The following is a 288,358-nucleotide window of genomic DNA, read 5'->3' as shown; positions in this document are numbered from 1 at the left end:
TAATGTTATGGAGGCTCCTGGGCCCGCTGTATAATGTTATGGAGCCTCCTGGGCCCGCTGTATAATGTTATGGAGGCTCCTGGGCCCGCTGTATAATGTTATGGAGGCTCCTGGGCCCGCTGTATAATGTTATGGAGCCTCCTGGGCCCGCTGTATAATGTTATGGAGGCTCCTGGGCCCGCTGTATAATGTTATGGAGGCTCCTGTGCCCGCTGTATAATGTTATGGAGCCTCCTGTGCCCGCTGTATAATGTTATGGAGGCTCCTGGGCCCGCTGTATAATGTTATGGAGGCTCCTGGGCCCGCTGTATAATGTTATGGAGGCTCCTGGGCCCGCTGTATAATGTTATGGAGCCTCGTGTGCCCGCTGTATAATGTTATGGAGGCTCCTGTGCCCGCTGTATAATGTTATGGAGCCTCCTGGGCCCGCTGTATAATGTTATATAGGCTCCTGGGCCCGCTGTATAATGTTATGGAGGCTCCTGGGCCCGCTGTATAATGTTATGGAGCCTCCTGGGCCCGCTGTATAACGTTATGGAGGCTCCTGGGCCCGCTGTATAATGTTATGGAGCCTCCTGTGCCCGCTGTATAATGTTATGGAGCCTCCTGGGCCCGCTGTATAATGTTATGGATTCTCCTGGGCCCGCTGTATAATGTTATGGAGGCTCCTGGGCCCACTGTATAATGTTATGGAGGCTCCTGGGCCCGCTGTATAATGTTATGGAGGCTCCTGGGCCCGCTGTATAATGTTATGGAGCCTCCTGGGCCCGCTGTATAATGTTATGGAGGCCCCTGGGCCCGCTGTATAATGTTATGGAGGCTCCTGTGCCCGCTGTATAATGTTATGGAGCCTCCTGTGCCCGCTGTATAATGTTATGGAGCCTCCTGTGTCCGCCGTATAATGTTATGGAGCCTCCTGGGCCCGCCGTATAATTTTATGGAGGCTCCTGGACCCGCTGTATAATGTTATGGAGGCTCCTGGGCCCGCTGTATAATGTTATGGAGGCTCCTGGGCCCGCTGTATAATGTTATGGAGGCTCCTGGGCCCGCCGTATAATGTTATGGAGGCTCCTGGGCCCGCCATATAATGTTATGGAGGCTCCTGGGCCCGCCGTATAATGTTATGGAGGCCCCTGTGCCCGCTGTATAATGTTATGGAGGATCCTGGGCCCGCTGTATAATGTTATGGAGGCTCCTGTGCCCGCTGTATAATGTTATGGAGGCTCCTGGGCCCGATGTATAATGTTATGGAGGCTCCTGGGCCCGCTGTATAATGTTATGGAGCCTCCTGTGCCCGCTGTATAATGTTATGGAGGCTCCTGGGCCCGCTGTATAATGTTATGGAGGCTCCTGTGCCCTCTGTATAATGTTATGGAGCCTCCTGGGCCCGCTGTATAATGTTATGGAGCCTCCTGGGCCCGCTGTATAATGTTATTGAGCCTCCTGTGCCCGCTGTATAATGTTATGGAGCCTCCTGTGCCCTCTGTATCATGTTATGGAGCCTCCTGTGCCCGCTGTATAATGTTATGGAGGCTCCTGGGCCCGCTGTATAATGTTATGGAGCCTCCTGTGCCCGCTGTATAATGTTATGGAGGCTCCTGGGCCCGCTGTATAATGTTATGGAGGCTCCTGTGCCCTCTGTATAATGTTATGGAGGCTCCTGGGCCCGCTGTATAATGTTATTGAGCCTCCTGTGCCCGCTGTATAATGTTATGGAGCCTCCTGTGCCCTCTGTATAATGTTATGGAGGCTCCTGGGCCCGCTGTATAATGTTATGGAGCCTCCTTTGCCCGCTGTATAATGTTATGGAGGCTCCTGGGCCCGCTGTATAATGTTATGGAGGCTCCTGGGCCCGTTGTATAATGTTATGGAGGATCCTGGGCCCGCTGTATAATGTTATGGAGGCTCCTGGGCCCGCTGTATAATGTTATGGATGCTCCTGGGCCCGCTGTATAATGTTATGGAGGCTCCTGGGCCCGCTGTATAATGTTATGGAGGCTCCTGGGCCCGCTGTATAATGTTTTGGAGGCTCCTGGGCCCGCCGTATAATGTTATGGAGGCTCCTGGGCCCGCTGTATAATGTTATGGAGCCTCCTGTGCACGCTGTATAATGTTATGGAGGCTCCTGGGCCCGCTGTATAATGTTATGGAGGCTCCTGGGCCCGCTGTATAATGTTATGGAGCCTCCTGTGCCCGCTGTATAATGTTATGGAGGCTCCTGTGCCCGCCGTATAATGTTATGGAGGCTCCTGTGCCCGCCGTATAATGTTATGGAGGCTCCTGTGCCCGCCGTATAATGTTATGGAGCCTCCTGTGCCCGCCGTATAATGTTATGGAGCCTCCTGTGCCCGCCGTATAATGTTATGGAGGCTCCTGTGCCCGCTGTATAATGTTATGGAGGCTCCTGGGCCCGCTGTATAATGTTATGGAGGCTCCTGGGCCCGCTGTATAATGTTATGGAGGCTCCTGGGCCCGCTGTATAATGTTATGGAGCCTCCTGTGCCTGCTGTATAATGTTATGGAGCCTCCTGGGCCCGCTGTATAATGTTATGGAGCCTCCTGTGCCCGCTGTATAATGTAATGGAGCCTCCTTTGCCTGCTGTATAATGTTATGGAGGCTCCTGGGCCCGCTGTATAATGTTATGGAGGCTCCTGGGCCCGCTGTATAATGTTATGGAGCCTCCTGGGCCCGCTGTATAATGTTATGGAGCCTCCTCTGTCCGCTGTATAATGTTATGGATTCTCCTGGGCCCGCTGTATAATGTTATGGAGGCTCATGGGCCCGCTGTATAATGTTGTGGAGGCTCCTGTGCCCGCTGTATAATGTTATGGAGGCTCCTGTGCCCGCCGTATAATGTTATTGAGGCTCCTGTGCCCGCCGTATAATGTTATGGAGCCTCCTGTGCCTGCTGTATAATGTTATGGAGCCTCCTGGGCCCGCCGTATAATGTTATGGAGCCTCATGTGCCCGCTGTATAATGTTATGGAGGCTCCTGTGCCCGCTGTATAATGTTATGGAGGCTCCTGGGCCCGCTGTATAATGTTATGGAGGCTCCTGGGCCCGCTGTATAATGTTATGGAGGCTCCTGGGCCCTCCGTATAATGTTATGGAGGCTCCTGGGCCCTCTGTATAATGTTATGGAGGCTCCTGGGCCCGCCGTATAATGTTATGGAGGCTCCTGGGCCCGCTGTATAATGTTATGGAGGCTCCTGGGCCCGCCGTATAATGTTATGGAGGCTCCTGGGCCCGCTGTATAATGTTATGGAGCCTCCTGGGCCCGCCGTATAATGTTATGGATGCTCCTGGGCCCGCTGTATAATGTTATGGAGGCTCCTGGGCCCGCCGTATAATGTTATGGAGGCTCCTGGGCCCGCTGTATAATGTTATGGAGGATCCTGGGCCCGCCGTATAATGTTATGGAGCCTCCTGTGCCCGCCGTATAATGTTATGGAGCCTCCTGTGCCCGCTGTATAATGTTATGGGGGCTCCTGTGCCCGCTGTATAATGTTATGGAGGCTCCTGTGCCCGCTGTATAATGTTATGGAGCCTCCTGTGCCTGCTGTATAATGTTATGGAGCCTCCTGGGCCCGCTGTATAATGTTATGGAGGCTCCTGTGCCCGCTGTATAATGTTATGGAGCCTCCTGGGCCCGCTGTATAATGTTATGGAGCCTCCTGTGCCCTCTGTATAATGTTATGGAGGCTCCTGGGCCCGCTGTATAATGTTATGGAGCCTCCTGTGCCCGCTGTATAATGTTATGGAGGCTCCTGGGCCCATTGTATAATGTTATGGAACCTCCTGGGCCCACTGTATAATGTTATGGAGGCTCCTGGGCCCTCTGTATAATGTTATGGAGGCTCCTGGGCCCGCTGTATAATGTTATGGAGCCTCCTGGGCCCGCTGTATAATGTTATGGAACCTCCTGGGCCCGCTGTATAATGTTATGGAGGCTCCTGTGCCCACTGTATAATGTTATGGAACCTCCTGGGCCCGCCTTATAATGTTATGGAGCCTCCTGGGCCCGCTGTATAATGTTATGGAGGCTCCTGGGCCCGCTGTATAATGTTATGGAACCTCCTGGGCCCTCCTTATAATGTTATGGAGGCTCCTGTGCCCGCTGTATAATGTTATGGAACCTCCTGGGCCCGCCTTATAATGTTATGGAGCCTCCTGGGCCCGCCGTATAATGTTATGGAGGCTCCTGTGCCCGCCGTATAATGTTATGGAGGCTCCTGTGCCCGCCGTATAATGTTATGGATTCTCCTGTGCCCGCTGTATAATGTTATGGAGGCTCCTGTGCCCGCTGTATAATGTTATGGAGGCTCCTGGGCCCGCTGTATAATGTTATGGAGGCTCCTGTGCCCGCTGTATAATGTTATGGAGGCTCCTGGGCCCGCTGTATAATGTTATGGAGGCTCCTGGGCCCGCTGTATAATGTTATGGAGGCTCCTGGGCCCGCTGTATAATGTTATGGAGGCTCCTGGGCCCGCTGTATAATGTTATGGAGGCTCCTGGGCCCGCTGTATAATGTTATGGAGGCTGCTGGGCCCGCCGTATAATGTTATGGAGGATCCTGGGCCCGCTGTATAATGTTATGGAGGCTCCTGGGCCCGCCGTATAATGTTATGGAGGATCCTGGGCCCGCTGTATAATGTTATGGAGGATCCTGGGCCCGCTGTATAATGTTATGGAGGCTCCTGTGCCCGCTGTATAATGTTATGGAGGCTCCTGTGCCCGCTGTATAATGTTATGGAGCCTCCTGTGCCCGCTGTATAATGTTATGGAGCCTCCTGGGCCCGCTGTATAATGTTATGGAGCCTCCTGTGCCCGCTGTATAATGTTATGGAGCCTCCTGGGCCCGCTGTATAATGTTATGGAGGCTCCTGTGCCCGCCGTATTATGTTATGGAGCCTCCTGGGCCCGCTGTATAATGTTATGGAGCCTCCTGTGCCCGCTGTATAATGTTATGGAGGCTCCTGGGCCCGCTGTATAGTGTTATGGAGCCTCCTTTACCCGCTGTATAATGTTATGGAGCCTCCTGTGCCCGCTGTATAATGTTATGGAGGCTCCTGTGCCCGCCGTATAATGTTATGGAGGCTCCTGTGCCCGCCGTATAATGTTATGGAGGCTCCTGGGCCCGCCGTATAATGTTATGGAGCCTCCTGGGCCCGCTGTATAATGTTATGGAGCCTCCTGGGCCCGCTGTATAATGTTATGGAGCCTCCTGGGCCCGCTGTATAATGTTATGGAGCCTCCTGGGCCCGCTGTATAATGTTATGGAGCCTCCTGTGCCCGCTGTATAATGTTATGGAGACTCCTGGGCCCGCTGTATAATGTTATGGAGGATCCTAGGCCCGCTGTATAATGTTATGGAGGCTCCTGGGCCCGCTGTATAATGTTATGGAGGCTCCTGTGCCCGCTGTATAATGTTATGGAGGCTCCTGGGCCCGCTGTATAATGTTATGGAGGCTCCTGTGCCCGCCGTATAATGTTATGGAGGATCCTGGGCCCGCCGTATAATGTTATGGAGGCTCCTGGGCCCGCTGTATAATGTTATGGACGCTCCTGGGCCCGCCGTATAATGTTATGGAGGATCCTGGGCCCGCTGTATAATGTTATGGAGGCTCCTGGGCCCGCCGTATAATGTTATGGAGGCTCCTGGGCCTGCTGTATAATGTTATGGAGGCTCCTGTGCCCGCTGTATAATGTTATGGAGGATCCTTTGCCCGCTGTATAATGTTATGGAGACTCCTGTGCCCGCTGTATAATGTTATGGAGCCTCCTGGGCCCGCCGTATAATGTTATGGAGCCTCCTTGGCCCGCTGTATAATGTTATGGAGCCTCCTGTGCCCGCTGTTTAATGTTATGGAGGCTCCTGGGACCGCTGTATAATGTTATGGAGCCTCCTTTGCCCGCTGTATAATGTTATGGAGCCTCCTGTGCCCGCTGTATAATGTTATGGAGGCTCCTGTGCCCGCCGTATAATGTTATGGAGGCTCCTGTGCCCGCCGTATAATGTTTTGGAGGCTCCTGGGCCCGCCGTATAATGTTATGGAGCCTCCTGGGCCCGCTGTATAATGTTATGGAGCCTCCTGTGCCCGCTGTATAATGTTATGGAGCCTCCTGTGCCCGCTGTATAATGTTATGGAGCCTCCTGGGCCCGCTGTATAATGTTATGGAGCCTCCTGGGCCCGCTGTATAATGTTGCGGAGGCTCCTGGGCCCGATGTATAATGTTATGGAGGCTCCTGTGCCCGCCGTATAATGTTATGGAGGCTCCTGTGCCCGCTGTATAATGTTATGGAGGCTCCTGTGCCCGCTGTATAATGTTATGGAGGCTCCTGTGCCCGCTGTATAATGTTATGGAGGCTCCTGTGCCCGATGTATAATGTTATGGAGCCTCCTGGGCCCGCTGTATAATGTTATGGAGCCTCCTGGGCCCGCTGTATAATGTTATGGAGCCTCCTGGGCCCGCTGTATAATGTTATGGAGCCTCCTGTGCCCGCTGTATAATGTTATGGAGGCTCCTGGGCCCGCTGTATAATGTTATGGAGGCTCCTGGGCCCGCTGTATAATGTTATGGAGGCTCCTGGGCCCGCCGTATAATGTTATCGAGGCTCCTGGGCCCGCTGTATTATGTTATGGAGGCTCCTGGGCCCGCTGTATAATGTTATGGAGGCTCCTGTGCCCGCTGTATAATGTTATGGAGGCTCCTGGGCCCGCTGTATTATGTTATGGAGGCTCCTGTGCCCGCTGTATAATGTTATGGGGCCTCCTGGGCCCGCTGTATAATGTTATGGAGGCTCCTGGGCCCGCTGTATAATGTTATGGAGCCTCCTGGGCCCGCTGTATAATGTTATGGAGGCTCCTGGGCCCTCTGTATAATGTTATGGAGGCTCCTGGGCCCTCTGTATAATGTTATGGAGGCTCCTGTGCCCGCCGTGTAATGTTATGGAGGCTCCTGGGCCCGCCGTGTAATGTTATGGAGGCTCCTGTGCCTGCTGTGTAATGTTATGGAGGCGCCTGGGCCTGCTGAATAATGTTATGGAACCTCCTGGGCCCGCCGTATAATGTTATGGAGGCTCCTGTGCCCGCTGTATAATGTTATGGAGGCTCCTGTGCCCGCTGTATAATGTTATGGAGCCTCCTGGGCCCGCTGTATAATGTTATGGATTCTCCTGGGCCCGCTGTATAATGTTATGGAGGCTCCTGGGCCCACTGTATAATGTTATGGAGGCTCCTGGGCCCGCTGTATAATGTTATGGAGGCTCCTGGGCCCGCTGTATAATGTTATGGAGCCTCCTGGGCCCGCTGTATAATGTTATGGAGGCCCCTGGGCCCGCTGTATAATGTTATGGAGGCTCCTGTGCCCGCTGTATAATGTTATGGAGCCTCCTGTGCCCGCTGTATAATGTTATGGAGCCTCCTGTGTCCGCCGTATAATGTTATGGAGCCTCCTGGGCCCGCCGTATAATTTTATGGAGGCTCCTGGACCCGCTGTATAATGTTATGGAGGCTCCTGGGCCCGCTGTATAATGTTATGGAGGCTCCTGGGCCCGCTGTATAATGTTATGGAGGCTCCTGGGCCCGCCGTATAATGTTATGGAGGCTCCTGGGCCCGCCATATAATGTTATGGAGGCTCCTGGGCCCGCCGTATAATGTTATGGAGGCCCCTGTGCCCGCTGTATAATGTTATGGAGGATCCTGGGCCCGCTGTATAATGTTATGGAGGCTCCTGTGCCCGCTGTATAATGTTATGGAGGCTCCTGGGCCCGATGTATAATGTTATGGAGGCTCCTGGGCCCGCTGTATAATGTTATGGAGCCTCCTGTGCCCGCTGTATAATGTTATGGAGGCTCCTGGGCCCGCTGTATAATGTTATGGAGGCTCCTGTGCCCTCTGTATAATGTTATGGAGCCTCCTGGGCCCGCTGTATAATGTTATGGAGCCTCCTGGGCCCGCTGTATAATGTTATTGAGCCTCCTGTGCCCGCTGTATAATGTTATGGAGCCTCCTGTGCCCTCTGTATCATGTTATGGAGCCTCCTGTGCCCGCTGTATAATGTTATGGAGGCTCCTGGGCCCGCTGTATAATGTTATGGAGCCTCCTGTGCCCGCTGTATAATGTTATGGAGGCTCCTGAGCCCGCTGTATAATGTTATGGAGGCTCCTGTGCCCTCTGTATAATGTTATGGAGGCTCCTGGGCCCGCTGTATAATGTTATTGAGCCTCCTGTGCCCGCTGTATAATGTTATGGAGCCTCCTGTGCCCTCTGTATAATGTTATGGAGGCTCCTGGGCCCGCTGTATAATGTTATGGAGCCTCCTTTGCCCGCTGTATAATGTTATGGAGGCTCCTGGGCCCGCTGTATAATGTTATGGAGGCTCCTGGGCCCGTTGTATAATGTTATGGAGGATCCTGGGCCCGCTGTATAATGTTATGGAGGCTCCTGGGCCCGCTGTATAATGTTATGGATGCTCCTGGGCCCGCTGTATAATGTTATGGAGGCTCCTGGGCCCGCTGTATAATGTTATGGAGGCTCCTGGGCCCGCTGTATAATGTTTTGGAGGCTCCTGGGCCCGCCGTATAATGTTATGGAGGCTCCTGGGCCCGCTGTATAATGTTATGGAGCCTCCTGTGCACGCTGTATAATGTTATGGAGGCTCCTGGGCCCGCTGTATAATGTTATGGAGGCTCCTGGGCCCGCTGTATAATGTTATGGAGCCTCCTGTGCCCGCTGTATAATGTTATGGAGGCTCCTGTGCCCGCCGTATAATGTTATGGAGGCTCCTGTGCCCGCCGTATAATGTTATGGAGGCTCCTGTGCCCGCCGTATAATGTTATGGAGCCTCCTGTGCCCGCCGTATAATGTTATGGAGCCTCCTGTGCCCGCCGTATAATGTTATGGAGGCTCCTGTGCCCGCTGTATAATGTTATGGAGGCTCCTGGGCCCGCTGTATAATGTTATGGAGGCTCCTGGGCCCGCTGTATAATGTTATGGAGGCTCCTGGGCCCGCTGTATAATGTTATGGAGCCTCCTGTGCCTGCTGTATAATGTTATGGAGCCTCCTGGGCCCGCTGTATAATGTTATGGAGCCTCCTGTGCCCGCTGTATAATGTTATGGAGCCTCCTTTGCCTGCTGTATAATGTTATGGAGGCTCCTGGGCCCGCTGTATAATGTTATGGAGGCTCCTGGGCCCGCTGTATAATGTTATGGAGCCTCCTGGGCCCGCTGTATAATGTTATGGAGCCTCCTCTGTCCGCTGTATAATGTTATGGATTCTCCTGGGCCCGCTGTATAATGTTATGGAGGCTCATGGGCCCGCTGTATAATGTTGTGGAGGCTCCTGTGCCCGCTGTATAATGTTATGGAGGCTCCTGTGCCCGCCGTATAATGTTATTGAGGCTCCTGTGCCCGCCGTATAATGTTATGGAGCCTCCTGTGCCTGCTGTATAATGTTATGGAGCCTCCTGGGCCCGCCGTATAATGTTATGGAGCCTCATGTGCCCGCTGTATAATGTTATGGAGGCTCCTGTGCCCGCTGTATAATGTTATGGAGGCTCCTGGGCCCGCTGTATAATGTTATGGAGGCTCCTGGGCCCGCTGTATAATGTTATGGAGGCTCCTGGGCCCTCCGTATAATGTTATGGAGGCTCCTGGGCCCTCTGTATAATGTTATGGAGGCTCCTGGGCCCGCCGTATAATGTTATGGAGGCTCCTGGGCCCGCTGTATAATGTTATGGAGGCTCCTGGGCCCGCCGTATAATGTTATGGAGGCTCCTGGGCCCGCTGTATAATGTTATGGAGCCTCCTGGGCCCGCCGTATAATGTTATGGATGCTCCTGGGCCCGCTGTATAATGTTATGGAGGCTCCTGGGCCCGCCGTATAATGTTATGGAGGCTCCTGGGCCCGCTGTATAATGTTATGGAGGATCCTGGGCCCGCCGTATAATGTTATGGAGCCTCCTGTGCCCGCCGTATAATGTTATGGAGCCTCCTGTGCCCGCTGTATAATGTTATGGGGGCTCCTGTGCCCGCTGTATAATGTTATGGAGGCTCCTGTGCCCGCTGTATAATGTTATGGAGCCTCCTGTGCCTGCTGTATAATGTTATGGAGCCTCCTGGGCCCGCTGTATAATGTTATGGAGGCTCCTGTGCCCGCTGTATAATGTTATGGAGCCTCCTGGGCCCGCTGTATAATGTTATGGAGCCTCCTGTGCCCTCTGTATAATGTTATGGAGGCTCCTGGGCCCGCTGTATAATGTTATGGAGCCTCCTGTGCCCGCTGTATAATGTTATGGAGGCTCCTGGGCCCATTGTATAATGTTATGGAACCTCCTGGGCCCACTGTATAATGTTATGGAGGCTCCTGGGCCCTCTGTATAATGTTATGGAGGCTCCTGGGCCCGCTGTATAATGTTATGGAGCCTCCTGGGCCCGCTGTATAATGTTATGGAACCTCCTGGGCCCGCTGTATAATGTTATGGAGGCTCCTGTGCCCACTGTATAATGTTATGGAACCTCCTGGGCCCGCCTTATAATGTTATGGAGCCTCCTGGGCCCGCTGTATAATGTTATGGAGGCTCCTGGGCCCGCTGTATAATGTTATGGAACCTCCTGGGCCCTCCTTATAATGTTATGGAGGCTCCTGTGCCCGCTGTATAATGTTATGGAACCTCCTGGGCCCGCCTTATAATGTTATGGAGCCTCCTGGGCCCGCCGTATAATGTTATGGAGGCTCCTGTGCCCGCCGTATAATGTTATGGAGGCTCCTGTGCCCGCCGTATAATGTTATGGATTCTCCTGTGCCCGCTGTATAATGTTATGGAGGCTCCTGTGCCCGCTGTATAATGTTATGGAGGCTCCTGGGCCCGCTGTATAATGTTATGGAGGCTCCTGTGCCCGCTGTATAATGTTATGGAGGCTCCTGGGCCCGCTGTATAATGTTATGGAGGCTCCTGGGCCCGCTGTATAATGTTATGGAGGCTCCTGGGCCCGCTGTATAATGTTATGGAGGCTCCTGGGCCCGCTGTATAATGTTATGGAGGCTCCTGGGCCCGCTGTATAATGTTATGGAGGCTGCTGGGCCCGCCGTATAATGTTATGGAGGATCCTGGGCCCGCTGTATAATGTTATGGAGGCTCCTGGGCCCGCCGTATAATGTTATGGAGGATCCTGGGCCCGCTGTATAATGTTATGGAGGATCCTGGGCCCGCTGTATAATGTTATGGAGGCTCCTGTGCCCGCTGTATAATGTTATGGAGGCTCCTGTGCCCGCTGTATAATGTTATGGAGCCTCCTGTGCCCGCTGTATAATGTTATGGAGCCTCCTGGGCCCGCTGTATAATGTTATGGAGCCTCCTGTGCCCGCTGTATAATGTTATGGAGCCTCCTGGGCCCGCTGTATAATGTTATGGAGGATCCTGGGCCCGCTGTATAATGTTATGGAGGCTCCCGTGCCCGCTGTATAATGTTATGGAGGCTCCTGTGCCCGCCGTATTATGTTATGGAGCCTCCTGGGCCCGCTGTATAATGTTATGGAGCCTCCTGTGCCCGCTGTATAATGTTATGGAGGCTCCTGGGCCCGCTGTATAGTGTTATGGAGCCTCCTTTACCCGCTGTATAATGTTATGGAGCCTCCTGTGCCCGCTGTATAATGTTATGGAGGCTCCTGTGCCCGCCGTATAATGTTATGGAGGCTCCTGTGCCCGCCGTATAATGTTATGGAGGCTCCTGGGCCCGCCGTATAATGTTATGGAGCCTCCTGGGCCCGCTGTATAATGTTATGGAGCCTCCTGGGCCCGCTGTATAATGTTATGGAGCCTCCTGGGCCCGCTGTATAATGTTATGGAGCCTCCTGGGCCCGCTGTATAATGTTATGGAGCCTCCTGTGCCCGCTGTATAATGTTATGGAGACTCCTGGGCCCGCTGTATAATGTTATGGAGGATCCTAGGCCCGCTGTATAATGTTATGGAGGCTCCTGGGCCCGCTGTATAATGTTATGGAGGCTCCTGTGCCCGCTGTATAATGTTATGGAGGCTCCTGGGCCCGCTGTATAATGTTATGGAGGCTCCTGTGCCCGCCGTATAATGTTATGGAGGATCCTGGGCCCGCCGTATAATGTTATGGAGGCTCCTGGGCCCGCTGTATAATGTTATGGACGCTCCTGGGCCCGCCGTATAATGTTATGGAGGATCCTGGGCCCGCTGTATAATGTTATGGAGGCTCCTGGGCCCGCCGTATAATGTTATGGAGGCTCCTGGGCCTGCTGTATAATGTTATGGAGGCTCCTGTGCCCGCTGTATAATGTTATGGAGGATCCTTTGCCCGCTGTATAATGTTATGGAGACTCCTGTGCCCGCTGTATAATGTTATGGAGCCTCCTGGGCCCGCCGTATAATGTTATGGAGCCTCCTTGGCCCGCTGTATAATGTTATGGAGCCTCCTGTGCCCGCTGTTTAATGTTATGGAGGCTCCTGGGACCGCTGTATAATGTTATGGAGCCTCCTTTGCCCGCTGTATAATGTTATGGAGCCTCCTGTGCCCGCTGTATAATGTTATGGAGGCTCCTGTGCCCGCCGTATAATGTTATGGAGGCTCCTGTGCCCGCCGTATAATGTTTTGGAGGCTCCTGGGCCCGCCGTATAATGTTATGGAGCCTCCTGGGCCCGCTGTATAATGTTATGGAGCCTCCTGTGCCCGCTGTATAATGTTATGGAGCCTCCTGTGCCCGCTGTATAATGTTATGGAGCCTCCTGGGCCCGCTGTATAATGTTATGGAGCCTCCTGGGCCCGCTGTATAATGTTGCGGAGGCTCCTGGGCCCGATGTATAATGTTATGGAGGCTCCTGTGCCCGCCGTATAATGTTATGGAGGCTCCTGTGCCCGCTGTACAATGTTATGGAGGCTCCTGTGCCCGCTGTATAATGTTATGGAGGCTCCTGTGCCCGCTGTATAATGTTATGGAGGCTCCTGTGCCCGATGTATAATGTTATGGAGCCTCCTGGGCCCGCTGTATAATGTTATGGAGCCTCCTGGGCCCGCTGTATAATGTTATGGAGCCTCCTGGGCCCGCTGTATAATGTTATGGAGCCTCCTGTGCCCGCTGTATAATGTTATGGAGGCTCCTGGGCCCGCTGTATAATGTTATGGAGGCTCCTGGGCCCGCTGTATAATGTTATGGAGGCTCCTGGGCCCGCCGTATAATGTTATCGAGGCTCCTGGGCCCGCTGTATTATGTTATGGAGGCTCCTGGGCCCGCTGTATAATGTTATGGAGGCTCCTGTGCCCGCTGTATAATGTTATGGAGGCTCCTGGGCCCGCTGTATTATGTTATGGAGGCTCCTGTGCCCGCTGTATAATGTTATGGGGCCTCCTGGGCCCGCTGTATAATGTTATGGAGGCTCCTGGGCCCGCTGTATAATGTTATGGAGCCTCCTGGGCCCGCTGTATAATGTTATGGAGGCTCCTGGGCCCTCTGTATAATGTTATGGAGGCTCCTGGGCCCTCTGTATAATGTTATGGAGGCTCCTGTGCCCGCCGTGTAATGTTATGGAGGCTCCTGGGCCCGCCGTGTAATGTTATGGAGGCTCCTGTGCCTGCTGTGTAATGTTATGGAGGCGCCTGGGCCTGCTGTATAATGTTATGGAACCTCCTGGGCCCGCCGTATAATGTTATGGAGGCTCCTGTGCCCGCTGTATAATGTTATGGAGGCTCCTGTGCCCGCTGTATAATGTTATGGAGGCTCCTGGGCCCGCAGTATAATGTTATGGAGGCTCCTGGGCCCGCCGTATAATGTTATGGAGCCTCCTGTGCCCGCCGTATAATGTTATGGAGGCTCCTGTGCCCGCCGTATTATGTTATGGAGCCTCCTGTGCCCGCCGTATAATGTTATGGAGGCTCCTGGGCCCGCTGTATAATGTTATGGATTCTCCTGGGCCCGCTGTATAATGTTAAGGAGGCTCCTGTGCCCGCTGTATAATGTTATGGAGCCTCCTGTGCCCGCTGTATAATGTTATGGAGCCTCCTGGGCCCGCCGTATAATGTTATGGAGGCTCCTGGGCCCGCTGTATAATGTTATGGAGGCTCCTGGGCCCGCTGTATAATGTTATGGAGCCTCCTGGGCCCGCCGTATAATGTTATGGAGGCTCCTGGGCCCGCCGTATAATGTTATGGAGCCTCCTGGGCCCGCCGTATAATGTTATGGAGGCTCCTGGGCCCGCTGTATAATGTTATGGAGGCTCCTGGGCCCGCCGTATAATGTTATGGAGGCTCCTGGGCCCGCTGTATAATGTTATGGAGGCTCCTGGGCCCGCCGTATAATGTTATGGAGGATCCTGGGCCCGCTGTATAATGTTATGGAGGCTCCTGTGCCCGCTGTATAATGTTATGGAGGCTCCTGGGCCCGCTGTATAATGTTATGGAGGCTCCTAGGACCGCTGTATAATGTTATGGAGCCTCCTTTGCCCTCTGTATAATGTTATGGAGGCTCCTGTGCCCGCTGTATAATGTTATGGAGGCTCCTGTGCCTGCTGTATAATGTTATGGAGGCTCTTGGGCCCGCTGTATAATGTTATGGAGGCTCCTGGACCCGCTGTATAATGTTATGGAGCCTCCTGTGCCCGCTGTATAATGTTATGGAGCCTCCTGGGCCCGCCGTATAATGTTATGGAGGCCCCTGTGCCCGCTGTATAATGTTATGGAGCCTCCTGTGCCGCTGTATAATGTTATGGAGCCCCCTGGGCCCGCTGTATAATGTTATGGAGGCTCATGGGCCCGCTGTATAATGTTATGGAGGCTCCTGGGCCCGCTGTATAATGGTATGGAGGCTCCTGTGCCCGCTGTATAATGTTATGGAGGCTCCTGGGCCCGCTGTATAATGTTATGGAGCCTCCTGGGCCCGCTGTATAATGTTATGGAGGCTCCTGGGCCCGCTGTATAATGTTATGGAGGCTCCTGTGCCAGCTGTATAATGTTATGGAGGCTCTTGGGCCCGCCGTATAATGTTATGGAGGCTCCTGGGCCCGCCGTATAATGTTATGGAGGCTCCTGGGCCCGCCGTATAATGTTATGGAGCCTCCTGGGCCCGCTGTATAATGTTATGGAGTCTCCTGGGCCCGCTGTATAATATTATGGAGGCTCCTGGGCCCGCTGTATAATGTTATGGAGGCTCCTGTGCCCGCCGTATAATGTTATGGAGCCTCCTGTGCCCGCTGTATAATGTTATGGAGGATTCTGGGCCCGCTGTATAATGTTATGGAGGATCCTGGGCCCGCTGTATAATGTTATGGAGGCTCCTGGGCCCGCTGTATAATGTTATGGAGCCTCCTGGGCCCGCTGTATAATGTTATGGAGCCTCCTGTGCCCGCTGTATAATGTTATGGAGGCTCCTGGGCCCGCTGTATAATGTTATGGAGCCTCCTTTGCCCGCTGTATAATGTTATGGAGCCTCCTGTGCCCGCTGTATAATGTTATGGAGGATTCTGGGCCCGCTGTATAATGTTATGGAGCCTCCTGGGCCCGCTGTATAATGTTATGGAGCCTCCTGGGCCCGCCGTATAATGTTATGGAGGCTCCTGGGCCCGCCGTAAAATGTTATGGAGACTCCTGTGCCCGCTGTATAATGTTCTGGAGCCTCCTGGGCCCGCTGTATAATGTTATGGAGCCTCCTGTGCCCGCTGTATAATGTTATGGAGCCTCCTGGGCCCGCTGTATAATGTTATGGAGCCTCCTGGGCCCGCTGTATAATGTTATGGAGCTTCCTGGTCCCGCTGTATAATGTTATGGAGCCTCCTGTGCACGCTGTATAATGTTATGGAGCCTCCTGTGTCCGCTGTATAATGTTATGGAGGCTCCTGTGCCCGCTGTATAATGTTATGGAGGCTCCTGGGCCCGCTGTATAATGTTATGGAGGCTCCTGGGCCCGCTGTATAATGTTATGGAGCCTCCTGTGCCCGCTGTATAATGTTATGGAGCCTCCTGGGCCCGCTGTATAATGTTATGGAGCCTCCTGTGCCCGCTGTGTAATGTTATGGAGGCTCCTGGGCCTGCTGTGTAATGTTATGGAGGCGCCTGGGCCTGCTGTATAATGTTATGGAACCTCCTGGGCCCGCCGTATAATGTTATGGAGGCTCCTGGGCCCGCCGTATAATGTTATGGAGGCTCCTGTGCCCGCTGTATAATGTTATGGAGGCTCCTGTGCCCGCTGTATAATGTTATGGAGGCTCCTGGGCCCGCAGTATAATGTTATGGAGGCTCCTGGGCCCGCCGTATAATGTTATGGAGCCTCCTGTGCCCGCCGTATAATGTTATGGAGGCTCCTGTGCCCGCCGTATTATGTTATGGAGCCTCCTGTGCCCGCCGTATAATGTTATGGAGGCTCCTGGGCCCGCTGTATTATGTTATGGAGCCTCCTGGGCCCGCTGTATAATGTTATGGAGCCTCCTGGGCCCGCTGTATAATGTTATGGAGCCTCCTGTGCCCGCTGTATAATGTTATGGAGACTCCTGGGCCCGCTGTATAATGTTATGGAGGATCCTAGGCCCGCTGTATAATGTTATGGAGGCTCCTGGGCCCGCTGTATAATGTTATGGAGGCTCCTGTGCCCGCTGTATAATGTTATGGAGGCTCCTGGGCCCGCTGTATAATGTTATGGAGGCTCCTGTGCCCGCCGTATAATGTTATGGAGGATCCTGGGCCCGCCGTATAATGTTATGGAGGATCCTGGGCCCGCTGTATAATGTTATGGAGGCTCCTGGGCCCGCCGTATAATGTTATGGAGGCTCCTGGGCCTGCTGTATAATGTTATGGAGGCTCCTGTGCCCGCTGTATAATGTTATGGAGGATCCTTTGCCCGCTGTATAATGTTATGGAGACTCCTGTGCCCGCTGTATAATGTTATGGAGCCTCCTGGGCCCGCCGTATAATGTTATGGAGCCTCCTTGGCCCGCTGTATAATGTTATGGAGCCTCCTGTGCCCGCTGTTTAATGTTATGGAGGCTCCTGGGACCGCTGTATAATGTTATGGAGCCTCCTTTGCCCGCTGTATAATGTTATGGAGCCTCCTGTGCCCGCTGTATAATGTTATGGAGGCTCCTGTGCCCGCCGTATAATGTTATGGAGGCTCCTGTGCCCGCCGTATAATGTTTTGGAGGCTCCTGGGCCCGCCGTATAATGTTATGGAGCCTCCTGGGCCCGCTGTATAATGTTATGGAGCCTCCTGTGCCCGCTGTATAATGTTATGGAGCCTCCTGTGCCCGCTGTATAATGTTATGGAGCCTCCTGGGCCCGCTGTATAATGTTATGGAGCCTCCTGGGCCCGCTGTATAATGTTGCGGAGGCTCCTGGGCCCGATGTATAATGTTATGGAGGCTCCTGTGCCCGCCGTATAATGTTATGGAGGCTCCTGTGCCCGCTGTATAATGTTATGGAGGCTCCTGTGCCCGCTGTATAATGTTATGGAGGCTCCTGTGCCCGATGTATAATGTTATGGAGCCTCCTGGGCCCGCTGTATAATGTTATGGAGCCTCCTGGGCCCGCTGTATAATGTTATGGAGCCTCCTGGGCCCGCTGTATAATGTTATGGAGCCTCCTGTGCCCGCTGTATAATGTTATGGAGGCTCCTGGGCCCGCTGTATAATGTTATGGAGGCTCCTGGGCCCGCTGTATAATGTTATGGAGGCTCCTGGGCCCGCCGTATAATGTTATGGAGGCTCCTGGGCCCGCTGTATTATGTTATGGAGGCTCCTGGGCCCGCTGTATAATGTTATGGAGGCTCCTGTGCCCGCTGTATAATGTTATGGAGGCTCCTGGGCCCGCTGTATTATGTTATGGAGGCTCCTGTGCCCGCTGTATAATGTTATGGGGCCTCCTGGGCCCGCTGTATAATGTTATGGAGGCTCCTGGGCCCGCTGTATAATGTTATGGAGCCTCCTGGGCCCGCTGTATAATGTTATGGAGGCTCCTGGGCCCTCTGTATAATGTTATGGAGGCTCCTGGGCCCTCTGTATAATGTTATGGAGGCTCCTGTGCCCGCCGTGTAATGTTATGGAGGCTCCTGGGCCCGCCGTGTAATGTTATGGAGGCTCCTGTGCCTGCTGTGTAATGTTATGGAGGCGCCTGGGCCTGCTGTATAATGTTATGGAACCTCCTGGGCCCGCCGTATAATGTTATGGAGGCTCCTGGGCCCGCCGTATAATGTTATGGAGGCTCCTGTGCCCGCTGTATAATGTTATGGAGGCTCCTGTGCCCGCTGTATAATGTTATGGAGGCTCCTGGGCCCGCAGTATAATGTTATGGAGGCTCCTGGGCCCGCCGTATAATGTTATGGAGCCTCCTGTGCCCGCCGTATAATGTTATGGAGGCTCCTGTGCCCGCCGTATTATGTTATGGAGCCTCCTGTGCCCGCCGTATAATGTTATGGATTCTCCTGGGCCCGCTGTATAATGTTAAGGAGGCTCCTGTGCCCGCTGTATAATGTTATGGAGCCTCCTGTGCCCGCTGTATAATGTTATGGAGCCTCCTGGGCCCGCCGTATAATGTTATGGAGGCTCCTGGGCCCGCTGTATAATGTTATGGAGGCTCCTGGGCCCGCTGTATAATGTTATGGAGCCTCCTGGGCCCGCCGTATAATGTTATGGAGGCTCCTGGGCCCGCCGTATAATGTTATGGAGCCTCCTGGGCCCGCCGTATAATGTTATGGAGGCTCCTGGGCCCGCTGTATAATGTTATGGAGGCTCCTGGGCCCGCCGTATAATGTTATGGAGGCTCCTGGGCCCGCTGTATAATGTTATGGAGGCTCCTGGGCCCGCCGTATAATGTTATGGAGGATCCTGGGCCCGCTGTATAATGTTATGGAGGCTCCTGTGCCCGCTGTATAATGTTATGGAGGCTCCTGGGCCCGCTGTATAATGTTATGGAGGCTCCTAGGCCCGCTGTATAATGTTATGGAGCCTCCTTTGCCCTCTGTATAATGTTATGGAGGCTCCTGTGCCCGCTGTATAATGTTATGGAGGCTCCTGTGCCTGCTGTATAATGTTATGGAGGCTCTTGGGCCCGTTGTATAATGTTATGGAGGCTCCTGGACCCGCTGTATAATGTTATGGAGCCTCCTGTGCCCGCTGTATAATGTTATGGAGCCTCCTGGGCCCGCCGTATAATGTTATGGAGGCCCCTGTGCCCGCTGTATAATGTTATGGAGCCTCCTGTGCCGCTGTATAATGTTATGGAGCCCCCTGGGCCCGCTGTATAATGTTATGGAGGCTCATGGGCCCGCTGTATAATGTTATGGAGGCTCCTGGGCCCGCTGTATAATGGTATGGAGGCTCCTGTGCCCGCTGTATAATGTTATGGAGGCTCCTGGGCCCGCTGTATAATGTTATGGAGCCTCCTGGGCCCGCTGTATAATGTTATGGAGGCTCCTGGGCCCGCTGTATAATGTTATGGAGGCTCCTGTGCCCGCTGTATAATGTTATGGAGGCTCTTGGGCCCGCCGTATAATGTTATGGAGGCTCCTGGGCCCGCCGTATAATGTTATGGAGGCTCCTGGGCCCGCCGTATAATGTTATGGAGCCTCCTGGGCCCGCTGTATAATGTTATGGAGTCTCCTGGGCCCGCTGTATAATATTATGGAGGCTCCTGGGCCCGCTGTATAATGTTATGGAGGCTCCTGTGCCCGCCGTATAATGTTATGGAGCCTCCTGTGCCCGCTGTATAATGTTATGGAGGATTCTGGGCCCGCTGTATAATGTTATGGAGGATCCTGGGCCCGCTGTATAATGTTATGGAGGCTCCTGGGCCCGCTGTATAATGTTATGGAGCCTCCTGGGCCCGCTGTATAATGTTATGGAGGCTCCTGGGCCCGCTGTATAATGTTATGGAGCCTCCTTTGCCCGCTGTATAATGTTATGGAGCCTCCTGTGCCCGCTGTATAATGTTATGGAGGATTCTGGGCCCGCTGTATAATGTTATGGAGGCTCCTGGGCCCGCTGTATAATGTTATGGAGCCTCCTGGGCCCGCCGTATAATGTTATGGAGGCTCCTGGGCCCGCCGTAAAATGTTATGGAGACTCCTGTGCCCGCTGTATAATGTTCTGGAGCCTCCTGGGCCCGCTGTATAATGTTATGGAGCCTCCTGTGCCCGCTGTATAATGTTATGGAGGCTCCTGGGCCCGCTGTATAATGTTATGGAGCCTCCTGTGCCCGCTGTATAATGTTATGGAGCCTCCTGGGCCCGCTGTATAATGTTATGGAGCCTCCTGGGCCCGCTGTATAATGTTATGGAGCTTCCTGGTCCCGCTGTATAATGTTATGGAGCCTCCTGTGCACGCTGTATAATGTTATGGAGCCTCCTGTGTCCGCTGTATAATGTTATGGAGCCTCCTGGGCCCGCTGTATAATGTTATGGAGCCTCCTGTGCCCGCTGTATAATGTTATGGAGCCTCCTGGGCCCGCTGTATAATGTTATGGAGCCTCCTGTGCCCGCTGTGTAATGTTATGGAGGCTCCTGGGCCTGCTGTGTAATGTTATGGAGGCGCCTGGGCCTGCTGTATAATGTTATGGAACCTCCTGGGCCCGCCGTATAATGTTATGGAGGCTCCTGGGCCCGCCGTATAATGTTATGGAGGCTCCTGTGCCCGCTGTATAATGTTATGGAGGCTCCTGTGCCCGCTGTATAATGTTATGGAGGCTCCTGGGCCCGCAGTATAATGTTATGGAGGCTCCTGGGCCCGCCGTATAATGTTATGGAGCCTCCTGTGCCCGCCGTATAATGTTATGGAGGCTCCTGTGCCCGCCGTATTATGTTATGGAGCCTCCTGTGCCCGCCGTATAATGTTATGGAGGCTCCTGGGCCCGTTGTATAATGTTATGGATTCTCCTGGGCCCGCTGTATAATGTTAAGGAGGCTCCTGTGCCCGCTGTATAATGTTATGGAGCCTCCTGTGCCCGCTGTATAATGTTATGGAGCCTCCTGGGCCCGCCGTATAATGTTATGGAGGCTCCTGGGCCCGCTGTATAATGTTATGGAGGCTCCTGGGCCCGCTGTATAATGTTATGGAGCCTCCTGGGCCCGCCGTATAATGTTATGGAGGCTCCTGGGCCCGCCGTATAATGTTATGGAGCCTCCTGGGCCCGCCGTATAATGTTATGGAGGCTCCTGGGCCCGCTGTATAATGTTATGGAGGCTCCTGGGCCCGCCGTATAATGTTATGGAGGCTCCTGGGCCCGCTGTATAATGTTATGGAGGCTCCTGGGCCCGCCGTATAATGTTATGGAGGATCCTGGGCCCGCTGTATAATGTTATGGAGGCTCCTGTGCCCGCTGTATAATGTTATGGAGGCTCCTGGGCCCGCTGTATAATGTTATGGAGGCTCCTAGGCCCGCTGTATAATGTTATGGAGCCTCCTTTGCCCTCTGTATAATGTTATGGAGGCTCCTGTGCCCGCTGTATAATGTTATGGAGGCTCCTGTGCCTGCTGTATAATGTTATGGAGGCTCTTGGGCCCGCTGTATAATGTTATGGAGGCTCCTGGGCCCGCTGTATAATGTTATGGAGCCTCCTGTGCCCGCTGTATAATGTTATGGAGCCTCCTGGGCCCGCCGTATAATGTTATGGAGGCCCCTGTGCCCGCTGTATAATGTTATGGAGCCTCCTGTGCCGCTGTATAATGTTATGGAGCCCCCTGGGCCCGCTGTATAATGTTATGGAGGCTCCTGGGCCTGCTGTATAATGTTATGGAGGCTCCTGGGCCCGCTGTATAATGTTATGGAGGCTCCTGGGCCCGCTGTATAATGTTATGGAGCCTCCTGTGCCCGCTGTATAATGTTATGGAGGCTCCTGTGCCCGCCGTATAATGTTATGGAGCCTCCTGTGCCGCTGTATAATGTTATGGAGGCTCCTGGGCCCGCTGTATAATGTTATGGAGGCTCCTGGGCCTGCTGTATAATGTTATGGAGGCTCCTGGGCCCGCTGTATAATGTTATGGAGGCTCCTGGGCCCGCTGTATAATGTTATGGAGCCTCCTGGGCCCGCTGTATAATGTTATGGAGGCTCCTGGGCCCGCTGTATAATGTTATGGAGCCTCCTTTGCCCGCTGTATAATGTTATGGAGCCTCCTGTGCCCGCTGTATAATGTTATGGAGGATTCTGGGCCCGCTGTATAATGTTATGGAGGCTCCTGGGCCCGCTGTATAATGTTATGGAGCCTCCTGGGCCCGCCGTATAATGTTATGGAGGCTCCTGGGCCCGCCGTAAAATGTTATGGAGACTCCTGTGCCCGCTGTATAATGTTCTGGAGCCTCCTGGGCCCGCTGTATAATGTTATGGAGCCTCCTGTGCCCGCTGTATAATGTTATGGAGGCTCCTGGGCCCGCTGTATAATGTTATGGAGCCTCCTGTGCCCGCTGTATAATGTTATGGAGCCTCCTGGGCCCGCTGTATAATGTTATGGAGCCTCCTGGGCCCGCTGTATAATGTTATGGAGCTTCCTGGTCCCGCTGTATAATGTTATGGAGCCTCCTGTGCACGCTGTATAATGTTATGGAGCCTCCTGTGTCCGCTGTATAATGTTATGGAGCCTCCTGGGCCCGCTGTATAATGTTATGGAGCCTCCTGTGCCCGCTGTATAATGTTATGGAGCCTCCTGGGCCCGCTGTATAATGTTATGGAGCCTCCTGTGCCCGCTGTGTAATGTTATGGAGGCTCCTGGGCCTGCTGTGTAATGTTATGGAGGCGCCTGGGCCTGCTGTATAATGTTATGGAACCTCCTGGGCCCGCCGTATAATGTTATGGAGGCTCCTGGGCCCGCCGTATAATGTTATGGAGGCTCCTGTGCCCGCTGTATAATGTTATGGAGGCTCCTGTGCCCGCTGTATAATGTTATGGAGGCTCCTGGGCCCGCAGTATAATGTTATGGAGGCTCCTGGGCCCGCCGTATAATGTTATGGAGCCTCCTGTGCCCGCCGTATAATGTTATGGAGGCTCCTGTGCCCGCCGTATTATGTTATGGAGCCTCCTGTGCCCGCCGTATAATGTTATGGAGGCTCCTGGGCCCGTTGTATAATGTTATGGATTCTCCTGGGCCCGCTGTATAATGTTAAGGAGGCTCCTGTGCCCGCTGTATAATGTTATGGAGCCTCCTGTGCCCGCTGTATAATGTTATGGAGCCTCCTGGGCCCGCCGTATAATGTTATGGAGGCTCCTGGGCCCGCTGTATAATGTTATGGAGGCTCCTGGGCCCGCTGTATAATGTTATGGAGCCTCCTGGGCCCGCCGTATAATGTTATGGAGGCTCCTGGGCCCGCCGTATAATGTTATGGAGCCTCCTGGGCCCGCCGTATAATGTTATGGAGGCTCCTGGGCCCGCTGTATAATGTTATGGAGGCTCCTGGGCCCGCCGTATAATGTTATGGAGGCTCCTGGGCCCGCTGTATAATGTTATGGAGGCTCCTGGGCCCGCCGTATAATGTTATGGAGGATCCTGGGCCCGCTGTATAATGTTATGGAGGCTCCTGTGCCCGCTGTATAATGTTATGGAGGCTCCTGGGCCCGCTGTATAATGTTATGGAGGCTCCTAGGCCCGCTGTATAATGTTATGGAGCCTCCTTTGCCCTCTGTATAATGTTATGGAGGCTCCTGTGCCCGCTGTATAATGTTATGGAGGCTCCTGTGCCTGCTGTATAATGTTATGGAGGCTCTTGGGCCCGCTGTATAATGTTATGGAGGCTCCTGGGCCCGCTGTATAATGTTATGGAGCCTCCTGTGCCCGCTGTATAATGTTATGGAGCCTCCTGGGCCCGCCGTATAATGTTATGGAGGCCCCTGTGCCCGCTGTATAATGTTATGGAGCCTCCTGTGCCGCTGTATAATGTTATGGAGCCCCCTGGGCCCGCTGTATAATGTTATGGAGGCTCCTGGGCCTGCTGTATAATGTTATGGAGGCTCCTGGGCCCGCTGTATAATGTTATGGAGGCTCCTGGGCCCGCTGTATAATGTTATGGAGCCTCCTGTGCCCGCTGTATAATGTTATGGAGGCTCCTGTGCCCGCCGTATAATGTTATGGAGCCTCCTGTGCCGCTGTATAATGTTATGGAGGCTCCTGGGCCCGCTGTATAATGTTATGGAGGCTCCTGGGCCTGCTGTATAATGTTATGGAGGCTCCTGGGCCCGCTGTATAATGTTATGGAGGCTCCTGGGCCCGCCGTATAATGTTATGGAGGATCCTGGGCCCGCCGTATAATGTTATGGAGGCTCCTGTGCCCGCTGTATAATGTTATGGAGGCTCCTGTGCCTGCTGTATAATGTTATGGAGGCTCTTGGGCCCGCTGTATAATGTTATGGAGGCTCCTGGGCCCGCTGTATAATGTTATGGAGCCTCCTGTGCCCGCTGTATAATGTTATGGAGGCTCCTGTGCCCGCCGTATAATGTTATGGAGGCTCCTGTGCCCGCCGTATAATGTTTTGGAGGCTCCTGGGCCCGCTGTATAATGTTATGGAGCCTCCTGTGCCCGCTGTATAATGTTATGGAGCCTCCTGTGCCCGCTGTATAATGTTATGGAGCCTCCTGGGCCCGCTGTATAATGTTATGGAGCCTCCTGGGCCCGCTGTATAATGTTATGGAGCCTCCTGTGCCCGCTGTATAATGTTATGGAGGCTCCTGGGCCCGCTGTATAATGTTATGGAGGCTCCTGGGCCCGCTGTATAATGTTGCGGAGGCTCCTGTGCCCGATGTATAATGTTATGGAGCCTCCTGTGCCCGCCGTATAATGTTATGGAGGCTCCTGTGCCCGCTGTATAATGTTATGGAGGCTCCTGTGCCCGCTGTATAATGTTATGGAGGCTCCTGTGCCCGCTGTATAATGTTATGGAGGCTCCTGTGCCCGATGTATGATGTTATGGAGCCTCCTGGGCCCGCTGTATAATGTTATGGAGCCTCCTGGGCCCGCTGTATAATGTTATGGAGCCTCCTGTGCCCGCTGTATAATGTTATGGAGGCTCCTGTGCCCGCTGTATAATGTTATGGAGGCTCCTGGGCCCGCTGTATAATGTTATGGAGGCTCCTGGGCCCGCTGTATAATGTTATGGAGGCTCCTGGGCCCGCCGTATAATGATATGGAGGCTCCTGGGCCCGCTGTATTATGTTATGGAGGCTCCTGGGCCCGCTGTATAATGTTATGGAGGCTCCTGTGCCCGCTGTATAATGTTATGGAGGCTCCTGGGCCCGCTGTATAATGTTATGGAGGCTCCTGTGCCCGCTGTATAATGTTATGGGGCCTCCTGGGCCCGCTGTATAATGTTATGGAGGCTCCTGGGCCCGCTGTATAATGTTATGGAGCCTCCTGGGCCCGCTGTATAATGTTATGGAGGCTCCTGGGCCCTCTGTATAATGTTATGGAGGCTCCTGGGCCCTCTGTATAATGTTATGGAGGCTCCTGTGCCCGCCGTATAATGTTATGGAGCCTCCTGGGCCCGCCGTGTAATGTTATGGAGGCTCCTGGGCCCGCCGTGTAATGTTATGGAGGCTCCTGGGCCTGCTGTGTAATGTTATGGAGGCGCCTGGGCCTGCTGTATAATGTTATGGAACCTCCTGGGCCCGCCGTATAATGTTATGGAGACTCCTGGGCCCGCCGTATAATGTTATGGAGGCTCCTGTGCCCGCTGTATAATGTTATGGAGGCTCCTGTGCCCGCTGTATAATGTTATGGAGGCTCCTGGGCCCGCAGTATAATGTTATGGAGGCTCCTGGGCCCGCCGTATAATGTTATGGAGCCTCCTGTGCCCGCCGTATAATGTTATGGAGGCTCCTGTGCCCGCCGTATTATGTTATGGAGCCTCCTGTGCCCGCCGTATAATGTTATGGAGGCTCCTGGGCCCGCTGTATAATGTTGCGGAGGCTCCTGTGCCCGATGTATAATGTTATGGAGCCTCCTGTGCCCGCCGTATAATGTTATGGAGGCTCCTGTGCCCGCTGTATAATGTTATGGAGGCTCCTGTGCCCGCTGTATAATGTTATGGAGGCTCCTGTGCCCGCTGTATAATGTTATGGAGGCTCCTGTGCCCGATGTATGATGTTATGGAGCCTCCTGGGCCCGCTGTATAATGTTATGGAGCCTCCTGGGCCCGCTGTATAATGTTATGGAGCCTCCTGTGCCCGCTGTATAATGTTATGGAGGCTCCTGTGCCCGCTGTATAATGTTATGGAGGCTCCTGGGCCCGCTGTATAATGTTATGGAGGCTCCTGGGCCCGCTGTATAATGTTATGGAGGCTCCTGGGCCCGCCGTATAATGTTATGGAGGCTCCTGGGCCCGCTGTATTATGTTATGGAGGCTCCTGGGCCCGCTGTATAATGTTATGGAGGCTCCTGTGCCCGCTGTATAATGTTATGGAGGCTCCTGGGCCCGCTGTATAATGTTATGGAGGCTCCTGTGCCCGCTGTATAATGTTATGGGGCCTCCTGGGCCCGCTGTATAATGTTATGGAGGCTCCTGGGCCCGCTGTATAATGTTATGGAGCCTCCTGGGCCCGCTGTATAATGTTATGGAGGCTCCTGGGCCCTCTGTATAATGTTATGGAGGCTCCTGGGCCCTCTGTATAATGTTATGGAGGCTCCTGTGCCCGCCGTATAATGTTATGGAGCCTCCTGGGCCCGCCGTGTAATGTTATGGAGGCTCCTGGGCCCGCCGTGTAATGTTATGGAGGCTCCTGGGCCTGCTGTGTAATGTTATGGAGGCGCCTGGGCCTGCTGTATAATGTTATGGAACCTCCTGGGCCCGCCGTATAATGTTATGGAGACTCCTGGGCCCGCCGTATAATGTTATGGAGGCTCCTGTGCCCGCTGTATAATGTTATGGAGGCTCCTGTGCCCGCTGTATAATGTTATGGAGGCTCCTGGGCCCGCAGTATAATGTTATGGAGGCTCCTGGGCCCGCCGTATAATGTTATGGAGCCTCCTGTGCCCGCCGTATAATGTTATGGAGGCTCCTGTGCCCGCCGTATTATGTTATGGAGCCTCCTGTGCCCGCCGTATAATGTTATGGAGGCTCCTGGGCCCGCTGTATAATGTTATGGATTCTCCTGGGCCCGCTGTATAATGTTAAGGAGGCTCCTGTGCCCGCTGTATAATGTTATGGAGCCTCCTGTGCCCGCTGTATAATGTTATGGAGCCTCCTTGGCCCGCCGTATAATGTTATGGAGGCTCCTGGGCCCGCTGTATAATGTTATGGAGGCTCCTGGGCCCGCTGTATAATGTTATGGAGCCTCCTGGGCCCGCCGTATAATGTTATGGAGGCTCCTGGGCCCGCCGTATAATGTTATGGAGCCTCCTGGGCCCGCCGTATAATGTTATGGAGGCTCCTGGGCCCTCTGTATAATGTTATGGAGGCTCCTGGGCCCGCCGTATAATGTTATGGAGGCTCCTGGGCCCGCTGTATAATGTTATGGAGGCTCCTGGGCCCGCCGTATAATGTTATGGAGGATCCTGGGCCCGCTGTATAATGTTATGGAGGCTCCTGTGCCCGCTGTATAATGTTATGGAGGCTCCTGGGCCCGCTGTATAATTTTATGGAGGCTCCTAGGCCCGCTGTATAATGTTATGGAGCCTCCTTTGCCCTCTGTATAATGTTATGGAGGCTCCTGTGCCCGCTGTATAATGTTATGGAGGCTCCTGTGCCTGCTGTATAATGTTATGGAGGCTCTTGGGCCCGCTGTATAATGTTATGGAGGCTCCTGGACCCGCTGTATAATGTTATGGAGCCTCCTGTGCCCGCTGTATAATGTTATGGAGCCTCCTGGGCCCGCCGTATAATGTTATGGAGGCCCCTGTGCCCGCTGTATAATGTTATGGAGCCTCCTGGGCCCGCCGTATAATGTTATGGAGCCTCCTGTGCCCGCCGTATAATGTTATGGAGGCCCCTGTGCCTGCTGTATAATGTTATGGAGGCTCTTGGGCCCGCTGTATAATGTTATGGAGGCTCCTCAACCCGCTGTATAATGTTTTGGAGCCTCCTGGGCCCGCTGTATAATGTTATGGAGCCTCCTGGGCCCGCTGTATAATGTTATGGAGGCTCCTGGGCCCGCTGTATAATGTTATGGAGGCTCCTGTGCCCGCTGTATAATGTTATGGAGGCTCTTGGGCCCGCCGTATAATGTTATGGAGGCTCCTGGGCCCGCTGTATAATGTTATGGAGGATTCTGGGCCCGCTGTATAATGTTATGGAGCCTCCTGGGCCCGCTGTATAATGTTATGGAGCCTCCTGGGCCCGCTGTATAATGTTATGGAGCCTCCTGGGCCCGCTGTAAAATGTTATGGAGGCTCCTGGGCCTGCTGTATAATGTTATGGAGGCTCCTGGGCCCGCCGTATAATGTTATGGAGGCTCCTGGGCCCGCCGTAAAATGTTATGGAGGCTCCTGTGCCCGCTGTATAATGTTCTGGAGCCTCCTGGGCCCGCTGTATAATGTTATGGAGCCTCCTGTGCCCGCTGTATAATGTTATGGAGCCTCCTGGGCCCGCTGTATAATGTTATGGAGCCTCCTGGGCCCGCTGTATAATGTTATGGAGCTTCCTGGTCCCGCTGTATAATGTTATGGAGCCTCCTGTGCACGCTGTATAATGTTATGGAGCCTCCTGTGTCCGCTGTATAATGTTATGGAGCCTCCTGGGCCCGCTGTATAATGTTATGGAGCCTCCTGTGCCCGCTGTATAATGTTATGGAGCCTCCTGGGCCCGCTGTATAATGTTATGGAGCCTCCTGTGCCCGCTGTGTAATGTTATGGAGGCTCCTGGGCCTGCTGTGTAATGTTATGGAGGCGCCTGGGCCTGCTGTATAATGTTATGGAACCTCCTGGGCCCGCCGTATAATGTTATGGAGGCTCCTGGGCCCGCCGTATAATGTTATGGAGGCTCCTGTGCCCGCTGTATAATGTTATGGAGGCTCCTGTGCCCGCTGTATAATGTTATGGAGGCTCCTGGGCCCGCAGTATAATGTTATGGAGGCTCCTGGGCCCGCCGTATAATGTTATGGAGCCTCCTGTGCCCGCCGTATAATGTTATGGAGGCTCCTGTGCCCGCCGTATTATGTTATGGAGCCTCCTGTGCCCGCCGTATAATGTTATGGAGGCTCCTGGGCCCGCTGTATAATGTTATGGATTCTCCTGGGCCCGCTGTATAATGTTAAGGAGGCTCCTGTGCCCGCTGTATAATGTTATGGAGCCTCCTGTGCCCGCTGTATAATGTTATGGAGCCTCCTGGGCCCGCCGTATAATGTTATGGAGGCTCCTGGGCCCGCTGTATAATGTTATGGAGGCTCCTGGGCCCGCTGTATAATGTTATGGAGCCTCCTGGGCCCGCCGTATAATGTTATGGAGGCTCCTGGGCCCGCCGTATAATGTTATGGAGCCTCCTGGGCCCGCCGTATAATGTTATGGAGGCTCCTGGGCCCGCTGTATAATGTTATGGAGGCTCCTGGGCCCGCCGTATAATGTTATGGAGGCTCCTGGGCCCGCTGTATAATGTTATGGAGGCTCCTGGGCCCGCCGTATAATGTTATGGAGGATCCTGGGCCCGCTGTATAATGTTATGGAGGCTCCTGTGCCCGCTGTATAATGTTATGGAGGCTCCTAGGCCCGCTGTATAATGTTATGGAGCCTCCTTTGCCCTCTGTATAATGTTATGGAGGCTCCTGTGCCCGCTGTATAATGTTATGGAGGCTCCTGTGCCTGCTGTATAATGTTATGGAGGCTCTTGGGCCCGCTGTATAATGTTATGGAGGCTCCTGGACCCGCTGTATAATGTTATGGAGCCTCCTGTGCCCGCTGTATAATGTTATGGAGCCTCCTGGGCCCGCCGTATAATGTTATGGAGGCCCCTGTGCCCGCTGTATAATGTTATGGAGCCTCCTGTGCCGCTGTATAATGTTATGGAGCCCCCTGGGCCCGCTGTATAATGTTATGGAGGCTCCTGGGCCTGCTGTATAATGTTATGGAGGCTCCTGGGCCCGCTGTATAATGTTATGGAGGCTCCTGGGCCCGCTGTATAATGTTATGGAGCCTCCTGTGCCCGCTGTATAATGTTATGGAGGCTCCTGTGCCCGCTGTATAATGTTATGGAGGCTCCTGGGCCCGCTGTATAATGTTATGGAGGCTCCTGGGCCCGCCGTATAATGTTATGGAGGATCCTGGGCCCGCCGTATAATGTTATGGAGGCTCCTGGGCCCGCTGTATAATGTTATGGAGGCTCCTGGGCCCGCCGTATAATGTTATGGAGGCTCCTGGGCCCGCCGTATAATGTTATGGAGCCTCCTGTGCCCGCCGTATAATGTTATGGAGGCTCCTGTGCCCGCTGTATAATGTTATGGAGGCTCCTGGGCCCGCCGTATAGTGTTATGGAGCCTCCTGGGCCCGCTGTATAATGTTATGGAGCCTCCTGTGCCCGCTGTATAATGTTATGGAGGCTCCTGGGCCCGCTGTATAATGTTATGGAGCCTCCTGGGCCTGCTGTATAATGTTATGGAGCCACCTGGGCCCGCTGTATAATGTTATGGAGGCTCCTGGGCCTGCTGTATAATGTTATGGAGGCTCCTGGGCCCGCTGTATAATGTTATGGAGGCTCCTGTGCCCGCTGTATAATGTTATGGAGGCTCCTGGGCCCGCTGTATAATGTTATGGAGGCTCCTGGGCCCGCTGTATAATGTTATGGAGGCTCCTGGGCCCGCTGTATAATGTTATGGAGGCTCCTGGGCCCGCTGTATAATGTTATGGAGGCTCCTGGGCCCGCTGTATAATGTTATGGAGGCTGCTGGGCCCGCCGTATAATGTTATGGAGGATCCTGGGCCCGCTGTATAATGTTATGGAGGCTCCTGGGCCCGCCGTATAATGTTATGGAGGATCCTGGGCCCGCTGTATAATGTTATGGAGGATCCTGGGCCCGCTGTATAATGTTATGGAGGCTCCTGTGCCCGCTGTATAATGTTATGGAGGCTCCTGTGCCCGCTGTATAATGTTATGGAGCCTCCTGTGCCCGCTGTATAATGTTATGGAGCCTCCTGGGCCCGCTGTATAATGTTATGGAGCCTCCTGTGCCCGCTGTATAATGTTATGGAGCCTCCTGGGCCCGCCGTATTATGTTATGGAGCCTCCTGGGCCCGCTGTATAATGTTATGGAGCCTCCTGTGCCCGCTGTATAATGTTATGGAGGCTCCTGGGCCCGCTGTATAGTGTTATGGAGCCTCCTTTACCCGCTGTATAATGTTATGGAGCCTCCTGTGCCCGCTGTATAATGTTATGGAGGCTCCTGTGCCCGCCGTATAATGTTATGGAGGCTCCTGGGCCCGCCGTGTAATGTTATGGAGGCTCCTGGGCCCGCTGTATAATTTTATGGAGCCTCCTGGGCCCGCTGTATAATGTTATGGAGCCTCCTGGGCCCGCTGTATAATGTTATGGAGCCTCCTGGGCCCGCTGTATAATGTTATGGAGCCTCCTGGGCCCGCTGTATAATGTTATGGAGCCTCCTGGGCCCGCTCTATAATGTTATGGAGCCTCCTGTGCCCGCTGTATAATGTTATGGAGCCTCCTGGGCCCGCTCTATAATGTTATGGAGCCTCCTGTGCCCGCTGTATAATGTTATGGAGCCTCCTGGGCCCGCTGTATAATGTTATGGAGCCTCCTGGGCCCGCTCTATAATGTTATGGAGCCTCCTGTGCCCGCTGTATAATGTTATGGAGCCTCCTGGGCCCGCTGTATAATGTTATGGAGGATCCTAGGCCCGCTGTATAATGTTATGGAGGCTCCTGGGCCCGCTGTATAATGTTATGGAGGCTCCTGTGCCCGCTGTATAATGTTATGGAGGCTCCTGGGCCCGCTGTATAATGTTATGGAGGCTCCTGTGCCCGCCGTATAATATTATGGAGGATCCTGGGCCCGCCGTATAATGTTATGGAGGCTCCTGGGCCCGCTGTATAATGTTATGGAGGCCCCTGGGCCCGCCGTATAATGTTATGGAGGATCCTGGGCCCGCTGTATAATGTTATGGAGGCTCCTGGGCCCGCCGTATAATGTTATGGAGGATCCTGGGCCCGCTGTATAATGTTATGGAGGCTCCTGTGCCCGCTGTATAATGTTATGGAGGATCCTTTGCCCGCTGTATAATGTTATGGAGACTCCTGTGCCCGCCGTATAATGTTATGGAGCCTCCTGGGCCCGCCGTATAATGTTATGGAGCCTCCTTGGCCCGCTGTATAATGTTATGGAGCCTCCTGTGCCCGCTGTTTAATGTTATGGAGGCTCCTGGGACCGCTGTATAATGTTATGGAGCCTCCTTTGCCCGCTGTATAATGTTATGGAGCCTCCTGTGCCCGCTGTATAATGTTATGGAGGCTCCTGTGCCCGCCGTATAATGTTATGGAGGCTCCTGTGCCCGCCGTATAATGTTTTGGAGGCTCCTGGGCCCGCCGTATAATGTTATGGAGCCTCCTGGGCCCGCTGTATAATGTTATGGAGCCTCCTGTGCCCGCTGTATAATGTTATGGAGCCTCCTGTGCCCGCTGTATAATGTTATGGAGCCTCCTGGGCCCGCTGTATAATGTTATGGAGCCTCCTGGGCCCGCTGTATAATGTTATGGAGCCTCCTGTGCCCGCTGTATAATGTTATGGAGGCTCCTGGGCCCGCTGTATAATGTTATGGAGGCTCCTGGGCCCGCTGTATAATGTTGCGGAGGCTCCTGTGCCCGATGTATAATGTTATGGAGCCTCCTGGGCCCGCTGTATAATGTTATGGAGCCTCCTGTGCCCGCTGTATAATGTTATGGAGGCTCCTGTGCCCGCTGTATAATGTTATGGAGGCTCCTGGGCCCGCTGTATAATGTTATGGAGGCTCCTGGGCCCGCTGTATAATGTTATGGAGGCTCCTGGGCCCGCCGTATAATGTTATGGAGGCTCCTGGGCCCGCTGTATAATGTTATGGAGGCTCCTGTGCCCGCTGTATAATGTTATGGAGGCTCCTGGGCCCGCTGTATAATGTTATGGAGGCTCCTGTGCCCGCTGTATAATGTTATGGGGCCTCCTGGGCCCGCTGTATAATGTTATGGAGGCTCCTGGGCCCGCTGTATAATGTTATGGAGCCTCCTGGGCCCGCTGTATAATGTTATGGAGGCTCCTGGGCCCTCTGTATAATGTTATGGAGGCTCCTGGGCCCTCTGTATAATGTTATGGAGGCTCCTGTGCCCGCCGTATAATGTTATGGAGGCTCCTGGGCCCGCCGTGTAATGTTATGGAGGCTCCTGGGCCCGCCGTGTAATGTTATGGAGGCTCCTGGGCCTGCTGTGTAATGTTATGGAGGCGCCTGGGCCTGCTGTATAATGTTATGGAACCTCCTGGGCCCGCCGTATAATGTTATGGAGACTCCTGGGCCCGCCGTATAATGTTATGGAGGCTCCTGTGCCCGCTGTATAATGTTATGGAGGCTCCTGTGCCCGCTGTATAATGTTATGGAGGCTCCTGGGCCCGCAGTATAATGTTATGGAGGCTCCTGGGCCCGCCGTATAATGTTATGGAGCCTCCTGTGCCCGCCGTATAATGTTATGGAGGCTCCTGTGCCCGCCGTATTATGTTATGGAGCCTCCTGTGCCCGCCGTATAATGTTATGGAGGCTCCTGGGCCCGCTGTATAATGTTATGGATTCTCCTGGGCCCGCTGTATAATGTTAAGGAGGCTCCTGTGCCCGCTGTATAATGTTATGGAGCCTCCTGTGCCCGCTGTATAATGTTATGGAGCCTCCTGGGCCCGCCGTATAATGTTATGGAGGCTCCTGGGCCCGCTGTATAATGTTATGGAGGCTCCTGGGCCCGCTGTATAATGTTATGGAGCCTCCTGGGCCCGCCGTATAATGTTATGGAGGCTCCTGGGCCCGCCGTATAATGTTATGGAGCCTCCTGGGCCCGCCGTATAATGTTATGGAGGCTCCTGGGCCCTCTGTATAATGTTATGGAGGCTCCTGGGCCCGCAGAAGAATGTTATGGAGGCTCCTGGGCCCGCTGTATAATGTTATGGAGGCTCCTGGGCCCGCCGTATAATGTTATGGAGGATCCTGGGCCCGCTGTATAATGTTATGGAGGCTCCTGTGCCCGCTGTATAATGTTATGGAGGCTCCTGGGCCCGCTGTATAATGTTATGGAGGCTCCTAGGCCCGCTGTATAATGTTATGGAGCCTCCTTTGCCCTCTGTATAATGTTATGGAGGCTCCTGTGCCCGCTGTATAATGTTATGGAGGCTCCTGTGCCTGCTGTATAATGTTATGGAGGCTCTTGGGCCCGCTGTATAATGTTATGGAGGCTCCTGGACCCGCTGTATAATGTTATGGAGCCTCCTGTGCCCGCTGTATAATGTTATGGAGCCTCCTGGGCCCGCCGTATAATGTTATGGAGGCCCCTGTGCCCGCTGTATAATGTTATGGAGCCTCCTGGGCCCGCCGTATAATGTTATGGAGCCTCCTGTGCCCGCCGTATAATGTTATGGAGGCCCCTGTGCCTGCTGTATAATGTTATGGAGGCTCTTGGGCCCGCTGTATAATGTTATGGAGGCTCCTCAACCCGCTGTATAATGTTATGGAGCCTCCTGGGCCCGCTGTATAATGTTATGGAGCCTCCTGGGCCCGCTGTATAATGTTATAGAGGCTCCTGGGCCCGCTGTATAATGTTATGGAGGCTCCTGTGCCCGCTGTATAATGTTATGGAGGCTCTTGGGCCCGCCGTATAATGTTATGGAGGCTCCTGGGCCCGCTGTATAATGTTATGGAGGCTCCTGGGCCCGCTGTATAATGTTATGGAGCCTCCTGTGCCGCTGTATAATGTTATGGAGCCCCCTGGGCCCGCTGTATAATGTTATGGAGGCTCATGGGCCCGCTGTATAATGTTATGGAGGCTCCTGGGCCCGCTGTATAATGTTATGGAGGCTCCTGTGCCCGCTGTATAATGTTATGGAGGCTCCTGGGCCCGCTGTATAATGTTATGGAGCCTCCTGGGCCCGCTGTATAATGTTATGGAGGCTCCTGGGCCCGCTGTATAATGTTATGGAGGCTCCTGTGCCCGCTGTATAATGTTATGGAGGCTCTTGGGCCCGCCGTATAATGTTATGGAGGCTCCTGGGCCCGCCGTATAATGTTATGGAGGCTCCTGGGCCCGCCGTATAATGTTATGGAGCCTCCTGGGCCCGCTGTATAATGTTATGGAGGCTCCTGGGCCCGCTGTATAATATTATGGAGGCTCCTGGGCCCGCTGTATAATGTTATGGAGGCTCCTGTGCCCGCCGTATAATGTTATGGAGCCTCCTGTGCCCGCTGTATAATGTTATGGAGGATTCTGGGCCCGCTGTATAATGTTATGGAGGATCCTGGGCCCGCTGTATAATGTTATGCAGCCTCCTGGGCCCGCTGTATAATGTTATGGAGCCTCCTGTGCCCGCTGTATAATGTTATGGAGGCTCCTGGGCCCGCTGTATAATGTTATGGAGCCTCCTTTGCCCGCTGTATAATGTTATGGAGCCTCCTGTGCCCGCTGTATAATGTTATGGAGGATTCTGGGCCCGCTGTATAATGTTATGGAGCCTCCTGGGCCCGCCGTATAATGTTATGGAGGCTCCTGGGCCCGCCGTAAAATGTTATGGAGGCTCCTGTGCCCGCTGTATAATGTTCTGGAGCCTCCTGGGCCCGCTGTATAATGTTATGGAGCCTCCTGTGCCCGCTGTATAATGTTATGGAGCCTCCTGGGCCCGCTGTATAATGTTATGGAGCCTCCTGGGCCCGCTGTATAATGTTATGGAGCCTCCTGGTCCCGCTGTATAATGTTATGGAGCCTCCTGTGCCCGCTGTATAATGTTATGGAGGCTCCTGGACCCGCTGTATAATGTTATGGCGCCTCCTGGGCCCGCTGTATAATGTTATGGAGGCTCCTGGGCCTGCTGTATAATGTTATGGAGGCTCCTGGGCCCGCTGTATAATGTTATGGAGGATCCTAGGCCTGCTGTATAATGTTATGGAGGCTCCTGGGCCTGCTGTATAATGTTATGGAGCCTCCTGTGCCCGCTGTATAATGTTATGGAGGATTCTGGGCCCGCTGTATAATGTTATGGCGCCTCCTGGGCCCGCTGTATAATGTTATGGAGGCTCCTGGGCCTGCTGTATAATGTTATGGAGGCTCCTGGGCCCGCTGTATAATGTTATGGAGGCTCCTGGGCCTGCTGTATAATGTTATGGAGGCTCCTGGGCCTGCTGTATAATGTTATGGAGCCTCCTGTGCCCGCTGTATAATGTTATGGAGGATTCTGGGCCCGCTGTATAATGTTATGGAGCCTCCTGGGCCCGCCGTATAATGTTATGGAGGCTCCTGGGCCCGCCGTAAAATGTTATGGAGGCTCCTGTGCCCGCTGTATAATGTTCTGGAGCCTCCTGGGCCCGCTGTATAATGTTATGGAGCCTCCTGTGTCCGCTGTATAATGTTATGGAGCCTCCTGGGCCCGCTGTATAATGTTATGGAGCCTCCTGGGCCCGCTGTATAATGTTATGGAGCCTCCTGTGCCCGCTGTATAATGTTATGGAGGCTCCTGGACCCGCTGTATAATGTTATGGCGCCTCCTGGGCCCGCTGTATAATGTTATGGAGGCTCCTGGGCCTGCTGTATAATGTTATGGAGGCTCCTGGGCCCGCTGTATAATGTTATGGAGGATCCTAGGCCCGCTGTATAATGTTATGGAGGCTCCTGGGCCCGCTGTATAATGTTATGGAGCCTCCTGTGCCCGCTGTATAATGTTATGGAGGCTCCTGTGCCCGCTGTATAATGTTATGGAGGCTCCTGGGCCCGCTGTATAATGTTATGGAGGCTCCTGGGCCCGCCGTATAATGTTATGGGGGCTCCTGGGCCCGCTGTATAATGTTATGGAGGCTCTTGGGCCCGCCGTATAATGTTATGGAGGCTCCTGGGCCCGCCGTATAATGTTATGGAGCCTCCTGTGCCCGCCGTATAATGTTACGGAGGCTCCTGTGCCCGCTGTATGATGTTATGGAGGCTCCTGGGCCCGCCGTATAGTGTTATGGAGCCTCCTGGGCCCGCTGTATAATTTTATGGAGCCTCCTGTGCCCGCTGTATAATGTTATGGAGGCTCCTGGGCCCGCTGTATAATGTTATGGAGCCTCCTGGGCCCGCTGTATAATGATATGGAGGCTCCTGGGCCTGCTGTATAATGTTATGGAGCCACCTGGGCCCGCTGTATAATGTTATGGAGGCTCCTGGGCCTGCTGTATAATGTTATGGAGGCTCCTGGGCCCGCTGTATAATGTTATGGAGGCTCCTGGGCCTGCTGTATAATGTTATGGAGCCTCCTGGGCCCGCCGTATAATGTTATGGAGCCTCCTGGGCCCACCGTATAATGTTATGGAGGCTCCTGGGCCCGCCGTATAATGTTATGGAGGCTCCTGGGCCCGCTGTATAACGTTATGGAGGCTCCTGGGCCCGCTGTATAATGTTATGGAGGCTCCTGGGCCCGCCGTATAATGTTATGGAGGATCCTGGGCCCGCCGTATAATGTTATGGAGGCTCCTGGGCCCGCTGTATAATGTTATGGAGGCTCCTGGGCCCGCCGTATAATGTTATGGAGGCTCCTGGGCCCGCCGTATAATGTTATGGAGCCTCCTGTGCCCGCCGTATAATGTTATGGAGGCTCCTGTGCCCGCTGTATAATGTTATGGAGGCTCCTGGGCCCGCCGTATAGTGTTATGGAGCCTCCTGGGCCCGCTGTATAATGTTATGGAGCCTCCTGTGCCCGCTGTATAATGTTATGGAGGCTCCTGGGCCCGCTGTATAATGTTATGGAGCCTCCTGGGCCCGCTGTATAATGATATGGAGGCTCCTGGGCCTGCTGTATAATGTTATGGAGCCTCCTGGGCCCGCTGTATAATGTTATGGAGGCTCCTGGGCCTGCTGTATAATGTTATGGAGGCTCCTGGGCCCGCTGTATAATGTTATGGAGGCTCCTGGGCCTGCTGTATAATGTTATGGAGCCTCCTGGGCCCGCCGTATAATGTTATGGAGCCTCCTGGGCCCACCGTATAATGTTATGGAGGCTCCTGGGCCCGCCGTATAATGTTATGGAGGCTCCTGTGCCCGCTGTATAATGTTATGGAGCCTCCTGGGCCCGCTGTATAACGTTATGGAGGCTCCTGGGCCCGCTGTATAACGTTATGGAGGCTCCTGGGCCGGCTGTATAATGTTATGGAGGCTCCTGGGCCCGCTGTATAATGTTATGGAGCTTCCTGGGCCCTCCGTATAATGTTATGGAGCCTCCTGGGCCCGCCGTATAATGTTATGGAGCCTCCTGGGCCCGCTGTATAATGTTATGGAGCCTCCTGTGCCTGCTGTATAATGTTATGGAGCCTCCTGGGCCCGCTGTATAATGTTATGGAGCCTCCTGTGCCCGCTGTATAATGTTATGGAGGCTCCTGTGCCCGCTGTATAATGTTATGGAGCCTCCTGGGCCTGCTGTATAATGTTATGGAGGCTCCTGGGCCCGCTGTATAATGTTATGGAGGCTCCTGGGCCTGCTGTATAATGTTATGGAGCCTCCTGGGCCCGCCGTATAATGTTATGGAGCCTCCTGGGCCCACCGTATAATGTTATGGAGGCTCCTGGGCCCGCCGTATAATGTTATGGAGGCTCCTGGGCCCGCTGTATAACGTTATGGAGGCTCCTGGGCCGGCTGTATAATGTTATGGAGGCTCCTGGGCCCGCTGTATAATGTTATGGAGCTTCCTGGGCCCTCCGTATAATGTTATGGAGCCTCCTGGGCCCGCCGTATAATGTTATGGAGCCTCCTGGGCCCGCTGTATAATGTTATGGAGCCTCCTGTGCCTGCTGTATAATGTTATGGAGCCTCCTGGGCCCGCTGTATAATGTTATGGAGCCTCCTGTGCCCGCTGTATAATGTTATGGAGCCTCCTGTGCCCGCTGTATAATGTTATGGAGCCTCCTGGGCCCGCTGTATAATGTTATGGAGCCTCCTGTGCCCGCTGTATAATGTTATGGAGGCTCCTGGGCCCGCTGTATAATGTTATGGAGCCTCCTTTGCCCGCTGTATAATGTTATGGAGCCTCCTGTGCCCGCTGTATAATGTTATGGAGGATTCTGGGCCCGCTGTATAATGTTATGGAGCCTCCTGGGCCCGCTGTATAATGTTATGGAGCCTCCTGGGCCCGCCGTATAATGTTATGGAGGCTCCTGGGCCCGCCGTAAAATGTTATGGAGGCTCCTGTGCCCGCTGTATAATGTTCTGGAGCCTCCTGGGCCCGCTGTATAATGTTATGGAGCCTCCTGTGCCCGCTGTATAATGTTATGGAGCCTCCTGGGCCTGCTGTATAATGTTATGGAGCCTCCTGGGCCCGCTGTATAATGTTATGGAGGCTCCTGTGCCTGCTGTATAATGTTATGGAGGTTCCTGGGCCCTCTGTATAATGTTATGGAGCCTCCTGTGCACGCTGTATAATGTTATGGAGCCTCCTGTGTCCGCTGTATAATGTTATGGAGCCTCCTGGGCCCGCTGTATAATGTTATGGAGCCTCCTGTGCCCGCTGTATAATGTTATGGAGCCTCCTGTGCACGCTGTATAATGTTATGGAGCCTCCTGTGTCCGCTGTATAATGTTATGGAGCCTCCTGGGCCCGCTGTATAATGTTATGGAGCCTCCTGTGCCCGCTGTATAATGTTATGGAGCCTCCTGTGTCCGCTGTATAATGTTATGGAGCCTCCTGGGCCCGCTGTATAATGTTATGGAGCCTCCTGTGCCCGCTGTATAATGTTATGGAGCCTCCTGGGCCCGCTGTATAATGTTATGGAGCCTCCTGTGCCCGCTGTATAATGTTATGGAGGCTCCTGGGCCCGCTGTATAATGTTATGGAGGCTCCTGGACCCGCTGTATAATGTTATGGAGCCTCCTGGGCCCGCTGTATAATGTTATGGAGGCTCCTGGGCCTGCTGTATAATGTTATGGAGGCTCCTGGGCCCGCTGTATAATGTTATGGAGGATCCTAGGCCCGCTGTATAATGTTATGGAGGCTCCTGGGCCCGCTGTATAATGTTATGGAGCCTCCTGTGCCCGCTGTATAATGTTATGGAGGCTCCTGTGCCCGCTGTATAATGTTATGGAGGCTCCTGGGCCCGCTGTATAATGTTATGGAGGCTCCTGGGCCCGCCGTATAATGTTATGGAGGCTCCTGGGCCCGCTGTATAATGTTATGGAGGCTCCTGGGCCCGCCGTATAATGTTATGGAGGCTCCTGGGCCCGCCGTATAATGTTATGGAGCCTCGTGTGCCCGCCGTATAATGTTATGGAGGCTCCTGTGCCCGCTGTATAATGTTATGGAGGCTCCTGGGCCCGCCGTATAGTGTTATGGAGCCTCCTGGGCCCGCTGTATAATGTTATCGAGCCTCCTGTGCCCGCTGTATAATGTTATGGAGGCTCCTGGGCCCGCTGTATAATGTTATGGAGCCTCCTGGGCCCGCTGTATAATGATATGGAGGCTCCTGGGCCTGCTGTATAATGTTATGGAGCCACCTGGGCCCGCTGTATAATGTTATGGAGGCTCCTGGGCCTGCTGTATAATGTTATGGAGGCTCCTGGGCCCGCTGTATAATGTTATGGAGGCTCCTGGGCCTGCTGTATAATGTTATGGAGCCTCCTGGGCCCGCCGTATAATGTTATGGAGCCTCCTGGGCCCACCGTATAATGTTATGGAGGCTCCTGGGCCCGCCGTATAATGTTATGGAGGCTCCTGGGCCCGCTGTATAATGTTATGGAGGCTCCTGGGCCCGCTGTATAATGTTATGGAGGCTCCTGGGCCCGCTGTATAATGTTATGGAGCCTCCTGGGCCCACCGTATAATGTTATGGAGGCTCCTGTGCCCGCCGTATAATGTTATGGAGGCTCCTGGGCCCGCTGTATAACGTTATGGAGGCTCCTGGGCCCGCTGTATAATGTTATGGAGGCTCCTGGGCCCGCTGTATAATGTTATGGAGGCTCCTGGGCCCGCCGTATAATGTTATGGAGGCTCCTGGGCCCGCTGTATAATGTTATGGAGGCTCCTGGGCCCGCCGTATAATGTTATGGAGGCTCCTGGGCCCGCCGTATAATTTTATGGAGCCTCCTGTGCCCGCCGTATAATGTTATGGAGGCTCCTGTGCCCGCTGTATAATGTTATGGAGGCTCCTGGGCCCGCCGTATAGTGTTATGGAGCCTCCTGGGCCCGCTGTATAATGTTATGGAGCCTCCTGTGCCCGCTGTATAATGTTATGGAGGCTCCTGGGCCCACTGTATAATGTTATGGAGCCTCCTGGGCCCGCTGTATAATGATATGGAGGCTCCTGGGCCTGCTGTATAATGTTATGGAGCCTCCTGGGCCCGCTGTATAATGTTATGGAGGCTCTTGGGCCTGCTGTATAATGTTATGGAGGCTCCTGGGCCCGCTGTATAATGTTATGGAGGCTCCTGGGCCTGCTGTATAATGTTATGGAGCCTCCTGGGCCCGCCGTATAATGTTATGGAGCCTCCTGGGCCCACCGTATAATGTTATGGAGGCTCCTGGGCCCGCCGTATAATGTTATGGAGGCTCCTGGGCCCGCTGTATAACGTTATGGAGGCTCCTGGGCCGGCTGTATAATGTTATGGAGGCTCCTGGGCCCGCTGTATAATGTTATGGAGCTTCCTGGGCCCTCCGTATAATGTTATGGAGCCTCCTGGGCCCGCTGTATAATGTTATGGAGCCTCCTGGGCCCTCCGTATAATGTTATGGAGCCTCCTGGGCCCGCCGTATAATGTTATGGAGCCTCCTGGGCCCGCTGTATAATGTTATGGAGCCTCCTGTGCCTGCTGTATAATGTTATGGAGCCTCCTGGGCCCGCTGTATAATGTTATGGAGCCTCCTGTGCCCGCTGTATAATGTTATGGAGCCTCCTGTGCCCGCTGTATAATGTTATGGAGCCTCCTGGGCCCGCTGTATAATGTTATGGAGCCTCCTGGGCCCGCTGTATAATGTTATGGAGCCTCCTGGGCCCGCTGTATAATGTTATGGAGCCTCCTGTGCCCGCTGTATAATGTTATGGAGGCTCCTGGGCCTGCTGTATAATGTTATGGAGCCTCCTGGGCCCGCTGTATAATGTTATGGATTCTTCTGGGCCCGCTGTATAATGTTATGGAGCCTCCTGGGCCCGCCGTATAATGATATGGAGGCTCCTGGGCCCGCCGTATAATGTTATGGAGCCTCCTGTGCCCGCTGTATAATGTTATGGAGGCTCCTGGGCCTGCTGTATAATGTTATGGAGGCTCCTGGGCCCGCCGTATAACGTTATGGAGGCTCCTGGGCCCGCTGTATAACGTTATGGAGGCTCCTGTGCCCGCTGTATAATGTTATGGAGCCTCCTGGGCCCGCTGTATAATGTTATGGAGCCTCCTGTGCCCGCTGTATAATGTTATGGAGGCTCCTGGGCCTGCTGTATAATGTTATGGAGCCTCCTGGGCCCGCTGTATAATGTTATGAATTCTCCTGGGCCCGCTGTATAATGTTATGGAGGCTCCTGGGTCCGCTGTATAATGTTATGGAGCCTCCTGGGCCCGCTGTATAATGTTATGGAGGCTCCTGGGCCCGCTGTATAATGTTATGGAGCCTCCTGGGCCCGCTGTATAATGTTATGGAGGCTCCTGGGCCCGCTGTATAATGTTATGGAGGCTCCTGGGCCCGCTGTATAATGTTATGGAGGCTCCTGGGCCCGCTGTATAATGTTATGGAGCCTCCTGGGCCCGCTGTATAATGTTATGGAGGCTCCTGGGCCCGCTGTATAATGTTATGGAGGCTCCTGTGCCCGCTGTATAATGTTATGGAGCCTCCTGTGCCCGCTGTATAATGTTATGGAGGCTCCTGGGCCCGCTGTATAATGTTATGGAGGCTCCTGGGCCCGCTGTATAATGTTATGGAGGCTCCTGGGCCCGCTGTATAATGTTATGGAGGCTCCTGGGCCCGCTGTATAATGTTATGGAGCCTCGTGTGCCCGCTGTATAATGTTATGGAGGCTCCTGTGCCCGCTGTATAATGTTATGGAGCCTCCTGGGCCCGCTGTATAATGTTATGGAGGCTCCTGTGCCCGCTGTATAATGTTATGGAGCCTCCTGTGCCCGCTGTATAATGTTATGGAGGCTCCTGGGCCCGCTGTATAATGTTATGGAGCCTCCTGGGCCCGCTGTATAACGTTATGGAGGCTCCTGGGCCCGCTGTATAATGTTATGGAGCCTCCTGTGCCCGCTGTATAATGTTATGGAGCCTCCTGGGCCCGCTGTATAATGTTATGGAGCCTCCTGTGCCCGCTGTATAATGTTATGGAGGCTCCTGGGCCCGCTGTATAATGTTATGGAGGCTCCTGGGCCCGCTGTATAATGTTATGGAGCCTCCTGGGCCCGCTGTATAATGTTATGGAGCCTCCTGTGCCCGCTGTATAATGTTATGGAGGCTCCTGGGCCCGCTGTATAATGTTATGGAGGCTCCTGTGCCCGCTGTATAATGTTATGGAGCCTCCTGTGCCCGCTGTATAATGTTATGGAGCCTCCTGTGTCCGCCGTATAATGTTATGGAGCCTCCTGGGCCCGCCGTATAATTTTATGGAGGCTCCTGGACCCGCTGTATAATGTTATGGAGGCTCCTGGGCCCGCTGTATAATGTTATGGAGGCTCCTGGGCCCGCTGTATAATGTTATGGAGGCTCCTGGGCCCGCCGTATAATGTTATGGAGGCTCCTGGGCCCGCCATATAATGTTATGGAGGCTCCTGGGCCCGCCGTATAATGTTATGGAGGCCCCTGTGCCCGCTGTATAATGTTATGGAGGATCCTGGGCCCGCTGTATAATGTTATGGAGGCTCCTGTGCCCGCTGTATAATGTTATGGAGGCTCCTGGGCCCGCTGTATAATGTTATGGAGGCTCCTGGGCCCGCTGTATAATGTTATGGAGCCTCCTGTGCCCGCTGTATAATGTTATGGAGGCTCCTGGGCCCGCTGTATAATGTTATGGAGGCTCCTGGGCCCGCTGTATAATGTTATGGAGCCTCCTGTGCCCGCTGTATAATGTTATGGAGCCTCCTGTGCCCTCTGTATAATGTTATGGAGGCTCCTGTGCCCGCTGTATAATGTTATGGAGGCTCCTGTGCCCGCTGTATAATGTTATGGAGGTTCCTGGGCCCTCTGTATAATGTTATGGAGGCTCCTGGGCCTGCTGTATAATGTTATGGAGGCTCCTGGGCCCGCTGTATAATGTTATGGAGCCTCCTGGGCCCTCTGTATAATGTTATGGAGGCTCCTGTGCCTGGTGTATAATGTTATGGAGCCTCCTGTGCCCTCTGTATAATGTTATGGAGGCTCCTGGGCCCACTGTATAATGTTATGGAGGCTCCTGGGCCCTCTGTATAATGTTATGGAGGCTCCTGGGCCCGCTGTATAATGTTATGGAGGCTCCTGGGCCCGCTGTATAATGTTATGGAGCCTCCTGTGCCCTCTGTATAATGTTATGGAGGCTCCTGTGCCTGCTGTATAATGTTATGGAGCCTCCTGGGCCCACTGTATAATGTTATGGAGGCTCCTGTGCCCTCTGTATAATGTTATGGAGGCTCCTGGGCCCGCTGTATAATGTTATGGAGCCTCCTTTGCCCGCTGTATAATGTTATGGAGGCTCCTGGGCCCGCCGTATAATGTTATGGAGGATCCTGGGCCCGCTGTATAATGTTATGGAGGCTCCTGGGCCCGCTGTATAATGTTATGGATGCTCCTGGGCCCGCTGTATAATGTTATGGAGGCTCCTGGGCTCGCTGTATAATGTTATGGAGGATCCTGTGCACGCTGTATAATGTCATGGAGGCTCCTGGGCCCGCTGTATAATGTTATGGAGCCTCCTGGGCCCGCTGTATAATGTTATGGAGGCTCCTGGGCCCGCTGTATAATGTTATGGAGCCTCCTGTGCCCTCCGTATAATGTTATGGAGGCTCCTGTGCCCGCCGTATAATGTTATGGAGGCTCCTGGGCCCGCTGTATAATGTTATGGAGGCTCCTGGGCCCGCTGTATAATGTTATGGAGCCTCCTGTGCCCGCTGTATAATGTTATGGAGGCTCCTGTGCCCACCGTATAATGTTATGGAGGCTCCTGTGCCCGCCGTATAATGTTATGGAGGCTCCTGTGCCCGCCGTATAATGTTATGGAGCCTCCTGTGCCCGCCGTATAATGTTATGGAGCCTCCTGTGCCCGCCGTATAATGTTATGGAGGCTCCTGTGCCCGCTGTATAATGTTATGGAGGCTCCTGGGCCCGCTGTATAATGTTATGGAGCCTCCTGGGCCCGCTGTATAATGTTATGGAGGCTCCTGGGCCCTCTGTATAATGTTATGGAGCCTCCTGTGTCCGCTGTATAATGTTATGGATTCTCCTGGGCCCGCTGTATAATGTTATGGAGGCTCATGGGCCCGCTGTATAATGTTGTGGAGGCTCCTGTGCCCGCTGTATAATGTTATGGAGGCTCCTGTGCCCGCCGTATAATGTTATTGAGGCTCCTGTGCCCGCCGTATAATGTTATGGAGCCTCCTGTGCCCGCCGTATAATGTTATGGAGCCTCCTGTGCCCGCTGTATAATGTTATGGAGGCTCCTGTGCCCGCTGTATAATGTTATGGAGGCTCCTGGGCCCGCTGTATAATGTTATGGAGGCTCCTGGGCCCTCCGTATAATGTTATGGAGGCTCCTGGGCCCTCTGTATAATGTTATGGAGGCTCCTGGGCCCGCCGTATAATGTTATGGAGGCTCCTGGGCCCGCTGTATAATGTTATGGAGCCTCCTGGGCCCGCCGTATAATGTTATGGATGCTCCTGGGCCCGCTGTATAATGTTATGGAGGCTCCTGGGCCCGCCGTATAATGTTATGGAGGCTCCTGGGCCCGCTGTATAATGTTATGGAGGCTCCTGGGTCCGCTGTATAATGTTATGGAGGCTCCTGGGCCCGCTGTATAATATTATGGAGGCTCCTGTGCCCGCCGTATAATGTTATGGAGCCTCCTGTGCCCGCCGTATAATGTTATGGAGGCTCCTGTGCCCGCTGTATAATGTTATGGAGGATCCTGGGCCCGCTGTATAATGTTATGGAGGCTCCTGTGCCCGCTGTATAATGTTATGGAGGCTCCTGTGCCCGCCGTATAATGTTATGGAGCCTCCTGTGCCCGCCGTATAATGTTATGGAGCCTCCTGTGCCCGCTGTATAATGTTATGGGGGCTCCTGTGCCCCTGTATAATGTTATGGAGGCTCCTGTGCCCCTGTATAATGTTATGGAGGCTCCTGTGCCCGCTGTATAATGTTATGGAGCCTCCTGGGCCCGCTGTATAATGTTATGGAGGCTCCTGTGCCCGCTGTATAATGTTATGGAGGCTCCTGGGCCCGCTGTATAATGTTATGGAGCCTCCTGTGCCCTCTGTATAATGTTATGGAGCCTCCTGTGCCCTCTGTATAATGTTATGGAGGCTCCTGGGCCCGCTGTATAATGTTATGGAGCCTCCTGTGCCCTCTGTATAATGTTATGGAGGCTCCTGGGCCCGCTGTATAATGTTATGGAGCCTCCTGGGCCCGCTGTATAATGTTATGGAGGCCCCTAGGCCCGCTGTATAATGTTATGGAGCCTCCTGGGCCCGCTGTATAATGTTATGGAGGCTCCTGTGCCTGCTGTATAATGTTATGGAGCCTCCTGGGCCCGCTGTATAATGTTATGGAGCCTCCTGGGCCCGCTGTATAATGTTATGGAGCCTCCTGTGCCCTCTGTATAATGTTATGGAGGCTCCTGGGCCCGCTGTATAATGTTATGGAGGCTCCTGTGCCCGCTGTATAATGTTATGGAGGCTCCTGGGCCCATTGTATAATGTTATGGAACCTCCTGGGCCCGCTGTATAATGTTATGGAGGCTCCTGGGCCCTCTGTATAATGTTATGGAGGCTCCTGGGCCCGCTGTATAATGTTATGTAGCACCCTGAGGATTCGGCTGCTACAGGGGTATTGCACCTCAACCCAGAGGTGTGGTATTCCACTCCCGGGTAAGGATGGAGAGTGGATCTGAGCTCGGTAGGCTGCATGCACTACACACATCCCATTTCCGAGGAGCAGACCGACGGTACTCCCACTTAGAAATGTGCAGGTACGACCGAGTCTGTTCCTGGCTGGAGTGGGAGGGGGGTGGTACATCCCAAGTAGTGTAGGGGCAGATAGGGGGAGCAGCCTGGGTAAAGATAGGAGCTCATTGGGTGCTGGTCACCTGAGCTCACACATAGAGGGTGTATATAAGGTGGGCACCATCAAAGAACAGGGTCAGTCAGTCAGTCAGTCTTTGCAGAGAAGTAAGAAGCAGAGGAGCAGAGCAGCCTGAGCCAGAGTGAGAGAGGAGAAGAAAGAGAGACCCAGAGGGGGAAACAGAAGAAAGGACTCTAAGAACCCAAATCCAATCCACGGGTGAAGAGTCGGCATCAGGGTACCGGAACCCAAGCTGGTGGGGGCAAAAACACACCCCAGCCAGAGACCGGAGGCCGTAGGCAGCGTCTGCCACGGCCACCCACCACATCCACCACGAAGGCATACCACGTGGAGGGTCAGGGAACCCAAGGCCAAGGGTCTCCCAACAGAAGGCCCGAGGGAGCTGGACCTGGGTGGATCACTAGTGGGGACGGCCAGAGAAAGGACAGAAGGAGAGCTCAGGGTCACGCTCCGGACTTGCTTGGGGGTTGGCTGGATCCAGGACCTGGTGGATGCAGCACGGCTCGGGAGGTCACTTGAAGCTGGAGTGACCGGAACATCAGCAGTGAGTAAATACCCTAAACTGCATAACCTGACTCTGTCTTCCTTTAACATCTACGCTGCACCACCACAACCCCCATCCTCTGCACCTGACCCCCTGAGGCTATACCCCACCCGTTGGGGGTTATACCATCACAAGCTGCACCTACACCATCAGCCTCAGCGGACCCTGCTGCAGCGGCGGCCATAGTGACCGCAATACAACGGGTGGCGTAGTCGACATTAAGAACTTATTAACATCTGTAGGACTGCCACATACAACTGAGTTTGACACCCTGGGCACGGACCGGGTCACAGCCACTCGGAAGACTACAACCCCCATCTGATCCGGCTCCGGATATTCCCACTAAAGAATATGGCCCAGGGGGCGCGTCAACTTTGGCGTAGTCGGCAGGATTACGTGCCCGCAACACCCGGGTACTGCGTGCCTGAAGAAAAGAACGAGTTTACCTCAAAAAGAAGTCTCCTGCCGGTTCCGGAGGGTCCCCGCCATCGGACCCCATCACAGGTCGATTCCAGCCGGTTGTCCGCCATTAACAGCGTTTTCCCGCCATCTGCAGAGTTTCCCGCCACTGGGAAGCGATTCCCGCCATTTCCAAAGGTTTCCCGCCTTGGAAGAGCGGACGCCATTATGGGCGTGCTAGAGGGTGGCGAGAGGCCACCTCCCATCGTGGGCCAGGACCGAAAATGGCGCCAAAAGTGGAAACCGCCCCCACCAACAGAGACTGTGATGCTAGAGGTGTCTGTCAGCGTGAAAGAACAGCCCCTGGAGCTGACAATCACCAAGTGGCCCCGGGACCGCCCTCGAAGGGGGAGGAGACGAAAGAAGAGAACAAAGATGGGTGCCGCCTGGAGCAGTCTGGAGCGAGCGCACCCGGAGGCAAGAAGCCTGGAGAAGAGTATCGGAGGAGCTTACCCGGAGATGGCGAGAAAGCAGAGCAGCACCGGCCCGTTGGCCAGGAGCCTGCTAGAAACAGAGGAGGGAGAGCAGAGCAGCACCGGCCCGCTGGCCAGGAGCCTGCTGGAGACGACTGTAGGAGAGCAGAGCAGCACCGACCCGTTGGTCAGGAGCCTGCTGGAAGTAACGACCCCACTGGGCCTGGTGGAGGTCCTGGCGCAGCTCCCCCGAGACCGGGAGTGTGCACAGACCGCTCTGGAGGGCCTCGCAAGGAGGATGGCCCGGGTGCAGCGAGAGACGTTGGCGGAGTAGAGCCGTGAGATGGCCCAGCAGACCGAGACCTGTCAGCGGAGCACGCCACCCGAGACGAGGAGACAGACCGCCTCTGAGGATGGCGCGGGAGGATTGAAGGCCGGAGACGGCGCCGAGAAGGGAGCTGAACGAGTGGAGGCAGGTAAAGGGGACGTCTATACCCCAAACCGGGAAACCGCGTACCTGCCCCAGCTCCCCGTCGCAGAGCCCGAAGTCTATCCTGCCGTGCCCGTCGCTGCAACGTCACCGCCGCAGACTAGGCCTCAAACAGGAGCCGCGACCCCTGTGACGTCACACGCCTCGACCCCGAGCGTGACCAAGCAGGAAGTACCACCAGCCTGGTCGCAAGGCCTAGTACCCCCGGGCGCCGCAATACCAACAGCGCCCCCTACCTCCGCGGAGACCCCGGCCTGGTCGCAGGGCCAAGTAGCCCAGGGCGCCGCCGTCCTTACGGTGCCCTTTACCTTCCAGATACCCCAGGCCTGGCCGCAAGGCCCGGGCAACCCGGGCGCTAACACCACCGCGCCCATAAGACCAAGAGTGCCGCATCTGGGAGAGGACCTGTACGCCCAGCACACGTGCCCGGATGGGCAGCCATTTATATGGCCACCGGAGTTCCACCATCCCCGACTCCGGAGAGAGAGACCCCTGGATGAACCCCTGATCCCGGCTCCAAAGCCCGTAAAGAGGATCTCGCCCCCGCTAGCGGAAGCGCAGTTTGAGTGGGACCCCACCGGAGAAGATCTTATGGGGTTCACTCAGGAGACTCGGGCAGCTGCAGCGGAGCGTGCTGAGTGCTGCCGCCAACAGCTCGAGGACTTTGAGAGGGAGCGGAGAGAGAGGCGGGTCCGGGAACAGCGAGCTCAAATAAGGAGCGCGGAGCAGAAGAGCCGGGCCAGGAGAGACCCCCGTGCAGCGCATAGTCCCCGCACCACCGGGACTGTGATAAAGTTTAACCTGCAGCATGGGTGGGGCTTCATCCGAGACCACCACACCGTAGGCGACGTCTTCGTAACCAGGAGAGACGTTGAGTCCCACCTACCGGAGGGACACAGAGGTCGTGACCTTTACATCGGGGACGAGGTCACCTTCACCCGGCACAAGTGTGCCAAAGGTCCCTACGCCCTCCATGTGCATCGCCTGACGGAGGAAGAGCTGCGGTGTGAGGAGGAAGAGCAAGAGGACCCGGACGGGTCTGAAGCCAAAGGTAACCATAAAGCAAGAGCAGGAGGACGCCGTCGCTAAGGACAGCGAAGCAGAAGCTGTATATAGTTGCCCGTCGGGGCACCGTAAACTGAAACCGTAAACTGAAACCGTAAACTGAAACCGTGAAACTGAAACTGTTGTTGCTAATATAGTCCCCGTTGGGACCAGCAAGTGTGAACTGTTACCCGTATTTCCTTAAATCCCACTGACCGAGGACTGAGAGCGGTCATCCCTTTCCTAAATACCTGGCCGAGGACTGAGAGCGGCCATATCCTTGTAAATAGTTGCGCGTCCTAAAGCGCCCCCTACCGGTTTTATAGGAAAACCAGTTTTCCAGAGAGACTGTCGCACTTTACCCGGTCACACGTTGCACAGTGACCGGAGGAGGAGCCAGAGGCGACGAGAATGTTTTATATTGATATATATATATATATATTGTTTTATATGTTTTATATGTTTATGCAAAAAAAAAAAAAAATTTGTATGTTTTTGGTGTTATGTCTTACAGCCCGAGGACGTGCTGTGATTTACCAGGGGGGAATGTAGCACCCTGAGGATTCGGCTGCTACAGGGGTATTGCACCTCAACCCAGAGGTGTGATATTCCACTCCCGGGTAAGGATGGAGTGTGGACCTGAGCTCGGTAGGCTGCATGCACTACACACATCCCATTTCCGAGGAGCAGACCGACGGTACTCCCACTTAGAAATGTGCAGGTACGACCGAGTCTGTTCCTGGCTGGAGTGGGAGGGGGGTGGTACATCCCAAGTAGTGTAGGGGCAGATAGGGGGAGCAGCCTGGGTAAAGATAGGAGCTCATTGGGTGCTGGTCACCTGAGCTCACACATAGAGGGTGTATATAAGGTGGGCACCATCAAAGCACAGGGTCAGTCAGTCAGTCAGTCTTTGCAGAGAAGTAAGAAGCAGAGGAGCAGAGCAGCCTGAGCCAGAGTGAGAGAGGAGAAGAAAGAGAGACCCAGAGGGGGAAACAGAAGAAAGGACTCTAAGAACCCAAATCCAATCCACGGGTGAAGAGTCGGCATCAGGGTACCGGAACCCAAGCTGGTGGGGGCAAAAACACACCCCAGCCAGAGACCGGAGGCCGTGGGCAGCGTCTGCCACGGCCACCCACCACATCCACCACGAAGGCATACCACGTGGAGGGTCAGGGAACCCAAGGCCAAGGGTCTCCCAACAGAAGGCCCGAGGGAGCTGGACCTGGGTGGATCACTAGTGGGGACGGCCAGAGAAAGGACAGAAGGAGAGCTCAGGGTCACGCTCCGGACTTGCTTGGGGGTTGGCTGGATCCAGGACCTGGTGGATGCAGCACGGCTCGGGAGGTCACTTGAAGCTGGAGTGACCGGAACATCAGCAGTGAGTAAATACCTTAAACTGCATAACCCGACTCTGTCTTCCTTTAACATCTACGCTGCACCACCACAACCCCCATCCTCTGCACCTGACCCCCTGAGGCTATACCCCACCCGTTGGGGGTTATACCATCACAAGCTGCACCTACACCATCAGCCTCAGCGGACCCTGCTGCAGCGGCGGCCATAGTGACCGCAATACAACGGGTGGCGTAGTCGACATTAAGAACTTATTAACATCTGTAGGACTGCCACATACAACTGAGTTTGACACCCTGGGCACGGACCGGGTCACAGCCACTCGGAAGACTACAACCCCCATCTGATCCGGCTCCGGATATTCCCACTAAAGAATATGGCCCAGGGGGCGCGTCAGTTATGGAGCCTCCTGGGCCCGCTGTATAATGTTATGGAACCTCCTGGGCCCGCTGTATAATGTTATGGAGGCTCCTGTGCCCACTGTATAATGTTATGGAACCTCCTGGGCCCGCCTTATAATGTTATGGAGCCTCCTGGGCCCGCTGTATAATGTTATGGAGGCTCCTGGGCCCGCTGTATAATGTTATGGAACCTCCTGGGCCCTCCTTATAATGTTATGGAGCCTCCTGGGCCCGCTGTATAATGTTATGGAACCTCCTGGGCCCGCCTTATAATGTTATGGAGCCTCCTGGGCCCGCCGTATAATGTTATGGAGGCTCCTGTGCCCGCCGTATCATGTTATGGAGGCTCCTGTGCCCGCCGTATAATGTTATGGATTCTCCTGTGCCCGCTGTATAATGTTATGGAGCCTCCTGGGCCCGCTGTATAATGTTATGGAGCCTCCTGGGCCCGCTGTATAATGTTATGGAGCCTCCTGGGCCCGCTGTATAATGTTATGGAGGCTCCTGGGCCCGCTGTATAATGTTATGGAGGATCCTAGGCCCGCTGTATAATGTTATGGAGGCTCCTGGGCCCGCTGTATAATGTTATGGAGGCTCCTGTGCCCGCTGTATAATGTTATGGAGGCTCCTGGGCCCGCTGTATAATGTTATGGAGGCTCCTGTGCCCGCCGTATAATGTTATGGAGGATCCTGGGCCCGCCGTATAATGTTATGGAGGCTCCTGGGCCCGCTGTATAATGTTATGGAGGCTCCTGGGCCCGCCGTATAATGTTATGGAGGATCCTGGGCCCGCTGTATAATGTTATGGAGGCTCCTGTGCCCGCTGTATAATGTTATTTAGGCTCCTGGGCCCGCTGTATAATGTTATGGGGCCTCCTGGGCCCGCTGTATAATGTTATGGAGGCTCCTGGGCCCACTGTATAATGTTATGGAGCCTCCTGGGCCCGCTGTATAATGTTATGGAGGCTCCTGGGCCCTCTGTATAATGTTATGGAGGCTCCTGGGCCCTCTGTATAATGTTATGGAGGCTCCTGTGCCCGCCGTATAATGTTATGGAGCCTCCTGGGCCCGCCGTGTAATGTTATGGAGGCTCCTGGGCCCGCCGTGTAATGTTATGGAGGCTCCTGGGCCTGCTGTGTAATGTTATGGAGGCGCCTGGGCCTGCTGTATAATGTTATGGAACCTCCTGGGCCCGCCGTATAATGTTATGGAGGCTCCTGGGCCCGCCGTATAATGTTATGGAGGCTCCTGTGCCCGCTGTATAATGTTATGGAGGCTCCTGTGCCCGCTGTATAATGTTATGGAGGCTCCTGGGCCCGCAGTATAATGTTATGGAGCCTCCTGTGCCCGCCGTATAATGTTATGGAGGCTCCTGTGCCCGCCGTATTATGTTATGGAGCCTCCTGTGCCCGCCGTATAATGTTATGGAGGCTCCTGGGCCCGCTGTATAATGTTATGGATTCTCCTGGGCCCGCTGTATAATGTTAAGGAGGCTCCTGTGCCCGCTGTATAATGTTATGGAGCCTCCTGTGCCCGCTGTATAATGTTATGGAGCCTCCTGGGCCCGCCGTATAATGTTATGGAGGCTCCTGGGCCCGCTGTATAATGTTATGGAGGCTCCTGGGCCCGCTGTATAATGTTATGGATTCTCCTGGGCCCGCTGTATAATGTTAAGGAGGCTCCTGTGCCCGCTGTATAATGTTATGGAGCCTCCTGTGCCCGCTGTATAATGTTATGGAGCCTCCTGGGCCCGCCGTATAATGTTATGGAGGCTCCTGGGCCCGCCGTATAATGTTATGGAGGCTCCTGGGCCCGCTGTATAATGTTATGGAGGCTCCTCGGCCCGCTGTATAATGTTATGGAGGCTCCTGGGCCCGCTGTATAATGTTATGGAGGCTCCTGGGCCCGCCGTATAATGTTATGGAGGATCCTGGGCCCGCTGTATAATGTTATGGAGGCTCCTGTGCCCGCTGTATAATGTTATGGAGGCTCCTGGGCCTGCTGTATAATGTTATGGAGGCTCCTAGGCCCGCTGTATAATGTTATGGAGCCTCCTTTGCCCTCTGTATAATGTTATGGAGGCTCCTGTGCCCGCTGTATAATGTTATGGAGGCTCCTGTGCCTGCTGTATAATGTTATGGAGGCTCTTGGGCCCGCTGTATAATGTTATGGAGGCTCCTGGACCCGCTGTATAATGTTATGGAGCCTCCTGTGCCCGCTGTATAATGTTATGGAGCCTCCTGGGCCCGCCGTAAAATGTTATGGAGGCCCCTGTGCCCGCTGTATAATGTTATGGAGCCTCCTGGGCCCGCCGTATAATGTTATGGAGCCTCCTGTGCCCGCCGTATAATGTTATGGAGGCCCCTGTGCCTGCTGTATAATGTTATGGAGGCTCTTGGGCCCGCTGTATAATGTTATGGAGGCTCCTGTGCCTGCTGTATAATGTTATGGAGCCTCCTGGGCCCGCTGTATAATGTTATGGAGACTCCTGGGCCCGCTGTATAATGTTATGGAGGCTCCTGGGCCCGCTGTATAATGTTATGGAGCCTCCTGTGCCGCTGTATAATGTTATGGAGCCCCCTGGGCCCGCTGTATAATGTTATGGAGGCTCATGGGCCCGCTGTATAATGTTATGGAGGCTCCTGGGCCCGCTGTATAATGTTATGGAGGCTCCTGTGCCCGCTGTATAATGTTATGGAGGCTCCTGGGCCCGCTGTATAATGTTATGGAGCCTCCTGGGCCCGCTGTATAATGTTATGGAGGCTCCTGGGCCCGCTGTATAATGTTATGGAGGCTCCTGTGCCCGCTGTATAATGTTATGGAGGCTCTTGGGCCCGCCGTATAATGTTATGGAGCCTCCTGGGCCCGCTGTATAATGTTATGAAGGCTCCTGGGCCCGCTGTATAATATTATGGAGGCTCCTGGGCCCGCTGTATAATGTTATGGAGGCTCCTGTGCCCGCCGTATAATGTTATGGAGCCTCTTGTGCCCGCTGTATAATGTTATGGAGGATTCTGGGCCCGCTGTATAATGTTATGGAGGATCCTGGGCCCGCTGTATAATGTTATGAAGGCTCCTGGGCCCGCTGTATAATGTTATGGAGCCTCCTGGGCCCGCTGTATAATTTTATGGAGCCTCCTGTACCCGCTGTATAATGTTATGGAGGCTCCTGGGCCCGCTGTATAATGTTATGGAGCCTCCTTTGCCCGCTGTATAATGTTATGGAGCCTCCTGTGCCCGCTGTATAATGTTATGGAGGCTCCTGGGCCCGCTGTATAATGTTATGGAGGCTCCTGTGCCCGCTGTATAATGTTATGGAGGCTCCTGGGCCCGCTGTATAATGTTATGGAGCCTCCTGGGCCCGCTGTATAATGTTATGGAGGCTCCTGGGCCCGCTGTATAATGTTATGGAGGCTCCTGTGCCCGCCGTATAATGTTATGGAGGCTCCTGGGCCCGCCGTATAATGTTATGGAGGCTCCTGGGCCCGCTGTATAATGTTATGGAGGCTCCTGGGCCCGCCGTATAATGTTATGGAGGATCCTGGGCCCGCTGTATAATGTTATGGAGGCTCCTGGGCCCGCTGTATAATGTTATGGAGGCTCCTGGGCCCGCTGTATAATGTTATGGAGGCTCCTAGGCCCGCTGTATAATGTTATGGAGCCTCCTTTGCCCTCTGTATAATGTTATGGAGGCTCCTGTGCCCGCTGTATAATGTTATGGAGGCTCCTGTGCCTGCTGTATAATGTTATGGAGGCTCTTGGGCCCGCTGTATAATGTTATGGAGGCTCCTGGACCCGCTGTATAATGTTATGGAGCCTCCTGTGCCCGCTGTATAATGTTATGGAGCCTCCTGGGCCCGCCGTATAATGTTATGGAGGCCCCTGTGCCCGCTGTATAATGTTATGGAGCCTCCTGGGCCCGCCGTATAATGTTATGGAGCCTCCTGTGCCCGCCGTATAATGTTATGGAGGCTCCTGGGCCGGCTGTATAATGTTATGGAGGCTCCTGAACTCGCTGTATAATGTTATGGAGCCTCCTGGGCCCGCTGTATAATGTTATGGAGGCTCCTGGGCCCGCTGTATAATGTTATGGAGGCTCCTGGGCCCGCTGTATAATGTTATGGAGCCTCCTGTGCCGCTGTATAATGTTATGGAGCCCCCTGGGCCCGCTGTATAATGTTATGGAGGCTCATGGGCCCACTGTATAATGTTATGGAGCCTCCTGGGCCCGCTGTATAATGTTATGGAGGCTCCTGGGCCCTCTGTATAATGTTATGGAGGCTCCTGGGCCCTCTGTATAATGTTATGGAGGCTCCTGTGCCCGCCGTATAATGTTATGGAGCCTCCTGGGCCCGCCGTGTAATGTTATGGAGGCTCCTGGGCCCGCCGTGTAATGTTATGGAGGCTCCTGGGCCTGCTGTGTAATGTTATGGAGGCGCCTGGGCCTGCTGTATAATGTTATGGAACCTCCTGGGCCCGCCGTATAATGTTATGGAGGCTCCTGTGCCCGCTGTATAATGTTATGGAGGCTCCTGTGCCCGCTGTATAATGTTATGGAGGCTCCTGGGCCCGCAGTATAATGTTATGGAGCCTCCTGTGCCCGCCGTATAATGTTATGGAGGCTCCTGTGCCCGCCGTATTATGTTATGGAGCCTCCTGTGCCCGCCGTATAATGTTATGGAGGCTCCTGGGCCCGCTGTATAATGTTATGGATTCTCCTGGGCCCGCTGTATAATGTTAAGGAGGCTCCTGTGCCCGCTGTATAATGTTATGGAGCCTCCTGTGCCCGCTGTATAATGTTATGGAGCCTCCTGGGCCCGCCGTATAATGTTATGGAGGCTCCTGGGCCCGCTGTATAATGTTATGGAGGCTCCTGGGCCCGCTGTATAATGTTATGGATTCTCCTGGGCCCGCTGTATAATGTTAAGGAGGCTCCTGTGCCCGCTGTATAATGTTATGGAGCCTCCTGTGCCCGCTGTATAATGTTATGGAGCCTCCTGGGCCCGCCGTATAATGTTATGGAGGCTCCTGGGCCCGCCGTATAATGTTATGGAGGCTCCTGGGCCCGCTGTATAATGTTATGGAGGCTCCTCGGCCCGCTGTATAATGTTATGGAGGCTCCTGGGCCCGCTGTATAATGTTATGGAGGCTCCTGGGCCCGCCGTATAATGTTATGGAGGCTCCTGGGCCCGCTGTATAATGTTATGGAGGCTCCTCGGCCCGCTGTATAATGTTATGGAGGCTCCTGGGCCCGCTGTATAATGTTATGGAGGCTCCTGGGCCCGCTGTATAATGTTATGGAGGCTCCTCGGCCCGCTGTATAATGTTATGGAGGCTCCTGGGCCCGCTGTATAATGTTATGGAGGCTCCTCGGCCCGCTGTATAATGTTATGGAGCCTCCTGGGCCCGCTGTATAATGTTATGGAGGCTCCTGTGCCCGCTGTATAATGTTATGGAGGCTCCTGGGCCTGCTGTATAATGTTATGGAGGCTCCTAGGCCCGCTGTATAATGTTATGGAGCCTCCTTTGCCCTCTGTATAATGTTATGGAGGCTCCTGTGCCCGCTGTATAATGTTATGGAGGCTCCTGTGCCTGCTGTATAATGTTATGGAGGCTCTTGGGCCCGCTGTATAATGTTATGGAGGCTCCTGGACCCGCTGTATAATGTTATGGAGCCTCCTGTGCCCGCTGTATAATGTTATGGAGCCTCCTGGGCCCGCCGTAAAATGTTATGGAGGCCCCTGTGCCCGCTGTATAATGTTATGGAGCCTCCTGGGCCCGCCGTATAATGTTATGGAGCCTCCTGTGCCCGCCGTATAATGTTATGGAGGCCCCTGTGCCTGCTGTATAATGTTATGGAGGCTCTTGGGCCCGCTGTATAATGTTATGGAGGCTCCTGAACTCGCTGTATAATGTTATGGAGCCTCCTGGGCCCGCTGTATAATGTTATGGAGACTCCTGGGCCCGCTGTATAATGTTATGGAGGCTCCTGGGCCCGCTGTATAATGTTATGGAGCCTCCTGTGCCGCTGTATAATGTTATGGAGCCCCCTGGGCCCGCTGTATAATGTTATGGAGGCTCATGGGCCCGCTGTATAATGTTATGGAGGCTCCTGGGCCCGCTGTATAATGTTATGGAGGCTCCTGTGCCCGCTGTATAATGTTATGGAGGCTCCTGGGCCCGCTGTATAATGTTATGGAGCCTCCTGGGCCCGCTGTATAATGTTATGGAGGCTCCTGGGCCCGCTGTATAATGTTATGGAGGCTCCTGTGCCCGCTGTATAATGTTATGGAGGCTCTTGGGCCCGCCGTATAATGTTATGGAGCCTCCTGGGCCCGCTGTATAATGTTATGAAGGCTCCTGGGCCCGCTGTATAATATTATGGAGGCTCCTGGGCCCGCTGTATAATGTTATGGAGGCTCCTGTGCCCGCCGTATAATGTTATGGAGCCTCTTGTGCCCGCTGTATAATGTTATGGAGGATTCTGGGCCCGCTGTATAATGTTATGGAGGATCCTGGGCCCGCTGTATAATGTTATGGAGCCTCCTGGGCCCGCTGTATAATGTTATGGAGCCTCCTGTACCCGCTGTATAATGTTATGGAGGCTCCTGGGCCCGCTGTATAATGTTATGGAGCCTCCTTTGCCCGCTGTATAATGTTATGGAGCCTCCTGTGCCCGCTGTATAATGTTATGGAGGCTCCTGGGCCCGCTGTATAATGTTATGGAGGCTCCTGTGCCCGCTGTATAATGTTATGGAGGCTCCTGAGCCCGCTGTATAATGTTATGGAGCCTCCTGGGCCCGCTGTATAATGTTATGGAGGCTCCTGGGCCCGCTGTATAATGTTATGGAGGCTCCTGTGCCCGCCGTATAATGTTATGGAGGCTCCTGGGCCCGCCGTATAATGTTATGGAGGCTCCTGGGCCCGCTGTATAATGTTTTGGAGGCTCCTCGGCCCGCCGTATAATGTTATGGAGGCTCCTGGGCCCGCTGTATAATGTTATGGAGGCTCCTGGGCCCGCCGTATAATGTTATGGAGGATCCTGGGCCCGCTGTATAATGTTATGGAGGCTCCTGGGCCCGCTGTATAATGTTATGGAGGCTCCTGGGCCCGCTGTATAATGTTATGGAGGCTCCTAGGCCCGCTGTATAATGTTATGGAGGCTCCTGTGCCCGCTGTATAATGTTATGGAGGCTCCTGTGCCTGCTGTATAATGTTATGGAGGCTCTTGGGCCCGCTGTATAATGTTATGGAGGATCCTGGGCCCGCTGTATAATGTTATGGAGGCTCCTGGGCCCGCCGTATAATGTTATGGAGGATCCTGGGCCCGCTGTATAATGTTATGGAGGCTCCTGGGCCCGCTGTATAATGTTATGGAGGCTCCTGGGCCCGCTGTATAATGTTATGGAGCCTCCTTTGCCCTCTGTATAATGTTATGGAGGCTCCTGTGCCCGCTGTATAATGTTATGGAGGCTCCTGTGCCTGCTGTATAATGTTATGGAGGCTCTTGGGCCCGCTGTATAATGTTATGGAGGCTCCTGGACCCGCTGTATAATGTTATGGAGCCTCCTGTGCCCGCTGTATAATGTTATGGAGCCTCCTGGGCCCGCCGTATAATGTTATGGAGGCCCCTGTGCCCGCTGTATAATGTTATGGAGCCTCCTGGGCCCGCCGTATAATGTTATGGAGCCTCCTGTGCCCGCCGTATAATGTTATGGAGGCTCCTGGGCCGGCTGTATAATGTTATGGAGGCTCCTGAACTCGCTGTATAATGTTATGGAGCCTCCTGGGCCCGCTGTATAATGTTATGGAGGCTCCTGGGCCCGCTGTATAATGTTATGGAGGCTCCTGGGCCCGCTGTATAATGTTATGGAGCCTCCTGTGCCGCTGTATAATGTTATGGAGCCCCCTGGGCCCGCTGTATAATGTTATGGAGGCTCATGGGCCCGCTGTATAATGTTATGGAGGCTCCTGGGCCCGCTGTATAATGTTATGGAGGCTCCTGGGCCCGCTGTATAATGTTATGGAGGCTCCTGGGCCCGCTGTATAATGTTATGGAGCCTCCTGTGCCCGCTGTATAATGTTATGGAGGCTCCTGTGCCCGCTGTATAATGTTATGGAGGCTCCTGGGCCCGCTGTATAATGTTATGGAGCCTCCTGGGCCCGCTGTATAATGTTATGGAGGCTCCTGGGCCCGCTGTATAATGTTATGGAGGATCCTGTGCCCGCTGTATAATGTTCTGGAGCCTCCTGGGCCCGCTGTATAATGTTATGGAGCCTCCTGTGCCCGCTGTATAATGTTATGGAGCCTCCTGGGCCCGCTGTATAATGTTATGGAGCCTCCTGGGCCTGCTGTATAATGTTATGGAGCCTCCTGTGTCCGCTGTATAATGTTATGGAGCCTCCTGGGCCCGCTGTATAATGTTATGGAGGCTCCTGGGCCTGCTGTATAATGTTATGGAGGCTCCTGTGTCCGCTGTATAATGTTATGGAGCCTCCTGTGCCCACTGTATAATGTTATGGAGCCTCCTGGGCCTGCTGTATAATGTTATGGAGGCTCCTGTGTCCGCTGTATAATGTTATGGAGCCTCCTGGGCCCGCTGTATAATGTTATGGAGCCTCCTGTGCCCACTGTATATTGTTATGGAGCCTCCTGGGCCCGCCGTATAATGTTATGGAGCCTCCTGGGCCCGCCGTATAATGTTATGGAGCCTCCTGTGCACGCTGTATAATGTTATGGAGCCTCCTGTGCCCGCTGTATAATGTTATGGAGCCTCCTGTGCCCGCTGTATAATGTTATGGAGCCTCCTGGGCCCGCTGTATAATGTTATGGAGCCTCCTGTGCCCACTGTATATTGTTATGGAGCCTCCTGGGCCCGCCGTATAATGTTATGGAGCCTCCTGGGCCCGCCGTATAATGTTATGGAGCCTCCTGTGCACGCTGTATAATGTTATGGAGCCTCCTGTGCCCGCTGTATAATGTTATGGAGGCTCCTGGGCCCGCTGTATAATGTTATGGAGGCTCCTGGACCGGCTGTATAATGTTATGGAGCCTCCTGGGCCCGCTGTATAATGTTATGGAGGCTCCTGGGCCTGCTGTATAATGTTATGGAGGCTCCTGGGCCCGCTGTATAATGTTATGGAGGATCCTAGGACCGCTGTATAATGTTATGGAGGCTCCTGGGCCCGCTGTATAATGTTATGGAGCCTCTTGTGCCCGCTGTATAATGTTATGGAGGCTCCTGTGCCCGCTGTATAATGTTATGGAGGCTCCTGGGCCCGCTGTATAATGTTATGGAGGCTCCTGGGCCCGCCGTATAATGTTATGGAGGATCCTGGGCCCGCCGTATAATGTTATGGAGGCTCCTGGGCCCGCCGTATAATGTTATGGAGGATCCTGGGCCCGCCGTATAATGTTATGGAGGATCCTGGGCCCGCTGTATAATGCTATGGAGGCTCCTGTGCCCGCTGTATAATGTTATGGAGGCTCCTGTGCCCGCTGTATAATGTTATGGAGCCTCCTGTGCCCGCTGTATAATGTTATGGAGCCTCCTGGGTCCGCCGTATAATGTTATGGAGCCTCCTTGGCCCGCTGTATAATGTTATGGAGCCTCCTGTGCCCGCTGTATAATGTTATGGAGCCTCCTGGGTCCGCCGTATAATGTTATGGAGCCTCCTTGGCCCGCTGTATAATGTTATGGAGCCTCCTGTGCCCGCTGTTTAATGTTATGGAGGCTCCTGGGACCGCTGTATAATGTTATGGAGCCTCCTGTGCCCGCTGTATAATGTTATGGAGGCTCCTGTGCCCGCTGTATAATGTTATGGAGGCTCCTGTGCCCGCCGTATAATGTTATGGAGGCTCCTGGGCCCGCCGTATAATGTTATGGAGGCTCCTGGGCCCGCCGTATAATGTTATGGAGCCTCCTGGGCCCGCTGTATAATATTATGGAGCCTCCTGTGCCCGCTGTATAATGTTATGGAGCCTCCTGTGCCCGCTGTATAATGTTATGGAGCCTCCTGGGCCCGCCGTATAATGTTATGGAGGCTCCTGGGCCTGCTGTATAATGTTATGGAGCCTCCTGGGCCCGCTGTATAATATTATGGAGCCTCCTGTGCCCGCTGTATAATGTTATGGAGCCTCCTGTGCCCGCTGTATAATGTTATGGAGCGTCCTGGGCCCGCTGTATAATGTTATGGAGGCTCCTGGGCCTGCTGTATAATGTTATGGAGCCTCCTGGGCCCGCTGTATAATGTTATGGAGCCTCCTGTGCCCGCTGTATAATGTTATGGAGGCTCCTGTGCCCGCCGTATAATGTTATGGAGGCTCCTGGGCCCGCCGTATAATGTTATGGAGGCTCCTGTGCCCGCTGTATAATGTTCTGGAGCCTCCTGGGCCCGCTGTATAATGTTATGGAGCCTCCTGTGCCCGCTGTATAATGTTATGGAGCCTCCTGGGCCCGCTGTATAATGTTATGGAGCCTCCTGGGCCCGCTGTATAATGTTATGGAGCCTCCTGGGCCCGCTGTATAATGTTATGGAGCCTCCTGTGCACGCTGTATAATGTTATGGAGCCTCCTGTGTCCGCTGTATAATGTTATGGAGCCTCCTGGGCCCGCCGTATAATGTTATGGAGGCTCCTGGGCCCGCTGTATAATGTTATGGAGGCTCCTGGACCTGCTGTATAATGTTATGGAGCCTCCTGGGCCCGCTGTATAATGTTATGGAGCCTCCTGGGCCCGCTGTATAATGTTATGGAGCCTCCTGTGCCCGCTGTATAATGTTATGGAGCCTCCTGGGCCCGCTGTATAATGTTATGGAGGCTCCTGGGCCCGCTGTATAATGTTATGGAGCCTCCTGGGCCCGCTGTATAATGTTATGGAGGCTCCTGGGCCCTCTGTATAATGTTATGGAGGCTCCTGGGCCCTCTGTATAATGTTATGGAGGCTCCTGTGCCCGCCGTATAATGTTATGGAGCCTCCTGGGCCCGCCGTGTAATGTTATGGAGGCTCCTGGGCCTGCTGTATAATGTTATGGAGGCTCCTGGGCCCGCTGTATAATGTTATGGAGGCTCCTGGGCCCGCTGTATAATGTTATGGAACCTCCTGGGCCCGCCGTATAATGTTATGGAGGCTCCTGGGCCCGCCGTATAATGTTATGGAGGCTCCTGTGCCCGCTGTATAATGTTATGGAGGCTCCTGTGCCCGCTGTATAATGTTATGGAGGCTCCTGGGCCCGCAGTATAATGTTATGGAGGCTCCTGGGCCCGGCGTATAATGTTATGGAGCCTCCTGTGCCCGCCGTATAATGTTATGGAGGCTCCTGTGCCCGCCGTATAATGTTATGGAGCCTCCTGTGCCCGCCGTATAATGTTATGGAGGCTCCTGGGCCCGCTGTATAATGTTATGGAGCCTCCTGGGCCCGCCGTATAATGTTATGGAGGCTCCTGTGCCCGCCGTATAATGTTATGTATTCCCCTGGGCCCGCTGTATAATGTTAAGGAGGCTCCTGTGCCCGCTGTATAATGTTATGGAGGCTCCTGGGCCCGCTGTATAATGTTAAGGAGGCTCCTGTGCCAGCTGTATAATGTTATGGAGCCTCCTGGGCCCGCTGTATAATGTTATGGAGGCTCCTGGGCCCGCTGTATAATGTTATGGAGGCTCCTGGGCCCTCTGTATAATGTTATGGAGGCTCCTGTGCCCGCCGTATAATGTTATGGAGCCTCCTGGGCCCGCCGTGTAATGTTATGGAGGCTCCTGGGCCTTCTGTATAATGTTATGGAGGCTCCTGGGCCCGCTGTATAATGTTATGGAGGCTCCTGGGCCCGCTGTATAATGTTATGGAGCCTCCTGGGCCCGCAGTATAATGTTATGGAGGCTCCTGGGCCCGCCGTATAATGTTATGGAGCCTCCTGGGCCCGCCGTATAATGTTATGGAGGCTCCTGGGCCCGCTGTGTAATGTTATGGAGGCTCCTGGGCCCGCCGTATAATGTTATGGAGGCTCCTGGGCCCGCTGTATAATGTTATGGAGGCTCCTGGGCCCGCTGTATAATGTTATGGAGGCTCCTGGGCCCCCCGTATAATGTTATGGAGGATCCTGGGCCCGCTGTATAATGTTATGGAGGCTCCTGGGCCCGCTGTATAATGTTATGGAGGCTCCTAGGCCCGCTGTATAATGTTATGGAGCCTCCTTTGCCCTCTGTATAATGTTATGGAGGCTCCTGTGCCCGCTGTATAATGTTATGGAGGCTCCTGTGCCTGCTGTATAATGTTATGGAGGCTCTTGGGCCGGCTGTATAATGTTATGGAGCCTCCTGTGCCCGCTGTATAATGTTATGGAGCCTCCTGGGCCCGCCGTATAATGTTATGGATGCCCCTGTGCCCGCTGTATAATGTTATGGAGGCTCCTGGACCCGCTGTATAATGTTATGGAGCCTCCTGGGCCCGCTGTATAATGTTATGGAGGCTCATGGGCCCGCTGTATAATGTTATGGAGGCTCCTGGGCCCGCTGTATAATGTTATGGAGGCTCCTGTACCCGCTGTATAATGTTATGGAGGCTCCTGGGCCCGCTGTATAATGTTATGGAGGCTCCTGGGCCCGCCGTATAATGTTATGGAGCCTCCTGGGCCCGCTGTATAATGTTATGGAGGCTCCTGGGCCCGCTGTATAATGTTATGGAGCCTCCTGGGCCCGCTGTATAATGTTATGGAGGCTCCTGGGCCCGCTGTATAATGTTATGGAGCCTCCTGTGCCTGCTGTATAATGTTATGGAGGCTCCTGGGCCCGCTGTATAATGTTATGGAGGCTCCTGTGCCCGCTGTATAATGTTATGGAGGCTCCTGGGCCCGCTGTATAATGTTATGGAGGCTCCTGGGCCCACTGTATAATGTTATGGAGGCTCCTGGGCCCGCTGTATAATGTTATGGAGGCTCCTGTGCCCGCCGTATAATGTTATGGAGCCTCCTGTGCCCGCTGTATAATGTTATGGAGGATTCTGGGCCCGCTGTATAATGTTATGGAGGATCCTGGGCCCGCTGTATAATGTTATGGAGCCTCCTGGGCCCGCTGTATAATGTTATGGAGCCTCCTGTGCCCGCTGTATAATGTTATGGAGCCTCCTGTGCCCGCTGTATAATGTTATGGAGCCTCCTGGGCCCGCTGTATAATGTTATGGAGGCTCCTGTGCCTGCTGTATAATGTTATGGAGGCTCCTGGGCCCGCTGTATAATGTTATGGAGCCTACTGTGCCCGCTGTATAATGTTATGGAGGATCCTGGGCCCGCTGTATAATGTTATGGAGGCTCCTGGGCCCGCTGTATAATGTTATGGAGGCTCCTGGGCCCGCTGTATAATGTTATGGAGGCTCCTGTTCCGGCTGTATAATGTTATGGAGCCTCCTGTGCCCGCTGTATAATGTTATGGAACCTCCTGGGCCCGCTGTATAATGTTATGGAGGCTCCTGGGCCCGCTGTATAATGTTATGGAGGCTCCTGGGCCCGCTGTATAATGTTATGGAGCCTCCTGGGCCCGCTGTATAATGTTATGGAGGCTCCTGGGCCCGCTGTATAATGTTATGGAGCCTCCTGGGCCCGCTGTATAATGCCATGGAGGCTCCTGTGCCCGCTGTATAATGCCATGGAGGCTCCTGTGCCCGCTGTATAATGTTATGGAGGCTCCTGGGCCTGCTGTATAATGTTATGGAGCCTCCTGGGCCCGCTGTATAATGTTATGGAGCCTCCTGGGCCCGCTGTATAATGTTATGGAGGCTCCTGGGCCCGCTGTATAATGTTATGGAGGCTCCTGGGCCCGCTTTATAATGTTATGGAGGCTCCTGGGCCCGCTGTATAATGTTATGGAGGCTCCTGGGCCCGCTGTATAATATTATGGAGCCTCCTGTGCCCGCCGTATAATGTTATGGAGCCTCCTGTGCCCGCCGTATAATGTTATGGAGGCTCCTGTGCCCGCTGTATAATGTTATGGAGGATCCTGGGCCCGCTGTATAATGTTATGGAGGCTCCTGTGCCCGCTGTATAATGTTATGGAGGCTCCTGTGCCCGCTGTATAATGTTATGGAGCCTCCTGTGCCCGCCGTATAATGTTATGGAGCCTCCTGTGCCCGCTGTATAATGTTATGGGGGCTCCTGTGCCCGCTGTATAATGTTATGGAGGCTCCTGTGCCCGCTGTATAATGTTATGGAGCCTCCTGTGCCTGCTGTATAATGTTATGGAGCCTCCTGGGCCCGCTGTATAATGTTATGGAGCCTCCTGAGCCCGCTGTATAATGTTATGGAGCCTCCTGTGCCCGCTGTATAATGTTATGGAGGCTCCTGTGCCTGCTGTATAATGTTATGGAGCCTCCTGGGCCCGCTATATAATGTTATGGAGCCTCCTGTGCCCGCCGTATAATGTTATGAAGCTCCTGTGCCCGCCGTATAATGTTATGGAGGCTCCTGGGCCCGCTATATAATGTTATGGAGGCTCCTGTGCCCGCCGTATAATGTTATGGAGGCTCCTGGGCCCGCTGTATAATGTTATGGAGGCTCCTGTGCCCGCCGTATAATGTTATGGAGCCTCCTGGGCCCGCCGTATAATGTTATGGAGGCTCCTGTGCCCGCTGTATAATGTTATGGAGGCTCCTGTGCCCGCTGTATAATGTTATGGAGGCTCCTGGGCCCAGAGTATAATGTTATGGAGGCTCCTGGGCCCGTCGTATAATGTTATGGAGCCTCCTGTGCCCGCCGTATAATGTTACGGAGGCTCCTGTGCCCGCTGTATAATGTTATGGAGCCTCCTGTGCCCGCCGTATAATGTTACGGAGGCTCCTGTGCCCGCCGTATAATGTTATGGAGGATCCTGGGCCCGTTGTATAATGTTATGGAGGCTCCTGTGCCTGCTGTATAATGTTATGGAGCCTGCTGTATAATGTTATGGAGCCTCCTGTGCCCGCTGTATAATGTTATGGAGCCTCCTGTGCCCGCTGTATAATGTTATGGAGCCTCCTGTGCCTGCTGTATAATGTTATGGAGGCTCCTGTGCCCGCTGTATAATGTTATGGAGCCTCCTGGGCCCGCTGTATAATGTTATGGAGCCTCCTGGGCCCGCTGTATAATGTTATGGAGGCTCCTGTGCCCGCTGTATAATGTTATGGAGGCTCCTGTGCCCGCTGTATAATGTTATGGAGCCTCCTGTGCCTGCTGTATAATGTTATGGAGGCTCCTGTGCCCGCTGTATAATGTTATGGAGGCTCCTGGGCCCGCCGTATAATGTTATGGAGGATCCTGGGCCCGCCGTATAATGTTATGGAGGATCCTGGGCCCGCTGTATAATGTTATGGAGGCTCCTGGGCCCGCTGTATAATGTTATGGAGCCTCCTGTGCCCGCTGTATAATGTTATGGAGGCTCCTGTTCCCGCCGTATAATGTTATGGAGCCTCCTGTGCCCGCCGTATAATGTTATGGAGCCTCCTGGGCCCGCCGTATAATGTTATGGAGGCTCCTGGGCCCGCTGTATAATGTTATGGAGCCTCCTGGGCCCGCTGTATAATGTTATGAAGGCTCCTGGGCCCGCCGTATAATGTTATGGAGGATCCTGGGCCCGCTGTATAATGTTATTGAGGATCCTGGGCCTGCTGTATAATGTTATGGAGCCTCCTGTGCCCGCTGTATAATGTTATGGAGCCTCCTGTGCCCTCTCTATAATGTTATGGAGCCTCCTGTGCCCTCTCTATAATGTTATGGAGCCTCCTGTGCCCTCTCTATAATGTTATGGAGCCTCCTGTGCCCTCTGTATAATGTTATGGGGGCTCCTGGGCCCGCTGTATAATGTTATGGAGGCTCCTGGGCCCTCTGTATAATGTTATGGAGCCTCCTGGGCCCGCTGTATAATGTTACGGAGCCTCCTGGGCCCGCTGTATAATGTTATGGAGCCTCCTGGGCCCGCTGTATAATGTTATGGAGGCTCCTGTGCCCGCTGTATAATCTTATGGAGCCTCCTGGGCCCGCTGTATAATGTTATGGATTCTCCTGGGCCCGCTGTATAATGTTATGGAGCCTCCTGTGCCCGCTGTATAATGTTATGGAGGCTCCTGTGCCCGCCGTATAATGTTATGGAGGCTCCTGGGCCCGCTGTATAATGTTTTGGAGCCTCCTGTGCCCGCTGTATAATGTTATGGAGCCTCCTGGGCCCGCTGTATAATGTTATGGAGCCTCCTGGGCCCGCTGTATAATGTTATGGAGCCTCCTGGGCCCGCTGTATAATGTTATGGAGCCTCCTGGGCCCGCTGTATAATGTTATGGAGCCTCCTGGGCCCGCTGTATAATGTTATGGAGCCTCCTGTGCCCGCTGTATAATGTTATGGAGCCTCCTGTGCCCGCTGTATAATGTTATGGAGCCTCCTGGGCCTGCTGTATAATGTTATGGAGCCTCCTGGGCCCGCCGTATAATGTTATGTAGGCTCCTGTACCCGCTGTATAATGTTATGGAGGCTCCTGGGCCCGCTGTATAATGTTATGGATTCTCCTGGGCCCGCTGTATAATGTTATGGAGCCTCCTGGGCCCGCTGTATAATGTTATCGAGGCTCCTGGGCCCGCTGTATAATGTTATGGAGCCTCCTGTGCCCGCTGTATAATGTTATGGAGCCTCCTGGGCCCGCTGTATAATGTTATCGAGGCTCCTGGGCCCGCTGTATAATGTTATGGAGGCTCCTGGGCCCGCCGTATAATGTTATAGATTCTCCTGTGCCCGCTGTATAATGTTATGGAGCCTCCTGGGCCTGCTGTATAATGTTATGGAGCCTCCTGGGCCTGCTGTATAATGTTATGGAGGCTCCTGTGCCCGCTGTATAATGTTATGGAGGCTCCTGGGCCCGCCGTATAATGTTATGGAGGCTCCTGGGCCCGCCGTATAATGTTATGGAGGCTCCTGGGCCCGCTGTATAATGTTATGGAGGCTCCTGGGCCCGCCGTATAATGTTATGGAGGCTCCTGGGCCCGCCGTAAAATGTTATGGAGGCTCCTGTGCCCGCTGTATAATGTTATGGAGCCTCCTGTGCCCGCTGTATAATGTTATGGAGCCTCCTGGGCCTGCTGTATAATGTTATGGAGGCTCCTGGGCCCGCTGTATAATGTTATGGAGGCTCCTGGGCCCGCTGTATAATGCTATGGAGCCTCCTGTGCCCGCTGTATAATGTTATGGAGCCTCCTGGGCCTGCTGTATAATGTTATGGAGGCTCCTGGGCCCGCCGTATAATGTTATGGAGGCTCCTGTGCCCGCTGTATAATGTTATGGAGCCTCCTGGGCCTGCTGTATAGTGTTACGGAGCCTCCTGGGCCTGCTGTATAATGTTATGGAGGCTCCTGTGCCCGCTGTATAATGTTATGGAGGCTCCTGGGCCCGCCGTATAATGTTATGGAGGCTCCTGGGCCCGCCGTATAATGTTATGGAGGCTCCTGGGCCCGCTGTATAATGTTATGGAGGCTCCTGGGCCCGCCGTATAATGTTATGGAGGCTCCTGGGCCCGCCGTAAAATGTTATGGAGGCTCCTGTGCCCGCTGTATAATGTTATGGAGCCTCCTGTGCCCGCTGTATAATGTTATGGAGCCTCCTGGGCCTGCTGTATAATGTTATGGAGGCTCCTGGGCCCGCTGTATAATGTTATGGAGGCTCCTGGGCCCGCTGTATAATGCTATGGAGCCTCCTGTGCCCGCTGTATAATGTTATGGAGCCTCCTGGGCCTGCTGTATAATGTTATGGAGGCTCCTGGGCCCGCCGTATAATGTTATGGAGGCTCCTGTGCCCGCTGTATAATGTTATGGAGCCTCCTGTGCCCGCTGTATAATGTTATGGAGCCTCCTGGGCCTGCTGTATAATGTTATGGAGGCTCCTGGGCCCGCTGTATAATGTTATGGAGCCTCCTGGGCCCGCTGTATAATGTTATGGAGCCTCCTGGGCCCGCTGTATAATGTTATGGAGGCTCCTGGACCCGCTGTATAATGTTATGGAGGCTCCTGGGCCCGCCGTATAATGTTATGGAGGCTCCTGTGCCCGCTGTATAATGTTATGGAGGCTCCTGAGCCCTCCGTATAATGCTATGGAGGCTCCTGTGCCTGCTGTATAATGTTATGGAGCCTCCTGGGCCTGCTGTATAATGTTATGGAGGCTCATGGGCCCGCTGTATAATGTTATGGAGCCTCCTGGGCCCGCTGTATAATGTTATGGAGGCTCCTGTGCCCGCTGTATAATGTTATGGAGCCTCCTGAGCTCGCCGTATAATGTTATGGAGGCTCCTGGGCCCGCTGTATAATGTTATGGAGCCTCCTGGGCCCGCTGTATAATGTTATGGAGGCTCCTGTGCCCGCTGTATAATGTTATGGATCCTCCTGGGCCCGCTGTATAATGTTATGGAGCCTCCTGGGCCTGCTGTATAATGTTATGGAGGCTCCTGTGCCCGCTGTATAATGTTATGGAGCCTCCTGTGCCCGCTGTATAATGTTATGGAGGCTCCTGTGCCCGCCGTATAATGTTATGGAGGCTCCTGGGCCCGCTGTATAATGTTTTGGAGCCTCCTGTGCCCGCTGTATAATGTTATGGAGCCTCCTGGGCCCGCTGTATAATGTTATGGAGCCTCCTGGGACCGCTGTATAATGTTATGGAGCCTCCTGGGCCCGCTGTATAATGTTATGGAGCCTCCTGGGCCCGCTGTATAATGTTATGGAGCCTCCTGGGCCCGCTGTATAATGTTATGGAGGCTCCTGTGCCCGCTGTATAATGTTATGGAGCCTCCTGTGCCCGCTGTATAATGTTATGGAGCCTCCTGGGCCCGCCGTATAATGTTATAGATTCTCCTGTGCCCGCTGTATAATGTTATGGAGCCTCCTGGGCCTGCTGTATAATGTTATGGAGCCTCCTGGGCCCGCTGTATAATGTTATGGAGGCTCCTGGGCCCGCCGTATAATGTTATGGAGGCTCCTGGGCCCGCCGTAAAATGTTATGGAGGCTCCTGTGCCCGCTGTATAATGTTATGGAGCCTCCTGTGCCCGCTGTATAATGTTATGGAGCCTCCTGGGCCTGCTGTATAATGTTATGGAGGCTCCTGGGCCCGCTGTATAATGTTATGGAGGCTCCTGGGCCCGCTGTATAATGCTATGGAGCCTCCTGTGCCCGCTGTATAATGTTATGGAGCCTCCTGGGCCTGCTGTATAATGTTATGGAGGCTCCTGGGCCCGCCGTATAATGTTATGGAGGCTCCTGTGCCCGCTGTATAATGTTATGGAGCCTCCTGGGCCTGCTGTATAATGTTATGGAGCCTCCTGGGCCTGCTGTATAATGTTATGGAGGCTCCTGTGCCCGCTGTATAATGTTATGGAGGCTCCTGGGCCCGCCGTATAATGTTATGGAGGCTCCTGGGCCCGCCGTATAATGTTATGGAGGCTCCTGGGCCCGCCGTATAATGTTATGGAGGCTCCTGGGCCTGCTGTATAATGTTATGGAGCCTCCTGTGCCCGCTGTATAATGTTATGGAGCCTCCTGGGCCTGCTGTATAATGTTATGGAGGCTCCTGTGCCCGCTGTATAATGTTATGGAGCCTCCTGTGCCCGCTGTATAATGTTATGGAGCCTCCTGGGCCTGCTGTATAATGTTATGGAGGCTCCTGGGCCCGCTGTATAATGTTATGGAGCCTCCTGGGCCCGCTGTATAATGTTATGGAGCCTCCTGGGCCCGCTGTATAATGTTATGGAGGCTCCTGGACCCGCTGTATAATGTTATGGAGGCTCCTGGGCCCGCCGTATAATGTTATGGAGGCTCCTGTGCCCGCTGTATAATGTTATGGAGGCTCCTGGGCCCTCCGTATAATGCTATGGAGGCTCCTGTGCCTGCTGTATAATGTTATGGAGCCTCCTGGGCCTGCTGTATAATGTTATGGAGGCTCATGGGCCCGCTGTATAATGTTATGGAGCCTCCTGGGCCCGCTGTATAATGTTATGGAGGCTCCTGTGCCCGCTGTATAATGTTATGGAGCCTCCTGAGCTCGCCGTATAATGTTATGGAGGCTCCTGGGCCCGCTGTATAATGTTATGGAGCCTCCTGGGCCTGCTGTATAATGTTATGGAGGCTCCTGTGCCCGCTGTATAATGTTATGGATCCTCCTGGGCCCGCTGTATAATGTTATGGAGCCTCCTGGGCCTGCTGTATAATGTTATGGAGGCTCCTGTGCCCGCTGTATAATGTTATGGAGCCTCCTGTGCCCGCTGTATAATGTTATGGAGGCTCCTGTGCCCGCCGTATAATGTTATGGAGGCTCCTGGGCCCGCTGTATAATGTTTTGGAGCCTCCTGTGCCCGCTGTATAATGTTATGGAGCCTCCTGGGCCCGCTGTATAATGTTATGGAGCCTCCTGGGCCCGCTGTATAATGTTATGGAGCCTCCTGGGCCCGCTGTATAATGTTATGGAGCCTCCTGGGCCCGCTGTATAATGTTATGGAGCCTCCTGGGCCCGCCGTATAATGTTATAGATTCTCCTGTGCCCGCTGTATAATGTTATGGAGCCTCCTGGGCCTGCTGTATAATGTTATGGAGGCTCCTGTGCCCGCTGTATAATGTTATGGAGGCTCCTGGGCCCGCCGTATAATGTTATGGAGGCTCCTGGGCCCGCCGTATAATGTTATGGAGGCTCCTGGGCCCGCTGTATAATGTTATGGAGGCTCCTGGGCCCGCCGTATAATGTTATGGAGGCTCCTGGGCCCGCCGTAAAATGTTATGGAGGCTCCTGTGCCCGCTGTATAATGTTATGGAGCCTCCTGTGCCCGCTGTATAATGTTATGGAGCCTCCTGGGCCTGCTGTATAATGTTATGGAGGCTCCTGGGCCCGCTGTATAATGTTATGGAGGCTCCTGGGCCCGCTGTATAATGCTATGGAGCCTCCTGTGCCCGCTGTATAATGTTATGGAGCCTCCTGGGCCTGCTGTATAATGTTATGGAGGCTCCTGGGCCCGCCGTATAATGTTATGGAGGCTCCTGTGCCCGCTGTATAATGTTATGGAGCCTCCTGGGCCTGCTGTATAATGTTATGGAGCCTCCTGGGCCTGCTGTATAATGTTATGGAGGCTCCTGTGCCCGCTGTATAATGTTATGGAGGCTCCTGGGCCCGCCGTATAATGTTATGGAGGCTCCTGGGCCCGCCGTATAATGTTATGGAGGCTCCTGGGCCCGCTGTATAATGTTATGGAGGCTCCTGGGCCCGCCGTATAATGTTATGGAGGCTCCTGGGCCCGCCGTAAAATGTTATGGAGGCTCCTGTGCCCGCTGTATAATGTTATGGAGCCTCCTGTGCCCGCTGTATAATGTTATGGAGCCTCCTGGGCCTGCTGTATAATGTTATGGAGGCTCCTGGGCCCGCTGTATAATGTTATGGAGGCTCCTGGGCCCGCTGTATAATGCTATGGAGCCTCCTGTGCCCGCTGTATAATGTTATGGAGCCTCCTGGGCCTGCTGTATAATGTTATGGAGGCTCCTGGGCCCGCCGTATAATGTTATGGAGGCTCCTGTGCCCGCTGTATAATGTTATGGAGCCTCCTGTGCCCGCTGTATAATGTTATGGAGCCTCCTGGGCCTGCTGTATAATGTTATGGAGGCTCCTGGGCCCGCTGTATAATGTTATGGAGCCTCCTGGGCCCGCTGTATAATGTTATGGAGCCTCCTGGGCCCGCTGTATAATGTTATGGAGGCTCCTGGACCCGCTGTATAATGTTATGGAGGCTCCTGGGCCCGCCGTATAATGTTATGGAGGCTCCTGTGCCCGCTGTATAATGTTATGGAGGCTCCTGGGCCCTCCGTATAATGCTATGGAGGCTCCTGTGCCTGCTGTATAATGTTATGGAGCCTCCTGGGCCTGCTGTATAATGTTATGGAGGCTCATGGGCCCGCTGTATAATGTTATGGAGCCTCCTGGGCCCGCTGTATAATGTTATGGAGGCTCCTGTGCCCGCTGTATAATGTTATGGAGCCTCCTGAGCTCGCCGTATAATGTTATGGAGGCTCCTGGGCCCGCTGTATAATGTTATGGAGCCTCCTGGGCCTGCTGTATAATGTTATGGAGGCTCCTGTGCCCGCTGTATAATGTTATGGAGCCTCCTGTGCCCGCTGTATAATGTTATGGAGGCTCATGGGCCCGCTGTATAACGTTATGGAGGCTCCTGGGCCCGCTGTATAATGTTATGGAGCCTCCTGGGCCCGCTGTATAATGTTATGGAGGCTCCTGTGCCCGCTGTATAATGTTATGGAGCCTCCTGTGCCCGCTGTATAATGTTATGGAGGCTCATGGGCCCGCTGTATAATGTTATGGAGGCTCCTGTGCCCGCTGTATAACGTTATGGAGGCTCCTGGGCCCGCTGTATAATGTTATGGAGGCTCATGGGCCCGCTGTATAATGTTATGGAGCCTCCTGGGCCCGCTGTATAATGTTATGGAGACTCCTGGGCCCGCTGTATAATGTTATGGAGGCTCCTGTGCCCGCTGTATAATGTTATGGAGGCTCCTGTGCCAGCTGTATAATGTTATGGAGGCTCCTGGGCCCGCTGTATAATGTTATGGAGGTTCCTGTGCCCGCTGATAATGTTATGGAGGCTCCTGTGCCTGCTGGATAATGTTATGGAGGCTCCTGGGCCCTCTGTATAATGTTATGGAGGCTCCTGTGCCCGCTGTATAATGTTATGGAGGCTCATGGGCCCGCTGTATAATGTTATGGAGCCTCCTGGGCCCGCTGTATAATGTTATGGATGCTCCTGTGCCCGCTGTATAATGTTATGGAGCCTCCTGGGCCCGCCGTATAATGTTATGGAGCCTCCTGTGCCCGCTGTATAATGTTATGGAGGCTCCTGGGCCCTCCGTATAATGTTATGGAGGCTCCTGTGCCTGCTGTATAATGTTATGGAGCCTCCTGGGCCCGCCGTATAATGTTATGGAGCCTCCTGTGCCCGCTGTATAATGTTATGGAGCCTCCTGGGCCCGCTGTATAATGTTATGGAGGCTCCTGTGCCCGCTGTATAATGTTATGGAGCCTCCTGGGCCCGCCGTATAATGTTATGGAGCCTCCTGTGCCCGCTGTATAATGTTATGGAGCCTCCTGTGCCCGTTGTATAATGTTATGGAGGATCCTGGGCCCGCTGTATAATGTTATGGAGCCTCCTGTGCCCGCCGTATAATGTTATGGAGGCTCCTGGGCCCGCTGTATAATGTTATGGAGCCTCCTGTGCCCGCTGTATAATGTTATGGAGGCTCCTGGTCCCGCCGTATAATGTTATGGAGCCTCCTGGGCCTGCTGTATAATGTTATGGAGGCTCCTGGGCCCGCTGTATAATGTTATGGAGGCTCCTGTGCCTGCTGTATAATGTTATGGAGGCTCCTGTGCCCGCTGTATAATGTTATGGAGCATCCTGGGCCTGCTGTATAATGTTATGGAGGCTCCTGGGCCCGCTGTATAATGTTATGGAGGCTCCTGTGCCTGCTGTATAATGTTATGGAGGCTCCTGGGCCCGCCGTATAATGTTATGGAGGCTCCTGGGCCCGCTGTATAATGTTATGGAGCCTCCTGGGCCTGCTGTATAATGTTGTGGAGGCTCCTGTGCCCGCTGTATAATGTTATGGAGGCTCCTGTGCCCGCTGTATAATGTTATGGAGGCTCCTGTGCCCGCTGTATAATGTTATGGAGGCTCCTGGGCCCGCTGTATAATGTTATGGAGGCTCCTGTGCCTGCTGTATAATGTTATGGAGGCTCCTGTGCCCGCTGTATAATGTTATGGAGGCTCCTGTGCCTGCTGTATAATGTTATGGAGGCTCCTGGGCCCGCTGTATAATGTTATGGAGGCTCCTGGGCCCGCTGTATAATGTTATGGAGGCTCCTGTGCCCGCTGTATAATGTTATGGAGGCTCCTGGGCCCGCTGTATAATGTTATGGAGCCTCCTGTACCCGCTGTATAATGTTATGGAGGCTCCTGTGCCCGCTGTATAATGTTATGGAGCCTCCTGTGCCCGCTGTATAATGTTATGGAGCCTCCTGTGCCCGCTGTATAATGTTATGGAGGCTCCTGTGCCGCTGTATAATGTTATGGAGGCTCCTGGGCCCGCTGTATAATGTTATGGAGGCTCCTGTGCCCGCTGTATAATGTTATGGAGGCTCCTGGGCCCGCTGTATAATGTTATGGAGCCTCCTGTACCCGCTGTATAATGTTATGGAGGCTCCTGTGCCCGCTGTATAATGTTATGGAGCCTCCTGTGCCCGCTGTATAATGTTATGGAGCCTCCTGTGCCCGCTGTATAATGTTATGGAGGCTCCTGTGCCCGCTGTATAATGTTATGGAGCCTCCTTGGCCCGCTGTATAATGTTATGGAGCCTCCTGGGCCCGCCGTATAATGTTATGGAGGCTCCTGGGCCCGCTGTATAATGTTATGGAGCCTCCTGTGCCCGCTGTATAATGTTATGGAGCCTCCTGGGCCCGCTGTATAATGTTATGGAGCCTCCTGGGCCCGCTGTATAATGTTATGGAGCCTCCTGGGCCCGCTGTATAATGTTATGGAGCCTCCTGGGCCCGCTGTATAATGTTATGGAGCCTCCTGGGCCCGCTGTATAATGTTATGGAGCCTCCTGGGCCCGCTGTATAATGTTATGGAGCCTCCTGGGCCCGCTGTATAATGTTATGGAGCCTCCTGGGCCCGCTGTATAATGTTATGGAGGCTCCTGGGCCCGCTGTATAATTTTATGGGGCCTCCTGTGCCCTCTGTATAATGTTATGGAGCCTCCTGGGCCCGCTGTATAATGTTATGGAGCCTCCTGTGCCCGCTGTATAATGTTATGGAGCCTCCTGGGCCCGCCGTATAATGTTATGGAGGCTCCTGGGCCCGCTCTATAATGTTATGGAGCCTCCTGGGCCCGCCGTATAATGTTTTGGAGGCTCCTGGGCCCGCTGTATAATGTTATGGAGCCTCCAGGGCCCGCTGTATAATGTTATGGAGGCTCCTGGGCCCGCTGTATAATGTTATGGAGCCTCCTGGGCCCGCCGTATAATGTTATGGAGGCTCCTGGGCCCGCCGTATAATGTTATGGAGGCTCCTGGGCCCGCTCTATAATGTTATGGAGCCTCCTGGGCCCGCTGTATAATGTTATGGAGCCTCCTGTGCCTGCTGTTTAATGTTATGGAGCCTCCTGGGCCCGCCGTATAATGTTATGGAGCCTCCTGGGCCCGCCGTATAATGTTATGGAGGCTCCTGGGCCCGCTCTATAATGTTATGGAGCCTCCTGGGCCCGCCTTATAATGTTATGGAGCCTCCTGTGCCCGCTGTATAATGTTATGGAGCCTCCTGTGCCCGCTGTATAATGTTATGGAGCCTCCTGTGCCCGCTGTATAATGTTATGGAGGCTCCTGTGCCTGCTGTATAATGTTATGGAGGCTCCTGTGCCCGCTGTATAATGTTATGGAGCCTCCTGGGCCCGCTGTATAATGTTATGGAGGCTCCTGTGCCTGCTGTATAATGTTATGGAGGCTCCTGTGCCCTCTGTATAATGTTATGGAGCCTCCTGGGCCCGCTGTATAATGTTATGGAGGCTCCTGGGCCCGCTGTATAATGTTATGGAGGCTCCTGGGCCCGCTGTATAATGTTATGGAGGCTCCTGGGCCCGCTGTATAATGTTATGGAGGCTCCTGGGCCCGCTGTATAATGTTATGGAGCCTCCTGGGCCCGCTGTATAATGTTATGGAGCCTCCTGTGCCCGCTGTATAATGTTATGGAGGCTCCTGGGCCCGCTGTATAATGTTATGGAGCCTCCTGTGCCTGCTGTATAATGTTATGGAGGCTCCTGGGCCCGCTGTATAATGTTATGGAGGCTCCTGGGCCTGCTGTATAATGTTATGGAGCCTCCTGTGCCTGCTGTATAATGTTATGGAGGCTCCTGGGCCCGCTGTATAATGTTATGGAGGCTCCTGGGCCCGCCGTATAATGTTATGGAGCCTCCTGTGCCCGCTGTATAATGTTATGGAGCCTCCTGTGCCTGCTGTATAATGTTATGGAGGCTCCTGGGCCCGCTGTATAATGTTATGGAGCCTCCTGTGCCCGCTGTATAATGTTATGGAGCCTCCTGTGCCTGCTGTATAATGTTATGGAGCCTCCTGTGCCCGCTGTATAATGTTATGGAGGCTCCTGTGCCCGCTGTATAATGTTATGGAGCCTCCTGTTCCCGCTGTATAATGTTATGGAGCCTCCTGGGCCTGCTGTATAATGTTATGGAGCCTCCTGGGCCCGCCGTATAATGTTATGTAGGCTCCTGTACCCGCTGTATAATGTTATGGAGGCTCCTGGGCCCGCTGTATAATGTTATGGAGCCTCCTGGGCCCGCTGTATAATGTTATCGAGGCTCCTGGGCCCGCTGTATAATGTTATGGAGCCTCCTGTGCCCGCTGTATAATGTTATGGAGCCTCCTGGGCCTGCTGTATAATGTTATGGAGCCTCCTGGGCCCGCCGTATAATGTTATAGAGGCTCCTGTGCCCGCTGTATAATGTTATGGAGCCTCCTGGGCCTGCTGTATAATGTTATGGAGCCTCCTGGGCCTGCTGTATAATGTTATGGAGGCTCCTGTGCCCGCTGTATAATGTTATGGAGGCTCCTGGGCCCGCCGTATAATGTTATGGAGGCTCCTGGGCCCGCCGTATAATGTTATGGAGGCTCCTGGGCCCGCTGTATAATGTTATGGAGGCTCCTGGGCCCGCCGTATAATGTTATGGAGGCTCCTGGGCCCGCCGTAAAATGTTATGGAGGCTCCTGTGCCCGCTGTATAATGTTATGGAGCCTCCTGTGCCCGCTGTATAATGTTATGGAGCCTCCTGGGCCTGCTGTATAATGTTATGGAGGCTCCTGGGCCCGCTGTATAATGTTATGGAGGCTCCTGGGCCCGCTGTATAATGCTATGGAGCCTCCTGTGCCCGCTGTATAATGTTATGGAGCCTCCTGGGCCTGCTGTATAATGTTATGGAGGCTCCTGGGCCCGCCGTATAATGTTATGGAGGCTCCTGTGCCCGCTGTATAATGTTATGGAGCCTCCTGGGCCTGCTGTATAATGTTATGGAGCCTCCTGGGCCTGCTGTATAATGTTATGGAGGCTCCTGTGCCCGCTGTATAATGTTATGGAGGCTCCTGGGCCCGCCGTATAATGTTATGGAGGCTCCTGGGCCCGCCGTATAATGTTATGGAGGCTCCTGAGCCCGCTGTATAATGTTATGGAGGCTCCTGGGCCCGCCGTATAATGTTATGGAGGCTCCTGGGCCCGCCGTAAAATGTTATGGAGGCTCCTGTGCCCGCTGTATAATGTTATGGAGCCTCCTGTGCCCGCTGTATAATGTTATGGAGCCTCCTGGGCCTGCTGTATAATGTTATGGAGGCTCCTGGGCCCGCTGTATAATGTTGTGGAGGCTCCTGGGCCCGCTGTATAATGCTGTGGAGCCTCCTGTGCCCGCTGTATAATGTTATGGAGCCTCCTGGGCCTGCTGTATAATGTTATGGAGGCTCCTGGGCCCGCCGTATAATGTTATGGAGGCTCCTGTGCCCGCTGTATAATGTTATGGAGCCTCCTGTGCCCGCTGTATAATGTTATGGAGCCTCCTGGGCCTGCTGTATAATGTTATGGAGGCTCCTGGGCCCGCTGTATAATGTTATGGAGCCTCCTGGGCCCGCTGTATAATGTTATGGAGCCTCCTGGGCCCGCTGTATAATGTTATGGAGGCTCCTGGACCCGCTGTATAATGTTATGGAGGCTCCTGGGCCCGCCGTATAATGTTATGGAGGTTCCTGTGCCCGCTGTATAATGTTATGGAGGCTCCTGGGCCCTCCGTATAATGCTATGGAGGCTCCTGTGCCTGCTGTATAATGTTATGGAGCCTCCTGGGCCTGCTGTATAATGTTATGGAGGCTCATGGGCCCGCTGTATAATGTTATGGAGCCTCCTGGGCCCGCTGTATAATGTTATGGAGGCTCCTGTGCCCGCTGTATAATGTTATGGAGCCTCCTGAGCTCGCCGTATAATGTTATGGAGGCTCCTGGGCCCGCTGTATAATGTTATGGAGCCTCCTGGGCCCGCTGTATAATGTTATGGAGGCTCCTGTGCCCGCTGTATAATGTTATGGAGCCTCCTGTGCCCGCTGTATAATGTTATGGAGGCTCATGGGCCCGCTGTATAATGTTATGGAGGCTCCTGTGCCCGCTGTATAATGTTATGGAGGCTCCTGGGCCCGCTGTATAATGTTATGGAGGCTCATGGGCCCGCTGTATAATGTTATGGAGCCTCCTGGGCCCGCTGTATAATGTTATGGAGACTCCTGGGCCCGCTGTATAATGTTATGGAGGCTCCTGTGCCCGCTGTATAATGTTATGGAGGCTCCTGTGCCAGCTGTATAATGTTATGGAGGCTCCTGGGCCCGCTGTATAATGTTATGGAGGTTCCTGTGCCCGCTGATAATGTTATGGAGGCTCCTGTGCCTGCTGGATAATGTTATGGAGGCTCCTGGGCCCTCTGTATAATGTTATGGAGGCTCCTGTGCCCGCTGTATAATGTTATGGAGGCTCCTGGGCCCGCTGTATAATGTTATGGAGGCTCCTGGGCCCGCTGTATAATGTTATGGACGCTCCTGGGCCCTCTGTATAATGTTATGGAGCCTCCTGTGCCCGCTGTATAATGTTATGGAGGCTCCTGTGCCCGCTGTATAATGTTATGGAGCCTCCTAGGCCCGCCGTATAATGTTATGGAGCCTCCTGTGCCCGCTGTATAATGTTATGGAGGCTCATGGGCCCGCTGTATAATGTTATGGAGGCTCCTGGGCCCGCTGTATAATGTTATGGAGCCTCCTGGGCCCGCTGTATAATGTTATGGATGCTCCTGTGCCCGCTGTATAATGTTATGGAGCCTCCTGGGCCCGCCGTATAATGTTATGGAGCCTCCTGTGCCCGCTGTATAATGTTATGGAGGCTCCTGGGCCCGCTGTATAATGTTATGGAGCCTCCTGGGCCCGCTGTATAATGTTATGGATGCTCCTGTGCCCGCTGTATAATGTTATGGAGCCTCCTGGGCCCGCTGTATAATGTTATGGAGCCTCCTGGGCCCGCCGTATAATGTTATGGAGCCTCCTGTGCCCGCTGTATAATGTTATGGAGGCTCCTGGGCCCTCCGTATAATGTTATGGAGGCTCCTGTGCCTGCTGTATAATGTTATGGAGCCTCCTGGGCCCGCCGTATAATGTTATGGAGCCTCCTGTGCCCGCTGTATAATGTTATGGAGCCTCCTGGGCCCGCTGTATAATGTTATGGAGGCTCCTGTGCCCGCTGTATAATGTTATGGAGCCTCCTGGGCCCGCCGTATAATGTTATGGAGCCTCCTGTGCCCGCTGCATAATGTTATGGAGCCTCCTGTGCCCGTTGTATAATGTTATGGAGGCTCCTGGTCCCGCCGTATAATGTTATGGAGCCTCCTGGGCCTGCTGTATAATGTTATGGAGGCTCCTGGGCCCGCTGTATAATGTTATGGAGGCTCCTGTGCCTGCTGTATAATGTTATGGAGGCTCCTGTGCCCGCTGTATAATGTTATGGAGCATCCTGGGCCTGCTGTATAATGTTATGGAGGCTCCTGGGCCCGCTGTATAATGTTATGGAGGCTCCTGTGCCTGCTGTATAATGTTATGGAGGCTCCTGGGCCCGCCGTATAATGTTATGGAGGCTCCTGGGCCCGCTGTATAATGTTATGGAGCCTCCTGGGCCTGCTGTATAATGTTATGGAGGCTCCTGTGCCCGCTGTATAATGTTATGGAGCATCCTGGGCCCGCTGTATAATGTTATGGAGCCTCCTGGGCCCGCTGTATAATGTTATGGAGGCTCCTGTGCCCGCTGTATAATGTTATGGAGGCTCTTGTGCCCGCTGTATAATGTTATGGAGGCTCCTGGGCCCGCTGTATAATGTTATGGAGGCTCCTGTGCCTGCTGTATAATGTTATGGAGGCTCCTGTGCCCGCTGTATAATGTTATGGAGGCTCCTGTGCCTGCTGTATAATGTTATGGAGGCTCCTGGGCCCACTGTATAATGTTATGGAGGCTCCTGGGCCCGCTGTATAATGTTATGGAGGCTCCTGTGCCTGCTGTATAATGTTATGGAGGCTCCTGTGCCGCTGTATAATGTTATGGAGGCTCCTGGGCCCGCTGTATAATGTTATGGAGCCTCCTGGGCCCGCCGTATAATGTTATGGAGGCTCCTGGGCCCGCTGTATAATGTTATGGAGCCTCCTGTGCCCGCTGTATAATGTTATGGAACCTCCTGGGCCCGCTGTATAATGTTATGGAGCCTCCTGTGCCCGCTGTATAATGTTATGGAGCCTCCTGGGCCCGCTGTATAATGTTATGGAGGCTCCTGGGCCCGCTGTATAATTTTATGGGGCCTCCTGTGCCCTCTGTATAATGTTATGGAGCCTCCTGGGCCCGCTGTATAATGTTATGGAGCCTCCTGTGCCCGCCGTATAATGTTATGGAGCATCCTGGGCCTGCTGTATAATGTTATGGAGGCTCCTGGGCCCGCTGTATAATGTTATGGAGGCTCCTGGGCCCGCTCTATAATGTTATGGAGCCTCCTGGGCCCGCCGTATAATGTTTTGGAGGCTCCTGGGCCCGCTGTATAATGTTATGGAGCCTCCAGGGCCCGCTGTATAATGTTATGGAGGCTCCTGGGCCCGCTGTATAATGTTATGGAGCCTCCTGGGCCCGCCGTATAATGTTATGGAGGCTCCTGGGCCCGCCGTATAATGTTATGGAGGCTCCTGGGCCCGCTCTATAATGTTATGGAGCCTCCTGGGCCCGCTGTATAATGTTATGGAGCCTCCTGTGCCTGCTGTTTAATGTTATGGAGCCTCCTGGGCCCGCCGTATAATGTTATGGAGCCTCCTGGGCCCCCCGTATAATGTTATGGAGGCTCCTGGGCCCGCTCTATAATGTTATGGAGCCTCCTGGGCCCGCCGTATAATGTTATGGAGCCTCCTGTGCCCGCTGTATAATGTTATGGAGCCTCCTGTGCCCGCTGTATAATGTGATGGAGCCTCCTGTGCCCGCTGTATAATGTTATGGAGGCTCCTGTGCCTGCTGTATAATGTTATGGAGGCTCCTGTGCCCGCTGTATAATGTTATGGAGCCTCCTGGGCCCGCTGTATAATGTTATGGAGGCTCCTGTGCCTGCTGTATAATGTTATGGAGGCTCCTGTGCCCTCTGTATAATGTTATGGAGCCTCCTGGGCCCGCTGTATAATGTTATGGAGGCTCCTGGGCCCGCTGTATAATGTTATGGAGGCTCCTGGGCCCGCTGTATAATGTTATGGAGCCTCCTGGGCCCGCTGTATAATGTTATGGAGCCTCCTGTGCCCGCTGTATAATGTTATGGAGGCTCCTGGGCCCGCTGTATAATGTTATGGAGCCTCCTGGGCCCGCTGTATAATGTTATGGAGCCTCCTGTGCCCGCTGTATAATGTTATGGAGCCTCCTGTGCCTGCTGTATAATGTTATGGAGGCTCCTGGGCCCGCTGTATAATGTTATGGAGCCTCCTGGGCCCGCTGTATAATGTTATGGAGGCTCCTGGGACCGCTGTATAATGTTATGGAGCCTCCTGTGCCTGCTGTATAATGTTATGGAGGCTCCTGGGCCCGCTGCATAATGTTATGGAGCCTCCTGTGCCTGCTGTATAATGTTATGGAGGCTCCTGGGCCCGCTGTATAATGTTATGGAGGCTCCTGGGCCCGCTGTATAATGTTATGGAGCCTCCTGTGCCCGCTGTATAATGTTATGGAGCCCCCTGTGCCTGCTGTATAATGTTATGGAGGCTCCTGGGCCCGCTGTATAATGTTATGGAGGCTCCTGGGCCCGCTGTATAATGTTATGGAGGCTCCTGTGCCCGCTGTATAATGTTATGGAGCCTCCTGGGCCCTCTGTATAATATTATGGAGCCTCCTGGGCCCGCTGTATAATGTTATGGAGGCTCCTGGGCCCGCTGTATAATGTTATGGAGCCTCCTGGGCCCTCTGTATAATGTTATGGAGCCTCCTGGGCCCTCTGTATAATGTTATGGAGCCTCCTGGGCCCGCTGTATAATGTTATGGAGGCTCCTGGGCCCGCTGTATAATGTTTTGGAGGCTCCTGGGCCCGCCGTATAATGTTATGGAGGCTCCTGTGCCTGCTGTATAATGTTATGGAGGCTCCTGTGCCCGCTGTATAATGTTATGGAGCCTCCTGTGCCTGCTGTATAATGTTATGGAGCCTCCTGTGCCTGCTGTATAATGTTATGGAGGCTCCTGGGCCCGCTGTATAATGTTATGGAGACTCCTGGGCCCGCTGTATAATGTTATGGAGGCTCCTGTGCCTGCTGTATAATGTTATGGAGGCTCCTGTGCCCGCTGTATAATGTAATGGAGCCCCCTGGGCCTGCTGTATAATGTTATGAAGCCTCCTGTGCCCGCTGTATAATGTTATGGAGGCTCCTGGGCCCGCTGTATAATGTTATGGAGGCTCCTGGGCCGCTGTATAATGTTATGGAGGCTCCTGTGCCTGCTGTATAATGTTATGGAGGCTCCTGTGCCCGCTGTATAATGTTATGGAGCATCCTGGGCCTGCTGTATAATGTTATGGAGGCTCCTGGGCCCGCTGTATAATGTTATGGAGGCTCCTGTGCCTGCTGTATAATGTTATGGAGGCTCCTGGGCCCGCCGTATAATGTTATGGAGGCTCCTGGGCCCGCTGTATAATGTTATGGAGCCTCCTGGGCCTGCTGTATAATGTTATGGAGGCTCCTGTGCCCGCTGTATAATGTTATGGAGCATCCTGGGCCCGCTGTATAATGTTATGGAGCCTCTTGGGCCCGCTGTATAATGTTATGGAGGCTCCTGTGCCCGCTGTATAATGTTATGGAGGCTCCTGTGCCCGCTGTATAATGTTATGGAGGCTCCTGGGCCCGCTGTATAATGTTATGGAGGCTCCTGTGCCTGCTGTATAATGTTATGGAGGCTCCTGTGCCCGCTGTATAATGTTATGGAGGCTCCTGTGCCTGCTGTATAATGTTATGGAGGCTCCTGGGCCCGCTGTATAATGTTATGGAGGCTCCTGGGCCCGCTGTATAATGTTATGGAGGCTCCTGTGCCTGCTGTATAATGTTATGGAGGCTCCTGTGCCGCTGTATAATGTTATGGAGGCTCCTGGGCTCGCTGTATAATGTTATGGAGGCTCCTGTGCCCGCTGTATAATGTTATGGAGGCTCCTGGGCCCGCTGTATAATGTTATGGAGCCTCCTGTACCCGCTGTATAATGTTATGGAGGCTCCTGTGCCCGCTGTATAATGTTATGGAGCCTCCTGTGCCCGCTGTATAATGTTATGGAGCCTCCTGTGCCCGCTGTATAATGTTATGGAGGCTCCTGTGCCCGCTGTATAATGTTATGGAGCCTCCTTGGCCCGCTGTATAATGTTATGGAGCCTCCTGGGCCCGCCGTATAATGTTATGGAGGCTCCTGGGCCCGCTGTATAATGTTATGGAGCCTCCTGTGCCCGCTGTATAATGTTATGGAGCCTCCTGGGCCCGCTGTATAATGTTATGGAGCCTCCTGTGCCCGCTGTATAATGTTATGGAGCCTCCTGGGCCCGCTGTATAATGTTATGGAGGCTCCTGGGCCCGCTGTATAATTTTATGGGGCCTCCTGTGCCCTCTGTATAATGTTATGGAGCCTCCTGGGCCCGCTGTATAATGTTATGGAGCCTCCTGTGCCCGCTGTATAATGTTATGGAGCCTCCTGGGCCCGCCGTATAATGTTATGGAGGCTCCTGGGCCCGCTCTATAATGTTATGGAGCCTCCTGGGCCCGCCGTATAATGTTTTGGAGGCTCCTGGGCCCGCTGTATAATGTTATGGAGCCTCCTGGGCCCGCTGTATAATGTTATGGAGGCTCCTGGGCCCGCTGTATAATGTTATGGAGCCTCCTGGGCCCGCCGTATAATGTTATGGAGGCTCCTGGGCCCGCTCTATAATGTTATGGAGCCTCCTGGGCCCGCCGTATAATGTTTTGGAGGCTCCTGGGCCCGCTGTATAATGTTATGGAGCCTCCTGGGCCCGCTGTATAATGTTATGGAGGCTCCTGGGCCCGCTGTATAATGTTATGGAGCCTCCTGGGCCCGCTGTATAATGTTATGGAGGCTCCTGTGCCCGCTGTATAATGTTATGGAGGCTCCTGTGCCAGCTGTATAATGTTATGGAGGCTCCTGGGCCCGCTGTATAATGTTATGGAGGTTCCTGTGCCCGCTGATAATGTTATGGAGGCTCCTGTGCCTGCTGGATAATGTTATGGAGGCTCCTGGGCCCTCTGTATAATGTTATGGAGGCTCCTGTGCCCGCTGTATAATGTTATGGAGGCTCCTGGGCCCGCTGTATAATGTTATGGAGGCTCCTGGGCCCGCTGTATAATGTTATGGACGCTCCTGGGCCCTCTGTATAATGTTATGGAGCCTCCTGTGCCCGCTGTATAATGTTATGGAGGCTCCTGTGCCCGCTGTATAATGTTATGGAGCCTCCTAGGCCCGCCGTATAATGTTATGGAGCCTCCTGTGCCCGCTGTATAATGTTATGGAGGCTCATGGGCCCGCTGTATAATGTTATGGAGGCTCCTGGGCCCGCTGTATAATGTTATGGAGCCTCCTGGGCCCGCTGTATAATGTTATGGATGCTCCTGTGCCCGCTGTATAATGTTATGGAGCCTCCTGGGCCCGCCGTATAATGTTATGGAGCCTCCTGTGCCCGCTGTATAATGTTATGGAGGCTCCTGGGCCCGCTGTATAATGTTATGGAGCCTCCTGGGCCCGCTGTATAATGTTATGGATGCTCCTGTGCCCGCTGTATAATGTTATGGAGCCTCCTGGGCCCGCTGTATAATGTTATGGAGCCTCCTGGGCCCGCCGTATAATGTTATGGAGCCTCCTGTGCCCGCTGTATAATGTTATGGAGGCTCCTGGGCCCTCCGTATAATGTTATGGAGGCTCCTGTGCCTGCTGTATAATGTTATGGAGCCTCCTGGGCCCGCCGTATAATGTTATGGAGCCTCCTGTGCCCGCTGTATAATGTTATGGAGCCTCCTGGGCCCGCTGTATAATGTTATGGAGGCTCCTGTGCCCGCTGTATAATGTTATGGAGCCTCCTGGGCCCGCCGTATAATGTTATGGAGCCTCCTGTGCCCGCTGCATAATGTTATGGAGCCTCCTGTGCCCGTTGTATAATGTTATGGAGGCTCCTGGTCCCGCCGTATAATGTTATGGAGCCTCCTGGGCCTGCTGTATAATGTTATGGAGGCTCCTGGGCCCGCTGTATAATGTTATGGAGGCTCCTGTGCCTGCTGTATAATGTTATGGAGGCTCCTGTGCCCGCTGTATAATGTTATGGAGCATCCTGGGCCTGCTGTATAATGTTATGGAGGCTCCTGGGCCCGCTGTATAATGTTATGGAGGCTCCTGTGCCTGCTGTATAATGTTATGGAGGCTCCTGGGCCCGCCGTATAATGTTATGGAGGCTCCTGGGCCCGCTGTATAATGTTATGGAGCCTCCTGGGCCTGCTGTATAATGTTATGGAGGCTCCTGTGCCCGCTGTATAATGTTATGGAGCATCCTGGGCCCGCTGTATAATGTTATGGAGCCTCCTGGGCCCGCTGTATAATGTTATGGAGGCTCCTGTGCCCGCTGTATAATGTTATGGAGGCTCTTGTGCCCGCTGTATAATGTTATGGAGGCTCCTGGGCCCGCTGTATAATGTTATGGAGGCTCCTGTGCCTGCTGTATAATGTTATGGAGGCTCCTGTGCCCGCTGTATAATGTTATGGAGGCTCCTGTGCCTGCTGTATAATGTTATGGAGGCTCCTGGGCCCACTGTATAATGTTATGGAGGCTCCTGGGCCCGCTGTATAATGTTATGGAGGCTCCTGTGCCTGCTGTATAATGTTATGGAGGCTCCTGTGCCGCTGTATAATGTTATGGAGGCTCCTGGGCCCGCTGTATAATGTTATGGAGCCTCCTGGGCCCGCCGTATAATGTTATGGAGGCTCCTGGGCCCGCTGTATAATGTTATGGAGCCTCCTGTGCCCGCTGTATAATGTTATGGAACCTCCTGGGCCCGCTGTATAATGTTATGGAGCCTCCTGTGCCCGCTGTATAATGTTATGGAGCCTCCTGGGCCCGCTGTATAATGTTATGGAGGCTCCTGGGCCCGCTGTATAATTTTATGGGGCCTCCTGTGCCCTCTGTATAATGTTATGGAGCCTCCTGGGCCCGCTGTATAATGTTATGGAGCCTCCTGTGCCCGCCGTATAATGTTATGGAGCATCCTGGGCCTGCTGTATAATGTTATGGAGGCTCCTGGGCCCGCTGTATAATGTTATGGAGGCTCCTGGGCCCGCTCTATAATGTTATGGAGCCTCCTGGGCCCGCCGTATAATGTTTTGGAGGCTCCTGGGCCCGCTGTATAATGTTATGGAGCCTCCAGGGCCCGCTGTATAATGTTATGGAGGCTCCTGGGCCCGCTGTATAATGTTATGGAGCCTCCTGGGCCCGCCGTATAATGTTATGGAGGCTCCTGGGCCCGCCGTATAATGTTATGGAGGCTCCTGGGCCCGCTCTATAATGTTATGGAGCCTCCTGGGCCCGCTGTATAATGTTATGGAGCCTCCTGTGCCTGCTGTTTAATGTTATGGAGCCTCCTGGGCCCGCCGTATAATGTTATGGAGCCTCCTGGGCCCCCCGTATAATGTTATGGAGGCTCCTGGGCCCGCTCTATAATGTTATGGAGCCTCCTGGGCCCGCCGTATAATGTTATGGAGCCTCCTGTGCCCGCTGTATAATGTTATGGAGCCTCCTGTGCCCGCTGTATAATGTGATGGAGCCTCCTGTGCCCGCTGTATAATGTTATGGAGGCTCCTGTGCCTGCTGTATAATGTTATGGAGGCTCCTGTGCCCGCTGTATAATGTTATGGAGCCTCCTGGGCCCGCTGTATAATGTTATGGAGGCTCCTGTGCCTGCTGTATAATGTTATGGAGGCTCCTGTGCCCTCTGTATAATGTTATGGAGCCTCCTGGGCCCGCTGTATAATGTTATGGAGGCTCCTGGGCCCGCTGTATAATGTTATGGAGGCTCCTGGGCCCGCTGTATAATGTTATGGAGCCTCCTGGGCCCGCTGTATAATGTTATGGAGCCTCCTGTGCCCGCTGTATAATGTTATGGAGGCTCCTGGGCCCGCTGTATAATGTTATGGAGCCTCCTGGGCCCGCTGTATAATGTTATGGAGCCTCCTGTGCCCGCTGTATAATGTTATGGAGCCTCCTGTGCCTGCTGTATAATGTTATGGAGGCTCCTGGGCCCGCTGTATAATGTTATGGAGCCTCCTGGGCCCGCTGTATAATGTTATGGAGGCTCCTGGGACCGCTGTATAATGTTATGGAGCCTCCTGTGCCTGCTGTATAATGTTATGGAGGCTCCTGGGCCCGCTGCATAATGTTATGGAGCCTCCTGTGCCTGCTGTATAATGTTATGGAGGCTCCTGGGCCCGCTGTATAATGTTATGGAGGCTCCTGGGCCCGCTGTATAATGTTATGGAGCCTCCTGTGCCCGCTGTATAATGTTATGGAGCCCCCTGTGCCTGCTGTATAATGTTATGGAGGCTCCTGGGCCCGCTGTATAATGTTATGGAGGCTCCTGGGCCCGCTGTATAATGTTATGGAGGCTCCTGTGCCCGCTGTATAATGTTATGGAGCCTCCTGGGCCCTCTGTATAATATTATGGAGCCTCCTGGGCCCGCTGTATAATGTTATGGAGGCTCCTGGGCCCGCTGTATAATGTTATGGAGCCTCCTGGGCCCTCTGTATAATGTTATGGAGCCTCCTGGGCCCTCTGTATAATGTTATGGAGCCTCCTGGGCCCGCTGTATAATGTTATGGAGGCTCCTGGGCCCGCTGTATAATGTTTTGGAGGCTCCTGGGCCCGCCGTATAATGTTATGGAGGCTCCTGTGCCTGCTGTATAATGTTATGGAGGCTCCTGTGCCCGCTGTATAATGTTATGGAGCCTCCTGTGCCTGCTGTATAATGTTATGGAGCCTCCTGTGCCTGCTGTATAATGTTATGGAGGCTCCTGGGCCCGCTGTATAATGTTATGGAGACTCCTGGGCCCGCTGTATAATGTTATGGAGGCTCCTGTGCCTGCTGTATAATGTTATGGAGGCTCCTGTGCCCGCTGTATAATGTAATGGAGCCCCCTGGGCCTGCTGTATAATGTTATGAAGCCTCCTGTGCCCGCTGTATAATGTTATGGAGGCTCCTGGGCCCGCTGTATAATGTTATGGAGGCTCCTGGGCCGCTGTATAATGTTATGGAGGCTCCTGTGCCTGCTGTATAATGTTATGGAGGCTCCTGTGCCCGCTGTATAATGTTATGGAGCATCCTGGGCCTGCTGTATAATGTTATGGAGGCTCCTGGGCCCGCTGTATAATGTTATGGAGGCTCCTGTGCCTGCTGTATAATGTTATGGAGGCTCCTGGGCCCGCCGTATAATGTTATGGAGGCTCCTGGGCCCGCTGTATAATGTTATGGAGCCTCCTGGGCCTGCTGTATAATGTTATGGAGGCTCCTGTGCCCGCTGTATAATGTTATGGAGCATCCTGGGCCCGCTGTATAATGTTATGGAGCCTCTTGGGCCCGCTGTATAATGTTATGGAGGCTCCTGTGCCCGCTGTATAATGTTATGGAGGCTCCTGTGCCCGCTGTATAATGTTATGGAGGCTCCTGGGCCCGCTGTATAATGTTATGGAGGCTCCTGTGCCTGCTGTATAATGTTATGGAGGCTCCTGTGCCCGCTGTATAATGTTATGGAGGCTCCTGTGCCTGCTGTATAATGTTATGGAGGCTCCTGGGCCCGCTGTATAATGTTATGGAGGCTCCTGGGCCCGCTGTATAATGTTATGGAGGCTCCTGTGCCTGCTGTATAATGTTATGGAGGCTCCTGTGCCGCTGTATAATGTTATGGAGGCTCCTGGGCTCGCTGTATAATGTTATGGAGGCTCCTGTGCCCGCTGTATAATGTTATGGAGGCTCCTGGGCCCGCTGTATAATGTTATGGAGCCTCCTGTACCCGCTGTATAATGTTATGGAGGCTCCTGTGCCCGCTGTATAATGTTATGGAGCCTCCTGTGCCCGCTGTATAATGTTATGGAGCCTCCTGTGCCCGCTGTATAATGTTATGGAGGCTCCTGTGCCCGCTGTATAATGTTATGGAGCCTCCTTGGCCCGCTGTATAATGTTATGGAGCCTCCTGGGCCCGCCGTATAATGTTATGGAGGCTCCTGGGCCCGCTGTATAATGTTATGGAGCCTCCTGTGCCCGCTGTATAATGTTATGGAGCCTCCTGGGCCCGCTGTATAATGTTATGGAGCCTCCTGTGCCCGCTGTATAATGTTATGGAGCCTCCTGGGCCCGCTGTATAATGTTATGGAGGCTCCTGGGCCCGCTGTATAATTTTATGGGGCCTCCTGTGCCCTCTGTATAATGTTATGGAGCCTCCTGGGCCCGCTGTATAATGTTATGGAGCCTCCTGTGCCCGCTGTATAATGTTATGGAGCCTCCTGGGCCCGCCGTATAATGTTATGGAGGCTCCTGGGCCCGCTCTATAATGTTATGGAGCCTCCTGGGCCCGCCGTATAATGTTTTGGAGGCTCCTGGGCCCGCTGTATAATGTTATGGAGCCTCCTGGGCCCGCTGTATAATGTTATGGAGGCTCCTGGGCCCGCTGTATAATGTTATGGAGCCTCCTGGGCCCGCCGTATAATGTTATGGATGCTCCTGGGCCCGCCGTATAATGTTATGGAGGCTCCTGGGCCCGCTCTATAATGTTATGGAGCCTCCTGGGCCCGCTGTATAATGTTATGGAGCCTCCTGTGCCTGCTGTTTAATGTTATGGAGCCTCCTGGGCCCGCCGTATAATGTTATGGAGCCTCCTGGGCCCGCCGTATAATGTTATGGAGGCTCCTGGGCCCGCTCTATAATGTTATGGAGCCTCCTGGGCCCGCCGTATAATGTTATGGAGCCTCCTGTGCCCGCTGTATAATGTTATGGAGCCTCCTGTGCCCGCTGTATAATGTTATGGAGCCTCCTGTGCCCGCTGTATAATGTTATGGAGGCTCCTGTGCCTGCTGTATAATGTTATGGAGGCTCCTGTGCCCGCTGTATAATGTTATGGAGCCTCCTGGGCCCGCTGTATAATGTTATGGAGGCTCCTGTGCCTGCTGTATAATGTTATGGAGGCTCCTGTGCCCTCTGTATAATGTTATGGAGCCTCCTGGGCCCGCTGTATAATGTTATGGAGGCTCCTGGGCCCGCTGTATAATGTTATGGAGGCTCCTGTGCCCGCTGTATAATGTTATGGAGCATCCTGGGCCTGCTGTATAATGTTATGGAGGCTCCTGGGCCCGCTGTATAATGTTATGGAGGCTCCTGTGCCTGCTGTATAATGTTATGGAGGCTCCTGGGCCCGCCGTATAATGTTATGGAGGCTCCTGGGCCCGCTGTATAATGTTATGGAGCCTCCTGGGCCTGCTGTATAATGTTATGGAGGCTCCTGTGCCCGCTGTATAATGTTATGGAGCATCCTGGGCCCGCTGTATAATGTTATGGAGCCTCTTGGGCCCGCTGTATAATGTTATGGAGGCTCCTGTGCCCGCTGTATAATGTTATGGAGGCTCCTGTGCCCGCTGTATAATGTTATGGAGGCTCCTGGGCCCGCTGTATAATGTTATGGAGGCTCCTGTGCCTGCTGTATAATGTTATGGAGGCTCCTGTGCCCGCTGTATAATGTTATGGAGGCTCCTGTGCCTGCTGTATAATGTTATGGAGGCTCCTGGGCCCGCTGTATAATGTTATGGAGGCTCCTGGGCCCGCTGTATAATGTTATGGAGGCTCCTGTGCCTGCTGTATAATGTTATGGAGGCTCCTGTGCCGCTGTATAATGTTATGGAGGCTCCTGGGCTCGCTGTATAATGTTATGGAGGCTCCTGTGCCCGCTGTATAATGTTATGGAGGCTCCTGGGCCCGCTGTATAATGTTATGGAGCCTCCTGTACCCGCTGTATAATGTTATGGAGGCTCCTGTGCCCGCTGTATAATGTTATGGAGCCTCCTGTGCCCGCTGTATAATGTTATGGAGCCTCCTGTGCCCGCTGTATAATGTTATGGAGGCTCCTGTGCCCGCTGTATAATGTTATGGAGCCTCCTTGGCCCGCTGTATAATGTTATGGAGCCTCCTGGGCCCGCCGTATAATGTTATGGAGGCTCCTGGGCCCGCTGTATAATGTTATGGAGCCTCCTGTGCCCGCTGTATAATGTTATGGAGCCTCCTGGGCCCGCTGTATAATGTTATGGAGCCTCCTGTGCCCGCTGTATAATGTTATGGAGCCTCCTGGGCCCGCTGTATAATGTTATGGAGGCTCCTGGGCCCGCTGTATAATTTTATGGGGCCTCCTGTGCCCTCTGTATAATGTTATGGAGCCTCCTGGGCCCGCTGTATAATGTTATGGAGCCTCCTGTGCCCGCTGTATAATGTTATGGAGCCTCCTGGGTCCGCCGTATAATGTTATGGAGGCTCCTGGGCCCGCTCTATAATGTTATGGAGCCTCCTGGGCCCGCCGTATAATGTTTTGGAGGCTCCTGGGCCCGCTGTATAATGTTATGGAGCCTCCTGGGCCCGCTGTATAATGTTATGGAGGCTCCTGGGCCCGCTGTATAATGTTATGGAGCCTCCTGGGCCCGCCGTATAATGTTATGGATGCTCCTGGGCCCGCCGTATAATGTTATGGAGGCTCCTGGGCCCGCTCTATAATGTTATGGAGCCTCCTGGGCCCGCTGTATAATGTTATGGAGCCTCCTGTGCCTGCTGTTTAATGTTATGGAGCCTCCTGGGCCCGCCGTATAATGTTATGGAGCCTCCTGGGCCCGCCGTATAATGTTATGGAGGCTCCTGGGCCCGCTCTATAATGTTATGGAGCCTCCTGGGCCCGCCGTATAATGTTATGGAGCCTCCTGTGCCCGCTGTATAATGTTATGGAGCCTCCTGTGCCCGCTGTATAATGTTATGGAGCCTCCTGTGCCCGCTGTATAATGTTATGGAGGCTCCTGTGCCTGCTGTATAATGTTATGGAGGCTCCTGTGCCCGCTGTATAATGTTATGGAGCCTCCTGGGCCCGCTGTATAATGTTATGGAGGCTCCTGTGCCTGCTGTATAATGTTATGGAGGCTCCTGTGCCCTCTGTATAATGTTATGGAGCCTCCTGGGCCCGCTGTATAATGTTATGGAGGCTCCTGGGCCCGCTGTATAATGTTATGGAGGCTCCTGGGCCCGCTGTATAATGTTATGGATCCTCCTGGGCCCGCTGTATAATGTTATGGAGCCTCCTGTGCCCGCTGTATAATGTTATGGAGGCTCCTGGGCCCGCTGTATAATGTTATGGAGCCTCCTGTGCCTGCTGTATAATGTTATGGAGGCTCCTGGGCCCGCTGTATAATGTTATGGAGCCTCGTGTGCCTGCTGTATAATGTTATGGAGGCTCCTGGGCCCGCTGTATAATGTTATGGAGGCTCCTGGGCCCGCTGTATAATGTTATGGAGCCTCCTGTGCCCGCTGTATAATGTTATGGAGCCTCCTGTGCCTGCTGTATAATGTTATGGAGGCTCCTGGGCCCGCTGTATAATGTTATGGAGCCCCCTGTGCCTGCTGTATAATGTTATGGAGGCTCCTGGGCCCGCTGTATAATGTTATGGAGGCTCCTGGGCCCGCTGTATAATGTTATGGAGGCTCCTGTGCCCGCTGTATAATGTTATGGAGCCTCCTGGGCCCTCTGTATAATGTTATGGAGCCTCCTGGGCCCGCTGTATAATGTTATGGAGCCTCCTGGGCCCGCTGTATAATGTTATGGAGGCTCCTGGGCCCGCTGTATAATGTTTTGGAGGCTCCTGGGCCCGCTGTATAATGTTATGGAGGCTCCTGTGCCCGCTGTATAATGTTATGGAGCCTCCTGGGCCCTCTGTATAATGTTATGGAGCCTCCTGGGCCCGCTGTATAATGTTATGGAGCCTCCTGGGCCCGCTGTATAATGTTATGGAGCCTCCTGGGCCCTCTGTATAATGTTATGGAGCCTCCTGGGCCCGCTGTATAATGTTATGGAGGCTCCTGGGCCCGCTGTATAATGTTTTGGAGGCTCCTGGGCCCGCCGTATAATGTTATGGAGGCTCCTGTGCCTGCTGTATAATGTTATGAAGGCTCCTGTGCCCGCTGTATAATGTTATGGAGCCTCCTGTGCCTGCTGTATAATGTTATGGAGCCTCCTGTGCCTGCTGTATAATGTTATGGAGGCTCCTGGGCCCGCTGTATAATGTTATGGAGACTCCTGGGCCCGCTGTATAATGTTATGGAGGCTCCTGTGCCTGCTGTATAATGTTATGGAGGCTCCTGTGCCCGCTGTATAATGTTATGGAGCCTCCTGTGCCCGCTGTATAATGTTATGGAGCCTCCTGGGCCCGCTGTATAATGTTATGGAGCCTCCTGGGCCCGCTGTATAATGTTATGGAGCCTCCTGGGCCCGCTGTATAATGTTATGGAGCCTCCTGGGCCCGCTGTATAATGTTATGGAGCCTCCTGGGCCCGCTGTATAATGTTATGGATTCTCCTGGGCCCGCTGTATAATGTTATGGAGGCTCCTGTGCCCGCTGTATAATGTTATGGAGGCTCCTTTGCCCTCTGTATAATGTTATGGAGCCTCCTGTGCCTGCTGTATAATGTTATGGAGGCTCCTGTGCCCGCTGTATAATGTTATGGAGGCTCCTTTGCCCTCTGTATAATGTTATGGAGCCTCCTGTGCCTGCTGTATAATGTTATGGAGGCTCCTTTGCCCTCTGTATAATGTTATGGAGTCTCCTGTGCCCGCTGTATAATGTTTTGGAGGCTCCTGGGCCCGCTCTATAATGTTATGGAGCCTCCTGGGCCCGCCGTATAATGTTATGGAGCCTCCTGTGCCCGCTGTATAATGTTATGGAGCCTCCTGTGCCCGCTGTATAATGTTATGGAGCCTCCTGGGCCCGCTGTATAATGTTATGGAGGCTCCTGTGCCTGCTGTATAATGTTATGGAGGATCCTGTGCCCTCTGTATAATGTTATGGAGCCTCCTGGGCCCGCTGTATAATGTTATGGAGGCTCCTGGGCCCGCTGTATAATGTTATGGAGCCTCCTGTGCCTGCTGTATAATGTTATGGAGGCTCCTGGGCCCGCTGTATAATGTTATGGAGGCTCCTGGGCCCGCTGTATAATGTTATGGATCCTCCTGTGCCTGCTGTATAATGTTATGGAGCCCCCTATGCCTGCTGTATAATGTTATGGAGGCTCCTGGGCCCGCTGTATAATGTTATGGAGGCTCCTGGGCCCGCTGTATAATGTTATGGAGCCTCCTGGGCCCGCCGTATAATGTTATGGAGCCTCCTGGGCCCGCTGTATAATGTTATGGAGCCTCCTGGGCCCGCTGTATAATGTTATGGAGCCCCCTCTGCCTGCTGTATAATGTTATGGAGGCTCCTGGGCCCGCTGTATAATGTTATGGAGGCTCCTGGGCCCGATGTATAATGTTATGGAGCCTCCTGGGCCCGCTGTATAATGTTATGGAGCCTCCTGGGCCCTCTGTATAATGTTATGGAGCCTCCTGGGCCCGCTGTATAATGTTATGGAGCCCCCTGTGCCTGCTGTATAATGTTATGGAGCCTCCTGTGCCCGCTGTATAATGTTATGGAGCCTCCTGTGCCCGCTGTATAATGTTATGGAGGCTCCTGGGCCCGCTGTATAATGTTATGGAGGCTCCTGGGCCCTCTGTATAATGTTATGGAGCCTCCTGGGCCCGCTGTATAATGTTATGGAGGCTCCTGGGCCCGCTGTATAATGTTATGGAGGATCCTGGGCCCGCTGTATAATGTTATGGAGGCTCCTGTGCCTGCTGTATAATGTTATGGAGGCTCCTGGGCCCTCTGTATAATGTTATGGAGCCTCCTGGGCCCGCTGTATAATGTTATGGAGCCTCCTGTGCCCGCTGTATAATGTTATGGAGGCTCCTGGGCCCGCTGTATAATGTTATGGAGGATCCTGGGCCCGCTGTATAATGTTATGGAGGCTCCTGTGCCTGCTGTATAATGTTATGGAGGCTCCTGGGCCCTCTGTATAATGTTATGGAGCCTCCTGGGCCCGCTGTATAATGTTATGGAGGCTCCTGTGCCCGCTGTATAATGTTATGGAGCCTCCTGGGCCCGCTGTATAATGTTATGGAGGCTCCTGTGCCCGCTGTATAATGTTATGGAGCCTCCTGGGCCCGCTGTATAATGTTATGGAGGCTCCTGTGCCTGCTGTATAATGTTATGGAGGCTCCTGGGCCCTCTGTATAATGTTATGGAGCCTCCTGGGCCCGCTGTATAATGTTATGGAGCCTCCGGTGCCCGCTGTATAATGTTATGGAGGCTCCTGTGCCCGCTGTATAATGTTATGGAGCCTCCTGTGCCCGCTGTATAATGTTATGGAGGCTCCTGGGCCCGCTGTATAATGTTATGGAGCCTCCTGTGCCCGCTGTATAATGTTATGGAGCCTCCTGTGCCTGCTGTATAATGTTATGGAGCCTCCTGTGCCTGCTGTATAATGTTATGGAGGCTCCTGGGCCCGCTGTATAATGTTATGGAGCCTCCTGTGCCCGCTGTATAATGTTATGGAGGCTCCTGTGCCGGCTGTATAATGTTATGGAGGCTCCTGTGCACGCCGTATAATGTTATGGAGGCTCCTGGGCCCGCTGTATAATGTTATGGAGGCTCCTGGGCCCGCTGTATAATGTTATGGAGGCTCCTGTGCCTGCTGTATAATGTTATGGAGGCTCCTGTGCCCTCTGTATAATGTTATGGAGGCTCCTGTGCCTGCTGTATAATGTTATGGAGCCTCCTTTGCCCGCTGTATAATGCTATGGAGGCTCCTGTGCCTGCTGTATAATGCTATGGAGGCTCCTGTGCCTGCTGTATAATGTTATGGAGGCGCCTGTGCCCGCCGTATAATGTCATGGAGGCTCCTGGGCCCGCTGTATAATGTTATGGAGAATCCTGGTCCCGCTGCATAATGTTATGGAGGCTCCTGGGACCGCCGTATAATGTCATGGAGGCTCCTGGGCCCGCTGTATAATGTTATGGAGGATCCTGGGCCCGCTGTATAATGTTATGGAGGCTCCTGTGCCCGCTGTATAATGTTAAGGAGGCTCCTGTGCCTGCTGTATAATGCTATGGAGGCTCCTGTGCCTGCTGTATAATGCTATGGAGGCTCCTGTGCCCGCTGTATAATGTTATGGATTCTCCTGGGCCCGCTGTATAATGTTATGGAGGCTCCTGGGCCCTCTGTATAATGTTATGGAGGCTCCTGTGCCCGCTGTATAATGTTATGGAGGCTCCTGTGCCCGCTGTATAATGTTATGGAGGCTCCTGTGCCTGCTGTATAATGTTATGGAGGCTCCTGGGCCCGCTGTATAATGTTATGGAGCCTCCTGTGCCTGCTGTATAATGCTATGGAGGCTCCTGTGCCTGCTGTATAATGCTATGGAGGCTCCTGTGCCCGCTGTATAATGTTATGGATTCTCCTGGGCCCGCCGTATAATGTTATGGAGGCTCCTGGGCCCTCTGTATAATGTTATGGAGGCTCCTGTGCCCGCTGTATAATGTTATGGAGCCTCCTGGGCCCGCTGTATAATGTTATGGAGGCTCCTGTGCCTGCTGTATAATGTTATGGAGGCTCCTGGGCCCGCTGTATAATGTTATGGAGGATCCTGGGCCCGCTGTATAATGTTATGGAGCCTCCTGGGCCCGCTGTATAATGTTATGGAGGCTCCTGGGCCCGCTGTATAATGTTATGGAGGCTCCTGGGCCCGCTGTATAATGTTATGGAGCCTCCTGTGCCCGCTGTATAATGTTATGGAGCCTCGTGTGCCTGCTGTATAATGTTATGGAGGCTCCTGGGCCCGCTGTATAATGTTATGGAGCCTCCTGGGCCCGCTGTATAATGTTATGGAGCCTCCTGTGCCCGCTGTATAATGTTATGGAGAATCCTGGTCCCGCTGTATAATGTTATGGAGAATCCTGGTCCCGCTGTATAATGTTATGGAGCCTCCTGTGCCCGCTGTATAATGTTATGGAGCCTCCTGTGCCTGCTGTATAATGTTATGGAGGTTCCTGTGCCCGCTGTACAATGTTATGGAGGCTCCTGTGCCTGCTGTATAATGCTATGGAGGCTCCTGTGCCCGCTGTATAATGTTATGGAGGCTCCTGTGCACGCCGTATAATGTCATGGAGGCTCCTGGGCCCGCCGTATAATGTTATGGAGGATCCTGGTCCCGCTGTATAATGTTATGGATGCTCCTGGGCCCGCTGTATAATGTTATGGAGGATCCTGGTCCCGCTGTATAATGTTATGGAGCCTCCTGTGCCTGCTGTATAATGTTATGGAGGCTCCTGTGCCCGCCGTATAATGTTATGGAGCCTCCTGTGCCCGCCGTATAATGTTATGGAGCCTCCTGGGCCCGCCGTATAATGTTATGGAGCCTCCTGGGCCCGCCGTATAATGTTATGGAGGCTCCTGGGCCCGCTATATAATGTTATGGCGCCTCCTGGGCCCGCTGTATAATGTTATGGAGCCTCCTGGGCCCGCTGTATAATGTTATGGAGCCTCCTGTGCCCGCCGTATAATGTTATGGAGGCTCCTGGGCCCGCTGTATAATGTTATGGAGGCTCCTGGGCCCGCTGTATAATGTTATGGAGGCTCCTGGGCCCGCTGTATAATGTTATGGAGGCTCCTGGGCCTGCTGTATAATGTTATGGAGCCTCCTGGGCCCCACAGTATAATGTTATGGAGCCTCCTGGGCCCGCCGTATAATGTTATGGAGCCTCCTGGGCCCGCCGTATAATGTTATGGAGGATCCTGGGCCCGCTGTATAATGTTATGGAGGCTCCTGTGCCCGCTGTATAATGTTATGGAGGCTCCTGGGCCCGCTGTATAATGTTATGGAGGCTCCTGGGCCCGCTGTATAATGTTATGGAGGATCCTGTGCCCGCTGTATAATGTTATGGAGGCTCTTGGGCCCGCTGTATAATGTTATGGAGCCTCCTGGGCCCGCCGTATAATGTTATGGAGCCTCCTGGGCCCGCTGTATAATGTTATGGAGCCTCCTGGGCCCGCCGTATAATGTTATGGAGGCTCCTGTGCCCGCTGTATAATGTTATGGAGGCTCCTGTGCCCGCTGTATAATGTTATGAAGGCTCCTGGGCCCGCTGTATAATGTTATGGAGCCTCCTGGGCCCGCCGTATAATGTTATGGAGGCTGCTGGGCCCGCCGTATAATTTTATGGAGGCTCCTGGGCCCGCTGTATAATGTTATGGAGGCTCCTGTGCCCGCAGTATAATGTTATGGAGGCTCCTGGGCCCGCTGTATAATGTTATGGAGCCTCCTGGGCCCGCCGTATAATGTTATGGAGGCTCCTGTGCCCGCCGTATAATGTTATGGAGGCTCCTGTGCCCTCTGTATAATGTTATGGAGGCTCCTGTGCCCGCCGTATAATGTTATGGAGGCTCCTGTGCCCGCTGTATAATGTTATGGAGGCTCCTGGGCCCGCTGTATAATGTTATGGAGGCTCCTGGGCCCGCTGTATAATGTTATGGAGGCTCCTGGGCCCGCTGTATAATGTTATGGAGCCTCCTGTGCCTGCTGTATAATGTTATGGAGCCTCCTGGGCCCGCTGTATAATGTTATGGAGCCTCCTGTGCCCGCTGTATAATGTTATTGAGGCTCCTTTGACTGCTGTATAATGTTATGGAGGCTCCTGGGCCCGCTGTATAATGTTACGGAGCCTCCTGGGCCCGCTGTATAATGTTATGGAGGCTCCTGGGCCCTCTGTATAATGTTATGGAGCCTCCTGTGTCCGCTGTATAATGTTGTGGAGGCTCCTGTGCCCGCTGTATAATGTTATGGAGGCTCCTGTGCCCGCCGTATAATGTTATGGAGCCTCCTGTGCCCGCCGTATAATGTAATGGAGCCTCCTGTGCCCGCTGTATAATGTTATGGAGGCTCCTGTGCCCGCTGTATAATGTTATGGAGGCTCCTGGGCCCGCTGTATAATGTTATGGAGGCTCCTGGGCCCGCTGTATAATGTTATGGAGGCTCCTGGGCCCTCCGTATAATGTTATGGAGGCTCCTGGGCCCTCTGTATAATGTTATGGAGGCTCCTGGGCCCGCCGTATAATGTTATGGAGGCTCCTGGGCCCGCTGTATAATGTTATGGAGCCTCCTGGGCCCGCCGTATAATGTTATGGATGCTCCTGGGCCCGCTGTATAATGTTATGGAGGCTCCTGGGCCCGCCGTATAATGTTATGGAGGCTCCTGGGCCCGCTGTATAATGTTATGGAGGCTCCTGGGTCCGCTGTATAATGTTATGGAGGCTCCTGGGCCCGCTGTATAATATTATGGAGGCTCCTGTGCCCGCCGTATAATGTTATGGAGCCTCCTGTGCCCGCCGTATAATGTTATGGAGGCTCCTGTGCCCGCTGTATAATGTTATGGAGGATCCTGGGCCCGCTGTATAATGTTATGGAGGCTCCTGTGCCCGCTGTATAATGTTATGGAGGCTCCTGTGCCCGCCGTATAATGTTATGGAGCCTCCTGTGCCTGCCGTATAATGTTATGGAGCCTCCTGTGCCCGCTGTATAATGTTATGGGGGCTCCTGTGCCCGCTGTATAATGTTATGGAGGCTCCTGTGCCCGCTGTATAATGTTATGGAGCCTCCTGTGCCTGCTGTATAATGTTATGAAGCCTCCTGGGCCCGCTGTATAATGTTATGGAGGCTCCTGTGCCCGCTGTATAATGTTATGGAGCCTCCTGGGCCCGCTGTATAATGTTATGGAGCCTCCTGTGCCCTCTGTATAATGTTATGGAGGCTCCTGGGCCCGCTGTATAATGTTATGGAGCCTCCTGGGCCCGCCGTATAATGTTATGGAGGCTCCTGGGCCCGCTGTATAATGTTATGGAGGCTCCTGGGCCCGCTGTATAATGTTATGGAGGATCCTGTGCCCGCTGTATAATGTTATGGAGGCTCCTGTGCCCGCTGTATAATGTTATGGAGCCTCCTGGGCCCGCCGTATAATGTTATGGAGCCTCCTGGGCCCGCTGTATAATGTTATGGAGCCTCCTGGGCCCGCCGTATAATGTTATGGAGGCTCCTGTGCCCGCTGTATAATGTTATGGAGGCTCCTGTGCCCGCTGTATAATGTTATGAAGGCTCCTGGGCCCGCTGTATAATGTTATGGAGCCTCCTGGGCCCGCCGTATAATGTTATGGAGGCTGCTGGGCCCGCCGTATAATTTTATGGAGGCTCCTGGGCCCGCTGTATAATGTTATGGAGGCTCCTGTGCCCGCAGTATAATGTTATGGAGGCTCCTGGGCCCGCTGTATAATGTTATGGAGCCTCCTGGGCCCGCCGTATAATGTTATGGAGGCTCCTGTGCCCGCCGTATAATGTTATGGAGGCTCCTGTGCCCTCTGTATAATGTTATGGAGGCTCCTGTGCCCGCCGTATAATGTTATGGAGGCTCCTGTGCCCGCTGTATAATGTTATGGAGGCTCCTGGGCCCGCTGTATAATGTTATGGAGGCTCCTGGGCCCGCTGTATAATGTTATGGAGGCTCCTGGGCCCGCTGTATAATGTTATGGAGCCTCCTGTGCCTGCTGTATAATGTTATGGAGCCTCCTGGGCCCGCTGTATAATGTTATGGAGCCTCCTGTGCCTGCTGTATAATGTTATGGAGCCTCCTGGGCCCGCTGTATAATGTTATGGAGCCTCCTGGGCCCGCTGTATAATGTTATTGAGGCTCCTTTGACTGCTGTATAATGTTATGGAGGCTCCTGGGCCCGCTGTATAATGTTATGGAGGCTCCTGGGCCCGCTGTATAATGTTATGGAGGCTCCTGGGCCCTCTGTATAATGTTATGGAGCCTCCTGTGCCCGCTGTATAATGTTATGGAGCCTCCTGTGCCCGCTGTATAATGTTATTGAGGCTCCTTTGACTGCTGTATAATGTTATGGAGGCTCCTGGGCCCGCTGTATAATGTTATGGAGGCTCCTGGGCCCGCTGTATAATGTTATGGAGGCTCCTGGGCCCTCTGTATAATGTTATGGAGCCTCCTGTGTCCGCTGTATAATGTTGTGGAGGCTCCTGTGCCCGCTGTATAATGTTATGGAGGCTCCTGTGCCCGCCGTATAATGTTATGGAGCCTCCTGTGCCCGCCGTATAATGTAATGGAGCCTCCTGTGCCCGCTGTATAATGTTATGGAGGCTCCTGTGCCCGCTGTATAATGTTATGGAGGCTCCTGGGCCCGCTGTATAATGTTATGGAGGCTCCTGGGCCCGCTGTATAATGTTATGGAGGCTCCTGGGCCCTCCGTATAATGTTATGGAGGCTCCTGGGCCCGCTGTATAATGTTATGGAGGCTCCTGGGCCTGCTGTATAATGTTATGGAGGCTCCTAGGCCCGCTGTATAATGTTATGGAGGCTCCTGGGCCTGCTGTATAATGTTATGGAGCCTCCTGGGCCCGCCGTATAATGTTATGGAGCCTCCTGGGCCCGCCGTATAATGTTATGGAGGCTCCTGGGCCCGCTGTATAACGTTATGGAGACTCCTGGGCCCGCTGTATAATGTTATGGAGGCTCCTGGGCCCGCCGTATAATGTTATGGAGCCTTCTGGGCCCGCCGTATAATGTTATGTTGCCTCCTGGGCCCGCCGTATAATGTTATGGAGCCTCCTGGGCCCGCCGTATAATGTTATGGAGCCTCCTGGGCCCGCCGTATAATGCTATGGAGGCTCCTGGGCCTGCCGTATAATGTTATGGAGCCTCCTGGGCCCGCCGTATAATGTTATGAAGGCTCCTGGGCCCGCCGTATAATGTTATGGAGGCTCCTGGGCCCGCTGTATAACGTTATGGAGGCTCCTGGGCCCGCTGTATAATGTTATGGAGGCTCCTGGGCCCGCTGTATAATGTTATGGAGCCTCCTGGGCCCGCCGTATAATGTTATGGAGCCTCCTGGGCCCACCGTATAATGTTATGGAGCCTCCTGGGCCCTCCGTATAATGTTATGGAGCCTCCTGGACCCGCTGTATAATGTTATGGAGCCTCCTGGGCCCGCTGTATAATGTTATGGAGGCTCCTGGGCCTGCTGTATAATGTTATGGAGGCTCCTGGGCCCGCTGTATAATGTTATGGAGGCTCCTGGTCCCGCCGTATAATGTTATGGAGCCTCCTGGGCCCGCCGTATAATGTTATGGAGGCTCCTGGGCCCGCCGTATAATGTTATGGAGCCTCCTGGGCCCGCCGTATAATGTTATGGAGGCTCCTGGGCCCGCCGTATAATGTTATGGAGGCTCCTGGGCCCGCTGTATAACGTTATAGAGGCTCCTGGGCCCGCTGTATAATGTTATGGAGGCTCCTGGGCCCGCTGTATAATGTTATGGAGCCTACTGGGACCGCCGTATAATGTTATGGAGCCTCCTGGGCCCGCCGTATAATGTTATGGAGCCTCCTGGGCCCGCCGTATAATGTTATGGAGCCTCCTGGGCCCGCCGTATAATGTTATGGAGCCTCCTGGGCCCGCCGTATAATGTTATGGAGCCTCCTGGGCCCACTGTATAATGTTATGGAGCCTCCTGTGCCCGCTGTATAATGTTATGGAGCCTCCTGGGCCCGCTGTATAATGTTATGGAGGCTCCTGGACCCGCCGTATAATGTTATGGAGGCTCCTGGGCCCGCTGTATAACGTTATGGAGGCTCCTGCGCCCGCTGAATAATGTTATGGAGGCTCCTGGGCCCGCTGTATAATGTTATGGAGCCTCCTGGGCCCGCTGTATAATGTTATGGAGCGTCCTGGGCCCGCCGTATAATGTTATGGAGCCTCCTGGGCCCGCCGTATAATGTTATGGAGCCTCCTGGGCCCGCCTTATAATGCTATGGAGGCTCCTGGGCCCGCCGTATAATGTCATGGAGCCTCCTGGGCCCGCCGTATAATGTTATGGAGGCTCCTGGGCCCGCCGTATAATGTTATGGAGCCTCCTGGGCCCGCCGTATAATGCTATGGAGGCTCCTGGGCCCGCCGTATAATGTTATGGAGCCTCCTGGGCCCGCCGTATAATGTTATGGAGCCTCCTGGGCCCGCTGTATAATGTTATGGGGCCTCCTGTGCCCGCTGTATAATGTTATGGAGGCTCCTGAGCCCGCTGTATAATGTTATGGAGCCTCCTGTGCCCGCTGTATAATGTCATGGAGTCTCCTGTGCCCGCTGTATAATGTTATGGAGCCTCCTGGGCCCGCTGTATAATGTTATGGAGCCTCCTGGGCCCGCTGTATATTGTTATGGAGCCTCCTGTGCCCGCTGTATAATGTTATGGAGCCTCCTGTGCCCGCTGTATAATGTTATGGAGCCTCCTGGGCCCGCTGTATAATGTTATGGATTCTCCTGGGCCCGCTGTATAATGTTATGGAGGCTCCTGGGCCCGCCGTATAATGTTATGGAGGCTCCTGGGCCCGCTGTATAATGTTATGGAGCCTCCTGGGCCCGCTGTATAATGTTATGGAGCCTCCTGTGCCCGCTGTATAATGTTATGGAGGCTCCTGGGCCTGCTGTATAATGTTATGGAGCCTCCTGGGCCCGCTGTATAATGTTATGGATTCTCCTGGGCCCGCTGTATAATGTTATGGAGGTTCCTGGGCCTTCTGTATAATGTTATGGAGCCTCCTGGGCCCGCTGTATAATGTTATGGAGGCTCCTGGGCCCGCTGTATAATGTTATGGAGGCTCCTGGGCCTGCTGTATAATGTTATGGAGGCTCCTGGGCCCGCTGTATAATGTTATGGAGGCTCCTGGGCCTGCTGTATAATGTTATGGAGCCTCCTGGGCCCGCCGTATAATGTTATGGAGCCTCTTGGGCCCGCCGTATAATGTTATGGAGGCTCCAGGGCCCGCCGTATAATGTTATGGAGGCTCCTGGGCCCGCTGTATAACGTTATGGAGACTCCTGGGCCCGCTGTATAATGTTATGGAGGCTCCTGGGCCCGCCGTATAATGTTATGGAGCCTCCTGGGCCCGCCGTATAATGTTATGTTGCCTCCTGGGCCCGCCGTATAATGTTATGGAGCCTCCTGGGCCCGCCGTATAATGTTATGGAGCCTCCTGGGCCCGCCGTATAATGCTATGGAGGCTCCTGGGCCCGCCGTATAATGTTATGGAGCCTCCTGGGCCCGCCGTATAATGTTATGGAGGCTCCTGGGCCCGCCGTATAATGTTATGGAGGCTCCTGGGCCCGCCGTATAACTTTATGGAGGCTCCTGGGCCCGCTGTATAATGTTATGGAGGCTCCTGGGCCCGCTGTATAATGTTATGGAGCCTCCTGGGCCCGCCGTATAATGTTATGGAGCCTCCTAGGCCCACCGTATAATGTTATTGAGCCTCCTGGGCCCTCCGTATAATGTTATGGAGCCTCCTGGACCCGCTGTATAATGTTATGGAGCCTCCTGGGCCCGCTGTATAATGTTATGGAGGCTCCTGGGCCTGCTGTATAATGTTATGGAGGCTCCTGGGCCCGCTGTATAATGTTATGGAGGCTCCTGGGCCCGCCGTATAATGTTATGGAGCCTCCTGGGCCCGCCGTATAATGTTATGGAGGCTCCTGGGCCCGCCGTATAATGTTATGGAGGCTCCTGGGCCCGCTGTATAACGTTATAGAGGCTCCTGGGCCCGCTGTATAATGTTATGGAGGCTCCTGGGCCCGCTGTATAATGTTATGGAGCCTACTGGGCCCGCCGTATAATGTTATGGAGCCTCCTGGGCCCGCCGTATAATGTTATGGAGCCTCCTGGGCCCGCCGTACAATGTTATGGAGCCTCCTGGGCCCGCCGTATAATGTTATGGAGCCTCCTGGGCCCGCCGTATAATGTTATGGAGCCTCCTGGGCCCACTGTATAATGTTATGGAGCCTCCTGTGCCCGCTGTATAATGTTATGGAGCCTCCTGGGCCCGCTGTATAATGTTATGGAGCCTCCTGTGCCCGCTGTATAATGTTATGGAGTCTCCTGTGCCCGCTGTATAATGTTATGGAGCCTCCTGGGCCCGCTGTATAATGTTATGGAGCCTCCTGGGCCCGCTGTATAATGTTATGGAGCCTCCTGTGCCCGCTGTATAATGTTATGGAGCCTCCTGTGCCCGCTGTATAATGTTATGGAGGCTCCTGGGCCCGCTGTATAATGTTATGGATTCTCCTGGGCCCGCTGTATAATGTTATGGAGCCTCCTGTGCCCGCTGTATAATGTCATGGAGGCTCCTGGGCCTGCTGTATAATGTTATGGAGCCTCCTGGGCCCGCTGTATAATGTTATGGATTCTCCTGGGCCCGCTGTATAATGTTATGGAGCCTCCTGTGCCCGCTGTATAATGTCATGGAGGCTCCTGGGCCTGCTGTATAATGTTATGGAGCCTCCTGGGCCCGCTGTATAATGTTATGGATTCTCCTGGGCCCGCTGTATAATGTTATGGAGCCTCCGGTGCCCGCTGTATAATGTTATGGAGCCTCCTGGGCCCGCCGTATAATGTTATGGAGGCTCCTGGGCCCGCTGTATAATGTTATGGAGCCTCCTGGGCCCGCTGTATAATGTTATGGAGCCTCCTGTGCCCGCTGTATAATGTTATGGAGCCTCCTGGGCCTGCTGTATAATGTTATGGAGGCTCCTGGACCGCTGTATAATGTTATGGAGCCTCCTGGGCCCGCTGTATAATGTTATGGATTCTCCTGGGCCCGCTGTATAATGTTATGGAGCCTCCTGGGCCCGCTGTATAATGTTATGGAGGCTCCTGGGCCCGCTGTATAATGTTATGGAGGCTCCTGTGCCCGCTGTATAATGTTATGGAGCCTCCTGGGCCCGCTGTATAATGTTATGGAGGCTCCTGGGCCCGCTGTATAATGTTATGGAGGCTCCTGGGCCCGCTGTATAATGTTATGGAGGATCCTGGGCCCGCTGTATAATGTTATGGAGCCTCCTGTGCCCGCTGTATAATGTTATGGAGCCTCCTGGGCCCGCTGTATAATGTTATGAAGGCTCCTGTGCCCGCTGTATAATGTTATGGAGGCTCCTGTGCCCGCTGTATAATGTTATGGAGGATCCTGGGCCCGCTGTATAATGTTATGGAGGCTCCTGTGCCCGCTGTATAATGTTATGGAGCCTCCTGGGCCCGCAGTATAATGTTATGGAGCCTCCTGTGCCCGCTGTATAATGTTATGGAGGCTCCTGGGCCCTCTGTATAATGTTATGGAGCCTCCAGGGCCCGCTGTATAATGTTATGGAGGCTCCTGGGCCCGCTGTATAATGTTATGGAGGCTCCTGGGCCTGCTGTATAATGTTATGGAGGCTCCTGGGCCCGCTGTATAATGTTATGGAGGCTCCTGGGCCTGCTGTATAATGTTATGGAGCCTCCTGGGCCCGCCGTATAATGTTATGGAGCCTCCTGGGCCCGCCGTATAATGTTATGGAGCCTCCTGGGCCCGCCGTATAATGTTATGGAGGCTCCTGGGCCCGCTGTATAACGTTATGGAGGCTCCTGGGCCCGCTGTATAATGTTATGGAGGCTCCTGGGCCCGCTGTATAACGTTATGGAGGCTCCTGGGCCCGCTGTATAACGTTATGGAGGCTCCTGGGCCCGCTGTATAATGTTATGGAGGCTCCTGGGCCCGCTGTATAATGTTATGGAGCCTCCTGGGCCCGCCGTATAATGTTATGGAGCCTCCTGGGCCCACCGTATAATGTTATGGAGCCTCCTGGGCCCGCTGTATAATGTTATGGAGCCTCCTGGGCCCGCTGTATAATGTTATGGAGGCTCCTGGGCCCGCTGTATAATGTTATGGAGCCTCCTGTGCCCGCTGTATAATGTTATGGAGCCTCTTGGGCCCGCTGTATAATGTTTTGGATTCTCCTGGGCCCGCTGTATAATGTTATGGAGCCTCCTGGGCCCGCCGTATAATGTTATCGAGGCTCCTGGGCCCGCTGTATAATGTTATGGAGCCTCCTGGGCCCGCTGTATAATCTTATGGAGCCTCCTGGGCCCCCTGCATAATGTTATGAAGGCTCCTGTGCCCGCTGTATAATGTTATGGAGGCTCCTGTGCCTGCCGTATAATGTTATGGAGGCTCCTGTGCCCGCTGTATAATGTTATGGAGCCTCCTGTGTCCGCTGTATAATGTTATGAAGGCTCCTGTGCCCGCCGTATAATGTTATGGAGCCTCCTGGGCCCGCTGTATAATTTTATGGAGGCTCCTGGACCCGCTGTATAATGTTATGGAGGCTCCTGGGCCCGCTGTATAATGTTATGGAGGCTCCTGGGCCCGCCGTATAATGTTATGGAGGCTCCTGGGCCCGCCGTATAATGTTATGGAGGCTCCTGTGCCCGCCGTATAATGTTATGGAGGCCCCTGTGCCCGCTGTATAATGTTATGGAGGATCCTGGGCCCGCTGTATAATGTTATGGAGGCTCCTGGGCACGCTGTGTAATGTTATGGAGGCTCCTGTGCCCGCTGTATAATGTTATGGAGGCTCATGGGCCCGCTGTATAATGTTATGGAGGCTCCTGGGCCCGCTGTATAATGTTATGGAGCCTCCTGTGCCCGCTGTATAATGATATGGAGGCTCCTGGGCCCGCTGTATAATGTTATGGAGGCTCCTGGGCCCGCTGTATAAAGTTATGGAGCCTCCTGTGCCCGCTGTATAATGTTATGGAGCCTCCTGTGCCCGCTGTATAATGTTATGGATGCTCCTGGGCCCGCTGTATAATGTTATGGAGGATCCTGGGCCCGCTGTATAATGTTATGGAGGTTCCTGGGCCCTCCGTATAATGTTATGGAGGCTCCTGGGGCCGCCGTATAGTGTTATGGATGCTCCTGGGCCCGCTGTATAATGTTATGGAGGCTCCTGGGCTCGCTGTATAATGTTATGGAGGATCCTGTGCACGCTGTATAATGTTATGGAGGCTCCTGGGCCCGCTGTATAATGTTATGGAGCCTCCTGGGCCCGCTGTATAATGTTATGGAGGCTCCTGGGCCCGCTGTATAACGTTATGGAGGCTCCTGGGCCCGCCGTATAATGTTATGGAGCCTCCTGTGCCCGCCGTATAATGTTATGGAGGCTCCTGGGCCCGCTGTATAATGTTATGGAGGCCCCTAGGCCCGCTGTATAATGTTATGGAGGCTCCTGGGCCCGCTGTATAATGTTATGGAGGCCCCTGGGCCCGCTGTATAATGTTATGGAGGCTCCTGGGCCCGCTGTATAATGACGCGCCCCTGGGCCTGTGTCGCGCTGCGGTGCGCACGCGGGAGCTTACCCGGAGCCGGATCCGTGGAGGGTTGTAATCTCGTGGCGGTGACCCGGTCCGTGCCCAGGGAGTCAAACTAGACGGCAGTCTATTAGTAGTAAATAGTTGATGACTACGCCACCCGTTGAGTGCAGCCAGGAAGCTGCTGCTGCAGGGCAGACCGCTGAGGCCGGTGGTAGGATTGTGCAGCGTGATAGTATAACCCCCAACGGGAGGGGTATGGCCTCAGGGCAGCCGACGTGGATGATGGGGGTAGCAGGAACCACTCAGAGACGGTACGGTGTAGTTCAGGGTCTTTACTGGTAACAACGACAGACCCTCCCGGAGTACTTGCTAGCAAACGGGGCCTGGTCAGTCTTTGAGCAGATGGGATCTCCCCTGGCCAGGCGTAGTTGTAGGCCTCCCAAACTGACTGTACTCTTCTGGCTACCTTGCTAGAAGCTGATGTAAGTAGCCCACGTCCCTGAGTGTACCGTGTGGTGCTCACCCGTATGGCCGGTGACTCGGGGCCTTCTAATGGCTTCCGCTCCACGATGGCGGTGCTGGTCCCACGCGTGTGACCGTGCCTTCGGGCTTCTGGGCCAGAGGACCTGAAATCCCCTGCCCGACGGATTCTGCTGCTGGGTAGGAGTTAGTCCCCACAGCCTCGGACTCCGGGTCCGGTAAAGAATCTTCTTAGTCAGGGCGAGCTCTGTAGCTGCCAGCCCCTGACTCCTTGTAACTCTGCTGTTTCCTATGCTGCTTCTCTTCTCCACTCTCCTTGTCTCACTCACCCTGCCTCAGCCCCGGGTTTATACAGGGGAAGTTCTTCCCCTCCCAAGACTGGGCAGGAGGTGTGGCATGCACAGGATCCCTGACCAAAGGACCTCCCACCTGCTCTCAGACATAATATCTCTATCACTGTGGCAACCAGACCCCTGGGGTGTCACATTCCCCCCTAGTGAAATTTAGTACTCCGGGACTAAACACATTTAGAAAAACATAACAAAGTATAACAATAACAATACTATAAGAAAAACACATAAGATGGTTACGGCGTGTCCGCAACCGGATGCAGTCTTTGAAGAAAAGCAAAGGTGTCCATTTCACCAACACAGGGAGACGTAACCAGGTAGGGGTCTGTCCTACCCCGAGTCCTTAACAGTCTCTAGTCCATCCTGGGTTACGCTCCAACTATATACAAGGATTCCCGGTAAATCCACCAAGGTTTCCTAAAAATAACTAGAAACACAAAATTATACACAAGCAACAAGACACAGAAAAACATAGATAAAACAATTTATACACTTTAAATTCTCCAGCGTGCGGGTAACTGGCCTCTAGTGGCCCGAGTGGACCTACGGAGCTGACTGTCTGGCCCTGAACTACAGGGTGTAGGAGCTGTCAAGGGTAAACTGGGCAGCTGTCTACCGGCTCTTTGTCTCACTAGGGGTACGGCAGGCTCACTATAAGCAGAGGGTTGATTCTCCTGTTCTGCTTGTGTGGAGTCTTCTGCCTCCTGGACCGGCTGTTCTTCCAGCTCTACCCGTTGCTCCGTAGGTTCTTGGGATGATGGTTGGAGGAAGGTGAGTACGGGTACCACAACTGCACCATTGACTTGAGTCCAAGACTGAGGAAAGTCCCCGAGCACGGTACTAACCATATCTTCCCTTTCTTCCACGGGTCGATGGTCTTCTTGTTCCTCTTCAGGGTTCCTCAGTTGTTCGGGACACTTCTTCAGGTGGTCCCGGGATACAATGGCTGTGGTTTCCCCTCCGTCTTTACTGATGGTACAGACCTTCGGGTTCTCGTGGCTTGAGGGCAGTACGGTGTACGGGTCCTTCTCCCACTGGTCGTCCAACTTGTGGAGCCGTCTCTTCCTCTTCAAGACCTGCTCTCCGGGTACCAGGGGAACAGCGGGAGCATACTGGTTGTAAGTTTTCTCTTGTCTTTCCCTAGCCTGACAGAGACTTCGCTCCACGCTCTCCTGTACTCTCCGGTACTGCTGCTGCCTCTCTGTGTCCCAGTCTGTTTCTGGTGAAGTGTCCTCGGGGGTCAGGACTCCCATTTCCAGGTCAACAGGTAACTTACCAGGTCTTGCCCTCATTAGGTAAGCCGGGGTACAGTTGGTGGAACCTACCGGGATGTGGTTGTATAGGTCCACCAGATCGGGCAACTTTTCAGGCCACAGACTGCGTTCTTCCAGGGGCAACGTTTTTAGAAGATCCATTACCACCTGGTTCATTTTTTCACAAAGTCCATTAGTCTGCGGATGGTAGGGTGTCGTCCTTATCTTCCGGCAGCCATACAGATTGCAGAATTCCTGAAAGACCTCCGCTTCAAAGGCAGGTCCCTGGTCCGTCAGCACTTGGTCCGGGTACCCGTGTGGACGGCAGAAGTGCTGCTGGAAGGCTCTAGCTGCTGTTTGAGCCGTTAAGTCCTTGACGGGGACGACAACCAAGAACCGGGAGTAATGATCCACGATGGTTAACGCGTAGACGTAGCCACTTCTGCTTGGGGTCAGTTTTACATGATCCAAGGCTACCAGTTCCAACGGTTGCCGGGTGACGATGGACTGCAGGGGAGTCTTCTGGCTGGCTCGGTCCTTCCTTCTCAGGTTGCACGGGCCACAATCTCTGCACCACTTCTCGATGGTTCCCCTCATGCCTACCCAGTGGAACCGCTCGCGCAGCAGGAACTCCAGCTTTTTCCACCCAAAGTGTCCAGCTCCGTCGTGGTATGCCTCCATCACCATGGCTGCGTCTCTTCGTGGCACCACTACTTGCCAGAGTAATTCATGCGTCCGGGAGTTAACCATTCTGCGGCACAACTTCCCTTTGTAAAGGAACAGTCGACTCTTCTCTGCCCATAGTTGTTTGGCTTCCTCCGGAGCGTCTGGTTCAAGGCGAGCCTCCGGCCGAGTCAGCATCTCCTTCACCAGTCGGACGGCAGGGTCGCTGTCTTGCGTTTCCGCCCAGTTGTAGTGGGGTAAGGGGTTCAACGTAGCAGCCTGCTTACTCCTTACCCGGTGGGAATACTGAATAGTCCCATGACGGTGGAACGCAGGGAGTTCAACTTCTTCCAGTCCCTCCGGATCTTCTCCTCCGTCCGGCAGGTTGGGCATCCTGGACAGGGCGTCCGCGTTGGTATTGGAGCGTCCTGCCCGGTATTTAATTGTGAACTCGTAGTTGGACAGACGGGCCATCCACCTCTGCTCCAGGGCACCGAGTCTTGCCGTGTCCAGGTGTGTCAGCGGGTTGTTATCCGTGTACACGGTGAACCGGGAAGAAGCGAGGTAATGCTTAAAGCGCTCAGTGATTGCCCATACTACGGCCAGGAACTCTAACTTAAATGAGCTGTAATTCTCGGGGTTCCTTTCGGTGGGTCGCAGTTTTCGGCTGGCGTAGGCGATTACTCGTTCCTTCCCCTGCTGGATCTGGGACAGTACGGCTCCTAGCCCGATGTTACTGGCGTCGGTGTAGAGGATAAAGGGCTGGCTATAATCCGGGTACGCCAGGATTTCGTCCCCCGTGAGGGCCATCTTCAGCTGGCGGAAGGACTCTTCTTCCAGCTCTTCCCATTTGAAGGGCGGCTTCTGGTTCTTGGCCTTCCGGGACTGGCCTATCAGGAGGTCCTGCATAGGTGCTGCCTTTTTGGTGAAACCGGGAATAAACCTTCGGTAGTAGCCTACCAACCCGAGGAACTGCCGCACTTCTTTTACGCTGGAGGGGCTTGGCCATCCCTTAATTGCGGTGATCTTATCGGGGTCGGGAGCCACTCCGTCAGCGCTCACCACGTGTCCCAGGTACTGCACCTTTGGTTTCAGGAGGTGACACTTGGAGGGTTTCACCTTTAGGCCGTAACTCGCCAGAGCCTCGAACACTTCCGCCAGGTGTTTCAGGTGGTCCTCATACGTCTTGGAATATACGATGACATCGTCGAGGTACAACAGGACCGTCTCGAAGTTTCTGTGGCCCAGACAACACTCCATTAGGCGTTGGAAGGTTCCTGGTGCGTTGCAGAGTCCGAACGGCATGCAGGTGAACTCGCTAAGTCCCATCGGGGTGGTGAATGCGGTCTTCTCCCGGTCCGCCTCTGCTACAGGAACCTGCCAGTACCCGCTAGTGAGATCCAAGGTAGAGAAGAAGTTAGCAGATCTTAAAGCAGCCAATGACTCCTCTATCCTTGGTAAGGGGTACGCATCCTTGTGTGTGATACGGTTGATTTTCCGGTAATCTACACACATCCTCATGGTGTTGTCTTTCTTTTTGACTAAAACTAATGGGGCTGCCCAGGGGCTACAACTATCCCGGATTACCCCAGCCTCCTTCATATCTCTAAGCATCCCCTTGGCGTGTTGGTAATGTGCAGGGGGTACGGGTCGATACCTCTCTTTTATGGGAGGATGATCTCCCGTGGGGATGCGATGTTCTACCCCCTTGACTCGCCCGAAGTCTAACGGGTGTTTACTAAACACTCTCTCATACTCTTGAACCACCCGATAGACTCCTTGTTTCTGATGTGAGGGAGTGGAGTCAGTACCCAAATGTAGTTGCTGACACCAGTCCTCCATGTCTTTCTTAGAGCCGTTACCTTCCTCCGGGTGAGATGGAGGCAAGGGTTCCACAGATTGTATAGAACTTTGATTAGTGGTATATAATTTGGCTAGCGTGGCATACCGGGGCAGGTACACTTCCCTCTCCCCGATATTTATTATGCGAATGGGCACCCTCCCATGGCGTACATTGACCACCCCCCGTGCTGTCAAAATGGTGGGCCTACTGTCTGAGTAAACTGGTTCTACCATTGCCTGGTAATCTCTACCTCTCAGACCAATAGCTGCCCGGCACCAAATCATCATTTCACTTTTTGGGGGCATGGCAATAGGAAAAGGGTCACACATTCTTACGCTACCAATCTCACCGCCGGAGAGTTCCACTTGTTGCCGTTGCATCAGTGCCCGGATCTCTTTCTGGAGCACCCGCTGCTCGCCGGAGCTGGCATTCTTGGCAACCTGCTGTAAAAGGAAAATCACCTCTGCAAGACAATTTTCAATTACATTAGTTCCTAGAGTTATTTTTGGGTGACTCTCATGTTTATCGATATCTACAATGATCAGTCCCTGTGCGGCCAGTTCGACTCTACCAATTTTGATGGTCACCTCTTTAAATCCGATCTGTGGCACGGGCTGACCATTGCTGGCGATGATACTCAAGTCGTCGTCGGGGTAGCGGGTAATATCCGAGTCATTCCAGTACTGCTTGAAGAGCACGTACGGGATGGTGGTGACCTGTGACCCGGTGTCCAGTAGGGCACTCATGGGAATGCCATCCAGTACCACAGGCAAGACTGGACGTCCTCCCACATATCTGTCGCGCCAGTTCGATGGGCCTGGTGATCTTTTTCCTGGGGGTTGGCCCTTTACCCCAGGTTGTGCCCGTTTAAAGAACAGTACCTTGCCATATGTCCGGGTTGATTGCAGCGGCGGCAGATGGGTCGTCCGTCCTCACTGTATCGGTCACTGGGTCTTCCTCTGGCCGGTGGGGTCCTCCTTGGTCGACGCCACGGGATGTCCTCCGGTCCGGATGCCAGCTGGATCTTCCCTGGGGTGGAAACCTGTAAAGACTGCACAGTTCGGGTTAGCGCAGCAACGCTCTTAGCTAGCTCTTGGACCTGATGGTGTAGGTCTGGAGCCGGGTCATTGTCCAAAGCCTGCGCATCAGCTCCCACAGGCCCTGCTGACAAGGGCGCCGCCTCCTGGTAGTAAGTGGTAGTGGGGCGTCTGTGGGTCACAACGCCACCTGGTGCCGGTTCTCGGAGCACCCGGATGGCTCTGTCCTTGAACTGTGCAAAGTCCAGATGGGGATCCTGTAAGGCCATTGCCCGCAACTGGGTTCGGTGGGCATTGCAATATAAACCCTCTATAAATTGTTCAGTCAACAGCCTGTCCTCGTTTCCCACCCCATCAGGGTCGGTCTGCTTTATGGCCCTCAGGGCCTCTTGTAGGTTTAGTGCATAGTCCCTTATACTCTCATGCGCTCGCTGCTTGCACCCGTAGAATCTAAGCTTAATCTCGGCTGAGGTGCGGGTATCAAAGGTGTCCTTCAGCCGGGTTAGTATCCCTGCGACAGTCTTCCTCCCAGGTGGCCAGGATTTTACTTCCCTTTTGGCTGCCCCGGTTAGTTGGGCCACCAGGATGCTCACTTTTTGCTCTTCTGTGAGGGGGTACACCTGGAAGAGGCTATCCAGCTTTTCTCTAAAGTCATGCAGGGTATGTGACTCCCCTGAGTACTGGGGTAGCCAAGCTGCTCCCGGGATATAGGGCATGGTGAAGGGCATAACTGCAGCAGCGGTAGCGCTGGCGGGGGTTGAGGCAGTGAAGCTCTCCTCCGTATCCGACATCTTCCTCCCCCCTAGTGGACCGTGGCCTACCTTGCGATGATCCTCTTCCGTAGGCCGCGGCTCCGCAGTGGATCGTCAGGGTTGAGGACCTTCCGTCGCGCTCCTGTGACGTCGGCGTCTGCTGGGCTCCTTCCAGGACCTTACGCAACGTCCGGACGTGAGGCGGGGCTTCAGTTCTCGCGCGCTTTCGGAGTCCACGCCCCTCTTCTTCCCGCGCGGCGTCCTCAAGATGGCGTCCAATGGCGGGAAAACTCCACGGATGGCGGGAAGAAGGTCGAAGATGGCGCCGGATGGCGGGAAAACTTCGCGGATGGCGGGAAGAAGGTAGAAGATGGCGCCGGATGGCGGGAAACCTTCACCACTGGTAAGTTTGAACAGTCTTTGCTTTTCAGGCACGCAGTACCCGGTGGTTGCGGGCACGAAATCCTGCCGACTACGCCAAAGTTGACGCGCCCCTGGGCCTGTGTCGCGCTGCGGTGCGCACGCGGGAGCTTACCCGGAGCCGGATCCGTGGAGGGTTGTAATCTCGTGGCGGTGACCCGGTCCGTGCCCAGGGAGTCAAACTAGACGGCAGTCTATTAGTAGTAAATAGTTGATGACTACGCCACCCGTTGAGTGCAGCCAGGAAGCTGCTGCTGCAGGGCAGACCGCTGAGGCCGGTGGTAGGATTGTGCAGCGTGATAGTATAACCCCCAACGGGAGGGGTATGGCCTCAGGGCAGCCGACGTGGATGATGGGGGTAGCAGGAACCACTCAGAGACGGTACGGTGTAGTTCAGGGTCTTTACTGGTAACAACGACAGACCCTCCCGGAGTACTTGCTAGCAAACGGGGCCTGGTCAGTCTTTGAGCAGATGGGATCTCCCCTGGCCAGGCGTAGTTGTAGGCCTCCCAAACTGACTGTACTCTTCTGGCTACCTTGCTAGAAGCTGATGTAAGTAGCCCACGTCCCTGAGTGTACCGTGTGGTGCTCACCCGTATGGCCGGTGACTCGGGGCCTTCTAATGGCTTCCGCTCCACGATGGCGGTGCTGGTCCCACGCGTGTGACCGTGCCTTCGGGCTTCTGGGCCAGAGGACCTGAAATCCCCTGCCCGACGGATTCTGCTGCTGGGTAGAAGTTAGTCCCCACAGCCTCGGACTCCGGGTCCGGTAAAGAATCTTCTTAGTCAGGGCGAGCTCTGTAGCTGCCAGCCCCTGACTCCTTGTAACTCTGCTGTTTCCTATGCTGCTTCTCTTCTCCACTCACCCTGCCTCAGCCCCGGGTTTATATAGGGGAAGTTCTTCCCCTCCCAAGACTGGGCAGGAGGTGTGGCATGCACAGGATCCCTGACCAAAGGACCTCCCACCTGCTCTCAGACATAATATCTCTATCACTGTGGCAACCAGACCCCTGGGGTGTCACAATAATGCTATGGAGGCCCCTGGGCCCGCTGTATAATGTTATGGAGCCTCCTGTGCCCGCTGTATAATGTTATGGAGCCTCCTGTGCCCTCCGTATAATGTTATGGAGGCTCCTGGGCCGCCTGTATAATGTTATGGAGGCTCCTGGGCCCGCTGTATAATGTTATGGAGGCTCCTGGGCCCGCTGTATAACGTTATGGAGGCTCCTGGGCCCGCCGTATAATGTTATGGAGCCTCCTGTGCCCGCTGTATAATGTTATGGAGTCTACTGTGCCCGCTGTATAATGTTATGGAGCCTCCTGGGCCCGCTGTATAATGTTATGGAGCCTCTTGGGCCCGCTGTATAATGTTATGGAGTCTACTGTGCCTGCTGTATAATGTTATGGAGCCTCCTGTGCCTGCTGTATAATGTTATGGAGCCTCCTGTGCCCGCTGTATAATGTTATGGAGCCTCCTGTGCCCGCTGTATAATGTTATGGAGGCTCCTGGGCCTGCTGTATAATGTTATGGAGCCTCCTGGGCCCGCTGTATAATGTTATGGATTCACCTGGGCCCGCTGTATAATGTTATGGATTCTCCTGTGCCCGCCGTATAATGTTATGGAGGCTCCTGGGCCCGCTGTATAATGTTATGGAGCCTCCTGTGCCCGCTGTATAATGTTATGGAGCCTCCTGGGCCCGCTGTATAATGTTATGGAGGCTCCTGGGCCCGCTGTATAATGTTATGGAGGCTCCTGTGCCCGCTGTATAATGTTATGGAGCCTCCTGGGCCCGCTGTATAATGTTATGGAGCCTCCTGGGCCCACAGTATAATGTTATGGAGCCTCCTGGGCCCGCTGTATAATGTTATGGAGGCTCCTGGGCCCGCTGTATAATGTTATGGAGCCTCCTGGGCCCGCTGTATAATGTTATGGATTCTCCTGTGCCCGCTGTATAATGTTATGGAGCCTTCTAGGCCCGCTGTATAATGTTATGGAGGCTCCTGGGCCCGCTGTATAATGTTATGGAGCCTCCTGGGCCCGCTGTATAATGTTATGGATTCTCCTGGGCCCGCTGTATAATGTTATGGAGCCTCCTGGGCCCGCTGTATAATGTTATGGATTCTCCTGGGCCCGCTGTATAATGTTATGGAGGCTCCTGGGCCCGCTGTATAATGTTATGGAGGCTCCTGTGCCCGCTGTATAATGTTATGGAGCCTCCTGGGCCCGCTGTATAATGTTATGGAGCCTCCTGGGCCCACAGTATAATGTTATGGAGGCTCCTGGGCCCGCCGTATAATGTTATGGAGCCTCCTGGGCCCGCCGTATAATGTTATGGAGCCTCCTGTGCCCGCCGTATAATGTTATGGAGGCTCCTGGGCCCGCTGTATAATGTTATGGAGCCTCCTGTGCCCGCTGTATAATGTTATGGATTCTCCTGGGCCCGCTGTATAATGTTATGGAGGCTCCTGGGCCCGCTGTATAATGTTATGGAGGCTCCTGGGCCCGCTGTATAATGTTATGGAGGCTCCTGGGCCTGCTGTATAATGTTATGGAGGATCCTGGGCCCGCTGTATAATGTTATGGAGGGTCCTGGGCCCGCTGTATAATGTTATGGAGCCTCCTGGGCCCGCCGTATAATGTTCTGGAGCCTCCTGGGCCCGCCGTATAATGTTATGGAGGCTCCTGAGCCCGCCGTATAATGTTATGGAGGCTCCTGGGCCCGCCGTATAACGTTATGGAGGCTCCTGGGCCCGCCGTATAATGTTATGGAGGCTCCTGGGCCCGCCGTATAATGTTATGGAGCCTCCTGGGCCCGCCGTATAATGTTATGGAGGCTCCTGGGCCCGCCGTATAATGTTATGGAGGCTCCTGGGCCCGCCGTATAATGTTATGGAGGCTCCTGGGCCCGCCGTATAATGTTATGGAGCCTCCTGGGCCCGCCGTATAATGTTATGGATTCTCCTGGGCCTGCTGTATAATGTTATGGAGGCCCCTGGGCCTGCTGTATAATGTTATGGAGGCCCCTGGGCGCGCTGTATAATGTTATGGATTCTCCTGGGCCCGCCGTATAATGTTATGGATTCTCCTGGGCCCGCTGTATAATGTTATGGAGCCTCCTGGGCCTGCTGTATAATGTTATGGAGCCTCCTGGGCCTGCTGTATAATGTTATGGAGCCTCCTGGGCCTGCTGTATAATGTTATGGATTCTCCTGGGCCCGCCGTATAATGTTATGGAGGCTCCTGTGCCCGCTGTATAATGTTATGGAGGCTCCTGTGCCCGCTGTATAATGTTATGGAGGCTCCTGGGCCCGCCGTATAATGTTATGGATTCTCCTGGGCCCGCTGTATAATGTTATCGAGGCTCCTGGGCCCGCTGTATAATGTTATGGAGCCTCCTGGGCCCGCTGTATAATGTTATGGAGGCTCCTGGGCCCGCTGTATAATGTTATGGAGCCTCCTGGGGCCGCCGTATAATGTTATGGAGCCTCCTGGGCCCGCTGTATAATGTTATGGAGGCTCCTGTGCCCGCCGTATAATGTTATGGAGCCTCCTGGGCCCGCCGTATAATGTTATGGAGCCTCCTGGGCCCGCCGTATAATGTTATGGAGCCTCCTGTGCCCGCTGTATAATGTTATGGAGCCTCCTGTGCCCGCTGTATAATGTTATGGAGCCTCCTGTGCCCGCTGTATAATGTTATGGAGGCTCCTGGGCCCGCTGTATAATGTTATGGAGCCTCCTGTGCCCGCTGTATAATGTTATGGAGCCTCCTGGGCCCGCTGTATAATGTTATGGAGTCTCCTGTGCCCGCTGTATAATGTTATGGAGCCTCCTGGGCCCGCTGTATAATGTTATGGAGCCTCCTGTGCCCGCTGTATAATGTTATGGAGTCTCCTGTGCCCGCTGTATAATGTTATAGAGCCTCCTGGGCCCGCTGTATAATGTTATGGAGCCTCCTGGGCCCGCTGTATAATGTTATGGAGGCTCCTGGGCCCGCTGTATAATGTTATGGAGCCTCCTGTGCCCGCTGTATAATGTTATGGAGGCTCCTGGGCCCGCTGTATAATGTTATGGATTCTCCTGTGCCCGCTGTATAATGTTATGGATTCTCCTGGGCCCGCTGTATAATGTTATGGAGCCTCCTGGGCCCACAGTATAATGTTATGGAGGCTCCTGGGCCCGCCGTATAATGTTATGGAGCCTCCTGGGCCCGCCGTATAATGTTATGGAGCCTCCTGTGCCCGCCGTATAATGTTATGGAGGCTCCTGGGCCCGCTGTATAATGTTATGGAGCCTCCTGTGCCCGCTGTATAATGTTATGGATTCTCCTGGGCCCGCTGTATAATGTTATGGAGGCTCCTGGGCCCGCTGTATAATGTTATGGAGGCTCCTGGGCCCGCTGTATAATGTTATGGAGGCTCCTGGGCCTGCTGTATAATGTTATGGAGGATCCTGGGCCCGCTGTATAATGTTATGGAGGGTCCTGGGCCCGCTGTATAATGTTATGGAGCCTCCTGGGCCCGCCGTATAATGTTCTGGAGCCTCCTGGGCCCGCCGTATAATGTTATGGAGGCTCCTGAGCCCGCCGTATAATGTTATGGAGGCTCCTGGGCCCGCCGTATAACGTTATGGAGGCTCCTGGGCCCGCCGTATAATGTTATGGAGGCTCCTGGGCCCGCCGTATAATGTTATGGAGCCTCCTGGGCCCGCCGTATAATGTTATGGAGGCTCCTGGGCCCGCCGTATAATGTTATGGAGGCTCCTGGGCCCGCCGTATAATGTTATGGAGGCTCCTGGGCCCGCCGTATAATGTTATGGAGCCTCCTGGGCCCGCCGTATAATGTTATGGATTCTCCTGGGCCTGCTGTATAATGTTATGGAGGCCCCTGGGCCTGCTGTATAATGTTATGGAGGCCCCTGGGCGCGCTGTATAATGTTATGGATTCTCCTGGGCCCGCCGTATAATGTTATGGATTCTCCTGGGCCCGCTGTATAATGTTATGGAGCCTCCTGGGCCTGCTGTATAATGTTATGGAGCCTCCTGGGCCTGCTGTATAATGTTATGGAGCCTCCTGGGCCTGCTGTATAATGTTATGGATTCTCCTGGGCCCGCCGTATAATGTTATGGAGGCTCCTGTGCCCGCTGTATAATGTTATGGAGGCTCCTGGGCCCGCTGTATAATGTTATGGAGGCTCCTGGGCCCGCTGTATAATGTTATGGAGCCTCCTGGGGCCGCCGTATAATGTTATGGAGCCTCCTGGGCCCGCTGTATAATGTTATGGAGGCTCCTGTGCCCGCCGTATAATGTTATGGAGCCTCCTGGGCCCGCCGTATAATGTTATGGAGCCTCCTGGGCCCGCCGTATAATGTTATGGAGCCTCCTGTGCCCGCTGTATAATGTTATGGAGCCTCCTGTGCCCGCTGTATAATGTTATGGAGCCTCCTGTGCCCGCTGTATAATGTTATGGAGGCTCCTGGGCCCGCTGTATAATGTTATGGAGCCTCCTGTGCCCGCTGTATAATGTTATGGAGCCTCCTGGGCCCGCTGTATAATGTTATGGAGTCTCCTGTGCCCGCTGTATAATGTTATGGAGCCTCCTGGGCCCGCTGTATAATGTTATGGAGCCTCCTGTGCCCGCTGTATAATGTTATGGAGTCTCCTGTGCCCGCTGTATAATGTTATAGAGCCTCCTGGGCCCGCTGTATAATGTTATGGAGCCTCCTGGGCCCGCTGTATAATGTTATGGAGCCTCCTGTGCCCGCTGTATAATGTTATGGAGGTTCCTGGGCCCGCTGTATAATGTTATGGATTCTCCTGTGCCCGCTGTATAATGTTATGGATTCTCCTGTGCCCGCCGTATAATGTTATGGATTCTCCTGTGCCCGCTGTATAATGTTATGGAGCCTCCTGTGCCCGCTGTATAATGTTATGGAGGCTCCTGGGCCCGCTGTATAATGTTATGGAGCCTCCTGGGCCCGCTGTATAATGTTATGGAGCCTCCTGGGCTCGCTGTATAATGTTATGGAGGCTCCTGGGCCCGCTGTATAATGTTATGGAGCCTCCTGGGCCCGCTGTATATTGTAATGGATTCTCCTGGGCCCGCTGTATAATGTTATGGAGCGTCCTGGGCCCGCTGTATAATGTTACGGAGGCTCCTGTGCCCGCTGTATAATGTTATGGAGGCTCCTGTGCCCGCTGTATAATGTTATGGAGCCTCCTGGGCCCGCTGTATAATGTTATGGAGCCTCCTGGGCCCACAGTATAATGTTATGGAGGCTCCTGGGCCCGCTGTATAATGTTATGGAGGCTCCTGGGCCCGCTGTATAATGTTATGGAGCCTCCTGGGCCCGCTGTATAATGTTATGGAGGCTCCTGGGCCCGCTGTATAATGTTATGGAGGCTCCTGTGCCCGCTGTATAATGTTATGGAGCCTCCTGGGCCCGCTGTATAATGTTATGGAGCCTCCTGGGCCCACAGTATAATGTTATGGAGCCTCCTGTGCCCGCTGTATAATGTTATGGAGGCTCCTGGGCCCTCTGTATAATGTTATGGAGCCTCCTGGGCGCGCTGTATAATGTTATGGAGGCTCCTGAGCCCGCTGTATAATGTTATGTAGGCTCCTGGGCCTGCTGTATAATATTATGGAGGCTCCTGGGCCCGCTGTATAATGTTATGGAGGCTCCTGGGCCTGCTGTATAATGTTATGGAGCCTCCTGGGCCCGCCGTATAATGTTATGGAGCCTCCTGGGCCCGCCGTATAATGTTATGGAGGCTCCTGGGCCCGCCGTATAATGTTATGGAGGCTCCTGGGCCCGCCGTATAACGTTATGGAGGCTCCTGGGCCCGCTGTATAACGTTATGGAGGCTCCTGGGCCCGCTGTATAATGTTATGGAGCCTCCTGGGCCCGCCGTATAATGTTATGGAGCCTTCTGGGCCCGCCGTATAATGTTATGGAGCCTCCTGGGCCCGCCGTATAATGTTATGGAGCCTCCTGGGCCCGCCGTATAATGTTATGGAGCCTCCTGGGCCCGCCGTATAATGCTATGGAGGCTCCTGGGCCCGCCGTATAATGCTATGGAGGCTCCTGGGTCCGCCGTATAATGTTATGGAGCCTCCTGGGCCCACCGTATAATGCTATGGAGGCTCCTGGGCCCGCCGTATAATGTTATGGAGCCTCCTGGGCCCGCCGTATAATGTTATGGAGCCTCCTGTGCCCGCTGTATAATGTTATGGAGCCTCCTGTGCCCGCTGTATAATGTTATGGAGCCTCCTGTGCCCGCTGTATAATGTTATGGATTCTCCTGGGCCCGCTGTATAATGTTATGGATTCTCCTGGGCCCGCCGTATAATGTTATGGAGGCTCCTGGGCCCGCTGTATAATGTTATGGAGCCTCTTGGGCCCGCTGTATAATGTTATGGAGCCTCCTGTGCCCGCTGTATAATGTTATGGATTCTCCTGGGCCCGCTGTATAATGTTATGGATTCTCCTGGGCCCGCCGTATAATGTTATGGAGGCTCCTGGGCCCGCTGTATAATGTTATGGAGCCTCTTGGGCCCGCTGTATAATGTTATGGAGCCTCCTGTGCCCGCTGTATAATGTTATGGATTCTCCTGGGCCCGCCGTATAATGTTATGGAGGCTCCTGGGCCCGCTGTATAATGTTATGGAGCCTCTTGGGCCCGCTGTATAATGTTATGGAGCCTCCTGTGCCCGCTGTATAATGTTATGGATTCTCCTGTGCCCGCTGTATAATGTTATGGAGCCTCCTGTGCCCGCTGTATAATGTTATGGAGGCTCCTGGGCCCGCTGTATAATGTTATGGAGGCCCCTGTGCCCGCTGTATAATGTTATGGAGCCTCCTGGGCCCGCTGTATAATGTTATGGATTCTCCTGGGCCCGCTGTATAATGTTATGGATTCTCCTGTGCCCGCTGTATAATGTTATGGAGCCTCCTGGGCCCGCTGTATAATGCTATGGAGCCTCCTGTGCCCGCTGTATAATGTTATGGAGGCTCCTGGGCCTGCTGTATAATGTTATGGAGCCTCCTGGGCCCGCCGTATAATGTTATGGATCCTCCTGGGCCCGCTGTATAATGTTATGGAGCCTCCTGGGCCCGCTGTATAATGTTATGGAGGCTCCTGGGCCCGCTGTATAATGTTGTGGAGGCTCCTGTGCCCGCTGTATAATGTTATGGAGGCTCCTGGGCCCGCTGTATAATGTTATGGAGCCTCCTGGGCCCACAGTATAATGTTATGGAGCCTCCTGGGCCCGCTGTATAATGTTATGGAGGCTCCTGGGCCCGCTGTATAATGTTATGGAGCCTCCTGGGCCCGCTGTATAATGTTATGGATTCTCCTGGGCCCGCTGTATAATGTTATGGAGCCTCCTGGGCCCGCTGTATAATGTTATGGAGGCTCCTGGGCCCGCTGTATAATGTTATGGAGCCTCCTGGGCCCGCTGTATATTGTAATGGATTCTCCTGGGCCCGCTGTATAATGTTATGGAGCGTCCTGGGCCCGCTGTATAATGTTATGGAGGCTCCTGGGCCCGCTGTATAATGTTATGGAGGCTCCTGGGCCCGCTGTATAATGTTATGGAGCCTCCTGGGCCCGCTGTATAATGTTATGGAGGCTCCTGGGCCCGCTGTATAATGTTATGGAGGCTCCTGTGCCCGCTGTATAATGTTATGGAGCCTCCTGGGCCCGCTGTATAATGTTATGGAGCCTCCTGGGCCGACAGTATAATGTTATGGAGCCTCCTGTGCCCGCTGTATAATGTTATGGAGGCTCCTGGGCCCTCTGTATAATGTTATGGAGCCTCCTGGGCCCGCCGTATAATGTTATGGAGCCTCCTGGGCCCGCTGTATCATGTTATGGAGGCTCCTGAGCCCGCTGTATAATGTTATGTAGGCTCCTGGGCCTGCTGTATAATGTTATGGAGGCTCCTGGGCCCGCTGTATAATGTTATGGAGGCTCCTGGGCCTGCTGTATAATGTTATGGAGCCTCCTGGGCCCGCCGTATAATGTTATGGAGCCTCCTGGGCCCGCCGTATAATGTTATGGAGGCTCCTAGGCCCGCCGTATAATGTTATGGAGGCTGCTGGGCCCGCCGTATAACGTTATGGAGGCTCCTGGGCCCGCTGTATAACGTTATGGAGGCTCCTGGGCCCGCCGTATAATGTTATGGAGCCTCCTGGGCCCGCCGTATAATGTTATGGAGCCTTCTGGGCCCGCCGTATAATGTTATGGAGCCTCCTGGGCCCGCCGTATAATGTTATGGAGCCTCCTGGGCCCGCCGTATAATGTTATGGAGCCTCCTGGGCCCGCCGTATAATGCTATGGAGGCTCCTGGGCCCGCCGTATAATGCTATGGAGGCTCCTGGGTCCGCCGTATAATGTTATGGAGCCTCCTGGGCCCGCCGTATAATGCTATGGAGGCTCCTGGGCCCGCCGTATAATGTTATGGAGCCTCATGGGCCCGCCGTATAATGTTATGGAGCCTCCTGTGCCCGCTGTATAATGTTATGGAGCCTCCTGTGCCCGCTGTATAATGTTATGGAGGCTCCTGGGCCCGCTGTATAATGTTATGGAGCCTCCTGTGCCCGCTGTATAATGTTATGGAGCCTCCTGGGCCCGCTGTATAATGTTATGGATTCTCCTGGGCCCGCTGTATAATGTTATGGATTCTCCTGGGCCCGCCGTATAATGTTATGGAGGCTCCTGGGCCCGCTGTATAATGTTATGGAGCCTCTTGGGCCCGCTGTATAATGTTATGGAGCCTCCTGTGCCCGCTGTATAATGTTATGGAGCCTCCTGGGCCCGCTGTATAATGTTATGGATTCTCCTGGGCCCGCTGTATGATGTTATGGAGGCTCCTGGGCCCGCTGTATAATGTTATGGAGCCTCCTGGGCCCGCTGTATAATGTTATGGAGGCTCCTGGGCCCGCTGTATAATGTTATGGAGGCTCCTGTGCCCGCTGTATAATGTTATGGAGCCTCCTGGGCCCGCTGTATAATGTTATGGAGGCTCCTGTGCCCGCTGTATAATGTTATGGAGCCTCCTGGACCCGCTGTATAATGTTATGGAGGCTCCTGGGCCCGCAGTATAATGTTATGGAGCCTCCTGTGCCCGCTGTATAATGTTATGGAGGCTCCTGGGCCCTCTGTATAATGTTATTGAGCCTCCTGGGCCCGCTGTATAATGTTATGGAGGCTCCTGGGCCCGCTGTATAATGTTATGGAGGCTCCTGGGCCTGCTGTATAATGTTATGGAGGCTCCTGGGCCCGCTGTATAATGTTATGGAGGCTCCTGGGCCTGCTGTATAATGTTATGGAGCCTCCTGGGCCCGCCGTATAATGTTATGGAGCCTCCTGGGCCCGCCGTATAATGTTATGGAGGCTCCTGGACCCGCCGTATAATGTTATGGAGGCTCATGGGCCCGCTGTATAACGTTATGGAGGCTCCTGGGCCCGCTGAATAATGTTATGGAGGCTCCTGGGCCCGCTGTATAATGTTATGGAGCCTCCTGGGCCCGCCGTATAATGTTATGGAGCGTCCTGGGCCCGCCGTATAATGTTATGGAGCCTCCTGGGCCCGCCGTATAATGTTATGGAGCCTCCTGGGCCCGCCGTATAATGCTATGGAGGCTCCTGGGCCCGCCGTATAATGTCATGGAGCCTCCTGGGCCCGCCGTATAATGTTATGGAGGCTCCTGGGCCCGCCGTATAATGTTATGGAGCCTCCTGGGCCCGCCGTATAATGCTATGGAGGCTCCTGGGCCCGCCGTATAATGTTATGGAGCCTCCTGGGCCCGCCGTATAATGTTATGGAGCCTCCTGTGCCCGCTGTATAATGTTATGGAGCCTCCTGTGCCCGCTGTATAATGTTATGGAGGCTCCTGAGCCCGCTGTATAATGTTATGGAGCCTCCTGTGCCCGCTGTATAATGTTATGGAGTCTCCTGTGCCCGCTGTATAATGTTATGGAGCCTCCTGGGCCCGCTGTATAATGTTATGGAGCCTCCTGGGCCCGCTGTATAATGTTATGGAGCCTCCTGTGCCCGCTGTATAATGTTATGGAGCCTCCTGTGTCCGCTGTATAATGTTATGGAGCCTCCTGGGCCCGCTGTATAATGTTATGGATTCTCCTGGGCCCGCTGTATAATGTTATGGATTCTCCTGTGCCCGCCGTATAATGTTATGGAGGCTCCTGGGCCCGCTGTATAATGTTATGGAGCCTCCTGGGCCCGCTGTATAATGTTATGGAGGCTCCTGGGCCCGCTGTATAATGTTATGGAGCCTCCTGTGCCCGCTGTATAATGTTATGGAGGCTCCTGGGCCTGCTGTATAATGTTATGGAGCCTCCTGGGCCCGCTGTATAATGTTATGGATTCTCCTGGGCCCGCTGTATAATGTTATGGAGGTTCCTGGGCCCTCTGTATAATGTTATGGAGCCTCCTGGGCCCGCTGTATAATGTTATGGAGGCTCCTGGGCCCGCTGTATAATGTTATGGAGGCTCCTGGGCCTGCTGTATAATGTTATGGAGGCTCCTGGGCCCGCTGTATAATGTTATGGAGGCTCCTGGGCCTGCTGTATAATGTTATGGAGCCTCCTTGGCCCGCCGTATAATGTTATGGAGCCTCCTGGGCCCGCCGTATAATGTTATGGAGGCTCCTGGGCCCGCCGTATAATGTTATGGAGGCTCCTGGGCCCGCTGTATAACGTTATGGAGACTCCTGGGCCCGCTGTATAATGTTATGGAGGCTCCTGGGCCCGCCGTATAATGTTATGGAGCCTCCTGGGCCCGCCGTATAATGTTATGTTGCCTCCTGGGCCCGCCGTATAATGTTATGGAGCCTCCTGGGCCCGCCGTATAATGTTATGGAGCCTCCTGGGCCCGCCGTATAATGTTATTGAGCCTCCTGGGCCCGCCGTATAATGTTATGGAGCCTCCTGGGCCCGCCGTATAATGCTATGGAGGCTCCTGGGCCCGCCGTATAATGTCATGGAGCCTCCTGGGCCCGCCGTATAATGTTATGGAGGCTCCTGGGCCCGCCGTATAATGTTATGGAGCCTCCTGGGCCCGCCGTATAATGCTATGGAGGCTCCTGGGCCCGCCGTATAATGTTATGGAGCCTCCTGGGCCCGCCGTATAATGTTATGGAGCCTCCTGTGCCCGCCGTATAATGTTATGGAGCCTCCTGTGCCCGCTGTATAATGTTATGGAGCCTCCTGTGCCCGCTGTATAATGTTATGGAGGCTCCTGAGCCCGCTGTATAATGTTATGGAGTCTCCTGTGCCCGCTGTATAATGTTATGGAGCCTCCTGGGCCCGCTGTATAATGTTATGGAGCCTCCTGGGCCCGCTGTATAATGTTATGGAGCCTCCTGTGCCCGCTGTATAATGTTATGGAGCCTCCTGTGCCCGCTGTATAATGTTATGGAGCCTCCTGAGCCCGCTGTATAATGTTATGGATTCTCCTGGGCCCGCTGTATAATGTTATGGATTCTCCTGTGCCCGCTGTATAATGTTATGGAGCCTCCTGTGCCCGCTGTATAATGTTATGGAGGCTCCTGGGCCTGCTGTATAATGTTATGGAGCCTCCTGGGCCCGCTGTATAATGTTATGGATTCTCCTGGGCCCGCTGTATAATGTTATGGAGCCTCCTGTGCCCGCTGTATAATGTTATGGAGGCTCCTGGGCCTGCTGTATAATGTTATGGAGCCTCCTGGGCCCGCTGTATAATGTTATGGATTCTCCTGGGCCCGCCGTATAATGTTATGAAGCCTCCGGTGCCCGCTGTATAATGTTATGGAGCCTCCTGGGCCCGCCGTATAATGTTATGGAGGCTCCTGTGCCCGCTGTATAATGTTATGGAGGCTCCTGTGCCCGCTGTATAATGTTATGGAGCCTCCGGTGCCCGCTGTATAATGTTATGGAGCCTCCTGGGCCCGCCGTATAATGTTATGGAGGCTCATGGGCCCGCTGTATAATGTTATGGAGCCTCCTGTGCCCGCTGTATAATGTTATGGAGGCTCCTGGACCGCTGTATAATGTTATGGAGCCTCCTGGGCCCGCTGTATAATGTTATGGATTCTCCTGGGCCCGCTGTATAATGTTATGGAGCCTCCTGGGCCCGCTGTATAATGTTATGGAGGCTCCTGGGCCCGCTGTATAATGTTATGGAGGCTCCTGTGCCCGCTGTATAATGTTATGGAGCCTCCTGGGCCCGCTGTATAATGTTATGGAGGCTCCTGGGCCCGCTGTATAATGTTATGGAGGCTCCTGGGCCCGCTGTATAATGTTATGGAGGATCCTGGGCCCGCTGTATAATGTTATGGAGCCTCCTGTGCCCGCTGTATAATGTTATGGAGCCTCCTGGGCCCGCTGTATAATGTTATGAAGGCTCCTGTGCCCGCTGTATAATGTTATGGAGGCTCCTGTGCCCGCTGTATAATGTTATGGAGGATCCTGGGCCCGCTGTATAATGTTATGGAGGCTCCTGTGCCCGTTGTATAATGTTATGGAGCCTCCTGGGCCCGCAGTATAATGTTATGGAGCCTCCTGTGCCCGCTGTATAATGTTATGGAGGCTCCTGGGCCCTCTGTATAATGTTATGGAGCCTCCTGGGCCCGCTGTATAATGTTATGGAGGCTCCTGGGCCCGCTGTATAATGTTATGGAGGCTCCTGGGCCTGCTGTATAATGTTATGGAGGCTCCTGGGCCCGCTGTATAATGTTATGGAGGCTCCTGGGCCTGCTGTATAATGTTATGGAGCCTCCTGGGCCCGCCGTATAATGTTATGGAGCCTCCTGGGCCCGCCGTATAATGTTATGGAGGCTCCTGGGCCCGCCGTATAATGTTATGGAGGCTCCTGGGCCCGCTGTATAACGTTATTGAGGCTCCTGGGCCCGCTGTATAATGTTATGGAGGCTCCTGGGCCCGCCGTATAATGTTATGGAGCCTCCTGGGCCCGCCGTATAATGTTATGGAGCCTCCTCGGCCCGCCGTATAATGTTATGGAGCCTCCTGGGCCCGCCGTATAATGTTATGGAGGCTCCTGGGCCCGCCGTATGATGTTATGGAGGCTCCTGGGCCCGCTGTATAACGTTATGGAGGCTCCTGGGCCCGCTGTATAATGTTATGGAGGCTCCTGGGCCCGCTGTATAATGTTATGGAGCCTCCTGGGCCCGCCGTATAATGTTATGGAGCCTCCTGGGCCCGCCGTATAATGTTATGGAGCCTCCTGGGCCCGCCGTATAATGCTATGGAGGCTCCTGGGCCCGCCGTATAATGTCATGGAGCCTCCTGGGCCCGCCGTATAATGTTATGGAGGCTCCTGGGCCCGCCGTATAATGTTATGGAGCCTCCTGGGCCCGCCGTATAATGCTATGGAGGCTCCTGGGCCCGCCGTATAATGTTATGGAGCCTCCTGGGCCCGCCGTATAATGTTATGGAGCCTCCTGTGCCCGCTGTATAATGTTATGGAGCCTCCTGTGCCCGCTGTATAATGTTATGGAGGCTCCTGAGCCCGCTGTATAATGTTATGGAGCCTCCTGTGCCCGCTGTATAATGTTATGGAGCCTCCTGTGCCCGCTGTATAATGTTATGGAGCCTCCTGTGCCCGCTGTATAATGTTATGGAGGCTCCTGGACCCGCTGTATAATGTTATGGAGCCTCCTGGGCCCGCTGTATAATGTTATGGAGCCTCCTGTGCCCGCTGTATAATGTTATGGAGCCTCCTGTGCCCGCTGTATAATGTTATGGAGCCTCCTGGGCCCGCTGTATAATGTTATGGATTCTCCTGGGCCCGCTGTATAATGTTATGGATTCTCCTGTGCCCGCCGTATAATGTTATGGAGGCTCCTGGGCCCGCTGTATAATGTTATGGAGCCTCCTGGGCCCGCTGTATAATGTTATGGAGCCTCCTGTGCCCGCTGTATAATGTTATGGAGGCTCCTGGGCCTGCTGTATAATGTTATGGAGCCTCCTGGGCCCGCTGTATAATGTTATGGATTCTCCTGGGCCCGCTGTATAATGTTATGGAGGTTCCTGGGCCCTCTGTATAATGTTATGGAGCCTCCTGGGCCCGCTGTATAATGTTATGGAGGCTCCTGGGCCCGCTGTATAATGTTATGGAGGCTCCTGGGCCTGCTGTATAATGTTATGGAGGCTCCTGGGCCCGCTGTATAATGTTATGGAGGCTCCTGGGCCTGCTGTATAATGTTATGGAGCCTCCTGGGCCCGCCGTATAATGTTATGGAGCCTCCTGGGCCCGCCGTATAATGTTATGGAGGCTCCTGGGCCCGCCGTATAATGTTATGGAGGCTCCTGGGCCCGCTGTATAACGTTATGGAGACTCCTGGGCCCGCTGTATAATGTTATGGAGACTCCTGGGCCCGCCGTATAATGTTATGGAGCCTCCTGGGCCCGCCGTATAATGTTATGTTGCCTCCTGGGCCTGCCGTATAATGTTATGGAGCCTCCTGGGCCCGCCGTATAATGTTATGGAGCCTCCTGGGCCCGCCGTATAATGTTATGGAGCCTCCTGGGCCCGCCGTATAATGTTATGGAGCCTCCTGGGCCCGCCGTATAATGCTATGGAGGCCCCTGGGCCCGCCGTATAATGTCATGGAGCCTCCTGGGCCCGCCGTATAATGTTATGGAGGCTCCTGGGCCCGCCGTATAATGTTATGGAGCCTCCTGGGCCCGCCGTATAATGCTATGGAGGCTCCTGGGCCCGCCGTATAATGTTATGGAGCCTCCTGGGCCCGCCGTATAATGTTATGGAGCCTCCTGTGCCCGCCGTATAATGTTATGGAGCCTCCTGTGCCCGCTGTATAATGTTATGGAGCCTCCTGTGCCCGCTGTATAATGTTATGGAGGCTCCTGAGCCCGCTGTATAATGTTATGGAGTCTCCTGTGCCCGCTGTATAATGTTATGGAGCCTCCTGGGCCCGCTGTATAATGTTATGGAGCCTCCTGGGCCCGCTGTATAATGTTATGGAGCCTCCTGTGCCCGCTGTATAATGTTATGGAGCCTCCTGTGCCCGCTGTATAATGTTATGGAGCCTCCTGGGCCCGCTGTATAATGTTATGGATTCTCCTGGGCCCGCTGTATAATGTTATGGATTCTCCTGTGCCCGCCGTATAATGTTATGGAGGCTCCTGGGCCCGCTGTATAATGTTATGGAGCCTCCTGGGCCCGCTGTATAATGTTATGGAGCCTCCTGTGCCCGCTGTATAATGTTATGGAGGCTCCTGGGCCTGCTGTATAATGTTATGGAGCCTCCTGGGCCCGCTGTATAATGTTATGGATTCTCCTGGGCCCGCTGTATAATGTTATGGAGGTTCCTGGGCCCTCTGTATAATGTTATGGAGCCTCCTGGGCCCGCTGTATAATGTTATGGAGGCTCCTGGGCCCGCTGTATAATGTTATGGAGGCTCCTGGGCCTGCTGTATAATGTTATGGAGGCTCCTGGGCCCGCTGTATAATGTTATGGAGGCTCCTGGGCCTGCTGTATAATGTTATGGAGCCTCCTGGGCCCGCCGTATAATGTTATGGAGCCTCCTGGGCCCGCCGTATAATGTTATGGAGGCTCCTGGGCCCGCCGTATAATGTTATGGAGGCTCCTGGGCCCGCTGTATAACGTTATGGAGACTCCTGGGCCCGCTGTATAATGTTATGGAGGCTCCTGGGCCCGCCGTATAATGTTATGGAGCCTCCTGGGCCCGCCGTATAATGTTATGTTGCCTCCTGGGCCCGCCGTATAATGTTATGGAGCCTCCTGGGCCCGCCGTATAATGTTATGGAGCCTCCTGGGCCCGCCGTATAATGCTATGGAGGCTCCTGGGCCCGCCGTATAATGTTATGGAGCCTCCTGGGCCCGCCGTATAATGTTATGGAGGCTCCTGGGCCCGCCGTATAATGTTATGGAGGCTCCTGGGCCCGCTGTATAACGTTATGGAGGCTCCTGGGCCCGCTGTATAATGTTATGGAGGCTCCTGGGCCCGCTGTATAATGTTATGGAGCCTCCTGGGCCCGCCGTATAATGTTATGGAGCCTCCTGGGCCCACCGTATAATGTTATGGAGCCTCCTGGGCCCTCCGTATAATGTTATGGAGCCTCCTGGACCCGCTGTATAATGTTATGGAGCCTCCTGGGCCCGCTGTATAATGTTATGGAGGCTCCTGGGCCTGCTGTATAATGTTATGGAGGCTCCTGGGCCCGCTGTATAATGTTATGGAGGCTCCTGGGCCTGCTGTATAATGTTATGGAGCCTCCTGGGCCCGCCGTATTATGTTATGGAGGCTCCTGGGCCCGCCGTATAATGTTATGGAGGCTCCTGGGCCCGCTGTATAACGTTATAGAGGCTCCTGGGCCCGCTGTATAATGTTATGGAGGCTCCTGGGCCCGCTGTATAATGTTATGGAGCCTACTGGGCCCGCCGTATAATGTTATGGAGCCTCCTGGGCCCGCCGTATAATGTTATGGAGCCTCCTGGGCCCGCCGTATAATGTTATGGAGCCTCCTGGGCCCGCCGTATAATGTTATGGAGCCTCCTGGGCCCGCCGTATAATGTTATGGAGCCTCCTGGGCCCACTGTATAATGTTATGGAGCCTCCTGTGCCCGCTGTATAATGTTATGGAGCCTCCTGGGCCCGCTGTATAATGTTATGGAGCCTCCTGTGCCCGCTGTATAATGTTATGGAGTCTCCTGTGCCCGCTGTATAATGTTATGGAGCCTCCTGGGCCCGCTGTATAATGTTATGGAGCCTCCTGGGCCCGCTGTATAATGTTATGGAGCCTCCTGTGCCCGCTGTATAATGTTATGGAGCTTCCTGTGCCCGCCGTATAATGTTATGGAGCCTCCTGGGCCCGCCGTATAATGCTATGGAGGCTCCTGGGCCCGCCGTATAATGCTATGGAGGCTCCTGGGTCCGCCGTATAATGTTATGGAGCCTCCTGGGCCCGCCGTATAATGCTATGGAGGCTCCTGGGCCCGCCGTATAATGTTATGGAGCCTCATGGGCCCGCCGTATAATGTTATGGAGCCTCCTGTGCCCGCTGTATAATGTTATGGAGCCTCCTGTGCCCGCTGTATAATGTTATGGAGGCTCCTGGGCCCGCTGTATAATGTTATGGAGCCTCCTGTGCCCGCTGTATAATGTTATGGAGCCTCCTGGGCCCGCTGTATAATGTTATGGATTCTCCTGGGCCCGCTGTATAATGTTATGGATTCTCCTGGGCCCGCCGTATAATGTTATGGAGGCTCCTGGGCCCGCTGTATAATGTTATGGAGCCTCTTGGGCCCGCTGTATAATGTTATGGAGCCTCCTGTGCCCGCTGTATAATGTTATGGAGCCTCCTGGGCCCGCTGTATAATGTTATGGATTCTCCTGGGCCCGCTGTATGATGTTATGGAGGCTCCTGGGCCCGCTGTATAATGTTATGGAGCCTCCTGGGCCCGCTGTATAATGTTATGGAGGCTCCTGGGCCCGCTGTATAATGTTATGGAGGCTCCTGTGCCCGCTGTATAATGTTATGGAGCCTCCTGGGCCCGCTGTATAATGTTATGGAGGCTCCTGTGCCCGCTGTATAATGTTATGGAGCCTCCTGGACCCGCTGTATAATGTTATGGAGGCTCCTGGGCCCGCAGTATAATGTTATGGAGCCTCCTGTGCCCGCTGTATAATGTTATGGAGGCTCCTGGGCCCTCTGTATAATGTTATTGAGCCTCCTGGGCCCGCTGTATAATGTTATGGAGGCTCCTGGGCCCGCTGTATAATGTTATGGAGGCTCCTGGGCCTGCTGTATAATGTTATGGAGGCTCCTGGGCCCGCTGTATAATGTTATGGAGGCTCCTGGGCCTGCTGTATAATGTTATGGAGCCTCCTGGGCCCGCCGTATAATGTTATGGAGCCTCCTGGGCCCGCCGTATAATGTTATGGAGGCTCCTGGACCCGCCGTATAATGTTATGGAGGCTCATGGGCCCGCTGTATAACGTTATGGAGGCTCCTGGGCCCGCTGAATAATGTTATGGAGGCTCCTGGGCCCGCTGTATAATGTTATGGAGCCTCCTGGGCCCGCCGTATAATGTTATGGAGCGTCCTGGGCCCGCCGTATAATGTTATGGAGCCTCCTGGGCCCGCCGTATAATGTTATGGAGCCTCCTGGGCCCGCCGTATAATGCTATGGAGGCTCCTGGGCCCGCCGTATAATGTCATGGAGCCTCCTGGGCCCGCCGTATAATGTTATGGAGGCTCCTGGGCCCGCCGTATAATGTTATGGAGCCTCCTGGGCCCGCCGTATAATGCTATGGAGGCTCCTGGGCCCGCCGTATAATGTTATGGAGCCTCCTGGGCCCGCCGTATAATGTTATGGAGCCTCCTGTGCCCGCTGTATAATGTTATGGAGCCTCCTGTGCCCGCTGTATAATGTTATGGAGGCTCCTGAGCCCGCTGTATAATGTTATGGAGCCTCCTGTGCCCGCTGTATAATGTTATGGAGTCTCCTGTGCCCGCTGTATAATGTTATGGAGCCTCCTGGGCCCGCTGTATAATGTTATGGAGCCTCCTGGGCCCGCTGTATAATGTTATGGAGCCTCCTGTGCCCGCTGTATAATGTTATGGAGCCTCCTGTGTCCGCTGTATAATGTTATGGAGCCTCCTGGGCCCGCTGTATAATGTTATGGATTCTCCTGGGCCCGCTGTATAATGTTATGGATTCTCCTGTGCCCGCCGTATAATGTTATGGAGGCTCCTGGGCCCGCTGTATAATGTTATGGAGCCTCCTGGGCCCGCTGTATAATGTTATGGAGCCTCCTGTGCCCGCTGTATAATGTTATGGAGGCTCCTGGGCCTGCTGTATAATGTTATGGAGCCTCCTGGGCCCGCTGTATAATGTTATGGATTCTCCTGGGCCCGCTGTATAATGTTATGGAGGTTCCTGGGCCCTCTGTATAATGTTATGGAGCCTCCTGGGCCCGCTGTATAATGTTATGGAGGCTCCTGGGCCCGCTGTATAATGTTATGGAGGCTCCTGGGCCTGCTGTATAATGTTATGGAGGCTCCTGGGCCCGCTGTATAATGTTATGGAGGCTCCTGGGCCTGCTGTATAATGTTATGGAGCCTCCTTGGCCCGCTGTATAATGTTATGGAGCCTCCTGTGCCCGCTGTATAATGTTATGGAGTCTACTGTGCCCGCTGTATAATGTTATGGAGCCTCCTGGGCCCGCTGTATAATGTTATGGAGCCTCTTGGGCCCGCTGTATAATGTTATGGAGTCTACTGTGCCTGCTGTATAATGTTATGGAGCCTCCTGTGCCTGCTGTATAATGTTATGGAGCCTCCTGTGCCCGCTGTATAATGTTATGGAGCCTCCTGTGCCCGCTGTATAATGTTATGGAGGCTCCTGGGCCTGCTGTATAATGTTATGGAGCCTCCTGGGCCCGCTGTATAATGTTATGGATTCACCTGGGCCCGCTGTATAATGTTATGGATTCTCCTGTGCCCGCCGTATAATGTTATGGAGGCTCCTGGGCCCGCTGTATAATGTTATGGAGCCTCCTGTGCCCGCTGTATAATGTTATGGAGCCTCCTGGGCCCGCTGTATAATGTTATGGAGGCTCCTGGGCCCGCTGTATAATGTTATGGAGGCTCCTGTGCCCGCTGTATAATGTTATGGAGCCTCCTGGGCCCGCTGTATAATGTTATGGAGCCTCCTGGGCCCACAGTATAATGTTATGGAGCCTCCTGGGCCCGCTGTATAATGTTATGGAGGCTCCTGGGCCCGCTGTATAATGTTATGGAGCCTCCTGGGCCCGCTGTATAATGTTATGGATTCTCCTGTGCCCGCTGTATAATGTTATGGAGCCTTCTAGGCCCGCTGTATAATGTTATGGAGGCTCCTGGGCCCGCTGTATAATGTTATGGAGCCTCCTGGGCCCGCTGTATAATGTTATGGATTCTCCTGGGCCCGCTGTATAATGTTATGGAGCCTCCTGGGCCCGCTGTATAATGTTATGGATTCTCCTGGGCCCGCTGTATAATGTTATGGAGGCTCCTGGGCCCGCTGTATAATGTTATGGAGGCTCCTGTGCCCGCTGTATAATGTTATGGAGCCTCCTGGGCCCGCTGTATAATGTTATGGAGCCTCCTGGGCCCACAGTATAATGTTATGGAGGCTCCTGGGCCCGCCGTATAATGTTATGGAGCCTCCTGGGCCCGCCGTATAATGTTATGGAGCCTCCTGTGCCCGCCGTATAATGTTATGGAGGCTCCTGGGCCCGCTGTATAATGTTATGGAGCCTCCTGTGCCCGCTGTATAATGTTATGGATTCTCCTGGGCCCGCTGTATAATGTTATGGAGGCTCCTGGGCCCGCTGTATAATGTTATGGAGGCTCCTGGGCCCGCTGTATAATGTTATGGAGGCTCCTGGGCCTGCTGTATAATGTTATGGAGGATCCTGGGCCCGCTGTATAATGTTATGGAGGGTCCTGGGCCCGCTGTATAATGTTATGGAGCCTCCTGGGCCCGCCGTATAATGTTCTGGAGCCTCCTGGGCCCGCCGTATAATGTTATGGAGGCTCCTGAGCCCGCCGTATAATGTTATGGAGGCTCCTGGGCCCGCCGTATAACGTTATGGAGGCTCCTGGGCCCGCCGTATAATGTTATGGAGGCTCCTGGGCCCGCCGTATAATGTTATGGAGCCTCCTGGGCCCGCCGTATAATGTTATGGAGGCTCCTGGGCCCGCCGTATAATGTTATGGAGGCTCCTGGGCCCGCCGTATAATGTTATGGAGGCTCCTGGGCCCGCCGTATAATGTTATGGAGCCTCCTGGGCCCGCCGTATAATGTTATGGATTCTCCTGGGCCTGCTGTATAATGTTATGGAGGCCCCTGGGCCTGCTGTATAATGTTATGGAGGCCCCTGGGCGCGCTGTATAATGTTATGGATTCTCCTGGGCCCGCCGTATAATGTTATGGATTCTCCTGGGCCCGCTGTATAATGTTATGGAGCCTCCTGGGCCTGCTGTATAATGTTATGGAGCCTCCTGGGCCTGCTGTATAATGTTATGGAGCCTCCTGGGCCTGCTGTATAATGTTATGGATTCTCCTGGGCCCGCCGTATAATGTTATGGAGGCTCCTGTGCCCGCTGTATAATGTTATGGAGGCTCCTGTGCCCGCTGTATAATGTTATGGAGGCTCCTGGGCCCGCCGTATAATGTTATGGATTCTCCTGGGCCCGCTGTATAATGTTATCGAGGCTCCTGGGCCCGCTGTATAATGTTATGGAGCCTCCTGGGCCCGCTGTATAATGTTATGGAGGCTCCTGGGCCCGCTGTATAATGTTATGGAGCCTCCTGGGGCCGCCGTATAATGTTATGGAGCCTCCTGGGCCCGCTGTATAATGTTATGGAGGCTCCTGTGCCCGCCGTATAATGTTATGGAGCCTCCTGGGCCCGCCGTATAATGTTATGGAGCCTCCTGGGCCCGCCGTATAATGTTATGGAGCCTCCTGTGCCCGCTGTATAATGTTATGGAGCCTCCTGTGCCCGCTGTATAATGTTATGGAGCCTCCTGTGCCCGCTGTATAATGTTATGGAGGCTCCTGGGCCCGCTGTATAATGTTATGGAGCCTCCTGTGCCCGCTGTATAATGTTATGGAGCCTCCTGGGCCCGCTGTATAATGTTATGGAGTCTCCTGTGCCCGCTGTATAATGTTATGGAGCCTCCTGGGCCCGCTGTATAATGTTATGGAGCCTCCTGTGCCCGCTGTATAATGTTATGGAGTCTCCTGTGCCCGCTGTATAATGTTATAGAGCCTCCTGGGCCCGCTGTATAATGTTATGGAGCCTCCTGGGCCCGCTGTATAATGTTATGGAGGCTCCTGGGCCCGCTGTATAATGTTATGGAGCCTCCTGTGCCCGCTGTATAATGTTATGGAGGCTCCTGGGCCCGCTGTATAATGTTATGGATTCTCCTGTGCCCGCTGTATAATGTTATGGATTCTCCTGGGCCCGCTGTATAATGTTATGGAGCCTCCTGGGCCCACAGTATAATGTTATGGAGGCTCCTGGGCCCGCCGTATAATGTTATGGAGCCTCCTGGGCCCGCCGTATAATGTTATGGAGCCTCCTGTGCCCGCCGTATAATGTTATGGAGGCTCCTGGGCCCGCTGTATAATGTTATGGAGCCTCCTGTGCCCGCTGTATAATGTTATGGATTCTCCTGGGCCCGCTGTATAATGTTATGGAGGCTCCTGGGCCCGCTGTATAATGTTATGGAGGCTCCTGGGCCCGCTGTATAATGTTATGGAGGCTCCTGGGCCTGCTGTATAATGTTATGGAGGATCCTGGGCCCGCTGTATAATGTTATGGAGGGTCCTGGGCCCGCTGTATAATGTTATGGAGCCTCCTGGGCCCGCCGTATAATGTTCTGGAGCCTCCTGGGCCCGCCGTATAATGTTATGGAGGCTCCTGAGCCCGCCGTATAATGTTATGGAGGCTCCTGGGCCCGCCGTATAACGTTATGGAGGCTCCTGGGCCCGCCGTATAATGTTATGGAGGCTCCTGGGCCCGCCGTATAATGTTATGGAGCCTCCTGGGCCCGCCGTATAATGTTATGGAGGCTCCTGGGCCCGCCGTATAATGTTATGGAGGCTCCTGGGCCCGCCGTATAATGTTATGGAGGCTCCTGGGCCCGCCGTATAATGTTATGGAGCCTCCTGGGCCCGCCGTATAATGTTATGGATTCTCCTGGGCCTGCTGTATAATGTTATGGAGGCCCCTGGGCCTGCTGTATAATGTTATGGAGGCCCCTGGGCGCGCTGTATAATGTTATGGATTCTCCTGGGCCCGCCGTATAATGTTATGGATTCTCCTGGGCCCGCTGTATAATGTTATGGAGCCTCCTGGGCCTGCTGTATAATGTTATGGAGCCTCCTGGGCCTGCTGTATAATGTTATGGAGCCTCCTGGGCCTGCTGTATAATGTTATGGATTCTCCTGGGCCCGCCGTATAATGTTATGGAGGCTCCTGTGCCCGCTGTATAATGTTATGGAGGCTCCTGGGCCCGCTGTATAATGTTATGGAGGCTCCTGGGCCCGCTGTATAATGTTATGGAGCCTCCTGGGGCCGCCGTATAATGTTATGGAGCCTCCTGGGCCCGCTGTATAATGTTATGGAGGCTCCTGTGCCCGCCGTATAATGTTATGGAGCCTCCTGGGCCCGCCGTATAATGTTATGGAGCCTCCTGGGCCCGCCGTATAATGTTATGGAGCCTCCTGTGCCCGCTGTATAATGTTATGGAGCCTCCTGTGCCCGCTGTATAATGTTATGGAGCCTCCTGTGCCCGCTGTATAATGTTATGGAGGCTCCTGGGCCCGCTGTATAATGTTATGGAGCCTCCTGTGCCCGCTGTATAATGTTATGGAGCCTCCTGGGCCCGCTGTATAATGTTATGGAGTCTCCTGTGCCCGCTGTATAATGTTATGGAGCCTCCTGGGCCCGCTGTATAATGTTATGGAGTCTCCTGTGCCCGCTGTATAATGTTATGGAGCCTCCTGGGCCCGCTGTATAATGTTATGGAGCCTCCTGTGCCCGCTGTATAATGTTATGGAGCCTCCTGTGCCCGCTGTATAATGTTATGGAGCCTCCTGTGCCCGCTGTATAATGTTATGGAGGCTCCTGGGCCCGCTGTATAATGTTATGGAGCCTCCTGTGCCCGCTGTATAATGTTATGGAGCCTCCTGGGCCCGCTGTATAATGTTATGGAGTCTCCTGTGCCCGCTGTATAATGTTATGGAGGCTCCTGTGCCCGCTGTATAATGTTATGGAGTCTCCTGTGCCCGCTGTATAATGTTATAGAGCCTCCTGGGCCCGCTGTATAATGTTATGGAGCCTCCTGGGCCCGCTGTATAATGTTATGGAGCCTCCTGTGCCCGCTGTATAATGTTATGGAGGTTCCTGGGCCCGCTGTATAATGTTATGGATTCTCCTGTGCCCGCTGTATAATGTTATGGATTCTCCTGTGCCCGCCGTATAATGTTATGGATTCTCCTGTGCCCGCTGTATAATGTTATGGAGCCTCCTGTGCCCGCTGTATAATGTTATGGAGGCTCCTGGGCCCGCTGTATAATGTTATGGAGCCTCCTGGGCCCGCTGTATAATGTTATGGAGCCTCCTGGGCTCGCTGTATAATGTTATGGAGGCTCCTGGGCCCGCTGTATAATGTTATGGAGCCTCCTGGGCCCGCTGTATATTGTAATGGATTCTCCTGGGCCCGCTGTATAATGTTATGGAGCGTCCTGGGCCCGCTGTATAATGTTACGGAGGCTCCTGTGCCCGCTGTATAATGTTATGGAGGCTCCTGTGCCCGCTGTATAATGTTATGGAGCCTCCTGGGCCCGCTGTATAATGTTATGGAGCCTCCTGGGCCCACAGTATAATGTTATGGAGGCTCCTGGGCCCGCTGTATAATGTTATGGAGGCTCCTGGGCCCGCTGTATAATGTTATGGAGCCTCCTGGGCCCGCTGTATAATGTTATGGAGGCTCCTGGGCCCGCTGTATAATGTTATGGAGGCTCCTGTGCCCGCTGTATAATGTTATGGAGCCTCCTGGGCCCGCTGTATAATGTTATGGAGCCTCCTGGGCCCACAGTATAATGTTATGGAGCCTCCTGTGCCCGCTGTATAATGTTATGGAGGCTCCTGGGCCCTCTGTATAATGTTATGGAGCCTCCTGGGCGCGCTGTATAATGTTATGGAGGCTCCTGAGCCCGCTGTATAATGTTATGTAGGCTCCTGGGCCTGCTGTATAATATTATGGAGGCTCCTGGGCCCGCTGTATAATGTTATGGAGGCTCCTGGGCCTGCTGTATAATGTTATGGAGCCTCCTGGGCCCGCCGTATAATGTTATGGAGCCTCCTGGGCCCGCCGTATAATGTTATGGAGGCTCCTGGGCCCGCCGTATAATGTTATGGAGGCTCCTGGGCCCGCCGTATAACGTTATGGAGGCTCCTGGGCCCGCTGTATAACGTTATGGAGGCTCCTGGGCCCGCTGTATAATGTTATGGAGCCTCCTGGGCCCGCCGTATAATGTTATGGAGCCTTCTGGGCCCGCCGTATAATGTTATGGAGCCTCCTGGGCCCGCCGTATAATGTTATGGAGCCTCCTGGGCCCGCCGTATAATGTTATGGAGCCTCCTGGGCCCGCCGTATAATGCTATGGAGGCTCCTGGGCCCGCCGTATAATGCTATGGAGGCTCCTGGGTCCGCCGTATAATGTTATGGAGCCTCCTGGGCCCACCGTATAATGCTATGGAGGCTCCTGGGCCCGCCGTATAATGTTATGGAGCCTCCTGGGCCCGCCGTATAATGTTATGGAGCCTCCTGTGCCCGCTGTATAATGTTATGGAGCCTCCTGTGCCCGCTGTATAATGTTATGGAGCCTCCTGTGCCCGCTGTATAATGTTATGGATTCTCCTGGGCCCGCTGTATAATGTTATGGATTCTCCTGGGCCCGCCGTATAATGTTATGGAGGCTCCTGGGCCCGCTGTATAATGTTATGGAGCCTCTTGGGCCCGCTGTATAATGTTATGGAGCCTCCTGTGCCCGCTGTATAATGTTATGGATTCTCCTGGGCCCGCTGTATAATGTTATGGATTCTCCTGGGCCCGCCGTATAATGTTATGGAGGCTCCTGGGCCCGCTGTATAATGTTATGGAGCCTCTTGGGCCCGCTGTATAATGTTATGGAGCCTCCTGTGCCCGCTGTATAATGTTATGGATTCTCCTGGGCCCGCCGTATAATGTTATGGAGGCTCCTGGGCCCGCTGTATAATGTTATGGAGCCTCTTGGGCCCGCTGTATAATGTTATGGAGCCTCCTGTGCCCGCTGTATAATGTTATGGATTCTCCTGTGCCCGCTGTATAATGTTATGGAGCCTCCTGTGCCCGCTGTATAATGTTATGGAGGCTCCTGGGCCCGCTGTATAATGTTATGGAGGCCCCTGTGCCCGCTGTATAATGTTATGGAGCCTCCTGGGCCCGCTGTATAATGTTATGGATTCTCCTGGGCCCGCTGTATAATGTTATGGATTCTCCTGTGCCCGCTGTATAATGTTATGGAGCCTCCTGGGCCCGCTGTATAATGCTATGGAGCCTCCTGTGCCCGCTGTATAATGTTATGGAGGCTCCTGGGCCTGCTGTATAATGTTATGGAGCCTCCTGGGCCCGCCGTATAATGTTATGGATCCTCCTGGGCCCGCTGTATAATGTTATGGAGCCTCCTGGGCCCGCTGTATAATGTTATGGAGGCTCCTGGGCCCGCTGTATAATGTTGTGGAGGCTCCTGTGCCCGCTGTATAATGTTATGGAGGCTCCTGGGCCCGCTGTATAATGTTATGGAGCCTCCTGGGCCCACAGTATAATGTTATGGAGCCTCCTGGGCCCGCTGTATAATGTTATGGAGGCTCCTGGGCCCGCTGTATAATGTTATGGAGCCTCCTGGGCCCGCTGTATAATGTTATGGATTCTCCTGGGCCCGCTGTATAATGTTATGGAGCCTCCTGGGCCCGCTGTATAATGTTATGGAGGCTCCTGGGCCCGCTGTATAATGTTATGGAGCCTCCTGGGCCCGCTGTATATTGTAATGGATTCTCCTGGGCCCGCTGTATAATGTTATGGAGCGTCCTGGGCCCGCTGTATAATGTTATGGAGGCTCCTGGGCCCGCTGTATAATGTTATGGAGGCTCCTGGGCCCGCTGTATAATGTTATGGAGCCTCCTGGGCCCGCTGTATAATGTTATGGAGGCTCCTGGGCCCGCTGTATAATGTTATGGAGGCTCCTGTGCCCGCTGTATAATGTTATGGAGCCTCCTGGGCCCGCTGTATAATGTTATGGAGCCTCCTGGGCCGACAGTATAATGTTATGGAGCCTCCTGTGCCCGCTGTATAATGTTATGGAGGCTCCTGGGCCCTCTGTATAATGTTATGGAGCCTCCTGGGCCCGCCGTATAATGTTATGGAGCCTCCTGGGCCCGCTGTATCATGTTATGGAGGCTCCTGAGCCCGCTGTATAATGTTATGTAGGCTCCTGGGCCTGCTGTATAATGTTATGGAGGCTCCTGGGCCCGCTGTATAATGTTATGGAGGCTCCTGGGCCTGCTGTATAATGTTATGGAGCCTCCTGGGCCCGCCGTATAATGTTATGGAGCCTCCTGGGCCCGCCGTATAATGTTATGGAGGCTCCTGGGCCCGCCGTATAATGTTATGGAGGCTGCTGGGCCCGCCGTATAACGTTATGGAGGCTCCTGGGCCCGCTGTATAACGTTATGGAGGCTCCTGGGCCCGCCGTATAATGTTATGGAGCCTCCTGGGCCCGCCGTATAATGTTATGGAGCCTTCTGGGCCCGCCGTATAATGTTATGGAGCCTCCTGGGCCCGCCGTATAATGTTATGGAGCCTCCTGGGCCCGCCGTATAATGTTATGGAGCCTCCTGGGCCCGCCGTATAATGCTATGGAGGCTCCTGGGCCCGCCGTATAATGCTATGGAGGCTCCTGGGTCCGCCGTATAATGTTATGGAGCCTCCTGGGCCCGCCGTATAATGCTATGGAGGCTCCTGGGCCCGCCGTATAATGTTATGGAGCCTCATGGGCCCGCCGTATAATGTTATGGAGCCTCCTGTGCCCGCTGTATAATGTTATGGAGCCTCCTGTGCCCGCTGTATAATGTTATGGAGGCTCCTGGGCCCGCTGTATAATGTTATGGAGCCTCCTGTGCCCGCTGTATAATGTTATGGAGCCTCCTGGGCCCGCTGTATAATGTTATGGATTCTCCTGGGCCCGCTGTATAATGTTATGGATTCTCCTGGGCCCGCCGTATAATGTTATGGAGGCTCCTGGGCCCGCTGTATAATGTTATGGAGCCTCTTGGGCCCGCTGTATAATGTTATGGAGCCTCCTGTGCCCGCTGTATAATGTTATGGAGCCTCCTGGGCCCGCTGTATAATGTTATGGATTCTCCTGGGCCCGCTGTATGATGTTATGGAGGCTCCTGGGCCCGCTGTATAATGTTATGGAGCCTCCTGGGCCCGCTGTATAATGTTATGGAGGCTCCTGGGCCCGCTGTATAATGTTATGGAGGCTCCTGTGCCCGCTGTATAATGTTATGGAGCCTCCTGGGCCCGCTGTATAATGTTATGGAGGCTCCTGTGCCCGCTGTATAATGTTATGGAGCCTCCTGGACCCGCTGTATAATGTTATGGAGGCTCCTGGGCCCGCAGTATAATGTTATGGAGCCTCCTGTGCCCGCTGTATAATGTTATGGAGGCTCCTGGGCCCTCTGTATAATGTTATTGAGCCTCCTGGGCCCGCTGTATAATGTTATGGAGGCTCCTGGGCCCGCTGTATAATGTTATGGAGGCTCCTGGGCCTGCTGTATAATGTTATGGAGGCTCCTGGGCCCGCTGTATAATGTTATGGAGGCTCCTGGGCCTGCTGTATAATGTTATGGAGCCTCCTGGGCCCGCCGTATAATGTTATGGAGCCTCCTGGGCCCGCCGTATAATGTTATGGAGGCTCCTGGACCCGCCGTATAATGTTATGGAGGCTCATGGGCCCGCTGTATAACGTTATGGAGGCTCCTGGGCCCGCTGAATAATGTTATGGAGGCTCCTGGGCCCGCTGTATAATGTTATGGAGCCTCCTGGGCCCGCCGTATAATGTTATGGAGCGTCCTGGGCCCGCCGTATAATGTTATGGAGCCTCCTGGGCCCGCCGTATAATGTTATGGAGCCTCCTGGGCCCGCCGTATAATGCTATGGAGGCTCCTGGGCCCGCCGTATAATGTCATGGAGCCTCCTGGGCCCGCCGTATAATGTTATGGAGGCTCCTGGGCCCGCCGTATAATGTTATGGAGCCTCCTGGGCCCGCCGTATAATGCTATGGAGGCTCCTGGGCCCGCCGTATAATGTTATGGAGCCTCCTGGGCCCGCCGTATAATGTTATGGAGCCTCCTGTGCCCGCTGTATAATGTTATGGAGCCTCCTGTGCCCGCTGTATAATGTTATGGAGGCTCCTGAGCCCGCTGTATAATGTTATGGAGCCTCCTGTGCCCGCTGTATAATGTTATGGAGTCTCCTGTGCCCGCTGTATAATGTTATGGAGCCTCCTGGGCCCGCTGTATAATGTTATGGAGCCTCCTGGGCCCGCTGTATAATGTTATGGAGCCTCCTGTGCCCGCTGTATAATGTTATGGAGCCTCCTGTGTCCGCTGTATAATGTTATGGAGCCTCCTGGGCCCGCTGTATAATGTTATGGATTCTCCTGGGCCCGCTGTATAATGTTATGGATTCTCCTGTGCCCGCCGTATAATGTTATGGAGGCTCCTGGGCCCGCTGTATAATGTTATGGAGCCTCCTGGGCCCGCTGTATAATGTTATGGAGCCTCCTGTGCCCGCTGTATAATGTTATGGAGGCTCCTGGGCCTGCTGTATAATGTTATGGAGCCTCCTGGGCCCGCTGTATAATGTTATGGATTCTCCTGGGCCCGCTGTATAATGTTATGGAGGTTCCTGGGCCCTCTGTATAATGTTATGGAGCCTCCTGGGCCCGCTGTATAATGTTATGGAGGCTCCTGGGCCCGCTGTATAATGTTATGGAGGCTCCTGGGCCTGCTGTATAATGTTATGGAGGCTCCTGGGCCCGCTGTATAATGTTATGGAGGCTCCTGGGCCTGCTGTATAATGTTATGGAGCCTCCTTGGCCCGCCGTATAATGTTATGGAGCCTCCTGGGCCCGCCGTATAATGTTATGGAGGCTCCTGGGCCCGCCGTATAATGTTATGGAGGCTCCTGGGCCCGCTGTATAACGTTATGGAGACTCCTGGGCCCGCTGTATAATGTTATGGAGGCTCCTGGGCCCGCCGTATAATGTTATGGAGCCTCCTGGGCCCGCCGTATAATGTTATGTTGCCTCCTGGGCCCGCCGTATAATGTTATGGAGCCTCCTGGGCCCGCCGTATAATGTTATGGAGCCTCCTGGGCCCGCCGTATAATGTTATTGAGCCTCCTGGGCCCGCCGTATAATGTTATGGAGCCTCCTGGGCCCGCCGTATAATGCTATGGAGGCTCCTGGGCCCGCCGTATAATGTCATGGAGCCTCCTGGGCCCGCCGTATAATGTTATGGAGGCTCCTGGGCCCGCCGTATAATGTTATGGAGCCTCCTGGGCCCGCCGTATAATGCTATGGAGGCTCCTGGGCCCGCCGTATAATGTTATGGAGCCTCCTGGGCCCGCCGTATAATGTTATGGAGCCTCCTGTGCCCGCCGTATAATGTTATGGAGCCTCCTGTGCCCGCTGTATAATGTTATGGAGCCTCCTGTGCCCGCTGTATAATGTTATGGAGGCTCCTGAGCCCGCTGTATAATGTTATGGAGTCTCCTGTGCCCGCTGTATAATGTTATGGAGCCTCCTGGGCCCGCTGTATAATGTTATGGAGCCTCCTGGGCCCGCTGTATAATGTTATGGAGCCTCCTGTGCCCGCTGTATAATGTTATGGAGCCTCCTGTGCCCGCTGTATAATGTTATGGAGCCTCCTGAGCCCGCTGTATAATGTTATGGATTCTCCTGGGCCCGCTGTATAATGTTATGGATTCTCCTGTGCCCGCTGTATAATGTTATGGAGCCTCCTGTGCCCGCTGTATAATGTTATGGAGGCTCCTGGGCCTGCTGTATAATGTTATGGAGCCTCCTGGGCCCGCTGTATAATGTTATGGATTCTCCTGGGCCCGCTGTATAATGTTATGGAGCCTCCTGTGCCCGCTGTATAATGTTATGGAGGCTCCTGGGCCTGCTGTATAATGTTATGGAGCCTCCTGGGCCCGCTGTATAATGTTATGGATTCTCCTGGGCCCGCCGTATAATGTTATGAAGCCTCCGGTGCCCGCTGTATAATGTTATGGAGCCTCCTGGGCCCGCCGTATAATGTTATGGAGGCTCCTGTGCCCGCTGTATAATGTTATGGAGGCTCCTGTGCCCGCTGTATAATGTTATGGAGCCTCCGGTGCCCGCTGTATAATGTTATGGAGCCTCCTGGGCCCGCCGTATAATGTTATGGAGGCTCATGGGCCCGCTGTATAATGTTATGGAGCCTCCTGTGCCCGCTGTATAATGTTATGGAGGCTCCTGGACCGCTGTATAATGTTATGGAGCCTCCTGGGCCCGCTGTATAATGTTATGGATTCTCCTGGGCCCGCTGTATAATGTTATGGAGCCTCCTGGGCCCGCTGTATAATGTTATGGAGGCTCCTGGGCCCGCTGTATAATGTTATGGAGGCTCCTGTGCCCGCTGTATAATGTTATGGAGCCTCCTGGGCCCGCTGTATAATGTTATGGAGGCTCCTGGGCCCGCTGTATAATGTTATGGAGGCTCCTGGGCCCGCTGTATAATGTTATGGAGGATCCTGGGCCCGCTGTATAATGTTATGGAGCCTCCTGTGCCCGCTGTATAATGTTATGGAGCCTCCTGGGCCCGCTGTATAATGTTATGAAGGCTCCTGTGCCCGCTGTATAATGTTATGGAGGCTCCTGTGCCCGCTGTATAATGTTATGGAGGATCCTGGGCCCGCTGTATAATGTTATGGAGGCTCCTGTGCCCGTTGTATAATGTTATGGAGCCTCCTGGGCCCGCAGTATAATGTTATGGAGCCTCCTGTGCCCGCTGTATAATGTTATGGAGGCTCCTGGGCCCTCTGTATAATGTTATGGAGCCTCCTGGGCCCGCTGTATAATGTTATGGAGGCTCCTGGGCCCGCTGTATAATGTTATGGAGGCTCCTGGGCCTGCTGTATAATGTTATGGAGGCTCCTGGGCCCGCTGTATAATGTTATGGAGGCTCCTGGGCCTGCTGTATAATGTTATGGAGCCTCCTGGGCCCGCCGTATAATGTTATGGAGCCTCCTGGGCCCGCCGTATAATGTTATGGAGGCTCCTGGGCCCGCCGTATAATGTTATGGAGGCTCCTGGGCCCGCTGTATAACGTTATTGAGGCTCCTGGGCCCGCTGTATAATGTTATGGAGGCTCCTGGGCCCGCCGTATAATGTTATGGAGCCTCCTGGGCCCGCCGTATAATGTTATGGAGCCTCCTCGGCCCGCCGTATAATGTTATGGAGCCTCCTGGGCCCGCCGTATAATGTTATGGAGGCTCCTGGGCCCGCCGTATGATGTTATGGAGGCTCCTGGGCCCGCTGTATAACGTTATGGAGGCTCCTGGGCCCGCTGTATAATGTTATGGAGGCTCCTGGGCCCGCTGTATAATGTTATGGAGCCTCCTGGGCCCGCCGTATAATGTTATGGAGCCTCCTGGGCCCGCCGTATAATGTTATGGAGCCTCCTGGGCCCGCCGTATAATGCTATGGAGGCTCCTGGGCCCGCCGTATAATGTCATGGAGCCTCCTGGGCCCGCCGTATAATGTTATGGAGGCTCCTGGGCCCGCCGTATAATGTTATGGAGCCTCCTGGGCCCGCCGTATAATGCTATGGAGGCTCCTGGGCCCGCCGTATAATGTTATGGAGCCTCCTGGGCCCGCCGTATAATGTTATGGAGCCTCCTGTGCCCGCTGTATAATGTTATGGAGCCTCCTGTGCCCGCTGTATAATGTTATGGAGGCTCCTGAGCCCGCTGTATAATGTTATGGAGCCTCCTGTGCCCGCTGTATAATGTTATGGAGCCTCCTGTGCCCGCTGTATAATGTTATGGAGCCTCCTGTGCCCGCTGTATAATGTTATGGAGGCTCCTGGACCCGCTGTATAATGTTATGGAGCCTCCTGGGCCCGCTGTATAATGTTATGGAGCCTCCTGTGCCCGCTGTATAATGTTATGGAGCCTCCTGTGCCCGCTGTATAATGTTATGGAGCCTCCTGGGCCCGCTGTATAATGTTATGGATTCTCCTGGGCCCGCTGTATAATGTTATGGATTCTCCTGTGCCCGCCGTATAATGTTATGGAGGCTCCTGGGCCCGCTGTATAATGTTATGGAGCCTCCTGGGCCCGCTGTATAATGTTATGGAGCCTCCTGTGCCCGCTGTATAATGTTATGGAGGCTCCTGGGCCTGCTGTATAATGTTATGGAGCCTCCTGGGCCCGCTGTATAATGTTATGGATTCTCCTGGGCCCGCTGTATAATGTTATGGAGGTTCCTGGGCCCTCTGTATAATGTTATGGAGCCTCCTGGGCCCGCTGTATAATGTTATGGAGGCTCCTGGGCCCGCTGTATAATGTTATGGAGGCTCCTGGGCCTGCTGTATAATGTTATGGAGGCTCCTGGGCCCGCTGTATAATGTTATGGAGGCTCCTGGGCCTGCTGTATAATGTTATGGAGCCTCCTGGGCCCGCCGTATAATGTTATGGAGCCTCCTGGGCCCGCCGTATAATGTTATGGAGGCTCCTGGGCCCGCCGTATAATGTTATGGAGGCTCCTGGGCCCGCTGTATAACGTTATGGAGACTCCTGGGCCCGCTGTATAATGTTATGGAGACTCCTGGGCCCGCCGTATAATGTTATGGAGCCTCCTGGGCCCGCCGTATAATGTTATGTTGCCTCCTGGGCCTGCCGTATAATGTTATGGAGCCTCCTGGGCCCGCCGTATAATGTTATGGAGCCTCCTGGGCCCGCCGTATAATGTTATGGAGCCTCCTGGGCCCGCCGTATAATGTTATGGAGCCTCCTGGGCCCGCCGTATAATGCTATGGAGGCCCCTGGGCCCGCCGTATAATGTCATGGAGCCTCCTGGGCCCGCCGTATAATGTTATGGAGGCTCCTGGGCCCGCCGTATAATGTTATGGAGCCTCCTGGGCCCGCCGTATAATGCTATGGAGGCTCCTGGGCCCGCCGTATAATGTTATGGAGCCTCCTGGGCCCGCCGTATAATGTTATGGAGCCTCCTGTGCCCGCCGTATAATGTTATGGAGCCTCCTGTGCCCGCTGTATAATGTTATGGAGCCTCCTGTGCCCGCTGTATAATGTTATGGAGGCTCCTGAGCCCGCTGTATAATGTTATGGAGTCTCCTGTGCCCGCTGTATAATGTTATGGAGCCTCCTGGGCCCGCTGTATAATGTTATGGAGCCTCCTGGGCCCGCTGTATAATGTTATGGAGCCTCCTGTGCCCGCTGTATAATGTTATGGAGCCTCCTGTGCCCGCTGTATAATGTTATGGAGCCTCCTGGGCCCGCTGTATAATGTTATGGATTCTCCTGGGCCCGCTGTATAATGTTATGGATTCTCCTGTGCCCGCCGTATAATGTTATGGAGGCTCCTGGGCCCGCTGTATAATGTTATGGAGCCTCCTGGGCCCGCTGTATAATGTTATGGAGCCTCCTGTGCCCGCTGTATAATGTTATGGAGGCTCCTGGGCCTGCTGTATAATGTTATGGAGCCTCCTGGGCCCGCTGTATAATGTTATGGATTCTCCTGGGCCCGCTGTATAATGTTATGGAGGTTCCTGGGCCCTCTGTATAATGTTATGGAGCCTCCTGGGCCCGCTGTATAATGTTATGGAGGCTCCTGGGCCCGCTGTATAATGTTATGGAGGCTCCTGGGCCTGCTGTATAATGTTATGGAGGCTCCTGGGCCCGCTGTATAATGTTATGGAGGCTCCTGGGCCTGCTGTATAATGTTATGGAGCCTCCTGGGCCCGCCGTATAATGTTATGGAGCCTCCTGGGCCCGCCGTATAATGTTATGGAGGCTCCTGGGCCCGCCGTATAATGTTATGGAGGCTCCTGGGCCCGCTGTATAACGTTATGGAGACTCCTGGGCCCGCTGTATAATGTTATGGAGGCTCCTGGGCCCGCCGTATAATGTTATGGAGCCTCCTGGGCCCGCCGTATAATGTTATGTTGCCTCCTGGGCCCGCCGTATAATGTTATGGAGCCTCCTGGGCCCGCCGTATAATGTTATGGAGCCTCCTGGGCCCGCCGTATAATGCTATGGAGGCTCCTGGGCCCGCCGTATAATGTTATGGAGCCTCCTGGGCCCGCCGTATAATGTTATGGAGGCTCCTGGGCCCGCCGTATAATGTTATGGAGGCTCCTGGGCCCGCTGTATAACGTTATGGAGGCTCCTGGGCCCGCTGTATAATGTTATGGAGGCTCCTGGGCCCGCTGTATAATGTTATGGAGCCTCCTGGGCCCGCCGTATAATGTTATGGAGCCTCCTGGGCCCACCGTATAATGTTATGGAGCCTCCTGGGCCCTCCGTATAATGTTATGGAGCCTCCTGGACCCGCTGTATAATGTTATGGAGCCTCCTGGGCCCGCTGTATAATGTTATGGAGGCTCCTGGGCCTGCTGTATAATGTTATGGAGGCTCCTGGGCCCGCTGTATAATGTTATGGAGGCTCCTGGGCCTGCTGTATAATGTTATGGAGCCTCCTGGGCCCGCCGTATTATGTTATGGAGGCTCCTGGGCCCGCCGTATAATGTTATGGAGGCTCCTGGGCCCGCTGTATAACGTTATAGAGGCTCCTGGGCCCGCTGTATAATGTTATGGAGGCTCCTGGGCCCGCTGTATAATGTTATGGAGCCTACTGGGCCCGCCGTATAATGTTATGGAGCCTCCTGGGCCCGCCGTATAATGTTATGGAGCCTCCTGGGCCCGCCGTATAATGTTATGGAGCCTCCTGGGCCCGCCGTATAATGTTATGGAGCCTCCTGGGCCCGCCGTATAATGTTATGGAGCCTCCTGGGCCCACTGTATAATGTTATGGAGCCTCCTGTGCCCGCTGTATAATGTTATGGAGCCTCCTGGGCCCGCTGTATAATGTTATGGAGCCTCCTGTGCCCGCTGTATAATGTTATGGAGTCTCCTGTGCCCGCTGTATAATGTTATGGAGCCTCCTGGGCCCGCTGTATAATGTTATGGAGCCTCCTGGGCCCGCTGTATAATGTTATGGAGCCTCCTGTGCCCGCTGTATAATGTTATGGAGCTTCCTGTGCCCGCCGTATAATGTTATGGAGCCTCCTGGGCCCGCCGTATAATGCTATGGAGGCTCCTGGGCCCGCCGTATAATGCTATGGAGGCTCCTGGGTCCGCCGTATAATGTTATGGAGCCTCCTGGGCCCGCCGTATAATGCTATGGAGGCTCCTGGGCCCGCCGTATAATGTTATGGAGCCTCATGGGCCCGCCGTATAATGTTATGGAGCCTCCTGTGCCCGCTGTATAATGTTATGGAGCCTCCTGTGCCCGCTGTATAATGTTATGGAGGCTCCTGGGCCCGCTGTATAATGTTATGGAGCCTCCTGTGCCCGCTGTATAATGTTATGGAGCCTCCTGGGCCCGCTGTATAATGTTATGGATTCTCCTGGGCCCGCTGTATAATGTTATGGATTCTCCTGGGCCCGCCGTATAATGTTATGGAGGCTCCTGGGCCCGCTGTATAATGTTATGGAGCCTCTTGGGCCCGCTGTATAATGTTATGGAGCCTCCTGTGCCCGCTGTATAATGTTATGGAGCCTCCTGGGCCCGCTGTATAATGTTATGGATTCTCCTGGGCCCGCTGTATGATGTTATGGAGGCTCCTGGGCCCGCTGTATAATGTTATGGAGCCTCCTGGGCCCGCTGTATAATGTTATGGAGGCTCCTGGGCCCGCTGTATAATGTTATGGAGGCTCCTGTGCCCGCTGTATAATGTTATGGAGCCTCCTGGGCCCGCTGTATAATGTTATGGAGGCTCCTGTGCCCGCTGTATAATGTTATGGAGCCTCCTGGACCCGCTGTATAATGTTATGGAGGCTCCTGGGCCCGCAGTATAATGTTATGGAGCCTCCTGTGCCCGCTGTATAATGTTATGGAGGCTCCTGGGCCCTCTGTATAATGTTATTGAGCCTCCTGGGCCCGCTGTATAATGTTATGGAGGCTCCTGGGCCCGCTGTATAATGTTATGGAGGCTCCTGGGCCTGCTGTATAATGTTATGGAGGCTCCTGGGCCCGCTGTATAATGTTATGGAGGCTCCTGGGCCTGCTGTATAATGTTATGGAGCCTCCTGGGCCCGCCGTATAATGTTATGGAGCCTCCTGGGCCCGCTGTATAATGTTATGGAGGCTCCTGGACCCGCCGTATAATGTTATGGAGGCTCATGGGCCCGCTGTATAACGTTATGGAGGCTCCTGGGCCCGCTGAATAATGTTATGGAGGCTCCTGGGCCCGCTGTATAATGTTATGGAGCCTCCTGGGCCCGCCGTATAATGTTATGGAGCGTCCTGGGCCCGCCGTATAATGTTATGGAGCCTCCTGGGCCCGCCGTATAATGTTATGGAGCCTCCTGGGCCCGCCGTATAATGCTATGGAGGCTCCTGGGCCCGCCGTATAATGTCATGGAGCCTCCTGGGCCCGCCGTATAATGTTATGGAGGCTCCTGGGCCCGCCGTATAATGTTATGGAGCCTCCTGGGCCCGCCGTATAATGCTATGGAGGCTCCTGGGCCCGCCGTATAATGTTATGGAGCCTCCTGGGCCCGCCGTATAATGTTATGGAGCCTCCTGTGCCCGCTGTATAATGTTATGGAGCCTCCTGTGCCCGCTGTATAATGTTATGGAGGCTCCTGAGCCCGCTGTATAATGTTATGGAGCCTCCTGTGCCCGCTGTATAATGTTATGGAGTCTCCTGTGCCCGCTGTATAATGTTATGGAGCCTCCTGGGCCCGCTGTATAATGTTATGGAGCCTCCTGGGCCCGCTGTATAATGTTATGGAGCCTCCTGTGCCCGCTGTATAATGTTATGGAGCCTCCTGTGTCCGCTGTATAATGTTATGGAGCCTCCTGGGCCCGCTGTATAATGTTATGGATTCTCCTGGGCCCGCTGTATAATGTTATGGATTCTCCTGTGCCCGCCGTATAATGTTATGGAGGCTCCTGGGCCCGCTGTATAATGTTATGGAGCCTCCTGGGCCCGCTGTATAATGTTATGGAGCCTCCTGTGCCCGCTGTATAATGTTATGGAGGCTCCTGGGCCTGCTGTATAATGTTATGGAGCCTCCTGGGCCCGCTGTATAATGTTATGGATTCTCCTGGGCCCGCTGTATAATGTTATGGAGGTTCCTGGGCCCTCTGTATAATGTTATGGAGCCTCCTGGGCCCGCTGTATAATGTTATGGAGGCTCCTGGGCCCGCTGTATAATGTTATGGAGGCTCCTGGGCCTGCTGTATAATGTTATGGAGGCTCCTGGGCCCGCTGTATAATGTTATGGAGGCTCCTGGGCCTGCTGTATAATGTTATGGAGCCTCCTTGGCCCGCCGTATAATGTTATGGAGCCTCCTGGGCCCGCCGTATAATGTTATGGAGGCTCCTGGGCCCGCCGTATAATGTTATGGAGGCTCCTGGGCCCGCTGTATAACGTTATCGAGACTCCTGGGCCCGCTGTATAATGTTATGGAGGCTCCTGGGCCCGCCGTATAATGTTATGGAGCCTCCTGGGCCCGCCGTATAATGTTATGTTGCCTCCTGGGCCCGCCGTATAATGTTATGGAGCCTCCTGGGCCCGCCGTATAATGTTATGGAGCCTCCTGGGCCCGCTGTATAATGTTATGGAGCCTCCTGGGCCCGCCGTATAATGTTATTGAGCCTCCTGGGCCCGCCGTATAATGTTATGGAGCCTCCTGGGCCCGCCGTATAATGCTATGGAGGCTCCTGGGCCCGCCGTATAATGTCATGGAGCCTCCTGGGCCCGCCGTATAATGTTATGGAGGCTCCTGGGCCCGCCGTATAATGTTATGGAGCCTCCTGGGCCCGCCGTATAATGCTATGGAGGCTCCTGGGCCCGCCGTATAATGTTATGGAGCCTCCTGGGCCCGCCGTATAATGTTATGGAGCCTCCTGTGCCCGCCGTATAATGTTATGGAGCCTCCTGTGCCCGCTGTATAATGTTATGGAGCCTCCTGTGCCCGCTGTATAATGTTATGGAGGCTCCTGAGCCCGCTGTATAATGTTATGGAGTCTCCTGTGCCCGCTGTATAATGTTATGGAGCCTCCTGTGCCCGCTGTATAATGTTATGGAGGCTCCTGGGCCCGCTGTATAATGTTATGGAGCCTCCTGGGCCCGCTGTATAATGTTATGGAGGCTCCTGTGCCCGCTGTATAATGTTATGGAGGCTCCTGGGCCCGCTGTATAATGTTATGGAGCCTCCTGGGCCCGCTGTATAATGTTATGGAGCCTCCTGTGCCCGCTGTATAATGTTATGGAGCCTCCTGTGCCCGCTGTATAATGTTATGGAGCCTCCTGAGCCCGCTGTATAATGTTATGGATTCTCCTGGGCCCGCTGTATAATGTTATGGATTCTCCTGTGCCCGCTGTATAATGTTATGGAGCCTCCTGTGCCCGCTGTATAATGTTATGGAGGCTCCTGGGCCCGCTGTATAATGTTATGGATTCTCCTGGGCCCGCTGTATAATGTTATGGAGCCTCCTGTGCCCGCTGTATAATGTTATGGAGGCTCCTGGGCCTGCTGTATAATGTTATGGAGCCTCCTGGGCCTGCTGTATAATGTTATGGATTCTCCTGGGCCCGCTGTATAATGTTATGGAGCCTCCGGTGCCCGCTGTATAATGTTATGGAGCCTCCTGGGCCCGCCGTATAATGTTATGGAGGCTCATGGGCCCGCTGTATAATGTTATGGAGCCTCCTGTGCCCGCTGTATAATGTTATGGAGGCTCCTGGACCGCTGTATAATGTTATGGATCCTCCTGGGCCCGCTGTATAATGTTATGGATTCTCCTGGGCCCGCTGTATAATGTTATGGAGCCTCCTGGGCCCGCTGTATAATGTTATGGAGGCTCCTGGGCCCGCTGTATAATGTTATGGAGGCTCCTGTGCCCGCTGTATAATGTTATGGAGCCTCCTGGGCCCGCTGTATAATGTTATGGAGGCTCCTGGGCCCGCTGTATAATGTTATGGAGGCTCCTGGGCCCGCTGTATAATGTTATGGAGGATCCTGGGCCCGCTGTATAATGTTATGGAGCCTCCTGTGCCCGCTGTATAATGTTATGGAGCCTCCTGGGCCCGCTGTATAATGTTATGAAGGCTCCTGTGCCCGCTGTATAATGTTATGGAGGATCCTGGGCCCGCTGTATAATGTTATGGAGGCTCCTGTGCCCGTTGTATAATGTTATGGAGCCTCCTGGGCCCGCAGTATAATGTTATGGAGCCTCCTGTGCCCGCTGTATAATGTTATGGAGGCTCCTGGGCCCTCTGTATAATGTTATGGAGCCTCCTGGGCCCGCTGTATAATGTTATGGAGGCTCCTGGGCCCGCTGTATAATGTTATGGAGGCTCCTGGGCCTGCTGTATAATGTTATGGAGGCTCCTGGGCCCGCTGTATAATGTTATGGAGGCTCCTGGGCCTGCTGTATAATGTTATGGAGCCTCCTGGGCCCGCCGTATAATGTTATGGAGCCTCCTGGGCCCGCCGTATAATGTTATGGAGGCTCCTGGGCCCGCCGTATAATGTTATGGAGGCTCCTGGGCCCGCTGTATAACGTTATTGAGGCTCCTGGGCCCGCTGTATAATGTTATGGAGGCTCCTGGGCCCGCCGTATAATGTTATGGAGCCTCCTGGGCCCGCCGTATAATGTTATGGAGCCTCCTCGGCCCGCCGTATAATGTTATGGAGCCTCCTGGGCCCGCCGTATAATGTTATGGAGGCTCCTGGGCCCGCCGTATGATGTTATGGAGGCTCCTGGGCCCGCTGTATAACGTTATGGAGGCTCCTGGGCCCGCTGTATAATGTTATGGAGGCTCCTGGGCCCGCTGTATAATGTTATGGAGCCTCCTGGGCCCGCCGTATAATGTTATGGAGCCTCCTGGGACCGCCGTATAATGTTATGGAGCCTCCTGGGCCCGCCGTATAATGCTATGGAGGCTCCTGGGCCCGCCGTATAATGTCATGGAGCCTCCTGGGCCCGCCGTATAATGTTATGGAGGCTCCTGGGCCCGCCGTATAATGTTATGGAGCCTCCTGGGCCCGCCGTATAATGCTATGGAGGCTCCTGGGCCCGCCGTATAATGTTATGGAGCCTCCTGGGCCCGCCGTATAATGTTATGGAGCCTCCTGTGCCCGCTGTATAATGTTATGGAGCCTCCTGTGCCCGCTGTATAATGTTATGGAGGCTCCTGAGCCCGCTGTATAATGTTATGGAGCCTCCTGTGCCCGCTGTATAATGTTATGGAGTCTCCTGTGCCCGCTGTATAATGTTATGGAGCCTCCTGGGCCCGCTGTATAATGTTATGGAGCCTCCTGGGCCCGCTGTATAATGTTATGGAGCCTCCTGTGCCCGCTGTATAATGTTATGGAGCCTCCTGTGCCCGCTGTATAATGTTATGGAGCCTCCTGGGCCCGCTGTATAATGTTATGGATTCTCCTGGGCCCGCTGTATAATGTTATGGATTCTCCTGTGCCCGCCGTATAATGTTATGGAGGCTCCTGGGCCCGCTGTATAATGTTATGGAGCCTCCTGGGCCCGCTGTATAATGTTATGGAGCCTCCTGTGCCCGCTGTATAATGTTATGGAGGCTCCTGGGCCTGCTGTATAATGTTATGGAGCCTCCTGGGCCCGCTGTATAATGTTATGGATTCTCCTGGGCCCGCTGTATAATGTTATGGAGGTTCCTGGGCCCTCTGTATAATGTTATGGAGCCTCCTGGGCCCGCTGTATAATGTTATGGAGGCTCCTGGGCCCGCTGTATAATGTTATGGAGGCTCCTGGGCCTGCTGTATAATGTTATGGAGGCTCCTGGGCCCGCTGTATAATGTTATGGAGGCTCCTGGGCCTGCTGTATAATGTTATGGAGCCTCCTGGGCCCGCCGTATAATGTTATGGAGCCTCCTGGGCCCGCCGTATAATGTTATGGAGGCTCCTGGGCCCGCCGTATAATGTTATGTAGGCTCCTGGGCCCGCTGTATAACGTTATGGAGACTCCTGGGCCCGCTGTATAATGTTATGGAGGCTCCTGGGCCCGCCGTATAATGTTATGGAGCCTCCTGGGCCCGCCGTATAATGTTATGTTGCCTCCTGGGCCCGCTGTATAATGTTATGGAGCCTCCTGGGCCCGCCGTATAATGTTATGGAGCCTCCTGGGCCCGCCGTATAATGTTATGGAGCCTCCTGGGCCCGCCGTATAATGTTATGGAGCCTCCTGGGCCCGCCGTATAATGTTATGGAGCCTCCTGGGCCCGCCGTATAATGCTATGGAGGCCCCTGGGCCCGCCGTATAATGTCATGGAGCCTCCTGGGCCCGCCGTATAATGTTATGGAGGCTCCTGGGCCCGCCGTATAATGTTATGGAGCCTCCTGGGCCCGCCGTATAATGCTATGGAGGCTCCTGGGCCCGCCGTATAATGTTATGGAGCCTCCTGGGCCCGCCGTATAATGTTATGGAGCCTCCTGTGCCCGCCGTATAATGTTATGGAGCCTCCTGTGCCCGCTGTATAATGTTATGGAGCCTCCTGTGCCCGCTGTATAATGTTATGGAGGCTCCTGAGCCCGCTGTATAATGTTATGGAGTCTCCTGTGCCCGCTGTATAATGTTATTGAGCCTCCTGGGCCCGCTGTATAATGTTATGGAGCCTCCTGGGCCCGCTGTATAATGTTATGGAGCCTCCTGGGCCCGCCGTATAATGTTATGGAGGCTCCTGGGCCCGCTGTATAATGTTATGGAGCCTCCTGGGCCCGCTGTATAATGTTATGGAGCCTCCTGTGCCCGCTGTATAATGTTATGGAGGCTCCTGGGCCTGCTGTATAATGTTATGGAGCCTCCTGGGCCCGCTGTATAATGTTATGGATTCTCCTGGGCCCGCTGTATAATGTTATGGAGGTTCCTGGGCCCTCTGTATAATGTTATGGAGCCTCCTGGGCCCGCTGTATAATGTTATGGAGGCTCCTGGGCCCGCTGTATAATGTTATGGAGGCTCCTGGGCCTGCTGTATAATGTTATGGAGGCTCCTGGGCCCGCTGTATAATGTTATGGAGGCTCCTGGGCCTGCTGTATAATGTTATGGAGCCTCCTGGGCCCGCCGTATAATGTTATGGAGCCTCCTGGGCCCGCCGTATAATGTTATGGAGGCTCCTGGGCCCGCCGTATAATGTTATGGAGGCTCCTGGGCCCGCTGTATAACGTTATGGAGACTCCTGGGCCCGCTGTATAATGTTATGGAGGCTCCTGGGCCCGCCGTATAATGTTATGGAGCCTCCTGGGCCCGCCGTATAATGTTATGTTGCCTCCTGGGCCCGCCGTATAATGTTATGGAGCCTCCTGGGCCCGCCGTATAATGTTATGGAGCCTCCTGGGCCCGCCGTATAATGCTATGGAGGCTTCTGGTCCCGCCGTATAATGTTATGGAGCCTCCTGGTCCCGCCGTATAATGTTATGGAGGCTCCTGGGCCCGCCGTATAATGTTATGGAGGCTCCTGGGCCCGCTGTATAACGTTATGGAGGCTCCTGGGCCCGCTGTATAATGTTATGGAGGCTCCTGGGCCCGCTGTATAATGTTATGGAGCCTCCTGGGCCCGCCGTATAATGTTATGGAGCCTCCTGGGCCCACCGTATAATGTTATGGAGCCTCCTGGGCCCTCCGTATAATGTTATGGAGCCTCCTGGACCCGCTGTATAATGTTATGGAGCCTCCTGGGCCCGCTGTATAATGTTATGGAGGCTCCTGGGCCTGCTGTATAATGTTATGGAGGCTCCTGGGCCCGCTGTATAATGTTATGGAGGCTCCTGGGCCTGCTGTATAATGTTATGGAGCCTCCTGGGCCCGCCGTATTATGTTATGGAGGCTCCTGGGCCCGCCGTATAATGTTATGGAGGCTCCTGGGCCCGCTGTATAACGTTATATAGGCTCCTGGGCCCGCTGTATAATGTTATGGAGGCTCCTGGGCCCGCTGTATAATGTTATGGAGCCTACTGGGCCCGCCGTATAATGTTATGGAGCCTCCTGGGCCCGCCGTATAATGTTATGGAGCCTCCTGGGCCCGCCGTATAATGTTATGGAGCCTCCTGGGCCCGCCGTATAATGTTATGGAGCCTCCTGGGCCCGCCGTATAATGTTATGGAGCCTCCTGGGCCCACTGTATAATGTTATGGAGCCTCCTGTGCCCGCTGTATAATGTTATGGAGCCTCCTGGGCCCGCTGTATAATGTTATGGAGCCTCCTGTGCCCGCTGTATAATGTTATGGAGTCTCCTGTGCCCGCTGTATAATGTTATGGAGCCTCCTGGGCCCGCTGTATAATGTTATGGAGCCTCCTGGGCCCGCTGTATAATGTTATGGAGCCTCCTGTGCCCGCTGTATAATGTTATGGAGCTTCCTGTGCCCGCTGTATAATGTTATGGAGGCTCCTGGGCCTGCTGTATAATGTTATGGAGCCTCCTGGGCCCGCTGTATAATGTTATGGATTCTCCTGGGCCCGCTGTATAATGTTATGGAGCCTCCTGTGCCCGCTGTATAATGTTATGGAGGCTCCTGGGCCTGCTGTATAATGTTATGGAGCCTCCTGGGCCCGCTGTATAATGTTATGGATTCTCCTGGGCCCGCTGTATAATGTTATGGAGCCTCCGGTGCCCGCTGTATAATGTTATGGAGCCTCCTGGGCCCGCCGTATAATGTTATGGAGGCTCATGGGCCCGCTGTATAATGTTATGGAGCCTCCTGGGCCCGCTGTATAATGTTATGGAGCTTCCTGTGCCCGCTGTATAATGTTATGGAGGCTCCTGGACCGCTGTATAATGTTATGGAGCCTCCTGGGCCCGCTGTATAATGTTATGGATTCTCCTGGGCCCGCTGTATAATGTTATGGAGCCTCCTGGGCCCGCTGTATAATGTTATGGAGGCTCCTGGGCCCGCTGTATAATGTTATGGAGGCTCCTGTGCCCGCTGTATAATGTTATGGAGCCTCCTGGGCCCGCTGTATAATGTTATGGAGGCTCCTGGGCCCGCTGTATAATGTTATGGAGGCTCCTGGGCCCGCTGTATAATGTTATGGAGGATCCTGGGCCCGCTGTATAATGTTATGGAGCCTCCTGGGCCCGCTGTATAATGTTATGAAGGCTCCTGTGCCCGCTGTATAATGTTATGGAGGCTCCTGTGCCCGCTGTATAATGTTATGGAGGATCCTGGGCCCGCTGTATAATGTTATGGAGGCTCCTGTGCCCGCTGTATAATGTTATGGAGCCTCCTGGGCCCGCAGTATAATGTTATGGAGCCTCCTGTGCCCGCTGTATAATGTTATGGAGGCTCCTGGGCCCTCTGTATAATGTTATGGAGCCTCCTGGGCCCGCTGTATAATGTTATGGAGGCTCCTGGGCCCGCTGTATAATGTTATGGAGGCTCCTGGGCCTGCTGTATAATGTTATGGAGGCTCCTGGGCCCGCTGTATAATGTTATGGAGGCTCCTGGGCCTGCTGTATAATGTTATGGAGCCTCCTGGGCCCGCCGTATAATGTTATGGAGCCTCCTGGGCCCGCCGTATAATGTTATGGAGGCTCCTGGGCCCGCCGTATAATGTTATGGAGCCTCCTGTGCCCGCTGTATAATGTTATGGAGCCTCCTGTGCCCGCCGTATAATGTTATGGAGGCTCCTGGGCACGCTGTATAATGTTATGGAGCCTCCTGTGCCCGCTGTATAATGTTATGGAGCCTCCTGGGCCCGCTGTATAATGTTATGGATTCTCCTGGGCCCGCTGTATAATGTTATGGAGGCTCCTGGGCCCGCTGTATAATGTTATGGAGGCTCCTGGGCCCGCTGTATAATGTTATGGAGGCTCCTGGGCCCGCTGTATAATGTTATGGAGGCTCCTGGGCCTGCTGTATAATGTTATGGAGGCTCCTGGGCCCGCTGTATAATGTTATGGAGGCTCCTGGGCCCGCTGTATAATGTTATGGAGCCTCCTGGGCCCGCCGTATAATGTTATGGAGGCTCCTGGGCCTGCTGTATAATGTTATGGAGGCTCCTGGGCCTGCTGTATAATGTTATGGAGGCTCCTGGGCCTGCTGTATAATGTTATGGAGGCTCCTGGGCCTGCTGTATAATGTTATGGAGGCTCCTGGGCCTGCTGTATAATGTTATGGAGGCTCCTGGGCCCGCCGTATAATGTTATGGAGGCTCCTGGGCCCGCTGTATAACGTTATGGAGGCTCCTGGGCCCGCCGTATAATGTTATGGAGGCTCCTGGGCCCGCCGTATAATGTTATGGAGGCTCCTGGGCCCGCCGTATAATGTTATGGATTCTCCTGGGCCCGCTGTATAATGTTATGGAGCCTCCTGTGCCCGCTGTATAATGTTATGGAGCCTCCTGGGCCTGCTGTATAATGTTATGGAGGCCCCTGGGCCCGCTGTATAATGTTATGGATTCTCCTGGGCCCGCCGTATAATGTTATGGATTCTCCTGGGCCCGCTGTATAATGTTATGGAGCCTCCTGTGCCCGCTGTATAATGTTATGGAGCCTCCTGGGCCTGCTGTATAATGTTATGGAGCCTCCTGGGCCTGCTGTATAATGTTATGGAGCCTCCTGGGCCTGCTGCATAATGTTATGGATTCTCCTGGGCCCGCCGTATAATGTTATGGAGGCTCCTGTGCCCGCTGTATAATGTTATGGAGGCTCCTGTGCCCGCTGTATAATGTTATGGAGGCTCCTGGGCCCTCTGTATAATGTTATGGATTCTCCTGGGCCCGCTGTATAATGTTATGGAGGCTCCTGTGCCCGCTGTATAATGTTATGGAGGCTCCCGTGCCCGCTGTATAATGTTATGGATTCTCCTGGGCCCGCTGTATAATGTTATGGAGGCTCCTGGGCCCTCTGTATAATGTTATGGAGGCTCCTGTGCCCGCTGTATAATGTTATGGAGGCTCCTGTGCCCGCTGTATAATGTTATGGAGGCTCCTGTGCCCGCCGTATAATGTTATGGATTCTCCTGGGCCCGCTGTATAATGTTATGGAGGCTCCTGGGCCCGCTGTATAATGTTATGGAGCCTCCTGGGGCCGCCGTATAATGTTATGGAGCCTCCTGGGCCCGCTGTATAATGTTATGGAGGCTCCTGTGCCCGCCGTATAATGTTATGGAGCCTCCTGGGCCCGCCGTATAATGTTATGGAGCCTCCTGGGCCCGCCGTATAATGTTATGGAGCCTCCTGGGCCCGCCGTATAATGTTATGGAGCCTCGTGTGCCCGCTGTATAATGTTATGGAGCCTCCTGTGCCCGCTGTATAATGTTATGGAGCCTCCTGTGCCCGCTGTATAATGTTATGGAGGCTCCTGGGCCCGCTGTATAATGTTATGGAGCCTCCTGTGCCCGCTGTATAATTTTATGGAGCCTCCTGGGCCCGCTGTATAATGTTATGGAGTCTCCTGTGCCCGCTGTATAATGTTATGGAGCCTCCTGGGCCCGCTGTATAATGTTATGGAGCCTCCTGTGCCCGCTGTATAATGTTATGGAGTCTCCTGTGCCCGCTGTATAATGTTATGGAGCCTCCTGGGCCCGCTGTATAATGTTATGGAGCCTCCTGGGCCCGCTGTATAATGTTATGGAGCCTCCTGTGCCCGTTGTATAATGTTATGGAGCCTCCTGTGCCCGCTGTATAATGTTATGGAGGCTCCTGGGCCCGCCGTATAATGTTATGGATTCTCCTGTGCCCGCTGTATAATGTTATGGATTCTCCTGTGCCCGCCGTATAATGTTATGGATTCTCCTGTGCCCGCTGTATAATGTTATGGAGCCTCCTGTGCCCGCTGTATAATGTTATGGAGGCTCCTGGGCCCGCTGTATAATGTTATGGATTCTCCTGTGCCCGCTGTATAATGTTATGGATTCTCCTGTGCCCGCCGTATAATGTTATGGAGCCTCCTGTGCCCGCTGTATAATGTTATGGATTCTCCTGTGCCCGCCGTATAATGTTATGGATTCTCCTGTGCCCGCTGTATAATGTTATGGAGCCTCCTGTGCCCGCTGTATAATGTTATGGATTCTCCTGTGCCCGCTGTATAATGTTATGGAGGCTCCTGGGCCCGCTGTATAATGTTATGGATTCTCCTGTGCCCGCTGTATAATGTTATGGATTCTCCTGTGCCCGCTGTATAATGTTATGGATTCTCCTGTGCCCGCTGTATAATGTTATGGATTCTCCTGTGCCCGCTGTATAATGTTATGGAGCCTCCTGTGCCCGCTGTATAATGTTATGGAGGCTCCTGGGCCCGCTGTATAATGTTATGGAGGCCCCTGTGCCCGCTGTATAATGTTATGGAGCCTCCTGGGCCCGCTGTATAATGTTATGGATTCTCCTGGGCCCGCTGTATAATGTTATGGATTCTCCTGTGCCCGCCGTATAATGTTATGGAGGCTCCTGGGCCCGCCGTATAATGTTATGGAGGATCCTGGGCCCGCTGTATAATGTTATGGAGCCTCCTGTGCCCGCTGTATAATGTTATGGAGCCTCCTGGGCCCGCTGTATAATGCTATGGAGCCTCCTGTGCCCGCTGTATAATATTATGGAGGCTCCTGGGCCTGCTGTATAATGTTATGGAGCCTCCTGGGCCCGCCGTATAATGTTATGGATTCTCCTGGGCCCGCTGTATAATGTTATGGAGCCTCCTGGGTCCGCTGTATAATGTTATGGAGGCTCCTGGGCCCGCTGTATAATGTTATGGAGGCTCCTGTGCCCGCTGTATAATGTTATGGAGCCTCCTGGGCCCACAGTATAATGTTATGGAGCCTCCTGGGCCCGCTGTATAATGTTATGGAGGCTCCTGGGCCCGCTGTATAATGTTATGGAGCCTCCTGGGCCCGCTGTATAATGTTATGGATTCTCCTGGGCCCGCTGTATAATGTTATGGAGCCTCCTGGGCCCGCTGTATAATGTTATGGAGGCTCCTGGGCCCGCTGTATAATGTTATGGAGCCTCCTGGGCCCGCTGTATATTGTAATGGATTCTCCTGGGCCCGCTGTATAATGTTATGGAGCGTCCTGGGCCCGCTGTATAATGTTATCGAGGCTCCTGGGCCCGCTGTATAATGTTATGGAGGCTCCTGTGCCCGCTGTATAATGTTATGGAGCTTCCTGGGCCCGCTGTATAATGTTATGGAGCCTCCTGGGCCCACAGTATAATGTTATGGAGGCTCCTGGGCCCGCTGTATAATGTTATGGAGGCTCCTGGGCCCGCTGTATAATGTTATGGAGCCTCCTGGGCCCGCTGTATAATGTTATGGAGGCTCCTGGGCCCGCTGTATAATGTTATGGAGGCTCCTGTGCCCGCTGTATAATGTTATGGCGCCTCCTGGGCCCGCTGTATAATGCTATGGAGCCTCCTGGGCCCACAGTATAATGTTATGGAGCCTCCTGTGCCCGCTGTATAATGTTATGGAGGCTCCTGGGCCCTCTGTATAATGTTATGGAGCCTCCTGGGCCCGCTGTATAATGTTATGGAGGCTCCTGAGCCCGCTGTATAATGTTATGTAGGCTCCTGGGCCTGCTGTATAATATTATGGAGGCTCCTGGGCCCGCTATATAATGTTATGGAGGCTCCTGGGCCCGCCGTATAATGTTATGGAGCCTCCTGGGCCCGCCGTATAATGTTATGGAGGCTCCTGGGCCCGCCGTATAATGTTATGGAGGCTCCTGGGCCCGCCGTATAACGTTATGGAGGCTCCTGGGCCTGCTGTATAACGTTATGGAGGCTCCTGGGCCCGCTGTATAATGTTATGGAGCCTCCTGGGCCCGCCGTATAATGTTATGGAGCCTTCTGGGCCCGCCGTATAATGTTATGGAGCCTCCTGGGCCCGCCGTATAATGTTATGGAGCCTCCTGGGCCCGCCGTATAATGTTATGGAGCCTCCTGGGCCCGCCGTATAATGCTATGGAGGCTCCTGGGCCCGCCGTATAATGCTATGGAGGCTCCTGGGTCCGCCGTATAATGTTATGGAGCCTCCTGGGCCCGCCGTATAATGCTATGGAGGCTCCTGGGCCCGCCGTATAATGTTATGGAGCCTCCTGGGCCCGCCGTATAATGTTATGGAGCCTCCTGTGCCCGCTGTATAATGTTATGGAGCCTCCTGTGCCCGCTGTATAATGTTATGGAGGCTCCTGGGCCCGCTGTATAATGTTATGGAGCCTCCTGTGCCCGCTGTATAATGTTATGGAGCCTCCTGGGCCCGCTGTATAATGTTATGGATTCTCCTGGGCCCGCTGTATAATGTTATGGATTCTCCTGGGCCCGCCGTATAATGTTATGGAGGCTCCTGGGCCCGCTGTATAATGTTATGGAGCCTCTTGGGCCCGCTGTATAATGTTATGGAGCCTCCTGTGCCCGCTGTATAATGTTATGGATTCTCCTGGGCCCGCCATATAATGTTATGGAGGCTCCTGGGCCCGCTGTATAATGTTATGGAGCCTCTTGGGCCCGCTGTATAATGTTATGGAGCCTCCTGTGCCCGCTGTATAATGTTATGGATTCTCCTGTGCCCGCTGTATAATGTTATGGAGCCTCCTGTGCCCGCTGTATAATGTTATGGAGGCTCCTGGGCCCGCTGTATAATGTTATGGAGGCCCCTGTGCCCGCTGTATAATGTTATGGAGCCTCCTGGGCCCGCTGTATAATGTTATGGATTCTCCTGGGCCCGCTGTATAATGTTATGGATTCTCCTGTGCCCGCCGTATAATGTTATGGAGGCTCCTGGGCCCGCTGTATAATGCTATGGAGCCTCCTGTGCCCGCTGTATAATGTTATGGAGGCTCCTGGGCCTGCTGTATAATGTTATGGAGCCTCCTGGGCCCGCCGTATAATGTTATGGATTCTCTTGGGCCCGCTGTATAATGTTATGGAGGCTCCTGGGCCCGCTGTATAATGTTATGGAGGCTCCTGGGCCCGCTGTATAATGTTATGGAGGCTCCTGTGCCCGCTGTATAATGTTATGGAGCCTCCTGGGCCCGCTGTATAATGTTATGGAGCCTCCTGGGCCCGCTGTATAATGTTATGGATTCTCCTGGGCCCGCTGTATAATGTTATGGAGGCTCCTGGGCCCGCTGTATAATGTTATGGAGCCTCCTGGGCCCGCTGTATAATGTTATGGAGGCTCCTGGGCCCGCTGTATAATGTTATGGAGCCTCCTGGGCCCGCTGTATAATGTTATGGATTCTCCTGGGCCCGCTGTATAATGTTATGGAGCCTCCTGGGCCCGCTGTATAATGTTATGGAGGCTCCTGGGCCCGCTGTATAATGTTATGGAGCATCCTGGGCCCGCTGTATATTGTAATGGATTCTCCTGGGCCCGCTGTATAATGTTATGGAGCGTCCTGGGCCCGCTGTATAATGTTATGGAGGCTCCTGGGCCCGCTGTATAATGTTATGGAGGCTCCTGTGCCCGCTGTATAATGTTATGGAGCCTCCTGGGCCCGCTGTATAATGTTATGGAGCCTCCTGGGCCCACAGTATAATGTTATGGAGGCTCCTGGGCCCGCTGTATAATGTTATGGAGGCTCCTGGGCCCACAGTATAATGTTATGGAGGCTCCTGGGCCCGCTGTATAATGTTATGGAGCCTCCTGGGCCCGCTGTATAATGTTATGGAGGCTCCTGGGCCCGCTGTATAATGTTATGGAGGCTCCTGTGCCCACAGTATAATGTTATGGAGGCTCCTGGGCCCGCTGTATAATGTTATGGAGCCTCCTGGGCCCACAGTATAATGTTATGGAGGCTCCTGGGCCCGCTGTATAATGTTATGGAGCCTCCTGGGCCCACAGTATAATGTTATGGAGGCTCCTGGGCCCGCTGTATAATGTTATGGAGCCTCCTGGGCCCGCTGTATAATGTTATGGAGGCTCCTGGGCCCGCTGAATAATGTTATGGAGGCTCCTGTGCCCGCTGTATAATGTTATGGAGCCTCCTGGGCCCACAGTATAATGTTATGGAGCCTCCTGTGCCCGCTGTATAATGTTATGGAGGCTCCTGGGCCCTCTGTATAATGTTATGGAGCCTCCTGGGCCCGCTGTATAATGTTATGGAGGCTCCTGAGCCCGCTGTATAATGTTATGTAGGCTCCTGGGCCTGCTGTATAATGTTATGGAGGCTCCTGGGCCTGCTGTATAATGTTATGGAGCCTCCTGGGCCCGCCGTATAATGTTATGGAGCCTCCTGGGCCCGCCGTATAATGTTATGGAGGCTCCTGGGCCCGCCGTATAATGTTATGGAGGCTCCTGGGCCCGCCGTATAACGTTATGGAGGCTCCTGGGCCCGCTGTATAACGTTATGGAGGCTCCTGGGCCCGCTGTATAATGTTATGGAGCCTCCTGGGCCCGCCGTATAATGTTATGGAGCCTTCTGGGCCCGCCGTATAATGTTATGGAGCCTCCTGGGCCCGCCGTATAATGTTATGGAGCCTCCTGGGCCCGCCGTATAATGTTATGGAGCCTCCTGGGCCCGCCGTATAATGCTATGGAGGCTCCTGGGCCCGCCGTATAATGCTATGGAGGCTCCTGGGTCCGCCGTATAATGTTATGGAGCCTCCTGGGCCCGCCGTATAATGCTATGGAGGCTCCTGGGCCCGCCGTATAATGTTATGGAGCCTCCTGGGCCCGCCGTATAATGTTATGGAGCCTCCTGTGCCCGCTGTATAATGTTATGGAGCCTCCTGTGCCCGCTGTATAATGTTATGGAGGCTCCTGGGCCCGCTGTATAATGTTATGGAGCCTCCTGTGCCCGCTGTATAATGTTATGGAGCCTCCTGGGCCCGCTGTATAATGTTATGGATTCTCCTGGGCCCGCTGTATAATGTTATGGATTCTCCTGGGCCCGCCGTATAATGTTATGGAGGCTCCTGGGCCCGCTGTATAATGTTATGGAGCCTCTTGGGCCCGCTGTATAATGTTATGGAGCCTCCTGTGCCCGCTGTATAATGTTATGGAGGCTCCTGGGCCTGCTGTATAATGTTATGGAGTCTCCTGGGCCCGCTGTATAATGTTATGGATTCTCCTGGGCCCGCTGTATAATGTTATGGAGGCTCCTGGGCCCGCTGTATAATGTTATGGAGCCTCCTGGGCCCGCTGTATAATGTTATGGAGGCTCCTGGGCCCGCTGTATAATGTTATGGAGGCTCCTGTGCCCGCTGTATAATGTTATGGAGCCTCCTGGGCCCGCTGTATAATGTTATGGAGGCTCCTGGGCCCGCAGTATAATGTTATGGAGCCTCCTGTGCCCGCTGTATAATATTATGGAGGCTCCTGGGCCCTCTGTATAATGTTATGGAGCCTCCTGGGCCCGCTGTATAATGTTATGGAGGCTCCTGGGCCCGCTGTATAATGTTATGGAGGCTCCTGGGCCTGCTGTATAATGTTATGGAGGCTCCTGGGCCCGCTGTATAATGTTATGGAGGCTCCTGGGCCTGCTGTATAATGTTATGGAGCCTCCTGGGCCCGCCGTATAATGTTATGGAGGCTCCTGGACCCGCCGTATAATGTTATGGAGGCTCCTGGGCCCGCTGTATAACGTTATGGAGGCTCCTGGGCCCGCTGAATAATGTTATGGAGGCTCCTGGGCCCGCTGTATAATGTTATGGAGCCTCCTGGGCCCGCCGTATAATGTTATGGAGCGTCCTGGGCCCGCCGTATAATGTTATGGAGCCTCCTGGGCCCGCTGTATAACGTTATGGAGGCTCCTGGGCACGCTGAATAATGTTATGGAGGCTCCTGGGCCCGCTGTATAATGTTATGGAGCCTCCTGGGCCCGCCGTATAATGTTATGGAGCCTCCTGGGCCCGCTGTATAATGTTATGGAGCCTCCTGGGCCCGCTGTATAACGTTATGGAGGCTCCTGGGCCCGCTGAATAATGTTATGGAGGCTCCTGGGCCCGCTGTATAATGTTATGGAGCCTCCTGGGCCCGCCGTATAATGTTATGGAGCCTCCTGGGCCCGCCGTATAATGTTATGGAGCCTCCTGGGCCCGCCTTATAATGCTATGGAGGCTCCTGGGCCCGCCGTATAATGTCATGGAGCCTCCTGGGCCCGCCGTATAATGTTATGGAGGCTCCTGGGCCCGCCGTATAATGTTATGGAGCCTCCTGGGCCCGCCGTATAATGCTATGGAGGCTCCTGGGCCCGCCGTATAATGTTATGGAGCCTCCTGGGCCCGCCGTATAATGTTATGGAGCCTCCTGGGCCCGCCGTATAATGTTATGGAGCCTCCTGTGCCCGCTGTATAATGTTATGGAGCCTCCTGTGCCCGCTGTATAATGTTATGGAGGCTCCTGGGCCCGCTGTATAATGTTATGGAGCCTCCTGTGCCCGCTGTATAATGTTATGGAGCCTCCTGGGCCCGCTGTATAATGTTATGGATTCTCCTGGGCCCGCTGTATAATGTTATGGATTCTCCTGGGCCCGCCGTATAATGTTATGGAGGCTCCTGGGCCCGCTGTATAATGTTATGGAGCCTCTTGGGCCCGCTGTATAATGTTATGGAGCCTCCTGTGCCCGCTGTATAATGTTATGGATTCTCCTGGGCCCGCCGTATAATGTTATGGAGGCTCCTGGGCCCGCTGTATAATGTTATGGAGCCTCTTGGGCCCGCTGTATAATGTTATGGAGCCTCCTGTGCCCGCTGTATAATGTTATGGATTCTCCTGTGCCCGCTGTATAATGTTATGGAGCCTCCTGTGCCCGCTGTATAATGTTATGGAGGCTCCTGGGCCCGCTGTATAATGTTATGGAGGCCCCTGTGCCCGCTGTATAATGTTATGGAGCCTCCTGGGCCCGCTGTATAATGTTATGGATTCTCCTGGGCCCGCTGTATAATGTTATGGATTCTCCTGTGCCCGCCGTATAATGTTATGGAGGCTCCTGGGCCCGCTGTATAATGTTATGGAGCCTCCTGGGCCCGCTGTATAATGCTATGGAGCCTCCTGTGCCCGCTGTATAATGTTATGGAGGCTCCTGGGCCCGCTGTATAATGTTATGGAGCCTCCTGGGCCCGCCGTATAATGTTATGGATTCTCCTGGGCCCGCTGTATAATGTTATGGAGGCTCCTGGGCCCGCTGTATAATGTTATGGAGGCTCCTGGGCCCGCTGTATAATGTTATGGAGGCTCCTGTGCCCGCTGTATAATGTTATGGAGCCTCCTGGGCCCGCTGTATAATGTTATGGAGCCTCCTGGGCCCGCTGTATAATGTTATGGATTCTCCTGGGCCCGCTGTATAATGTTATGGAGGCTCCTGGGCCCGCTGTATAATGTTATGGAGCCTCCTGGGCCCGCTGTATAATGTTATGGAGGCTCCTGGGCCCGCTGTATAATGTTATGGAGCCTCCTGGGCCCGCTGTATAATGTTATGGATTCTCCTGGGCCCGCTGTATAATGTTATGGAGCCTCCTGGGCCCGCTGTATAATGTTATGGAGGCTCCTGGGCCCGCTGTATAATGTTATGGAGCATCCTGGGCCCGCTGTATATTGTAATGGATTCTCCTGGGCCCGCTGTATAATGTTATGGAGGCTCCTGGGCCCGCTGTATAATGTTATGGAGGCTCCTGTGCCCGCTGTATAATGTTATGGAGCCTCCTGGGCCCGCTGTATAATGTTATGGAGCCTCCTGGGCCCACAGTATAATGTTATGGAGGCTCCTGGGCCCGCTGTATAATGTTATGGAGGCTCCTGGGCCCACAGTATAATGTTATGGAGGCTCCTGGGCCCGCTGTATAATGTTATGGAGCCTCCTGGGCCCGCTGTATAATGTTATGGAGGCTCCTGGGCCCGCTGTATAATGTTATGGAGGCTCCTGTGCCCACAGTATAATGTTATGGAGGCTCCTGGGCCCGCTGTATAATGTTATGGAGCCTCCCGGGCCCACAGTATAATGTTATGGAGGCTCCTGGGCCCGCTGTATAATGTTATGGAGCTTCCTGGGCCCGCTGTATAATGTTATGGAGCCTCCTGGGCCCACAGTATAATGTTATGGAGCCTCCTGTGCCCGCTGTATAATGTTATGGAGGCTCCTGGGCCCTCTGTATAATGTTATGGAGCCTCCTGGGCCCGCTGTATAATGTTATGGAGGCTCCTGAGCCCGCTGTATAATGTTATGTAGGCTCCTGGGCCTGCTGTATAATGTTATGGAGGCTCCTGGGCCTGCTGTATAATGTTATGGAGCTTCCTGGGCCCGCTGTATAATGTTATGGAGCCTCCTGGGCCCACAGTATAATGTTATGGAGCCTCCTGTGCCCGCTGTATAATGTTATGGAGGCTCCTGGGCCCTCTGTATAATGTTATGGAGCCTCCTGGGCCCGCTGTATAATGTTATGGAGGCTCCTGAGCCCGCTGTATAATGTTATGTAGGCTCCTGGGCCTGCTGTATAATGTTATGGAGGCTCCTGGGCCTGCTGTATAATGTTATGGAGCCTCCTGGGCCCGCCGTATAATGTTATGGAGCCTCCTGGGCCCGCCGTATAATGTTATGGAGGCTCCTGGGCCCGCCGTATAATGTTATGGAGGCTCCTGGGCCCGCCGTATAACGTTATGGAGGCTCCTGGGCCCGCTGTATAACGTTATGGAGGCTCCTGGGCCCGCTGTATAATGTTATGGAGCCTCCTGGGCCCGCCGTATAATGTTATGGAGCCTTCTGGGCCCGCCGTATAATGTTATGGAGCCTCCTGGGCCCGCCGTATAATGTTATGGAGCCTCCTGGGCCCGCCGTATAATGTTATGGAGCCTCCTGGGCCCGCCGTATAATGCTATGGAGGCTCCTGGGCCCGCCGTATAATGCTATGGAGGCTCCTGGGTCCGCCGTATAATGTTATGGAGCCTCCTGGGCCCGCCGTATAATGCTATGGAGGCTCCTGGGCCCGCTGTATAATGTTATGGAGCCTCCTGTGCCCGCTGTATAATGTTATGGAGGCTCCTGGGCCCGCTGTATAATGTTATGGAGCCTCCTGTGCCCGCTGTATAATGTTATGGAGCCTCCTGGGCCCGCTGTATAATGTTATGGATTCTCCTGGGCCCGCTGTATAATGTTATGGATTCTCCTGGGCCCGCCGTATAATGTTATGGAGGCTCCTGGGCCCGCTGTATAATGTTATGGAGCCTCTTGGGCCCGCTGTATAATGTTATGGAGCCTCCTGTGCCCGCTGTATAATGTTATGGAGGCTCCTGGGCCTGCTGTATAATGTTATGGAGTCTCCTGGGCCCGCTGTATAATGTTATGGATTCTCCTGGGCCCGTTGTATAATGTTATGGAGGCTCCTGGGCCCGCTGTATAATGTTATGGAGCCTCCTGGGCCCGCTGTATAATGTTATGGAGGCTCCTGGGCCCGCTGTATAATGTTATGGAGGCTCCTGTGCCCACTGTATAATGTTATGGAGCCTCCTGGGCCCGCTGTATAATGTTATGGAGGCTCCTGGGCCCGCAGTATAATGTTATGGAGCCTCCTGTGCCCGCTGTATAATATTATGGAGGCTCCTGGGCCCTCTGTATAATGTTATGGAGCCTCCTGGGCCCGCTGTATAATGTTATGGAGGCTCCTGGGCCCGCTGTATAATGATATGGAGGCTCCTGGGCCTGCTGTATAATGTTATGGAGGATCCTGGGCCCGCTGTATAATGTTATGGAGGCTCCTGGGCCTGCTGTATAATGTTATGGAGCCTCCTGGGCCCGCTGTATAATGTTATGGAGGCTCCTGGACCCGTCGTATAATGTTATGGAGGCTCCTGGGCCCGCTGTATAACGTTATGGAGGCTCCTGGGCCCGCTGAATAATGTTATGGAGGCTCCTGGGCCCGCTGTATAATGTTATGGAGCCTCCTGGGCCCGCCGTATAATGTTATGGAGCGTCCTGGGCCCGCCGTATAATGTTATGGAGCCTCCTGGGCCCGCCGTATAATGTTATGGAGCCTCCTGGGCCCGCCTTATAATGCTATGGAGGCTCCTGGGCCCGCCGTATAATGTCATGGAGCCTCCTGGGCCCGCCGTATAATGTTATGGAGGCTCCTAGGCCCGCCGTATAATGTTATGGAGCCTCCTGGGCCCGCCGTATAATGCTATGGAGGCTCCTGGGCCCGCTGTATAATGTTATGGAGCCTCCTGGGCCCGCCGTATAATGCTATGGAGGCTCCTGGGCCCGCCGTATAATGTTATGGAGCCTCCTGGGCCCGCCGTATAATGTTATGGAGCCTCCTGTGCCCGCTGTATAATGTTATGGAGCCTCCTGTGCCCGCTGTATAATGTTATGGAGCCTCCTGTGCCCGCCGTATAATGTCATGGAGCCTCCTGGGCCCGCCGTATAATGTTATGGAGGCTCCTGGGCCCGCTGTATAATGTTATGGAGCCTCCTGTGCCCGCTGTATAATGTTATGGAGCCTCCTGTGCCCGCTGTATAATGTTATGGAGGCTCCTGAGCCCGCTGTATAATGTTATGGAGCCTCCTGTGCCCGCTGTATAATGTTATGGAGTCTCCTGTGCCCGCTGTATAATGTTATCGAGCCTCCTGGGCCCGCTGTATAATGTTATGGAGCCTCCTGGGCCCGCTGTATAATGTTATGGAGCCTCCTGTGCCCGCTGTATAATGTTATGGAGCCTCCTGTGCCCGCTGTATAATGTTATGGAGCCTCCTGGGCCCGCTGTATAATGTTATGGATTCTCCTGGGCCCGCTGTATAATGTTATGGAGGCTCCTGGGCCCGCCGTATAATGTTATGGAGGCTCCTGGGCCCGCTGTATAATGTTATGGAGCCTCCTGGGCCCGCTGTATAATGTTATGGAGCCTCCTGTGCCCGCTGTATAATGTTATGGAGGCTCCTGGGCCTGCTGTATAATGTTATGGAGCCTCCTGGGCCCGCTGTATAATGTTATGGATTCTCCTGGGCCCGCTGTATAATGTTATGGAGGTTCCTGGGCCCTCTGTATAATGTTATGGAGCCTCCTGGGCCCGCTGTATAATGTTATGGAGGCTCCTGGGCCCGCTGTATAATGTTATGGAGGCTCCTGGGCCTGCTGTATAATGTTATGGAGGCTCCTAGGCCCGCTGTATAATGTTATGGAGGCTCCTGGGCCTGCTGTATAATGTTATGGAGCCTCCTGGGCCCGCCGTATAATGTTATGGAGCCTCCTGGGCCCGCCGTATAATGTTATGGAGGCTCCTGGGCCCGCCGTATAATGTTATGGAGGCTCCTGGGCCCGCTGTATAACGTTATGGAGACTCCTGGGCCCGCTGTATAATGTTATGGAGGCTCCTGGGCCCGCCGTATAATGTTATGGAGCCTCCTGGGCCCGCCGTATAATGTTATGTTGCCTCCTGGGCCCGCCGTATAATGTTATGGAGCCTCCTGGGCCCGCCGTATAATGTTATGGAGCCTCCTGGGCCCGCCGTATAATGCTATGGAGGCTCCTGGGCCCGCCGTATAATGTTATGGAGCCTCCTGGGCCCGCCGTATAATGTTATGGAGGCTCCTGGGCCCGCCGTATAATGTTATGGAGGCTCCTGGGCCCGCTGTATAACGTTATGTTGGCTCCTGGGCCCGCTGTATAATGTTATGGAGGCTCCTGGGCCCGCTGTATAATGTTATGGAGCCTCCTGGGCCCGCCGTATAATGTTATGGAGCCTCCTGGGCCCACCGTATAATGTTATGGAGCCTCCTGGGCCCTCCGTATAATGTTATGGAGCCTCCTGGACCCGCTGTATAATGTTATGGAGCCTCCTGGGCCCGCTGTATAATGTTATGGAGGCTCCTGGGCCTGCTGTATAATGTTATGGAGGCTCCTGGGCCCGCTGTATAATGTTATGGAGGCTCCTGGGCCCGCCGTATAATGTTATGGAGCCTCCTGGGCCCGCCGTATAATGTTATGGAGGCTCCTGGGCCCGCCGTATAATGTTATGGAGCCTCCTGGGCCCGCCGTATAATGTTATGGAGGCTCCTGGGCCCGCCGTATAATGTTATGGAGGCTCCTGGGCCCGCTGTATAACGTTATAGAGGCTCCTGGGCCCGCTGTATAATGTTATGGAGGCTCCTGGGCCCGCTGTATAATGTTATGGAGCCTACTGGGCCCGCCGTATAATGTTATGGAGCCTCCTGGGCCCGCCGTATAATGTTATGGAGCCTCCTGGGCCCGCCGTATAATGTTATGGAGCCTCCTGGGCCCGCCGTATAATGTTATGGAGCCTCCTGGGCCCGCCGTATAATGTTATGGAGCCTCCTGGGCCCACTGTATAATGTTATGGAGCCTCCTGTGCCCGCTGTATAATGTTATGGAGCCTCCTGGGCCCGCTGTATAATGTTATGGAGGCTCCTGGACCCGCCGTATAATGTTATGGAGGCTCCTGGGCCCGCTGTATAACGTTATGGAGGCTCCTGCGCCCGCTGAATAATGTTATGGAGGCTCCTGGGCCCGCTGTATATTGTTATGGAGCCTCCTGGGCCCACCGTATAATGTTATGGAGCGTCCTGGGCCCGCCGTATAATGTTATGGAGCCTCCTGGGCCCGCCGTATAATGTTATGGAGCCTCCTGGGCCCGCCTTATAATGCTATGGAGGCTCCTGGGCCCGCCGTATAATGTCATGGAGCCTCCTGGGCCCGCCGTATAATGTTATGGAGGCTCCTGGGCCCGCCGTATAATGTTATGGAGCCTCCTGGGCCCGCCGTATAATGCTATGGAGGCTCCTGGGCCCGCCGTATAATGTTATGGAGCCTCCTGGGCCCGCCGTATAATGTTATGGAGCCTCCTGTGCCCGCTGTATAATGTTATGGAGCCTCCTGGGCCCGCTGTATAATGTTATGGAGCCTCCTGGGCCCGCTGTATATTGTTATGGAGCCTCCTGTGCCCGCTGTATAATGTTATGGAGCCTCCTGTGCCCGCTGTATAATGTTATGGAGCCTCCTGGGCCCGCTGTATAATGTTATGGATTCTCCTGGGCCCGCTGTATAATGTTATGGAGGCTCCTGGGCCCGCCGTATAATGTTATGGAGGCTCCTGGGCCCGCTGTATAATGTTATGGAGCCTCCTGGGCCCGCTGTATAATGTTATGGAGCCTACTGTGCACGCTGTATAATGTTATGGAGGCTCCTGGGCCTGCTGTATAATGTTATGGAGCCTCCTGGGCCCGCTGTATAATGTTATGGATTCTCCTGGGCCCGCTGTATAATGTTATGGAGGTTCCTGGGCCCTCTGTATAATGTTATGGAGGCTCCTGGGCCCGCTGTATAATGTTATGGAGGCTCCTGGGCCTGCTGTATAATGTTATGGAGGCTCCTGGGCCCGCTGTATAATGTTATGGAGGCTCCTGGGCCTGCTGTATAATGTTATGGAGCCTCCTGGGCCCGCCGTATAATGTTATGGAGCCTCCTGGGCCCGCCGTATAATGTTATGGAGGCTCCTGGGCCCGCCGTATAATGTTATGGAGGCTCCTGGGCCCGCTGTATAACGTTATGGAGACTCCTGGGCCCGCTGTATAATGTTATGGAGGCTCCTGGGCCCGCCGTATAATGTTATGGAGCCTCCTGGGCCCGCCGTATAATGTTATGTTGCCTCCTGGGCCCGCCGTATAATGTTATGGAGCCTCCTGGGCCCGCCGTGTAATGTTATGGAGCCTCCTGGGCCCGCCGTATAATGCTATGGAGGCTCCTGGGCCCGCCGTATAATGTTATGGAGCCTCCTGGGCCCGCCGTATAATGTTATGGAGGCTCCTGGGCCCGCCGTATAATGTTATGGAGGCTCCTGGGCCCGCTGTATAACTTTATGGAGGCTCCTGGGCCCGCTGTATAATGTTATGGAGGCTCCTGGGCCCGCTGTATAATGTTATGGAGCCTCCTGGGCCCGCCGTATAATGTTATGGAGCCTCCTGGGCCCACCGTATAATGTTATGGAGCCTCCTGGGCCCTCCGTATAATGTTATGGAGCCTCCTGGACCCGCTGTATAATGTTATGGAGCCTCCTGGGCCCGCTGTATAATGTTATGGAGGCTCCTGGGCCTGCTGTATAATGTTATGGAGGCTCCTGGGCCCGCTGTATAATGTTATGGAGGCTCCTGGGCCCGCCGTATAATGTTATGGAGCCTCCTGGGCCCGCCGTATAATGTTATGGAGGCTCCTGGGCCCGCCGTATAATGTTATGGAGCCTCCTGGGCCCGCCGTATAATGTTATGGAGGCTCCTGGGCCCGCCGTATAATGTTATGGAGGCTCCTGGGCCCGCTGTATAACGTTATAGAGGCTCCTGGGCCCGCTGTATAATGTTATGGAGGCTCCTGGGCCCGCTGTATAATGTTATGGAGCCTACTGGGCCCGCCGTATAATGTTATGGAGCCTCCTGGGCCCGCCGTATAATGTTATGGAGCCTCCTGGGCCCGCCGTATAATGTTATGGAGCCTCCTGGGCCCGCCGTATAATGTTATGGAGCCTCCTGGGCCCGCCGTATAATGTTATGGAGCCTCCTGGGCCCACTGTATAATGTTATGGAGCCTCCTGTGCCCGCTGTATAATGTTATGGAGCCTCCTGGGCCCGCTGTATAATGTTATGGAGCCTCCTGTGCCCGCTGTATAATGTTATGGAGTCTCCTGTGCCCGCTGTATAATGTTATGGAGCCTCCTGGGCCCGCTGTATAATGTTATGGAGCCTCCTGGGCCCGCTGTATAATGTTATGGAGCCTCCTGTGCCCGCTGTATAATGTTATGGAGCCTCCTGTGCCCGCTGTATAATGTTATGGAGGCTCCTGGGCCTGCTGTATAATGTTATGGAGCCTCCTGGGCCCGCTGTATAATGTTATGGATTCTCCTGGGCCCGCTGTATAATGTTATGGAGCCTCCTGTGCCCGCTGTATAATGTTATGGAGGCTCCTGGGCCTGCTGTATAATGTTATGGAGCCTCCTGGGCCCGCTGTATAATGTTATGGATTCTCCTGGGCCCGCTGTATAATGTTATGGAGCCTCCGGTGCCCGCTGTATAATGTTATGGAGCCTCCTGGGCCCGCCGTATAATGTTATGGAGGCTCCTGGGCCCGCTGTATAATGTTATGGAGCCTCCTGGGCCCGCTGTATAATGTTATGGAGCCTCCTGTGCCCGCTGTATAATGTTATGGAGGCTCCTGGACCGCTGTATAATGTTATGGAGCCTCCTGGGCCCGCTGTATAATGTTATGGATTCTCCTGGGCCCGCTGTATAATGTTATGGAGCCTCCTGGGCCCGCTGTATAATGTTATGGAGGCTCCTGGGCCCGCTGTATAATGTTATGGAGGCTCCTGTGCCCGCTGTATAATGTTATGGAGCCTCCTGGGCCCGCTGTATAATGTTATGGAGGCTCCTGGGCCCGCTGTATAATGTTATGGAGGCTCCTGGGCCCGCTGTATAATGTTATGGAGGATCCTGGGCCCGCTGTATAATGTTATGGAGCCTCCTGTGCCCGCTGTATAATGTTATGGAGCCTCCTGGGCCCGCTGTATAATGTTATGGAGGCTCCTGTGCCCGCTGTATAATGTTATGGAGGATCCTGGGCCCGCTGTATAATGTTATGGAGCCTCCTGTGCCCGCTGTATAATGTTATGGAGGCTCCTGTGCCCGCTGTATAATGTTATGGAGCCTCCTGGGCCCGCAGTATAATGTTATGGAGCCTCCTGTGCCCGCTGTATAATGTTATGGAGGCTCCTGGGCCCTCTGTATAATGTTATGGAGCCTTCTGGGCCCGCTGTATAATGTTATGGAGGCTCCTGGGCCCGCTGTATAATGTTATGGAGGCTCCTGGGCCTGCTGTATAATGTTATGGAGCCTCCTGGGCCCGCCGCATAATGTTATGGAGCCTCCTGGGCCCGCCGTATAATGTTATGGAGCCTCCTGGGCCCGCCGTATAATGTTATGGAGGCTCCTGGGCCCGCTGTATAACGTTATGGAGGCTCCTGGGCCCGCTGTATAATGTTATGGAGGCTCCTGGGCCCGCCGTATAATGTTATGGAGCCTCCTGGGCCCGCCGTATAATGTTATGGAGCCTCCTCGGCCCGCCGTATAATGTTATGGAGCCTCCTGGGCCCGCCGTATAATGTTATGGAGGCTCCTGGGCCCGCCGTATAATGTTATGGAGCCTCCTCGGCCCGCCGTATAATGTTATGGAGCCTCCTGGGCCCGCCGTATGATGTTATGGAGGCTCCTGGGCCCGCTGTATAACGTTATGGAGGCTCCTGGGCCCGCTGTATAACGTTATGGAGGCTCCTGGGCCCGCTGTATAATGTTATGGAGGCTCCTGGGCCCGCTGTATAATGTTATGGAGCCTCCTGGGCCCGCCGTATAATGTTATGGAGCCTCCTGGGCCCACCGTATAATGTTATGGAGCCTCCTGGGCCCGCTGTATAATGTTATGGAGCCTCCTGGGCCCGCTGTATAATGTTATGGAGGCTCCTGGGCCCGCTGTATAATGTTATGGAGGCCCCTGTGCCCGCTGTATAATGTTATGGAGCTTCCTGTGCCCGCTGTATAATGTTATGGAGCCTCCTGTGCCCGCTGTATAATGTTATGGAGGCTCCTGGGCCTGCTGTATAATGTTATGGAGCCTCTTGGGCCCGCTGTATAATGTTTTGGATTCTCCTGGGCCCGCTGTATAATGTTATGGAGCCTCCTGGGCCCGCCGTATAATGTTATCGAGGCTCCTGGGCCCGCTGTATAATGTTATGGAGCCTCCTGGGCCCGCTGTATAATGTTATGGAGGCTCCTGGACCGCTGTATAATGTTATGGAGCCTCCTGGGCCCGCTGTATAATGTTATGGATTCTCCTGGGCCCGCTGTATAATGTTATGGAGCCTCCTGGGCCCGCTGTATAATGTTATGGAGGCTCCTGGGCCCGCTGTATAATGTTATGGAGGCTCCTGGGCCCGCTGTATAATGTTATGGAGAATCCAGGGCCCGCTGTATAATGTTATGGAGCCTCCTGTGCCCGCTGTATAATCTTATGGAGCCTCCTGGGCCCGCTGCATAATGTTATGAAGGCTCCTGTGCCCGCTGTATAATGTTATGGAGGCTCCTGTGCCTGCCGTATAATGTTATGGAGGCTCCTGTGCCCGCTGTATAATGTTATGGAGCCTCCTGTGTCCGCTGTATAATGTTATGAAGGCTCCTGTGCCCGCCGTATAATGTTATGGAGCCTCCTGGGCCCGCTGTATAATTTTATGGAGGCTCCTGGACCCGCTGTATAATGTTATGGAGGCTCCTGGGCCCGCTGTATAATGTTATGGAGGCTCCTGGGCCCGCCGTATAATGTTATGGACGCTCCTGGGCCCGCCGTATAATGTTATGGAGGCTCCTGTGCCCGCCGTATAATGTTATGGAGGCCCCTGTGCCCGCTGTATAATGTTATGGAGGATCCTGGGCCCGCTGTATAATGTTATGGAGGCTCCTGGGCACGCTGTGTAATGTTATGGAGGCTCCTGTGCCCGCTGTATAATGTTATGGAGGCTCATGGGCCCGCTGTATAATGTTATGGAGGCTCCTGGGCCCGCTGTATAATGTTATGGAGCCTCCTGTGCCCGCTGTATAATGTTATGGAGGCTCCTGGGCCCGCTGTATAATGTTATGGAGGCTCCTGGGCCCGCTGTATAATGTTATGGAGCCTCCTGTGCCCGCTGTATAATGTTATGGAGCCTCCTGTGCCCGCTGTATAATGTTATGGATGCCCCTGGGCCCGCTGTATAATGTTATGGAGGATCCTGGGCCCGCTGTATAATGTTATGGAGGCTCCTGGGCCCTCCGTATAATGTTATGGAGGCTCCTGGGGCCGCCGTATAGTGTTATGGATGCTCCTGGGCCCGCTGTATAATGTTATGGAGGCTCCTGGGCTCGCTGTATAATGTTATGGAGGATCCTGTGCACGCTGTATAATGTTATGGAGGCTCCTGGGCCCGCTGTATAATGTTATGGAGCCTCCTGGGCCCGCTGTATAATGTTATGGAGGCTCCTGGGCCCGCTGTATAACGTTATGGAGGCTCCTGGGCCCGCCGTATAATGTTATGGAGCCTCCTGTGCCCGCCGTATAATGTTATGGAGGCTCCTGGGCCCGCTGTATAATGTTATGGAGGCCCCTAGGCCCGCTGTATAATGTTATGGAGGCTCCTGGGCCCGCTGTATAATGTTATGGAGGCCCCTGGGCCCGCTGTATAATGTTATGGAGGCTCCTGGGCCCGCTGTATAATGCTATGGAGGCCCCTGGGCCCGCTGTATAATGTTATGGAGCCTCCTGTGCCCGCTGTATAATGTTATGGAGCCTCCTGTGCCCTCCGTATAATGTTATGGAGGCTCCTGGGCCCGCTGTATAATGTTATGGAGGCTCCTGGGCCGCCTGTATAATGTTATGGAGGCTCCTGGGCCCGCTGTATAATGTTATGGAGGCTCCTGGGCCCGCTGTATAACGTTATGGAGGCTCCTGGGCCCGCCGTATAATGTTATGGAGCCTCCTGTGCCCGCTGTATAATGTTATGGAGTCTCCTGTGCCCGCTGTATAATGTTATGGAGCCTCCTGGGCCCGCTGTATAATGTTATGGAGCCTCTTGGGCCCGCTGTATAATGTTATGGAGCCTCCTGTGCCCGCTGTATAATGTTATGGAGCCTCCTGTGCCCGCTGTATAATGTTATGGAGGCTCCTGGGCCTGCTGTATAATGTTATGGAGCCTCCTGGGCCCGCTGTATAATGTTATGGATTCACCTGGGCCCGCCGTATAATGTTATGGAGGCTCCTGGGCCCGCTGTATAATGTTATGGATTCACCTGGGCCCGCTGTATAATGTTATGGAGCCTCCTGGGCTCGCCGTATAATGTTATGGATTCTCCTGGGCCCGCTGTATAATGTTATGGAGCCTCCTGGGCCCGCTGTATAATGTTATGGAGGCTCCTGGGCCCGCTGTATAATGTTATGGAGGCTCCTGTGCCCGCTGTATAATGTTATGGAGCCTCCTGGGCCCGCTGTATAATGTTATGGAGCCTCCTGGGCCCACAGTATAATGTTATGGAGCCTCCTGGGCCCGCTGTATAATGTTATGGAGGCTCCTGGGCCCGCTGTATAATGTTATGGAGGCTCCTGGGCCCGCTGTATAATGTTATGGAGCCTCCTGGGCCCGCTGTATAATGTTATGGATTCTCCTGGGCCCGCTGTATAATGTTATGGAGCGTCCTGGGCCCGCTGTATAATGTTATGGAGGCTCCTGGGCCCGCTGTATAATGTTATGGAGGCTCCTGTGCCCGCTGTATAATGTTATGGAGCCTCCTGGGCCCGCTGTATAATGTTATGGAGCCTCCTGGGCCCACAGTATAATGTTATGGAGGCTCCTGGGCCCGCCGTATAATGTTATGGAGCCTCCTGGGCCCGCCGTATAATGTTATGGAGCCTCCTGTGCCCGCTGTATAATGTTATGGAGCCTCCTGTGCCCGCCGTATAATGTTATGGAGGCTCCTGGGCCCGCTGTATAATGTTATGGAGCCTCCTGTGCCCGCTGTATAATGTTATGGATTCTCCTGGGCCCGCTGTATAATGTTATGGAGGCTCCTGGGCCCGCTGTATAATGTTATGGAGGCTCCTGGGCCCGCTGTATAATGTTATGGAGGCTCCTGGGCCTGCTGTATAATGTTATGGAGGATCCTGGGCCCGCTGTATAATGTTATGGAGGGTCCTGGGCCCGCCGTATAATGTTATGGAGCCTCCTGGGCCCGCCGTATAATGTTCTGGAGCCTCCTGGGCCCGCCGTATAATGTTATGGAGGCTCCTGGGCCCGCCGTATAATGTTATGGAGGCTCCTGGGCCCGCTGTATAACGTTATGGAGGCTCCTGGGCCCGCCGTATAATGTTATGGAGGCTCCTGGGCCCGCCGTATAATGTTATGGAGGCTCCTGGGCCCGCCGTATAATGTTATGGAGCCTCCTGGGCCCGCCGTATAATGTTATGGATTCTCCTGGGCCTGCTGTATAATGTTATGGAGCCTCCTGGGCCTGCTGTATAATGTTATGGAGGCCCCTGGGCGCGCTGTATAATGTTATGGATTCTCCTGGGCCCGCCGTATAATGTTATGGATTCTCCTGGGCCCGCTGTATAATGTTATGGAGCCTCCTGGGCCTGCTGTATAATGTTATGGAGCCTCCTGGGCCTGCTGTATAATGTTATGGAGCCTCCTGGGCCTGCTGTATAATGTTATGGATTCTCCTGGGCCCGCCGTATAATGTTATGGAGGCTCCTGTGCCCGCTGTATAATGTTATGGAGGCTCCTGTGCCCGCTGTATAATGTTATGGAGGCTCCTGGGCCCGCCGTATAATGTTATGGATTCTCCTGGGCCCGCTGTATAATGTTATCGAGGCTCCTGGGCCCGCTGTATAATGTTATGGAGCCTCCTGGGCCCGCTGTATAATGTTATGGAGGCTCCTGGGCCCGCTGTATAATGTTATGGAGCCTCCTGGGGCCGCCGTATAATATTATGGAGCCTCCTGGGCCCGCTGTATAATGTTATGGAGGCTCCTGTGCCCGCCGTATAATGTTATGGAGCCTCCTGGGCCCGCCGTATAATGTTATGGAGCCTCCTGGGCCCGCCGTATAATGTTATGGAGCCTCCTGGGCCCGCCGTATAATGTTATGGAGCCTCCTGTGCCCGCTGTATAATGTTATGGAGCCTCCTGTGCCCGCTGTATAATGTTATGGAGCCTCCTGTGCCCGCTGTATAATGTTATGGAGGCTCCTGGGCCCGCTGTATAATGTTATGGAGCCTCCTGTGCCCGCTGTATAATGTTATGGAGCCTCCTGGGCCCGCTGTATAATGTTATGGAGTCTCCTGTGCCCGCTGTATAATGTTATGGAGCCTCCTGGGCCCGCTGTATAATGTTATGGAGCCTCCTGTGCCCGCTGTATAATGTTATGGAGTCTCCTGTGCCCGCTGTATAATGTTATAGAGCCTCCTGGGCCCGCTGTATAATGTTATGGAGCCTCCTGGGCCCGCTGTATAATGTTATGGAGCCTCCTGTGCCCGTTGTATAATGTTATGGAGCCTCCTGTGCCCGCTGTATAATGTTATGGAGGCTCCTGGGCCCGCTGTATAATGTTATGGATTCTCCTGTGCCCGCTGTATAATGTTATGGATTCTCCTGTGCCCGCCGTATAATGTTATGGATTCTCCTGTGCCCGCTGTATAATGTTATGGAGCCTCCTGTGCCCGCTGTATAATGTTATGGAGGCTCCTGGGCCCGCTGTATAATGTTATGGATTCTCCTGTGCCCGCTGTATAATGTTATGGATTCTCCTGTGCCCGCTGTATAATGTTATGGAGCCTCCTGTGCCCGCTGTATAATGTTATGGATTCTCCTGTGCCCGCCGTATAATGTTATGGATTCTCCTGTGCCCGCCGTATAATGTTATGGATTCTCCTGTGCCCGCTGTATAATGTTATGGAGCCTCCTGTGCCCGCTGTATAATGTTATGGATTCTCCTGTGCCCGCTGTATAATGTTATGGAGGCTCCTGGGCCCGCTGTATAATGTTATGGATTCTCCTGTGCCCGCTGTATAATGTTATGGATTCTCCTGTGCCCGCTGTATAATGTTATGGATTCTCCTGTGCCCGCTGTATAATGTTATGGATTCTCCTGTGCCCGCTGTATAATGTTATGGAGCCTCCTGTGCCCGCTGTATAATGTTATGGAGGCTCCTGGGCCCGCTGTATAATGTTATGGAGCCTCCTGGGCCCGCTGTATAATCTTATGGATTCTCCTGGGCCCGCTGTATAATGTTATGGATTCTCCTGTGCCCGCCGTATAATGTTATGGAGGCTCCTGGGCCCGCTGTATAATGTTATGGAGCCTCCTGGGCCCGCTGTATAATGCTATGGAGCCTCCTGTGCCCGCTGTATAATGTTATGGAGGCTCCTGGGCCTGCTGTATAATGTTATGGAGCCTCCTGGGCCCGCCGTATAATGTTATGGAGCCTCCTGTGCCTGCTGTATAATGTTATGGAGGCTCCTGGGCCCGCTGTATAATGTTATGGAGCCTCCTGGGCCCGCTGTATAATGTTATGGAGGCTCCTGGGCCTGCTGTATAATGTTATGGAGCCTCCTGGGCCCGCTGTATAATGTTATGGATTCTCCTGGGCCCGCTGTATGATGTTATAGAGGCTCCTGGGCCCGCTGTATAATGTTATGGAGCCTCCTGGGCCCGCTGTATAATGTTATGGAGGCTTCTGGGCCCGCTGTATAATGTTATGGAGGCTCCTGTGCCCGCTGTATAATGTTATGGAGCCTCCTGGGCCCGCTGTATAATGTTATGGAGGCTCCTGTGCCCGCTGTATAATGTTATGGAGCCTCCTGGACCCGCTGTATAATGTTATGGAGGCTCCTGGGCCCGCAGTATAATGTTATGGAGCCTCCTGTGCCCGCTGTATAATGTTATGGAGGCTCCTGGGCCCTCTGTATAATGTTATGGAGCCTCCTGGGCCCGCTGTATAATGTTATGGAGGCTCCTGGGCCCGCTGTATAATGTTATGGAGGCTCCTGAGCCTGCTGTATAATGTTATGGAGGCTCCTGGGCCCGCTGTATAATGTTATGGAGGCTCCTGGGCCTGCTGTATAATGTTATGGAGCCTCCTGGGCCCGCCGTATAATGTTATGGAGCCTCCTGGGCCCGCCGTATAATGTTATGGAGGCTCCTGGACCCGCCGTATAATGTTATGGAGGCTCATGGGCCCGCTGTATAACGTTATGGAGGCTCCTGGGCCCACTGAATAATGTTATGGAGGCTCCTGGGCCCGCTGTATAATGTTATGGAGCCTCCTGGGCCCGCCGTATAATGTTATGGAGCGTCCTGGGCCCGCCGTATAATGTTATGGAGCCTCCTGGGCCCGCCGTATAATGTTATGGAGCCTCCTGGGCCCGCCGTATAATGCTATGGAGGCTCCTGGGCCCGCCGCATAATGTCATGGAGCCTCCTGGGCCCGCCGTATAATGTTATGGAGGCTCCTGGGCCCGCCGTATAATGTTATGGAGCCTCCTGGGCCCGCCGTATAATGCTATGGAGGCTCCTGGGCCCGCCGTATAATGTTATGGAGCCTCCTGGGCCCGCCGTATAATGTTATGGAGCCTCCTGTGCCCGCTGTATAATGTTATGGAGCCTCCTGTGCCCGCTGTATAATGTTATGGAGGCTCCTGAGCCCGCTGTATAATGTTATGGAGCCTCCTGTGCCCGCTGTATAATGTTATGGAGTCTCCTGTGCCCGCTGTATAATGTTATGGAGCCTCCTGGGCCCGCTGTATAATGTTATGGAGCCTCCTGGGCCCGCTGTATAATGTTATGGAGCCTCCTGTGCCCGCTGTATAATGTTATGGAGCCTCCTGTGCCCGCTGTATAATGTTATGGAGCCTCCTGGGCCCGCTGTATAATGTTATGGATTCTCCTGGGCCCGCTGTATATTGTTATGGATTCTCCTGTGCCCGCCGTATAATGTTATGGAGGCACCTGGGCCCGCTGTATAATGTTATGGAGCCTCCTGGGCCCGCTGTATAATGTTATGGAGCCTCCTGTGCCCGCTGTATAATGTTATGGAGGCTCCTGGGCCTGCTGTATAATGTTATGGAGCCTCCTGGGCCCGCTGTATAATGTTATGGATTCTCCTGGGCCCGCTGTATAATGTTATGGAGGTTCCTGGGCCCTCTGTATAATGTTATGGAGCCTCCTGGGCCCGCTGTATAATGTTATGGAGGCTTCTGGGCCCGCTGTATAATGTTATGGAGGCTCCTGGGCCTGCTGTATAATGTTATGGAGGCTCCTGGGCCCGCTGTATAATGTTATGGAGGCTCCTGGGCCTGCTGTATAATGTTATGGAGCCTCCTGGGCCCGCCGTATAATGTTATGGAGCCTCCTGGGCCCGCCGTATAATGTTATGGAGGCTCCTGGGCCCGCCGTATAATGTTATGGAGGCTCCTGGGCCCGCTGTATAACGTTATGGAGACTCCTGGGCCCGCTGTATAATGTTATGGAGGCTCCTGGGCCCGCCGTATAATGTTATGGAGCCTCCTGGGCCCGCCGTATAATGTTATGTTGCCTCCTGGGCCCGCCGTATAATGTTATGGAGCCTCCTGGGCCCGCCGTATAATGTTATGGAGCCTCCTGGGCCTGCCGTATAATGTTATGGAGCCTCCTGGGCCCGCCGTATAATGTTATGGAGCCTCCTGGGCCCGCCGTATAATGCTATGGAGGCTCCTGGGCCCGCCGTATAATGTCATGGAGCCTCCTGGGCCCGCCGTATAATGTTATGGAGGCTCCTGGGCCCGCTGTATAATGTTATGGAGCCTCCTGTGCCCGCTGTATAATGTTATGGAGCCTCCTGTGCCCGCTGTATAATGTTATGGAGCCTCCTGGGCCCGCTGTATAATGTTATGGATTCTCCTGGGCCCGCTGTATAATGTTATGGATTCTCCTGTGCCCGCCGTATAATGTTATGGAGGCTCCTGGGCCCGCTGTATAATGTTATGGAGCCTCCTGTGCCCGCTGTATAATGTTATGGAGGCTCCTGGGCCTGCTGTATAATGTTATGGAGCCTCCTGGGCCCGCTGTATAATGTTATGGATTCTCCTGGGCCCGCTGTATAATGTTATGGAGGTTCCTGGGCCCTCTGTATAATGTTATGGAGCCTCCTGGGCCCGCTGTATAATGTTATGGAGGCTCCTGGGCCCGCTGTATAATGTTATGGAGGCTCCTGGGCCTGCTGTATAATGTTATGGAGGCTCCTGGGCCCGCTGTATAATGTTATGGAGGCTCCTGGGCCTGCTGTATAATGTTATGGAGCCTCCTGGGCCCGCCGTATAATGTTATGGAGCCTCCTGGGCCCGCCGTATAATGTTATGGAGGCTCCTGGGCCCGCCGTATAATGTTATGGAGGCTCCTGGGCCCGCTGTATAACGTTATGGAGACTCCTGGGCCCGCTGTATAATGTTATGGAGGCTCCTGGGCCCGCCGTATAATGTTATGGAGCCTCCTGGGCCCGCCGTATAATGTTATGTTGCCTCCTGGGCCCGCTGTATAATGTTATGGAGCCTCCTGGGCCCGCCGTATAATGTTATGGAGCCTCCTGGGCCCGCCGTATAATGCTATGGAGGCTCCTGGGCCCGCCGTATAATGTTATGGAGCCTCCTGGGCCCGCCGTATAATGTTATGGAGGCTCCTGGGCCCGCCGTATAATGTTATGGAGGCTCCTGGGCCCGCTGTATAACGTTATGGAGGCTCCTGGGCCCGCTGTATAATGTTATGGAGGCTCCTGGGCCCGCTGTATAATGTTATGGATCCTCCTGGGCCCGCCGTATAATGTTATGGAGCCTCCTGGGCCCACCGTATAATGTTATGGAGCCTCCTGGGCCCTCCGTATAATGTTATGGAGCCTCCTGGACCCGCTGTATAATGTTATGGAGCCTCCTCAGCCCGCTGTATAATGTTATGGAGGCTCCTGGGCCTGCTGTATAATGTTATGGAGGCTCCTGGGCCCGCTGTATAATGTTATGGAGGCTCCTGGGCCTGCTGTATAATGTTATGGAGCCTCCTGGGCCCGCCGTATAATGTTATGGAGCCTCCTGGGCCCGCCGTATTATGTTATGGAGGCTCCTGGGCCCGCCGTATAATGTTATGGAGGCTCCTGGGCCCGCTGTATAACGTTATAGAGGCTCCTGGGCCCGCTGTATAATGTTATGGAGGCTCCTGGGCCCGCTGTATAATGTTATGGAGCCTACTGGGCCCGCCGTATAATGTTATGGAGCCTCCTGGGCCCGCCGTATAATGTTATGGAGCCTCCTGGGCCCGCCGTATAATGTTATGGAGCCTCCTGGGCCCGCCGTATAATGTTATGGAGCCTCCTGGGCCCGCCGTATAATGTTATGGAGCCTCCTGGGCCCGCTGTATAATGTTATGGAGTCTCCTGTGCCCGCTGTATAATGTTATGGAGCCTCCTGGGCCCGCTGTATAATGTTATGGAGCCTCCTGGGCCCGCTGTATAATGTTATGGAGCCTCCTGTGCCCGCTGTATAATGTTATGGAGTCTCCTGTGCCCGCTGTATAATGTTATGGAGCCTCCTGGGCCCGCTGTATAATGTTATGGAGCCTCCTGGGCCCGCTGTATAATGTTATGGAGCCTCCTGTGCCCGCTGTATAATGTTATGGAGCCTCCTGTGCCCGCTGTATAATGTTATGGAGGCTCCTGGGCCTGCTGTATAATGTTATGGAGCCTCCTGGGCCCGCTGTATAATGTTATGGATTCTCCTGGGCCCGCTGTATAATGTTATGGAGCCTCCTGTGCCAGCTGTATAATGTTATGGAGGCTCCTGGGCCTGCTGTATAATGTTATGGAGCCTCCTGGGCCCGCTGTATAATGTTATGGATTCTCCTGGGCCCGCTGTATAATGTTATGGAGCCTCCGGTGCCCGCTGTATAATGTTATGGAGCCTCCTGGGCCCGCCGTATAATGTTATGGAGGCTCATGGGCCCGCTGTATAATGTTATGGATTCTCCTGGGCCCGCTGTATAATGTTATGGAGTCTCCTGTGCCCGCTGTATAATGTTATGGAGCCTCCTGGGCCCGCTGTATAATGTTATAGAGCCTCCTGGGCCCGCTGTATAATGTTATGGAGCCTCCTGTGCCCGCTGTATAATGTTATGGAGCCTCCTGTGCCCGCTGTATAATGTTATGGAGGCTCCTGGGCCTGCTGTATAATGTTATGGAGCCTCCTGGGCCCGCTGTATAATGTTATGGAGCCTCCTGTGCCCGCTGTATAATGTTATGGAGGCTCCTGTGCCCGCTGTATAATGTTATGGAGCCTCCTGTGCCCGCTGTATAATGTTATGGAGGCTCCTGGGCCCGCTGTATAATGTTATGGAGCCTCCTGTGCCCGCTGTATAATGTTATGGATTCTCCTGGGCCCGCTGTATAATGTTATGGAGCCTCCTGTGCCCGCTGTATAATGTTATGGAGGCTCCTGGGCCTGCTGTATAATGTTATGGAGCCTCCTGGGCCCGCTGTATAATGTTATGGATTCTCCTGGGCCCGCTGTATAATGTTATGGAGCCTCCGGTGCCCGCTGTATAATGTTATGGAGCCTCCTGGGCCCGCCGTATAATGTTATGGAGGCTCATGGGCCCGCTGTATAACGTTATTGAGGCTCCTGGGCCCGCTGTATAATGTTATGGAGGCTCCTGGGCCCGCCGTATAATGTTATGGAGCCTCCTGGGCCCGCCGTATAATGTTATGGAGCCTCCTCGGCCCGCCGTATAATGTTATGGAGCCTCCTGGGCCCGCCGTATAATGTTATGGAGGCTCCTGGGCCCGCCGTATGATGTTATGGAGGCTCCTGGGCCCGCTGTATAACGTTATGGAGGCTCCTGGGCCCGCTGTATAATGTTATGGAGGCTCCTGGGCCCGCTGTATAATGTTATGGAGCCTCCTGGGCCCGCCGTATAATGTTATGGAGCCTCCTGGGCCCACCGTATAATGTTATGGAGCCTCCTGGGCCCGCTGTATAATGTTATGGAGGCTCCTGGGCCTGCTGTATAATGTTATGGAGCCTCCTGGGCCCGCTGTATAATGTTATGGATTCTCCTGGGCCCGCTGTATAATGTTATGGAGCCTCCTGTGCCCGCTGTATAATGTTATGGAGGCTCCTGGGCCTGCTGTATAATGTTATGGAGCCTCCTGGGCCCGCTGTATAATGTTATGGATTCTCCTGGGCCCGCTGTATAATGTTATGGAGCCTCCGGTGCCCGCTGTATAATGTTATGGAGCCTCCTGGGCCCGCCGTATAATGTTATGGAGGCTCATGGGCCCGCTGTATAATGTTATGGATTCTCCTGGGCCCGCTGTATAATGTTATGGAGTCTCCTGTGCCCGCTGTATAATGTTATGGAGCCTCCTGGGCCCGCTGTATAATGTTATGGAGCCTCCTGGGCCCGCTGTATAATGTTATGGAGCCTCCTGTGCCCGCTGTATAATGTTATGGAGGCTCCTGGGCCTGCTGTATAATGTTATGGAGCCTCCTGGGCCCGCTGTATAATGTTATGGATTCTCCTGGGCCCGCTGTATAATGTTATGGAGCCTCCTGTGCCCGCTGTATAATGTTATGGAGGCTCCTGGGCCTGCTGTATAATGTTATGGAGCCTCCTGGGCCCGCTGTATAATGTTATGGATTCTCCTGGGCCCGCTGTATAATGTTATGAAGCCTCCGGTGCCCGCTGTATAATGTTATGGAGCCTCCTGGGCCCGCCGTATAATGTTATGGAGGCTCATGGGCCCGCTGTATAATGTTATGGAGCCTCCTGGGCCCGCTGTATAATGTTATGGAGCCTCCTGTGCCCGCTGTATAATGTTATGGAGGCTCCTGGACCGCTGTATAATGTTATGGAGCCTCCTGGGCCCGCTGTATAATGTTATGGAGGCTCCTGGGCCCGCTGTATAATGTTATGGAGGCTCCTGTGCCCGCTGTATAATGTTATGGAGCCTCCTGGGCCCGCTGTATAATGTTATGGAGGCTCCTGGGCCCGCTGTATAATGTTATGGATTCTCCTGGGCCCGCTGTATAATGTTATGGAGCCTCCTGGGCCCGCTGTATAATGTTATGGAGGCTCCTGTGCCCGCTGTATAATGTTATGGAGCCTCCTGGGCCCGCTGTATAATGTTATGGATGCTCCTGTGCCCGCTGTATAATGTTATGGATTCTCCTGGGCCCGCTGTATAATGTTATGGAGCCTCCTGGGCCCGCTGTATAATGTTATGGAGGCTCCTGGGCCCGCTGTATAATGTTATGGAGGCTCCTGTGCCCGCTGTATAATGTTATGGAGCCTCCTGGGCCCGCTGTATAATGTTATGGAGGCTCCTGGGCCCGCTGTATAATGTTATGGAGGCTCCTGGGCCCGCTGTATAATGTTATGGAGGATCCTGGGCCCGCTGTATAATGTTATGGAGCCTCCTGTGCCCGCTGTATAATGTTATGGAGCCTCCTGGGCCCGCTGTATAATGTTATGAAGGCTCCTGTGCCCGCTGTATAATGTTATGGAGGCTCCTGTGCCCGCTGTATAATGTTATGGAGGATCCTGGGCCCGCTGTATAATGTTATGGAGGCTCCTGTGCCCGCTGTATAATGTTATGGAGCCTCCTGGGCCCGCAGTATAATGTTATGGAGCCTCCTGTGCCCGCTGTATAATGTTATGGAGGCTTCTGGGCCCTCTGTATAATGTTATGGAGCCTCCTGGGCCCGCTGTATAATGTTATGGAGGCTCCTGGGCCCGCTGTATAATGTTATGGAGGCTCCTGGGCCTGCTGTATAATGTTATGGAGGCTCCTGGGCCCGCTGTATAATGTTATGGAGCCTCCTGGGCCCGCCGTATAATGTTATGGAGCCTCCTGGGCCCGCCGTATAATGTTATGGAGGCTCCTGGGCCCGCCGTATAATGTTATGGAGGCTCCTGGGCCCGCTGTATAACGTTATTGAGGCTCCTGGGCCCGCTGTATAATGTTATGGAGGCTCCTGGGCCCGCCGTATAATGTTATGGAGCCTCCTGGGCCCGCCGTATAATGTTATGGAGCCTCCTCGGCCCGCCGTATAATGTTATGGAGCCTCCTGGGCCCGCCGTATAATGTTATGGAGGCTCCTGGGCCCGCCGTATGATGTTATGGAGGCTCCTGGGCCCGCTGTATAACGTTATGGAGGCTCCTGGGCCCGCTGTATAATGTTATGGAGGCTCCTGGGCCCGCCGTATAATGTTATGGAGCCTCCTGGGCCCGCCGTATAATGTTATGGAGCCTCCTGGGCCCACCGTATAATGTTATGGAGCCTCCTGGGCCCGCTGTATAATGTTATGGAGCCTCCTGGGCCCGCTGTATAATGTTATGGAGGCCCCTGTGCCTGCTGTATAATGTTATGGAGCTTCCTGTGCCCGCTGTATAATGTTATGGAGCCTCCTGTGCCCGCTGTATAATGTTATGGAGGCTCCTGGGCATGCTGTATAATGTTATGGAGCCTCCTGGGCCCGCTGTATAATGTTATGGATTCTCCTGGGCCCGCCGTATAATGTTATGGAGGCTCCTGGGCCCGCTGTATAATGTTATGGAGCCTCCTGGGCCCGCTGTATAATGTTATGGAGCCTCCTGGGCCCGCTGTATAATGTTATGGAGGCTCCTGGACCGCTGTATAATGTTATGGAGCCTCCTGGGCCCGCTGTATAATGTTATGGATTCTCCTGGGCCCGCTGTATAATGTTATGGAGCCTCTTGGGCCCGCTGTATAATGTTATGGAGGCTCCTGGGCCCGCTGTATAATGTTATGGAGGCTCCTGGGCCCGCTGTATAATGTTATGGAGAATCCAGGGCCCGCTGTATAATGTTATGGAGCCTCCTGTGCCCGCTGTATAATGTTATGGAGCCTCCTGAACCCGCTGTATAATGTTATGAAGGCTCCTGTGCCCGCTGTATCATGTTATGGAGGCTCCTGTGCCTGCTGTATAATGTTATGGAGGATCCTGGGCCCGCTGTATAATGTTATGAAGGCTCCTGTGCCCGCCGTATAATGTTATGGAGCCTCCAGTGCCCGCTGTATAATGTTATGGAGCCTCCTGTGCCCGCTGTATAATGTTATGGAGCCTCCTGGGCCCGCTGTATAATGTTATGGAGCCTCCTGGGCCCGCTGTATAATGTTATGGAGCCTCCTGTGCCCGCTGTATAATGTTATGGAGCCTCCTGGGCCCGCTGTATAATGTTATGAAGGCTCCTGTGCCCGCTGTATAATGTTATGGAGGCTCCTGTGCCTGCTGTATAATGTTATGGAGGATCCTGGGCCCGCCTTATAATGTTATGGAGGCTCCTGTGCCCGCCGTATAATGTTATGGAGCTTCCTGTGCCCGCTGTATAATGTTATGGAGCCTCCTGTGCCCGCTGTATAATGTTATGGAGCCTCCTGTGCCCGCTGTATAATGTTATGGAGCCTCCTGTGCCCGCTGTATAATGTTATGGAGGCTCCTGGGCCCGCCTTATAATGTTATGAAGGCTCCTGTGCCCGCCGTATAATGTTATGGAGCTTCCTGTGCCCGCTGTATAATGTTATGGAGCCTCCTGTGCCCGCTGTATAATGTTATGGAGCCTCCTGTGCCCGCTGTATAATGTTATGGAGCCTCCTGTGCCCGCTGTATAATGTTATGAAGGCTCCTGTGCCCGCTGTATAATGTTATGGAGGCTCCTGTGCCTGCTGTATAATGTTATGGAGGATCCTGGGCCCGCCTTATAATGTTATGGAGGCTCCTGTGCCCGCCGTATAATGTTATGGAGGCCCCTGTGCCCGCTGTATAATGTTATGGAGGATCCTGGGCCCGCTGTATAATGTTATGGAGGCTCCTGGGCCCGCTGTATAATGTTATGGAGGCTCCTGTGCCCGCTGTATAATGTTATGGAGGCTCCTGGGCCCGCTGTATAATGTTATGGAGGCTCCTGGGCCCGCTGTATAATGTTATGGAGCCTCCTGTGCCCGCTGTAGAATGTTATGGAGGCTCCTGTGCCCGCTGTATAATGTTATGGAGCCTCCTGTGCCCGCTGTATAATGTTATGGAGCCTCCTGTGCCCGCTGTATAATGTTATGGAGGCTCCTGGGCTCGCTGTATAATGTTATGGAGGATCCTGTGCACGCTGTATAATGGTATGGAGGCTCCTGGGCCCGCTGTATAATGTTATGGAGCCTCCTGGGCCCGCTGTATAATGTTATGGAGGCTCCTGGGCCCGCTGTATAATGTTATGGAGCCTCCTGGGCCCGCTGTATAATGTTATGGAGCCTCCTGGGCCCGCTGTATAATGTTATGGAGGATCCTGTGCACGCTGTATAATGGTATGGAGCCTCCTGTGCCCGCTGTATAATGTTATGGAGCCTCCTGGGCCCGCTGTATAATGTTATGGAGGATCCTGGGCCCGCTGTATAATGTTATGGAGCATCCTGTGCCCTCCGTATAATGTTATGGATTCTCCTGGGCCCGCTGTATAATGTTATGGAGGCTCCTGGGCCCGCTGTATAATGTTATGGAGGCCCCTGTGCCCGCTGTATAATGTTATGGATTCTCCTGGGCCCGCTGTATAATGTTATGGAGGCTCCTGGGCCCGCTGTATAATGTTATGGAGCCTCCTGGGCCCGCTGTATAATGTTATGGAGGCTCCTGGGCCCGCTGTATAATGTTATGCAGGCTCCTGTGCCCGCTATATAATGTTATGGAGGATCCTGGGCCCTCCGTATAATGTTATGGAGGCTCCTGGGCCCGCTGTATAATGTTATGGAGGCTCCTGTGCCCGCTGTTTAATGTTATGGAGGCTCCTGGGCCCGCTGTATAATGTTATGTAGGCTCCTGGGCCCGCTGTATAATGTTATGGAGCCTCCTGTGCCCGCTGTATAATGTTATGGAGGCTCCTGGGCCCGCTGTATAATGTTATGGAGGCTCCTGGGCCCGCTGTATAATGTTATGGAGGCTCCTGGGCCTGCTGTATAATGTTATGGAGGCTCCTGGGCCCGCTGTATAATGTTATGGAGCCTCCTGTGCCCGCTGTATAATGTTATGGAGCCTCCTGGGCCCGCTGTATAATGTTATGGAGCCTCCTGTGCCCGCTGTATAATGTTATGGAGGCTCCTGGGCCCGCTGTATAATGTTATGGAGGCTCCTGGGCCCGCTGTATAATGTTATGGAGCCTCCTGTGCCCGCTGTATAATGTTATGGAGCCTCCTGTGCCCGCTGTATAATGTTATGGATGCTCCTGGGCCCGCTGTATAATGTTATGGAGGATCCTGGGCCCGCTGTATAATGTTATGGAGGCTCCTGGGCCCGCTGTATAATGTTATGGAGGCTCCTGGGCTCGCTGTATAATGTTATGGAGGATCCTGTGCACGCTGTATAATGTTATGGAGGCTCCTGGGCCCGCTGTATAATGTTATGGAGCCTCCTGGGCCCGCTGTATAATGTTATGGAGGCTCCTGGGCCCGCTGTATAACGTTATGGAGGCTCCTGGGCCCGCCGTATAATGTTATGGAGCCTCCTGGGCCCGCTGTATAATGTTATGGAGGATCCTGGGCCCGCTGTATAATGTTATGGAGGCTCCTGGGCCCGCTGTATAATGTTATGGAGCCTCCTGGGCCCGCTGTATAATGTTATGGAGCCTCCTGGGCCCGCTGTATAATGTTATGGAGGCTCCTGGGCCCGCTGTATAATGTTATGGAGGCTCCTGGGCCCGCTGTATAATGTTATGGAGCCTCCTGTGCCCGCTGTATAATGTTATGGAGCCTCCTGTGCCCGCTGTATAATGTTATGGATGCTCCTGGGCCCGCTGTATAATGTTATGGAGGATCCTGGGCCCGCTGTATAATGTTATGGAGGCTCCTGGGCCCGCTGTATAATGTTATGGAGGCTCCTGGGCTCGCTGTATAATGTTGTGGAGGATCCTGTGCACGCTGTATAATGTTATGGAGGCTCCTGGGCCCGCTGTATAATGTTATGGAGCCTCCTGGGCCCGCTGTATAATGTTATGGAGGCTCCTGGGCCCGCTGTATAACGTTATGGAGGCTCCTGGGCCCGCCGTATAATGTTATGGAGCCTCCTGGGCCCGCTGTATAATGTTATGGAGGATCCTGGGCCCGCTGTATAATGTTATGGAGGCTCCTGGGCCCGCTGTATAATGTTATGGAGCCTCCTGGGCCCGCTGTATAATGTTATGGAGCCTCCTGGGCCCGCTGTATAATGTTATGGAGGCTCCTGGGCCCGCTGTATAATGTTATGGAGGCTCCTGGGCCCGCTGTATAATGTTATGGAGCCTCCTGTGCCCGCTGTATAATGTTATGGAGCCTCCTGTGCCCGCTGTATAATGTTATGGATGCTCCTGGGCCCTCCGTATAATGTTATGGAGGCTCCTGTGCCCGCCGTATAGTGTTATGGATGCTCCTGGGCCCGCTGTATAATGTTATGGAGGCTCCTGGGCTCGCTGTATAATGTTATGGAGGATCCTGTGCACGCTGTATAATGTTATGGAGGCTCCTGGGCCCGCTGTATAATGTTATGGAGCCTCCTGGGCCCGCTGTATAATGTTATGGAGGCTCCTGGGCCCGCTGTATAACGTTATGGAGGCTTCTGGGCCCGCCGTATAATGTTATGGAGCCTCCTGTGCCCGCCGTATAATGTTATGGAGGCTCCTAGGCCCGCTGTATAATGTTATGGAGGCCCCTAGGCCCGCTGTATAATGTTATGGAGGCTCCTGGGCCCGCTGTATAATGTTATGGAGGCCCCTGGGCCCGCTGTATAATGTTATGGAGGCTCCTGGGCCCGCTGTATAATGCTATGGAGGCCCCTGGGCCCGCTGTATAATGTTATGGAGCCTCCTGTGCCCTCCGTATAATGTTATGGAGGCCCCTAGGCCCGCTGTATAATGTTATGGAGGCTCCTGGGCCCGCTGTATAATGTTATGGAGCCTCCTGGGCCCGCTGTATAATGTTATGGAGCCTCCTGTGCCCGCTGTATAATGTTATGGAGGCTCCTGGGCCGCCTGTATAATGTTATGGAGGCTCCTGGGCCCGCTGTATATGACGCGCCCCCTGGGACATATTCCTTTTTGAGGGGAATACCCGGCACCGGATCAGATGGGGGGGTTGTAGTCTCCGAGCGGCTGTGACCCGGTCCCGTGCCCAGGGCGTCAAGCTCAGTGTGATGTGGCAGTTCTACAGATGTTACTAAAGTTCTTTTGTGTCGACTACGCCACCCGTTGTGATGCGGTCACTGTGGCCGCCGCTGCAGCAGGGTCCGCTGAGGCTGATGGTGGGTGCGCAGCTTGGTGAGATAACCCCCAACGGGAGGGGTATAGCCTCAGAGGGGACAGGCGCAGAGGATGGGGGTTGTGGTGGTGTAGTGCAGACGGCAGTGAAGACAGAGTCGGGTTGTGCAGTTAAGGGTGTTTACTTACTGCAGATGTTGTACTGGTCACTCCAGCTGCTAGTGACCACCCGAGCCGTGCTGCGTCCACCAGGTCCTGGATCCAGCCAACCCCCAAACAAGTCCGGAGCGTGGCCCTGAGCTCTCCCTCTGTCCTTTCTTCAGCCGTCCCCACCAGTGATCCACCTAGGTCCAGCTCCCTCGGGCCTTCTGTTGGGACACCCTTGGCCCTGGGTTCCCTGACCCTTCATGTGGTGTGCCTTCGGGTTGAATGTGGTGGGTGACCGTGACAGACACTGCCCACGGTCTCCGGTCTCTGGCTGGGGATTGTTTTTACCCCCACCAGCTTGGGTTCCGGTACCCTGATGCTGACTCCTCACCCGGTGCTCTGATTTGGGTTCTTGGGTCCCTTCTCTTCTGTGCTCTGGGTCTTTCTCTTTTCTCCTCTCTCACTCTGGGTCTTGGTCTTTCTTCTCTCCTCTCCTAACTTGTTTTCTGCAGCTGATCCTCTCTGCATCTGACTCTCTGCGTCTGACCCTGATTCTAGTTGGTGCCCACCTTATATACACCCTCTATGTGTGAGCTCAGGTGACCAGCACCCAATGAGCTCCTAACTTTACCCAGGCTGCTCCCCCTATCTGCCCCTACACTACATGGGATGTACCACCCCCCTCCCACTCCAGCCAGGAACAGACTCGGTCGTACCTGCACATTTCTAAGTGGGAGTACCGTCGGCCTGTTCCTCGGAAATGGGATGTGTGTAGTGCATGCAGCCTACCGAGCTCAGTTCCACACTCCTTCCTTACCCGGGAGTGGAATACCACACCTCTGGGTTGAGGTGCAATACTCCTGTAGCAGCCGAATCCTCAGGGTGCTACATATAATGTTATGGAGGCTCCTGGGCCCGCTGTATAACGTTATGGAGGCTCCTGGGCCCGCCGTATAATGTTATGGAGCCTCCTGTGCCCGCCGTATAATGTTATGGAGGCTCCTAGGCCCGCTGTATAATGTTATGGAGGCTCCTGGGCCCGCTGTATAATGTTATGGAGCCTCCTGTGCCCCCTGTATAATGTTATGGAGGCTCCTAGGCCCGCTGTATAATGTTATGGAGGCTCCTGGGCCCGCTGTATAATGTTATGGAGCCTCCTGTGCCCGCTGTATAATGTTATGGAGGCTCCTAGGCCCGCTGTATAATGTTATGGAGCCTCCTGTGCCCGCTGTATAATGTTATGGAGGCTCCTGTGCCCGCTGTATAATGTTATGGAGGCCCCTAGGCCCGCTGTATAATGTTATGGAGGCTCCTGGGCCCGCTGTATAATGTTATGGAGGCCCCTGGGCCCGCTGTATAATGTTATGGAGGCTCCTGGGCCCGCTGTATAATGCTATGGAGGCCCCTGGGCCCGCTGTATAATGTTATGGAGCCTCCTGTGCCCGCTGTATAATGTTATGGAGCCTCCTGTGCCCTCCGTATAATGTTATGGAGGCTCCTGGGCCCGCTGTATAATGTTATGGAGGCTCCTGGGCCGCCTGTATAATGTTATGGAGGCTCCTGGGCCCGCTGTATAATGTTATGGAGGCTCCTGGGCCCGCTGTATAACGTTATGGAGGCTCCTGGGCCCGCCGTATAATGTTATGGAGCCTCCTGTGCCCGCCGTATAATGTTATGGAGGCTCCTGGGCCCGCTGTATAATGTTATGGAGGCCCCTGGGCCCGCTGTATAATGTTATGGAGGCTCCTGGGCCCGCTGTATAATGTTATGGAGGCCCCTGGGCCCGCTGTATAATGTTATGGAGGCTCCTGGTCCCGCTGTATAATGTTATGGAGGCCCCTGGGCCCGCTGTATAATGTTATGGAGGCTCCTGGGTCCGCCGTATAATGTTATGGAGGCCCCTGGGCCCGCTGTATAATGTTATGGAGCCTCCTGTGCCCGCTGTATAATGTTATGGAGGCTCCTGGGCCCGCTGTATAATGTTATGGAGCCTCCTGGGCCCGCTGTATAATGTTATGGAGGCTCCTGGGCCCGCTGTATAATGTTATGGAGCCTCCTGTGCCCGCTGTATAAAGTTATGGAGCCTCCTGTGCCCTCCGTATAATGTTATGGAGGCTCCTGTGCCCGCCGTATAATGTTATGGAGGCTCCTGGGCCCGCTGTATAATGTTATGGAGGCTCCTGGGCCCGCTGTATAATGTTATGGAGCCTCCTGTGCCCGCTGTATAATGTTATGGAGGCTCCTGGGCCCGCTGTATAATGTTATGGAGGCTCCTGGGCCCGCTGTATAATGTTATGGAGGCTCCTGGGCCCGCTGTATAATGTTATGGAGCCTCCTGTGCCCGCTGTATAATGTTATGGAGGCTCCTGGGCCCGCTGTATAATGTTATGGAGGCTCCTGGGCCCGCTGTATAATGTTATTGAGCCTCCTGTGCCCGCTGTATAATGTTATGGAGGCTCCTGGGCCCGCTGTATAATGTTATGGAGGCTCCTGGGCCCGCCGTATAATGTTATGGAGGCTCCTGGGCCCGCTGTATAATGTTATGGAGGCTCCTGGGCCCGCTGTATAATGTTATGGAGCCTCCTGTGCCCGCTGTATAATGTTATGGAGGCTCCTGGGCCCGCTGTATAATGTTATGGAGGCTCCTGGGCCCGCTGTATAATGTTATGGAGCCTCCTGGGCCCGCTGTATAATGTTATGGAGGCTCCTGGGCCCGCTGTATAATGTTATGGAGGCTCCTGTGCCCGCTGTATAACGTTATGGAGGCTCCTGGGCCCGCCGTATAATGTTATGGAGCCTCCTGTGCCCGCCGTATAATGTCATGGAGGCTCCTGGGCCCGCTGTATAATGTTATGGAGGCCCCTGGGCCCACTGTATAATGTTATGGAGGCTTCTGGGCCCGCTGTATAATGTTATGGAGGCCCCTGGGCCCGCTGTATAATGTTATGGAGGCTCCTGGGCCCGCTGTATAATGTTATGGAGGCCCCTGGGCCCGCTGTATAATGTTATGGAGGCCCCTGGGCCCGCTGTATAATGTTATGGAGGCCCCTGGGCCCGCTGTATAATGTTATGGAGCCTCCTGTGCCCGCTGTATAATGTTATGGAGGCTCCTGGGCCCGCTGTATAATGTTATGGAGCCTCCTGGGCCCGCTGTATAATGTTATGGAGGCTCCTGGGCCCGCTGTATAATGTTATGGAACCTCCTGTGCCCGCTGTATAATGTTTTGGAGCCTCCTGTGCCCTCCGTATAATGTTATGGAGGCTCCTGTGCCCGCCGTATAATGTTATGGAGGCTCCTGGGCCCGCTGTATAATGTTATGGAGGCTCCTGTGCCCGCTGTATAATGTTATGGGGCCTCCTGTGCCCGCTGTATAATGTTATGGAGGCTCCTGTGCCCGCCGTAGAATGTTATGGAGGCTCCTGTGCCCGCCGTATAATGTTATGGAGCCTCCTGTGCCCGCCGTATAATGTTATGGAACCTCCTGTGCCCGCTGTATAATGTTATGGAGGCTCCTGTGCCCGCTGTATAATGTTATGGAGGCTCCTGGGCCCGCTGTATAATGTTATGGAGGCTCCTGGGCCCGCTGTATAATGTTATGGAGGCTCCTGGGCCCGCTGTATAATGCTATGGAGGCTCCTGGGCCCGCTGTATAATGTTATGGAGCCTCCTGGGCCCGCTGTATAATGTTATGGAGCCTCCTGTGCCCGCTGTATAATGTTATGGAGGCTCCTGTGCCTGCTGTATAATGTTATGGAGGCTCCTGGGCCCGCTGTATAATGTTATGGAGGCTCCTGGGCCCGCTGTATAATGTTATGGAGCCTCCTGGACCCGCTGTATAATGTTATGGAGGCTCTTGGGCCCTCTGTATAATGTTATGGAGCCTCCTGTGTCCGCTGTATAATGTTATGGATTCTCCTGGGCCCGCTGTATAATGTTATGGAGGCTCCTGGGCCCGCTGTATAATGTTATGGAGGCTCCTGTGCCCGCTGTATAATGTTATGGAGCCTCCTGGGCCCGCCGTATAATGTTATGGAGGCTCCTGGGCCCGCTGTATAATGTTATGGAGCCTCCTGTGCCCGCTGTATAATGTTATGGAGCCTCCTGTGCCCTCCGTATAATGTTATGGAGGCTCCTGTGCCCGCCGTATATTGTTATGGAGGCTCCTGGGCCCGCTGTATAATGTTATGGAGGCTCCTGGGCCCGCTGTATAATGTTATGGAGCCTCCTGTGCCCGCTGTATAATGTTATGGAGGCTCCTGGGCCCGCTGTATAATGTTATGGAGGCTCCTGGGCCCGCTGTATAATGTTATGGAGCCTCCTGGGCCCGCTGTATAATGTTATGGAGGCTCCTGGGCCCGCTGTATAACGTTATGGAGCCTCCTGTGCCCGCCGTATAATGTTATGGAGGCTCCTGGGCCCGCTGTATAATGTTATGGAGGCTCCTGGGCCCGCTGTATAATGTTATGGAGGCCCCTGGGCCCGCTGTATAATGTTATGGAGGCACCTGGGCCCGCTGTATAATGTTATGGAGGCCCCTGGGCCCGCTGTATAATGTTATGGAGGCTCCTGGGCCCGCTGTATAATGTTATGGAGTCCCCTGGGCCTGCTGTATAATGTTATGGAGCCTCCTGTGCCCGCTGTATAATGTTATGGAGCCTCCTGTGCCCTCCGTATAATGTTATGGAGGCTCCTGTGCCCGCCGTATAATGTTATGGAGGCTCCTGGGCCCGCTGTATAATGTTATGGAGGCTCCTGGGCCCGCTGTATAATGTTATGGAGCCTCCTGTGCCCGCTGTATAATGTTATGGAGGCTCCTGTGCCCGCCGTATAATGTTATGGAGGCTCCTGTGCCCGCCGTATAATGTTATGGAGCCTCCTGTGCCCGCCGTATAATGTTATGGAGCCTCCTGTGCCCGCTGTATAATGTTATGGAGGCTCCTGTGCCCGCTGTATAATGTTATGGAGGCTCCTGGGCCCGCTGTATAATGTTATGGAGGCTCCTGGGCCCGCTGTATAATGTTATGGAGGCTCCTGGGCCCGCTGTATAATGTTATGGAGGCTCCTGGGCCTGCTGTATAATGTTATGGAGCCTCCTGGGCCCGCTGTATAATGTTATGGAGCCTCCTGGGCCCGCTGTATAATGTTATGGAGGCTCCTGTGCCTGCTGTATAATGTTATGGAGGCTCCTGGGCCCGCTGTATAATGTTATGGAGGCTCCTGGGCCCGCTGTATAATGTTATGGAGGCTCCTGGGCCCGCTGTATAATATTATGGAGGCTCCTGTGCCCGCCGTATAGTGTTATGGAGCCTCCTGTGCCCGCCGTATAATGTTATGGAGGCTCCTGTGCCCGCTGTATAATGTTATGGAGGATCCTGGGCCCGCTGTATAATGTTATGGAGGCTCCTGTGCCCGCTGTATAATGTTATGGAGGCTCCTGTGCCCGCTGTATAATGTTATGGAGCCTCCTGTGCCCGCCGTATAATGTTATGGAGCCTCCTGTGCCTGCTGTATAATGTTATGGGGGCTCCTGTGCCCGCTGTATAATGTTATGGAGGCTGCTGTGCCCGCTGTATAATGTTATGTAGCCTCCTGTGACTGCTGTATAATGTTATGGAGCCTCCTGGGCCCGCTGTATAATGTTATGGAGGCTCCTGTGCCCGCTGTATAATGTTATGGAGCCTCCTGGGCCCGCTGTATAATGTTATGGAGCCTCCTGTGCCCGCTGTATAATGTTATGGAGGCTCCTGGGCCCGCTGTATAATGTTATGGAGCCTCCTGTGCCCGCTGTATAATGTTATGGAGCCTCCTGTGCCCGCTGTATAATGTTATGAGGCTCCTGTGCCCGCCGTATAATGTTATGGAGGCTCCTCGGCCCGCTGTATAATGTTATGGAGGTTCCTGTGCCCGCCGTATAATGTTATGGAGGCTCCTGGGCCCGCTGTATAATGTTATTGAGGCTCCTGTGCCCGCCGTATAATGTTATGGAGCCTCCTGGGCCCGCAGTATAATGTTATGGAGGCTCCTGTGCCCGCTGTATAATGTTATGGAGGCTCCTGTGCCCGCTGTATAATGTTATGGAGGCTCCTGGGCCCGCAGTATAATGTTATGGAGGCTCCTGGGCCCGCTGTATAATGTTATGGAGCCTCCTGTGCCCGCCGTATAATGTTATGGAGGCTCCTGGGCCCGCTGTATAATGTTATGGAGGCTCCTGGGCCCGCTGTATAATGTTATGGAGCCTCCTGTGCCCGCCGTATAATGTTATGGAGGCTCCTGGGCCCGCCGTATAATGTTATGGATTCTCCTGGGCCCGCTATATAATGTTATGGAGGCTCCTGGGCCCGCTGTATGATGTTATGGAGGCCCCTGTGCCCGCTGTATAATGTTATGGAGGCTCCTGTGCCCGCTGTATAATGTTATGGAGGCTCCTGGGCCCGCCGTATAATGTTATGGAGGATCCTGGGCCCGCTGTATAATGTTATGGAGGCTCCTGGGCCCGCTGTATAATGTTATGGAGGCTCCTGGGCCCGCTGTATAATGTTATGGAGGCTCCTGTGCCCGCTGTATAATGTTATGGAGCCTCCTGTGCCCGCCGTATAATGTTATGGAGCCTCCTGGGCCCGCCGTATAATGTTATGGAGGCTCCTGGGCCCGCTGTATAATGTTATGGAGCCTCCTGGGCCCGCCGTATAATGTTATGGAGGCTCCTGGGCCCGCCGTATAATGTTATGGAGGATCCTGGGCCCGCTGTATAATTTTATGGAGGATCCTGGGCCCGCTGTATAATGTTATGGAGCCTCCTGTGCCCGCTGTATAATGTTATGGAGGCTCCTGGTCCCGCAGTATAATGTTATGGAGGCTCCTGGGCCCGCTGTATAATGTTATGGAGCCTCCTGTGCCCGCCGTATAATGTTATGGATTCTCCTGGGCCCGCTGTATAATTTTATGGAGGATCCTGGGCCCGCTGTATAATTTTATGGAGGATCCTGGGCCCGCTGTATAATTTTATGGAGGATCCTGGGCCCGCTGTATAATGTTATGGAGCCTCCTGTGCCCGCTGTATAATGTTATGGAGGCCCCTGGGCCCGCTGTATAATGTTATGGAGGCTCCTGGTCCCGCTGTATAATGTTATGGAGGCTCCTGGGCCCGCTGTATAATGTTATGGAGGCTCCTGGGCCCACTGTATAATGTTATGGAGGCTCCTGGGCCCGCTGTATAATGTTATGGAGGCTCCTGGGCCCGCTGTATAATGTTATGGAGGCTCCTGGGCCTGCTGTATAATGTTATGGAGCCTCCTGGGCCCGCTGTATAATGTTATGGAGCCTCCTGTGCCCGCTGTATAATGTAATGGAGGCTCCTGTGCCTGCTGTATAATGTTATGGAGGCTCCTGGGCCCGCTGTATAATGTTATGGAGGCTCCTGGGCCCGCTGTATAATGTTATGGAGGCTCCTGGGCCCGCTGTATAATATTATGGAGGCTCCTGTGCCCGCCGTATAGTGTTATGGAGCCTCCTGTGCCCGCCGTATAATGTTATGGAGGCTCCTGTGCCCGCTGTATAATGTTATGGAGGATCCTGGGCCCGCTGTATAATGTTATGGAGGCTCCTGTGCCCGCTGTATAATGTTATGGAGGCTCCTGTGCCCGCTGTATAATGTTATGGAGCCTCCTGTGCCCGCCGTATAATGTTATGGAGCCTCCTGTGCCTGCTGTATAATGTTATGGGGGCTCCTGTGCCCGCTGTATAATGTTATAGAGGCTGCTGTGCCCGCTGTATAATGTTATGTAGCCTCCTGTGACTGCTGTATAATGTTATGGAGCCTCCTGGGCCCGCTGTATAATGTTATGGAGGCTCCTGTGCCCGCTGTATAATGTTATGGAGCCTCCTGGGCCCGCTGTATAATGTTATGGAGCCTCCTGTGCCCGCTGTATAATGTTATGGAGGCTCCTGGGCCCGCTGTATAATGTTATGGAGCCTCCTGTGCCCGCTGTATAATGTTATGGAGCCTCCTGTGCCCGCTGTATAATGTTATGAGGCTCCTGTGCCCGCCGTATAATGTTATGGAGGCTCCTCGGCCCGCTGTATAATGTTATGGAGGTTCCTGTGCCCGCCGTATAATGTTATGGAGGCTCCTGGGCCCGCTGTATAATGTTATTGAGGCTCCTGTGCCCGCCGTATAATGTTATGGAGCCTCCTGGGCCCGCAGTATAATGTTATGGAGGCTCCTGTGCCCGCTGTATAATGTTATGGAGGCTCCTGGGCCCGCAGTATAATGTTATGGAGGCTCCTGGGCCCGCTGTATAATGTTATGGAGCCTCCTGTGCCCGCCGTATAATGTTATGGAGGCTCCTGTGCCCGCCGTATAATGTTATGGATTCTCCTGGGCCCGCTATATAATGTTATGGAGGCTCCTGGGCCCGCTGTATGATGTTATGGAGGCCCCTGTGCCCGCTGTATAATGTTATGGAGGCTCCTGTGCCCGCTGTATAATGTTATGGAGGCTCCTGGGCCCGCTGTATAATGTTATGGAGCCTCCTGTGCCCGCCGTATAATGTTATGGAGGCTCCTGTGCCCGCCGTATAATGTTATGGATTCTCCTGGGCCCGCTATATAATGTTATGGAGGCTCCTGGGCCCGCTGTATGATGTTATGGAGGCCCCTGTGCCCGCTGTATAATGTTATGGAGGCTCCTGTGCCCGCTGTATAATGTTATGGAGGCTCCTGTGCCCGCCGTATAATGTTATGGAGGATCCTGGGCCCGCTGTATAATGTTATGGAGGCTCCTGGGCCCGCTGTATAATGTTATGGAGGCTCCTGGGCCCGCTGTATAATGTTATGGAGGCTCCTGGGCCCGCTGTATAATGTTATGGATTCTCCTGGGCCCGCTGTATAATGTTATGGAGGCTTCTGTGCCCGCTGTATAATGTTATGGAGGCTCCTGGGCCCGCAGTATAATGTTATGGAGGCTCCTGGGCCCGCTGTATAATGTTATGGAGCCTCCTGTGCCCGCCGTATAATGTTATGGAGGCTCCTGTGCCCGCTGTATAATGTTATGGAGGATCCTGGGCCCGCTGTATAATGTTATGGAGGCTCCTGTGCCCGCTGTATAATGTTATGGAGGCTCCTGTGCCCGCCGTATAATGTTATGGAGCCTCCTGTGCCTGCTGTATAATGTTATGGGGGCTCCTGTGCCCGCTGTATAATGTTATGGAGGCTGCTGTGCCCGCTGTATAATGTTATGTAGCCTCCTGTGACTGCTGTATAATGTTATGGAGCCTCCTGGGCCCGCTGTATAATGTTATGGAGGCTCCTGTGCCCGCTGTATAATGTTATGGAGTCTCCTGGGCCCGCTGTATAATGTTATGGAGCCTCCTGTGCCCGCTGTATAATGTTATGGAGGCTCCTGGGCCCGCTGTATAATGTTATGGAGCCTCCTGTGCCCGCTGTATAATGTTATGGAGCCTCCTGTGCCCGCTGTATAATGTTATGAGGCTCCTGTGCCCGCCGTATAATGTTATGGAGGCTCCTCGGCCCGCTGTATAATGTTATGGAGGTTCCTGTGCCCGCCGTATAATGTTATGGAGGCTCCTGGGCCCGCTGTATAATGTTATTGAGGCTCCTGTGCCCGCCGTATAATGTTATGGAGCCTCCTGGGCCCGCAGTATAATGTTATGGAGGCTCCTGTGCCCGCTGTATAATGTTATGGAGGCTCCTGTGCCCGCTGTATAATGTTATGGAGGCTCCTGGGCCCGCAGTATAATGTTATGGAGGCTCCTGGGCCCGCTGTATAATGTTATGGAGCCTCCTGTGCCCGCCGTATAATGTTATGGAGGCTCCTGGGCCCGCTGTATAATGTTATGGAGGCTCCTGGGCCCGCTGTATAATGTTATGGAGCCTCCTGTGCCCGCCGTATAATGTTATGGAGGCTCCTGGGCCCGCCGTATAATGTTATGGATTCTCCTGGGCCCGCTATATAATGTTATGGAGGCTCCTGGGCCCGCTGTATGATGTTATGGAGGCCCCTGTGCCCGCTGTATAATGTTATGGAGGCTCCTGTGCCCGCTGTATAATGTTATGGAGGCTCCTGGGCCCGCCGTATAATGTTATGGAGGATCCTGGGCCCGCTGTATAATGTTATGGAGGCTCCTGGGCCCGCTGTATAATGTTATGGAGGCTCCTGGGCCCGCTGTATAATGTTATGGAGGCTCCTGTGCCCGCTGTATAATGTTATGGAGCCTCCTGTGCCCGCCGTATAATGTTATGGAGCCTCCTGGGCCCGCCGTATAATGTTATGGAGGCTCCTGGGCCCGCTGTATAATGTTATGGAGCCTCCTGGGCCCGCCGTATAATGTTATGGAGGCTCCTGGGCCCGCCGTATAATGTTATGGAGGATTCTGGGCCCGCTGTATAATTTTATGGAGGATCCTGGGCCCGCTGTATAATGTTATGGAGCCTCCTGTGCCCGCTGTATAATGTTATGGAGGCTCCTGGTCCCGCAGTATAATGTTATGGAGGCTCCTGGGCCCGCTGTATAATGTTATGGAGCCTCCTGTGCCCGCCGTATAATGTTATGGATTCTCCTGGGCCCGCTGTATAATTTTATGGAGGATCCTGGGCCCGCTGTATAATTTTATGGAGGATCCTGGGCCCGCTGTATAATTTTATGGAGGATCCTGGGCCCGCTGTATAATGTTATGGAGCCTCCTGTGCCCGCTGTATAATGTTATGGAGGCCCCTGGGCCCGCTGTATAATGTTATGGAGGCTCCTGGTCCCGCTGTATAATGTTATGGAGGCTCCTGGGCCCGCTGTATAATGTTATGGAGGCTCCTGGGCCCGCTGTATAATGTTATGGAGGCTCCTGGGCCCGCTGTATAATGTTATGGAGGCTCCTGGGCCCGCTGTATAATATTATGGAGGCTCCTGGGCCTGCTGTATAATGTTATGGAGCCTCCTGGGCCCGCTGTATAATGTTATGGAGCCTCCTGTGCCCGCTGTATAATGTAATGGAGGCTCCTGTGCCTGCTGTATAATGTTATGGAGGCTCCTGGGCCCGCTGTATAATGTTATGGAGGCTCCTGGGCCCGCTGTATAATGTTATGGAGGCTCCTGGGCCCGCTGTATAATATTATGGAGGCTCCTGTGCCCGCCGTATAGTGTTATGGAGCCTCCTGTGCCCGCCGTATAATGTTATGGAGGCTCCTGTGCCCGCTGTATAATGTTATGGAGGATCCTGGGCCCGCTGTATAATGTTATGGAGGCTCCTGTGCCCGCTGTATAATGTTATGGAGGCTCCTGTGCCCGCTGTATAATGTTATGGAGCCTCCTGTGCCCGCCGTATAATGTTATGGAGCCTCCTGTGCCTGCTGTATAATGTTATGGGGGCTCCTGTGCCCGCTGTATAATGTTATGGAGGCTGCTGTGCCCGCTGTATAATGTTATGTAGCCTCCTGTGACTGCTGTATAATGTTATGGAGCCTCCTGGGCCCGCTGTATAATGTTATGGAGGCTCCTGTGCCCGCTGTATAATGTTATGGAGCCTCCTGGGCCCGCTGTATAATGTTATGGAGCCTCCTGTGCCCGCTGTATAATGTTATGGAGGCTCCTGGGCCCGCTGTATAATGTTATGGAGCCTCCTGTGCCCGCTGTATAATGTTATGGAGCCTCCTGTGCCCGCTGTATAATGTTATGAGGCTCCTGTGCCCGCCGTATAATGTTATGGAGGCTCCTCGGCCCGCTGTATAATGTTATGGAGGTTCCTGTGCCCGCCGTATAATGTTATGGAGGCTCCTGGGCCCGCTGTATAATGTTATTGAGGCTCCTGTGCCCGCCGTATAATGTTATGGAGCCTCCTGGGCCCGCAGTATAATGTTATGGAGGCTCCTGTGCCCGCTGTATAATGTTATGGAGGCTCCTGGGCCCGCAGTATAATGTTATGGAGGCTCCTGGGCCCGCTGTATAATGTTATGGAGCCTCCTGTGCCCGCCGTATAATGTTATGGAGGCTCCTGTGCCCGCCGTATAATGTTATGGATTCTCCTGGGCCCGCTATATAATGTTATGGAGGCTCCTGGGCCCGCTGTATGATGTTATGGAGGCCCCTGTGCCCGCTGTATAATGTTATGGAGGCTCCTGTGCCCGCTGTATAATGTTATGGAGGCTCCTGGGCCCGCTGTATAATGTTATGGAGCCTCCTGTGCCCGCCGTATAATGTTATGGAGGCTCCTGTGCCCGCCGTATAATGTTATGGATTCTCCTGGGCCCGCTATATAATGTTATGGAGGCTCCTGGGCCCGCTGTATGATGTTATGGAGGCCCCTGTGCCCGCTGTATAATGTTATGGAGGCTCCTGTGCCCGCTGTATAATGTTATGGAGGCTCCTGTGCCCGCCGTATAATGTTATGGAGGATCCTGGGCCGCTGTATAATGTTATGGAGGCTCCTGGGCCCGCTGTATAATGTTATGGAGGCTCCTGGGCCCGCTGTATAATGTTATGGAGGCTCCTGGGCCCGCTGTATAATGTTATGGATTCTCCTGGGCCCGCTGTATAATGTTATGGAGGCTCCTGTGCCCGCTGTATAATGTTATGGAGGCTCCTGGGCCCGCAGTATAATGTTATGGAGGCTCCTGGGCCCGCTGTATAATGTTATGGAGCCTCCTGTGCCCGCCGTATAATGTTATGGAGGCTCCTGTGCCCGCCGTATAATGTTATGGATTCTCCTGGGCCCGCTATATAATGTTATGGAGGCTCCTGGGCCCGCTGTATGATGTTATGGAGGCCCCTGTGCCCGCTGTATAATGTTATGGAGGCTCCTGTGCCCGCTGTATAATGTTATGGAGGCTCCTGGGCCCGCCGTATAATGTTATGGAGGATCCTGGGCCCGCTGTATAATGTTATGGAGGCTCCTGGGCCCGCTGTATAATGTTATGGAGGCTCCTGGGCCCGCTGTATAATGTTATGGAGGCTCCTGGGCCCGCTGTATAATGTTATGGATTCTCCTGGGCCCGCTGTATAATGTTATGGAGGCTCCTGTGCCCGCCGTATAATGTTATGGAGCCTCCTGGGCCCGCCGTATAATGTTATGGAGGCTCCTGGGCCCGCTGTATAATGTTATGGAGCCTCCTGGGCCCGCCGTATAATGTTATGGAGGCTCCTGGGCCCGCCGTATAATGTTATGGAGGATCCTGGGCCCGCTGTATAATTTTATGGAGGATCCTGGGCCCGCTGTATAATGTTATGGAGCCTCCTGTGCCCGCTGTATAATGTTATGGAGGCTCCTGGTCCCGCAGTATAATGTTATGGAGGCTCCTGGGCCCGCTGTATAATGTTATGGAGGCTCCTGGGCCCGCCGTATAATGTTATGGAGGCTCCTCTGCCCGCCGTATAATGTTATGGATTCTCCTGGGCCCGCTGTATAATGTTATGGAGGCCCCTGGGCCCGCTGTATAATCTTATGCAGCCTCCTGGGTCCGCTGTATAATGTTATGGAGGCCCCTGGGCCTGCTGTATAATGTTATGGAGGCTCCTGGGCCCGCTGTATAATGTTATGGAGGCCCCTGGGCCCGCTGTATAATGTTATGGAGCCTCCTGTGCCCGCTGTATAATGTTATGGAGGCTCCTGGGCCCGCTGTATAATGTTATGTAGCCTCCTGGGCCCGCTGTATAATGTTATGGAGGCTCCTGGGCCCGCTGTATAATGTTATGGAGCCTCCTGTGCCCGCTGTATAATGTTATGGAGCCTCCTGTGCCCTCCGTATAATGTTATGGAGCCTCCTGTGCCCGCTGTATAATGTTATGGAGCCTCCTGTGCCCGCTGTATAATGTTATGGAGGCTCCTGGGCCCGCTGTATAATGTTATGGAGGCTCCTGGGCCCGCTGTATAATGTTATGGAGGCTCCTGGGCCCGCTGTATAATGTTATGGAGGCTCCTGGGCCCGCTGTATAATGTTATGGAGCCTCCTGGGCCCGCTGTATAATGTTATGGAGCCTCCTGTGCCCGCTGTATAATGTTATGGAGGCTCCTGTGCCTGCTGTATAATGTTATGGAGGCTCCTGGGCCCGCTGTATAATGTTATGGAGGATCCTGGGCCCGCTGTATAATGTTATGGAGGCTCCTGGGCCCTCTGTATAATGTTATGGAGCCTCCTGTGTCCGCTGTATAATGTTATGGATTCTCCTGGGCCCGCTGTATAATGTTATGGAGGCTCCTGGGCCCGCTGTATAATGTTATGGAGGCTCCTGTGCCCGCTGTATAATGTTATGGAGCCTCCTGGGCCCGCTGTATAATGTTATGGAGCCTCCTGGGCCCGCTGTATAATGTTATGGAGGCTTCTGTGCCCGCTGTATAATGTTATGGAGCCTCCTGGGCCCGCCGTATAATGTTATGGAGGCTCCTGGGCCCGCTGTATAATGTTATGGAGGCTCCTGGGCCCGCTGTATAATGTTATGGAGGCTCCTGGGCCCGCTGTATAATATTATGGAGGCTCCTGTGCCCGCCGTATAATGTTATGGAGCCTCCTGTGCCCGCCGTATAATGTTATGGAGGCTCCTGTGCCCGCTGTATAATGTTATGGAGGATCCTGGGCCCGCTGTATAATGTTATGGAGGCTCCTGTGCCCGCTGTATAATGTTATGGAGGCTCCTGTGCCCGCTGTATAATGTTATGGAGCCTCCTGGGCCCGCCGTATAATGTTATGGAGGCTCCTGGGCCCGCTGTATAATGTTATGGAGGCTCCTGGGCCCGCTGTATAATGTTATGGAGGCTCCTGGGCCCGCTGTATAATATTATGGAGGCTCCTGTGCCCGCCGTATAATGTTATGGAGCCTCCTGTGCCCGCCGTATAATGTTATGGAGGCTCCTGTGCCCGCTGTATAATGTTATGGAGGATCCTGGCCCGCTGTATAATGTTATGGAGGCTCCTGTGCCCGCTGTATAATGTTATGGAGGCTCCTGTGCCCGCTGTATAATGTTATGGAGCCTCCTGTGCCCGCCGTATAATGTTATGGAGCCTCCTGTGCCCGCTGTATAATGTTATGGGGGCTCCTGTGCCCGCTGTATAATGTTATGGAGGCTGCTGTGCCCGCTGTATAATGTTATGGAGCCTCCTGTGACTGCTGTATAATGCTACGGAGCCTCCTGGGCCCGCTGTATAATGTTATGGAGGCTCCTGTGCCCGCTGTATAATGTTATGGAGGCTCCTGGGCCCGCTGTATAATGTTATGGAGCCTCCTGTGCCCGCTGTATAATGTTATGGAGGCTCCTGGGCCCGCTGTATAATGTTATGGAGCCTCCTGTGCCCGCTGTATAATGTTATGGAGCCTCCTGTGCCCGCTGTATAATGTTATGAGGCTCCTGTGCCCGCCGTATAATGTTATGGAGGCTCCTGGGCCCGCTGTATAATGTTATGGAGGCTCCTGTGCCCGCTGTATAATGTTATGGAGCCTCCTGGACCCGCTGTATAATGTTATGGAGCCTCCTGTGCCCGCTGTATAATGTTATGGAGGATCCTGAGCCCGCCGTATAATGTTATGGAGGCTCCTGTTCCCGCTGTATAATGTTATGGAGCCTCCTGTGCCCGCCGTATAATGTTATGGAGGCTCCTGTGCCCGCTGTATAATGTTATGGAGCCTCCTGAGCCCGCTGTATAATGTTATGGAGCCTCCTGGGCCCGCTGTATAATGTTATGGAGGCTCCTGGGCCCGCCGTATAATGTTATGGAGCCTCCTGGGCCCGCCGTATAATGTTATGGAGGCTCCTGGGCCCGCCGTATAATGTTATGGAGGCCCCTGTGCCCGCTGTATAATGTTATGGAGCCTCCTGGGCCTGCTGTATAATGTTATGGAGGATCCTGGGCCCGCTGTATAATGTTATGGAGCCTCCTGGGCCTGCTGTATAATGTTATGGAGGATCCTGTGCCCGCTGTATAATGTTATGGAGCCTCCTGGGCCTGCTGTATAATGTTATGGAGGATCCTGGGCCCGCTGTATAATGTTATGGAGCCTCCTGTGCCCTCTGTATAATGTTATGGAGGCTCCTGGGCCCGCCGTATAATGTTATGGAGGCTCCTGGGCCCGCCGTATAATGTTATGGAGGCTCCTGGGCCCGCTGTATAATGTTATGGAGGATCCTGGGCCCGCCGTATAATGTTATGGAGGATCCTGGGCCCGCTGTATAATGTTATGGAGCCTCCTGGGCCTGCTGTATAATGTTATGGAGGATCCTGTGCCCGCTGTATAATGTTATGGAGCCTCCTGGGCCTGCTGTATAATGTTATGGAGGATCCTGTGCCCTCTGTATAATGTTATGGAGCCTCCTGGGCCCGCTGTATAATGTTATGGAGGCTCCTGGGCCCGCTGTATAATGTTATGGAGCCTCCTGTGCCCTCTGTATAATGTTATGGAGGATCCTGGGCCCGCTGTATAATGTTATGGAGGCTCCTGGGCCCGCTGTATAATGTTATGGAGGATCCTGGGCCCGCTGTATAATGTTATGGAGCCTCCTGGGCCTGCTGTATAATGTTATGGAGGATCCTGTGCCCGCTGTATAATGTTATGGAGCCTCCTGTGCCCTCTGTATAATGTTATGGAGGCTCCTGGGCCCGCCGTATAATGTTATGGAGGCTCCTGGGCCCGCCGTATAATGTTATGGAGGCTCCTGGGCCCGCTGTATAATGTTATGGAGGATCCTGGGCCCGCCGTATAATGTTATGGAGGCTCCTGGGCCCGCTGTATAATGTTATGGAGCCTCCTGAGCCCGCTGTATAATGTTATGGAGCCTCCTGGGCCCGCTGTATAATGTTATGGAGGCTCCTGGGCCCGCCGTATAATGTTATGGAGGCTCCTGGGCCCGCCGTATAATGTTATGGAGGATCCTGGGCCCGCTGTATAATGTTATGGAGGATCCTGGGCCCGCTGTATAATGTTATGGAGCCTCCTGTGCCCGCTGTATAATGTTATGGAGCCTCCTGTGCCCTCTGTATAATGTTATGGAGCCTCCTGTGCCCTCTGTATAATGTTATGGAGGCTCCTGGGCCCGCTGTATAATATTATGGAGCCTCCTGGGCCCGCTGTATAATGTTATGGAGCCTCCTGGGCCCGCTGTATAATGTTATGGAGCCTCCTGGGCCCGCTGTATAATGTTATGGAGCCTCCTGGGCCCGCTGTATAATGTTATGGAGGCTCCTGTGCCCGCCGTATAATGTTATGGAGGCTCCTGGGCCCGCTGTATAATGTTATGGAGCCTCCTGTGCCCGCCGTATAATGTTATGGAGCCTCCTGGGCCCGCTGTATAATGTTATGGAGCCTCCTGGGCCCACTGTATAATGTTATGGAGCCTCCTGTGCCCCCTGTATAATGTTATGGAGGATCCTGGGCCCGCTGTATAATGTTATGGAGCCTCCTGTGCCCTCTGTATAATGTTATGGAGGCTCCTGGGCCCGCTGTATAATGTTATGGAGCCTCCTGTGCCCGCCGTATAATGTTATGGAGGCTCCTGGGCCCGCCGTATAATGTTATGGAGCCTCCTGTGCCCGCCGTATAATGTTATGGAGCCTCCTGGGCCCGCTGTATAATGTTATGGAGCCTCCTGTGCCCTCTGTATAATGTTATGGAGCCTCCTGTGCCCTCTGTATAATGTTATGGAGCCTCCTGTGCCCCCTGTATAATGTTATGGAGGCTCCTGGTCCCGCTGTATAATGTTATGGAGCCTCCTGTGCCCTCTGTATAATGTTATGGAGGCTCCTGGGCCCGCCGTATAATGTTATGGAGCCTCCTGGGCCCGCCGTATAATGTTATGGAGCCCCCTGGGCCCGCTGTATAATGTTATGGAGGCTCCTGTGCCCGCTGTATAATGTTATGGAGCCTCCTGTGCCCGCTGTATAATGTTATGGAGCTTCCTGTGCCCGCTGTATAATGTTATGGAGCCTCCTGGGCCTGCCGTATAATGTTATGGAGGCTCCTGTGCACGCCGTATAATGTTATGGAGGATCCTGGGCCCGCTGTATAATGTTATGGAGGCTCCTGGGCCCGCTGTATAATGTTATGGAGGCTCCTGGGCCCGCCGTATAATGCTATGGAGGCTCCTGTGCCTGCTGTATAATGTTATGGAGCCTCCTGGGCCTGCTGTATAATGTTATGGAGGCTCCTGTGCCCGCTGTATAATGTTATGGAGGCTCCTGTGCCCGCTGTATAATGTTATGGAGCCTCCTGGGCCCGCCGTATAATGTTATGGAGGCTCCTGGGCCCGATGTATAATGTTATGGAGCCTCCTGGGCCCGCCGTATAATGTTATGGAGGCTCCTGTGCCTGCTGTATAATGTTATGGAGGCTCCTGTGCCCGCTGTATAATGTTATGGAGCCTCCTGTGCCCGCTGTATAATGTTATGGAGGCTCCTCTGCCCACTGTATAATGTTATGGAGCCTCCTGGGCCCGCTGTATAATGTTATGGAGCCTCCTGGGCCCGCTGTATAATGTTATGGAGCCTCCTGGGCCCGCCGTATAATGTTATGGAGCCTCCTGTGCCCGCTGTATAATGTTATGGAGGCTCATGGGCCCGCTGTATAATGTTATGGAGCCTCCTGGGCCCGCTGTATAATGTTATGGAGGCTCCTGTGCCAGCTGTATAATGTTATGGAGGCTCCTGGGCCCGCTGTATAATGTTATGGAGGTTCCTGTGCCCGCTGTATAATGTTATGGAGGCTCCTGTGCCTGCTGTATAATGTTATGGAGGCTCCTGGGCCCTCTGTATAATGTTATGGAGGCTCCTGGGCCCTCTGTATAATGTTATGGAGCCTCCTGTGCCCGCTGTATAATGTTATGGAGGCTCCTGTGCCCGCGGTATAATGTTATGGAGCCTCCTGGGCCCGCCGTATAATGTTATGGAGCCTCCTGGGCCCGCTGTATAATGTTATGGAGGCTCATGGGCCCGCTGTATAATGTTATGGAGGCTCCTGTGCCCGCTGTATAATGTTATGGAGTCTCCTGGGCCCGCCGTATAATGTTATGGAGCCTCCTGTGCCCGCTGTATAATGTTATGGAGGCTCCTGGGCCCTCTGTATAATGTTATGGAGCCTCCTGGGCCCGCTGTATAATGTTATGGAGTCTCCTGGGCCCGCCGTATAATGTTATGGAGCCTCCTGTGCCCGCTGTATAATGTTATGGAGGCTCCTGGGCCCTCTGTATAATGTTATGGAGTCTCCTGGGCCCGCGGTATAATGTTGTGGAGCCTCCTGTGCCCGCTGTATAATGTTATGGAGCCTCCTTTGCCCGCTGTATAATGTTATGGAGCCTCCTGGGCCCGCCGTATAAAGTTATGGAGCCTCCTGTGCCCGCTGTATAATGTTATGGAGGCTCATGGGCCCGCTGTATAATGTTATGGAGGCTCCTGTGCCCTCTGTATAATGTTATGGAGCCTCCTGTGCCCGCTGTATAATGTTATGGAGCCTCCTGTGCCCGCTGTATAATGTTATGGAGACTCCTTTGCCCGCTGTATAATGTTATGGAGGATCCTGGGCCCGCTGTATAATGTTATGGAGCCTCCTGTGCCCGCTGTATAATGTTATGGAGGCTCCTGGGCCCGCTGTATAATGTTATGGAGCCTCCTGGGCCTGCTGTATAATGTTATGGAGGCTCCTGGGCCCGCTGTATAATGTTATGGAGGCTCCTGTGCCCGCTGTATAATGTTATGGAGCCTCCTGGGCCCGCTGTATAATGTTATGGAGCCTCCTGGGCCCGCTGTATAATGTTATGGAGCCTCCTGGGCCCGCTGTATAATGTTATGGAGGCTCCTGGGCCCGCTGTATAATGTTGTGGAGGCTCCTGTGCCCGCTGTATAATGTTATGGAGCCTCCTGGGCCCGCTGTATAATGTTATGGAGCCTCCTGTGCCCGCTGTATAATGTTATGGAGCCTCCTGTGCCCGCTGTATAATGTTATGGAGGATCCTGGGCCCGCTGTATAATGTTATGGAGCCTCCTGTGCCCGCTGTATAATGTTATGGAGGCTCCTGGGCCTGCTGTATAATGTTATGGAGGCTCCTGGGCCCGCTGTATAATCTTATGGAGGCTCCTGGGCCTGCTATATAATGTTATGGAGCCTCCTGGGCCCGCTGTATAATGTTATGGAGCCTCCTGGGCCCGCTGTATAAAGTTATGGAGGCTCCTGTGCCCGCTGTATAATGTTATGGAGCCTCCTGGGCCCGCTGTATAATGTTATGGAGGCTCCTGTGCCCGCTGTATAATGTTATGGAGCCTCCTGTGCCCGCTGTATAATGTTATGGAGGCTCCTGGGCCCGCTGTATAATGTTATGGAGGCTCCTTGGCCCGCTGTATAATGTTATGGAGCCTCCTGGGCCCGCCGTATAATGTTATGGAGGCTCCTGGGCTCGCTGTATAATGTTATGGGGCCTTCTGTGCCCTCTGTATAATGTTATGGAGCCTCCTGTGCCCGCTGTATAATGTTATGGAGCCTCCTGGGCCCGCCGTATAATGTTATGGAGGCTCCTGGGCCCGCTCTATAATGTTTTGGAGGCTCCTGGGCCCGCCGTATAATGTTTTGGAGGCTCCTGGGCCCACTGTATAATGTTATGGAGGCTCCTGGGCCCGCCGTATAATGTTATGGAGGCTCCTGGGCCCGCTGTATAATGTTATGGAGGCTCCTGGGCCCGCTGTATAATGTTATGGAGCCTCTTGGGCCCGCTGTATAATGTTATAGAGGCTCCTGGGCCCGCTGTATAATGTTATGGAGCCTCCTGGGCCCGCCGTATAATGTTTTGGAGGCTCCTGGGCCCGCTGTATAATGTTATGGAGGCTCCTGGGCCCGCCGTATAATGTTATGGAGGCTCCTGTGCCCGCTGTATAATGTTATGGAGGCTCCTGGGCCCGCTGTATAATGTTATGGAGCCTCTTGGGCCCGCTGTATAATGTTATGGAGGCTCCTGCGCCCGCTGTATAATGTTATGGAGGCTCCTGGGCCCGCTGTATAATGTTTTGGAGGCTCCTGGGCCCTCTGTATAATGTTATGGAGCCTCTTGGGCCCGCTGTATAATGTTATGGAGGCTCCTGGGCCCGCTGTATAATGTTATGGAGCCTCCTGGGCCCGCCGTATAATGTTATGGAGGCTCCTGGGCCCGCTGTATAATGTTATGGAGCCTCCTGGGCCCGCCGTATAATGTTATGGAGGCTCCTGCGCCCGCTGTATAATGTTATGGAGGCTCCTGGGCCCGCCGTATAATGTTTTTGGAGGCTCCTGGGCCCTCTGTATAATGTTATGGAGCCTCTTGGGCCCGCTGTATAATGTTATGGAGGCTCCTGGGCCCGCTGTATAATGTTATGGAGGCTCCTGGGCCCGCTGTATAATGTTATGGAGCCTCCTGGGCCCGCCGTATAATGTTATGGAGGCTCCTGCGCCCGCTGTATAATGTTATGGAGGCTCCTGGGCCCGCCGTATAATGTTATGGAGGCTCCTGGGCCCGCTGTATAATGTTATGGAGGCTCCTGGGCCCGCCGTATAATGTTATGGAGGCTCCTGGGCCCGCTGTATAATGTTATGGAGCCTCCTGGGCCCGCCGTATAATGTTATGGAGGCTCCTGCGCCCGCTGTATAATGTTATGGAGGCTCCTGCGCCCGCTGTATAATGTTATGGAGGCTCCTGGGCCCGCCGTATAATGTTATGGAGGCTCCTGCGCCCGCTGTATAATGTTATGGAGGCTCCTGGGCCCGCCGTATAATGTTATGGAGGCTCCTGGGCCCGCTGTATAATGTTATGGAGCCTCCTGGGCCCGCCGTATAATGTTATGGAGGCTCCTGCGCCCGCTGTATAATGTTATGGAGGCTCCTGGGCCCGCCGTATAATGTTTTGGAGGCTCCTGGGCCCTCTGTATAATGTTATGGAGCCTCTTGGGCCCGCTGTATAATGTTATGGAGGCTCCTGGGCCCGCTGTATAATGTTATGGAGCCTCTTGGGCCCGCTGTATAATGTTATGGAGGCTCCTGGGCCCGCTGTATAATGTTATGGAGGCTCCTGTGCCCGCCGTATAATGTTATGGAGCCTCCTGTGCCCGCTGTATAATGTTATGGAGCCTCCTGTGCCCGCTGTATAATGTTATGGAGCCTCCTGTGCCCGCTGTATAATGTTATGGAGGCTCCTGTGCCCGCTGTATAATGTTATGGAGCCTCCTGTGCCCGCTGTATAATGTTATGGAGCCTCCTGTGCCCGCTGTATAATGTTATGGAGGCTCCTGTGCCTGCTGTATAATGTTATGGAGGCTCTTGTGCCCGCTGTATAATGTTATGGAGCCTCCTGTGCCTGCTGTATAATGTTATGGAGGCTCCTGTGCCCGCTGTATAATGTTATGGAGGCTCCTGTGCCTGCTGTATAATGTTATGGAGCCTCCTGGGCCCGCCGTATAATGTTATGGAGGCTCCTGGGCCCGCCGTATAATGTTATGGAGGCTCCTGTGCCCGCTGTATAATGTTATGGAGGCTCCTGTGCCTGCTGTATAATGTTATGGAGGCTCCTGCGCCCGCTGTATAATGTTATGGAGGCTCCTGGGCCCGCCGTATAATGTTATGGAGGCTCCTGGGCCCGCTGTATAATGTTATGGAGCCTCCTGGGCCCGCCGTATAATGTTATGGAGGCTCCTGCGCCCGCTGTATAATGTTATGGAGGCTCCTGGGCCCGCCGTATAATGTTTTGGAGGCTCCTGGGCCCTCTGTATAATGTTATGGAGCCTCTTGGGCCCGCTGTATAATGTTATGGAGCCTCCTGTGCCCGCTGTATAATGTTATGGAGCCTCTTGGGCCCGCTGTATAATGTTATGGAGGCTCCTGGGCCCGCTGTATAATGTTATGGAGGCTCCTGGGCCTGCTGTATAATGTTATGGAGGCTCCTGTGCCCGCCGTATAATGTTATGGAGCCTCCTGTGCCCGCTGTATAATGTTATGGAGCCTCCTGTGCCCGCTGTATAATGTTATGGAGCCTCCTGTGCCCGCTGTATAATGTTATGGAGGCTCCTGTGCCCGCTGTATAATGTTATGGAGCCTCCTGTGCCCGCTGTATAATGTTATGGAGCCTCCTGTGCCCGCTGTATAATGTTATGGAGGCTCCTGTGCCTGCTGTATAATGTTATGGAGGCTCTTGTGCCCGCTGTATAATGTTATGGAGCCTCCTGTGCCTGCTGTATAATGTTATGGAGGCTCCTGTGCCCGCTGTATAATGTTATGGAGGCTCCTGTGCCCGCTGTATAATGTTATGGAGCCTCCTGTGCCTGCTGTATAATGTTATGGAGCCTCCTGGGCCCGCTGTATAATGTTATGGAGGCTCCTGGTCCCGCTGTATAATGTTATGGAGGCTCCTGGGACCGCCGTATAATGTTATGGAGCCTCCTGTGCCCGCCGTATAATGTTATGGAGCCTCCTGGGCCCGCCGTATAATGTTATGGAGCCTCCTGTGCCCGCTGTATAATGTTATGGAGCCTCCTGGGCCCGCCGTATAATGTTATGGAGGCTCCTGGGCCCGCTGTATAATGTTATGGAGGCTCATGGGCCTGCCGTATAATGTTATGTAGCCTCCTGGGCCAGCCGTATAATGTTATGGAGCCTCCTGTGCCCGCCGTATAATGTTATGGAGGCGCCTGTGCCCGCTGTATAATGTTATGGAGTCTCCTGTGCCCGCTGTATAATGTTATGGAGGCTCATGGGCCCGCTGTATAATGTTATGGAGGCTCCTGGGCCCGCTGTATAATGTTATGGAGGCTCCTGTGCCCGCTGTATAATGTTATGGAGCCTCCTGTGCCCGCTGTATAATGTTATGGAGGCTCCTGTGCCCGCTGTATAATGTTATGGAGCCTCCTGGGCCCGCTGTATAATGTTATGGAGGCTCCTGTGCCCGCTGTATAATGTTATGGAGCCTCCTGGGCCCGTCGTATAATGTTATGGAGCCTCCTGTGCCCGATGTATAATGTTATGGAGGCTCCTGGGCCCGCTGTATAATGTTATGGAGGCTCCTGGGCCCGCTGTATAATGTTATGGAGCCTCCTGTGCCCGCTGTATAATGTTATGGAGGCTCCTGTGCCCGCTGTATAATGTTATGGAGCCTCCTGGGCCCGCTGTATAATGTTATGGAGGCTCCTGTGCCCGCTGTATAATGTTATGGAGGCTCCTGGGCCCGTCGTATAATGTTATGGAGCCTCCTGTGCCCGATGTATAATGTTATGGAGGCTCCTTGGCCCTCTGTATAATGTTATGGAGCCTCCTGTGCCCGCTGTATAATGTTATGGAGCCTCCTGTGCCCGCTGTATAATGTTATGGAGGATCCTGGGCCCGCTGTATAATGTTATGGATTCTCCTGGGCCCGCTGTATAATGTTATGGAGGCTCCTGGGCCCGCTGTATAATGTTATGGAGCCTCCTGGGCCCGCTGTATAATGTTATGGAGCCTCCTGGGCCCGCTGTATAATGTTATGGAGGCTCCTGGGCCCGCCGTATAATGTTATGGAGGCTCCTGTGCCCGCTGTATAATGTTATGGAGGCTCCTGGGCCCGCTGTATAATGTTATGGAGGCTCCTGTGCCCGCTGTATAATGTTATGGAGCCTCCTGGGCCCGCCGTATAATGTTATGGAGCCTCCTGGGCCCGCTGTATAATGTTATGGAGCCTCCTGGGCCCGCTGTATAATGTTATGGAGGCTCCTGGGCCTGCCGTATAATGTTATGGAGGCTCCTGTGCCCGCTGTATAATGTTATGGAGGCTCCTGGGCCCGCTGTATAATGTTATGGAGCCTCCTGGGCCTGCTGTATAATGTTATGGAGGCTGCTGTGCCCGCTGTATAATGTTATGGAGGCTCCTGTGCCCGCTGTATAATGTTATGGAGGCTCCTGGGCCCGCTGTATAATGTTATGGAGGCTCCTGGGCCCGCTGTATAATGTTATGGAGGCTCCTGGGCCTGCTGTATAATGTTATGGAGGCTCCTGGGCCTGCTGTATAATGTTATGGAGCCTCCTGGGCCCGCTGTATAATGTTATGGAGGCTCCTGTGCCCGCTGTATAATGTTATGGAGCCTCCTGGGCCCGCTGTATAATGTTATGGAGCCTCCTGGGCCCGCCGTATAATGTTATGGAGGCTCCTGGGCCCGCTGTATAATGTTATGGAGCCTCCTGGGCCCGCTGTATAATGTTATGGAGGCTCCTGTACCCGCTGTATAATGTTATGGAGGCTCCTGTGCCCGCTGTATAATGTTATGGAGGCTCCTGTGCCCGCTGTATAATGTTATGGAGCCTCCTGGGCCCGCCGTATAATGTTATGGAGCCTCCTGGGCCCGCTGTATAATGTTATGGAGGCTCCTGTGCCCGCCGTATAATGTTATGGAGGCTCCTGGGCCCGCTCTATTGACGCACCCCTGGGCCTACTTGGTGTAGCGTTGCGCACGCGGGGACTACCCGGAGCCGGGCCTGTTGGGGGTAGTAGTCTCGTGGCGGCGACCCGGTCCGTGTCCAGGGAGTCAGACTATGTGGCGGTATATTAGCAGTAGATGTAGGACGACTACGCCACCCGTTGATTTGCAGCTATGGAGCTGCCGCTGCAGGGCAGACCGCTGAGGCCGGTGGTAGGATAGTGCAGCGTAGATGGTATAACCCCCAACGGGAGGGGTATGGCCTCAGGGCAGCCGACGTGGATGATGGGGGTAGCAGGAACCACTCAGAGACGATGCGGTGTAGTTCAGGGTCTTTACTGGTGACAAAGATAGACCCTCCCGGAGTACTGGCTAGCGGTCGGGGCCTGGTCAGTCCTTGAGCAGATGGGATTCCCCTTGGCCAGGCGGAGTTGTAGGCCTCCCCAACTAATTGTACTCTTCTGGCTTCCTTGCTAGAGGCGGGTAAAGGTAGCCCACGTCCCTGAGTGTACCGTGTGGTGCTCACCCGTATGGCCGGTGACTCGGGGCCTTCTAATGGCTTCCGCTCCACGACGGCGCTGCTGGTCCCACGCGTGTGACCGTGCCTTCGGGTTTCTTGGCCAGAGGACCTGAAATCCCCTGCCGGGCGGTTTCTGCTGCTGGGTCTGGGTTAATCCCCACAGCCTCGGACTCCGGGTCCGGTGGTAACTCTTCAATCAGGGCGAGCTCTTCAGCTGCCAGCCCCTGATTCCTTTTAGCACTGCTCCCACAGAGCTCCTGATCTCTCTTTCCTATAGCTGCTTCTCTTCTTCTCAACTCTTCCTCTCTACTCTTCTTCCCTCTAACCCTGCCTCAGCCCCAGCTTTATATAGGGGAAGTTCTTCCCCTCCCAGGACTGGGCAGGAGGTGTGGCATGCATAGGATTCCTGACCAAGAGACCTCCCACCTGCTCTCAGACATAACATTGCTATTACTGTGGAGACCAGACCCCTGGGGTGCCACATTCCCCCCTAGTGAAAGTTAGTACTCCGGGACTAAACATATTTTTGTAACATAACAAATTACAAACAGAAACAACGCAATAAAGAAAAACATTAGGATGGTCACGGCGTGTCCGCAACCGGGTGTTACTTTTGAGGAAAACAAGGGTGTCCATTTCACCAACACAGGGAGACGTAACCAGGTAGGGGTCTGTCCTGCCCCGAGTCCTTAACAGTCTTTCAGTCCGTCCTGGGTTACGCTCCAACTATATACACAAAGGATTCCCGGTAAATCCACCAAAGACTCCTATAAATAACTAGAAACACATAATTATACACAAGCAACAATAAACAGGTAAACATTAATAAAATAACTTGAACATTTAGATCCTCCAACGTACGGGTAACTGGCCTCTAGTGGCTCTAGTGGACCTACGGAGCTGGCTGACTGGTCTTGAGCTACAGGGTATAGGAGCTGTCAAGGGTAAACTGGGCAGCCGTCTACGGACTCTTTGGCTCACTAGGGGTATGGCAGGCTCACTATAAGCAGAGGGTTGATTCTCCTGGTCTGCTTGTGTGGGGTCTTCTGCCTCCTGGACCGGCTGTTCTTCCAGCTCCACCTGTGTCTCCGTAGGTCCTTGGGATGCTGGTTGGAGGAACGTTAGGACGGGTACCACAACAGCACCATTGACTTGAGTCCAAGACCGAGGGAAGTCTCCGAGCACAGTACTAACCATATCTTCCCTTTCCTCTACGGGTCGAGGGTCTTCTTGTTCCTCTTCAGGGTTCCGTAGCTGTTCAGGACACTTCTTCAGGTGATCCCGGGATACAATGGCTGTGGTTTCCCCTCCGTCTTTACTGATTGTACAGATCTTTGGGTTGTCGTGGCTTGAGGGCAGTACGGTGTACGGGTCCTTCTCCCATTGGTCGTCCAACTTGTGGAGCCGTCTTTTCCTCTTCAAGACCTGCTCTCCGGGCACCAGGGGAACAGCGGGAGCATACTGGTTGTAAGTTTTCTCTTGTCTTTCCCTAGCTTGACAGAGACTTCGCTCCACGCTCTCCTGTACTTTCCGGTACTGCTGCTGCCTCTCTGTGTCCCAGTCTGCTTCTGGTGAAGTGTCCTCGGGTGTCAGGACTCCCATCTCCAGATCAACAGGAAGCTTACCAGGTCTTGCCCTCATTAGGTAAGCCGGGGTACAGTTGGTGGAACGTACAGGGATGTGGTTGTATAGGTCCACCAGGTCGGGCAGCTTCTCAGGCCACAGACTGCGTTCCTCCAGGGGCAATGTTTTCAGGAGATCTATCACCACCTGGTTCATTTTCTCACAAAGTCCATTAGTTTGCGGGTGATAGGGTGTTGTTCTAATCTTCCGGCATCCATACAGGGTGCAGAACTCCTGGAAGACCTCCGCTTCAAAGGCAGGCCCCTGGTCCGTCAGCACCTGCTCCGGGTATCCGTGCGGACGGCAGAAGTGCTGCTGGAAGGCTATAGCTGCTGTTTGAGCCGTTAAGTCCTTGACGGGGACGACAACCAAGAACCGGGAGTAGTGATCCACGATGGTTAACGCGTAGACGTAGCCACTTCTGCTTGGGGTCAGCTTTACATGATCCAAGGCTACCAGTTCCAACGGCTGTCTGGTGATGATGGACCGCAGGGGAGTCTTCTGGCTGGCACGGTCCCTCCTTCTTAAGTTGCATGGGCCACAGTCTCTGCACCACCTCTCGATGGTTCCTCTCATGCCTACCCAATGGAACCGCCCGCGCAGCAGAAACTCCAGCTTCTTCCATCCGAAATGCCCAGCTCCGTCGTGGTATGCCTCCATCACCATAGCTGCGTCTCTTCTTGGCACCACTACTTGCCAGATTAGTTCATGCGTCCGGGAGTTAACCATTCTGCGGCACAACTTTCCCTTATAAAGGAACAGTCGACTCTTCTCAGCCCACAGTTGCTTGGCTTCCTCCGGAGCGTCTGGGTCAAGGCGGGCATCTGGCCGAGTCAGCATCTCCTTTACCAGACGGACGGCAGGGTCACTGTCTTGCGTCTCCACCCAGTTGTAATGAGGTAAGGGATTGAACGTAGCGGTTTGCTTACTTCTTACACGGTGGGAATACTGGATAGTCCCATGACGGTGGAACGCGGGGAGCTCAACTTCTTCCAGTACTTCTGAATCTTCCCCTACATCCGGTAGGTTTGGCATCCTGGACAGGGCGTCTGCGTTGGTATTGGAGCGTCCTGCCCGGTATTTGATTGTAAACTCATAGTTGGACAAGCGGGCCATCCATCTCTGTTCTAGGGCATCGAGTCTTGCAGTGTCCAGGTGTGTCAACGGGTTGTTATCCGTGTACACGGTGAACCGGGAAGCAGCAAGGTAGTGCTTAAAGCGTTCGGTGACTGCCCACACCACTGCCAGGAACTTTAGCTTAAATGAGCTGTAATTCTCAGGGTTTCTTTCGGTGGGTCGCAGTTTTCGGCTGGCGTAAGCAATTACCCGTTCCTTCCCCTGCTGGATCTGGGACAGTATGGCTCCTAGCCCGATGTTACTGGCGTCGGTGTAGAGGATAAAGGGCTGGCTATAATCAGGGTACGCCAGGATTTCATCCCCCGTGAGGGCCATCTTCAGCTGGCGGAAGGACTCTTCTTCCAGCTTCTCCCATCTGAAGGGTGGCTTCTGGTTCTTGGCCTTCCTGGACTGGCCTATCAGGAGGTCCTGCATAGGAGCTGCCTTTTTGGTGAAACCGGGAATGAACCTTCGGTAGTAGCCTACCAACCCGAGGAACTGCCTCACTTCCTTTACGCTGGAGGGGCTTGGCGATTCCTTAATTGCGGTGATCTTATCAGGGTCGGGAGCCACTCCGTCAGCACTCACCACGTGTCCCAGGTACTGCACCTTTGGCTTCAGGAGGTGACACTTGGAAGGTTTCACCTTTAGGCCGTAACTTGCCAGAGCTTCAAACACTTCCGCCAGGTGCTTCAGGTGGTCCTCGTAGGTCTTGGAGTAGACGATGACATCGTCCAGGTATAACAGGACCGTCTCAAAGTTCCGGTGTCCCAGACAGCACTCCATCAATCGCTGGAAGGTTCCTGGTGCGCTGCAGAGTCCAAACGGCATGCAGGTAAACTCGCTAAGTCCCATCGGGGTGGTGAATGCGGTCTTCTCCCGATCCGCCTCTGCTACAGGAACCTGCCAGTACCCGCTAGTGAGATCCAAGGTGGAGAAGAAGTTAGCAGATTTTAAAGCAGCCAAAGACTCCTCTATCCTTGGTAAGGGGTACGCATCTTTGTGTGTGATACGGTTAATTTTCCGGTAATCTACACACATTCTCATGGTGTTGTCTTTATTTTTGACCAAGACTAGTGGAGCTGCCCTGGGGCTACAGCTATCCCTGATTACCCCAGCCTCCTTCATGTCTCTAAGCATCCCCTTGGCGTGTTGGTAGTGTGCAGGGGGTACGGGTCGATACCTCTCTTTTTTGGGAGGATGGTCTCCCGTGGGGATGTGGTGTTCTACCCCCTTGACTCGCCCGAAGTCTAACGGGTGTTTACTAAACACTCTCTCGTACTCTTGAACCACCCGGTAGACTCCCTGTTTCTGGTGGGAGGGAGTGGAGTCAGTACCCAAATGTAGTTGCTGACACCAATCCTCGATTATTTTCGTAGAGCCGTTACCTTCCTCCGGGTGAGATGGAGGCAAGGGTTCCACAGACTGTATAGAATTTTGGTTGATAGTATATAATTTGGCTAGCGTAGCATACCGGGGCAGGTATACTTCCCTTTTCCCAATATTTATTATGCGAACGGGTACCCTCCCATGGCGTACATCAACTACCCCCCGTGCTGTCAAAATGGTGGGCCTACTGTCTAGACTGGTTCTACCATGGCCTGGTAATCTCTACCTCTCAGACCAATAGCTGCCCGGCACCAAATCATCATTTCACTTTTCGGGGGCATGGCAATAGGGAAAGGGTCACACATTCTTACGCTACCAATCTCACCACCGGAGAGTTCCACCTGTTGCCGTCGCATCAGTGCCCGGATCTCTTTCTGGAGCACTCGCTGCTGGCCGGAGCTGGCGTTCTTGGCAACCTGCTGTAAAATGAAAATCACCTCTGCAAGACAATTTTCAATCACATTAGTTCCTAGAGTTATCTTTGGGTGACTCTCGCGCTTGTCAATGTCCACAATGATCAGTCCCTGTGCTGCCAGTTCGACTCTACCGATTTTAATGGTCATCTCTTTAAATCCGATCTGCGGCACGGGTTGACCATTGCTGGCAATGATACTCAAGTCGTCGTCAGGGTAGCGGGTTATATCCGAGTCATTCCAGTACTGCTTGAAGAGCACGTACGGGATGGTGGTGACCTGTGACCCGGTGTCCAGTAGGGCACTCATAGGGATGCCATCCAGTACCACAGGCAAGACTGGACGTCCTCCCACATATTTGTCGCGCCAGCTCGATGGGCCTGGTGATCTTTTTCCTGGGGGTTGGCCCTCTACCCCAGGTTGTGCCAGTTTAAAGGACAGTACCTTGCCATATGTCCGGGTTGATTGCAGCGGCGGCAGATGGGTCGTCCGTCCTCGTTGTATCGGTCGCTGGGTCTTCCTCTGGCCGGTGGGGTCCTCCTTGGTCGACGCCACGGGATGTCCTCCGGTCCGGATGCCAGCTGGATCTTCCCTGGAGTGGAAACCTGTAAAGACTGCACAGTTCGGGTTAGCGCAGCAACGCTTTTAGCCAGCTCTTAGACCTGATGGTGCAGGTCTGGAGCCGGGTCATTGTTCAAAGCCTGCGCATCAGCCCCCACAGGCCCTGCCGACAAGGGCGCCGCCTCCTGGTGGTAAGTGATAGCTGGGCGCCTGTGGGTCACAACGCCACCCGGTGCCGGTTCTCGGAGCACCCGGATGGCTCTGTCCTTGAACTGTGCAAAGTCCAGATGAGGATCCTGTAAGGCTATGGCCCGCAACTGGGTTCGGTGGACATTGCAATATAGTCCCTCTATAAATTGTTCGGTCAACAGCCTGTCCTCGTTTCCCACGCTGTCGGGGTCGGTCTGCTTAATGGCTCTCAGGGCCTCTTGTAGGTTTAGTGCATAGTCCCTTATACTCTCATGTGCTCGCTGCTTGCACCCATAGAATCTAAGCTTTATCTCAGCTGAGGTGCGGGTATCAAAGGTGTCCTTCAGCCGGGTTAGTATCCCTGCGACAGTCCTCCTCCCAGGTGGCCAGGACTTTACCTCCCTTTGGGCTGCCCCGGTTAGTTGGGCCACCAGGATGCTCACTTTTTGCTCTTCTGTGAGGGGGTACACCTGGAAGAGGCTATCCAGCTTTTCTCTAAAGTCATTCAGGGTATGTGACTCCCCTGAGTACTGGGGTAGCCAGGCTGCTCCCGGGATATAGGGCATGGTGAAAGGCATGACTGCAGCAGCGGTGGCGCTGGCGGGGGTTGAGGCAGTGAAGCTCTCCTCCGTATCCGACATCTTTCTCCCCCCCTAGTGGACCGTGGCCTACCTTGCAATGATCCTCTTCCGTAGGCCGCGGCTCCGCAGTGGATCGTCAGGGTTGAGGACCTTCCGTCACACTCCTGTGACGTCGGTGTCTGCTGGGCTCCTTCCAGGACCTTACGCAACGTCCGGACGTGAGGCGGGGCTTCAGTTCTCGCGGGCTTTTGGAGTCCACGCCCCTCTTCTTCCCGCGCGGCGTCTTCAAGATGGCGTCCAACGGCGGGAAAACTCCACGGAAGGCGGGAAGAAGGCAGAAGATGGCGCCGGATGGCGGGAAAACTTCGCGGATGGCGGGAAGAAGGTAGAAGATGGCGCCGGATGGCGGGAAACCTCCACGGATGGCGGGAATCTTCACCACTGGTAAGTTTGAACAGTCTTTTTCAGGCACGCAGTACCCGGTGGTTGCGGGCACGTAATCCTGCCGACTACGCCAAAAGTTGACGCGCCCCTGGGCCTACTTAGTGTAGCGTTGCGCACGCGGGAGCCTACCCGGAGCCGCATCTGATAGGGGGTAGTAGTCTCGTGGCGGCGACCCGGTCCGTGCCCAGGGAGTCAGACTAAGTGGCGGTATATTAGCAGTAGATGTAGGACGACTACGCCACCCGTTGAATGCAGCTATGGAGCTGCCGCTGCAGGGCAGACCGCTGAGGCCGGTGGTAGGATAGTGCAGCGTAGATGGTATAACCCCCAACGGGAGGGGTATGGCCTCAGGGCAGCCGACGTGGATGATGGGGGTAGCAGGAACCACTCAGAGACGATGCGGTGTAGTTCAGGGTCTTTACTGGTGACAAAGATAGACCCTCCCGGAGTACTGGCTAGCGGTCGGGGCCTGGTCAGTCCTTGAGCAGATGGGATTCCCCTTGGCCAGGCGGAGTTGTAGGCCTCCCCAACTAATTGTACTCTTCTGGCTTCCTTGCTAGAGGCGGGTAAAGGTAGCCCACGTCCCTGAGTGTACCGTGTGGTGCTCACCCGTATGGCCGGTGACTCGGGGCCTTCTAATGGCTTCCGCTCCACGACGGCGGTGCTGGTCCCACGCGTGTGACCGTGCCTTCGGGTTTCTTGGCCAGAGGACCTGAAATCCCCTGCCGGGCGGTTTCTGCTGCTGGGTCTGGGTTAATCCCCACAGCCTCGGACTCCGGGTCCGGTGGTAACTCTTCAATCAGGGCGAGCTCTTCAGCTGCCAGCCCCTGATTCCTTTTAGCACTGCTCCCACAGAGCTCCTGATCTCTCTTTCCTATAGCTGCTTCTCTTCTTCTCTACTCTTCTTCCCTCTAACCCTGCCTCAGCCCCAGCTTTATATAGGGGAAGTTCTTCCCCTCCCAGGACTGGGCAGGAGGTGTGGCATGCATAGGATTCCTGACCAAGAGACCTCCCACCTGCTCTCAGACATAACATTGCTATTACTGTGGAGACCAGACCCCTGGGGTGCCACACTATAATGTTATGGAGCCTCCTGGGCCCGCCGTATAATGTTTTGGAGGCTCGTGGGCCCGCTCTATAATGTTATGGAGCCTCCTGGGCCGGCCGTATAATGTTATGGAGCCTCCTGTGCCCGCTGTATAATGTTATGGAGGCTTCTGGGCCCGCTGTATAATGTTATGGAGCCTCCTGTGCCCGCTGTATAATGTTATGGAGGATCCTGGGCCCGCTGTATAATGTTATGGAGGCTCCTGTGCCTGCTGTATAATGTTATGGAGCCTCCTGTGCCCGCTGTATAATGTTATGGAGGCTCCTGTGCCTGCTGTATAATGTTATGGAGCCTCCTGGGCCTGCTGTATAATGTTATGGAGGATCCTGGGCCCGTTGTATAATGTTATGGAGGCTCCTGTGCCTGCTGTATAATGTTATGGAGCCTCCTGTGCCTGCTGTATAATGTTATGGAGCCTCCTGTGCCCGCTGTATAATGTTATGGAGCCTCCTGTGCCCGCTGTATAATGTTATGGAGCCTCCTGTGCCCGCTGTATAATATTATGGAGCCTCCCGTGCCCGCTGTATAATGTTATGGAGGCTCCTGTGCCCGCTGTATAATGTTATGGAGGCTCCTGGGCCTGCTGTATAATGTTATGGAGGCTCCTGTGCCCGCTGTATAATGTTATGGAGGCTCCTGTGCCCGCTGTATAATGTTATGGAGGCTCCTGGGCCCGCTGTATAATGTTATGGAGGCTCCTGTGCCCGCTGTATAATGTTATGGAGGCTCCTGGGCCCGCTGTATAATGTTATGGAGCCTCCTGTGCCCGCTGTATAATGTTATGGAGCCTCCTGTGCCTGCTGTATAATGTTATGGAGCCTCCTGTGCCCGCTGTATAATGTTATGGAGGCTCCTGTGCCCGCTGTATAATGTTATGGAGGCTCCTGGGCCCGCTGTATAATGTTATGGAGCCTCCTGGGCCCGCTGTATAATGTTATGGAGGCGCCTGTGCCCGCTGTATAATGTTATGGAGGCTCCTGTGCCTGCTGTATAATGTTATGGAGGCTCCTGTGCCCGCTGTATAATGTTATGGAGGCTCCTGTGCCTGCTGTATAATGTTATGGAGCCTCCTTTGCCCGCTGTATAATGTTATGGAGCCTCCTGGGCCCGCTGTATAATATTATGGAGGATCCTGGGCCCGTTGTATAATGTTATGGAGGCTCCTGTGCCTGCTGTATAATGTTATGGAGGCTCCTGTGCCCGCTGTATAATGTTATGGAGGCTCCTGTGCCTGCTGTATAATGTTATGGAGCCTCCTTTGCCCGCTGTATAATGTTATGGAGCCTCCTGTGCCCGCTGTATAATGCTATGGAGGCTCCTGTGCCTGCTGTATAATGCTATGGAGGCTCCTGTGCCTGCTGTATAATGTTATGGAGGCTCCTGGGCCCGCTGTATAATGTTATGGAGGCTCCTGGGCCCGCTGTATAATGTTATGGAGCCTCCTGGGCCTGCCGTATAATGTTATGGAGCCTCCTGGGCCCGCCGTATAATGTTATGGAGCTTCCTGGGCCCGCCGTATAATGTTATGGAGGCTCCTGGGCCCGCCGTATAATGTTATGGAGTCTCCTGGGCCCGCTGTATAATGTTATGGAGGCTCCTGTGCCCACTGTATAATGTTATGGAGCCTCCTGGGCCCGCTGTATAATGTTATGGAGGCTCCTGTGCCCACTGTATAATGTTATGGAGCCTCCTGGGCCCGCTGTATAATGTTATGGAGGCTCCTGTGCCCACTGTATAATGTTATGGAGCCTCCTGGGCCCGCTGTATAATGTTATGGAGGATCCTGGGCCCGCTGTATAATGTTATGGAGCCTCCTGGGCCCGCTGTATAATGTTATGGAGGCTCCTGTGCCCGCTGTATAATGTTATGGAGGCTCCTGTGCCCGCCGTATAATGTCATGGAGGCTCCTGGGCCCGCTGTATAATGTTATGGAGGCTCCTGGGCCCGCTGTATAATGTTATGGAGGATCCTGGTCCCGCTGTATAATGTTATGGATGCTCCTGGGATCGCCGTATAATGTTATGGAGCCTCCTGTGCCTGCTGTATAATGTTATGGAGGCTCCTGTGCCCGCCGTATAATGTTATGGAGCCTCCTGTGCCCGCCGTATAATGTTATGGGGCCTCCTGGGCCCGCCGTATAATGTTATGGAGCCTCCTGGGCCCGCCGTATAATGTTATGGAGGCTCCTGGGCCCGCTGTATAATGTTATGGAGGCTCCTGGGCCCGCTGTATAATGTTATGGAGGCTCCTGGGCCCGCTGTATAATGTTATGGAGGCTCCTGGGCCCGCTGTATAATGTTATGGAGGCTCCTGTGCCCGCTGTATAATGTTATGGAGCCTCCTGTGCCCGCTGTATAATGTTATGGAGCCTCCTGGGCCCGCTGTATAATGTTATGGAGGCTCCTGGGCCCGCCGTATAATGTTATGGAGGCTCCTGGGCCAGCCGTATAATGTTATGGAGCCTCCTGGGCCCGCTGTATAATGTTATGGAGCCTCCTGTGCCCGCTGTATAATGTTATGGAGCCTCCTGGGTCCGCTGTATAATGTTATGGAGGCTCCTGGGCCTGCTGTATAATGTTATGGAGCCTCCTGGGCCCGCAGTATAATGTTATGGAGCCTCATGGGCCCGCTGTATAATGTTATGGAGGCTCCTGGGCTCGCTGTATAATGTTATGGAGGCTCCTGGGCCTGCTGTATAATGTTATGGAGCCTCCTGGGCCCGCAGTATAATGTTATGGAGCCTCATGGGCCCGCTGTATAATGTTATGGAGCCTCATGGGCCCGCTGTATAATGTTATGGAGCCTCCTGGGTCCGCTGTATAATGTTATGGAGGCTCCTGGGCCTGCTGTATAATGTTATGGAACCTCCTGGGCCCGCAGTATAATGTTATGGAGCCTCATGGGCCCGCTGTATAATGTTATGGAGGCTCCTGTGCACGCTGTATAATGTTATGGAGGCTCCTGGGCCAGCCGTATAATGTTATGGAGCCTCCTGGGCCCGCTGTATAATGTTATGGAGCCTCCTGTGCCCGCTGTATAATGTTATGGAGGCTCCTGGGCCCGCTGTATAATGTTATGGAGGCTCCTGGGCCCGCTGTATAATGTTATGGAGGCTCCTGGGCCCGCTGTATAATGTTATGGAGCCTCCTGGGCCCGCTGTATAATGTTATGGAGCCTCCTGTGCCCGCTGTATAATGTTATGGAGCCTCCTGTGCCCGCTGTATAATGTTATGGAGCCTCCTGGGCCCGCTGTATAATGTTATGGAGCCTCCTGGGCCCGCTGTATAATGTTATGGAGCCTCCTGTGCCCGCTGTATAATGTTATGGAGGCTCCTGTGCCTGCTGTATAATGTTATGGAGGTTCCTGGGCCCGCTGTATAATGTTATGGAGGCTCCTGGGCCCGCTGTATAATGTTATGGAGGCTCCTGGGCCCGCTGTATAATGTTATGGAGGCTCCTGTGCCCGCCGTATAATGTTATGGAGGCTCCTGGGCCCGATGTATAATGTTATGGAGCCTCCTGGGCCCGCCGTATAATGTTATGGAGCCTCCTGGGCCCGCCGTATAATGTTATGGAGGGCCCTGGGCCCGCTGTATAATGTTATGGAGGCTCCTGGGCCCGCTGTATAATGTTATGGAGGCTCCTGTGCCCGCTGTATAATGTTATGGAGGCTCCTGTGCCCGCCGTATAATGTTATGGAGCCTCCTGGGCCCGCCATATAATGTTATGGAGGCTCCTGGGCCCGCTGTATAATGTTATGGAGGCTCCTGAGCCCGCTGTATAATGTTATGGAGCCTCCTGGGCCCGCTGTATAATGTTATGGAGCCTCCTGGGCCCGCTGTATAATGTTATGGAGCCTCCTGTGCCCGCTGTATAATGTTATGGAGCCTCCTGGGCCCGCTGTATAATGTTACGGAGGCTCCTGTGCCCGCTGTATAATGTTAGGGAGCCTCCTGTGCCCGCTGTATAATGTTATGGAGCCTCCTGGGCCCGCTGTATAATGTTATGGAGCCTCCTGTGCCCGCTGTATAATGTTATGGAGCCTCCTGGGCCCGCTGTATAATGTTATGGAGGATCCTGGGCCCGCTGTATAATGTTATGGAGGCTCCTGGGCCCGCTGTATAATGTTATGGAGGCTCCTGGGCCCGCTGTATAATGTTATGGAGGCTCCTGGGCCCGCTGTATAATGTTATGGAGGCTCCTGGGCCCGCTGTATAATGTTATGGAGCCTCCTGTGCCCGCTGTATAATGTTATGGAGCCTCCTGTGCCCGCTGTATAATGTTATGGAGGCTCCTGGGCCCGCTGTATAATGTTATGGAGGATCCTGGGCCTGCTGTATAATGTTATGGAGGCTCCTGGGCCCTCCGTATAATGTTATGGAGGCTCCTGTGCCCGCCATATAATGTTATGGAGGCTCCTGGGCCCGCTGTATAATGTTATGGAGGCTCCTGGGCTCGCTGTATAATGTTATGGAGGATCCTGTGCCCGCTGTATAATGTTATGGAGGTTCCTGTGCCCGCCGTATAATGTTATGGAGGCTCCTGGGCCCGCCGTATAATGTTATGGAGGCTCCTGGGCCCGCTGTATAATGTTATGGAGGCTCCTGGGCCCGCTGTATAACGTTATGGAGGCTCCTGGGCCCGCCGTATAATGTTATGGAGGCTACTGTGCCCGCCGTATAATGTTATGGAGGCTCCTGGGCCCGCTGTATAATGTTATGGAGGCTCCTGGGCTCGCTGTATAATGTTATGGAGGCTCCTGGGCCCTCCGTATAATGTTATGGAGGCTCCTGTGCCCGCCGTATAATGTTATGGAGGCTCCTGTGCCCGCTGTATAATGTTATGGAGCCTCCTGGGCCCGCCGTATAATGTTATGGAGCCTCCTGTGCCCGCCGTATAATGTTATGGAGCCTCCTGGGCCCGCTGTATAATGTTATGGAGCCTCCTGGGCCCGCTGTATAACGTTATGGAGCCTCCTGGGCCCGCCGTATAATGTTATGGAGGCTCCTGGCCCGCCGTATAATGTTATGAAGCCTCCTGTGCCCGCTGTATAATGTTATGGAGCCTCCTGGGCCCGCCGTATAATGTTATGGAGCCTCCTGTGCCCGCTGTATAATGTTATGGAGCCTCCTGGGCCCGCCGTATAATGTTATGGAGCCTCCTGTGCCCGCTGTATAATGTTATGGAGGCTCCTGTGCCCTCTGTATAATGTTATGGAGGCTCCTGTGCCCGCTGTATAATGTTATGGAGGCTCCTGTGCCTGCTGTATAATGTTATGGAGGCTCCTGTGCCCTCTGTATAATGTTATGGAGCCTCCTGGGCCCACTGTATAATGTTATGGAGGCTCCTGTGCCCGCTGTATAATGTTATGGAGGCTCCTGTGCCTGCTGTATAATGTTATGGAGGCTCCTGTGCCCTCTTTATAATGTTATGGAGGCTCCTGTGCCTGCTGTATAATGTTATGGAGGCTCCTGTGCCCGCTGTATAATGTTATGGAGCCTCCTGTGCCCGCTGTATAATGTTATGGAGCCTCCTGTGCCTGCTGTATAATGTTATGGAGCCTCCTGGGCCCGCTGTATAATGTTATAGAGCCTCCTGTGCCCGCTGTATAATGTTATGGAGGCTCCTGTGCCCGCTGTATAATGTTATGGAGGCTCCTGGGCCCGCTGTATAATGTTGTGGAGCCTCCTGGGCCCGCTGTATAATGTTATGGAGGCCCCTGTGCCTGCTGTATAATGTTATGGAGGCTCCTGTGCCCTCTGTATAATGATATGGAGCCTCCTGGGCCCGCTGTATAATGTTATGGAGGCTCCTGTGCCCGCTGTATAATGTTATGGAGGCTCATGTGCCTGCTGTATAATGTTATGGAGGCTCCTGTGCCCGCTGTATAATGTTATGTAGCCTCCTGGGCCCGCTGTATAATGTTATGGAGGCTCCTGTGCCCTCCGTATAATGTTATGGAGGCTCCTGTGCCCGCCGTATAATGTTATGGAGCCTCCTGTGCCCGCCGTATAATGTTATGGAGCCTCCTGTGCCCGCCGTATAATGTTATGGAGCCTCCTGGGCCCGCTGTATAATGTTATGGAGGCTCCTGGGCCCGCTGTATAATGTTATGGAGCCTCCTGGGCCCGCTGTATAATGTTATGGAGGCTCCTGGGCCCGCTGTATAATGTTATGGAGGCTCCTGTGCCCGCTGTATAATGTTATGGAGCCTCCTGTGCCCGCTGTATAATGTTATGGAGCCTCCTGTGCCCGCTGTATAATGTTATGGAGCCTCCTGGGCCCGCTGTATAATGTTATGGAGGCTCCTGGGCCCGCTGTATAATGTTATGGAGGCTCCTGTGCCCGCTGTATAATGTTATGGAGGCTCCTGTGCCCGCTGTATAATGTTATGGAGCCTCCTGGGCCCGCTGTATAATGTTATGGAGCCTCCTGTGCCCGCTGTATAATGTTATGGAGCCTCCTGGGCCCGCTGTATAATGTTATGGAGGCTCCTGGGCCCGCTGTATAATGTTATGGAGGCTCCTGTGCCCGCTGTATAATGTTATGGAGGCTCCTGTGCCCGCTGTATAATGTTATGGAGCCTCCTGTGCCCGCTGTATAATGTTATGGAGCCTCCTGTGCCCGCCGTATAATGTTATGGAGCCTCCTGGGCCCGCCGTATAATGTTATGGAGCCTCCTGGGCCCGCTGTATAATGTTATGGAGGCTCCTGGGCCCGCTGTATAATGTTATGGAGCCTCCTGGGCCCGCTTTATGATGTTATGGAGGCTCCTGTGCCCTCCGTATAATGTTATGGAGGCTCCTGTGCCCGCCGTATAATGTTATGGAGCCTCCTGTGCCCGCCGTATAATGTTATGGAGCCTCCTGTGCCCGCCGTATAATGTTATGGAGCCTCCTGTGCCCGCCGTATAATGTTATGGAGCCTCCTGTGCCCGCTGTATAATGTTATGGAGGCTCCTGTGCCCGCTGTATAATGTTATGGAGGCTCCTTGGCCCGCTGTATAATGTTATGGAGGCTCCTGGGCCCGCTGTATAATGTTATGGAGGCTCCTGGGCCCGCTGTATAATGTTATGGAGCCTCCTGGGCCCGCTGTATAATGTTATGGAGCCTCCTGTGCCCGCTGTATAATGTTATGGAGGCTCCTGGGCCCGCTGTATAATGTTATGGAGCCTCCTGGGCCCGCTGTATAATGTTATGGAGGCTCCTGGGCCCGCTGTATAATGTTATGGAGGCTCCTGTGCCCGCTGTATAATGTTATGGAGGCTCCTGGGCCCGCTGTATAATGTTATGGAGCCTCCTGGGCCCGCTGTATAATGTTATGGAGCCTCCTGTGCCCGCTGTATAATGTTATGGAGGCTCCTGTGCCTGCTGTATAATGTTATGGAGGCTCCTGGGCCCGCCGTATAATGTTATGGAGGCTCCTGGGCCCGCTGTTTAATGTTATGGAGGCTCCTGGGCCCGCCGTATAATGTTATGGAGGCTCCTGAGCCCGCTGTATAATGTTATGGAGGCTCCTGGGCCCGCTGTTTAATGTTATGGAGGCTCCTGGGCCCGCCGTATAATGTTATGGAGGCTCCTGAGCCCGCTGTATAATGTTATGGAGGCTCCTGGGCCCGCCGTATAATGTTATGGAGCCTCCTGTGCCCCCTGTATAATGTTATGGAGCCTCCTGGGCCCGCTGTATAATGTTATGGAGCCTCCTGTGCCCGCTGTATAATGTTATGGAGCCTCCTGGGCCCGCTGTATAATGTTATGTAACCTCCTGGGCCCGCTGTATAATGTTATGGAGGCTCCTGGGCCTGCTGTATAATGTTATGGAGGCTCCTGTGACCTCTGTATAATGTTATGGAGGCTCCTGTGACCTCTGTATAATGTTATGGATTCTCCTGGGCCCGCTGTATAATGTTATGGAGGCTCCTGGGCCCTCTATATAATGTTATGGAGCCTCCTGTGCCCGCTGTATAATGTTATGGAGGCTCCTGTGCCCGCTGTATAATGTTATGGAGGCTCCTGTGCCTGCTGTATAATGTTATGGAGGCTCCTGTGCCCTCTTTATAATGTTATGGAGGCTCCTGTGCCTGCTGTATAATGTTATGGAGGCTCCTGTGACCTCTGTATAATGTTATGGAGCCTCCTGGGCCCGCTGTATAATGTTATGGAGGCTCCTGTGCCCGCTGTATAATGTTATGGAGGCTCCTGTGCCTGCTGTATAATGTTATGGAGGCTCCTGTGCCCTCTTTATAATGTTATGGAGGCTCCTGTGCCTGCTGTATAATGTTATGGAGGCTCCTGTGCCCTCTTTATAATGTTAAGGAGGCTCCTGTGCCCGCTGTATAATGTTATGGAGCCTCCTGGGCCCGCTGTATAATGTTATGGAGGCTCCTGTGCCTGCTGTATAATGTTATGGAGGCCCCTGTGCTTGCTGTATAATGTTATGGAGGCTCCTGTGCCCTCTGTATAATGTTATGGAGGCTCCTGGGCCCGCTGTATAATGTTATGGAGGCTCCTGTGCCCGCTGTATAATGTTATGGAGGCTCCTGTGCCTGCTGTATAATGTTATGGAGGCCCCTGTGCTTGCTGTATAATGTTATGGAGGCTCCTGTGCCCTCTGTATAATGTTATGGAGCCTCCTGGGCCCGCTGTATAATGTTATGGAGGCTCCTGTGCCCGCTGTATAATGTTATGGAGGCTCCTGTGCCTGCTGTATAATGTTATGGAGGCTCCTGTGCCCTCTCTATAATGTTTTGGAGCCTCCTGGGCCCGCCGTATAATGTTATGGAGCCTCCTGGGCCCGCTGTATAATGTTATGGAGGCTCCTGGGCCCGCTGTATAATGTTATGGAGCCTCCTGGGCCCGCTGTATAATGTTATGGAGCCTCCTGGGCCCGCTGTATAATGTTATGGAGGCTCCTGGGCCCGCTGTATAATGTTATGGAGCCTCCTGGGCCCGCTGTATAATGTTATGGAGGCTCCTGGGCTCGCTGTATAATGTTATGGAGGCTCCTGTGCCCGCTGTATAATGTTATGGAGGCTCCTGGGCCCGCTGTATAATGTTATGGATGCTCCTAGGCCCGCCGTATAATGTTATGGAGGCTCCTGGGCCCGCTGTATAATGTTATGGAGCCTCCTGGGCCCGCCGTATAATGTTATGGAGCCTCCTGGGCCCGCTGTATAATGTTATGGAGGCTCCTGGGCCCGCCGTATAATGTTATGGAGGCTCCTGGGCCCGCTGTATAATGTTATGGAGGCTCCTGGGCCCGCTGTATAATGTTATAGAGGCTCCTGGGCCCGCTGTATAATGTTATGGAGCCTCCTGGGCCCGCCGATTAATGTTATGGAGCCTCCTGTGCCCGCTGTATAATGTTATGGAGCCTCCTGGGCCCGCCGTATAATGTTATGGAGCCTCCTGTGCCCGCTGTATAATGTTATGGAGGCTCCTGGGCCCGCCGTATAATGTTACGGAGGCTCCTGGGCCCGCTGTATAATGTTATGGAGGCTCCTGGGCCCGCCGTATAATGTTATGGAGCCTCCTGGGCCTGCCGTATAATGTTATGGAGGCTCCTGGGCCCGCTGTATAATGTTATGGAGGCTCCTGTGCCCGCTGTATAATGTTATGGAGGCTCCTGGGCCCGCTGTATAATGTTATGGAGGCTCCTGGGCCCGCCTTATAATGTTATGGAGGATCCTGGGCCCGCTGTATAATGTTATGGAGGCTCCTGTGCCCGCTGTATAATGTTATGGAGGCTCCTGGGCCCGCTGTATAATGTTATGGAGGCTCCTGGACCCGCTGTATAATGTTATGGAGCCTCCTGTGCCTGCTGTATAATGTTATGGAGGCTCCTGGGCCCGCTGTATAATGTTATGGAGGCTCCTGGGCCCGCTGTATAATGTTATGGAGGCTCCTGGAACCGCTGTATAATGTTATGGAGGCTCCTGGACCCGCTGTATAATGTTATGGAGGCTCCTGGGCCCGCTGTATAATCTTATGGAGGCTCCTGGGCCCGCTGTATAATGTTATGGAGGCTCCTGTGCCCGCTGTATAATGTTATGGAGGCTCCTGGGCCCGCTGTATAATGTTATGGAGCCTCCTGTGCCCGCTGTATAATGTTATGGAGGCTCCTGGGCCCGCTGTATAATGTTATGGAGGCTCCTGTGCCCGCTGTATAATGTTATGAAGCCTCCTGTGCCCGCTGTATAATGTTATGGAGGCTCCTGGGCCCGCCGTATAATGTTATGGAGCCTCCTGGGCCCGCTGTATAATGTTATGGAGGATCCTGTGCGCGCTGTATAATGTTATGGAGCCTCCTGTGCCCGCTGTATAATGTTATGGAGCCTCCTGTGCCCGCTGTATAATGTTATGGAGGCTCCTGGGCCCGCCGTATAATGTTATGGAGCCTCCTGGGCCCGCCGTATAATGTTATGGAGGATCCTGTGCGCGCCGTATAATGTTATGGAGGCCCCTGTGCCCGCTGTATAATGTTATGGAGGATCCTGGGCCCGCTGTATAATGTTATGGAGGCTCCTGGTCCCGCCGTATAATGTTATGGAGGCTCCTGTGCCCGCTGTATAATGTTATGGAGCCTCCTGTACCCGCTGTATAATGTTATGGAGGCTCCTGGACCCGCTGTATAATGTTATGGAGGCTCCTGGGCCCGCCTTATAATGTTATGGAGGATCCTGGGCCCGCTGTATAATGTTATGGAGGCTCCTGTGCCCGCTGTATAATGTTATGGAGGCTCCTGGGCCCGCTGTATAATGTTATGGAGGCTCCTGGACCCGCTGTATAATGTTATGGAGGCTCCTGTGCCCGCTGTATAATGTTATGGAGGCTCCTGGGCCCGCTGTATAATGTTATGGAGGCTCCTGGGCCCGCTGTATAATGTTATGGAGGCTCCTGGGCCCGCTGTATAATGTTATGGAGGCTGCTGGGCCCGCCTTATAATGTTATGGAGGATCCTGGGCCCGCTGTATAATGTTATGGAGGCTCCTGTGCCCGCTGTATAATGTTATGGAGGCTCCTGGGCCCGCTGTATAATGTTATGGAGGCTCCTGGACCCGCTGTATAATGTTATGGAGGCTCCTGTGCCCGCTATATAATGTTATGGAGGCTCCTGGGCCCGCTGTATAATGTTATGGAGGCTCCTGGGCCCGCTGTATAATGTTATGGAGGCTCCTGGGCCCGCTGTATAATGTTATGGAGGCTCCTGGGCCCGCTGTATAATGTTATGGAGGCTCCTGGACCCGCTGTATAATGTTATGGAGGCTCCTGGGCCCGCTGTATAATCTTATGGAGGCTCCTGGGCCCGCTGTATAATGTTATGGAGGCTCCTGTGCCCGCTGTATAATGTTATGGAGGCTCCTGGGCCCGCTGTATAATGTTATGGAGCCTCCTGTGCCCGCTGTATAATGTTATGGAGCCTCCTGTGCCCGCTGTATAATGTTATGGAGGCTCCTGGGCCCGCTGTATAATGTTATGGAGGCTCCTGTGCCCGCTGTATAATGTTATGGAGCCTCCTGTGCCCACTGTATAATGTTATGGAGGCTCCTGGGCCCGCCGTATAATGTTATGGAGCCTCCTGGGCCGGCCGTATAATGTTATGGAGGATCCTGGGCCCGCCGTATAATGTTATGGAGGCTCCTGTGCGCGCCGTATAATGTTATGGAGGCCCCTGTGCCCGCTGTATAATGTTATGGAGGATCCTGGGCCCGCTGTATAATGTTATGGAGGCTCCTGGTCCCGCCGTATAATGTTATGGAGGCTCCTGTGCCCGCTGTATAATGTTATGGAGCGTCCTGTGCCCGCTGTATAATGTTATGGAGGCTCCTGGACCCGCTGTATAATGTTATGGAGGCTCCTGTGCCCGCTGTATAATGTTATGGAGGCTCCTGGGCCCGCTGTATAATGTTATGGAGGCTCCTGGACCCGCTGTATAATGTTATGGAGGCTCCTGTGCCCGCTGTATAATGTTATGGAGGCTCCTGGGCCCGCTGTATAATGTTATGGAGGCTCCTGGGCCCGCTGTATAATGTTATGGAGGCTCCTGGACCCGCTGTATAATGTTATGGAGGCTCCTGGGCCCGCTGTATAATCTTATGGAGGCTCCTGGGCCCGCTGTATAATGTTATGGAGGCTCCTGTACCCGCTGTATAATGTTATGGAGGCTCCTGGGCCCGCTGTATAATGTTATGGAGCCTCCTGTGCCCGCTGTATAATGTTATGGAGGCTCCTGGGCCCGCTGTATAATGTTATGGAGGCTCCTGTGCCCGCTGTATAATGTTATGGAGCCTCCTGTGCCCGCTGTATAATGTTATGGAGGCTCCTGTGCCCGCTGTATAATGTTATGGAGCCTCCTGTGCCCGCCGTATAATGTTATGGAGCCTCCTGGGCCCGCCGTATAATGTTATGGAGGATCCTGGGCCCGCCGTATAATGTTATGGAGGCTCCTGTGCGCGCCGTATAATGTTGTGGAGGCCCCTGTACCCGCTGTATAATGTTATGGAGGCTCCTGTACCCGCTGTATAATGTTATGGAGGCTCCTGGGCCCGCTGTATAATGTTATGGAGCCTCCTGTGCCCGCTGTATAATGTTATGGAGGATCCTGGGCCCGCTGTATAATGTTATGGAGCCTCCTGTGCCCGCTGTATAATGTTATGGAGGATCCTGTACCCGCTGTATAATGTTATGGAGGCTCCTGGTCCCGCCGTATAATGTTATGGAGGCTCCTGTGCCCGCTGTATAATGTTATGGAGCCTCCTGTGCCCGCTGTATAATGTTATGGAGCCTCCTGTGCCCGCTGTATAATGTTATGGAGGCCCCTGTGTCCGCTGTATAATGTTATGGAGGCTCCTGGGCCCGCTGTATAATGTTATGGAGGCCCCTGTGCCCGCTGAATAATGTTATGGAGGCCCCTGTGCCCGCTGTATAATGTTATGGAGGCTCCTGTGCCCGCTGTATAATGTTATGGAGGCCCCTGTGCCCGCTGTATAATGTTATGGAGGCTCCTGGGCCCGCTCTATAATGTTATGGAGCCTCCTGGGCCCGCCGTATAATGTTATGGAGCCTCCTGTGCCCGCTGTATAATGTTATGGAGCCTCCTGTGCCCGCTGTATAATGTTATGGAGCCTCCTGTGCCCGCTGTATAATGTTATGGAGGCTCCTGTGCCTGCTGTATAATGTTATGGAGGCTCCTGGACCCGCTGTATAATGTTATGGAGCCTCCTGGGCCCGCTGTATAATGTTATGGAGCCTCCTGTGCCTGCTGTATAATGTTATGGAGCCTCCTGTGCCTGCTGTATAATGTTATGGAGCCTCCTGTGCCTGCTGTATAATGTTATGGAGCCTCCTGTGCCTGCTGTATAATGTTATGGAGCCTCCTGTGCCTGCTGTATAATGTTATGGAGCCTCCTGTGCCCGCTGTATAATGTTATGGAGGATCCTGGGCCCTCCGTATAATGTTATGGAGCCTCCTGTGCCCGCTGTATAATGTTATGGAGTCTCCTGTGCCCGCTGTATAATGTTATGGAGGCTCCTGTGCCCGCTGTATAATGTTATGGAGCCTCCTGTGCCCGTTGTATAATGTTATGGAGCCTCCTGGGCCTGCTGTATAATGTTATGGAGGCTCCTGGGCCCGCTGTATAATGTTATGGAGCCTCCTGTGCCCGCTGTATAGTGTTATGGAGGCTCCTGTGCCCGCTGTATAATGTTATGGAGGCTCCTGTGCCCGCTGTATAATGTTATTGAGCCTCCTGGGCCCGCTGTATAATGTTATGGAGGCTCCTAGGCCCGCTGTATAATGTTATGGAGGCTCCTGGGCCCGCTGTATAATGTTATGAAGGATCCTGGGCCCGCTGTATAATGTCATGGAGCCTCCTGTGCCCGCTGTATAATGTTATGGAGGCTCCTGTGCCCGCTGTATAATGTTATAGAGCCTCCAGTGCCCGCTGTATAATGTTATGGAGCCTCCTGGGCCCGCGGTATAATGTTATGGAGCCTCCTGTGCCCGCTGTATAATGTTATGGAGCATCCTGTGCCCGCTGTATAATGTTATGGAGCCTCCTGTGCCCGCTGTATAATGTTATGGAGCCTCCTGTGCCCGCTGTATAATGTTATGGAGGCTCCTGTGCCCGCTGTATAATGTTATGGAGGCTCCTGTGCCCGCTGTATAATGTTATGGAGGCTCCTGGGCCCGCTGTATAATGTTATGGAGCCTCCTGTGCCTGCTGTATAATGTTATGGAGCCTCCTGTGCCCGCTGTATAATGTTATGGAGCCTCCTGTGCCTGCTGTATAATGTTATGGAGGCTCCTGTGCCCGCTGTATAATGTTATGGAGGCTCCTGTGCCCGCTGTATAATGTTATGGAGGCTCCTGGGCCCGCTGTATAATGTTATGGAGGCTCCTGGGCCCGCTGTATAATGTTATGGAGGCTCATGTGCCCGCTGTATAATGTTATGGAGCCTCCTGGGATCGCTGTATAATGTTATGGAGGCTCCTGGGCCCGCTGTATAATGTTATGGAGGCTCCTGTGCCCGCTGTATAATGTTATGGAGCCTCCTGGGATCGCTGTATAATGTTATGGAGCCTCCTGGGCCCGCTGTATAATGTTATGGAGGCTCCTGGGCCCGCTGTATAATGTTATGGAGGCTCCTGTGCCCGCTGTATAATGTTATGGAGGCTCCTGTGCCTGCTGTATAATGTTATGGAGGCTCCTGTGCCCGCTGTATAATGTTATGGAGGCTCCTGTGCCTGCTGTATAATGTTATGGAGACTCCTGTGCCTGCTGTATAATGTTATGGAGGCTCCTGGGCCCGCTGTATAATGTTATGGAGCCTCCTGTGCCTGCTGTATAATGTTATGGAGGCTCCTGTGCCCGCTGTATAATGTTATGGAGGCTCCTGTGCCCGCTGTATAATGTTATGGAGGCTCCTGTGCCTGCTGTATAATGTTATGGAGCCTCCTGGGCCCGCTGTATAATGTTATGGAGGCTCCTGTGCCTGCTGTATAATGTTATGGAGCCTCCTGGGCCCGCTGTATAATGTTATGGAGCCTCCTGTGCCTGCTGTATAATGTTATGGAGGCTCCTGTGCCCGCTGTATAATGTTATGGAGGCTCCTGTGCCCGCTGTATAATGTTATGGAGGCTCCTGTGCCTGCTGTATAATGTTATGGAGCCTCCTGTGCCTGCTGTATAATGTTATGGAGGCTCCTGTGCCCGCTGTATAATGTTATGGAGGCTCCTGTGCCTGCTGTATAATGTTATGGAGCCTCCTGTGCCCGCTGTATAATGTTATGGAGGCTCCTGTGCCCGCTGTATAATGTTATGGAGCCTCCTGGGCCCGCTGTATAATGTTATGGAGCCTCCTGGGCCCGGAGTATAATGTTATGGAGGCTCCTGGGCCCGCTGTATAATGTTATGGAGCCTCCTGGGCCCGCTGTATAATGTTATGGAGGCTCCTGGGCCCGCTGTATAATGTTATGGAGCCTCCTGTGCCCGCCGTATAATGTTATGGAGGCTCCTGGGCCCGCTGTATAATGTTATGGAGGCTCCTGGGCCCGCTGTATAATGTTATGGAGGCTCCTGGGCCCGCTGTATAATGATATGGAGGCTCCTGGGCCTGCTGTATAATGTTATGGAGGCTCCTGGGCCTGCTGTATAATGTTATGGAGGCTCCTGGGCCCGCTGTATAATGTTATGGAGGCTCCTGGGCCCGCTGTATAATGTTATGGAGCCTCCTGGTCCCGCCGTATAATGTTATTCAGGCTCCTGTGCCCGCTGTATAATGTTATGGAGCCTCCTGGGCCCGCTGTATAATGTTATGGAGGCTCCTGGGCCCGCTGTATAATCTTATGGAGGCTCCTGGGCCCGCTGTATAATGTTATGGAGGCTCCTGTACCCGCTGTATAATGTTATGGAGGCTCCTGGGCCCGCTGTATAATGTTATGGAGCCTCCTGTGCCCGCTGTATAATGTTATGGAGGCTCCTGGGCCCGCTGTATAATGTTATGGAGGCTCCTGTGCCCGCTGTATAATGTTATGGAGCCTCCTGTGCCCGCTGTATAATGTTATGGAGGCTCCTGGGCCCGCCGTATAATGTTATGGAGCCTCCTGGGCCCGCCGTATAATGTTATGGAGGATCCTGGGCCCGCCGTATAATGTTATGGAGGATCCTGTGCGCGCCGTATAATGTTATGGAGGCCCCTGTGCCCGCTGTATAATGTTATGGAGGATCCTGGGCCCGCTGTATAATGTTATGGAGGCTCCTGGTCCCGCCGTATAATGTTATGGAGGCTCCTGTGCCCGCTGTATAATGTTATGGAGCCTCCTGTGCCCGCTGTATAATGTTATGGAGCCTCCTGTGCCCGCTGTATAATGTTATGGAGGCCCCTGTGCCCGCTGTATAATGTTATGGAGGCTCCTGGGCCCGTTGTATAATGTTATGGAGGCCCCTGTGCCCGCTGTATAATGTTATGGAGGCCCCTGTGCCCGCTGTATAATGTTATGGAGGCTCCTGTGCCCGCTGTATAATGTTATGGAGGCCCCTGTGCCCGCTGTATAATGTTATGGAGGCTCCTGGGCCCGCTCTATAATGTTATGGAGCCTCCTGGGCCCGCCGTATAATGTTATGGAGCCTCCTGTGCCCGCTGTATAATGTTATGGAGCCTCCTGTGCCCGCTGTATAATGTTATGGAGCCTCCTGTGCCCGCTGTATAATGTTATGGAGGCTCCTGGACCCGCTGTATAATGTTATGGAGCCTCCTGGGCCCGCTGTATAATGTTATGGAGCCTCCTGTGCCTGCTGTATAATGTTATGGAGCCTCCTGTGCCTGCTGTATAATGTTATGGAGCCTCCTGTGCCTGCTGTATAATGTTATGGAGCCTCCTGTGCCCGCTGTATAATGTTATGGAGCCTCCTGTGCCTGCTGTATAATGTTATGGAGCCTCCTGTGCCTGCTGTATAATGTTATGGAGCCTCCTGTGCCCGCTGTATAATGTTATGGAGGATCCTGGGCCCTCCGTATAATGTTATGGAGGCTCCTGGGCCCGCTGTATAATGTTATGGAGCCTCCTGTGCCCGCTGTATAATGTTATGGAGTCTCCTGTGCCCGCTGTATAATGTTATGGAGGCTCCTGTGCCCGCTGTATAATGTTATGGAGCCTCCTGTGCCCGTTGTATAATGTTATGGAGCCTCCTGGGCCTGCTGTATAATGTTATGGAGGCTCCTGGGCCCGCTGTATAATGTTATGGAGCCTCCTGTGCCCGCTGTATAGTGTTATGGAGGCTCCTGTGCCCGCTGTATAATGTTATGGAGGCTCCTGTGCCCGCTGTATAATGTTATGGAGCCTCCTGGGCCCGCTGTATAATGTTATGGAGGCTCCTGGGCCCGCTGTATAATGTTATGGAGGCTCCTGGGCCCGCTGTATAATGTTATGAAGGATCCTGGGCCCGCTGTATAATGTCATGGAGCCTCCTGTGCCCGCTGTATAATGTTATGGAGGCTCCTGTGCCCGCTGTATAATGTTATGGAGCCTCCTGTGCCCGCTGTATAATGTTATGGAGCCTCCTGTGCCCGCTGTATAATGTTATGGAGCCTCCTGGGCCCGCGGTATAATGTTATGGAGCCTCCTGTGCCCGCTGTATAATGTTATGGAGCATCCTGTGCCCGCTGTATAATGTTATGGAGCCTCCTGTGCCCGCTGTATAATGTTATGGAGCCTCCTGTGCCCGCTGTATAATGTTATGGAGGCTCCTGTGCCCGCTGTATAATGTTATGGAGGCTCCTGGGCCCGCTGTATAATGTTATGGAGCCTCCTGTGCCTGCTGTATAATGTTATGGAGCCTCCTGTGCCCGCTGTATAATGTTATGGAGCCTCCTGTGCCCGCTGTATAATGTTATGGAGGCTCCTGGGCCCGCTGTATAATGTTATGGAGGCTCCTGTGCCCGCTGTATAATGTTATGGAGGCTCCTGTGCCCGCTGTATAATGTTATGGAGGCTCCTGGGCCCGCTGTATAATGTTATGGAGGCTCCTGGGCCCGCTGTATAATGTTATGGAGGCTCATGTGCCTGCTGTATAATGTTATGGAGCCTCCTGGGATCGCTGTATAATGTTATGGAGCCTCCTGGGCCCGCTGTATAATGTTATGGAGGCTCATGTGCCCGCTGTATAATGTTATGGAGCCTCCTGGGATCGCTGTATAATGTTATGGAGCCTCCTGGGCCCGCTGTATAACGTTATGGAGGCTCCTGTGCCCGCTGTATAATGTTATGGAGGCTCCTGTGCCCGCTGTATAATGTTATGGAGGCTCCTGGGCCCGCTGTATAATGTTATGGAGGCTCCTGTGCCTGCTGTATAATGTTATGGAGGCTCCTGTGCCCGCTGTATAATGTTATGGAGGCTCCTGTGCCCGCTGTATAATGTTATGGAGCCTCCTGGGCCCGCTGTATAATGTTATGGAGCCTCCTGTGCCCGCTGTATAATGTTATGGAGGCTCCTGTGCCCGCTGTATAATGTTATGGAGGCTCCTGGGCCCGCTGTATAATGTTATGGAGGCTCCTGTGCCCGCTGTATAATGTTATGGAGGCTCCTGTGCCTGCTGTATAATGTTATGGAGGCTCCTGTGCCCGCTGTATAATGTTATGGAGGCTCCTGTGCCTGCTGTATAATGTTATGGAGACTCCTGTGCCTGCTGTATAATGTTATGGAGACTCCTGGGCCCGCTGTATAATGTTATGGAGCCTCCTGTGCCTGCTGTATAATGTTATGGAGGCTCCTGTGCCTGCTGTATAATGTTATGGAGGCTCCTGTGCCTGCTGTATAATGTTATGGAGGCTCCTGTGCCCGCTGTATAATGTTATGGAGGCTCCTGGGCCCGCTGTATAATGTTATGGAGCCTCCTGTGCCTGCTGTATAATGTTATGGAGGCTCCTGTGCCTGCTGTATAATGTTATGGAGGCTCCTGTGCCTGCTGTATAATGTTATGAAGGATCCTGGGCCCGCTGTATAATGTCATGGAGCCTCCTGTGCCCGCTGTATAATGTTATGGAGCCTCCTGTGCCCGCTGTATAATGTTATGGAGCCTCCTGGGCCCGCTGTATAATGTTATGGAGGCTCCTGTGCCTGCTGTATAATGTCATGGAGCCTCCTGGGCCCGCTGTATAATGTTATGGAGGCTCCTGGGCCCGCTGTATAATGTTATGGAGGCTCCTGTGCCTGCTGTATAATGTTATGGAGCCTCCTGGGCCCGCTGTATAATGTTATGGAGGCTCCTGTGCCCGCTGTATAATATTATGGAGCCTCCTGGGCCCGCTGTATAATGTTATGGAGGCTCCTGGGCCCGCTGTATAATGTTATGGAGCCTCCTGTGCCCGCCGTATAATGTTATGGAGGCTCCTGGGCCCGCTGTATAATGTTATGGAGGCTCCTGGGCCTGCTGTATAATGTTATGGAGGCTCCTGGGCCCGCTGTATAATGTTATGGAGGCTCCTGTGCCCGCTGTATAATATTATGGAGCCTCCTGGGCCCGCCGTATAATGTTATTCAGGCTCCTGTGCCCGCTGTATAATGTTATGGAGCCTCCTGGGCCCGCTGTATAATGTTATGGAGCCTCCTGTGCCCGCTGTATAATGTTATTCAGGCTCCTGTGCCCGCTGTATAATGTTATAGAGCCTCCTGGGCCCGCTGTATAATGTTATGGAGCCTCCTGTGCCCGCTGTATAATGTTATGGAGGATCCTGGGCCCGCCGTATAATGTTATGGAGCCTCCTGGGCCCGCTGTATAATGTTATGGAGCCTCCTGTGCCCGCTGTATAATGTTATGGATTCTCCTGGGCCCTCTGTATAATGTTATGGAGCCTCCTGGGCCCGCTGTATAATGTTATGGAGCCTCCTGGGCCCGCTGTATAATGTTATGGAGCCTCCTGTGCCCGCCGTATAATGTTATGGAGGCTCCTGTGCCCGCTGTATAATGTTATGGAGGATCCTGGGCCCGCTGTATAATGTTATGGAGGCTCCTGTGCCCGCTGTATAATGTTATGGAGGATCCTGGGCCCGCTGTATAATGTTATGGATTCTCCTGGGCCCGCTGTATAATGTTATGGAGCCTCCTGTGCCCGCTGTATAATGTTATGGAGGCTCCTGTGCCTGCTGTATAATGTTATGGAGGCTCCTGGGCCCGCTGTATAATGTTATGGAGGCTCCTGGGCCTGCTGTATAATGTTATGGAGGCTCCTGGTCCCGCTGTATAATGTTCTGGAGGCTCCTGGGCCCGCTGTATAATGTTATGGAGCCTCCTGGGCCCGCTGTATAACGTTATAGAGGCTCCTGGGCCCGCTGTATAATGTTATCGAGCCTCCTGGGCCCGCTGTATAATGTTATGGAGCCTCCTGGGCCCGCTGTATAACGTTATGGAGGCTCCTGGGCCCGCTGTATAACGTTATAGAGGCTCCTGGGCCCGCTGTATAATGTTATCGAGCCTCCTGGGCCCGCTGTATAATGTTATGGAACCTCCTGGGCCCGCTGTATAACGTTATGGAGGCTCCTGGGCCCGCTGTATAATGTTATGGAGGCTCCTGGGCCCGCTGTATAATGTTCTGGAGGCTCCTGGGCCCGCTGTATAATGTTCTGGAGGCTCCTGGTCCCGCCGTATAATGTTATGGATCCTCCTGTGCCTGCTGTATAATGTTATGGAGTCTCCTGTGCCCGCTGTATAATGTTATGGAGGCTCCTGGGCCCTCTGTATAATGTTATGGAGGCTCCTGGGCCCGCCGTATAATGTTATGGAGCCTCCTGGGCCCGCTGTATAATGTTATAGAGGCTCCTGGGCCCGCTGTATAATGTTATCGAGCCTCCTGGGCCCGCTGTATAATGTTATGGAGCCTCCTGGGCCCGCTGTATAACGTTATGGAGGCTCCTGGGCCCGCTGTATAATATTATGGAACCTCCTGTGCCCGCTGTATAATGTTATGGAGCCTCCTGGGCCCGCAGTATAATGTTATGGAGCCTCCTGGGCCCGCAGTATAATGTTATGGAGCCTCCTGGGCCCGCTGTATAATGTTATGGAGGCTCCTGGGCCCGCCGTATAATGTTATGGAGCCTCCTGTGCCCGCCGTATAATGTTATGGAGGCTCCTGGGCCCGCTGTATAATGTTATGGAGCCTCCTGGGCCCGCCGTATAATGTTATGGAGCCTCCTGGGCCCGCTGTATAATGTTATGGAGGCTCCTGGGCCCGCCGTATAATGTTATGGAGGCACCTGGGCCCGCCGTATAATGTTATGGAGCCTCCTGGGCCCGCCGTATAATGTTATGGAGCCTCCTGGGCCCGCTGTATAATGTTATGGAGCCTCCTGGGCCCGCTGTATAATGTTATGGACGCTCCTGTGCCCGCTGTATAATGTTATGGAGCCTCCTGGGCCCGCTGTATAATGTTATGGAGGCTCCTGGACCCGCTGTATAATGTTATGGAGCCTCCTGGGCCCGCTGTATAATGTTATGGAGCCTCCTGGGCCCGCTGTATAATGTTATGGAGCCTCCTGTGCCCGCCGTATAATGTTATGGAGGCTCCTGGGCCCGCTGTATAATGCCATGGAGGCTCCTGTGCCCGCCTTATAATGTTATGGAGCCTCCTGTGCCCGCTGTATAATGTTATGGAGCCTCCTGGGCCCGCTGTATAATGTTATGGAGCCTCCTGTGCCCGCTGTATAATGTTATGGAGGCTCCTGGGCCCGCTGTATAATGTTATGGAGCCTCCTGTGCCCGCTGTATAATGTTATGGAGGCTTCTGGGCCCGCTGTATAATGCCATGGAGGCTCCTGTGCCCGCTGTATAATGTTATGGAGCCTCCTGGGCCCGCTGTATAATGTTATGGAGGATCCTGGGCCCGCTGTATAATGTTATGGAGGCTCCTGTGCCCGCTGTATAATGTTATGGAGCCTCCTGTGCCCGCTGTATAATGTTATGGAGGCTCCTGTGCACGCCGTATAATGTTATGGAGGCTCCTGTGCCTGCTGTATAATGTTATTGAACCTCCTGGGCCGGCTGTATAATGTTATGGAGCCTCCTGTGCCCGCTGTATAATGTTATGGAGCCTCCTGTGCCCGCTGTATAATGTTATGGAGCCTCCTGGGCCCGCCGTATAATGTTATGGAGGCTCCTGGGCCCGCCGTATAATGTTATGAAGGCTCCTGAGCCCGCTGTATAATGTTATGGAGGCTCCTGGGCCCACTGTATAATGTTATGGAGGCTCCTGGGCCCGCTGTATAATGTTATGGAGCCTCCTGGGCCCGCTGTATAATGTTATGGAGGCTACTGGGCCCGCTGTATAATGTTATGGAGGCTCCTGGGCCCGCTGTATAATGTTATGGAGGCTCCTGGGCCCGCTGTATAATGTTATGGAGCCTCCTGTGCCCGCTGTATAATGTTATGGAGGCTCCTGTGCCCGCTGTATAATGTTATGGAGGCTCCTGGGCCCGCTGTATAATGTTATGGAGCCTCCTGTGCCCGCTGTATAATGTTATGGAGGCTCCTGTGCCCGCTGTATAATGTTATGGAGGCTCCTGGGCCCGCTGTATAATGTTATGGAGCCTCCTGTGCCCGCTGTATAATGTTATGGAGGCTCCTGTGCCCGCTGTATAATGTTATGGAGCCTCCTGGGCCCGCCATATAATGTTATGGAGGCTCCTGGGCCCGCTGTATAATGTTATGGAGCCTCCTGGGCCCGCTGTATAATGTTATGGAGGATCCTGGGCCCGCTGTATAATGTTATGGAGGCTCCTGTGCCCGCTGTATAATGTTATGGAGCCTCCTGTGCCCGCTGTATAATGTTATGGAGGCTCCTGTGCACGCCGTATAATGTTATGGAGGCTCCTGTGCCTGCTGTATAATGTTATTGAACCTCCTGGGCCGGCTGTATAATGTTATGGAGCCTCCTGTGCCCGCTGTATAATGTTATGGAGCCTCCTGTGCCCGCTGTATAATGTTATGGAGGCTCCTGTGCACGCCGTATAATGTTATGGAGGCTCCTGTGCCCGCCGTATAATGTTATGGAGCCTCCTGTGCCCGCTGTATAATGTTATGGAGGCTCCTGGGCCCGCTGTATAATGTTATGGAGGCTCCTGGGCCCCCTGTATAATGTTATGGAGGCTCCTGGGCCCGCTGTATAATGTTATGGAGCCTCCTGTGCCCGCTGTATAATGTTATGGAGGCTCCTGTGCACGCCGTATAATGTTATGGAGGCTCCTGGGCCCTCTGTATAATGTTATGGCGCCTCCTGTGCCCGCTGTATAATGTTATGGAGGCTCCTGGGCCCGCTGTATAATGTTATGGAGGCTCCTGTGCCCGCTGTATAATGTTATGGAGGCTCCTGTGCCCGCTGTATAATGTTATGGAGCCTCCTGTGCCCGCTGTATAATGTTATGGAGGCTCCTGGGCCCGCTGTATAATGTTATGGAGGCTCCTGGGCCCGCTGTATAATGTTATGGAGCCTCCTGGGCCCGCTGTATAATGTTATGGAGGCTCCTGGGCCCGCTGTATAATGTTATGGAGGCTCCTGGGCCCGCTGTATAATGTTATGGAGGCTCCTGGGCCCGCTGTATAATGTTATGGAGCCTCCTGGGCCCGCTGTATAATGTTATGGAGGCTCCTGGGCCCGCTGTATAATGTTATGGAGGCTCCTGGGCCCGCTGTATAATGTTATGGAGCCTCCTGGGCCCGCTGTATAATGTTATGGAGGCTCCTGGGCCCGCTGTATAATGTTATGGAGGCTCCTGGGCCCGCTGTATAATGTTATGGAGCCTCCTGTGCCCGCTGTATAATGTTATGGAGGCTCCTGGGCCCGCTGTATAATGTTATGGAGGCTCCTGGGCCCGCTGTATAATGTTATGGAGCCTCCTGGGCCCGCTGTATAATGTTATGGAGGCTCCTGGGCCCGCTGTATAATGTTATGGAGGCTCCTGGGCCCGCTGTATAATTTTATGGAGGCTCCTGGGCCCGCTGTATAATGTTATGGAGCCTCCTGGGCCCGCTGTATAATGTTATGGAGGCTCCTGGGCCCGCTGTATAATGTTATGGAGGCTCCTGGGCCCGCTGTATAATGTTATGGAGCCTCCTGGGCCCGCTGTATAATGTTATGGAGGCTCCTGGGCCCGCTGTATAATGTTATGGAGGCTCCTGGGCCCGCTGTATAATGTTATGGAGGCTCCTGTGCCCGCTGTATAATGTTATGGAGGCTCCTGTGCCCGCTGTATAATGTTATGTGGGCTCCTGTGCCTGCTGTATAATGTTATGGAGCCTCCTGTGCCCGCTGTATAATGTTATGGATGCTCCTGTGCCTGCTGTATAATGTTATGGAGGCTCCTGGGCCCGCCGTATAATGTTATGGAGCCTCCTGGGCCCGCTGTATAATGTTATGGAGGCTCCTGGGCCCTCTGTATAATGTTATGGAGCCTCCTGGGCCCGCTGTATAATGTTATGGAGCCTCCTGTGCCCGCTGTATAATGTTATGGAGGCTCCTGGGCCCGCTGTATAATGTTATTGAACCTCCTGGGCCCGCTGTTTAATGTTATGGAGGCTCCTGGGCCCTCTGTATAATGTTATGGAGCCTCCTGGGCCCGCTGTATAATGTTATGGAGCCTCCTGTGCCCGCTGTATAATGTTATGGAGGCTCCTGGGCCCTCTGCATAATGTTATGGAGCCTCCTGGGCCCGCTGTATAATGTTATGGAGGCTCCTGGGCCCGCTGTATAATGTTATGGAGCCTCCTGGGCCCGCTGTATAATGTTATGGAGGCTCCTGGGCCCGCTGTATAATGTTATGGAGCCTCCTGGTCCCGCTGTATAATGTTATGGAGGTTCCTGTGCCCGCTGTATAATGTTATGGAGGCTCCTGTGCCCGCTGTATAATGTTATGGAGGCTCCTGTGCCCGCTGTATAATGTTATGGAGGCTCCTGTGCCCGCTGTATAATGTTATGGAGCCTCCTGGGCCCGCTGTATAATGTTATGGAGCCTCCTGGGCCCGGTGTATAATGTTATGGAGGTTCCTGTGCCCGCTGTATAATGTTATGGAGGCTCCTGTGCCCGCTGTATAATGTTATGGAGCCTCCTGTGCCCGCTGTATAATGTTATGGAGGCTCCTGTGCCCGCTGTATAATGTTATGGAGGCTCCTGTGCCTGCTGTATAATGTTATGGAGGCTCCTGGGCCCGCTGTATAATGTTATGGAGCCTCCTGAGCCCGCTGTATAATGTTATGGAGGCTCCTGTGCCCGCTGTATAATGTTATGGAGGCTCCTGCGCCCGCTGTATAATGTTATGGAGGCTCCTGGGCCCGCTGTATAATGTTATGGAGCCTCCTGTGCCCGCTGTATAATGTTATGGAGGCTCCTGTGCCCGCTGTATAATGTTATGGAGGCTCCTGTGCCCGTTGTATAATGTTATGGAGGCTCCTGGGCCCGCTGTATAATGTTATGGAGGCTCCTGGGCCTGCTGTATAATGTTATGGAGCCTCCTGGGCCCTCTGTGTAATGTTATGGAGCCTCCTGTGCCTGCTGTATAATGTTATGGAGGCTCCTGGGCCCGCTGTATAATGTTATGGAGGCTCCTGGGCCCTCTGTATAATGTTATGGAGCCTCCTGTGCCTGCTGTATAATGTTATGGAGGCTCCTGGGCCCGCTGTATAATGTTATGGAGGCTCCTGTGCCTGCTGTATAATGTTATGGAGGCTCCTGTGCCCGCTGTATAATGTTATGGAGGCTCCTGGGCCCGCTGTATAATGTTATGGAGGCTCCTGTGCCCGCTGTATAATGTTATGGAGGCTCCTGGGCCCGCTGTATAATGTTATGGAGGCTCCTGTGCCCGCTGTATAATGTTATGGAGGCTCCTGTGCCCGCTGTATAATGTTATGGAGGCTCCTGGGCCCGCTGTATAATGTTATGGAGGCTCCTGGGCCCGCTGTATAATGTTATGGAGGCTCCTGGGCCCGCTGTATAATGTTATGGAGCCTCCTGGGCCCACAGTATAATGTTATGGAGCCTCCTGTGCCCGCTGTATAATGTTATGGAGCCTCCTGGGCCCTCTGTATAATGTTATGGAGCCTCCTGGGCCCGCTGTATAATGTTATGGAGGCTCCTGGGCCTGCTGTATAATGTTATGGAGCCTCCTGGGCCCTCTGTATAATGTTATGGAGCCTCCTGTGCCTGCTGTATAATGTTATGGAGGCTCCTGGGCCCTCTGTATAATGTTATGGAGCCTCCTGTGCCTGCTGTATAATGTTATGGAGGCTCCTGGGCCCGCTGTATAATGTTATGGAGGCTCCTGGGCCCGCTGTATAATGTTATGGAGGCTCCTGGGCCCGCTGTATAATGTTATGGAGGCTCCTGGGCCCGCTGTATAATGTTATGGAGGCTCCTGTGCACGCCTTATAATGTTATGGAGGCTCCTGTGCCCGCTGTATAATGTTATGGAGCCTCCTGTGCCCGCTGTATAATGTTATGGAGGCTCCTGGGCCCGCTGTATAATGTTATGGAGGCTTCTGGGCCCGCTGTATAATGTTATTGAACCTCCTGTGCCCGCTGTATAATGTTATGGAGGCTCCTGGGCCCGTTGTATAATGTTATGGAGGTTCCTGTGCCCGCTGTATAATGTTATGGAGGCTCCTGTGCCTGCTGTATAATGTTATGGAGGCTCCTGGGCCCGCTGTATAATGTTATGGAGGCTCCTGGGCCCGCTGTATAATGTTATGGAGGCTCCTGGGCCCGCTGTATAATGTTATGGAGCCCCCTGTGCCCGCTGTATAATGTTATGGAGGCTCCTGGGCCCGCTGTATAATGTTATGGAGGCTCCTGTGCCTGCTGTATAATGTTATGGAGGCTCCTGGGCCCGCTGTATAATGTTATGGAGGCTCCTGGGCCCGCTGTATAATGTTATGGAGCCTCCTGGGCCCGCTGTATAATGTTATGGAGCCTCCTGGGCCCGCTGTATAATGTTATGGAGCCCCCTGTACCCGTTGTATAATGTTATGGAGGCTCCTGTGCCCGCTGTATAATGTTATGGAGGCTCCTGGGCCCGCTGTATAATGTTATGGAGCCTCCTGTGCCCGCTGTATAATGTTATGGAGGCTCCTGGGCCCGCTGTATAATGTTATGGAGCTTCCTGTGCCCGCTGTATAATGTTATGGAGGCTCCTGGGCCCGCTGTATAATGTTATGGAGCCTCCTGTGCCCGCTGTATAATGTTATGGAGCCCCCTGTGCCCGCTGTATAATGTTATGGAGCCTCCTGGGCCCGCCGTATAATGTTTTGGAGGCTCCTGGGCCCGCTGTATAATGTTATGGAGCCTCCTGTGCCCGCTGTATAATGTTATGGAGGCTCCTGGGCCCACCGTATAATGTTATGGAGGCTCCTGGGCCCGCTGTATAATGTTATGGAGGCTCCTGGGCCCGCCGTATAATGTTTTGGAGGCTCCTGGGCCCGCTGTATAATGTTATGGAGCCTCCTGTGCCCGCTGTATAATGTTATGGAGGATCCTGGGCCCGCTGTATAATGTTATGGAGCCTCCTGTGCCCGCTGTATAATGTTTTGGAGGCTCCTGGGCCCGCTGTATAATGTTATGGAGCCTCCTGTGCCCGCTGTATAATGTTATGGAGGCTCCTGGGCCCGCTGTATAATGTTATGGAGGATCCTGGGCCCGCTGTATAATGTTATGGAGCCTCCTGTGCCCGCTGTATAATGTTATGGAGGCTCCTGTGCCCGCTGTATAATGATATGGAGGCTCCTGGGCCTGCTGTATAATGTTATGGAGGCTCCTGGGCCCTCTGTATAATGTTATTGAACCTCCTGGGCCCGCTGTATAATGTTATGGAGCCTCCTGTGCCCGCTGTATAATGTTATGGAGGCTCCTGGGCCCGCTGTATAATGTTATTGAACCTCCTGTGCCCGCTGTATAATGTTATGGAGGCTCCTGGGCCCGCTGTATAATGTTATGGAGGTTCCTGTGCCCGCTGTATAATGTTATGGAGGCTCCTGTGCCTGCTGTATAATGTTATGGAGGCTCCTGGGCCCGCTGTATAATGTTATGGAGGCTCCTGGGCCCGCTGTATAATGTTATGGAGCCCCCTGTGCCCGCTGTATAATGTTATGGAGCCTCCTGGGCCCGCTGTATAATGTTATGGAGCCTCCTGGGCCCGCTGTATAATGTTATGGAGCCCCCTGTGCCCGCTGTATAATGTTATGGAGGCTCCTGTGCCCGCTGTATAATGTTATGGAGGCTCCTGGGCCCGCCGTATAATGTTATGGAGGCTCCTGGGCCCGCTGTATAATGTTATGGAGGCTCCTGGGCCCGCCGTATAATGTTTTGGAGGCTCCTGGGCCCGCTGTATAATGTTATGGAGCCTCCTGTGCCCGCTGTATAATGTTATGGAGGCTCCTGGGCCCGCTGTATAATGTTATGGAGCCTCCTGTGCCCGCTGTATAATGTTATGGAGGCTCCTGGGCCCGCTGTATAATGTTATGGAGCCTCCTGTGCCCGCTGTATAATGTGTTGGAGGCTCCTGGGCCCGCTGTATAATGTTATGGAGCCTCCTGTGCCCGCTGTATAATGTTATGGAGGCTCCTGGGCCCGCTGTATAATGTTATGGAGGCTCCTGGGCCCGCTGTATAATGTTATGGAGGCTCCTTGGCCCGCCGTATAATGTTTTGGAGGCTCCTGGGCCCGCTGTATAATGTTATGGAGCCTCCTGTGCCCGCTGTATAATGTTATGGAGGCTCCTGGGCCCGCTGTATAATGTTATGGAGGATCCTGGGCCCGCTGTATAAAGTTATGGAGGCTCCTGGGCCCGCTGTATAATGTTATGGAGCCTCCTGTGCCTGCTGTATAATGTTATGGAGGCTCCTGTGCCCGTTGTATAATGTTATGGAGGCTCCTGGGCCCGCTGTATAATGTTATGGAGCCTCCTGGGCCCTCTGTATAATGTTATGGAGCCTCCTGTGCCTGCTGTATAATGTTATGGAGGCTCCTGGGCCCGCTGTATAATGTTATGGAGCCTCCTGTGCCCGCTGTATAATGTTATGGAGGCTCCTGTGCACGCCTTATAATGTTATGGAGGCTCCTGTGCCCTCTGTATAATGTTATTGAACCTCCTGGGCCCGCTGTATAATGTTATGGAGCCTCCTGTGCCCGCTGTATAATGTTATGGAGGCTCCTGGGCCCGCTGTATAATGTTATGGAGGCTCCTGGGCCCGCTGTATAATGTTATTGAACCTCCTGTGCCCGCTGTATAATGTTATGGAGCCTCCTGGGCCCGCTGTATAATGTTATGGAGGCTCCTGGGCCCGCTGTATAATGTTATGGAGGCTCTTGGGCCAGGTGTATAATGTTATGGAGGCTCCTGGGCCCGCTGTATAATGTTATGGAGCCTCCTGTGCCCGCTGTATAATGTTATGGAGCCTCCTGGGCCCGCCGTATAATGTTATGGAGGCTCCTGGGCCCGCTGTATAATGTTATGGAGCCTCCTGTGCCCGCTGTATAATGTTATGGAGGCTCCTGTGCCCGCTGTATAATGTTATTGAGGCTCCTGGGCCCGCTGTATAAGGTTATGGAGCCTCCTGTGCCCGCTGTATAATGTTATGGAGGCTCCTGTGCCCGCTGTATAATGTTATGGTGGCTCCTGTGCACGCCGTATAATGTTATGGATGCTCCTGTGCCCGCTGTATAATGTTATGGAGGCTCTTGGGCCCGCTGTATAATGTTATGGAGGCTCCTGTGCCCGCTGTATAATGTTATGGAGGCACCTGTGCCCGCTGTATAATGTTATGGAGCCTCCTGGGCCCGCTGTATAATGTTATGGAGGCTCCTGTGCCCGCTGTATAATGTTATGGAGGCTCTTGGGCCCGCCGTATAATGTTATGGAGGCTCCTGGGCCTGATGTAAACGAGTCTTAGTGACTCCTATGTGATATATGTACAACATTCTTGGTGTCTGCTATGTGATGTATATACTACAGTGTCATTGTCTCCTATGTGATGTGTATTAAGCAGTCTCGGTCTCTTTTATGTGTTGTATACACTGCAGTCTATGTCTCCTATGTGATGTAAATATTGCAGTCTCAGTGTCCCCAGTGTGAGATATATACAGCAGTGTCATTGTCTCCTATGTGATGTGTATTCAGCAGTCTCGGTTTCTTTTATGTGTTGTATACACTGCCATATGTGTCTCCTATGTGATGTAAATACTGAAGTCTCAGTGTTTTCTATGTGATTTATACCACAGTGTCGGTGTCTCCTTTGTGATGTTGTGACGACCGGGTCTTCACAGATGTATATACCGCAGTCTGTGTCCCCTATGTGATCTATATACAGCAGTCTTTGTGTCCCCTATGTGATGTATATACAGCAGTCTGTCTCGTATGTGATGTATATACAGCAGTCTCTGTGTCTCCTATGTGATGTATATACTGCAGTCTCTGTGTCTCCTATGTGATGTATATACTGCAGTCTCGGTGTCTCCTATGTGATGTGTATACTGCAGTCTTGGTGTCTCCTATGTGATGTGTATATATAGCAGTTTCTGTGTCTCCTGTGTGATGTATATACTGCAGTCTCGGTGTCTCCTATGTGATGTGTATACTGCAGTCTTGGTGTCTCCTATGTGATGTGTATATATAGCAGTCTCTGTGTCTCCTGTGTGATGTATATACTGCAGTCTCGGTGTCTCCTATGTGATGTGTATACTGCAGTCTTGGTGTCTCCTATGTGATGTGTATATATAGCAGTCTCTGTGTCTCCTGTGTGATGTATATACTGCAGTCTCGGTGTCTCCTTTGTGATGGAGACAGAATTTTTCCTTTCTTAGCCTTGTTTCAGAGAATATGAATGATAACAAAAACCTTTTCCTCCCCTCATGGTTATTGGTTGGGTGAAGCCATTTATTGTCAAACTATTGTGTTTTCTCTTTTTAAATCTTAATGACAACCAAAAACATCCAAATGACCCTGATCAAAAGTTTACATACCCTGGCGATTTTGGCCTGATAACATGCACAGAATTTGACATAAATGGGTTTGAATGGCTACTAAAGGTAACATCCTCACCTGTGACCTGTTTGCTTGTAATCAGTGTGTTGTCAGCTGTTTACAGACCAGAAAATGGCAGGAAAATCCTCCTAGAGCAGCGACATTTTCTCTGGGGTTAATCGGAATCGCTGTAAATGACGGCGGCCGAGCACGGACTACTGTGTACCCCCCTCTTATTTTCAATGCCCCCCCCCCTCATGTTCTCCCCGGCGACATCTTGGGCTTTGTGAGCGCTTACCTGCTCCAGGCTTCGGCTTGTCTTCCTGCGCAGCGTTCTGCACTGATGTCGGCAGCGTGCTGAGGTCTCTTCATCGCACTGCCGTCACGTCAGCAGCGTGCGCACGCCAACGCGCGCCGGGTCCGGGAGCTCCACAGACCCCGGAAGTGCCGGGACGCACGGAGCATCATTTGTATTTGCGTCTTAAAGAAGCCAATACAAATGAATGCGGCGCCCCCTCACTCCTCCATTTTCGTAAAGAGTCTGGAGGAGGGAGATTTAAACTTTTTTTTCAATAATCTTGACCCAGGCGCCGCCCCCTGCAACCTGCCGCCCCTAGGCACCGGACCTCCATTGCCTAGTGGCAGATATGGGCCTGACTGTGTAACACGGGCGGAAATGTGATCGGCTGATTCTGAACACAACCTCATGCCCAATTATAAGAGGGTGCTCAAACTTATGCAACCACATTATTGTAGTTTTTTTTTTTTTTTTTCCCCCTCAAAATGATTTCATTTATGGGCAACATTAACCACTTCCCGACCTTGTGATGTGCTGTGTACGTCCAGGCAATTTTGCGCACACAGAGGCTGTGCACGTATGATCTCCAACGGGTGTCGGCTGATTCTGACAGCTGACACCCAGCACTCAGTACCAGGAGCGGTGCCCGCACCCCTCCTGGCACTTTGACCCCCTAAATGCTGCAATCGCAGCGTTTAGCAGGCATGCAGAGGAAAGAAGCCCTCTCTGCTCTCTGATCAGCGCCCCCCACAACATTATTGCGGGGGCACGATCATTGCCATGATAACCCAATGTCGTCGTGACCTCCGGGTCACCAGGCTCTAGCAAGTTAGTTAGATCATGTGTAGTGCATGATCTAACTAACTTGTGTCAGTGCAGCACTGACAGTCTGTACCCATAGCAGTGCTCCTGCATTGCTATGCCTTATAACTGCAATCTGACTGCTAAAAGTCAAAGTCCCATAGTGGGGATAAGTAAAAAAAAAAAAAAAAGTAAGAAAAAAAATAATAATTAAAAAAATATATATTGTACTGATAAATTTGTAATTTTATGTAAAAAAAATTAAATAATTAAATACACGTTTAGTATCGCTGTGTCTGGAATGACCTGCCCCATAAAACTGTCCCACTAGTTAACCCCTTCAGTGAACACCGTAAAAAAAATAAAAAAATAATAATAATAAATAACGGGACAAAAACGGTGCTTTATCATCATACTATAATATGCGCTCCCTCCCTTCTGAGCTCTGCACTGTGCCTGAAAAGTATTTCTCGATTACATGTAGGGCATTGGCGCACTCAGGAAAAAATGAACCTCAGTTTGTTGTAAAAATTTCTCCTATTAGCTCAATTAAAAAGTTGGGGCTAAAACATTTTAGTTGTAAAAATTTAATTTATTCTTTCTTCACCACCCAATGGTAAAAAAAATTCTGTGAGGCACATGTGGTGTCAATATGATCACTGCACCCCTAGATGAATTCATTGAGAGGTGCAGTTTGTAAAATGCCGTCACTTTTGGGAGGTTCTGCTGATCTGGCACCTCAGGGGCTCTGCCAATGTGACATGACACCCGCTGACCATTCCAACAAAGTCTGCGTTCCAAAACATCACTCCTTTCTTTCTGAGCCCTGCCGTGCGCCCAAACAGTAGTTTTCCCCACATATGAGGTATCAGCATACTCAGGAGAAATTGCACAACATATAGTGCAATTTCTCCTGTTACCCTTGTGAAAATGAAAAAAATTAGGGCTAAAAGAACATTTTTTGTTGCAAAGCTGTGATTTTTTTTTTCCACAGCTTAACGTTATAAATGTTATAGACCCAGCTCTTGCCCTCTCGTCTTCCGGCCCTCTCGTCTTCCGGCCCTCTCATCTTCCGGCCCTCTCGTCTTCCGGCCCGCTCGTCTTCCGGCCCGCTCGTCTTCCGGCCCCCTAGTCGTCTCGCCCCCTAGTCGTCTGGCCCCCTAGTCCTCTTGCCCGCTAGTGTTCTGGCCTCCTCACAATGGTGAAGACCTCTACTTGAGCAGCACGGTGGCTCAGTGGTTAGCACTGCAGCCTTGCAGCGCTGGGGTCCTGGGTTCAAATCCCATCAAGGACAACATCTGCAAGGAGTTTGTATGTTCTCCCTGTGGGTTTCCTCCGGTTTCCTCCCAGACTCCAAAGACTGATAGGGAATGTAGATTGTGAGCCCCAACGGGGGCAGCGATGATGATGATGTCTGTACAGCGCTGTGGGATTAATGGAGCTATATAAGTGAGGAAAATAAATACATAAATACTTGTTCGCAGTGAATAGAAGCTCCTACTTGTTGGGTATATTCTCCCCCCATATAACAGTAGTCAGCGACTATATAAACTCCAGAGTCTGCGTATATCTTCACCCCCTGCGCTGTAGGTGATGGGTCACCTTGTTATTCCAGGCTCAGGAGGATGAGGGGGGTTATATCCTGTGAGTGGGCCGGGAAGCGCAGACAATGGGGGTCCTGCCCGTCATTCACTGCGCTGAAGTTGTGTTAATGAGGAATACAACAATGAGGAATGTGCGTCTCCTGCCATCGTACTGTAAAGTATGTGAACCCCTGTGTGCGCTTCATTACAGAGGGGGCACTTACATACTGCACATATCCTGAGCAATGGGCCCCTGATTTCTGCTGTGGAGCACCCGATACATGCACACCCCGGGGTCACCTACCATCCCTGGGTGTAGTGCAGGATAAGATGATGGGGGTAGTGGTCCAGTGCGCAGATGTCACATAATCTGTAGTAATGCCCCCCAAGAGCACCGCAGCCCTACAACACGCTGATATCCCCGGTAATATAATCTCCTGGGATTACACAACACTGCAGCCCTACAACCCCATGATGTCCCCCGTACATAAAATCTCCTGGGATTACACTGAAAAATCCCCAGCATCTAAACACTGTGAGGCCTCAGAGGACATTATGTCACATATGGGGGGCACACACACTCCTCACTGTATGACACCTCAATCTATGAGACGCCCCCATATAATGATGTCCGGCCCTGGAGAAACGTATAATAACACATATAACGGGGGAGGGGAATGATATACAGTATATGGAGAAAAGTATCGGGCAGCAAATGATAGGCACTGACGTCTGCTATAACCTCCAGCCCACCCCCAGCGTATAACCTCCAGCCTACCCCCCAGTGTATAACCTCCAGCCTACCCCCCAGTGTATAACCTCCAGCCTACCCCCCAGTGTATAACCTCCAGCCTACCACCCCAGTGTATAACCTCCAGCCCACCCCCCAGTGTATAACCTCCAGCCTACCACCCCAGTGTATAACCTCCATCCCACCCCCAGTGTATAACCTCCAGCCTACACTCAGTGTATCACCTCCAGCCTACCCCCAGTGTATAACCTCCAGCCTACCCCCAGTGTATAACCTCCAGCCTACCCCCAGTGTATAACCTCCAGCCTACCCCCAGTGTATAACCTCCATCCCACCCCCAGTGTATGACCTCCAGCCTACCCCAATGTATAACCTCCTGCCTACCCCCAGTGTATAACCTCCAGCCCACCCCCAGTGTATAACCTCCAGCCCACCCCAGTGTATAACCTCCTGCCAACCCCCCAGTGTATAACCTCCAGCCCAACCCCAGTGTATAACCTCCAGCCTACTCCCAGTGTATAACCTCCAGCCTACCCCCAGTGTATAACCTCCAGCCTACCCCCCAGTGTATAACCTCCAGCCTACCCCCCAATGTATACCCTCCAGCCTGCCCCCCAGTGTTTAACCTCCAGCCTAGCCCCCCAGTGTATACCCTCCAGCCTGCCCCCCCAGTGTATAACCTCCAGCCTAGCCCCCCAGTGTATACCCTCCAGCCCACCCCCAGTGTATAACCTTCAGCCCACCCCCAGTGTATAAACTTCAGCCCACCCCCAATGTATAACCTCCAGCCCACCCCCAGTGTATAACCTCCAGCACCCCCCAACTGAATAAGCTCCAGCCTACCCCGAGTGTATAACCTCCAGCCTACCCCCAGTGTATAACCTCCAGCCCACCCCCAGTGTATAACCTCCAGCCCACCCCCAGTGTATAACCTCCAGCCCACCCCCATTGAATGACCTCCAACCTACCCCCCAGTGTATAACCTCCAGCCTACCCCCAGTGTATAACCACCAGCCTACCCCCTAGTGTATAACCTCCAGCCTACCCCAGTGTATAACCTCCAGCCCACCCCCAGTGTATAACCTCCAGCCTACCCCCCAACATATAACCTCCAGCCTACCCCCCAGTGTATAACCTCCAGCCCACCCCCAGTGTATAACCTCCAGCCTAACACCCAGTGTATAACCTCCAGCCTACCCCACAAGTGTATAACCTCCAGCCTACCCCCCAGTGTATAACCTCCAGCCTAACACCCAGTGTATAACCTCCAGCCTACCCCCCAAGTGTATAACCTCCAGCCCACCCCCAGTGTATAACCTCCAGCCTACCCCCCAACATATAACCTCCAGCCTACCCCCCAGTGTATAACCTCCAGCCCACCCCCAGTGTATAACCTCCAGCCTAACACCCAGTGTATAACCTCCTGCATACCCCCCAGTATATAACATCCAGCCCCTCACCCCCCCAGTGTATAACCTCCATCCCACCCCCAGTGTATAACCTCCAGCCTACCCTCAGTGTATAACCTCCAGCCTACCCCGAGTGTATAACCTCCAGCCCACCCCCAGTGTATAACCTCCAGCCCACCCCCAGTGTATAGCCTCCAGCCTACCCCCAGTGTATTATCTCCTGCCTACCCCCAGTGTATAACCTCCAGCCCACCCCAGTGTATATCCTCCTGCCTACCCCCCAGTGTATAACCTCCAGCCCAACCCCAGTGTATAACCTCCAGCCTACTCCCAGTGTATAACCTCCAGCCTACCCCGAGTGTATAACCTCCAGCCCACCCCCAGTGTATAACCTCCAGCCCACCCCCAGTGTATAACCTCCAGCCTACCCCCAGTGTATTATCTCCTGCCTACCCCCAGTGTATAACCTCCAGCCCACCCCAGTGTATATCCTCCTGCCTACCCCCCAGTGTATAACCTCCAGCCCAACCCCAGTGTATAACCTCCAGCCTACTCCCAGTGTATAACCTCCAGCCTACTCCCAGTGTATAACCTCCAGCCCACCCCCAGTGTATAACCTCCAGCCCACCCCCAGTGTATGACCTCCAGCCTACCCCCAGTGTATAACCTCCAGCCCACCCCCAGTGTATAACCTCCAGCCTACCCCCAGTGTATAACATCCAGCCCACCCCCAGTGTATAACCTCCAGCCTACCCCCCAACATATAACCTCCTGCCTACCCCCAGTATATAACCTCCAGCCTACCCTCAGTGTATAACCTCCAGCCTACCCCCAGTGTATAACCTCCAGCCTACCCCCCAGTGTATAACCTCCAGCCTACCCCCCAATGTATACCCTCCAGCCTGCCCCCCAGTGTTTAACCTCCAGCCTAGCGCCCCAGTGTATACCCTCCAGCCTGCCCCCCAGTGTATAACCTCCAGCCTAGCCCCCCAGTGTACACCCTCCAGCCCACCCCCAGTGTATAACCTTCAGCCCACCCCCAGTGTATAAACTTCAGCCCACCCCCAATGTATAACCTCCAGCCCACCCCCAGTGTATAACCTCCAGCACCCCCCCAACTGAATAAGCTCCAGCCTACCCCGAGTGTATAACCTCCAGCCTACCCCCAGTGTATAACCTCCAGCCCACCCCCAGTGTATAACCTCCAGCCCACCCCCAGTGTATAACCTCCAGCCCACCCCCATTGAATGACCTCCAACCTACCCCCCAGTGTATAACCTCCAGCCTACCCCCAGTGTATAACCACCAGCCTACCCCCTAGTGTATAACCTCCAGCCTACCTCAGTGTATAACCTCCAGCCCACCCCCAGTGTATAACCTCCAGCCTACCCCCCAACATATAACCTCCAGCCTACCCCCCAGTGTATAACCTCCAGCCCACCCCCAGTGTATAACCTCCAGCCTAACACCCAGTGTATAACCTCCAGCCTACCCCGCAAGTGTATAACCTCCAGCCTACCCCCAGTGTATAACCTCCAGCCCACCCCCAGTGTATAACCTCCAGCCTACCCCCCAACATATAACCTCCAGCCTACCCCCCAGTGTATAACCTCCAGCCCACCCCCAGTGTATAACCTCCAGCCTAACACCCAGTGTATAACCTCCAGCCTACCACCCCAGTGTATAACCTCCAGCCCACCCCCAGTGTATAACCTCCAGCCTACCCCCCCAGTATATAACCTCCAGCCTAACACCCAGTGTATAACCCCCAGCCTAACACCCAGTGTATAACCTCCAGCCTACCCCCCCAGTGTATAACATCCAGCCTACCCCCCTAGTGTATAACCTCCAGCCTACCCCCCAGTGTATAACCTCCAGCCTAACACCCAGTGTATAACCTCCAGCCCACCCCCAGTGTATAACCTCCAGCCTACCCCCCAGTGTATAACCTCCAGCCTACCCCCCAGTGTATAACCTCCAGCCCACCCCCCAGTGTATAACCTCCAGCCTACCCCCAGTGTATAACCTCCAGCCTACCCCCAGTGTATAACCTCCAGCCTAACACCCAGTGTATAACCTGCAGCCTACCCCCCAGTGTATAACCTCCAGCCTACCCCCCAGTGTATAACCCCCAGCCTAACACCCAGTGTATAACCTCCAGCCTACCCCCCAGTGTATAACCTCCAGCCCACCCCTCAGTGTATAACCTCCAGCCCACCCCCCAGTGTATAACCTCCAGCCTACCCCCAGTGTATAACCTCCAGCCTACCCCCAGTGTATAACCTCCAGCCCACCCCCAGAGTATAACCTCCAGCCTACCCCCCAGTGTATAACCTCCAGCCTACCCCCCAGTGTATAACCTCCAGCCTTCCCCCCTAGTGTATAACCTCCAGCCTACCCCCAGTGTATAACCTCCAGCCCACCCCCAGTGTATAACCTCCAGCCCCCCCAGTGTATAACCTCCAGCCTACCCCCCAGTGTATAACCTCCAGCCTACCCCCCAGTGTATAACCTCCAGCCTACCCCCCAGTGTATAACCTCCAGCCTTCCCCCCTAGTGTATAACCTCCAGCCTACCCCCAGTGTATAACCTCCAGCCTACTCCCCAGTGTATAACCTCCAGCCTACCCCCAGTGTATAACCTCCAGCCCACCCCCAGTGTATAACCTCCAGCCTACCACCCCAGTGTATAACCTCCATCCCACCCCCAGTGTATAACCTCCAGCCTACACTCAGTGTATCACCTCCAGCCTACCCCCAGTGTATAACCTCCAGCCTACCCCCAGTGTATAACCTCCATCCCACCCCCAGTGTATGACCTCCAGCCTACCCCAATGTATAACCTCCTGCCTACCCCCAGTGTATAACCTCCAGCCCACCCCCAGTGTATAACCTCCAGCCCACCCCCAGTGTATAACCTCCAGCCTACACTCAGTGTATCACCTCCAGCCTACCCCCAGTGTATAACCTCCAGCCTACCCCCAGTGTATAACCTCCAGCCTACCCCCAGTGTATAACCTCCAGCCTACTCCCAGTGTATAACCTCCATCCCACCCCCAGTGTATGACCTCCAGCCTACCCCAATGTATAACCTCCTGCCTACCCCCAGTGTATAACCTCCAGCCCACCCCCAGTGTATAACCTCCAGCCCACCCCCAGTGTATAACCTCCAGCCCACCCCCAGTGTATAACCTCCAGCCCACCCCCAGTGTATGACCTCCAGCCTACCCCCCAACATATAACCTCCAGCCTACCCCCCAACATATAACCTCCAGCCTACGCCCAGTGTATAACCTCCAGCCTACCCTCAGTGTATAACCTCCAGTGTATAACCTCCAGCCTACCCCCCAGTGTATAACCTCAAGCCTACCCCCCAGTGTATACCCTCCAGCCTGCCCCCCAGTGTATAACCTCCAGCCTAGCCCCCCAGTGTATACCCTCCAGCCTGCCCCCCAGTGTATAACCTCCAGCCTAGCCCCCCAGTGTATACCCTCCAGCCCACCCCCAGTGTATAACCTTCAGCCCACCCCCAGTGTATAAACTTCAGCCCACCCCCAGTGTATAACCTCCAGCCCACCCCCAGTGTATAACCTCCAGCACCCCCCCAACTGAATAAGCTCCAGCCTACCCCCCAGTGTATAACCTCCAGCCCACCCCCAGTGTATAACCTCCAGCCTACCCCCCAGTGTATAACCTCCAGCCTAACACCCAGTGTATAACCTCCAGCCTACCCCCCAAGTGTATAACCTCCAGCCCACCCCCAGTGTATAACCTCCAGCCTACCCCCCAACATATAACCTCCAGCCTACCCCCCAGTGTATAACCTCCAGCCCACCCCCAGTGTATAACCTCCAGCCTAACACCCAGTGTATAACCTCCTGCATACCCCCCAGTATATAACATCCAGCCCCTCACCCCCCCAGTGTATAACCTCCATCCCACCCCCAGTGTATAACCTCCAGCCTACCCTCAGTGTATAACCTCCAGCCTACCCCGAGTGTATAACCTCCAGCCCACCCCCAGTGTATAACCTCCAGCCCACCCCCAGTGTATAACCTGCAGCCTACCCCCAGTGTATTATCTCCTGCCTACCCCCAGTGTATAACCTCCAGCCCACCCCAGTGTATATCCTCCTGCCTACCCCCCAGTGTATAACCTCCAGCCCAACCCCAGTGTATAACCTCCAGCCTACTCCCAGTGTATAACCTCCAGCCTACTCCCAGTGTATAACCTCCAGCCCACCCCCAGTGTATAACCTCCAGCCCACCCCCAGTGTATGACCTCCAGCCTACCCCCAGTGTATAACCTCCAGCCCACCCCCAAGGTATAACCTCCAGCCTACCCCCAGTGTATAACATCCAGCCCACCCCCAGTGTATAACCTCCAGCCTACCCCCCAACATATAACCTCCTGCCTACCCCCAGTGTATAACCTCCAGCCTACCCTCAGTGTATAACCTCCAGCCTACCCCCAGTGTATAACCTCCAGCCTACCCCCCAGTGTATAACCTCCAGCCTACCCCCCAATGTATACCCTCCAGCCTGCCCCCCAGTGTTTAACCTCCAGCCTAGCCCCCCAGTGTATACCCTCCAGCCTGCCCCCCAGTGTATAACCTCCAGCCTAGCCCCCCAGTGTATACCCTCCAGCCCACCCCCAGTGTATAACCTTCAGCCCACCCCCAGTGTATAAACTTCAGCCCACCCCCAATGTATAACCTCCAGCCCACCCCCAGTGTATAACCTCCAGCACCCCCCAACTGAATAAGCTCCAGCCTACCCCGAGTGTATAACCTCCAGCCTACCCCCAGTGTATAACCTCCAGCCCACCCCCAGTGTATAACCTCCAGCCCACCCCCAGTGTATAACCTCCAGCCCACCCCCATTGAATGACCTCCAACCTACCCCCCAGTGTATAACCTCCAGCCTACCCCCAGTGTATAACCACCAGCCTACCCCCTAGTGTATAACCTCCAGCCTACCCCAGTGTATAACCTCCAGCCCACCCCCAGTGTATAACCTCCAGCCTACCCCCCAACATATAACCTCCAGCCTACCCCCCAGTGTATAACCTCCAGCCCACCCCCAGTGTATAACCTCCAGCCTAACACCCAGTGTATAACCTCCAGCCTACCCCACAAGTGTATAACCTCCAGCCTACCCCCCAGTGTATAACCTCCAGCCTAACACCCAGTGTATAACCTCCAGCCTACCCCCCCAAGTGTATAACCTCCAGCCCACCCCCAGTGTATAACCTCCAGCCTACCCCCCAACATATAACCTCCAGCCTACCCCCCAGTGTATACCCTCCAGCCTGCCCCCCAGTGTATAACCTCCTGCCTACCCCCCAGTGTATAACCTCCAGCCTACCCCCAGTGTATAACCTCCAGCCCACCCCCAGTGTATAACCTCCAGCCCGGCCAGTGTATAACCTCCAGCCCACCCCCAGTGTATAACCTCCAGCCCACCCCCAGTGTATGACCTCCAGCCTACCCCCCAACATATAACCTCCAGCCTACCCCCCAACATATAACCTCCAGCCTACGCCCAGTGTATAACCTCCAGCCTACCCTCAGTGTATAACCTCCAGTGTATAACCTCCAGCCTACCCCCCAGTGTATAACCTCAAGCCTACCCCCCAGTGTATACCCTCCAGCCTGCCCCCCAGTGTATAACCTCCAGCCTAGCCCCCCAGTGTATACCCTCCAGCCTGCCCCCCAGTGTATAACCTCCAGCCTAGCCCCCCAGTGTATACCCTCCAGCCCACCCCCAGTGTATAACCTTCAGCCCACCCCCAGTGTATAAACTTCAGCCCACCCCCAGTGTATAACCTCCAGCCCACCCCCAGTGTATAACCTCCAGCACCCCCCCAACTGAATAAGCTCCAGCCTACCCCCCAGTGTATAACCTCCAGCCCACCCCCAGTGTATAACCTCCAGCCTACCCCCCAGTGTATAACCTCCAGCCTAACACCCAGTGTATAACCTCCAGCCTACCCCCCAAGTGTATAACCTCCAGCCCACCCCCAGTGTATAACCTCCAGCCTACCCCCCAACATATAACCTCCAGCCTACCCCCCAGTGTATAACCTCCAGCCCACCCCCAGTGTATAACCTCCAGCCTAACACCCAGTGTATAACCTCCTGCATACCCCCCAGTATATAACATCCAGCCCCTCACCCCCCCAGTGTATAACCTCCATCCCACCCCCAGTGTATAACCTCCAGCCTACCCTCAGTGTATAACCTCCAGCCTACCCCGAGTGTATAACCTCCAGCCCACCCCCAGTGTATAACCTCCAGCCCACCCCCAGTGTATAACCTCCAGCCTACCCCCAGTGTATTATCTCCTGCCTACCCCCAGTGTATAACCTCCAGCCCACCCCAGTGTATATCCTCCTGCCTACCCCCCAGTGTATAACCTCCAGCCCAACCCCAGTGTATAACCTCCAGCCTACTCCCAGTGTATAACCTCCAGCCTACTCCCAGTGTATAACCTCCAGCCCACCCCCAGTGTATAACCTCCAGCCCACCCCCAGTGTATGACCTCCAGCCTACCCCCAGTGTATAACCTCCAGCCCACCCCCAGTGTATAACCTCCAGCCTACCCCCAGTGTATAACATCCAGCCCACCCCCAGTGTATAACCTCCAGCCTACCCCCCAACATATAACCTCCTGCCTACCCCCAGTGTATAACCTCCAGCCTACCCTCAGTGTATAACCTCCAGCCTACCCCCAGTGTATAACCTCCAGCCTACCCCCCAGTGTATAACCTCCAGCCTACCCCCCAATGTATACCCTCCAGCCTGCCCCCCAGTGTTTAACCTCCAGCCTAGCCCCCCAGTGTATACCCTCCAGCCTGCCCCCCAGTGTATAACCTCCAGCCTAGCCCCCCAGTGTATACCCTCCAGCCCACCCCCAGTGTATAACCTTCAGCCCACCCCCAGTGTATAAACTTCAGCCCACCCCCAATGTATAACCTCCAGCCCACCCCCAGTGTATAACCTCCAGCACCCCCCAACTGAATAAGCTCCAGCCTACCCCGAGTGTATAACCTCCAGCCTACCCCCAGTGTATAACCTCCAGCCCACCCCCAGTGTATAACCTCCAGCCCACCCCCAGTGTATAACCTCCAGCCCACCCCCATTGAATGACCTCCAACCTACCCCCCAGTGTATAACCTCCAGCCTACCCCCAGTGTATAACCACCAGCCTACCCCCTAGTGTATAACCTCCAGCCTACCCCAGTGTATAACCTCCAGCCCACCCCCAGTGTATAACCTCCAGCCTACCCCCCAACATATAACCTCCAGCCTACCCCCCAGTGTATAACCTCCAGCCCACCCCCAGTGTATAACCTCCAGCCTAACACCCAGTGTATAACCTCCAGCCTACCCCACAAGTGTATAACCTCCAGCTTACCCCCCAGTGTATAACCTCCAGCCTAACACCCAGTGTATAACCTCCAGCCTACCCCCCAAGTGTATAACCTCCAGCCCACCCCCAGTGTATAACCTCCAGCCTACCCCCCAACATATAACCTCCAGCCTACCCCCCAGTGTATAACCTCCAGCCCACCCCCAGTGTATAACCTCCAGCCTAACACCCAGTGTATAACCTCCTGCATACCCCCCAGTATATAACATCCAGCCCCTCACCCCCCCAGTGTATAACCTCCATCCCACCCCCAGTGTATAACCTCCAGCCTACCCTCAGTGTATAACCTCCAGCCTACCCCGAGTGTATAACCTCCAGCCCACCCCCAGTGTATAACCTCCAGCCCACCCCCAGTGTATAACCTCCAGCCTACCCCCAGTGTATTATCTCCTGCCTACCCCCAGTGTATAACCTCCAGCCCACCCCAGTGTATATCCTCCTGCCTACCCCCCAGTGTATAACCTCCAGCCCAACCCCAGTGTATAACCTCCAGCCTACTCCCAGTGTATAACCTCCAGCCTACCCCGAGTGTATAACCTCCAGCCCACCCCCAGTGTATAACCTCCAGCCCACCCCCAGTGTATAACCTCCAGCCTACCCCCAGTGTATTATCTCCTGCCTACCCCCAGTGTATAACCTCCAGCCCACCCCAGTGTATATCCTCCTGCCTACCCCCCAGTGTATAACCTCCAGCCCAACCCCAGTGTATAACCTCCAGCCTACTCCCAGTGTATAACCTCCAGCCTACTCCCAGTGTATAACCTCCAGCCCACCCCCAGTGTATAACCTCCAGCCCACCCCCAGTGTATGACCTCCAGCCTACCCCCAGTGTATAACCTCCAGCCCACCCCCAGTGTATAACCTCCAGCCTACCCCCAGTGTATAACATCCAGCCCACCCCCAGTGTATAACCTCCAGCCTACCCCCCAACATATAACCTCCTGCCTACCCCCAGTGTATAACCTCCAGCCTACCCTCAGTGTATAACCTCCAGCCTACCCCCAGTGTATAACCTCCAGCCTACCCCCCAGTGTATAACCTCCAGCCTACCCCCCAATGTATACCCTCCAGCCTGCCCCCCAGTGTTTAACCTCCAGCCTAGCGCCCCAGTGTATACCCTCCAGCCTGCCCCCCAGTGTATAACCTCCAGCCTAGCCCCCCAGTGTACACCCTCCAGCCCACCCCCAGTGTATAACCTTCAGCCCACCCCCAGTGTATAAACTTCAGCCCACCCCCAATGTATAACCTCCAGCCCACCCCCAGTGTATAACCTCCAGCACCCCCCCAACTGAATAAGCTCCAGCCTACCCCGAGTGTATAACCTCCAGCCTACCCCCAGTGTATAACCTCCAGCCCACCCCCAGTGTATAACCTCCAGCCCACCCCCAGTGTATAACCTCCAGCCCACCCCCATTGAATGACCTCCAACCTACCCCCCAGTGTATAACCTCCAGCCTACCCCCAGTGTATAACCACCAGCCTACCCCCTAGTGTATAACCTCCAGCCTACCTCAGTGTATAACCTCCAGCCCACCCCCAGTGTATAACCTCCAGCCTACCCCCCAACATATAACCTCCAGCCTACCCCCCAGTGTATAACCTCCAGCCCACCCCCAGTGTATAACCTCCAGCCTAACACCCAGTGTATAACCTCCAGCCTACCCCGCAAGTGTATAACCTCCAGCCTACCCCCAGTGTATAACCTCCAGCCCACCCCCAGTGTATAACCTCCAGCCTACCCCCCAACATATAACCTCCAGCCTACCCCCCAGTGTATAACCTCCAGCCCACCCCCAGTGTATAACCTCCAGCCTAACACCCAGTGTATAACCTCCAGCCTACCACCCCAGTGTATAACCTCCAGCCCACCCCCAGTGTATAACCTCCAGCCTACCCCCCCAGTATATAACCTCCAGCCTAACACCCAGTGTATAACCCCCAGCCTAACACCCAGTGTATAACCTCCAGCCTACCCCCCCAGTGTATAACATCCAGCCTACCCCCCTAGTGTATAACCTCCAGCCTACCCCCCAGTGTATAACCTCCAGCCTAACACCCAGTGTATAACCTCCAGCCCACCCCCAGTGTATAACCTCCAGCCTACCCCCCAGTGTATAACCTCCAGCCTACCCCCCAGTGTATAACCTCCAGCCCACCCCCCAGTGTATAACCTCCAGCCTACCCCCAGTGTATAACCTCCAGCCTACCCCCAGTGTATAACCTCCAGCCTAACACCCAGTGTATAACCTCCAGCCTACCCCCCAGTGTATAACCTCCAGCCTACCCCCCAGTGTATAACCCCCAGCCTAACACCCAGTGTATAACCTCCAGCCTACCCCCCAGTGTATAACCTCCAGCCCACCCCTCAGTGTATAACCTCCAGCCCACCCCCCAGTGTATAACCTCCAGCCTACCCCCAGTGTATAACCTCCAGCCTACCCCCAGTGTATAACCTCCAGCCCACCCCCAGAGTATAACCTCCAGCCTACCCCCCAGTGTATAACCTCCAGCCTACCCCCCAGTGTATAACCTCCAGCCTTCCCCCCTAGTGTATAACCTCCAGCCTACCCCCAGTGTATAACCTCCAGCCCACCCCCAGTGTATAACCTCCAGCCCCCCCAGTGTATAACCTCCAGCCTACCCCCCAGTGTATAACCTCCAGCCTACCCCCCAGTGTATAACCTCCAGCCTACCCCCCAGTGTATAACCTCCAGCCTTCCCCCCTAGTGTATAACCTCCAGCCTACCCCCAGTGTATAACCTCCAGCCTACTCCCCAGTGTATAACCTCCAGCCTACCCCCAGTGTATAACCTCCAGCCCACCCCCAGTGTATAACCTCCAGCCTACCACCCCAGTGTATAACCTCCATCCCACCCCCAGTGTATAACCTCCAGCCTACACTCAGTGTATCACCTCCAGCCTACCCCCAGTGTATAACCTCCAGCCTACCCCCAGTGTATAACCTCCATCCCACCCCCAGTGTATGACCTCCAGCCTACCCCAATGTATAACCTCCTGCCTACCCCCAGTGTATAACCTCCAGCCCACCCCCAGTGTATAACCTCCAGCCCACCCCCAGTGTATAACCTCCAGCCTACACTCAGTGTATCACCTCCAGCCTACCCCCAGTGTATAACCTCCAGCCTACCCCCAGTGTATAACCTCCAGCCTACCCCCAGTGTATAACCTCCAGCCTACCCCCAGTGTATAACCTCCATCCCACCCCCAGTGTATGACCTCCAGCCTACCCCAATGTATAACCTCCTGCCTACCCCCAGTGTATAACCTCCAGCCCACCCCCAGTGTATAACCTCCAGCCTACCCCCAGTGTATAACCTCCAGCCCACCCCCAGAGTATAACCTCCAGCCTACCCCCCAGTGTATAACCTCCAGCCTACCCCCCAGTGTATAACCTCCAGCCTAACACCCAGTGTATAACCTCCAGCACCCCCCCAACTGAATAAGCTCCAGCCTACCCCCCAGTGTATAACCTCCAGCCCACCCCCAGTGTATAACCTCCAGCCTACCCCCCAGTGTATAACCTCCAGCCTAACACCCAGTGTATAACCTCCAGCCTACCCCCCAAGTGTATAACCTCCAGCCCACCCCCAGTGTATAACCTCCAGCCTACCCCCCAACATATAACCTCCAGCCTACCCCCCAGTGTATAACCTCCAGCCCACCCCCAGTGTATAACCTCCAGCCTAACACCCAGTGTATAACCTCCTGCATACCCCCCAGTATATAACATCCAGCCCCTCACCCCCCCAGTGTATAACCTCCATCCCACCCCCAGTGTATAACCTCCAGCCTACCCTCAGTGTATAACCTCCAGCCTACCCCGAGTGTATAACCTCCAGCCCACCCCCAGTGTATAACCTCCAGCCCACCCCCAGTGTATAACCTCCAGCCTACCCCCAGTGTATTATCTCCTGCCTACCCCCAGTGTATAACCTCCAGCCCACCCCAGTGTATATCCTCCTGCCTACCCCCCAGTGTATAACCTCCAGCCCAACCCCAGTGTATAACCTCCAGCCTACTCCCACTGTATAACCTCCAGCCTACTCCCAGTGTATAACCTCCAGCCCACCCCCAGTGTATAACCTCCAGCCCACCCCCAGTGTATGACCTCCAGCCTACCCCCAGTGTATAACCTCCAGCCCACCCCCAGTGTATAACCTCCAGCCTACCCCCAGTGTATAACATCCAGCCCACCCCCAGTGTATAACCTCCAGCCTACCCCCCAACATATAACCTCCTGCCTACCCCCAGTGTATAACCTCCAGCCTACCCTCAGTGTATAACCTCCAGCCTACCCCCAGTGTATAACCTCCAGCCTACCCCCCAGTGTATAACCTCCAGCCTACCCCCCAATGTATACCCTCCAGCCTGCCCCCCAGTGTTTAACCTCCAGCCTAGCCCCCCAGTGTATACCCTCCAGCCTGCCCCCCAGTGTATAACCTCCAGCCTAGCCCCCCAGTGTATACCCTCCAGCCCACCCCCAGTGTATAACCTTCAGCCCACCCCCAGTGTATAAACTTCAGCCCACCCCCAATGTATAACCTCCAGCCCACCCCCAGTGTATAACCTCCAGCACCCCCCAACTGAATAAGCTCCAGCCTACCCCGAGTGTATAACCTCCAGCCTACCCCCAGTGTATAACCTCCAGCCCACCCCCAGTGTATAACCTCCAGCCCACCCCCAGTGTATAACCTCCAGCCCACCCCCATTGAATGACCTCCAACCTACCCCCCAGTGTATAACCTCCAGCCTACCCCCAGTGTATAACCACCAGCCTACCCCCTAGTGTATAACCTCCAGCCTACCCCAGTGTATAACCTCCAGCCCACCCCCAGTGTATAACCTCCAGCCTACCCCCCAACATATAACCTCCAGCCTACCCCCCAGTGTATAACCTCCAGCCCACCCCCAGTGTATAACCTCCAGCCTAACACCCAGTGTATAACCTCCAGCCTACCCCACAAGTGTATAACCTCCAGCCTACCCCCCAGTGTATAACCTCCAGCCTAACACCCAGTGTATAACCTCCAGCCTACCCCCCAAGTGTATAACCTCCAGCCCACCCCCAGTGTATAACCTCCAGCCTACCCCCCAACATATAACCTCCAGCCTACCCCCCAGTGTATAACCTCCAGCCCACCCCCAGTGTATAACCTCCAGCCTAACACCCAGTGTATAACCTCCTGCATACCCCCCAGTATATAACATCCAGCCCCTCACCCCCCCAGTGTATAACCTCCATCCCACCCCCAGTGTATAACCTCCAGCCTACCCTCAGTGTATAACCTCCAGCCTACCCCGAGTGTATAACCTCCAGCCCACCCCCAGTGTATAACCTCCAGCCCACCCCCAGTGTATAACCTCCAGCCTACCCCCAGTGTATTATCTCCTGCCTACCCCCAGTGTATAACCTCCAGCCCACCCCAGTGTATATCCTCCTGCCTACCCCCCAGTGTATAACCTCCAGCCCAACCCCAGTGTATAACCTCCAGCCTACTCCCAGTGTATAACCTCCAGCCTACCCCGAGTGTATAACCTCCAGCCCACCCCCAGTGTATAACCTCCAGCCCACCCCCAGTGTATAACCTCCAGCCTACCCCCAGTGTATTATCTCCTGCCTACCCCCAGTGTATAACCTCCAGCCCACCCCAGTGTATATCCTCCTGCCTACCCCCCAGTGTATAACCTCCAGCCCAACCCCAGTGTATAACCTCCAGCCTACTCCCAGTGTATAACCTCCAGCCTACTCCCAGTGTATAACCTCCAGCCCACCCCCAGTGTATAACCTCCAGCCCACCCCCAGTGTATGACCTCCAGCCTACCCCCAGTGTATAACCTCCAGCCCACCCCCAGTGTATAACCTCCAGCCTACCCCCAGTGTATAACATCCAGCCCACCCCCAGTGTATAACCTCCAGCCTACCCCCCAACATATAACCTCCTGCCTACCCCCAGTGTATAACCTCCAGCCTACCCTCAGTGTATAACCTCCAGCCTACCCCCAGTGTATAACCTCCAGCCTACCCCCCAGTGTATAACCTCCAGCCTACCCCCCAATGTATACCCTCCAGCCTGCCCCCCAGTGTTTAACCTCCAGCCTAGCCCCCCAGTGTATACCCTCCAGCCTGCCCCCCAGTGTATAACCTCCAGCCTAGCCCCCCAGTGTACACCCTCCAGCCCACCCCCAGTGTATAACCTTCAGCCCACCCCCAGTGTATAAACTTCAGCCCACCCCCAATGTATAACCTCCAGCCCACCCCCAGTGTATAACCTCCAGCACCCCCCCAACTGAATAAGCTCCAGCCTACCCCGAGTGTATAACCTCCAGCCTACCCCCAGTGTATAACCTCCAGCCCACCCCCAGTGTATAACCTCCAGCCCACCCCCAGTGTATAACCTCCAGCCCACCCCCATTGAATGACCTCCAACCTACCCCCCAGTGTATAACCTCCAGCCTACCCCCAGTGTATAACCACCAGCCTACCCCCTAGTGTATAACCTCCAGCCTACCTCAGTGTATAACCTCCAGCCCACCCCCAGTGTATAACCTCCAGCCTACCCCCCAACATATAACCTCCAGCCTACCCCCCAGTGTATAACCTCCAGCCCACCCCCAGTGTATAACCTCCAGCCTAACACCCAGTGTATAACCTCCAGCCTACCCCGCAAGTGTATAACCTCCAGCCTACCCCCAGTGTATAACCTCCAGCCCACCCCCAGTGTATAACCTCCAGCCTACCCCCCAACATATAACCTCCAGCCTACCCCCCAGTGTATAACCTCCAGCCCACCCCCAGTGTATAACCTCCAGCCTAACACCCAGTGTATAACCTCCAGCCTACCACCCCAGTGTATAACCTCCAGCCCACCCCCAGTGTATAACCTCCAGCCTACCCCCCCAGTATATAACCTCCAGCCTAACACCCAGTGTATAACCCCCAGCCTAACACCCAGTGTATAACCTCCAGCCTACCCCCCCAGTGTATAACATCCAGCCTACCCCCCTAGTGTATAACCTCCAGCCTACCCCCCAGTGTATAACCTCCAGCCTAACACCCAGTGTATAACCTCCAGACCACCCCCAGTGTATAACCTCCAGCCTACCCCCCAGTGTATAACCTCCAGCCTACCCCCCAGTGTATAACCTCCAGCCCACCCCCCAGTGTATAACCTCCAGCCTACCCCCAGTGTATAACCTCCAGCCTACCCCCAGTGTATAACCTCCAGCCTAACACCCAGTGTATAACCTCCAGCCTACCCCCCAGTGTATAACCTCCAGCCTACCCCCCAGTGTATAACCCCCAGCCTAACACCCAGTGTATAACCTCCAGCCTACCCCCCAGTGTATAACCTCCAGCCCACCCCTCAGTGTATAACCTCCAGCCCACCCCCCAGTGTATAACCTCCAGCCTACCCCCAGTTTATAACCTCCAGCCTACCCCCAGTGTATAACCTCCAGCCCACCCCCAGAGTATAACCTCCAGCCTACCCCCCAGTGTATAACCTCCAGCCTACCCCCCAGTGTATAACCTCCAGCCTTCCCCCCTAGTGTATAACCTCCAGCCTACCCCCAGTGTATAACCTCCAGCCCACCCCCAGTGTATAACCTCCAGCCCCCCCAGTGTATAACCTCCAGCCTACCCCCCAGTGTATAACCTCCAGCCTACCCCCCAGTGTATAACCTCCAGCCTACCCCCCAGTGTATAACCTCCAGCCTTCCCCCCTAGTGTATAACCTCCAGCCTACCCCCAGTGTATAACCTCCAGCCTACTCCCCAGTGTATAACCTCCAGCCTACCCCCAGTGTATAACCTCCAGCCCACCCCCAGTGAATAACCTCCAGCCCCCCCAGTGTATAACCTCCAGCCTACCCCCCAGTGTACAACCTCCAGCCCACCCCCAGTGTATAGCCTCCAGCATACCCCCCAGTGTATAATCTCCAGCATACCCCCCCAGTGTATAACCTCCAGCCTACCCCCCAGTGTATAACCTCCAGCCTACCCCCAGTGTATAACCTCCAGCCTACTCCCAGTGTATAACCTCCAGCCTACCCCCCCAGTGTATAACCTCCAGCCTACTCCCAGTGTATAACCTCCAGCCTACCCCCCCAGTGTATAACCTCCAGCCTACCCCCCAGTGTATAACCTCCAGCCTACCCCCAGTGTACAACTTCCAGCCTACCCCCCAGTGTATAACCTCCAGCCTACCCCCCCAGTGTATAACCTCCAGCCTACCCCCAGTGTATAACCTCCAGCCTACCCCCCAGTGTATAACATCCAGCCTACCCCCCAGTGTATAACCTCCAGCCCACCCCCAGTGTATAACCTCCAGCCTACCCCCCAGTGTATAACCTCCAGCCTATCCCCCTAGTGTATAACCTCCAGCCCACCCCCAGTGTATAACCTCCAGCCCACCCCCAGTGTATAACCTCCAGCCTACCCCCCAGTGTATAACCTCCAGCCTACCCCCCAGTGTATAACCTCCAGCCTACACCCCCAGTGTATAACCTCCAGCCTACCCCCCAGTGTATAACCTCCTGCCTACCCCCAGTGTATAACCTCCAGTCCACCCCCAGTGTATAACCTCCAGCCCACCCCCAGTGTATAACCTCCAGCCTGGCCAGTGTATAACCTCCAGCCCACCCCCAGTGTATAACCTCCAGCCCACCCCCAGTGTATGACCTCCAGCCTACCCCCCAGTGTATAACCTCCAGCCTACCCCCCAGTGTATAACCTCCAGCCTACCCCCAGTGTATAACCTCCAGCCTACCCCCAGTGTATAACCTCCAGCCCAACCCCAGTGTATAACCTCCAGCCTACCCCCAGTGTATAACCTCCAGCCCAACCCCAGTGTATAACCTCCAGCCTACCCCCCAGTGTATAACCTCCAGCCTACCCCCCAGTGTATAACCTCCAGCCTATCCCCAGTGTATAACCTCCAGCCCACCCCCCAGTGTATAACCTCCAGCCCACCCCTATTGTATAACCTCCAGCCTACCCCCCCAGTGTATAACCTCCAGCCTACACCCCCAGTGTATAACCTCCAGCCTACCCCCCAGTGTATAACCTCCTGCCTACCCCCAGTGTATAACCTCCAGTCCACCCCCAGTGTATAACCTCCAGCCCACCCCCAGTGTATAACCTCCAGCCCGGCCAGTGTATAACCTCCAGCCCACCCCCAGTGTATAACCTCCAGCCCACCCCCAGTGTATGACCTCCAGCCTACCCCCCAGTGTATAACCTCCAGCCTACCCCCCAGTGTATAACCTCCAGCCTACCCCCAGTGTATAACCTCCAGCCTACCCCCAGTGTATAACCTCCAGCCCAACCCCAGTGTATAACCTCCAGCCTACCCCCAGTGTATAACCTCCAGCCCAACCCCAGTGTATAACCTCCAGCCTACCCCCCAGTGTATAACCTCCAGCCTACCCCCCAGTGTATAACCTCCAGCCTACCCCCCAGTGTATAACCTCCAGCCTATCCCCAGTGTATAACCTCCAGCCCACCCCCCAGTGTATAACCTCCAGCCCACCCCCATTGTATAACCTCCAGCCTACTCCTCAACATATAACCTCCAGCCTACCCCCCAGTGTATAACCTCCAGCCCACCCCCAGTGTATAACCTCCAGCCTAACACCCAGTGTATAACCTCCAGCCTACCCCCCAAGTGTATAACCTCCAGCCTACCCCCAGTGTATAACCTACAGCCCACCCCCAGTGTATAACCTACAGCCCACCCCCCAACATATAACCTCCAGCCTACCCCCCAGTGTATAACCTCCTGCCCACCCCCAGTGTATAACCTCCAGCCTAACACCCAGTGTATAACCTCCAGCCTACCCCCCCAGTGTATAACCTCCAGCCTAACACCCAGTGTATAAACCCCAGCCTAACACCCAGTGTTTAACCTCCAGCCTACCAACCCAGTGTATAACATCCAGCCTACCCCCCTAGTGTATAACCTCCAGCCTACCCCCCAGTGTATAACCTCCAGCCTACCCCCCAGTGTATAACCTCCAGCCTACCCCCCAGTGTATAACCTCCAGCCTAACACCCAGTGTATAACCTCCAGCCTACCCCCCCAGTGTATAACCTCCAGCCTACCCCCCAGTGTATAACCTCCAGCCCACCCCCCAGTGTATAACCTCCAGCCTACCCCCCAGTGTATAACCTCCAGCCTACCCCCCAGTGTATAACCTCCAGCCTACCCCCCAGTGTATAACCTCCAGCCTACCCCCAGAGTATAACCTCCAGCCTAGCCCCCCAATGTATACCCTCCAGCCTGCCCCCCAGTGTATAACCTCCAGCCTAGCCCCCTAGTGTATACCCTCCAGCCCACCCCCAGTGTATAACCTTCAACCCACCCCCAGTGTATAAACTTCAGCCCACCCCCAGTGTATAACCTCCAGCCCACCCCCAGTGTATAACCTCCAGCACCCCCCCAACTGAATAAGCTCCAGCCT

This window comes from Phyllobates terribilis, unplaced genomic scaffold, assembly GCF_046119375.1.
Source record: "Phyllobates terribilis strain yellow unplaced genomic scaffold, ASM4611937v1 Scaffold_11__3_contigs__length_659146591, whole genome shotgun sequence".
NCBI classification, from domain to species: Eukaryota; Metazoa; Chordata; class Amphibia; order Anura; family Dendrobatidae; genus Phyllobates; species Phyllobates terribilis.
This window is presented reverse-complemented; position numbering follows the sequence as displayed.